The sequence below is a fragment of the Dendrobates tinctorius genome, unplaced genomic scaffold (assembly GCF_039654945.1).
Source record: "Dendrobates tinctorius isolate UK_male_01 unplaced genomic scaffold, ASM3965494v1 ptg000423l, whole genome shotgun sequence".
NCBI lineage: Eukaryota > Metazoa > Chordata > Amphibia > Anura > Dendrobatidae > Dendrobates > Dendrobates tinctorius.
Window position 1 is genome coordinate 1,364,654 of NW_027362087.1, and position 251,310 is coordinate 1,615,963.

Consider the following 251,310-nt stretch of genomic DNA (forward strand, 5'->3'; position numbering starts at 1 on the left):
TCAATGCTCATAACCTCATTATTAGGTGGCATCCTGGTGCTTCTATTTTTTAAGGTAGTAAATGGGCCCAAGCCCCGTGGTTGCTCATTCTCCCTCAGGAGACTAGTCAGAGCTTCCAGGCCCTCCATGTCTTCCTCTGATAAACCCAATCGGAGGCACTGTTCACGGTCATGTTGCTTAAAGAAAAGTTTCCACTTCAGATTGCGGCCAAATAGGTTCAAATCTTTAACCCAATTAAAGCAGTTGAATGTATTAGTTGGCACAAAATTAAGGCCCTTCTGCAATACACAATACTCATCATTAGACAATTCATATGATGACAAATTAATAATTTGCCCCTGGTCAATTACATTCTTCTCCTCAAATCGTATCCCACTGTTGGACCTCTGTCCAAAAAAATTGTGATACAGAGGATGATGATCCTGAGGAGGATTGTTGTACCCCCCTTCCTCCCCCCGTACCCCTTTGCCTGTACTGATTTCTTAGTGGACGCCATCTCGACTTATTCTGTCCACTTCTTCCCCGAAAATTGTTAGAGCTGTCCACTCGTTCGGTATCAGATGTGTCAATATCTGAGGAAGACACCTCAGTCTGATTCGCCACCTGATACCCGTAGGCCCTATTATCTTTGAGCTCAGCCAGATCTCGTGTAAATTGTAAATGCTTACGATCCTTAAGATTAGTCTGAAACTTCTCAACTGATGTCTGGAGAATATCCTCCCTTCGCACAAAATCAGGATCAGTTTTACATTTTTTAACTTTTTCAATTAGATCATTTAGCTTTTTGGTAGATTCCTCAAACAACCTTTTTTCCTCGGTTAGGAGGAGCAGCATCAAACGAATAGAGGACTCAACAGACTCTTTAGTCCAGGCTGCAAGAAACTGAGGATTGGCCGTTCGGGGAGAGGGCTGTATATTAATACGTAAGCCCTTGGGTACAATTTTATTTTTAATGTAACTTTCCAACCCTCTTATCTCCCACCAGGATTTGATATTATCCTTATAGGCATGATAGAGGTCTTTAAATAAGGTTTTAAGAGAGGGATTATCAGAATTCTCAAGTGATGAGTTTGTAGAAAACACCTGGTTGGCATCCTGTGCCCAAAGCTCAGTATTAATTGGGGCTGATAGGAAACTGGCCATATCAGAAAAAACTAAAGCCAGAAAAAGTCACTAATTCATGGAGACTAGAAAAAGACTTTGTGTACATACAAATCCCCTTAAAAAGCAATTTATTAAAGATAATAAAAAACACCTTCCCAGTGAAATTTGAAAAATATCAAAAATGAAGAAAGACCTAGTCTAAGTTGCTGCATAGCCCTACATTAAGGCCTAACTGATAACTTCCTAGCCGTGGAGGTTGGCACCCTAATAGTACGATATTGGCGCCCCCACTCAACGAGGACTATCCCTCGCTTCCCTAGTGATCCCTAATATCACAGAGGGGAAAACAATTTTCAAATAGAACAGTGGTGAAAAAATCAGAATGCCCTAGGACTCATGCAGACCAGACAAATAAATTTAAGGAATACAGCGATAAAAACGTTTCAACCATATCATGATATCATGTGACCTATAAAAATGACCTCAATAAGGCCAAATCAGCAGCTATTCTCACTCGGAGAGATAAACATCCTCAGATACAATCACCAGATAATAAAAGGTCACTTATCATGTCTTATGGGGGAACCCTCAACGCGTTTCCCCGCCGTAGCGGTTCATCAGGAGGAATAATCCTTTCAGAGATATTGTTGCTGCTTCATGCCTGATACCACAATAATGATGGCACCAGGGGTAAAAAAAAAACGGATTTAAATAACCGGCATAATTATATTGCATACCACCCACTATCTGGCGGTCCAATCGGTGTGAAGATGTAAATACCTGAAAGCCAGGTGTGCAACAAAAAGATATACTATGTACCTGAAAGCCCGCCGCTACATTCAATGTTCAGAGCGGAAGGAGGTCATTAGCGTGCGTTCCACGGAGGGGCGTATCAAATATGGCGCCCATACTTCCAGTCGCGCAACCCCCTCATCGGGCTGTAGCTGAACACCCGTTCCTCCGGAACTATCTTGTGTGGGCAAAGCGGAGGGGAATCAAAGATGGCGCCGGGACTTCCGGTCACATGCTTCCCCTTTGCTCCAGAATGCGCCCATGGAAACAACCAAAGGACGCATCGCACGAGGGGCCGGGACTTCTGGTCACATGCTTCCCCTTTGCTCCAGGATATAACCATGGAAACAACCAAAGGACGCATCGCACGAGGGGCCGGGACTTCCGGTCACATGCTTCCCCTTTGCTCCAGGACATAACCATGGAAACAACCAAAGGACGCATCGCATGAGGGGCCGGGACTTCCGGTCACATGCTTCCCCTTTGCTCCAGGATATAACCATGGAAACAACCAAAGGACGCATCGCACGAGGGGCCGGGACTTCCGGTCACATGCTTCCCCTTTGCTCCAGGATATAACCATGGAAACAACCAAAGGACGCATCGCACGAGGGGCCGGGACTTCCGGTCACATGCTTCCCCTTTGCTCCAGGATATAACCATGGAAACAACCAAAGGACGCATCGCACGAGGGGCCGGGACTTCCGGTCACATGCTTCCCCTTTGCTCCAGGACATAACCATGGAAACAACCAAAGGACGCATCGCATGAGGGGCCGGGACTTCCGGTCACATGCTTCCCCTTTGCTCCAGGATATAACCATGGAAACAACCAAAGGACGCATCGCACGAGGGGCCGGGACTTCCGGTCACATGCTTCCCCTTTGCTCCAGGATATAACCATGGAAACAAACCGGAGAGCTCGTCGCATAGGATGGATCAAAAAATAAATAAAAATAACACCCCTGCCCACAATAAGATGTCCCAGAAGTCAATAGCCAAAGGACCTATTAAATTATCAATTAAAGTATTACTGTGACATAAGAAAAATATACCAATATGGTTAATAAAGATTTTGTAAATTTGGCACAGTAAAAATAACCCCACCAGTAATTACAGATAAATAGTAGGTCTAGCAGTTACATTGCCCTAATTTTCCACTCACATTCCCGTCTCAGAATTAGATTGTCTAGATCAGGGGTCCCCAACCGCCGGTCCGCGGCCCAGCACCGGGCCGTTGCAGTGCCCTTGCCGGTCCGCGGACACAAGGGGAGCCAGGGGCGGTGCAGCAGCTGATACTCACCCTGCAACCCGCGGCGGCTTCATCCAGCGCTGAGCGGTCACGTGTACCGCTCATTTAAGGTCATGAATATGGACGCCACTCATCTTCCATAGGCGTGGCGTCCATATTCATAGACCTTAATGAGCGGTAGCACGTGACTGCTCCGCACAGGAAGAAGCTGAAGCGCGCGAGATGCAGGGACGTGCAGCGACAGGAAGGAAGTTCAGCGACGTGAGGGTAAGTATGATGGGGGAGGATGGGGGAGCCAAGCGGAGCCATAAATATAAGGGAGAGAGAGTGGGAGCGGAGCCATATACACAGGGGAGGGAGAGTGGGAGCGGAGCCATATATACTAGGGAGGGAGAGTGGGAGCAGAGCCATGTACACAGGGGAGGGAGAGTGGGAGCCGAGCCATATATACAAGGGAGGGAGAGTGGGAGCAGAGCCATATATACTAGGGAGGGAGAGTGGGAGCAGAGCCATATATACAGGGAGGGAGAGTGGGAGCAGAGCCATATATACAGGGAGGGAGAGTGGGAGCAGAGCCATATATACAAGGGAGGGAGAGTGGGAGCGGAGCCATATATACTAGGGAGGGAGAGTGGGAGCAGAGCCATATATACAAGGGAGGGAGAGTGGGAGCAGAGCCATATATACAGGGAGGGAGAGTGGGAGCAGAGCCATATATACAGGGAGGGAGAGTGGGAGCAGAGCCATATATACAAGGGAGGGAGAGTGGGAGCGGAGCCATATATACAAGGGAGGGAGAGTGGGAGCGGAGCCATATATACAAGGGAGGGAGAGTGGAGCCATATATACAGGGAGGGAGAGTGGGAGCAGAGCCATATATACAAGGGAGGGAGAGTGGGAGCAGAGTCATATATACAGGGAGGGAGAGTGGGAGCAGAGCCATATATACAAGGGAGGGAGAGTGGGAGCGGAGCCATATATACAAGGGAGGGAGAGTGGAGCCATATATACAAGGGAGGGAGAGTGGAGCCATATATACAAGGGAGGGAGAGTGGGAGCAGAGCCATATATACAGGGAGGGAGAGTGGGAGCGGAGCCATATATACAAGGGAGGGAGAGTGGAGCCATATATACAAGGGAGGGAGAGTGGGAGCAGAGCCATATATACAGGGAGGGAGAGTGGGAGCAGAGCCATATATACAAGGGAGGGAGAGTGGAGCCATATATACAAGGGAGGGAGAGTGGAGCCATATATACAAGGGAGGGAGAGTGGGAGCAGAGCCATATATACAGGGAGGGAGAGTGGGAGCGGAGCCATATATACAAGGGAGGGAGAGTGGGAGCGGAGCCATATATACAGGGAGGGAGAGTGGGAGCAGAGCCATATATACAAGGGAGGGAGAGTGGAGCCATATATACAAGGGAGGGAGAGTGGAGCCATATATACAAGGGAGGGAGAGTGGGAGCAGAGCCATATATACAGGGGAGGGAGAGTGGGAGCGGAGCCATATATACAAGGGAGGGAGAATGGGAGCGGAGCCATATATACAAGGGAGGGAGAGTGGAGCCATATATACAAGGGAGGGAGAGTGGGAGCGGAGGCATATATACAGGGGAGGGAGACTGGGAGCAGAGCCATATATACAAGGGAGGGAGAATGGGAGCGGAGCCATATACACAGGAGGGAGAGTGGGAGCGGAGCCATATATACAGGGGAGGGAGAGTGGGAGCAGAGCCATATATACAGGGGAGGGAGAGTGGGAGCGGAGCCATATATACAAGGGAGGGAGAATGGGAGCGGAGCCATATATACAAGGGAGGGAGAATGGGAGCAGAGCCATATATACAAGGGAGGGAGAATGGGAGCGGAGCCATATATACAGGGGAGGGAGAGTGGGAGCGGAGCCATATACACAGGAGGGAGAATGGGAGCGGAGCCATATATACAAGGGAGGGAGAATGGGAGCGGAGCCATATATACAAGGGAGGGAGAGTGGGAGCAGAGCCATATATACAAGGGAGGGAGAGTGGGAGCAGAGCCATATATACAAGGGAGGGAGAATGGGAGCGGAGCCATATACACAGGAGGGAGAGTGGGAGCGGAGCCATATATACAGGGGAGGGAGAGTGGGAGCAGAGCCATATATACAGGGGAGGGAGAGTGGAGCCATATATACAAGGGAGGGAGACTGGGAGCAGAGCCATATATACAAGGGAGGGAGAGTGGGAGCAGAGCCATATATACAAGGGAGGGAGAATGGGAGCGGAGCCATATACACAGGAGGGAGAGTGGGAGCGGAGCCATATATACAGGGGAGGGAGAGTGGGAGCAGAGCCATATATACAGGGGAGGGAGAGTGGGAGCGGAGCCATATATACAAGGGAGGGAGAATGGGAGCGGAGCCATATATACAAGGGAGGGAGAATGGGAGCAGAGCCATATATACAAGGGAGGGAGAATGGGAGCGGAGCCATATATACAGGGGAGGGAGAGTGGGAGCGGAGCCATATACACAGGAGGGAGAATGGGAGCGGAGCCATATATACAAGGGAGGGAGAATGGGAGCGGAGCCATATATATACAAGGGAGGGAGAGTGGGAGCGGAGCCATATATACAAGGGAGGGAGAATGGGAGCGGAGCCATATATACAGGGGAGGGAGAGTGGGAGCGGAGCCATATATACAGGGGAGGGAGAGTGGGAGCGGAGCCATATATACAGGGAGGGAGAGTGGGAGCAGAGTCATATACACAGGAGGGAGAATGGGAGCGGAGCCATATATACAAGGGAGGGAGAATGGGAGCGGAGCCATATATACAGGGGAGGGAGAGTGGGAGCGGAGCCATATATACAGGGGAGGGAGAGTGGGAGCAGAGTCATATACACAGGAGGGAGAATGGGAGCAGAGTCATATACACAGGAGGGAGAATGGGAGCGGAGCCATATATACAAGGGAGGGAGAATGGGAGCGGAGCCATATATACAGGGGAGGGAGAGTGGGAGCGGAGCCATATACACAGGAGGGAGAATGGGAGCGGAGCCATATATACAAGGGAGGGAGAATGGGAGCGGAGCCATATACACAGGAGGGAGAATGGGAGCAGAGTCATATACACAGGAGGGAGAATGGGAGCAGAGTCATATACACAGGAGGGAGAATGGGAGCGGAGCCATATATACAGGGGAGGGAGAGTGGGAACAGAGCTATATATACAGGGGAGGGAGAGTGGGAGCGGAGCCATATATACAAGGGAGGGAGAATGGGAGCGGAGCCATATACACAGGAGGGAGAATGGGAGCGGAGCCATATATACAAGGGAGGGAGAATGGGAGCGGAGCCATATATATACAAGGGAGGGAGAGTGGGAGCGGAGCCATATATACAAGGGAGGGAGAATGGGAGCGGAGCCATATATACAGGGGAGGGAGAGTGGGAGCGGAGCCATATATACAGGGAGGGAGAGTGGGAGCAGAGTCATATACACAGGAGGGAGAATGGGAGCAGAGTCATATACACAGGAGGGAGAATGGGAGCGGAGCCATATATACAAGGGAGGGAGAATGGGAGCGGAGCCATATATACAGGGAGGGAGAATGGGAGCAGAGTCATATACACAGGAGGGAGAATGGGAGCGGAGCCATATATACAAGGGAGGGAGAATGGGAGCGGAGCCATATATACAGGGGAGGGAGAGTGGGAGCGGAGCCATATATACAGGGAGGGAGAATGGGAGCAGAGTCATATACACAGGAGGGAGAATGGGAGCAGAGTCATATACACAGGAGGGAGAATGGGAGCGGAGCCATATATACAAGGGAGGGAGAATGGGAGCGGAGCCATATATACAGGGGAGGGAGAGTGGGAGCGGAGCCATATACACAGGAGGGAGAATGGGAGCAGAGTCATATACACAGGAGGGAGAATGGGAGCGGAGCCATATATACAAGGGAGGGAGAGTGGGAGCGGAGCCATATACACAGGAGGGAGAATGGGAGCAGAGTCATATACACAGGAGGGAGAATGGGAGCGGAGCCATATATACAAGGGAGGGAGAATGGGAGCGGAGCCATATATACAGGGGAGGGAGAATGGGAGCAGAGTCATATACACAGGAGGGAGAATGGGAGCAGAGTCATATACACAGGAGGGAGAATGGGAGCGGAGCCATATATACAAGGGAGGGAGAATGGGAGCGGAGCGATATATACAAGGGAGGGAGAGTGGGAGCAGAGCCATATATACAAGGGAGGGAGAGTGGGAGCAGAGCCATATATACAGGGGAGGGAGACTGGGAGCAGAGCCATATATACAAGGGAGGCCGGGAGAGTGGAAGCAGAGCCATATATACAAGGGAGGGAGAGTGGGAGCGGAGCCATATATACAAGGGAGGGAGAGTGGAAGCGGAGCCATATATACAAGGGAGGGAGAGTGGAAGCAGAGCCATATATACAAGGGAGGGAGAGTGGAAGCAGAGCCATATATACAAGGGAGGGAGAGTGGGAGCGGAGCCATGCATACAGGATGGGACAGGGGAGCCATGTATACAGGATAGAAGAGTGGGAGCAGAGCCATGCATACAGGATGGGAGAGTGGGAGCAGAGCCATGTATACAGGATGGGACAGGGGAGCCATGCATACAACAGGGGGAGCCACACAGAGCTGGACGGGGGGGACCACACATACATTTTCTGATGATTAGAAAATAATCAGCATGTACAGTACTCCAGTACAATTGTTCTTAAGTGCTCAATGCTCCATTTACGTGTAGGTTCCAAAAATCATTAGCAGTGACGGTCATCAGTAGAAGTAGCCCAGTGCTCCCACTGAAACAGAAACAAGCCAGGTGCTCCCACTCATTCAAAACCTATGGTGAGTTGAGTCACATTAAAAATGTTATAATTAAATGATAAATATGCACTGCTAAACTACAACCGCGTCCATAGCCACGCCCCCTTATGACCAAAGCCCCGCCCCTGTCACACCTCCATCCCCGCCCTGCCGGGCCATGGAAGAATGGTCTTGGTTTAAGCCGGTCCCTGGTGCAAAAAAGGTTGGGGACCACTGGTCTAGATTACCTCCCCTTGCCCTTGGTTTAATTAGTTCAATCATATTAAAGGTTATGTCACCCATTCGGCCCTGGTGTATCCCATTAATGTGCCTGGCGACAGGGGTATCACGTTTGTTTCTGATATCCCTCTCTTAAAACCTTATTTAAAGACCTCTATCATGCCTATAAGGATAATATCAAATCCTGGTGGGAGATAAGAGGGTTGGAAAGTTACATTAAAAATAAAATTGTACCCAAGGGCTTACGTATTAATATACAGCCCTCTCCCCGAACGCCCAATCCTCAGTTTCTTGCAGCCTGGACTAAAGAGTCTGTTGAGTCCTCTATTCGTTTGATGCTGCTCCTCCTAACCGAGGAAAAAAGGTTGTTTGAGGAATCTACCAAAAAGCTAAATGATCTAATTGAAAAAGTTAAAAAATGTAAAACTGATCCTGATTTTGTGCGAAGGGAGGATATTCTCCAGACATCAGTTGAGAAGTTTCAGACTAATCTTAAGGATCGTAAGCATTTACAATTTACACGAGATCTGGCTGAGCTCAAAGATAATAGGGCCTACGGGTATCAGGTGGCGAATCAGACTGAGGTGTCTTCCTCAGATATTGACACATCTGATACCGAACGAGTGGACAGCTCTAACAATTTTCGGGGAAGAAGTGGACAGAATAAGTCGAGATGGCGTCCACTAAGAAATCAGTACAGGCAAAGGGGTACGGGGGGAGGAAGGGGGGTACAACAATCCTCCTCGGGATCATCATCCTCTGTATCACAATCTTTTTTGGACAGAGGTCCAACAGTGGGATACGATTTGAGGAGAAGAATGTAATTGACCAGGGGCAAATTATTAATTTGTCATCATATGAATTGTCTAATGATGAGTATTGTGTATTGCAGAAGGGCCTTAATTTTGTGCCAACTAATACATTCAACTGCTTTAATTGGGTTAAAGATTTGAACCTATTTGGCCGCAATCTGAAGTGGAAACTTTTCTTTAAGCAACATGACCGTGAACAGTGCCTCCGATTGGGTTTATCAGAGGAAGACATGGAGGGCCTGGAAGCTCTGACTAGTCTCCTGAGGGAGAATGAGCAACCACGGGGCTTGGGCCCATTTACTACCTTAAAAAATAGAAGCACCAGGATGCCACCTAATAATGAGGTTATGAGCATTGATATTTTTACCAAGATGGTGGAGGAGGATCTCCGTAAAATTTCAAGTATAAATCGGAGCCATCCATCTAATCTCTCCCACTTTGAGGAGTTGGCTCTTGAGGGACTTGAAAAGAATGCTAAAATAATCATTAAAGCCTCAGATAAGGGGGGTGACCTGGTGCTTATGGATCACAATAAGTATAGGGCAATGTGTTATGCGCTCCTGAATCATGAGGACACATATGAGGTCTTACGGGATAACCCAACATCTGGATATAAAGATGAGTTATTATCCATCTTAAGTGAGGCAAAGGAGAACAGGGTGATTTCAGATAATGAATTTCGATTTTTACTCCCGAACTCTCCTATGATAGCAACCTTTTATGCATTACCAAAGGTGCACAAAGGGCTTGAACCACTTAAGGGTCGCCCCATAGTCTCTGGAATAGACTCGCTCACCCAGAACAGTGGTGTCTATCTGGATAAGGTTTTAAGACCGTTTGTGACCACATTACCGTCCTATGTACGCGACACATCACATTTGCTGAATTTGCTGGAGGGTGTTGTTCTGGGGGAAAACACCCTGCTGGCGTCTATTGACGTGGAGGCACTATATAGCTGCATTCCACATGAGTGGGGCTTAAAGGCGGTTACCCATTTTCTACAAATGAGAGCAGTTGAATGTCAGACACATAATTGTTTTGTTAAAAAATTGTTGGGATTTGTCCTCACCAGGAATTATTTCCTCTTCGACTGTAAGTACTTCCACCAGCTCAGGGGGACTGCGATGGGGAGCCCTTGTGCCCCCACGTATGCTAACATCTTCCTGGGCTGGTGGGAGGAAACCCATATTTTCGGGGGGAAGAGGAGTGGTGGATTCCGTTTATTAATCTCTGGGCCAGATGTCTCGATGACATTCTGATATTCTGGTCTGGCCCCGAGTCAGATTTCCTTCGCTTCATTGAATGTATTAATAGGAATGTAGTGGGACTGAGGTTTACCTCAGAGTGTCATACCACAAGTATTAATTTCCTTGATTTGACGATTTCAAAGAATGGTGATGGAAGGATCAGCACATGTACCTATAGGAAGCCTACTGCAACAAACAGTCTGTTGAGATGGACAAGCCATCACCCGGAGCCCCTGAGGAGGGGGATACCTAAGGGGCAGTTCCTTAGGATCCGGAGGAACTGCTCAGAGTTGAATGTCTATAGGAAACAGGCCAATGACCTATATAATAGGTTCAGAAACAGGGGTTATCCCCCACGTTTCCTGGATGGGCCATGGCATGAAGCATTTATAGCGGATAGGCCCTCTCTCCTCCTTTCAAAAAAAGAAGATGCATCTATGGATACTGCTGTCAGACTTATTGGCACTTATGATGGCCAGTCAGACAAGGTATACCATGTTCTTAAAAAACATTGGGGGATACTGTTAGCTGACCCGAATTTGAAGGGGCTGATACCATCTAAACCCTCCATTACATACAGAAAAGGGAGATCTATAGGGGATCGGCTTGTGCACAGCCTCTATCAAAGACCTAAGGGGGCGGGCACATGGTTAGACAGGAAACCTTTGGGCTTTTTTAAGTGTGGAGACTGCACTAGGTGCAAATATATGCTTCAATGCAAAACCTTTACGAGCTCATACAGTGGTAAGACCTTTTATGTGAGGGATTTTGGAAACTGTAGATCAACAGGTCTGGTCTATAAGGCCACGTGTACCTGCCCATTGGATTGTGTGGGTAAAACCACTAGAGAACTAAGGGTGAGGGTGGGTGAACACCTGGGGGATATCAGAAACAAACGTGATACCCCTGTCGCCAGGCACATTAATGGGATACACCAGGGCCGAATGGGTGACATCACCTTTAATATGATTGAACTAATTAAACCAAGGGCAAGGGGAGGTAATCGAGACAATCTAATTCTGAGACGGGAATGTGAGTGGATGTTCAGATTACAATCTGTCTCTCCGAATGGGATGAATGAATACATTTCATATGCCTGTTTTTTATGATTCTCTGGTTGGTTGAATTTGCCCTCGGTTCTTTTTGAGGGGGTGATGAGGGGCTCTATATGTCTGGCATATTGGATGATGCCTGTATGGCATGGACCACATTGTATGGCTGATTTGGTTTATCATACAGCAATATGCATTGCTGTTACTTTATAGTTATTCTTTAATATTTTTTAGCCTGGAATGTGCAACATTATGTGTGTGTAGCTATGCCAAAAATTAGGGCAATGTAACTGCTAGACCTACTATTTATCTGTAATTACTGGTGGGGTTATTTTTACTGTGCCAAATTTACAAAATCTTTATTAACCATATTGGTATATTTTTCTTATGTCACAGTAATACTTTAATTGATAATTTAATAGGTCCTTTGGCTATTGACTTCTGGGACATCTTATTGCGGGCAGGGGTGTTATTTTTATTTATTTTTTGATCCATCCTATGCGACGAGCTCTCCGGTTTGTTTCCATGGTTATATCCTGGAGCAAAGGGGAAGCATGTGACCGGAAGTCCCGGCCCCTCATGCGATGCGTCCTTTGGTTGTTTCCATGGGTGCATTCTGGAGCAAAGGGGAAGCATGTGACCGGAAGTCCCGGCCCCTCGTGCGATGCGTCCTTTGGTTGTTTCCATGGGCGCATTCTGGAGCAAAGGGGAAGCATGTGACCGGAAGTCCCGGCCCCTCGTGCGATGCGTCCTTTGGTTGTTTCCATGGGTGCATTCTGGAGCAAAGGGGAAGCATGTGACCGGAAGTCCCGGCCCCTCGTGCGATGCGTCCTTTGGTTGTTTCCATGGGCGCATTCTGGAGCAAAGGGGAAGCATGTGACCGGAAGTCCCGGCCCCTCGTGCGATGCGTCCTTTGGTTGTTTCCATGGGCGCATTCTGGAGCAAAGGGGAAGCATGTGACCGGAAGTCCCGGCCCCTCGTGCGATGCGTCCTTTGGTTGTTTCCATGGGTGCATTCTGGAGCAAAGGGGAAGCATGTGACCGGAAGTCCCGGCCCCTCGTGCGATGCGTCCTTTGGTTGTTTCCATGGGCGCATTCTGGAGCAAAGGGGAAGCATGTGACCGGAAGTCCCGGCCCCTCGTGCGATGCGTCCTTTGGTTGTTTCCATGGGCGCATTCTGGAGCAAAGGGGAAGCATGTGACCGGAAGTCCCGGCCCCTCATGCGATGCGTCCTTTGGTTGTTTCCATGGGTGCATTCTGGAGCAAAGGGGAAGCATGTGACCGGAAGTCCCGGCCCCTCATGCGATGCGTCCTTTGGTTGTTTCCATGGGTGCATTCTGGAGCAAAGGGGAAGCATGTGACCGGAAGTCCCGGCCCCTCATGCGATGCGTCCTTTGGTTGTTTCCATGGGTGCATTCTGGAGCAAAGGGGAAGCATGTGACCGGAAGTCCCGGCCCCTCATGCGATGCGTCCTTTGGTTGTTTCCATGGGTGCATTCTGGAGCAAAGGGGAAGCATGTGACCGGAAGTCCCGGCCCCTCATGCGATGCGTCCTTTGGTTGTTTCCATGGGTGCATTCTGGAGCAAAGGGGAAGCATGTGACCAGAAGTCCCGGCCCCTCGTGCGATGCGTCCTTTGGTTGTTTCCATGGGCGCATTCTGGAGCAAAGGGGAAGCATGTGACCGGAAGTCCCGGCCCCTCGTGCGATGCGTCCTTTGGTTGTTTCCATGGGTGCATTCTGGAGCAAAGGGGAAGCATGTGACCGGAAGTCCCGGCCCCTCGTGCGATGCGTCCTTTGGTTGTTTCCATGGGCGCATTCTGGAGCAAAGGGGAAGCATGTGACCGGAAGTCCCGGCCCCTCGTGCGATGCGTCCTTTGGTTGTTTCCATGGGCGCATTCTGGAGCAAAGGGGAAGCATGTGACCGGAAGTCCCGGCCCCTCGTGCGATGCGTCCTTTGGTTGTTTCCATGGGTGCATTCTGGAGCAAAGGGGAAGCATGTGACCGGAAGTCCCGGCCCCTCGTGCGATGCGTCCTTTGGTTGTTTCCATGGGCGCATTCTGGAGCAAAGGGGAAGCATGTGACCGGAAGTCCCGGCCCCTCGTGCGATGCGTCCTTTGGTTGTTTCCATGGGCGCATTCTGGAGCAAAGGGGAAGCATGTGACCGGAAGTCCCGGCCCCTCGTGCGATGCGTCCTTTGGTTGTTTCCATGGGCGCATTCTGGAGCAAAGGGGAAGCATGTGACCGGAAGTCCCGGCGCCATCTTTGATTCCCCTCCGCTTTGCCCAGACAAGATAGTTCCGGAGGAACGGGTGTTCAGCTACAGCCCGATGAGGGAGTTGCGCGACCGGAAGTATGGGCGCCATATTTGATACGCCCCTCCGTGGAACGCACGCTAATGACCTCCTTCCGCTCTGAACATTGAATGTAGCGGCGGGCTTTCAGGTACATAGTATATCTTTTTGTTGCACACCTGGCTTTCAGGTATTTACATCTTCACACCGATTGGACCGCCAGATAGTGGGTGGTATGCAATATAATTATGCCGGTTATTTAAATCCGGTTTTTTTTGACCCCTGGTGCCATCATTATTGTGGTATCAGGCATGAAGCAGCAACAATATCTCTGAAAGGATTATTCCTCCTGATGAACCGCTACGGCGGGGAAACGCGTTGAGGGTTCCCCCATAAGACATGATAAGTGACCTTTTATTATCTGGTGATTGTATCTGAGGATGTTTATCTCTCCGAGTGAGAATAGCTGCTGATTTGGCCTTATTGAGGTCATTTTTATAGGTCACATGATATCATGATATGGTTGAAATGTTTTTATCGCTGTATTCCTTAAATTTATTTGTCTGGTCTGCATGAGTCCTAGGGCATTCTGATTTTTTCACCACTGTTCTATTTGAAAATTGTTTTCCCCTCTGTGATATTAGGGATCACTAGGGAAGCGAGGGATAGTCCTCGTTGAGTGGGGGCGCCAATATCGTACTATTAGGGTGCCAACCTCCACGGCTAGGAAGGTATCAGTTAGGCCTTAATGTAGGGCTATGCAGCAACTTAGACTAGGTCTTTCTTCATTTTTGATATTTTTCAAATTTCACTGGGAAGGTGTTTTTTATTATCTTTAATAAATTGCTTTTTAAGGGGATTTGTATGTACACAAAGTCTTTTTCTAGTCTCCATGAATTAGTGACTTTTTCTGGCAAAAAATAGTTTACAATTATTCTTAAAATTCAAAAATTTAGACCAATCACCAGAAAACACATCAGGAATAGAGATTTTTGGTTCAACAGCAGATGATAGAGCGAGATAGGCAGAAATTCCCCGCACTTCAGCAGCGAGCTGCTCAACACGATCAGACAATTGCTTCGTCTCCATTTAGAGAAAAATATCCACCTATGCACCAAGAGAAAAAGAGGAAAAAATATATATATAAAAAAAATTCTGACACTTTTTTTTTTTTACAATTCTCTCCTGCTTTTGAGTATCCTAGAGTCTGCGGTTTAGGCTGGTGATTCTGTTATGATTGGGTCACCGAGGAGGAAAGCAGGCCCAAGCTAAGCCACAGCTAACCCCTGATCCTATCCACACAACTAGCAGTAGCCGTGGAGCGTACCTACGATGATCCTAGACGCCTCGACACAGCCGGAGAACTAAATAAGCCTAAAGCAAGAAAGGGGAAATCTAAACTGCCCCAGAGCAGACCCCAAAGGAATAGATAGCCCCCAAATATATATTGACGGTGAGACAAGATGAAAACACAAATGCAGGTAGGAAAATAGACTGAGCAAACGATGGGGCCCACACTAAATAGACAGGACAGGAAAGGAAAGACTTTGTCTGCAGTCATGCAAAAAAACCCTGCCAAACATGCCGAAAACGTCTGATAGAAAAAATACTGAAGTCACTAGACATTCCCCAAAAGGGGGGCAGTGATTACAAAGATAAAACGATTTTACAAAGTTGAGACATTAGATATGTTCAATGCAAATATAAAATAAAAGGGTTTAACATAGATCAACACTTACAGTTGCTTAGATAGTCTGTAGGCTAACCATGTGGCAGGGGGAGGGGCAGCAGCCACACATCACCCTGCATATGGGGGGTCCTTTTGGCATCAAACCTCCCGCTCGAATAGCATGATTTTTGGAAGGGAATGCCGTAAAGCTTTGGGTTTGTGACATCACGGAAGGGGCAGTCAGTAGAGGGTCAGCCCCCTACTCTTGAAGTTACAATCTAACTATAAAACTTATAACTATATCTTGCAGAGGGCACCTCGTATAAACATGCACATGGTATCATTTTTTTTAGCCTGTGGAGGACAATAATTAAAGACCAAACATGCTGTGGTTGTGTCACACCGTTTAGGAGTAATCCAGTTATCAGTTTCTGGGGGTGCTGGAACCGTGAAAATTATGGGTCAGAACGTCGGTTTCGTGCCCTACATAGAGATGTGATTTTTATATCTCTGTTGCGTATAGTTTTCGCTATCCAGTCTCGTTAATATCACCCATACTTCTATTTAGCCGCATGGTGCTAAAACAAAAGAGATCCTTTCCTGGCTAGGGGGGAAGGGAGAAGATTCCTCAAAGATTTCACAGAGCTTCAAGCAGAGAGACACTGGTGTGTGTGTGTGGAAGGGCTGTGGGGGAAAGAGGAGGGGGTCATCTCTGCAGCGTGTGGCAGTCAGAAATCTAATCTGTAGTGTACCAATGGGAGATTCTGGAATGTTCCAGTGACGTCATATCTTACTTAACATTACAAATTCAACATGAGTTCTTTCGTAAACTCAATCCAGTGGGAACACACGCATCTAGATGGAGATTCCATAGGGCTTCTTTATCCCGGAGTTGTTTTTCTCTATTTCCTCCATGAATGTGTCTCTTTACCTGTTCAATAGCAAAAACATTGAAAAACGTCAAATCTCTATTGTGTGACATAATAAAGTGTTTGGAAGCATTGGATATGCTGCGCACCGTAGGGTTAATAACATCATAGATGGGTTCTCGGACACGTTCCTTTAATTTTGTGATGGTGGAACCTACATATTTTAAATTGCACTGTTTGCATTCTATGTACAATACATGATCTGTTACAATTCAAATAATCATTAATGAAAAAAAACTTTATTGGTTAAACAATTAGAAAAAGAGCATTTTAGTTGAATGTGAACAGGTTTTACATGGAAAAAAACCGCATCTGAAAAAACCCTTGGTTGTCGGCCAATTTGTTTTAGTGCACTTATTAGATCTAAGGAGACTAGGTGACAGAAAATTACCGAGTGTGGGAGCCCTTCTGGGGACAATTTGGATCCCATTTGCTAGAATTTTGTCTATAGTGTCATCTGAGAAAATTTAGATTGCGAGATACTATATCCGAAATGGACTGCTGTAGGTAAGCACAAGAGTGGGGCTATTATTCTTAGACCTAGAGTTAGATCCAGAGTCAGATCTATTTCCTTCATTAGACAAAGATGCATCATGTGAACTTGGTTCAACAATTAGAAGGCAAGCACGCGGTTTATTCCACAATTTTATGCGCTCTTTGGTGAGACCATTTGGGATAATTGCAATTCCTCAATCTGTTCTGAATGCAGACACTTTCCTGTTCATAGAAAAGAGAACAGAAATATGGTCGTCACAACTCACCTAACTACAATCTTTAATCTCTCCTCGGGCATTTTCCCATCCTCCTTCAAACACTCTATCGTTACTCCATTACTAAAGGAACCCGCTCTCGACCCATCCTGCACAAACAACTACAGACCAGTCTCCAATTTCCCCTTCATCTCTAAACTTTTGGAGCGCCTAGTTTACTCCCGCCTTACCCGTTACCTCTCCACTCACTCCCTCCTAGACCCTTCACAGTCTGGCTTCTGCCCCCTACATTCGACAGAAACTGCACTCATCAAAGTAACCAATGACCTTCTGACAGCAAAACGTAACGGTGACCACTCTCTGCTCATTCTTCTCGACCTATCTGCAGCTTTCGACACTGTTGACCATCCTCTCCTACTCTCTAGGCTCCAGTCACTAGGCATTAAGGACACTGCTCTCTCCTGGTTCTCTTCCTATCTCTCTGACCGCTCCTTCAGTGTTTTGTTCTCTGGCTCTACGTCATCTCCTCTTCCTCTCGCTGCCAGGGTACCTCAGGGCTCAGTCCTTGGCCCCCTTCTCTTCTCTATCTACACGGCCCCAATTGGACAGACCATCAGCAGATTTGGCTTTCAGTACCATCTTTATGCTGATGACACACAACTATACACGTCATTCCCCAACCTTACCCCAGCTGTACTACAGAACACCAGTGACTGTCCACAGTCTCCAACATCATGTCCGCTCTCTATCTGAAACCTAACCTCTCAAAAACTGAACTTCTTCTGCTCCCGTTGTCTACTAACTGTGACGAGCGTCAGCTTATGCTGAGTCATTTTTATTCTTCGAGTGGACCCTCTGGGCCATGGTACCCACCCACCTAGGGCGAGCTGACCTAGTGAGAACCCACCCCCTGTACAGGGAATGTCAGGGGCAAGACCAAGGGGGTGAGCCACCACGGCAGCTGGACCAGACGGCCGGCTCAGGGAGACACTATTGAGTGCCTGGCAACAGGACGAACAGGATATGAAACATAAGCGAGGTCACAGGGTTTCTTCAGCAAACGTGGTTACACACTTTAATCAGATACAAGGCATAAACAGAGAATCAGGTGCAGGGCATAAACAGTGAAACACGGCAAGGTGCGTGCAAGGGCACGCCAAATGTTCCAGACATAACACATGCAGAAAACATACCGGAGTCCAGGGCAGGGTACGTGTTAGGGGTCACACCAGAGTTCCTAGGAAGGGGGCATGCTAGGACACGCTAGAGTCCAAGACAAGGTGCGTGCTAGGAAACACGCCAGAGTCCAAGGCAGAGTGCATGCAAGAAGACACGCCAGGGTCCAAGGCAGGTGCGAAGGCATCAGACTCCGGACAACTGGCAAGTACTGACAGGATCCAGGCATCAGGATGTAGTCATCTGGTTCCGGACCTCTGGCAGCGGTCGGCAGGCTTCGGGAATTCGACAGACAAACCAGGATACGAGGCAAGATGCGTGCTAGGAGACACGCCAGGGTCAGATTCAAGGACGGAAGCCTGCGTGTGCTGTGGGCACACCAGGGACAGGTACAAGGACGGAGGCCTGCATGTGTAGAGGGACACGCCAGGGACAGGTACAAGGATGAGGCCTGCGCGTGCAGAGGGACACGCCAGGGACAGGTACAACATACAAACAAGGTGCGTGTATACAGACACGCCAAGGTCAGAGTTCAAGGCAGAACATGTAAATCAACAGCCGCGGAGACACCATCACATGTTTCTCAACGCAAGCAATGACTAGCCAGGTCTTTCACCGGGAAAGAACAACCACGGGAAGGGCAGTCTCCAATGAAGGAAACCACCTATGCCAAAACATGGTATCCATCCACAGACAGCTGTTTTGGGGTATTGCCCCTCATCAGTGTAGAGAAGGAAACTGGCTAGTAGGAGCAATGCCTAGTATAAGACTGTGAAAATGAGGATGAGTGACCTCATGGAGATCAACATCCAACACTGCGGAGACACCATCACATGTTTCTCAACGCAGTGATGCTAGAGCACTGCCCCCATCCCTTATGGGAAATATGCAAAACATGTAAATTAACAGCCGCGGAGACACCATCACATGTTTCTCAACGCAAGCAATGACTAGCCAGGTCTTTCACCAGGAAGGGACAACCACAGGAAGGGCAGTCTCCAATGAAGGAAACCAACTATGCCAAAACATGGTGTCCATCCACAGACAGCTATTTCGGGGATTGCCCCTCATCAGTGAGGAGTAGGAAACTGGCTAGTAGGAGCAATGCCTAGTAAAAGACTGTGAAAATGAGGATGAGTGACCTCATGGAGATCAACATCCAACACTGCGGAGACACCATCACATGTTTCTCAACGCAAGCAATGACTAGCCAGGTCTTTTACTGGGAAGGAACAACCACGGGAAGGGCAGTCTCCAATGAAGGAAACCACCTATGCCAAAACATGGTATCCATCCACAGACAGCTGTTTTGGGGTATTGCCCCTTATCAGTGTGGAGTAGGAAACTGGCTAGTAGGAGCAATGCCTAGTAAAAGACTATGAAAATGAGGATGAGTGACCTCATGGAGATCAACATCCAACACTGCAGAGACACCATCACATGTTTCTCAATGCAGTGATGCTAGAGCAATGCCCCCATCCCTTATGGGAAATATGCAAAACATGTAAATCAACAGCCACGGAGACACCATCACATGTTTCTCAACGCAAGCAATGACTAGCCAGGTCTCTCACCGGGAAAGAACAACCACGGGAAGGGCAGTCTCCAATGAAGGAAACCACCTATGCCAAAACATGGTATCCATCCACAGACAGCTGTTTCGGGGATTGCCCCTCATCAGTGTGGAGTAGGAAACTGGCTAGAAGGAGCAATGCCTAGTAAAAGACTGTGAAAATGAGGATGAGTGACCTCATGGAGATCAACATCCATGCTCTAGCATCACTGCGTTGAGAAACATGTGATGGCGTCTCCGCACTCATCCTCATTTTCAAAGTCTTTTACTAGGCATTGCTCCTACTAGCCAGTTTCCTACTCCACACTGATAAGGGGCAATACCCCGAAACAGCTGTCTGTGGATGGATACCATGTTTTGGCATAGGTGGTTTCCGTCATTGGAGACTGCCCTTCCCGTGGTTGTTCCTTCCCAGTGAAAGACCTGGCTAGTCATTGCTTGCGTTGAGAAACATGTGATGGTGTCTCCGCAGTGTTGGATGTTGATCTCCATGAGGTCACTCATCCTCATTTTCACAGAGTTCAAGGCAGAGTCCTGCGCATGCCGAGGGGCACGCAAGGGTCAAGTTCAAGGCAGAGTCCTGCGCGTGCAGAGGAACACGCCAGGGTCAGGGTTCGAGAACAGGGTTAGGGCCTGTGCGTGCAAGAGGGCACGACAGTTTACATGGCAAAACCTGCGCGTACTTTTACAGAAGCACGGGGAGGTATGCCAAGGAGCAGGCGATGACCTGCTCGTGCTTTAGAGAAGCACGGCGAGCACAGTGCAGAGACAGCGTAGGTGCAAGGAAGGACAGAGAGCACGGCTGGGGCACTGGCTAGCTGGACGGGCTGAAGCACTGACAGACGGGCAAGACTTCAGCGAACCCGGCTGAGGCATAGCAGGCGACACAGCTGTCACTGACCAACGAGCACGGCTGAGGCACAAGCAGGCGGGCACATCTAGAGCGGGCACGGCTGAGGCACCAAAGGGCAGAGTATGGAAAACCAGGCAGAGACAAGAAACATGAGAAGCACTACAAGGCTCAGAATAGCAAAGACCAGACATGGCGAAACAAGCAAAGGCAGAGAACAGCGGAAGTACTACAAGGCAAAGCAAGACAAGGACAAACATGGCACAACAAGCAAGGCAAGGTCAAATGAGTTGCCCTCCCAGGGCTGTGGGGTACTCGGTACTGGACCGGTGTCTCAGAGCGGAATGTCACAGTAGCCATGACCCGGTCCGTGGCCCTGGGCGCCCATTAAAGCAAAGGGGAATAAAGTCTATTGATGATTCGTGACGCCACCTGTGGTGTTCGGCAAGTTAGGTGTTAAGCCAACACTGCATGCAGATCCTCTGGGACTGATGGTGTGGTGCAGCAGTGGTGTTGTAGCCCTCCACAGGCAGGTCTGTAGTCCCAGGGCAGAGTAGATGAACAGATAGGGAAGAGGCGCAGGCTGTGTGGTGCTTGGCACCAAGATTTAGCACTGCTGAGTGTGTTGGCGCGGGAATAAGTGGAGGACACCAGGGCATGTAGTTCCAAAGCTTTACTCACAGTCTGCTGTGCATACAGGTGCCCGCATCTGTCAGGGACTCAGTCAACCTCCAGGCAAGATGAAATCCTCCCTTCCAACACTCCGCCAACATGTGCCTTGTCTGAACGCCTCCTCTTATAGCGCCTTTAAATGAAGTACTCCCACTACTGAGTTACACTGGAATTCCTCCTGATAGATGTTCCTAAGAACTCTACTTGTACAGCAGACAGCTGTAGCCTGCTTCGGGGACTCCTGACTACTAAGTCCCGGCTCACTCTTGATGCTGTTGTGCCCCCAAGTCTTGTGTGGGAATAATGTGGTGACAACTTCTATTCCTCCAGTGTCTGCTGCAAGACCATTAGTATCCATACAACCTAGGGGACCGGGCCCCGGCCTTGCGCCAAGAACTTCTAGGAAGGGCTCCCTTCTGACCCTAGTCCTTAGTTCTCTTTTACTCCTCACGTTCAGTGCTAATCTTTCTTCCTAATGGAGAATAAAGCTTCCTTTCTTTGTCTCTTTCCTGTGCCAGCAGACCCAGGTCACTGTGGCCTGCTGCAGCACTTCCTTCATCCATCCCACTCCTGGGGATCTTCTCTTTCTCACTCTCTGTCCTTCTGCATCCTCAATCACTGACTGACTCCATCACTCCATGACTGACTGAATCACTGAATGACCGAATCCTCAACTCTTCCCGCTCTATTGTGTGAAGTAAGCTCCACCCACCTCCTAGCACGTTTCGTGTTCCAAGCAGGGAGCCACCAATGGGTGCTATGCTATACTCCAAGCAGGGAGCAGCCGAAGGTGCTTTGCTACACTACTTTGTTGTGTGGGGTGCAGGTGTTGGAGTGTGGTTAGGAGCTTCCACCTTACCTGGATGGTGGGGTACCACACCTCAGGAGGAGGTGCAGTACCTCTGTGGCGACTGAAGCCTCAGGGGTGCCACATACCCCTCCGTTAAACACAGCACGTCCGCGGGCTGCAACAAAAACAAAGATGGACAAAATACTGGAACATACAAGTTTTTGTAATGCAAAATAAACAGTTCTTATCTAATCTTCTCAATATGAGAGGCACTCATTCTTGAACGTTACAAACAATTTTAACTATCTATCTTTCTTTAAAGTTATACTACCTAATTTAAAGTGCTATAAAACTCACTACCAATTCAAGTAACATATTTCTTTTCTGTTCACTCTTTCTACTTTCTTCTTCTTGTCCATAGGTGACAACCGCTGATATCTGGTTCGCCACTGGCATTCTCAACTCTTTATTCAAATCTTTACATCTTTATTCAAAACATTAGCATGAGTCTAAACTCTGTAAAAGCTATATTAGTCACTTGCATTATTTACTTTTTCTATCAAAAAAATACTAAGCATTATTAAGTGCAATAACGAGTAGACACTGGTCTGGCCATCATGTCTTGAAATGTCCTTATAATGAGGTAATCCTTAGTCAAGGAAAGTCCTATGTAAAACCAAGAGAAAGCACCTAAAGAGGTGCAAACTATATACATTGCAGTTCTGGATCATTCTGCGTCCAAGATCTCCACAGTTCAAGTAAAAGAAACGCTGCCAATAAAACTGGGCAACAACTGGATCAACAGGGAAAAAACATCACGATAACCAAAAAAAACATAGAAAATTTGAAAAACAGGCACAGTGGTGCAAATACCCTCCTGGGTAACAAAGTTAGTTATTTTGCAGGCATTTCAATGTTGGTCCCCTCCTGGGGTACTGGAAGCGGGTGGCTTTGGTTGCTTCCAGGGGAGATCTCTTGGGCATCCTCTTCCTGCTTGAGGGTTGACAGATGATGAGATGGTGGCAGCTGGTGCAACTGCTGCCTGAGGTGCAGCTGGTGTTGTAACTTCTACCATGCGGTGGTTGACAGATGTTGATGTAGCCTGCCTGGCTTTGGTAGGTGTAATCACAACTGTAGTAGGTATTCCCGCTGGGGGCACACACGCCTTCTTTTTATAGGCTGCGATGAAATCCTCAGGGATTCGGTGGATATTCATGGCGTACCAGCCTCTTAACCCTTCATGCCGGGTAAAGGTTACGTATTCCCCCGGGTGCAGATCTCCAGCAGAGTGTCCCTTCTTTAGGTGTGACTCCACGTCCCTCCGGCTGAAGAACAAGTCGCTGATCCTCTTGGGGTCTGCAATGAACCCAAACCCCTGCTCGTGGTTCATATTGAGGACCTGTCCCCATCCGGCTGAATCCCGGGGACCAAAGTGACCGGCTCGGACCTTCTCTTTCCGGTTCAGATCTGGGCCTAGTATAGCCTGCCTCCTCTGCTCCCTTTCCCGCTGCTCGGCTGCCAGCTGACGGATGGTTTCTTAACACTTGGCCCACGTATCATCCTCTTTCAAGGACCTGCTACTACCCACAGTGGACAGGGGTACCACCGCTAGGGGTTCAGGTGTTTCCCCCCAGGGCTCAGAATCCCAGTCCCAGACCAGGTCCAGCATGACCTGTCCGGATGCAGCAACAGCGGTACACCCCAGGGACTTCCCAGGTGCAGGGGCAGCAGACGTACCTGGAGCCTCCTGGCGGTGTTCCGGCTCCAGTGTGGGTTGGAGACGGCCGGCTGCAGCAGGGATGTCCACCGGAATGGGCTGGTCAGTGGTCAGAGGTGGCGGTGGAGCAGATGGCGGCTCCGGGTCTGCAGGGGTCTCTGGTGGGACCGGCGCGGCCGCGTCTGGTCCAGGCAGGAGCTTATCTTCTTCCTCTTCAGCTCCCAGGGTCTCATACAACTCTTCCGTACAGGCCTCACTCGTCGGTGGTGACAGCGGGGAGGGAGCAATAGCCGTTACCGGTGGTATGGCAGCGGGCGCAGGTTCCACAGGACCTGCCTGGGGGAGCTCAGGTGCAGCAGCGGCGGGTACCGGTGACTGGGGTACCGCTTGTGTAGGCCCCTCCTGGGCGTGCTGCCAGTTCATTTTCCATAACGCCTCTTGCCTCAGCCGCAGATGGTGCGTCAGCCGGGCAATCTCCTCCACCAGCAGCTGGCGGTTCATGTTGAAAGACAGATCAGAGCCTTCAGCCATTGCACCGGGGAGGTTCAGCTCAACCTCCCTTTGCTCTTCAGGCCTCCTCTCTCCTTCCATCATGGCGTTCTCATCTTCTTCTTCCTTCTTTCTGGGCTCTTTTCCCACCACCGGCTCCCACCCCTCCTTCTGAGAGCTGCGGCTTCTTCCTAATCCTCCATACCAGGCCAGTATACTAACCCCTCGGGGGGTGGGCCATGTTGCTGTCGCATAGAAGTTCAGGCAGGGGAGGCCCAGGACAACTCGCGGGCTTTTCTTAGGACCACCCATATTGTCATGCCCTTCTTCATCGCATCGGCGGCCATTTTTAGCGTTCATTTTACAGTCTATCGAATTGGGTCTTTTGCACATTTTCAAAAACTTTGAGTCCAACAAAGCTTAGGCACACAGAACCCGGTGGTGCCGGGCTTCGTCATCCTGTTCGTGACGCCAAGTTGGGTCGCCCTCCCAGGACTGTGAGGTACTCGGTACCGGGCCGGTGTCTCAGAGCGGAATGTCACAGTAGCCATGACCCAGTCCGTGGCCCTGGGCGCCCATTAAAGCAAATGGGAATAAAGTCTATTGATGATTTGTGACGCCACCTGTGGTGTTCGGTAAGTGAGGTGTTAAGCCGACGCTGCAGACAGATCCTTCGGGACAGATGGTGTAGTGCAGCAGTGGTGTTGTAGCCCTCCACAGGCAGGGATGTAGTCCTAGGGCAGAGTAGATGAAGATAGGGAAGAGGCGCAGGCTGTGTGGTGCTTGGCACCAAGATGTAGCAGTGCTGAGTGTGTTGGCGCGGGAATAAGTGGAGGACACCAGGGCATGTAGTTCCAAAGCTTTACTCACAGTCTATTGTGCATACAGGTGCCCGCATCCGTGCCGTGTCCTCCAGGCCAGGGACTCAGTCAACCTCCAGGCAAGATGAAATCCTCCCTTCCAACACTCCGCCAACATGTGCCTTTCTGAACGCCTCCTCTTATAGCACCTTTAAATGAAGTACTCCCACTACTGAGTCACACTGGAGTTCCTCCTGATAGATGTTCCTAAGAACTCTACTTGTACGGCAGACAGCTGTAGCCTGCTTCGGGGACTCCTGACTACTAAGTCCCGGCTCACTCTTGATGCTGTTGTGCCCCCAAGTCTTTTGTGGGAATAAAGTGGTGACAACTTCTATTCCTCCGGTGTCTGCTGCAGGACCATTAGTATCCATACAACCTCGGGGACCGGGCCTCGGCCTTAGAATCATAGAATCATAGAGTTGGAAGGGACTTCCTGGGCCATCTGGTCCAACCCCCTGCTCAAAGCAGGATTCGCTAAATCATCCCAGTCAGATGTCTGTCCAGCCTCTGTTTGAAGACTTCCATTGAATGAGAACTCACCACCTCTCGTGGCAGCTGGTTCGACTCATTGATCACTCTGTCAAAAAGTTTTTTCTAATATGTAATCAGTGTCTCCTCCCATTCAGTTTCATCCCATTGCTTCTAGCCTTTCCTTGTGCAAATGAGAATAAAGTTGATCCTTCCACAATGTGACAGCCCTTTAGATATTTGTAGACAGCTATTAAGTCTCCTCTCAGTCTTCTCTTTTGCAAACTAAACATTCCCAAATCCTGCAACCTTTCCTCATAAGACAGGGTTTGCAGACCGGTCACCATTCTGGTCGCTCTTTTCTGAACTTGCTCCAGTTTGTTGATGTCTTTTTTTAAAATGTGGTGCCCAAAACTGGACACAATTTTCCAGATGAGGTCTGACCAAAGAGGAGTAGAGGGAAATAATGACTTCACGTGATCTAGACTGTATGCTTCTGTTAATACATCCTAGAATTGCATTTGCCTTTTTTGCTGCTGCATCACACTGTTGACTCATATTCAGTCTGTGATCTATTAGTATACCCAAGTCTTTTTCACATGTGCTGTTGCTTAGGCCTATTCCTCCCATTCTGTATATGCTCTTTTCATTTTTATTGCCCAGATGTAGTACTTTGCATTTTTCCCTGTTAAAAACCATTCTGTTAGTTGCTGCCCACTTCTCCAGTTTATTTATATCTTTTTGAATCCTCTCTCTCTCTTCTCTAGTATTAGCTATCCCTCCTAGCTTTGTGTCATCAGCAAATTTAATCAGTTTACCCTCAATTCCTTCATCTAAATCGTTGATAAAGAGGTTGAACAATACAGGGCCCAGGACAGAGCCCTGTGGTACCCCACTTGAGACATTCTTCCAACTGGATGTGCAGCCATTTACGACCACTCTTTGGGTCCGATCACTGAGTGTGTTGGCGCAGTAATAACTGGAGGACACCAGGGCATGTAGTTCCAAAGCTTTACTCACAGTCTGTTGCAGGCACAGGTGCCCGCATCCGTGCCATGTCCTCCGGGTCAGGAGCTCAGCCAACTTCCAGGCAAGATGAAGTATTCCGTTCCAATACTCCGCCATCATGTGCCTTTTCTGAACGTCTCCCTTCTTGCGCCTATGGTGAAGTCCTCACAGTACTGAGTTACACTGGAGTTCCTCCTGTCAGATGTTCCTATGAACTCTACTTGTACGGCAGACAGCTGTAGCCTGCTTCGGGGACTCCTTACTTCCTAGTCCCGGCTCACTCACGTTAAGTGGTGACAACTTCTATTCCTCCGGTGTCTGCTGCAGGACCATTAGTATCCGCGGGGACCGGACCCCGGCCATGTGCTTAGAACTTGAGGAACGGCTCTCCTCTAACACTAGTCTTTAGTTCTCTTCTTCTCCTTACATTCCGTACAAATCCTTCTTTCTTATGAAGAATTAGGCTTTCTGAATCTCTCTTTCCTGTGCCAGCAGACCCAGGTCACTGAGGTCGGCTGCAGCACTTGCTTCATCCACCCATACCACTCAGGGGATCTCCTCTCACAGACTCCTGTGACAGACTGACTAACTCCTAATATCTTCCCACTCTTTTGGTGCAGACTAAGCTCCACCCACCTCCCAGCACTCTTTGTGTTCCAAGCAGGGAGCCACCAAATGTGCTTTACTACATTACTATATTGTGTGGGGTGCAGGTGCTGGAGTGTGGTCAGGTGTCTCCACCTTACCTGGATGGTGGGATACCACACCTCAGGAGGAGGTGCAGTACCTATGGCGACTGAACCCTCAGGGGCACCACATTACCTCTGCCACCTATATGTCATGAACTGGGGGGGTGTGGTTGCCCTTCAGTTGTCAGAGGATTTATGATATCCCACTTTCCAGTTCCGGTTTGGAACTTGGAGCTCTCTGGCGCCCCCTTACCCTCAGGTCAGTCAAGGAACTACACCTAAGAAAAGTAGTTACATGAAGGTCCGCCTTGCTGTGTAATGGCTATTAGGCACCCTGCAGGGAGGGCGGTATGTATATTCCCCAGCCTCGGGGGGGGGTAATACATATAATAACCTCCGTCAGTCACTGCCAGAGTCTCCCACCAGCTCCTAGTTCTATATGAATATTGGGTCAGGAGCCAACCCACTAGGTAGCGTGAATTTTGCACGAATACATGGCAGTAAGTTTATAGAGCAAGGAAAACGGAACTATTCTTTACTGCAAAAAGAATAGGCAGTGTTTGCAAAAGTACAAAATATGTTACAAAGAGACACAGCTGGAGTATATACCGGCAATTACAAAATAAGATGGATTAAAATGAGAACTTACACATTTCAGTCAATCGCATGCCATGTGGAGGTGGGGGAGGGTCGCCTTCCACAAAGAAAAATGGTTCATCAGCACAGCTTCCTAGCTGGCACCCCAGGAATATGCCCCCTCCCCTTCTTCTGTGCCTCTGAGCTTTATACTAGTGATGGGTAGCTCCCGAAGGAGCCGGCTCTTTATAGTGAATCATATGAGCCGGCTCCTGGCAGGGAGCCAATTGAAATTTAAACGGCTCTTTGCCAGTTCACGTTCCACAGTCAGTCCCCTCTTGCCCCGCCCCTCCCGGCGGTAGTCACTCTGATCCTATCCAGGAGACTGAGAAAGAATGCATGCGCCTCCTGCTGCCGCACATAGCACTCACAGCCCCCTCCAATCTGTGACAAGCATTCCTTGCCCTCTTGTGATTGTTTTTAAGTTAACACACACGCTGTGTTCCTGGCAGCCTGCCCTACCCTGGATGGATGTGTCGTGGACGGATGCAGATTGAGGTGCGTGTAATCAAATCCTCCCAATTTTGCAACCATATTGGTGACGGTGAGGAACTTGGGTATTAATTTCCTCACAGACTATTTTTAAAATACCCACAAATAAATAAAGAGGGAGGTTGATCGCCTGCAGAGAGGAGAGGAGTGCACGGACAGTGGATAACAAGGTGAGCGACAGCCGCAAACCAAGTAGGATTTGGTCGCATTTTGATTACATCGACAACACAAAAACAGAATGTAAAATTTGTAAGATAAAATTGTCATACCGAGCAGGGTCTACCACCAACCTTCATATTAGAAATGTCCATCCAACATGAAAGCACCACTGCAACTACTGGAACTGCTGCTGCAGCGTCTGCAACCACCTCCGAGGCATCAGCTAGACCACGACCTGCAACAACCCAGAGATCTACACTCCAATCTATGCCAGATAAAGTCATGACCCCGGCAAGAAAGAGTGCAGTTGGTAGAGAGTTGGCTAAGATGGTTGCAAAAGACTTCCAACCAATGACAATTGTGGAGGACAACGGATTTAAACATTTTGCCCATGCTCTCAATCCGACGTATGTTCTTCCAAGCAGGAAAACACTCAGCCAAACACTTATTCCAAAGCTATACGAAAGTGAACGTGCCTCATTACAAGAAAAGGTTCAAATGGCTGCAGCAGTTTGCCTGACAACTGACTGCTGGACACCCAGAGCCACCACGTCCTTCATGTCAGTAACATGTCATTTCACTGACTATTATAAAATGGTCTTTTGTCTTCTGGACTGTTTTGAGTTTACTGACAAGCACACTTCAGAGAACTTGGCAGATGAACTTCTAAGGGTGGCAAAAGAATGGGGAGTTGAAAGCAAAGTCATTTGCTGTGTTACTGATAATGCAGCTAATATAACCAAAGCCATTAAAAACCTGGAACCATCACCCGTGCCTTGCACACACAATTAACCTAATGGTAAGAGATGCTCTGAAGGAGATAAAACCCACTGTGGACAAAGTAAAATCAATTGTGGAATTTTTCCATAGGACTCGGAGTACAACAGCCACAATGAAGCAAAGAGCCGTTTTCGGAGCCAAAAGAGCCGGCTCACCAAAAAAAATCGCATTTTACCCATCACTACTTTATACCTTTGTCCTAAACCAAGGGTCTCCTCCCTCAATGACGTCATGGGGTGGGCTGGTTATGCCCCCTTTAGAAAGTTACTAAAAAACTTCTATTGGTCATATCTCTAGGTGAAAACCTCGGGCAGAGGCGACAGGGGTATCATAGGTTTCCTTACAAGTTTCCCTTTTATTTAAGACTAAACATGCCGTGGCTGCGAGGCTTGGTTGCGTCAAAATCCGTTTCTCGGCTCGAAGTTTCAAAACCCACCATAGATGCCAGAAATGTAAGTTTCCCACCTCTGTGAATAATCTGTGTTATTATATCTGATCCGCAATGAATAGACAAAGCGCCATGCGCTCCGAACCTTTTACTTTCGGATTCATGTTACACAGCAGAATAGCAGGAGAGGGAGGATGTCTGTGAGCTGTGCCTACATGTCCTTCCCAAACCAAGGAGATGCAGCAGAGCTCTGTATGTGTGGCTACAACAAATGAAAAAAAATTACGTCATATTTCCAGACAGGAGACCTCTCCTATATTACACGGGATGGAGGCCTCTCCTATATTACATGGGATGGAGGCCTCTCCTATATTTCACAGGATGGAGGCCTCTCCTATATTACACGGGATGGAGGTCTCTCCTATATTGCACGGGATGGAGACCTCTCCTATATTACACGGGATGGAGGCCTCTCCTATATTACACAGGATGGAGACCTCACCTATATTACACAGGATGTAGGTCTCTCCTATATTACATGGGATGGAGGCCTCTCCTGTATTTCACAGGATGGAGACCTCTCGTATATTACACAGGATGGAGGCCTCTCCTATATTACACGGGATGGAGGCCTCTCCTATATTACTTGGGATGGAGGCCTCTCCTATATTTCACAGGATGGAGGCCTCTCCTATATTACACGGGATGGAGGTCTCTCCTATATTGCACGGGATGGAGACCTCTCCTATATTACACGGGATGGAGGCCTCTCCTATATTACACAGGATGGAGACCTCTCCTATATTACACAGGATGGAGGTCTCTCCTATATTACATGGGATGGAAGCCTCTCCTATATTTCACAGGATGGAGGCCTCTCCTATATTACACGGGATGGAGGCCTCTCCTATATTACACGGGATGGAGGCCTCTCCTATATTACACGGGATGGAGACCTCTCCTATATTACAAAGGATGGAGGCCTCTCCTATATTACACGGGATGGAGGCCTCTCCTATATTAGACGGGATGGAGGACACTCCTATATTACACGGTGTGACGAACTGCCCACGGCCGTTCGTCCAAATACGGGGGCGACTAACGGGGGTCCCGCTGCCACCAAAACGTGACGGACAGCGGACCCTGTGTCACCATGTCACAGTCCCACCACTGACACCGGTGTATCAGCGGACGGAGGGACGAGACACAATGCCGGCACACGGCTATCACAGGCACAGTGGGGGCTTATCTTAGTTATCCCAACACTGGCACCATGTGACCAAAAATATCCAGCAAGCTAATCTCGCTCTACAATTTGCCGCAGGGGGAGTTTAATTTGGATGCCCCACCACTGCTATCAATCTTCCATGTACTGCGGGGATTTATGTATATCCCACTTTCTCAGTTCCACTTTGGAACTTGCAGCTCTCCGGCGCCCCCCTTACCCTCAGGTCAGTCAGGGAACTGCACCTAGGATAATTGGTCGCCGGACGGGCTGCCTGTTGTGAACCGGCAATTAGGCTTCTGCAGTAAGGGAATTATGAATGCTGTGGCTGCAGCCCCTTATTCAGCAATATAAGACCCTTCTAAACTGCAAGCAAGCCGCAATAGCCGTACACAACGCGCTGCCACCAGTCACGGTTACTTAATTCACAGCGTTAAATTAAGAGGGTCCGTGGCAAACCCCTTGAATTAGTAGCGATTATCTATCAAAGGCGTATAGTTCGATTCTTAGAGCATAGAGACAGATCTAAATAATTATATCATTTATTTTCCGAAAGAGGACAGTGATTACAGATCAAAGTTGCTATAAAATTGAGACATAAAATATGTACAGTACAGATATAAAATAAAAGTGGAGAAAACAAAGAGATTACACTCACAGTTCCATATTGTTCCTTAGGCAGACCATGCGGCTAAGGTGGGTGGAGGCGGAGCTGCACTTCTCCGCTCATCTGGGTCTTTCTAGCACGACGACTTGAGCTGTTCTGCCCTGGTTTTGTCCAGGAAATGCTTTATAGACTTGCTATGTGACATCACGGAGAGATGCATGCTGGGTCAATCCCACCTCTCCCTTTTGGATTTAGAATTACACTAGAAAACTTATACTAATCATAACTCCGTGGGGGCAGCCCGCACAGACACATATAGGGCATCATTGGTTGTGATTTGTTGAGTACAATAATTCAAGACCAAATATGCAGTAGTTCTGATACACCGTTTAGCTGGAACACATATCTCAGGTTCTGAAAGGATTAGGCTTCGCAAGAACCACGGCAGCGACGCTGTGACCGCCCGGATTACAAAAATGTGATTTTCATATCTCTAGGGTATTTGGTTCTTATGGTATAGTCTCTCATAGTTTTATTCGTTTCAAACAAAGAAGTTTTTCTCGCTCTGAAGAGGAGCCAAATGGTGATAGCAGGAAGTATCCTATTGCTAGCTGGAGAGGTGATAAGACTTGGGGGAGGGTAGGCACTGCTATAGCTTCAGTGTGCCATGTAACTCAGAAGGGAAGGGGAGATTTCTACCACATTCCAACAGAAAACATCATATTTTGTGGACAAAACCCCATACCTCACAGACATTGTACATCACACCTCCCCCCTTAAGAGGGCGCTAAGGAGGCATTACCTCTCGGTAATCGGCCATGCGCACCTCAGCGGGTTCGCCCCGGCGGGACAACCCATCGGCATTGCCGTTTTCACTGCCCTTCCTGTGTTTTACAGTGAAGTCGTACTGTTGAAGGGCAAGGCTCCAGCGGAGCAACCTTCCATTGGTTCCGGACACTGTGTGCAACCAGCTCAGAGGGTTGTGGTCAGTTACCACCGTGAAGGCGCGCCCGTACAGGTAGGGCTGCAAACGTTGCAGTGCCCACACCATGGCCAGACACTCCTTCTCGATGGTCGAGTATGCCACTTCCCTCGGCAAAAGTTTCCGGCTCAGGTACAACACGGGGTGTTCTTGGTCCCCCGAGTCGACCTGGCTAAGCACAGCACCGAGGCCGAACTCGCTGGCGTCGGTCTGTACCAGAAACGGGCGACTGCTGTCGACTGCTCTCAACACTGGAGAGTTGCACAGGGCTGCTTTCAAAGCTTGGAAAGCCGCCTCACAGTCATCTGTCCAGTTGACTGTTTGGGGTAGCCTCTGCTTGGTGAGGTCAGTCAAGGGTTTGGCAAGGGCGCTATAGTCCTGTACGAACCGCCTATAGTTCCCTGCAGTGCCCAAGAAGGACTTCACCTGTTTCTTGGTCCTGGGGGTGGGCCAGGACACGATTGCGTCCACTTTTTCTGGCTCCGGACTCATGGAACCCCCACCTATCCGGTGCCCCAGGTAGTGGACCTCGCGCATGCCTATCTGGCACTTCCCCGGCTTGATGGTCAGGCCTGCCTGGTGAAGACGCTTGAGCACCTCCTGGAGGTGCTGAAGGTGTTCCTCCCAGGTGGAACTGAAGACGGCAATATCGTCTAAGTACGCCACCGCGTACTCCTCCAGTCCCCGAAGCAGGTGGTTGACCATCCGCTGGAAATTGGCAGGGGCATTCTTCATGCCGAAGGGCATGACCGTGGACTCGTACAGTCCAAAGGGGGTGATAAAGGCGGATTTCTCCTGCGCCTCAGGGCTCAGGGGAATCTGCCAGTATCCCCGACTCAAATCCATGATGGATATGTAGTTGACGTTTGTCAACCGCTCGAGCAGATCCTCGATGCGCGGTATTGGGTGGGCATCAGAGGTTGTGATGGCGTTGAGCCCCCTGTAGTCCACGCAGAACCGGGTGGTTCTATCCTTTTTAGGCACGAGGACTACAGGTGAAGCCCACGTGCTTTTTGACCGTTGAATCACCCCCAGCCTTAACATCTCATCGATCTCTTGGCGCATGACTTGTTGCACCGTTTCAGAGATCCGATAAGGTGTTCGCCGTAATGGGGCGTGATTCCCGGTGTCCACCTCATGAACCGCTAACTCCGTCCTCCCAGGACGGTTGGTGAACACGGGCCGGAAGAGTTCCAGGGTGGCCATCAACTGCAACCGCTGGGATATGGTTAGCGAACCACTTATCTCTCTGTCCTCAATGGACCCATCGGCCTTGGCCTGGGCCAGCATGTCCAGGAGAGGATCTTCCTCCCCATCCTCTGGCAGATTGCAGACCGGTAGTCGTAGTGCGCCTTCAGCATGTTGACGTGAAAGGCCTTGCGCCTACCCCGAGCATGGTCAAGCGTGACCACGTAGGTGACCGGGTTGAGCTGTTGGTGGACGACGTACGGGCCTTCCCAGGCTGCCTGAAGCTTATCCGTTGGTACAGGGACCAGCGCCCACACCTTTTGACCCACCTGGTAGGTCCGCTCCCGGGCGTTCTGGTCGTACCAGCGCTTCTGGTTAGCCTGAGCCTGCGTCATGTTGTCATGCACCAACTGCGTCAAGGTCTGCATCTTGTCACGGAAACGCATGACATAATCCACGATGGACACTTCTGTGGGGTTTGGTTCATCTTCCCAGGATTCTCTTATCAACCCAAGGGGTCCCCGGACTCGCCTGCCATACAGGAGCTCGAAGGGGGAGAACCCGGTCGAGGCCTGCGGAACTTCTCTGTAAGCGAACAGCAGGTGTGGGAGGTACCGCTCCCAGTCGCGCCCTTGATCGGTAAGCATCTCCCTGGGAAATCCTACCCTTGAAAAGATGGTCACCAGTGCGTCAGCCACCTTATCTGTCCTGGTTGAAGACAGAGCTACTGCCTCTGGGTACCGGGTAGCGTAGTCTACCACGGTGAGAATGTATCGCTTTCCGTAGCTGCTGGGGACGGACAGCGGTCCTACAATGTCCACCGCGATTCTCTGGAAAGGCTCCTCTATCACCGGCAAAGGAATAAGGGGAGCCTTAAGAGCAGGCCCCGCCTTACCCACTTTTTGACAGGTGGCACAGGAGCGGCAGTAGTGTGTTACATCTGTCCCCATCTTGGGCCAATAGAAGTGTTGAGACAGCCGTGCCTTTGTTTTGCTGATCCCCAAGTGTCCAGCGAGTGGAATCTCATGGGCAATCCGCAACAACTCAGTTCTGAACTGATAGGGGACGACCAGCTGTCTTTCCTCAACCACTCCTTTTTAGTATCTCCGGGTACTGTCTCCCGGTACAACCTTCCTCGTTCCCAGAACACCCTCTCCTTATCAGACTTGGAGGTGGGCGTCTCGGCGAGACCTCTCAATTTCTCCAGGCTGGCATCTGAGTGCAGAGCAGCCTGGAACTCCATGCTGGAGGCTGCCAGAAGGGTCAGGGTCCCCTCTTTACTGGGACCCTCTGGAACTGGCTCTGGGTTCACCTCTGGTTCAGTCTCTCCAGTAGCAGCAGAGGGTCCAGAAGACAGTGCGTTACCTGCGATCTGGGCACTCTGACTGCGCGTGACAGCTGCTATGTATGCTGTCTCCCTGGGGATTTCTTCAGACCCACCAGCCGGTGCTGGCTTGGGCTCTACCTCCCCATCCACCCCCAACACTTCAGGAGCAGTGCTACTTATGGGCCAGTTACCTTCCTCGGTGGCACTGGTCACCTGCATGGCATTACCTTCCTCATGGTCCCCATGCACCTCCCCATTTCCTTGAGCACCGTTGCTTACTCCTGCCAGGGGTTCCTCAGCCGTCTCACTCCGCAGAGTGACGGGGCTGAGCACTTCGGTACCTGTGGACACATCTACCGCTTCAAAGAAAGGGTTAACGGGTTCAGTCGGCACAGATACATCAACATCATCATCATCCTTCCTAGGAGAAGAATGGTTATCAGTTTGCTTTGGTACATTCACATCAGCATCAGCATCATACCTGGGGAAGGAATGGTTGTTAGTTGCATCATTACTCATCAAGGCATTAGCAGGTAACACATTCAGTTTCCCATCATCAACATCATCAGGGTTAACGTTACCCTTATTATCAGTTTGGGGAAGGGTGTCAGGGACATAGTATGCAACCATCCTTCCCAAGTCAGTCTCCAATAAAACATCAGTGGGCAAATTTTCAGACACTCCCACCTCCCTCAACCCGCTCCCGGCACCCCAATCGAGATAAACTCGTGCCACTGGCAAGGGACAACGGGTGCCTCCAATCCCGGTGACAGTCAGGGTTTCCCCTCAACAAACTCTTCAGGGGCCGCCAGTCCAGGACGGATGAGGGTTCGTTCAGCCCCGGTGTCCTTGAGGCCTGTAGCAAGACGGGCCCCCACCTGAACAGGTTGAACGTTGTCGTCAGCCCTCCCAACCACACCTCCCACCAAAAGAAGGCGTTGGGCCCGGGGGCCTTGGCTGGGGGGTTCTTCAGCCTATCCGGACAGGTGTAAGAGAAGTGACCAGGCTGCTTGCAGTGGTGACACAGGCGACTGTCAGTAGCCGGCCTGTTGTTGGCAACAGGGACAGGGCCTCCGGAGGGACGGCTAGCTGGGGCATTGGGGTTGGTTGCTGGCTTACCCCCTTTCCAGCTGGTGGCGACTGGCCTCCGTGTCTCGGGCTTCCAGTTTGTCTCGTGGTTGTCGGCGATCTGCGTCGCTTTGTCCGCGTTCGTTGGTTCGCGGTCCAGGATGAACTGTCGGACCTCAGCTGGGCAGAGATGCAGGAACTGGTCTTTGATCATCAGGTCCCGTAGCTGCTCAAAGGTTTCAACGGACAGTCCATGGATCCACTGGTCAAAGTGGGTCCTGAGTCCTTGCACCACATCACTGTAGCTTTCATGTGGGCCACGTTGGAGGTGCCGGAACTTCTTTTGGTATACCTCAGGTGTCAGCCGGTATTTGGCGATCAGCGCCTGCTTTATGGCGACATAGTCGTCATCGGCTACTGGCGGAAGAGAAGCAAATGCCTCCAGGGCTTTGCCTTTTAGCCCTGGGGTCAAGTACCTTGCCCATTGGTCTCTAGGCAGCTGGTACTGTCTGCAGGCTTTCTCAAAGGCTCGCAGGAACGTGTCCAAGTCCCCGTCCTTTTCCATCACGGGAAAATGCTCTGGCCGGGGTTTAGGAGTCTGGATGCTGCTGGGCTCACTGGTTCGGGCTGTGGGGGCATTCCACCCCCGCTGGAGCATCTCCAGCTCATGGGCCCTCTGAGCTTCTGCATGGCGCTCAGCTCTCTCAGCCTGGGCTTGACGCTCGACCCTCTCAGCCTCAGCTTGGCGCTCACGTTCGGCTTGGGCCTCCTGCCGATATTGCTGGATCAGCCTCACCCGCCCATCCCTGTCTTCGGCGGGGAGTTCGTCCAAGGCCATTTGCAGATAGGGGTCCACCCCGTTCTGGTTGAATGTGGGGCCAGCGCTCAGGAGTGGAGCCTCTGCTGCAGCCCCATTGCAACTTGGGCCAACTTCTGCGCTCGCTGGATTCTGGTCGTTGTCCAGCTGCACTAGAGCCGCGATCATTTGAGCTCTGTTTTTGTTCGTGGCGTCAAGGCCTTGGTACGTGCATAACGCAGCAAGAAGTTCCTTTGTCTGCCGGTTGTACCAAGGTTCTCCTTTTGCCGCCATGGTTGCCAAATAGAAGATAGAAAAAGAAAAACGAAGAAACGGGAGGGGGATACTTGCAAGTACACACTAATGTCTCAGGACTAGTAACCACTGAGTCTGTTCTCCAAAACCTATGATGCAGGATTCCCGCAGGAACCGTGCAGGTTTTTAGTGAGAGGAATGATTGCTCAAACCAAATCACTAATGCTCTAGGATTATCCCACCGCTGCCACCAATATGTGACGAACTGCCCACGGCCGTTCGTCCAAATACGGGGGCGACTAACGGGGGTCCCGCTGCCACCAAAACGTGACGGACAGCGGACCCTGTGTCACCACTATGTCACAGTCCCACCACTGACACGGGTGTATCAGCGGACGGAGGGACGAGACACAATGCCGGCACACGGCTATCACAGGCGCAGTGGGGCTTATCTTAGTTATTCCAACACTGGCACCATGTGACCAAAAATATCCAGCAAGCTAATCTCGCTCTACAATTTGCCACAGGGGGAGTTTAATTTGGATGCCCCACCACTGCTATCAATCTTCCAAGTACTGCGGGGATTTATGTATATCCCACTTTCTCAGTTCCACTTTGGAACTTGCAGCTCTCCGGCGCCCCCCTTACCCTCAGGTCAGTCAGGGAACTGCACCTAGGATAATTGGTCGCCGGACGGGCTGCCTGTTGTGAACCGGCAATTAGGCTTCTGCAGTAAGGGAATTATGAATGCTGTGGCTGCAGCCCCTTATTCAGCAATATAAGACCCTTCTAAACTGCCAGCAAGCTGCAATAGCCGTACACAACGCGCTGCCACCAGTCACGGTTACTTAATTCACAGCGTTAAATTAAGAGGGTCCGTGGCAAACCCCTTGAATTAGTAGCAATTATCTATCAAAGGCGTATAGTTCGATTCTTAGAGCATAGAGACAGATCTAAATAATTATATCATTTATTTTCCGAAAGAGGACAGTGCTTACAGATCAAAGTTGCTATAAAATTGAGACATAAAATATGTACAGTACAGGTATAAAATAAAAGTGGAGAAAACAAAGAGATTACACTCACAGTTCCATATTGTTCCTTAGGCAGACCATGCGGCTAAGGTGGGTGGAGGCGGAGCTGCACTTCTCCGCTCATCTGGGTCTTTCTAGCACGACGACTTGAGCTGTTCTGCCCTGGTTTTGTCCAGGAAATGCTTTATAGACTTGCTATGTGACATCACGGAGAGATGCATGCTGGGTTAATCCCACCTCTCCCTTTTGGATTTAGAATTACACTAGAAAACTTATACTAATCATAACTCCGTGGGGGCAGCCCGCACAGACACATATAGGGCATCATTGGTTGTGATTTGTTGAGTACAATAATTCAAGACCAAATATGCAGTAGTTCTGATACACCGTTTAGCTGGAACACATATCTCAGGTTCTGAAAGGATTAGGCTTCGCAAGAACCACGGCAGCGACGCTGTGACCGCCCGGATTACAAAAATGTGATTTTCATATCTCTAGGGTATTTGGTTCTTATGGTATAGTCTCTCATAGTTTTATTCGTTTCAAACAAAGAAGTTTTTCTCGCTCTGAAGAGGAGCCAAATGGTGATAGCAGGAAGTATCCTATTGCTAAGGTGATAAGACTTGGGGGAGGGTAGGCACTGCTATAGCTTCAGTGTGCCATGTAACTCAGAAGGGAAGGGGAGATTTCTACCACATTCCAACAGAAAACATCATATTTTGTGGACAAAACCCCATACCTCACAGACATTGTACATCACACCTCCCCCCTTAAGAGGGCGCTAAGGAGGCATTACCTCTCGGTAATCGGCCATGCGCACCTCAGCGGGTTCGCCCCGGCGGGACAACCCATCGGCATTGCCGTTTTCACTGCCCTTCCTGTGTTTTACAGTGAAGTCGTACTGTTGAAGGGCAAGGCTCCAGCGGAGCAACCTTCCATTGGTTCCGGACACTGTGTGCAACCAGCTCAGAGGGTTGTGGTCAGTTACCACCGTGAAGGCGCGCCCGTACAGGTAGGGCTGCAAACGTTGCAGTGCCCACACCATGGCCAGACACTCCTTCTCGATGGTCGAGTATGCCACTTCCCTCGGCAAAAGTTTCCGGCTCAGGTACAACACGGGGTGTTCTTGGTCCCCCGAGTCGACCTGGCTAAGCACAGCACCGAGGCCGAACTCGCTGGCGTCGGTCTGTACCAGAAACGGGCGACTGCTGTCGACTGCTCTCAACACTGGAGAGTTGCACAGGGCTGCTTTCAAAGCTTGGAAAGCCGCCTCACAGTCATCTGTCCAGTTGACTGTTTGGGGTAGCCTCTGCTTGGTGAGGTCAGTCAAGGGTTTGGCAAGGGCGCTATAGTCCTGTACGAACCGCCTATAGTTCCCTGCAGTGCCCAAGAAGGACTTCACCTGTTTCTTGGTCCTGGGGGTGGGCCAGGACACGATTGCGTCCACTTTTTCTGGCTCCGGACTCATGGAACCCCCACCTATCCGGTGCCCCAGGTAGTGGACCTCGCGCATGCCTATCTGGCACTTCCCCGGCTTGATGGTCAGGCCTGCCTGGTGAAGACGCTTGAGCACCTCCTGGAGGTGCTGAAGGTGTTCCTCCCAGGTGGAACTGAAGACGGCAATATCGTCTAAGTACGCCACCGCGTACTCCTCCAGTCCCCGAAGCAGGTGGTTGACCATCCGCTGGAAATTGGCAGGGGCATTCTTCATGCCGAAGGGCATGACCGTGGACTCGTACAGTCCAAAGGGGGTGATAAAGGCGGATTTCTCCTGCGCCTCAGGGCTCAGGGGAATCTGCCAGTATCCCCGACTCAAATCCATGATGGATATGTAGTTGACGTTTGTCAACCGCTCGAGCAGATCCTCGATGCGCGGCATTGGGTGGGCATCAGAGGTTGTGATGGCGTTGAGCCCCCTGTAGTCCACGCAGAACCGGGTGGTTCTATCCTTTTTAGGCACGAGGACTACAGGTGAAGCCCACGTGCTTTTTGACCGTTGAATCACCCCCAGCCTTAACATCTCATCGATCTCTTGGCGCATGACTTGTTGCACCGTTTCAGAGATCCGATAAGGTGTTCGCCGTAATGGGGCGTGATTCCCGGTGTCCACCTCATGAACCGCTAACTCCGTCCTCCCAGGACGGTTGGTGAACACGGGCCGGAAGAGTTCCAGGGTGGCCATCAACTGCAACCGCTGGGATATGGTTAGCGAACCACTTATCTCTCTGTCCTCAATGGACCCATCGGCCTTGGCCTGGGCCAGCATGTCCAGGAGAGGATCTTCCTCCCCATCCTCTGGCAGATTGCAGACCGGTAGTCGTAGTGCGCCTTCAGCATGTTGACGTGAAAGGCCTTGCGCCTACCCCGAGCATGGTCAAGCGTGACCACGTAGGTGACCGGGTTGAGCTGTTGGTGGACGACGTACGGGCCTTCCCAGGCTGCCTGAAGCTTATCCGTTGGTACAGGGACCAGCGCCCACACCTTTTGACCCACCTGGTAGGTCCGCTCCCGGGCGTTCTGGTCGTACCAGCGCTTCTGGTTAGCCTGAGCCTGCGTCATGTTGTCATGCACCAACTGCGTCAAGGTCTGCATCTTGTCACGGAAACGCATGACATAATCCACGATGGACACTTCTGTGGGGTTTGGTTCATCTTCCCAGGATTCTCTTATCAACCCAAGGGGTCCCCGGACTCGCCTGCCATACAGGAGCTCGAAGGGGGAGAACCCGGTCGAGGCCTGCGGAACTTCTCTGTAAGCGAACAGCAGGTGTGGGAGGTACCGCTCCCAGTCGCGCCCTTGATCGGTAAGCATCTCCCTGGGAAATCCTACCCTTGAAAAGATGGTCACCAGTGCGTCAGCCACCTTATCTGTCCTGGTTGAAGACAGAGCTACTGCCTCTGGGTACCGGGTAGCGTAGTCTACCACGGTGAGAATGTATCGCTTTCCGTAGCTGCTGGGGACGGACAGCGGTCCTACAATGTCCACCGCGATTCTCTGGAAAGGCTCCTCTATCACCGGCAAAGGAATAAGGGGAGCCTTAAGAGCAGGCCCCGCCTTACCCACTTTTTGACAGGTGGCACAGGAGCGGCAGTAGTGTGTTACATCTGTCCCCATCTTGGGCCAATAGAAGTGTTGAGACAGCCGTGCCTTTGTTTTGCTGATCCCCAAGTGTCCAGCGAGTGGAATCTCATGGGCAATCCGCAACAACTCAGTTCTGAACTGATAGGGGACGACCAGCTGTCTTTCCTCAACCACTCCTTTTTAGTATCTCCGGGTACTGTCTCCCGGTACAACCTTCCTCGTTCCCAGAACACCCTCTCCTTATCAGACTTGGAGGTGGGCGTCTCGGCGAGACCTCTCAATTTCTCCAGGCTGGCATCTGAGTGCAGAGCAGCCTGGAACTCCATGCTGGAGGCTGCCAGAAGGGTCAGGGTCCCCTCTTTACTGGGACCCTCTGGAACTGGCTCTGGGTTCACCTCTGGTTCAGTCTCTCCAGTAGCAGCAGAGGGTCCAGAAGACAGTGCGTTACCTGCGATCTGGGCACTCTGACTGCGCGTGACAGCTGCTATGTATGCTGTCTCCCTGGGGATTTCTTCAGACCCACCAGCCGGTGCTGGCTTGGGCTCTACCTCCCCATCCACCCCCAACACTTCAGGAGCAGTGCTACTTATGGGCCAGTTACCTTCCTCGGTGGCACTGGTCACCTGCATGGCATTACCTTCCTCATGGTCCCCATGCACCTCCCCATTTCCTTGAGCACCGTTGCTTACTCCTGCCAGGGGTTCCTCAGCCGTCTCACTCCGCAGAGTGACGGGGCTGAGCACTTCGGTACCTGTGGACACATCTACCGCTTCAAAGAAAGGGTTAACGGGTTCAGTCGGCACAGATACATCAACATCATCATCATCCTTCCTAGGAGAAGAATGGTTATCAGTTTGCTTTGGTACATTCACATCAGCATCAGCATCATACCTGGGGAAGGAATGGTTGTTAGTTGCATCATTACTCATCAAGGCATTAGCAGGTAACACATTCAGTTTCCCATCATCAACATCATCAGGGTTAACGTTACCCTTATTATCAGTTTGGGGAAGGGTGTCAGGGACATAGTATGCAACCATCCTTCCCAAGTCAGTCTCCAATAAAACATCAGTGGGCAAATTTTCAGACACTCCCACCTCCCTCAACCCGCTCCCGGCACCCCAATCGAGATAAACTCGTGCCACTGGCAAGGGACAACGGGTGCCTCCAATCCCGGTGACAGTCAGGGTTTCCCCTCAACAAACTCTTCAGGGGCCGCCAGTCCAGGACGGATGAGGGTTCGTTCAGCCCCGGTGTCCTTGAGGCCTGTAGCAAGACGGGCCCCCACCTGAACAGGTTGAACGTTGTCGTCAGCCCTCCCAACCACACCTCCCACCAAAAGAAGGCGTTGGGCCCGGGGGCCTTGGCTGGGGGGTTCTTCAGCCTATCCGGACAGGTGTAAGAGAAGTGACCAGGCTGCTTGCAGTGGTGACACAGGCGACTGTCAGTAGCCGGCCTGTTGTTGGCAACAGGGACAGGGCCTCCGGAGGGACGGCTAGCTGGGGCATTGGGGTTGGTTGCTGGCTTACCCCCTTTCCAGCTGGTGGCGACTGGCCTCCGTGTCTCGGGCTTCCAGTTTGTCTCGTGGTTGTCGGCGATCTGCGTCGCTTTGTCCGCGTTCGTTGGTTCGCGGTCCAGGATGAACTGTCGGACCTCAGCTGGGCAGAGATGCAGGAACTGGTCTTTGATCATCAGGTCCCGTAGCTGCTCAAAGGTTTCAACGGACAGTCCATGGATCCACTGGTCAAAGTGGGTCCTGAGTCCTTGCACCACATCACTGTAGCTTTCATGTGGGCCACGTTGGAGGTGCCGGAACTTCTTTTGGTATACCTCAGGTGTCAGCCGGTATTTGGCGATCAGCGCCTGCTTTATGGCGACATAGTCGTCATCGGCTACTGGCGGAAGAGAAGCAAATGCCTCCAGGGCTTTGCCTTTTAGCCCTGGGGTCAAGTACCTTGCCCATTGGTCTCTAGGCAGCTAGTACTGTCTGCAGGCTTTCTCAAAGGCTCGCAGGAACGTGTCCAAGTCCCCGTCCTTTTCCATCACGGGAAAATGCTCTGGCCGGGGTTTAGGAGTCTGGATGCTGCTGGGCTCACTGGTTCGGGCTGTGGGGGCATTCCACCCCCGCTGGAGCATCTCCAGCTCATGGGCCCTCTGAGCTTCTGCATGGCGCTCAGCTCTCTCAGCCTGGGCTTGACGCTCGACCCTCTCAGCCTCAGCTTGGCGCTCACGTTCGGCTTGGGCCTCCTGCCGATATTGCTGGATCAGCCTCACCCGCCCATCCCTGTCTTCGGCGGGGAGTTCGTCCAAGGCCATTTGCAGATAGGGGTCCACCCCGTTCTGGTTGAATGTGGGGCCAGCGCTCAGGAGTGGAGCCTCTGCTGCAGCCCCATTGCAACTTGGGCCAACTTCTGCGCTCGCTGGATTCTGGTCGTTGTCCAGCTGCACTAGAGCCGCGATCATTTGAGCTCTGTTTTTGTTCGTGGCGTCAAGGCCTTGGTACGTGCATAACGCAGCAAGAAGTTCCTTTGTCTGCCGGTTGTACCAAGGTTCTCCTTTTGCCGCCATGGTTGCCAAATAGAAGATAGAAAAAGAAAAACGAAGAAACGGGAGGGGGATACTTGCAAGTACACACTAATGTCTCAGGACTAGTAACCACTGAGTCTGTTCTCCAAAACCTATGATGCAGGATTCCCGCAGGAACCGTGCAGGTTTTTAGTGAGAGGAATGATTGCTCAAACCAAATCACTAATGCTCTAGGATTATCCCACCGCTGCCACCAATATGTGACGAACTGCCCACGGCCGTTCGTCCAAATACGGGGGCGACTAACGGGGGTCCCGCTGCCACCAAAACGTGACGGACAGCGGACCCTGTGTCACCACTATGTCACAGTCCCACCACTGACACGGGTGTATCAGCGGACGGAGGGACGAGACACAATGCCGGCACACGGCTATCACAGGCGCAGTGGGGCTTATCTTAGTTATTCCAACACTGGCACCATGTGACCAAAAATATCCAGCAAGCTAATCTCGCTCTACAATTTGCCACAGGGGGAGTTTAATTTGGATGCCCCACCACTGCTATCAATCTTCCAAGTACTGCGGGGATTTATGTATATCCCACTTTCTCAGTTCCACTTTGGAACTTGCAGCTCTCCGGCGCCCCCCTTACCCTCAGGTCAGTCAGGGAACTGCACCTAGGATAATTGGTCGCCGGACGGGCTGCCTGTTGTGAACCGGCAATTAGGCTTCTGCAGTAAGGGAATTATGAATGCTGTGGCTGCAGCCCCTTATTCAGCAATATAAGACCCTTCTAAACTGCCAGCAAGCTGCAATAGCCGTACACAACGCGCTGCCACCAGTCACGGTTACTTAATTCACAGCGTTAAATTAAGAGGGTCCGTGGCAAACCCCTTGAATTAGTAGCAATTATCTATCAAAGGCGTATAGTTCGATTCTTAGAGCATAGAGACAGATCTAAATAATTATATCATTTATTTTCCGAAAGAGGACAGTGCTTACAGATCAAAGTTGCTATAAAATTGAGACATAAAATATGTACAGTACAGGTATAAAATAAAAGTGGAGAAAACAAAGAGATTACACTCACAGTTCCATATTGTTCCTTAGGCAGACCATGCGGCTAAGGTGGGTGGAGGCGGAGCTGCACTTCTCCGCTCATCTGGGTCTTTCTAGCACGACGACTTGAGCTGTTCTGCCCTGGTTTTGTCCAGGAAATGCTTTATAGACTTGCTATGTGACATCACGGAGAGATGCATGCTGGGTTAATCCCACCTCTCCCTTTTGGATTTAGAATTACACTAGAAAACTTATACTAATCATAACTCCGTGGGGGCAGCCCGCACAGACACATATAGGGCATCATTGGTTGTGATTTGTTGAGTACAATAATTCAAGACCAAATATGCAGTAGTTCTGATACACCATTTAGCTGGAACACATATCTCAGGTTCTGAAAGGATTAGGCTTCGCAAGAACCACGGCAGCGACGCTGTGACCGCCCGGATTACAAAAATGTGATTTTCATATCTCTAGGGTATTTGGTTCTTATGGTATAGTCTCTCATAGTTTTATTCGTTTCAAACAAAGAAGTTTTTCCCGCTCTGAAGAGGAGCCAAATGGTGATAGCAGGAAGTATCCTATTGCTAGCTGGAGAGGTGATAAGACTTGGGGGAGGGTAGGCACTGCTATAGCTTCAGTGTGCCATGTAACTCAGAAGGGAAGGGGAGATTTCTACCACATTCCAACAGAAAACATCATATTTTGTGGACAAAACCCCATACCTCACAGACATTGTACTTCACACACGGGATGGAGACCTCTCCTATATTACACGGGATGGAGGCCTCTCCTATATTACACAGGATGGAGGCCTCTCCTATATTACACGGGATGGAGACCTCTCCTATATTACACGGAATGGAGACCTCTCCTATATTACACGAGATGGAGGCCTCTCCTATTTTACACGGGATGGAGGCCTCTCCTATATTACACGGGATGGAGACCTCTCCTATATTACACGGGATGGAGACCTCTCCTATATTACACGAGATGGAGGCCTCTCCTATATTACACGGGATAGAGGCCTCTCCTATATTACACGGGATGGAGGCCTCTCCTATATTACAAAGGATTGAGGCCTCACCTATATTACACGGGATGGAGGCCTCTCCCATATTACACGGGATGGAGGCCTCTCCTATATTACACGGGATGGAGGCCTCGCCTATTTTACACGGGATGGAGGCCTCGCCTATTTTACACGAGATGGAGGCCTCTCCTATATTACACGGGATGGAGGCCTCTCCTATATTACACGGGATGGAGGCCTCTCCTATTTTACACGGGATGGAGACCTCTCCTATATTACACGGGATGGAGGCCTCTCCTATATTACACGGGATGGAGGACTCTCCTATATTGCACAGGCTGGAGGCCTCTCCTATATTACACAGGATGGAGGCCTCCCCTGTATTACACAGGATGGAGACCTCTCCTATATTCCACAGGATGGAGACCTCTCGTATATTACACAGGATGGAGGCCTCTCCTATATTACACGGGATGGAGGCCTCTCCTATATTACACGGGATGGAGATCTCTCCTATATTACAAAGGATGGAGGCCTCTCCTATATTACATGGGATGGAGGCTTCTCCTATATTACACGGGATGGAGGCCTCTCCTATATTACACGGGATGGAGGCCTCTCCTATATTACATGGGATGGAGGCCTCTCCTATATTACATGGGATGGAGATCTCTCCTATATTACAAAGGATGGAGGCCTCTCCTATATTACACGGGATGGAGGCTTCTCCTATATTACACGGGATGGAGGCCTCTCCTATATTACATGGGATGGAGATCTCTCCTATATTACAAAGGATGGAGGCCTCTCCTATATTACATGGGATGGAGGCTTCTCCTATATTACACGGGATGGAGGCCTCTCCTATATTACACGGGATGGAGGCCTGTCCTATATTACAAAGGATGGAGGCCTCTCCTATATTACACGGGATGGAGGCCTCTCCTATATTACACGGGATGGAGACCTCTCCTATATTACAAAGGATGGAGGCCTCTCCTATATTACAGGGGATGGAGGCCTCTCCTATATTACACAGGATGGAGACCTCTCCTATATTACACGGGATGGAGATCTCTCCTATATTACAAAGGATGGAGGCCTCTCCTATATCACATGGGATGGAGGCCTCTCCTATATTACACGGGATGGAGGCCTCTCCTATATTGCATGGGATGGAGGTCTCTCCTTTATTACATGGGATGGAGGCCTCTCCTATATTACACGAGATGGAGGCCTCTCCAATATCACACGGGATGGAGGCCTCTCCTATATTACACGAGATGGAGGCCTCTCCAATATCACACGGGATGGAGGCTTCTCCTATATTACAATGGATGGAGACCTCTCCTATATTACACAGGATGGAGGCCTCTTCTATATTACACTGGATGGAGGGCTCTCCTATATTAAACTGGATGGAGGCCTCTCCTATATTACACGGGATGGAGGCCTCTCCTAAATTACACAGGATGGAGGCCTCTTCTATATAACACGAGATGTAGGCCTCTCCCATATTACGCGGGATGGAGACCTCTCCTATATTACACGGGATGGAGGCCTATCCTATATTACACAGGATGGAGACCTCTCCGATATTACACGGGATGGAGGCCTCTCCTATATTACACGCGATGGAGACCTCTCCTATATTACACGGGATGGAGGCTTCTCCTATTTAACAAGGGATGGAGGCCTCGCCTATTTTACACGGGATGGAGGTCTCTCCTATATTACATGGGATGGAGATCTCTCCTATATTACAAAGGATGGAGGCCTCTCCTATATTACACGGGATGGAGATCTCTCCTATATTACAAAGGATGGAGGCCTCTCCTATATTACACGGGATGGAAGCCTCTCCTATATTACAGGGGATGGAGGCCTCTCCTATATTACACGGGACGGAGGCCTCTCTTATATTACATGGGATGGAGGCCTCGCCTATATTACACGGGATGGAGGCCTCGTCTATTTTACACGGGATGGAGGCCTCTCCTATATTACACGGGATTGAGGCCTCTCCTATATTACAGGGGATGGAGGCCTCTCCTATATTACACGGGATGGAGGCCTCGTCTATTTTACACGGGATGGAGGCCTCTCCTATATTACACGGGATGGAGGCCTCTCCTATTTTACACGGGATAGAGGCCTCTCCCATATTGCACGGGATGGAGGCCTCTCCTATATTACACGGGATGGAGGCCTCTCCTATATTACACGGGATGGAGGCCTCTCCTATATTACACGGGATGGAGGCCTCGCCTATTTTACACGAGATGGAGGCCTCTCCTATATTACATGGGATGGAGGCCTCTCCTATATTACACGGGATGGAGGCCTCTCCTATTTTACACGGGATGGAGACCTCTCCTATATTACACAGGATGGAGGCCTCTCCTATATTACACGGGATGGAGGACTCTCCTATATTGCACAGGCTGGAGGCCTCTCCTATATTACACAGGATGGAGGCCTCCCCTGTATTACACAGGATGGAGACCTCTCCTATATTCCACAGGATGGAGACCTCTCGTATATTACACAGAATGGAGGCCTCTCCTATATTACACGGGATGGAGGCCTCTCCTATATTACACGGGATGGAGGCCTCTCCTATATTACATGGGATGGAGATCTCTCCTATATTACAAAGGATGGAGGCCTCTCCTATATTACACGGGATGGAGGCTTCTCCTATATTACACGGGATGGAGGCCTCTCCTATATTACACGGGATGGAGGCCTCTCCTATATTACACGGGATGGAGGCCTCTCCTATATTACACGGGATGGAGGCCTCTCCTATATTACATGGGATGGAGATCTCTCCTATATTACAAAGGATGGAGGCCTCTCCTATATTACACGGGATGGAGGCTTCTCCTATATTACATGGGATGGAGATCTCTCCTATATTACAAAGGATGGAGGCCTCTCCTATATTACATGGGATGGAGGCTTCTCCTATATTACACGGGATGGAGGCCTCTCCTATATTACACGGGATGGAGGCCTCTCCTATATTACAAAGGATGGAGGCCTCTCCTATATTACACGGGATGGAGGCCTCTCCTATATTACACGGGATGGAGACCTCTCCTATATTACAAAGGATGGATGCCTCTCCTATATTACAGGGGATGGAGGCCTCTCCTATATTACACAGGATGGAGACCTCTCCTATATTACACGGGATGGAGATCTCTCCTATATTACAAAGGATGGAGGCCTCTCCTATATTACACGGGATGGAGGAATCTCCTATATTACATGGGATGGAGATCTCTCCTATATTACAAAGGATGGAGGCCTCTCCTATATTACATGGGATGGAGGCTTCTCCTATATTACACGGGATGGAGGCCTCTCCTATATTACACGGGATGGAGGCCTCTCCTATATTACAAAGGATGGAGGCCTCTCCTATATTACACGGGATGGAGGCCTCTCCTATATTACACGGGATGGAGACCTCTCCTATATTACAAAGGATGGATGCCTCTCCTATATTACAGGGGATGGAGGCCTCTCCTATATTACACAGGATGGAGACCTCTCCTATATTACACGGGATGGAGGCCTCTCCTATATTACATGGGATGGAGGTCTCTCCTATATTACACGGGATGGAGGCCTCTGCTATATTTCACAGGATGGAGGCCTCTCCTATATTACACGGGATGGAGGCCTCTCCTTTATTACATGGGATGGAGGCCTCTCCTATATTACACGGGATGGAGGCCTCTCCTATATTACAAAGGATTGAGGCCTCTCCTATATTACACGGGATGGAGGCCTCTCCTATATTACACGGGATGGAGGCCTCTCCTATATTACACGGAATGGAGGCCTCTCCTATATTACACGGGATGGAGGCCTCGCCTATATTACACGGGATGGAGGCCTCTTCTATATTACACGGGATGGAGGTCTCTTCTATATTACACGGGGTGGAGACCTCTCCTATATTACACGGGATGGAGACCTCTCCTATATTACACGGGATGGAGACCTCTCCTATATTACACGGTGTGGAGGCCTCTCCTATATTACACGGGATGGAGGCCTCTCCTATATTACACGGGATGAGGCCTCTCCTATATTACACGGGATGGAGGCCTCTCTTATATTACACGGGATGGAGGCCTCTCCTATATTACACGGGATGGAGGCCTCTCCCATATTACACGGGATGGAGGCCTCTCCTATATTACACGGGATGGAGGCCTCTCCTTTATTACACGGGATGGAGGCCTCTCCTATATTACACGGGATGGAGGCCTCTCCTATATTGCACAGGATGGAGACCTCTCCTATATTACACGGGATGGAGGCCTCTCCTATATTACACAGGATGGAGGCCTCTTCTATATTACACGGGATGGAGGTCTCTTCTATATTACACGGGGTGGAGACCTCTCCTATATTACACGGGATGGAGACCTCTCCTATATTACACGGGATGGAGACCTCTCCTATATTACACGGTGTGGAGGCCTCTCCTATATTACACGGGATGGAGGTCTCTCCTATATTACACAGGATGGAGACCTCTCCTATATTACACAGGATGGAGACCTCTCCTATATTACACAGGATGGAGGCCTCTTCTATATTACACGGGATGGAGGGCTCTCCTTTTTTTTTTTAGACGGGATGGAGGCTTCTGTAGGATGTAGGGAAGTGAGAGGGGAGCTTGGGCTGATGCACCTTTTAATGCTCCCTGAATGTTAGTCCCAGTCAGTCCTGCTGCCGCTCCCCTTGGTTCTCTGGAGGGAATATGAGCCCCAACCACAATAATGACCACTCGCAGTGTATGCAGAGATCACTTTATTGTGCAAAATCGCCATTCACATGTGATTATTGTTCCGTGATTATTGTTCCGTGATTATTGTTCCGTGATTATTGTTCCGTGATTATTGATCCGTGATTATTGTTCCGTGATTATTGTTCCGTGATTATTGTTCCGTGATTATTGATCCGTGATTATTGTTCCGTGATTATTGTTCCGTGATTATTGTTCCGTGATTATTGATCCGTGATTATTGGTTGCTGTTTTTCCGCCCGTTTACTCGGGTGAGTTCTCATCATCTGTCATTCGCTGGTCCGGCCGCTGATGTCCATTTCTTGATCAGATCATTTTAAAATTCCTTATAAAAGGAATAAGTCACACCGAAGTTGCTGATCGGGACGACCATACGCCGATGCTGCCGACACGGCAGGAATGGCAGGATGCAATCGGTAGGTTGGTGCCCGTAGATCGGGTTGGGGGGATAACTGCTTGGACTCAGGTTCCGACTCACTATGTAAATGTTAAATATCCTGGAAAGATAGAGAAACATGTTAGAATCAGAAGATGGCGAAACAGCACACACGGCGAGCAGAGCGTCCACAGAGACACCGCCACCTTCCTCCAGCTGTATGTGATGCCAACCCGAATATATACCTGTATGGCTGCTGATCCTGCTCACATATACACCTGTATGGCTGCTGGTCCCTCCACATATATACCTGTATGACTGCTAGTCCCCCCACATATATACCTGTATGGCTGCTGGTCCTCCCACATATATACCTGTATGGCTGCTGATCCTGCTCACATATACACCTGTATGGCTGCTGGTCCCTCCACATATATACCTGTATGACTGCTAGTCCCCCCACATATATACCTGTATGGCTGCTGGTCCTCCCACATATATACCTGTATGGCTGCTGATCCTGCTCACATATACACCTGTATGGCTGCTGGTCCCTCCACATATATACCTGTATGACTGCTAGTCCCCCCACATATATACCTGTATGGCTGCTGGTCCTCCCACATATATACCTGTATGGCTGCTGATCCTGCTCACATATACACCTGTATGACTGCTGGTCCTCCCACATATATACCTTTATGGCTGCTGATCCTGCTCACATATACACCTGTATGGCTGCTGGTCCCTCCACATATATACCTGTATGACTGCTAGTCCCCCCACATATATACCTGTATGACTGCTGGTCCCCCCACATATATACCTGTATGGCTGCTGATCCTGCCCACATATATACCTGTATGGCTGCTAGTCCCCCCCCCATATATACCTGTATGACTGCTGGTCCCCCCACATATATACCTGTATGACTGCTGATCCTGCCCACATATATACCTGTATGGCTGCTGGTCCCTCCACATATATACCTGTATGGCTGCTGGTCCTCCCACATATATACCTGTATGACTGCTGATCCTGCCCACATATATACCTGTATGACTGCTGGTCCCTCCCCATATATACCTGTATGGCTGCCAGTCCCCCCACATATATACCTGTATGACTGCTGGTCCCCCCACATATATACCTGTATGACTGCTGATCCTGCCCACATATATACCTGTAAGGCTGCTGATCCTGCCCACATATATACCTGCATGGCTGCTGATCCTGCTCACATATATACCTGTATGACTGCTGGTCCTCCCACATATATACCTGTATGGCTGCTAGTCCCCCCACATATATACCTGTATGACTGCTGGTCCCCCCACATATATACCTGTATGACTGCTGATCCTGCCCACATATATACCTGTATGGCTGCTGGTCCCTCCACATATATACCTATATGGCTGCCAGTCCCTCCATATATACCTGTATGACTGCTGGTCCCCCCACACATATACCTGTATGACTGCTGGTCCCCCCACACATATACCTGTATGGCTGCTGATCCTACCCACATATATACCTGTATGGCTGCTAGTCCTACCCACATATATAACTGTATGACTGCTGATCCTGCCCACATATATACCTGTGTGGCTGCTGATCCTGCCCACATATTAACCTGTATGGCTGCTGATCCTACCCACATATATACCTGTATAGCTGCTAGTCCTACCCACATATATACCTGTATGACAGCTGATCCATTCACATATATACCTGTATGGCTGCTGATCCTGCCCACATATATACCTGTATGGCTGCTGATCCTGCCCACATATATACCTGTATGGCTGCTGATCCTACCCACATATATACCTGTATGGCTGCTAGTCCTACCCACATATATAACTGTATGACTGCTGATCCTGCCCACATATATACCTGTATGACTGCGGATCCTGCCCACATATATACCTGTATGGCTGCTGATCCTGCCCACATATTAACCTGTATGGCTGCTGATCCTACCCTCATATATACCTGTATGGCTGCTAGTCCTACCCATATATATACCTGTATGGCTGCTGATCCTGCACATATATATGCCTGTATGGCTGCTGATCCTGCCCACATATTAACCTGTATGGCTGCTGATCCTACCCACATATATACCTGTATGGCTGCTAGTCCTACCCACATATATACCTGTATGACTGCTGATCCGTCCACATATATACATGTATGGCTGCTGATCCTGCCCACATATATACCTGTATGGTTGCTGATCCTGCCCACATATTAACCTGTATGGCTGCTGATCCTGCCCACATATAAACCTGTATGGCTGCTGGTCCCCGACATATATACCTGTATGAGTGCTGGTCCTGCCCACATATATACCTGTATGGCTGCTGATCCTGCCCACATATATACCTGTATAACTGCTGGTCCCCCCACATATATACCTGTATGACTGCTGGTCCCCCCACATTTATACCTGTATGGCTGCTGGTCCCCCCACATATATACCTATATGGCTGCTAGTCCTACCCACATATATACCTGTATGACAGCTGATACATCCACATATATACCTGTATGGCGGCTGATCTTGCCCACATATAAACCTGTATGGCTGCTGGTCCCCCGACATATATACCTGTATGAGTGCTGGTCCTGCCCACATATATACCTGTATGGCTGCTGATCCTTCCCATATATACCTGTATGACTGCTGGTCCCCCCACATATATACCTGTATGACTGCTGGTCCCTCCACATTTATACCTGTATGGCTGCTGGTCCCCCCACATTTATACCTGTATGGCTGCTGGTCCCCCCACATATATACCTGTATGACTGCTGGTCCTCCCTCATATATACCTGTATGACTGCTGGTCCCCCCACATATATACCTGTATGGCTGCAGGTCCTCCCACATAAATACCTCTATGACTGCTGGTTCTCCCACATATATACCTGTATGGCTGCTGGTCCTACCACATATATACCTGTAAAGCTGCTGGTCCCCCCACATATATACCTGTATGGCTGCTGGTCCCCCCAAATACATACCTGTATGGCTGCTGATCCTGCCCACATATTAACCTGTATGGCTGCAGATCCTACCCACATATATACCTGTATGGCTGCTGGCCCTCGCACATATATACCTGCATGGCTGCTGGTCCTCGCACATATATACCTGTATGGCTGCTGGTCCCCCCACATATATACCTGTATGACTGCTGGTCCCTCCACATATATACCTGTATGACTGCTGATCCTGCCCACATATATACCTGTATGGCTGCTGATCCTGCCCGCATATTAACCTGTATGGCTGCTGATCCTACCCACATATATACCTGTATAGCTGCTAGTCCTACCCACATATATACCTGTATGACTGCTGATCCATTCACATATATACCTGTATGGCTGCTGATCCTGCCCACATATATACCTGTATGGCTGCTGATCCTGCCCACATATATACATGTATGGCTGCTGGTCCCCCGACATATATACCTGTATGGCTGCTGGTCCCCCCACATATATACGTGTATGACTGCTGGTCCCCCCACATATATACCTGTATGGCTGCTGGTCCCCCCATATATATAACTGTATGACTGCTGGTCCTCCCACATATATACCTGTATGGCTGCTGGTCCTCCCACATATATACCTGTATGGCTGCTGATCCTGCCCACATATATACCTGTATGGCTGCTGATCCTGCCCACATATATACCTGTATGACTGCTGATCCTGCCCACATATATACCTGTATGGCTGCTCGTCCTCCCACATATATACCTGTATGGCTGCTGGTCCCCCCACATATATACCTGTATGACTGCTGGTCCTCCCACATATATGCCTGTATGACTGCTGATCCTGCCCACATATATACTTGTATGGCTGCTGGTCCCTCCACATATATACCTGTATGGCTGCTGGTCCTCCCACATATATACCTGTATGGCTGCTGGTCCTCCCACATATATACCTGTATGACTGCTGATCCTGCCCACATATATACTTGTATGGCTGCTGGTCCCTCCACATATATACTTGTATGGCTGCTTGGTCCTCCTACATATATACCTGTATGGCTGCTGATCCTGCCCACATATATAACTTTATGACTGCTGGTCCCTCCACATATATACCTGTATGACTGCTGGTCCCTCCACATATATACTTGTTGGCTGCTGGTCCTCCCACATATATACCTGTATGACTGCTGGTCCCTCCACATATATACCTATATGACTGCTGGTCCCTCCACATATATACTTGTATGGCTGATGGTCCTCCCACATATATACCTGTCTGGCTGCTGGTCCCCTGACATATATAACTGTATGGCTGCTGGTCCCCCCACATATATACCTATCTGGCTGTTGGTCCCCCGACATATATACCTGTATGGCTGCTGGTCCCCCCCACATATATAAGTGTATGACTGCTGGTCCCCCCACATATATACCTGTATGGCTGCTGGTCCCCCACATATATACCTGTATGACTGCTGATCCTGCCCACATATATACCTGTATGGCTGCTGGTCCTTCCACATATATACCTGTATGGCTGCTGGTCATCCCACATACTGTATATACCTGTATGGCTGCTGGTCCTCCCACATATATACCTGTATGGCTGCTGATCCTCCCCACATATATACCTGTATGACTGCTGGTCCCTCCACATATATAACTGTATGACTGCTGGTCCCTCCACATATATACCTGTATGGCTGCTGGTCCTCCCACATATATACCTGTATGACTGCTGGTCCCCCACATATATACCTGTATGACTGCTGATCCTGCCCACATATATACCTGTATGGCTGCTGGTCCCTCAGATATATACCTGTATGACTGCTGATCCCTCACATATATACCTGTATGACTGCTGATCCCTCACATATATACCTGTATGATTGCTGATCCCTCACATATATACGTTTATGGCTGCTGGTCCCTCCTCATATATACCTGTATGACTGCTGGTCCCTCCACATACTGTATATACCTGTATGACTGCTGGTCCCTCCACATATATACCTGTATGGCTGATGGTCCTCCCACATATATACCTGTCTGGCTGCTGGTCCCCTGACATATATAACTGTATGGCTGCTGGTCCCCCCACATATATACCTGTCTGGCTGCTGGTCCCCCGACATATATACCTGTATGACTGCTGGTCCTCCCACATATATACCTGTATGGCTGCTGATCCTGCCCACATATATACATGTATGGCTGCTGGTCCCCCGACATATATACCTGTATGGCTGCTGGTCCCCCCACATATATACGTGTATGACTAATGGTCCCCCCACATATATACCTGTATGGCTGCTGGTTCCCCACATATATACCTGTATGGCTGCTAGTCCTTCCACATATATACCTGTATGACTGCTGGTCCCTCCACATATATAACTGTATGACTGCTGGTCCCTCCACATATATACCTGTATGACTGCTGGTCCTCCCACATATATACCTGTATGACTGCTGGTCCCCCACATATATACCTGTATGACTGCTGATCCTGCCCACATATATACCTGTATGGCTGCTGGTCCCTCACATATATACCTGTATGGCTGCTGGTCCTTCCACATATATACCTGTATGACTGCTGGTCCCCCACATATATACCTGTATGACTGCTGATCCTGCCCACATATATACCTGTATGACTGCTGGTCCCTCCACATATATACCTGTATGGCTGCTGGTCCTCCCACATATATACCTGTATGACTGCTGGTCCCCCACATATATACCTGTATGACTGCTGATCCTGCCCACATATATACCTGTATGGCTGCTGGTCCCTCACATATATACCTGTATGACTGCTGATCCCTCACATATATACCTGTATGGCTGCTGGTCCCTCACATATATACCTCTATGGCTGCTGAGCCCTCACATATATACCTGTATGATTGCTGATCCCTCACATATATACCTGTATGGCTGCTGGTCCTCCCACATATATACCTGTATGACTGCTGGTCCCCCACATATATACCTGTATGACTGCTGATCCTGCCCACATATATACCTGTATGGCTGCTGGTCCCTCACATATATACCTGTATGACTGCTGATCCCTCACATATATACCTGTATGGCTGCTGGTCCCTCACATATATACCTCTATGGCTGCTGAGCCCTCACATATATACCTGTATGACTGCTGATCCCTCACATATATACCTGTATGACTGCTGATCCCTCACATATATACCTGTATGACTGCTGATCCCTCACATATATACCTGTATGATTGCTGATCCCTCACATATATACCTTTATGGCTGCTGGTCCCTCCTCATATATACCTGTATAACTGCTGGTCCCTCACATATATACCTGTATGACTGTTGATCCCTCACTTATATACCTGTATGGCTGCTGGTCCCTCACATATATACCTGTATGGCTGCTGATCCCTCACATATATACCTGTATGGCTGCTGGTCCCTCACATATATACCTGTATGGCTGCTGGTCCCTCCTCATATATACCTGTATGACTGCGGGTCCCCGACATATATACCTGTATGACTGCGGGTCCCCGACATATATACCTGTATGACTGCTGATCCTCCCACATATATGCCTGTATGACTGCTGGTCCCCCACATATATACCTGTATGACTGCTGATCCCTCACATATATACCTGTATGACTACGGAACCTGCCCACATATATACCTTGTGGTGTAATGACCACTGTGTCCACTAGGGGGCGCTGTGCGGATGTCCTAGGAGAAAGGATATATGGCAAAACCATGAAGGACCGTTATGTATCTCAAGGTGGGTGGCCTTGAATGCGTGTATTGACCAGCAGTGATACTGCTGAGCTGTCGTTTCTACGTGTCGGGGAGAAGTCTCCAGGTAACTAGAGAGTTGGGCGGGTCTGGTTACCTACAAACCCACCCAAGGGGTGTGTCTGAAAACGCCTGTAGAAAAGATGTGTGAGTGCTTGAAGGACCTGTGATGAGGTCATAGCCATGTGACCCGGTGGGCGTGGCTACGGACCATATAAGGCAGCCAGGGTAGGTCACATGTAGTGTATGCAGGGACCTGGTTGGTCCAGAGCGGAAGGTCCCGCTAGGAGAGTTGTCTCCTGGCACACAGCAAGAGAAGTGGCTGTGTGGAATGGTTGCCGGCGTCTGGGAGTTCCCAGAGGAAGGCAAGGAACGTCTGCAGTGTGCTGTAACTGCCATGAGGTAAACCCTAAGTGGGGTGAGGAATCTGTGAGGCTGAAGAGCCTGAGTACTGGACATCGAGACCTGGTGTGACCGCAGGCTTAACAGAGGACAGCTCTGTAATGGACGCTATGCTGGTGATATGAGCTGTATGTTATTGGTCACGGTTTATGCTGCATAATAAACCGCAGGGACTGATATAGCTTTATGAAAACCTGTGCTGGATGTGATTATTCGCTGCCAAGCGAGTGTTCCCCAACCCTGAATGACAGCGTTACCTCACAAATCGTGGAGAATTGAAAAGGGCAATATTGTAGCCTTGTTGCTGGGAGCAACAGAAGAGGACTGCAAAGTCGGTTGCTAAGGGCAACGGTTTCCAAAGGCGTATGTTGCAGTGCTGGCAACGCTTAGCCAGGAGGGCTGACGGTTGGGGAAGCCACTGCCCGGCTGTGGTTCTTGAACCGTGGGGCGGCCTAGTGAGTAAGGCAATGTCCGGATCGGTGAGCCCAGTGCGGCTGTTTCCCCAGGAGAAAGAGACTGGTTATTGCTAGGGTGCCTCTGCGGATAGGAGGGACCCGAGGACCTGTGTGGTCGACACAGGTAACGGACAGGTGTTCGTTGTTGTACTGACCTGGGTCAGTGAGCAAGGTCCTGGAGGGTCAGTGTTGGGAGGTTCTGGGAAAAGAATCGGATCCCTGGAACACGTGGTATGACCTTGGACCTGGTGAGGCGTGAGTGTTGGGAAACCCTGGGAGGAGGGTTGGCTCCCTGAATAGCGCCTGGTGCGCCCTGTGTGTTGGACGGTCTCAGGCGGAGACGGTACGTCCTGAATAGCACACAGCCAGGACACGTGAGTTTTTTTTGTGTGGTGTTTTTTTCTTTTTTCTCAAATCAGCCTGCGGTGGCTCAGTGGGAGTCACGAAGGGGACAAGCGGCTTCCGGTAACTCGGCGGGGTTACGAAGGGGGCAAGCAGCTTCCGGTGGATCGGCGGGTCCACGAAGATGGCGCAGCAGGAGCTGCAGTGACACTAGCAGCTGCTTGTGAACGGCAGCTGGAGATGCCGGTGATTTGTGACAGCAGGAGCTGTGGCAGCGCCCAAAGGAACTGGTGTGGTGTTGTGCTTATAGGGCCAGTACCAGCCACAAAAAAAAAAAAAGACATAAACTGTACTGTGTGAACTGTGGCATAAGTAGTTCTGCAGAACAGACATGGGGAAATCCCGAAAGGGGGCGGTGGCCCAAATAGGGGTGGTAGCCCAAAAGGGGGCGGTGACCCAAATTGGGGTGGTAACTCAAAAGGGGTGGCGTCCCAAAAGGGGGCGGTAACCCAAATTGGGGTGGTAACCCAAAAGGGGCTGGAGTCCCAAAAGGGGGCGGTCACCCAAATCGGAGTAGTAACCCAAAAAGGGGTGGAGTCCCAGGATGGGGCGGTGACCCAAATTGGGAAGGTTCAGGAAATAGCAGCACTGGTTGCCTCAATGGGTATGTCTGGGGAACTGCAGTGTGAGTGTATGCCTTGGGAGGAATGCGGTGTGTCTTTTCCTGATGACGACGGGCCCCAGGTGTGTACCGTGATGCTGCATTGGGAAGGAGTCCCTAGTAGGCTGGACTCAAAGAGTCAGGTAACTCTGACAGGAACTCTGCTCATTTTAGCTCTGACCGAGAAAAACGTCAGAGTTCACTGCGTCCACGGGGTCATTGTGAATTATAAGGTGGACAGAGTCCTGATTGAGATGACAAAGGGGGAGTGCCAAGGTGGTAGTATGCCACCAAACCTATTGCATACCTTTGAGAGGCGCCGGGACTTTGTCATGTTTAAAGATGTGGGGCAGGAGGATAGAGACGTTTCTACTTTAGGGCTAGCAGACACTGAGACGCTGATGCTTCCTAACGTGGACAGGCCAGACGTAGGGGTGACCGGAGAAAGAATTGCGTCAGACGAATTTACTGACCTGACGTCACCTGAAGGGTACCACAGTGTGAATGAGAATGGTGTGGTAAACAAAAAGAGCGGAGCTGACACACGGATAGAGGGTGTCTTGGGGGTTCACCGTACGATGTGGTGTGACTGTGACGTGTTGTTGCCAGTAGCCGTCACTAGGACAGAATCTAGTGCTGTGCTGACTGAAACTCGTGACAGGACTGATGGTAACCTAATCGAGAAGATAACGGGAGTAGAAACACGGTCAGAGGGTGACTGGAGGGTTCACTCGACTGACGGGACTAACCCAGTGGTACCCTTTGACGATATAATTAAAGAATTAGTGGTGCGACACGTGCTGGCCAAAAGAGAACAAGATCAGGAGATACAGTTAATAAAAGAGACACTGGAAGAGCATGTCAAACAAGAAGGAATCTTGAGACAATTGGCCGAGCACAAGGTGGAGGGGCTCGAGAAAGAAGTCTTGGAGCTCAGAGGTCACCTGTCCACCTGGCAAAGTGTGAACAAGGGCCTTAAAGAGGAGATGGAAGAACTCAGAGGAGTAGTAAAAGGTCTTCTGCGGGAGAAGAAGTTGGACGAAGACTTACCACGGGTGAGCGCGAGTGATAACAAGACGGAACGGCCAGTATTCATCGTGGCCAAGGGTCATGAAGAGATCAAATTGTGTGAAGTTTGTGAGTTAAGAACTGAAGAAGACAGTCACCCGGTCGGGTCAATTGTGGTGAGGGAAGTGTCTGTGGTCAAGCCAGAGTCTTCTGTCCAGGAAGAGAGCAAGGCCACGACCTTCAAATCTATGATCGAGGTAGCCGAAGACATGCAAGAAGCCTGCGCTCAGGAAGGTGTGCATGAGGCTTTCAAAGAGGTGGTCAAAGCGTGTGAGGTGCACTGGGCACCTGAGACTCAGCAGTTGGTGGTAATATCAGCCAGAGAAGATACATCAAACCGAGTAGCTGTCCTGAAAGAGATGCATTTACAATGTGCCCACGCCAAACAGCTGGTCAGGCGGAGTAATATGAAGGCTGCTCGACGCCTAGAGTTAGTGAAGGAAGCTATGGATCGGCTGGGTTTGCGGAAAGGTGTGGTTCCGGTACCCAAGGCTCAGATTGGAAGAATCATTGGAAGATCCGGGAAGGTAATGCAAGACCTTGTGAATATCTCCGGTGTGGTGAGGGTGAGGATCCCTCCTGATGATGAAGACCAGGTATCCTGTGAAGTGGATAGGATTCCCATCATGGTGGTTGGCTCCGTGGAAAGCCTGAGAGACTTTCGGATGCTACTGGAGTATCGAGTGGAGTACCTGCAAGAAATCAAGCAGTTGAGGCTGGACCGTCGGCGAATTAATAAAGAAATACGGGATACCAGGTGGCGGCCGCCTCCAACTCAAGATGTAAGGACCCGAACGGTTCCTCCAAGAAGTGACATGGCAGATGGCCGAAGAGTGTCAGCAAGGGGTAGTTTGACTGTCAGGATGACGTTGAAAGACCATAGTTCCTGTGAGACGCTGAATGGGTCAGACTTAGGCCAGACAGTAGGCCCGATTAAAACTGATGACCGTACCAACTGGGAGAGCCGGTCAGTGAGAGAAAGGTCAGGTGATGAAGCGTGCTATAAGAGTGTGACGAAACAGTGTCTGATGACGCAGACAAACCGTGACTGGAGGGTCAAAGACAATGACCGGTATTATGATCGCTGGGAGTGGGGGAGGCCTAACGTAGAGATGAGGCCGTATGACAAATGGAGACGGTTCTCTCGACCCAGGGGGCAAGGTGTAGTGAGCGCCTGGTCTCGAGAGTCGGGGGTTATGCTGTGTGTTCAACCCCACAGGTTTGAACATAGGGGGGAGGTATGTGGTGTAATGACCACTGTGTCCACTAGGGGGCGCTGTGCGGATGTCCTAGGAGAAAGGATGAATAGTAAAACCATGAAGGACCGTTATGTATCTTAAGGTGGGTGACCTTGAGATGGAGACTGATGCGTGTATTGACCAGCAGTGATACTGCTGAGGTGTCGTTTCTACGTGTCGGGGAGAAGTCTACAGGTAACTAGAGAGTTGGGCGGGTCTGGTTACCTACAAACCCACCCAAGGGGTGTGTCTGAAAACGCCTGTAGTAAAGATGTGTGAGTGCTTGAAGGACCTGTGATGAGGTCATAGCCATGTGACCCGGTGGGCGTGGCTACGGACCATATAAGGCAGCCAGGGTAGGTCACATGTGGTGTATGCAGGGACCTGGTTGGTCCCGAGCGGAAGGTCCCGCTAGGAGAGTTGTCTCCTGGCACACAGCAAGAGAAGTGGCTGTGTGGAATGGTTGCCGGCGTCTGGGAGTTCCCAGAGGAAGGCAAGGAACGTCTGCAGTGAGCTGTAACTGCCATGAGGTAAATCCTGAGAGGGGTGAGGAATCTGTGAGGCTGAAGAGCCTGAGTACTGGACATTGAGACCCTGTGTGACCACAGGCTTAACAGAGGACAGCTCTGTAATGGACGCTATGCTGGTGATATGAGCTGTATGTTATTGATCACGGTTTATGCTGCATAATAAACCGCAGGGACTGATATAGCTTTATGAAAACCTGTGCCGGATGTGATTATTCGCTGCCAAGCGAGTGTTCCCCAACCCTGAATGACAGCGCTACCTCACAAACTGTATGACTGCTGGTCCCCCGACATATATACCAGTGTGGCTGCTGGTCCGTCCACATATATACCTGTATGACTACTGGTCCCCCGACATATAAACCAGTGTGGCTGCTGATCCTGCCCACATATATACCTGTATGACTGCTGGTCCTGCCCACATATATACCTATATGGGAAGGAGAGAAGTCCGGCTTTCAGGATCGCGCTGTTCCAGTCCAAAGTTCACAAGGAGTTAATCCAAGGACCAAGCAGTGATTATAACTTTCTTTTTATTCCAAAAACTCTACGCGTTTCGTGTACACACTGTACACTTCCTCAGGAAGTAACTTTGCTCCTGAGGAAGTGTACAGTGTGTACACGAAACGCGTAGAGTTTTTGGAATAAAAAGAAAGTTATAATCACTGCTTGGTCCTTGGATTAACTCCTTGTGAACTTTGGACTGGAACAGCGCGATCCTGAAAGCCGGACTTCTCTCCTTCCTATATATGCAATTCTAGTGACCGGCTGATTGCTGCAGTTCATCGGATCCTACCCATTTGTGCTTATGGTTGTTGTGTTCCACACAACTGAACCAGGTGAGTGGATCCATATCTGTTGAAACGTTTATATCATTGGATAAGACCCTATTGTGCGCTTCTGTCTCCCCCTTTTTATAGTTCACATATATACCTGTATGACTGCTGATCCGTCCACATATATACCTGTATGGCTGCTGGTCCTGCCCACATATATACCAGTGTGGCTGCTGATCCGTCCACATATATACCTGTATGGATGCTGGTCCTGCCCACATATATACCTGTATGACTGCTGGTCCTGCCCACATATATACCTGTATGACTGCTGGTCCCCCGACATATATACCTGTGTGGCTGCTGGTCCGTCCACATATATACGTGTATGGCTGCTGGTCCCCCCACATATATGCGTGTATGGCTGCTGGTCCCCCCACATATATGCGTGTATGGCTGCTGGTCCCCCCACATATATACCTGTATGACTGCTAGTCCCCCGACATATATACCAGTGTGGCTGCTGGTCCCCCCCACATATATACGTGTATGGCTGCTGGTCCCCCCACATATATACCTGTATGGCTGCTGGTCCCCCCACATATATACGTGTATGGCTGCTGGTCCTCCCACATATATACGTGTATGGCTGCTGGTCCCCACACATATATACCTGTATGACTGCTAGTCCCCCGACATATATACCTGTGTGGCTGCTGGTCCCCCCACATATATACCTGTGTGGCTGCTGGTCCCCCCACATATATACCTGTATGGCTGCTGGTCCCCACACATATATACCTGTATGGCTGCTGGTCCCCCCACATATATACCTGTATGGCTGCTGGTCCCCCCACATATATACGTGTATGGCTGCTGGTCCGCCCACATATATATGTGTATGGCTGCTGGTCCCCACACATATATACCTGTATGACTGCTAGTCCCCCGACATATATACCTGTGTGGCTGCTGGTCCCCCCACATATATACCTTTATGGCTGCTGGTCCCCCCACATATATACCTGTATGGCTGCTGATCCTGCCCACATATTAACCTGTATGGCTGCTGATCCTACCCACATATATACCTGTATAGCTGCTAGTCCTACCCACATATATACCCGCATGACTGCTGATCCATTCACATATATACCTGTATGGCTGCTGATCCTGCCCACATATATACCTGTATGGCTGCTGATCCTGCCCACATATATACATGTATGGCTGCTGGTCCCCCGACATATATACCTGTATGGCTGCTGGTCCCCCCACATATATACGTGTATGACTGCTGGTCCCCCCACATATATACCTGTATGGCTGCTGGTCCCCCCACATATATAACTGTATGACTGCTGGTCCTCCCACATATATACCTGTATGGCTGCTGGTCCTCCCACATATATACCTGTATGGCTGCTGATCCTGCCCACATATATACCTGTATGACTGCTGATCCTGCCCACATATATACCTGTATGGCTGCTCGTCCTCCCACATCTATACCTGTATGGCTGCTGGTCCCCCCACATATATACCTGTATGACTGCTGGTCCTCCCACATATATGCCTGTATGACTGCTGATCCTGCCCACATATATACTTGTATGGCTGCTGGTCCCTCCACATATATACCTGTATGGCTGCTGGTCCTCCCACATATATACCTGTATGGCTGCTGGTCCTCCCACATATATACCTGTATGACTGCTGATCCTGCCCACATATATACTTGTATGGCTGCTGGTCCCTCCACATATATACCTGTATGGCTGCTTGGTCCTCCTACATATATACCTGTATGGCTGCTGATCCTGCCCACATATATACCTTTATGACTGCTGGTCCCTCCACATATATACCTGTATGACTGCTGGTCCCTCCACATATATACTTGTATGGCTGCTGGTCCTCCCACATATATACCTGTATGACTGCTGGTCCCTCCACATATATACCTGTATGACTGCTGGTCCCTCCACATATATACTTGTATGGCTGATGGTCCTCCCACATATATACCTGTCTGGCTGCTGGTCCCCTGACATATATAACTGTATGGCTGCTGGTCCCCCCACATATATACCTGTCTGGCTGTTGGTCCCCCCGACATATATACCTGTATGACTGCTGGTCCTCCCACATATATACCTGTATGGCTGCTGATCCTGCCCACATATATACATGTATGGCTGCTGGTCCCCCGACATATATACCTGTATGGCTGCTGGTCCCCCCCACATATATACGTGTATGACTGCTGGTCCCCCCACATATATACCTGTATGGCTGCTGGTCCCCCACATATATACCTGTATGACTGCTGATCCTGCCCACATATATACCTGTATGGCTGCTGGTCCTTCCACATATATACCTGTATGGCTGCTGGTCATCCCACATACTGTATATACCTGTATGGCTGCTGGTCCTCCCACATATATACCTGTATGGCTGCTGATCCTGCCCACATATATACCTGTATGACTGCTGGTCTCTCCACATATATAACTGTATGACTGCTGGTCCCTCCACATATATACCTGTATGGCTGCTGGTCCTCCCACATATATACCTGTATGACTGCTGGTCCCCCACATATATACCTGTATGACTGCTGATCCTGCCCACATATATACCTGTATGGCTGCTGGTCCCTCACATATATACCTGTATGGCTGCTGGTCCCTCACATATATACCTCTATGGCTGCTGATCCCTCACATATATACCTGTATGACTGCTGATCCCTCACATATATACCTGTATGATTGCTGATCCCTCACATATATACGTTTATGGCTGCTGGTCCCTCCTCATATATACCTGTATGACTGCTGATCCTCCCACATATATACCTTTATGACTGCTGGTCCCTCCACATATATACCTGTATGGCTGCTGGTCCTCCCACATATATACCTGTATGACTGCTGGTCCCTCCACATATATACCTGTATGGCTGATGGTCCTCCCACATATATACCTGTCTGGCTGCTGGTCCCCTGACATATATAACTGTATGGCTGCTGGTCCCCCCACATATATACCTGTCTGGCTGCTGGTCCCCTGACATATATACCTGTATGGCTGCTGGTCCCCCCACATATATACCTGTATGGCTGCTGGTCCCCCACATATATACCTGTATGGCTGCTAGTCCTTCCACATATATACCTGTATGACTGCTGGTCCCTCCACATATATAACTGTATGACTGCTGGTCCCTCCACATATATACCTGTATGGCTGCTGGTCCTCCCACATATATACCTGTATGACTGCTGGTCCCCCACATATATACCTGTATGACTGCTGATCCTGCCCACATATATACCTGTATGACTGCTGGTCCCTCACATATATACCTGTATGACTGCTGATCCCTCACATATATACCTGTATGGCTGCTGGTCCCTCACATATATACCTCTATGGCTGCTGAGCCCTCACATATATACCTGTATGACTGCTGATCCCTCACATATATACCTGTATGACTGCTGATCCCTCACATATATACCTGTATGACTACGGAACCTGCCCACATATATACCTTGTGGTGTAATGACCACTGTGTCCACTAGGGGGCGCTGTGCGGATGTCCTAGGAGAAAGGATATATGGCAAAACCATGAAGGACCGTTATGTATCTCAAGGTGGGTGGCCTTGAATGCGTGTATTGACCAGCAGTGATACTGCTGAGCTGTCGTTTCTACGTGTCGGGGAGAAGTCTCCAGGTAACTAGAGAGTTGGGCGGGTCTGGTTACCTACAAACCCACCCAAGGGGTGTGTCTGAAAACGCATGTAGTAAAGATGTGTGAGTGCTTGAAGGACCTGTGATGAGGTCATAGCCATGTGACCCGGTGGGCGTGGCTACGGACCATATAAGGCAGCCAGGGTATGTCACATGTAGTGTATGCAGGGACCTGGTTGGTCCAGAGCGGAAGGTCCCGCTAGGAGAGTTGTCTCCTGGCACACAGCAAGAGAAGTGGCTGTGTGGAATGGTTGCCGGCGTCTGGGAGTTCCCAGAGGAAGGCAAGGAACGTCTGCAGTGTGCTGTAACTGCCATGAGGTAAACCCTGAGTGGGGTGAGGAATCTGTGAGGCTGAAGAGCCTGAGTACTGGACATTGAGACCTGGTGTGACCGCAGGCTTAACAGAGGACAGCTCTGTAATGGACGCTATGCTGGTGATATGAGCTGTATGTTATTGGTCACGGTTTATGCTGCATAATAAACCGCAGGGACTGATATAGCTTTATGAAAACCTGTGTCGGATGTGATTATTCGCTGCCAAGCGAGTGTTCCCCAACCCTGAATGACAGCGTTACCTCACAAATCGTGGAGAATTGAAAAGGGCAATATTGTAGCCTTGTTGCTGGGAGCAACAGAAGAGGACTGCAAAGTCGGTTGCTAAGGGCAACGGTTTCCAAAGGCGTATGTTGCAGTGCTGGCAACGCTTAGCCAGGAGGGCTGACGGTTGGGGAAGCCACTGCCCGGCTGTGGTTCTGGAACCGTGGGGCGGCCTAGTGAGTAAGGCAATGTCCGGATCGGTGAGCCCAGTGCGGCTGTTTCCCCAGGAGAAAGAGACTGGTTATTGCTAGGGTGCCTCTGCGGATAAGAGGGACCCGAGGACCTGTGTGGTCGACACAGGTAACGGACAGGTGTTCGTTGTTGTACTGACCTGGGTCAGTGAGCAAGGTCCTGGAGGGTCAGTGTTGGGAGGTTCTGGGAGAAGAATCGGATCCCTGGAACACGTGGTATGACCTTGGACCTGGTGAGGCGTGAGTGTTGGGAAACCCTGGGAGGAGGGTCGGCTCCCTGAATAGCGCCTGGTGCGCCCTGTGTGTTGGACGGTCTCAGGCGGAGACGGTACGTCCTGAATAGCACACAGCCAGGACACGTGAGTTTTTTTTGTGTGGTGTTTTTTTCTTTTTTCTCAAATCAGCCTGCGGTGGCTCAGTGGGAGTCACGAAGGGGACAAGCGGCTTCCGGTAACTCGGCGGGGTTACGAAGGGGGCAAGCAGCTTCCGGTGGATCGGCGGGTCCACGAAGATGGCGCAGCAGGAGCTGCAGTGACACTAGCAGCTGCTTGTGAACGGCAGCTGGAGGTGCCGGTGATTTGTGACAGCAGGAGCTGTGGCAGCGCCCAAAGGAACTGGTGTGGTGTTGTGCTTATAGGGCCAGTACCAGCCACAAAAAAAAAAAGACATAAACTGTACTGTGTGAACTGTGGCATAAGTAGTTCTGCAGAACAGACATGGGGAAATCCCGAAAGGGGGCGGTGGCCCAAATAGGGGTGGTAGCCCAAAAGGGGGCGGTGACCCAAATTGGGGTGGTAAATCAAAAGGGGTGGCGTCCCAAAAGGGGGCGGTAACCCAAATTGGGGTGGTAACCCAAAAGGGGCTGGAGTCCCAAAAGGGGGCGGTCACCCAAATCGGAGTAGTAACCCAAAAAGGGGTGGAGTCCCAGGATGGGGCGGTGACCCAAATTGGGAAGGTTCAGGAAATAGCAGCACTGGTTGCCTCAGTGGGTATGTCTGGGGAACCGCAGTGTGAGTGTATGCCTTGGGAGGAATGCGGTGTGTCTTTTCCTGATGACGACGGGCCCCAGGTGTGTACCGTGATGCTGCACTGGGAAGGAGTCCCTGGTAGGCTGGACTCAAAGAGTCAGGTAACTCTGACAGGAACTCCGCTCATTTTAGCTCTGACCGAGAAAAACGTCAGAGTTCACTGCGTCCACGGGGTCATTGTGAATTATAAGGTGGACAGAGTCCTGATTGAGATGACAAAGGGGGAGTGCCAAGGTGGTAGTATGCCACCAAACCTATTGCATACCTTTGAGAGGCGCCGGGACTTTGTCATGTTTAAAGATGTGGGGCAGGAGGATAGAGACGTTTCTACTTTAGGGCTAGCAGACACTGAGACGCTGATGCCTCCTAACGTGGACAGGCCAGACGTAGGGGTGACCGGAGAAAGAATTGCATCAGACTAATTTACTGACCTGACGTCACCTGAAGGGTACCACAGTGTGAATGAAAATGGTGTGGTAAACAAAAAGAGCGGAGCTGACACACGGATAGAGGGTGTCTTGGGGGTTCACCGTACGATGTGGTGTGACTGTGACGTGTTGTTGCCAGTAGCCATCACTAGGACAGAATCTAGTGCTGTGCTGACTGAAACTCGTGATAGGACTGATGGTAACCTAATCGAGAAGATAACGGGAGTAGAAACACGGTCAGAGGGTGACTGGAGGGTTCACTCGACTGACGTGACTAACCCAGTGGTACCCTTTGACGATATAATTAAAGAATTAGTGGTGCGACACGTGCTGGCCAAAAGAGAACAAGATCAGGAGATACAGTTAATAAAAGAGACACTGGAAGAGCATGTCAAACGAGAAGGAATCTTGAGACAATTGGCCGAGCACAAGGTGGAGGGGCTCGAGAAAGAAGTCTTGGAGCTCAGAGGTCACCTGTCAAAGTGTGAACAAGGGCCTTAAAGAGGAGATGGAAGAACTCAGAGGAGTAGTAAAAGGTCTTCTGCGGGAGAAGTTGGACGAAGACTTACCACGGGTGAGCGCGAGTGATAACAAGACGGAACGGCCAGTATTCATCGTGGCCAAGGGTCATGAAGAGATCAAATTGTGTGAAGTTTGTGAGTTAAGAACTGAAGAAGACAGTCAGCCGGTCGGGTCAATTGTGGTGAGGGAAGTGTCTGTGGTCAAGCCAGAGTCTTCTGTCCAGGAAGAGAGCAAGGCCACGACCTTCAAATCTATGATCGAGGTAGCCGAAGACATGCAAGAAGCCTCCGCTGAGGAAGGTGTGCATGAGGCTTTCAAAGAGGTGGTCAAAGCGTGTGAGGTGCACTGGGCACCTGAGACTCAGCAGTTGGTGGTAATATCAGCCAGAGAAGATACATCAAACCGAGTAGCTGTCCTGAAAGAGATGCATTTACAATGTGCCCACGCCAAACAGCTGGTCAGGCGGAGTAATATGAAGGCTGCTCGACGCCTAGAGTTAGTGAAGGAAGCTATGGATCGGCTGGGTTTGCGGAAAGGTGTGGTTCCGGTACCCAAGGCTCAGATTGGAAGAATCATTGGAAGATCCGGGAAGGTAATGCAAGACCTTGTGAATATCTCCGGTGTGGTGAGGGTGAGGATCCCTCCTGATGATGAAGACCAGGTATCCTGTGAAGTGGATAGGATTCCCATCAAGGTGGTTGGCTCCGTGGAAAGCCTGAGAGACTTTCGGATGCTACTGGAGTATCGAGTGGAGTACCTGCAAGAAATCAAGCAGTTGAGGCTGGACCGTCGGCGAATTAATAAAGAAATACGGGATACCAGGTGGCGGCCGCCTCCAACTCAAGATGTAAGGACCCGAACGGTTCCTCCAAGAAGTGACATGGCAGATGGCCGAAGAGTGTCAGCAAGGGGTAGTTCGACTGGCAGGATGACGTTGAAAGACCATAGTTCCTGTGAGACGCTGAATGGCTCAGACTTAGGCCAGACAGTAGGCCCGATTAAAACTGATGACCGTACCAACTGGGAGAGCCGGTCAGTGAGAGAAAGGTCAGGTGATGAAGCGTGCTATAAGAGTGTGATGACGAAACAGTGTCTGATGACGCAGACAAACCGTGACTGGAGGGTCAAAGACAATGACCGGTATTATGATTGCTGGGAGTGGGGGAGGCCTAACGTAGAGATGAGGCCGTATGACAAATGGAGACGGTTCTCTCGACCCAGGGGGCAAGGTGTAGTGAGCGCCTGGTCTCGAGAGTCGGGGGTTATGCTGTGTGTTCAACCCCACAGGTTTGAACATAGGGGGGAGGTATGTGGTGTAATGACCACTGTGTCCACTAGGGGGCTGTTAAATATTAATAATTCGTTAAATATTTCTTATTACACCCAGTTCTGTAGATTGCTTTAGCTTACATGACATAGGCTATTTTTAAGCTTGGCTCATGGTAGAAATGTCAGTTCACTACATATTTAAGTTTAGCCTTGAGGTAAATGTCAAACTCCATATATACCGAGATCACGTGCTTCAAGAGACGTATATAATTCATGGCTAACTGTAGAGGTCTGTCTTCTTCCCTCACCATCATGAGAGACAGACACGAAGATGTCGCCTGTGTTGGGCCATGACATGACATAACAGCTGGTATATTACTTGACGGCGATGTGAGAAGCCGAACTGAGAGACAGCAGTCATTTTGCCATGTGGGATCTCAGAGAATGAAGATGGAAAGCTTTTGCTATGAACAATGGACAATCTCTCTTTCACTTATTTTTATTCACCTGGTTTTTTTGTAATAACCTTTCTTTGATGGAAGAATCCAAATAAACCACTATATTTTTATCTGGTAACTAGTCCTGAGTATTTTACAGGATAAGCATTATTTTACATTGGAGAGCCAGCCAGATCTGAATTTTTGTATTTTTTTTGCGGATTTCCCTCAACTTGCCCACAAGGGGGATTGGACTTTGCTAACGTCAAATCATATGTGCAAGTTGTCAGGAATTCCACTATTCACAAGAATCAGACGGAACCTAGACGTGAGGACTAAGAAGTGCCAGATAGATTGAGAAGTACTACAAGTGCCAAAGTGCCAGACGTGCTGAAGCCAAGACGTGTGAAGACAGGAGCCCAGCGTTGTCCATCAAAGGAACAAGCTGAGACATTTCAAGGTAAGATAAAATGGATGTCATTAATTGTCTTGCTAAGCAGAGTAAATTGAAATTTAAGTCTGTAGACAATTCTAATTCAGAAGTTTTATGGTTAAGTTTATATGCCGAGTGTGAACTCGAGAATCAAAGGTTAGATTCTAAGTTTTTCAATAGAGAAAGAGAGAGATTAAAAAATATTCTACAGATGGTAGATATATTTCATAGATCTGTATCAGAGAAATCCAAAAATGATTGTTGTGATGTTCTCGAGATTGGCTGTAAAGTTAGGGAGATTGACTGTAATCAAGTGTCTGTAGCAGCCATTGAAGGTGACCTTGCAGACGTGGAACAAAATGGAGAAGTAGGAGGAGACTTCAGAACTAACGTAGAGGACGTACAAGGGAAAGACGTACCACTAAAAATAGACGACTCACAGGCCCAAATCCGAAGGAAAAGTTTGCTAACGATATGCAAAATAATTCCTGCATATGACAACAAAATGCATGTTTGTAGAAACTCTGAGGTTTTTGAAAGTTGTGTTGACAAATTTGATTTATCTAACGAGGAGAAGAATCAGTTGTTCAAAATGTGGATCCCTGTAAATTTTGCTAGGAGATTGTCTTTAAAGTTATCTGGTGAGACACATGAGAATTTAACTGATAAAGACAGATTAAAAATTCTCATTTTTTGTTCATCAAATGAAAATCATCCAGATATTGATATTCTTCAAAAATTAAGGATTGGTCGGAAGGAATGTATTTTTACGTTCATGTCCATATATGAACGTTTGTACAAAATGCTGAGTGAGAATGTCAAAACACCGTCCCTCATAAGGAGTTTTGTAAGCAAATTTTGGTTTCTAAATCCTGCATCTCGTGTTATTGCGTCACAAAAAGATTCTTTGTTTGAATGTGCGCAATCCCTTGATTTTGCCAGAAAACACGAGAATCGTGAAAGGAAAGTAAATTGTGCTAATTTTGTAAAGACAGGCAGAGTAAAATCTTATCAGAAGCCTGTATTAGCAAAGCCTTCTAAAATGAGTTTTCCCCAAAATCAACAAATATATGAAGAACAAAGGAGATCACATGTTTGTTATAAGCCATATGGAATGATGCAAAAGAATCACCGAAAAGACACAAATTGAATTAAGAAAAATGATGAGTTCTGATTTTCTTTCTGTAACCAAGATGGCCGAATTTAACAGACAGAAGCAGGTGGTGAGTGACATCATGGCCTGTAAACTGAATACTCTGCTCCAAGAATCTATCAGCTTTAAAATGGCAAGAACCTTTCAGGATATTTTTTGCAGAGAAATAAGTATGGGTGTAGGAATTGGCTAGAAAAAGTAATTATATATATATATTGTGTAACAGTGTTATACAATTAGTGAGTTATATGTAATTATTTTATAGAGTATAATCCTGTAGTTTTATAGTTTGTGGATATATACATAGTCATAGAGTATATATAGAGTGTTTGTAGAAGTAGAAATAGTAGAACTGTATTTTTTAATGAAAATTAAAATCTACATCAGTAATAATATTTAGAATATGAATATGATATTAACCTTCTCTTTTATGTTTCCTTAGAATTTTCATTTCAAAGCAGGACTTAATCGGGAAAAATTCTCTTCCAAGGATTTATGCCTTTATTTACACAGGAAGTTGCAATAATTGCATGATTTTATATCTAACCCTTAAAAGGAAATAACTAACTGCATTTTAAATATGTTCTGTGTGTGTGCTTTTCTGCTGCATGGCTTGAATGACAACCACAGCAGGTGGAATTTGAACCTTGTTCTAATAATAAGTATACCAGACCAGTATACTATGTCCCTGTTCCTTAGGGAAAGAATTTTTAAAGGGGTCTCAACTTTTGCAAACCAATGGAATTTTTTTTTCCAGGCCTAAATGTCAAGTATAGCTATACATATATTTATGTCATGTGGAGGAATATTCAAAGAAATATTAAGACTAAATTGAAATAGTTTACAATGCATTGATAATTAGGATAATTTGGGTTAAAATACGTGTATTCATCACACCTCTGTATGTGAGGTATTTGGTTTAAACTTAAATATGTGACACAGTCTGAGTGACAGTGACTGAGTGTATGAGCAGCTGCTGAGCGAGTGATGTGATACGTTTGTATGAGGCCTCAGGATTCTGAATGAGAAAAAAAACAAAAAACCCCAAAGCTTTTATCTTTAGGAGAAATATGCAGATCAGATAAATTACTAGAATATTAGGATATATAATGAAATATTATCTATACAACATATATTTCTGTATTTCTATAGTAATTATTTCTTGATTTAGTTAATAGTGGATAAGTGCAAAGTGCAATCGCACATCAAAATGGTTTATGCAAATTAATTTTTCCAAAGGATAATTTTATGATATTCAAATTAATTTTGATGGTTACACATCTTCAGACAAATACATGGTATAAGCAAGTATAAATTCACATAATTTATACATTAATTATTTTTAATTTTGGTTTTGATAAATGAATTATTTCATAGAACAATATTTTTTGGTATTAAGGGGGAAAATATGTTTTTTATCCTGACTACATCATCACATTTGATTAATATCCTCTTCTTCACACATTTTAATAGGAAAAAAATATTAATAAGGTACAATGGTATAAGTATTGGGTATAATAACAAGTATTATAAAGAGTCATTTCTTTACACTAAGAGGAATTACATGCAAAGTTGCATAATTTGAATATTTTGATAACACAAGTTTATGACAATTATGAAATAATCCAGATCATGGAAATATTAAGGGTATATGTTACTGAAGACATAACTACTCTGCATCAACATAAAGGCCTTATTCTTATTTTTATTCTTATTTTTCATTATTTTTAATTCTTTCACCAATATTTAGTGGGGTAATGTCTACTGAGAATATTGCTTCATTAAATATAGCAATGATATGGTTCTATTACTAAGGAAATGTTTCACTTCTGAGTTATATGCAACAATTCTTTTATTCATTCATTCGCTCACTCACATATTCTTATTTTGGTTCATGGCTATACATTCCTACATATTATTAGTATAATAAATATATTCCTTATTAATAAAGATGAAAACACTGGTTACATAAAACACAGTGACACCTATGGGTTGAAAAAGGTAATTACACCTATGACATAAAAATGTTCTATCACATGAAAAAAATGGATAATAATGTATTATCACTTATTATTGGTTTATTATTTCAAATATTGAAATCCATATACAGTACAAATTCTGATAATAATTATATGGATATTACTGATTGCTATGGTACGCTGTGATATTATAGGATAGGAAAATTACCAGATTTGGTATAGAATAGGGAATGAAGACTTCAAGCAAGATACTGATATTATGTTAATAAAGACTTTTCACATTTCTAAACTTCATTGATTCTTATCAGTTGCAAGAAGAAGAATGTGATCCAAAAGTCCCAGAAGGTAACAAAGCTATGATTTCTGAGTAATAGACTGTGCTAATTACAAGTGCAGTATCCACCACTGACAGTCACAAGTGCAGTATCCACCACTGACAGTCACAAGTGCAGTATCCACCACTGACAGTCACAAGTGCAGTATCCACCACTGACAGTCACAAGTGCAGTATCCACCACTGACAGCCACAAGTGCAGTATCCACCACTGACAGTCACAAGTGCAGTATCCACCACTGACAGTCACAAGTGCAGTATCCACCACTGACAGTCACAAGTGCAGTATCCACCACTGACAGTCACAAGTGCAGTATCCACCACTGACAGTCACAAGTGCAGTATCCACCACTGACAGCCACAAGTGCAGTATCCACCACTGACAGCCACAAGTGCAGTATCCACCACTGACAGTCACAGGTGCAGTATCCACCACTGACAGTCACAGGTGCAGTATCCACCACTGACAGTCACAAGTGCAGTATCCACCACTGATAGTCACAAGTGCAGTATCCACCACTGACAGCCACAAGTGCAGTATCCACCACTGACAGCCACAAGTGCAGTATCCACCACTGACAGTCACAGGTGCAGTATCCACCACTGACAGTCACAGGTGCAGTATCCACCACTGACAGTCACAGGTGCAGTATCCACCACTGACAGTCACAGGTGCAGTATCCACCACTGACAGCCACAAGTGCAGTATCCACCACTGACAGTCACAAGTGCAGTATCCACCACTGACAGCCACAAGTGCAGTATCCACCACTGACAGTCACAAGTGCAGTATGCACCACTGACAGCCACAAGTGCAGTATCCACCACTGACAGCCACAAGTGCAGTATCCACCACTGACAGCCACAAGTGCAGTATCCACCACTGACAGCCACAAGTGCAGTATCCACCACTGACAGCCACAAGTGCAGTATCCACCACTGACAGTCACAAGTGCAGTATCCACCACTGACAGTCACGATTAAAGTGTCTAACCTGACAACCAGAGGACGATGCTCCTATGATGCTGATGTGAACTGTGTTATCACGTTCTTATCAAGTTCCAGAGGTTTTCAATCACCTGAAAAGCTTCGATAAAGGCTGGTGAACAATAAGGTAATTATCAGGAAGCTACAACCCTGACATATGTCCTGTGCATTAGGACAAGGACTGGTTATGGTGCTATGTTTAGCAAGGAAGAGTCATTTTAACCCTTGCTTTGCTGACCAAAGACGTCACACCTGTTCAAAGACCAGTACCGATGGAGGATTCCAGAATATCCAAGGCGAGCCAATGTAAGCCCAGGTTTTTAAAGATGACACTGCACAGATATTAAAGCTGCATTTCATCTATAGACTCTGATTTTATATACAACACGATTTCTACAACATCTATATGCTAGAGAAAAACTGTATTTTTAAAAGAACCAAGAAGACAGAAGACATCAAAATGAAGACCAGATGACATCAGATGATGATGACTGGACCTGAGATGCTTCAATTTAGACTTAGGGAAGTATAATTATACATATTTTATATGAATATTGTTCACGGCTTACCATAACATGAATTCACATCAATTATGTCATTGAGTACTTATAACGGTAATCTGATATTATTATTGTTATTGATATTAAATTATTTTGTCAAAGAAGAAGAAAAAAGATCTTGTTATATTTGAGGGTTCCAATTAATGTCTGTCTCCCTCAAAAGGGGGAATTGTTAAATATTAATAATTCGTTAAATATTTCTTATTACACCCAGTTCTGTAGATTGCTTTAGCTTATATGACATAGGCTATTTTTAAGCTTGGCTCATGGTAGAAATGTCAGCTCACTACATATTTAAGTTTAGCCTTGAGGTAAATGTCAAACTCCATATATACCGAGATCACGTGCTTCAAGAGACGTATATAATTCATGGCTAACTGTAGAGGTCGCTGTCTTCTTCCCTCACCATCATGAGAGACAGACACGAAGATGTCGCCTGTGTTGGGCCATGACATGACATAACAGCTGGTATATTACTTGACGGCGATGTGAGAAGCCGAACTGAGAGACAGCAGTCATTTTGCCATGTGGGATCTCAGAGAATGAAGATGGAAAGCTTTTGCTATGAACAATGGACAATCTCTCTTTCACCTATTTTTATTCACCTGTTTTTTTTGTAATAACCTTTCTTTGATGGAAGAATCCAAATAAACCACTATATTTTTATCTGGTAACTAGTCCTGAGTATTTTACAGGATAAGCATTATTTTACAGGGGCGCTGTGCGGATGTCCTAGGAGAAAGGATGAATAGTAAAACCATGAAGGACCGTTATGTATCTTAAGGTGGGTGACCTTGAGATGGAGACTGATGCGTGTATTGACCAGCAGTGATACTGCTGAGGTGTCGTTTCTACGTGTCAGGGAGAAGTCTACAGGTAACTAGAGAGTTGGGCGGACCTGGTTACCTACAAACCCACCCAAGGGGTGTGTCTGAAAACGCCTGTAGTAAAGATGTGTGAGTGCTTGAAGGACCTGTGATGAGGTCATAGCCATGTGACCCGGTGGGCGTGGCTACGGACCATATAAGGCAGCCAGGGTAGGTTGGTCCCGAGCGGAAGGTCCCGCTAGGAGAGTTGTCTCCTGGCACACAGCAAGAGAAGTGGCTGTGTGGAATGGTTGCCGGCGTCTGGGAGTTCCCAGAGGAAGGCAAGGAACGTCTGCAGTGAGCTGTAACTGCCATGAGGTAAACCCTGAGAGGGGTGAGGAATCTGTGAGGTTGAAGAGCCTGAGTACTGGACATTGAGACCCTGTGTGACCACAGGCTTAACAGAGGACAGCTCTGTAATGGACGCTATGCTGGTGATATGAGCTGTATGTTATTGGTCACGGTTTATGCTGCATAATAAACCGCAGGGACTGATATAGCTTTATGAAAACCTGTGCCGGATGTGATTATTCGCTGCCAAGCGAGTGTTCCCCAACCCTGAATGACAGCGCTACCTCACAAACTGTATGACTGCTGGTCCCCCGACATATATACCAGTGTGGCTGCTGGTCCGTCCACATATATACCTGTATGAATGCTTGTCCTGCCCTCATATATACCTGTATGACTACTGGTCCCCCGACATATAAACCAGTGTGGCTGCTGATCCTGCCCACATATATACCAGTGTGGCTGCTGATCCGTCCACATATATACCTGTATGACTGCTGGTCCTGCCCACATATATACCTGTATGACTGCTAGTCCCCCGACATATATACCTGTGTGGCTGCTGGTCCGTCCACATATATACGTGTATGGCTGCTGGTCCCCCCACATATATGCGTGTATGGCTGCTGGTCCCCCCACATATATGCGTGTATGGCTGCTGGTCCCCCCACATATATACCTGTATGACTGCTAGTCCCCCGACATATATACCAGTGTGGCTGCTGGTCCCCCCACATATATACGTGTATGGCTGCTGGTCCCCCCACATATATACCTGTATGGCTGCTGGTCCCCCCACATATATACGTGTATGGCTGCTGGTCCTCCCACATATATACGTGTATGGCTGCTGGTCCCCACACATATATACCTGTATGACTGCTAGTCCCCCGACATATATACCTGTGTGGCTGCTGGTCCCCCCACATATATACCTGTACGGCTGCTGGTCCCCCCACATATATACCTGTATGGCTGCTGGTCCCCCCACATATATACGTGTATGGCTGCTGGTCCGCCCACATATATACGTGTATGGCTGCTGGTCCCCACACATATATACCTGTATGACTGCTAGTCCCCCGACATATATACCTGTGTGGCTGCTGGTTCCCCCACATATATACCTGTATGGCTGCTGGTCCCCCCACATATATACCTGTATGGCTGCTGGTCCCCCCACATATATACGTGTATGGCTGCTGGTCCCCACACATATATACCTGTATGGCTTCTGGTCCCCCCAAATATAATAATAATACATTTTATTTCTATAGCGCCGACATATTCCGCAGCACTTTACATTTCAGAGGGGACTTAGTACAGACATAGTAACATAGTTATTAAGGTTGAAGGTCCATCTAGTTCACCCCATATCCTATCCTAACTTGCCCTAACATGTTGATCCAGAGGAAGGCAAAAAAACCCATTTGGCAAACAGTAAGCTCCACACTGGGGAAAAAAATTCCTTCCCGACTCCACATACGGCAATCAGACTAGCTCCTTGGATCAAACGATAGACATTACAGCATAACAATAATCACACAGATACACATATATACCTGTATGGCTGCTAATGCTGCCCACATATATACCTGTGTGGCTGCTGGTCTCCCCACATATATATCTGTATGACTGCTGGTCCTCCCACATATATACCTGTATGACTGCTGGTCCTCCCACATACCTGTATGACTGCTGATCCGTCCACATATATACCTGTATGGCTGCTGATCCGTCCACATATATACCTGTATGAAAGCTGGTCCTGCCCACATATATACCTGTATGACTGCTAGTCCCCCGACATATATACCTGTATGACTGCTGGTCCTGCCCACATATATACCTGTATGACTGCTGATCCTGCCCACATATATACCAGTGTGGCTGCTGATCCGTCCACATATATACCTGTATGACTGCTGGTCCTGCCTACATATATACCTGTATGAAAGCTGGTCCTGCCCACATATATACCTGTATGACTGCTAGTCCCCCGACATATATGCCTGTATGACTGCTGGTCCTGCCCACATATATACCTGTATGGCTGCTGGTCCTGCCCACATATATACCAGTGTGGCTGCTGATCCGTCCACATATATACCTGTATGACTGCTGGTCCTGCCCACATATATACCTGTATGACTGCTGATCCTGCCCACATATATACCTGTATGACTGCTGGTCCTGCCCACATATATACCTGTATGGCTGCTGGTCCTCCCACATATATACGTGTATGGCTGCTGGTCCTCCCACATATATACGTGTATGGCTGCTGGTCCTCCCACATATATACGTGTATGGCTGCTGGTCCCCACACATATATACCTGTATGACTGCTGATCCTGCCCACATATATACCTGTATGACTGCTGGTCCTCCCACATATATACGTGTATGGCTGCTGGTCCTCCCACATATATACCTGTATGGCTGCTGGTCCTCCCACATATATACCTGTATGGCTGCTGGTCCTCCCACATATATACCTGCATGGCTGCTGGTCCTCCCACATATATACCTGTATGGCTGCTGGTCATCCCACATATATACATGTATGGCTGCTGGTCCTCCCACATATATACGTGTATGGCTGCTGGTCCTCCCACATATATACCTGTATGGCTGCTGGTCCTTCCACATATATAGCTGTATGGCTGCTGGTCCCCCCACATATATACCTGTATGGCTGCTGTTCCTCCCACATATATACCTGTATGACTGCTGGTCCCCCCACATATATACCTGTATGGCTGCTGGTCCTCCCACATATATACCTGTATGGCTGCTGGTCCTCCCACATATAATAATAATAAAATAATAAATTTTATTTCTATAGCGCCGACATATTCCGCAGCACTTTACATTTCAGAGGGGACTTGTACAGACAATAGACATTACAGCATAACAATAATCACACAGATACACATATATACCTGTATGGCTGCTGGTCTTCCCACATATATACCTGTATGACTGCTGCTGGTCCTTCCACATATATACCTGTATGACTGCTGGTCCTTCCACATATACACTCACTGGCCACTTTATTAGGTACACCTGTCCAACTGTGTGTTAAGACTTAATTTCTAATCAGCCAATCACATGGCGGCAACTCAGTGCATTTAGGCATGTAGACATGGTCAAGACAATCTCCTGCAGTTCAAACCGAGCATCAGTATGGGGAAGAAAGGTGATTTGAGTGCCTTTGAACGTGGCATGATTGTTGGTGCCAGAAGGGCTGGTCTGAGAATTTCAGAAACTGCTGATCTACTGGGATTTTCACGCACAACCATCTCTAGGGTTTACAGAGAATGGTCCGAAAAAGAAAAAAAATCCAGTGAGCGGCAGTTCTGTGGCCGGAAATGCCATGTTGATGCCAGAGGTCAGAGGAGAATGGGCAGACTGGTTCGAGCTGATAGAAAGGCAACAGTGACTCAAATTGCCACCCGTTACAACCAAGGTAGGCAGAAGAGCATCTCTGAACGCACAGTGCGTCGAACTTTGAGGCAGATGGGCTACAGCAGCAGAAGACCACACTGGGTACCACTCCTCTCAGCTAAGAACAGGCATCTGATGGCTACTTTCAGCAGGATAATGCGCCATGTCATAAAGCTCGAATCATCTCAGATTGGTTTCTTGAACATGACAATGAGTTCACTGTACTCAAATGGCCTCCTCAGTCACCAGATCTCAATCCAATAGAGCATCTTTGGGATGTGGTGGAACGGGAGATTCGCATCAGGGATGTGCAGCCGACAAATCTGCGCCAACTGTGTGATGCCATCATGTCAATATGGTCCAAAATCTCTGAGGAATGCTTCCAGCACCTTGTTGAATCTCTGCCACGAAGAATTGAGGCAGTTCTGAAGGCAAAAGGGGGTCCAACCCGTTACTAGCATGGTGTACCTAATAAAGTGGCCAGTGAGTGTATACCTGTATGGTTGCTGATACGTCCACATATATACCTGTATGAATGCTGGTCCTGCCCACATATATACCTGTATGACTGCTGGTCCTGCCCACATATATCTGTATGACTGCTGGTCCCCCCGACATATACACCTGTATGACTGATGGTCCTCTCACATATATACCTGTATAACTGCTGGTCCTCCCACATATATACCTGTATGACTGATGGTCCTCTCACATATATACCTGTATAACTGCTGGTCCTCCCACATATATACCTGTATGACTGCTGGTCCTCTCACATATATACCTGTATAACTGCTGGTCCTCCCACATATATACCTGTATGACTGCTGGTCCTCTCACATATATACCTGTATAACTGCTGGTCCTCCCACATATATACCTGTATGACTGATGGTCCTCTCACATATATACCTGTATAACTGCTGGTCCTCCCACATATATACCTGTATGACTGATGGTCCTCTCACATATATACCTGTATAACTGCTGGTCCTCCCACATATATACCTGTATGACTGCTGGTCCTCCCACATATATACCTGTATGACTGCTGGTCCTCCCACATATATACCTGTATGAATGCTGGTCCTGCCCACATATATACCTGTATGACTGCTGGTCCTGCCCACATATATCTGTATGACTGCTGGTCCCCCCGACATATATACCTGTATGACTGCTGGTCCTCCCACATATATATCTGTATGACTGCTGGTCCTCCTACATATATACCTGTATGACTGCTGGTCCTCCCACATATATATCTGTATGACTGCTGGTCCTCCTACATATATACCTGTATGACTGCTGGTCCTGCCCACATATATACCTGTATGACTGCTGGTCCTCCCACATATATACCTGTATGAATGCTGGTCCTGCCCACATATATACCTGTATGACTGCTGGTCCTCCTACATATATACCTGTATGACTGCTGGTCCTGCCCACATATATACCTGTATGACTGCTGGTCCTGCCCACATATATACCTGTATGACTGCTGGTCCTCCCACATATATACCTGTATGAATGCTGGTCCTGCCCACATATATACCTGTATGACTGCTGGTCCTGCCCACATATATCTGTATGACTGCTGGTCCCCCGACATATATACCTGTATGACTGCTGGTCCCCCCGACATATATACCTGTATGACTGCTGATCCATCCACATATATACCTGTATGACTGCTGGTCCTCCCACATATATACCTGTATGACTGCTGATCCCCCGACATATACCTGTATGACTGCTGATCCCCCGACATATACCTGTATGACTGCTGATCCCCCGACATATATCTGTATGACTGCTGGTCCTCCCACATATATACCTGTATGGCTGCAGGTTCTGCCCTCATAAATACATGTAAGGCTGCTAGTCCTACCCACATATATACCTGTATGACTACTGGTCCCCCCCACATATATACCTTTACGACTGCTGGTCCTGCCCACATAAATACCTGTATGACTGCTGGTCCCCCCACATTCAGTGCCTTGCGAAAGTATTCGGCCCCCTGGAACTTTTCAACCTTTTCCCACATATCATGCTTCAAACATAAAGATACCAAATGTAAATTTTTGGTGAAGAATCTACAACAAGTGGGACACAATTGTGAAGTTGAACTAAATTTATTGGTTATTTTAAATTTTTGTGGAAAGTCAAAAACTGAAATGTGGGGCGTGCAATATTATTCAGCCCTTTGAACTTAATACTTTGTTGCGCCACCTTTTGCTGCGATTACAGCTGCAGTCTCTTGGGGTTTGTCTCTATCAGTTTTGTACATCGAGAGACTGAAATTCTCGCCCATTCTTCCTTGGCAAACAGCTCGAGCTCAGTGAGGATGGATGGAGATCGTTTGTGAACAGCAGTTTTCAGCTCTTTCCACAGATTCTCGATTGGATTCAGGTCTGGACTGTGACTTGGCCATTCTAACACCTGGATACGTTTATTTGTGAACCATTCCATTGTAGATTTTGCTTTATGTTTGGGATCATTGTCTTGTTGGAAGACAAATCTCCGTCCCAGTCTCAGGTCTTTTGCAGACTCCAACAGGTTTTCTTCAAGAATGGTTCTGTATTTGGCTCCATCCATATTCCCATCAATTTTAACCATCTTCCCTGTCCCTGCTGAAGAAAAGCAGGCCCAAACCATGATGCTGCCACCACCATGTTTGACAGTGGGGATGGTGGGTTCAGGGTGATGAGCTGTGTTGCCTTTACGCCAAACATATCGTTTGGCATTGTTGCCAAAAAGTTCGATTTTGGTTCCATCTGACCAGAGCACCTTCTTCCACATGTTTGGTGTCTCCCAGGTGGCTTGTTGCAAACTTCAAACAACACTTTTTATGGATATCTTTGAGAAATGGCATTCTTCTTGCCACGCTTCCATAAAGGCCAGATTTGTGCAGTGTACGACTGATTGTTGTCCTATGGACATTCTGTCCCACCTCAGCTGTAGATCTCTGCAGTTCATCCAGAGTGATCATGGGCCTCTTGGCTGCATCTCTGATCAGTCTTCTCCATGTTTGAGATGAAAGTTTAGAGGGACAGCCGGGTCTTGGTAGATTTGCAGTGGTATGATACTCCTTCCATTTCAATATGATCGCTTGCACAGTGCTCCTTGACATGTTTAAAGTTTTGGAAAACATTTTGTATCCAAATCCGGCTTTAAACTTCTCCACAACAGTATCACGGACCTGCCTGTTGTGTTCCTTGGTCTTCATGATGCTCTCTGTGCATCAAACAGAACCCTGAGACTATCACAGAGCAGGTGCATTTATACGGAGACTTGATTACACACCGGTGGATTATATTTATCATCATTAGTCACTTAAGACGACATTGGATCATTCAGAGATCCACAATGAACTTCTGGAGTGAGTTTGCTGCACTGAAAGTAAAGGGGACTAATGATATTGCACGACCCACTTTTCAGTTTTTGACTTTCCACAAAAATTTAAAATAACCAATAAATTTCGTTCAACTTCACAATTGTGTTCCACGTGTTGATTCTTCACCAAAAATTTACATTTAGTATCTTTATGTTTGAAGCATGATATGTGGGAAAAGGTTGAAAAGTTCCAGGGGGCTGAATACTTTCGCAAGGCACTGTATATACCTGTTTGGCTGCTGGTCTTACCCACATACAGCTCTGGAAATAATTAAGAGCCCACTGTGGTGTTGTATAAAAATCCGCTTCTCTCCATGTCTGACCGCCATTCCATTCCAGTATCAGCTGAATTCCAACCAGAGTCCACCTCATTCTACTTAATGTGCTTCTGATTAGGTGATCACCTGAACCAAATCTTATTTAACAAAGGAAAGTATAAAAACCCTGCTGTGGTGTTCACAATCCTCCTGCAATAGGACAAGCTGGATGGCAAAACAAGTGCTAGTAATATCCCAAAAGTGATAGGAATGAAAAAATAACTTTTAACCATGCCAAAGGAGATGAAAAGAAAAGTCTTGAGTGAGGAAAAGAAGGGCTCAATTCCTGCTTTACTAGCAGAGGGATACAGTGAGCGTCATGTTGCCTTCATCCTTAAAATTTCTAAGACGGCAGTCTATTACAACAAGGTCAAGTAGCAGACATTGGGGACAACAAAGCTACAGACCGGCAGAGGGCGAAAAGAACTCTCCACTGACCGGGATGACCATCATCTTATTCGAATGTTTCTCAGAAACCGCAGGATGACATCAACTGACCTACAGAAGGAATGGCAAATGGCAGCTGGGGTGAAGTGCACAGCAAGAACAGTTCGTAAAAGGCTCCTAGAGGCCGGGCTCAAGTCATGTAAAGGTAGAAAAATGCCTTTCATCAATGAGAAGCAAAGGAGAGCCAGGATGAAGTTTGCGAAACACCATAAGGATTGGACCATAGAGGACTGGAGTAAGGTAATCTTCTCTGATGAGTCTAATTTTCATCTTTGCCCAACACCTAGTCGTATAATGGTTAGACGGAGACCTGGAGAGGCATACAAGCCACAGTGTCTTGCACCCACTGTGAAATTTGGTGGGGGATCGGTGATGATCTGGGGATGCTTCAGCAAGGCTGGAATTGGGCAGGTTAATCATTGCGAAGGACGTATGAATCAAGCCACATGCAAGGTTATCCTGGAAGAACAGTTGATTCCTTCTGCTCAGGCAATGTTCCCCAACTCTGAGGACAATGCGCCGTGCCACACAGCTAGGTCAATCAATGTGTGGATGAAGGACCACCAAATCAAACCCCTGTCATGGCCAGCCCAATCTCCAGACCTGAACCCCACTGAAAACCTCTGGAATTAAATCAAGAGGAAGATGGAGAGTCACAAGCCATCAAACAAAGAAGAACTGCTTACATATGTGTACCAGGAGTGGCATAAGGTCACCCAAAAGCCTGTGACAGACTGGTGGAAAGCAGCCAAGACGCATGAAACATGGATTTTTGTGAGTACTCACCGTAAAATCCTTTTCTCCGAGACACTCATTGGGGGACACAGATACTGTGGGTGTATGCTACCGCCATCTGGAGGCTGGCACTAGGCAAACAACACAAGGTTAGCTCCTCCCCCGCCGCATACACCCTCGCCCTGATTGCGGGCAGAAACTAGTTTAGTGTAAAAGCAGTAGGAGAACAATAACAATGAGCCTTAATGCAGAAAACAATATGTCTGGCAAAGAAAACCACCCTGACATTCACAAAAGAAATACATATTAATTAAATAAACAAGAGCCAACTTGGCTAACAGGGTGGGTGCTATGTCCCCCAATGAGCGTCTCGGAGAAAAGGATTTTACGGTGAGTACTTACAAAAATCCATGTTTCTCCTTCGTCTCATTGGGGGACACAGATACTGTGGGACGTCCTAAAGCAGTCCCTGGGTGGGAGATTGACTCACCGATCCAAGCTACATGCACCTATTGTTTAAAGGTGCGCTACCGCTGCTTGGAGAATCCTTCTACCCAGGCTCGCATCCACCGAGGCCTGAGTATGGATATTGTAATGTTTGGCAAATGTGTGCAGGCTGGACCAGGTCGCTGCTTTGCATACCTGTTCCCCCGATGCCTGATGCCGAAGCGCCCAAGAGGCGCCCATTGCCCGAGTAGAGTGCGCCCTGATCTCTAATGGAACCGGCACCCCTCTGATGCGATAGGCCTCCTGAATAGTTAAACGGATCCATCTGGCTATGGTCGCTTTGGAGGCCGCGAGTCCCTTCCTGCGCCCCTCGGGGAGCACGAACAGCGTATCCATCTGTCGGAAGGGTGCCGTCCGCGACACGTACCTCCTGAGTGCTCTCACCAGGTCTAATGTGTGAAGAGCTTTTTCTATGCGATGCACCGGTGCCGGACAGAACAAGGACAAGACAATATCCTCATTGATGTGGAAGGAGGACACCACCTTCGGAAGAAAGAGGGGAGCTGGTCTAAGGGAAAATGGGGACATGTAGGTAGGCATCCTGGATGTCGACCGAGGCTAAGTACTCTCCCTGCACCATGGTCTAGATAACTGAATGGAGAGACTCCATCCTGAAATGTTTGACCCTGATGAATCTGTTCAGGAGCTTCAGGTGCAAAACTGTCCTGACCGTCCTGTCCTTTTTGGGGACTGCGGACAGGTTGGAATAAAAACCCTGAGCCCTCTCGTGCTCTGGTACGGGAACTATAACCCCGCTGTACAGGAGTGAATCGATGGCCCCCAGCAACGCCTTTGCCCGGGACTTCACCTTGGGAAGTCGGGACAGAAAAAACCGTCTTGGGGGTACCTGATAAACTCTATCTTGTACCCCGAAGACACCACTTCCGCCACCCTACGTTGACTCAGACATGGCGAAAGAAAAGCAGGCGGCCGCCTACCCTGCTGATGTCGCCTACAACGTGCTCCAAGTCATTTGGCTGAGGATTTCTGAGGCCTGGTTCCTCTCAACCTGGGCTGGCGCGTTCGCATCCTCCCCAATGGATTGGGTCTATATGGGACCTTTCGCTCCCTATCTTGGTTGGAGCGACTTGGACCGGCCGAACTGGCGGCCGTCGACCATCCAGTGTTGCGAAAGGCCCGAAACCGTGCCGGGGCCTGGCAAAAAGGATGTTTAACCTTCTGCTGTGGGAGGAAGCTGCTTTTTCACCTTGTTGCGTCGGAGATGAGCTGATCCAACTTCTCCCCAACAGGCGGCCTCCCAGATAGGGCAAGGAAGTCAAAGACTTCTTAGAGATAGAGTTGGCTCGCCAAGATCTTAACCAAAGGGCTCTCCTAATGGTTACCGCGTTAGCGGCTGCAGATGCCGCACAATTGGCCGCATCTATGAAAGCATTGATCAAGTAGTCTCCAGCCATAGCAATCTGAGTTGCTAACCTCTGACACCTCTGCCGGCAGGTCTCTATCCTGCAAGGCCCTATTCAATGATTCTGACCATGACATCATGGCCTTGGCTACCCACGTCGCCGCAAATGAGGGGGCGAGCGCTGACCCTGATGCCTCAAAAACTGATCGAGCCAAGCTCTCTATGAGCCTATCAGTGGGGTCCTTAATGGACGAGCCACTCGGTACTGACAATAGAGACTTCGAGGCCAGGCGCGACACTGGTGGATCCACCACTGGTGATTCCGTCCATTTTTTAGGGAGATCCGGGGCAAATGGATATCTTGCCTCTATAGTCTTTTGGCCCGAAAAGCGCCTATCTGGGTGTTCTCTGTGACGCTGCACTATGTCCTCAAATTCTGGGTGAGTACCAAACACTCTGTGAGGTCGCCTGGCCTGCTTAAAGGCCACTTTATGACTCGACGCCAAAGCAACCTCATCCTCCACCCCCAGGGTTTGATTGACAGCTTCAATGAGGCTGTCCACTGTCTCTCGACACCCCGGGGTATCTAGGCCCAGCAGTCCCTCTGAGTCACAATCCGAACTGTGCCCGCTCCCGACCATTGGAGAGGGAGAGCGAGATGCTGAACTCCCGGATGCCGAGGCACCGGATAGACAGGGAGACCTCGTGTGGGCCCGTTTCCTTCGCACTTGCCTGGCATGAGAGCGGCCCCTGCAGGCCGAAGGTTCTTGTGAGGTGGAGGACCCCTCCCTAATAAGCGAGCCACTATCCTTGCCTCCATTAGGGGCATGAAGCAACTCGATCACCCTTGTAAGCGATGCAATAGATTGGGATAATGATAGAGCCCATTCCGGGGGATTTTGCTCCCTGGACTGCGCTGCCGGGGGGGCTCCTGGGCACGTTCGGAGTCGCAGGCCTCGCACAACTTGTTGCTCTGCGCTCGCGGGAACGCAGCCCTACAGAAGATGCTCCTTCCCCTTCCCGGCCATAATGCATCTGCCAGGCGTTTGGTCTCACTACTGTTTTTCTCTTTTTTTTTATATATAGAGAGGGGGGGGCACCCCTTGAGTCTCTAGTGTGCTCCCGCAGACGTGGCTGCACTTATCTACTCCTGCGTCCCCCTCACATTCCACCGCTCCTGCGCTCTTGCGCTCCTCTGTGGGGCAAGCCGACCACTTTACCGGTCGCGGCCTACCCTGATTTGAAGCCGGGGCCTTAATTTATTCGGCGCCCGCCCAGGCTCCCGGGGGCGGGACGCCGGAAGTGACGCTGCGTGGATGGGGGCGGGATTTCCGCTCCGGCCGAAGCCGCGGGCTAAATTTTTAGCGCCGCCCACTGCACCTCCGCCTGTCTGTAAGCCACACTAGTGTCACCTACAGGAGGAACGGGACGGGGGGAGGGATTTGCCAGTCCTGCAATTCTAGGCCTGCCAGCACACCGCTGCTCCATTCGCATCTCCCTGCTGCCCAGGAGCCCTCACGCACGGCCTAGCAGTAATGAGCTGCGCAGTGCGCAGAGCCCACCCACGCCCTGTACCTTCATCCGGGACGCCAACAGGTATGAAAAACCACCGGGGAGGTGGGGGTGGTGGGGGGGATCCAGGACGGTGCAGGTACCCTGACTCCATCCAGCTTCCAGGGCCGAGGAGAGGGACCGTCCACCGCCTTGCAGCACCTCCGTCTAGCGTTGGTGGAGAAGTGGGGGCCACTCGTACCGTCTTTTGCCGCTGTACAGCCCATGGTTTCCATACCTAGGCGTGGTCAGGGCTAGGTCCGGCATCATGTCTCACATCGCGGAAGAGGATGCGTGGAGGGCCACTCGCACGTGCTCGCCCGTTGATGGATTGGGGAAATCGGACCCTTTCAATAGGATCCGTTGCCCCTGTCTCATCTTCATATAAAAAATAAAGGAAAGAGAAAAAACCAAACTAAAATAAAAAATTCTGGGGAAACTGCCCAGATTTGTCCCACGTCGCGGGAAAGGATACGTGGAGACGATACTCGACACGTGCTCGCCCGTTGATGATTTGGGAAAATCGGACCCTTTCAATAGGATCCGTTGCCCCTGTCTAATCTTCATGGGGAAAAAAAGTCTGGAGAAAAAAGACCAGACATGTGCCTCCATAGACACTAAGCAAAAAACTGGTTTCCACCCACAATCAGGGTGAGGGTGTATGCGGCGGGGGAGGAGCTAACCTTGTGTTGTTTGCCTAGTGTCAGCCTCCAGATGGTGGTAGCATACACCCACAGTATCTGTGTCCCCCAATGAGACGAAGGAGAAAGCTGGGATTAACAATCATGGGGATTCCACACAATATTGATTTCTGAACTCTTCCTGAGGTAAAACATTAGTATTGTTGTTTCTAAATGATTATAAACTTGTTTTCTTAGCATTATTTGAGGTTTACAAGCACTCTATTTTTTTGTTATTTTGACCATGTTACGTCTTACAGAACCACTCAGCACCCAGAATATGTTGTGCAGTTATATGTATGTATAATAGGTTCCATGTGAGATTCATGTCCCTAATGCGTCAGCCCACAGGCTGTGCCCCTGGGCAGAGGGGTGTTACGGATTGTGCTAAGATGGCAGATAATGTGATAATAACCCGGAGTGGACCCTCTGGGTCACGGCTCCAGAGCCCCTGCAGGCGAGCTGACCAGGTGGAGCCATCCCCTATACAGGGAGTGTTAGGGGCAGGCCCACAAGGGATGGAACCGTGACAGCCGGAGCCAAAGGGGAGACTGGGTGAGCACCAGGGAGACTGGGGTGGAGGGTCAGCGGAGCAGCGGCACGGAATAACAGTGAATACGGAGCCGGAGGGAGACACAGACGTGGAGGGTTCAGGACTGGCGAAAGCTGGAAGCTGCAAGAGAGAGGGAGAGGTAAGAACCTAAACGGACAAGGAGACCAAGGACAGCAGGCACACGGGAAGGATAGCAGAGACAAAGGCTAGGGGAAGGCGCCAGAGGCGAGACAGAGACAGGGACGCAGAGGTAGTGAGCAAAGGAGCAATTAGCAAAAGCACAAGCAGGGCAAACGAGGAGAGGGTACAAGGCCTGGGAGCGTAATGAGCGCTGGCCAAACGGGCAGCGACACGAGAACGATACACAGGCGTCTTACCTGGGAAGACGCTGGGAAGAAATAGGCGGTGGGCGCCGCCATGTTGGGGGCGGGGCCACCGCGTCACATGATGCAGTCAGAGCGCCGGCCATAGGCGTGTAGGACCGACGTCGCCGAGGCCGGATGTCAGGAGCGGGGACTCGCCATGGAGCGGGTGCGCGCCGTGAGGTGCGCTCGGAATCACGCAGGTGAGTATTGGCACCGGTGGCGGGCGTGACAGTACCCCCCCTCTACTCCCTCCCCTCCTAAGGCTGTCGAAAAATCGTCTCATGATCAGAGGTGCATCAATGTTCTCTCGAGGTTCCCAGGACCTCTCCTCAGGACCGAAACCTTTCCAATCGACCAAAAACAAGGTTCGACCCTAACAGTTTTCATGGCCAGTATATCTTTAACTTCAAAGGTATTATCAGAACTGCTGGGTTGGAAATTTTGAGAAGCAATTGGGTGGAAGTGATTAAATACCGCAGGTTTGAGGAGGGAAACATGAAAAACATTAGGAATTCTTAGCGAGGCGGGCAATTTTAATTTGTAGGCCACGTCATTTACCCACTACAGGATTTCAAAAGGACCGATGAAACGCGGGCCCAATTTATAGGAAGGGATCTTTAGCCTGATTTACCGTGAGGATAGCCAGACCTTCTCCCCGGGGGCGTACGGGGGAGCGTCTAAACGTTTTTTGTCGGCATAACACTTCATCCTGTGACTGGCTCTCTCTAGGGCCTCCCTGGTGTCCCTCCAAATCTGGGAGAAGTCCACAGACAAGCAGTCCGCCGCCGGTACACTCGAGGTGGGGGAAACGGGAAGGGGGATGCCGGGATGTTGTCCAAAAACCACAAAAAAGGGGGACTTGGAAGAAGCTTCACTGGGATGATTATTGTACGTGAATTCAGCCCACAGAAGAAGAGAAACCCAGTCATCCTGGTGAGCGTTGGAAAAATGCCGGAGGTATGATGTTAGGACTTGATTGACCCGTTCCACTTGTCCGTTTGACTGGGGGTGATAGGCTGAGGAGAAATCCAGAGTTATCTTCATCAATCCGCAGAGAGCTCGCCAAAATCGGGAGGTAAATTGGACTCCTCTGTCTGAGACGATATGCTGAGGAAAGCCATGGAGTCGGAAAAGGTGGAGCAAGAAAATGTTCGCCAACTCAGGGGCGGAAGGCAGACCAGACAATGGGACAAAGTGGGCCATCTTAGAAAACCGATCAACGACCACCAAGATAACCGTACATCTCGAGGACAGTGGCAGATCGGTAATGAAGTCCATAGAAATGTGGGTCCACGGAGTCATAGGTATGGGTAACGGATGCAGGAGCCCAGGAGGGCGGTGTCGAGGGACCTTGTTCCTGGCACACGAAGGACAGGAAGCGATGAAGTCCAAGATGTCCTGGCGAAGCGATGACCACCAATAGTGACGGGAGACGAGATTGAGAGTCTTCCTCACTCCTGCATGTCCAGACAATTTAGATGAGTGCCCCCAACGTAAGACCTTAGGCCTGTCTCCGCTTTGAACAAAGGTCTTACCTGGTGGTCGAGAAAGCACGTTTAGGGGAGCCACAGTAAGAATTTTGGCCGGATTGATAATATGCGCTGGACCATCCTCATTGTCCACCGGCGAAAATGAACGAGACAGGGCGTCAGCCTTGACGTTCTTACCCCTGGCCGGAAGTGAAGTTCAAAATCAAAGCGCCCGAAGAACAAAGACCATCTAGCTTGACGTGGGTTGAGTCTTTGGGCGGACTGAACATAAGCCAAATTCTTATGATCCGTGAATATGATGAACAGATGGACGGCTCCTTCAAGAAGATGGCGCCACTCCTCGAGAGCGAGTTTAATGGCCAGTATTTCTCTGTCCCCGATGGAGTAATTTCGTTCTGGGGCGGAGAAAGCCTTGGAGAAGAACCCACATGTGACCACGCGTCCAGAGGAGGATTTTTGCAGGAGGACGGCTCCTGCTCCCACGGATGATGCATCAACCTCCAGGAGGAATTGCCTATTGGCATCTGGACGGTGGAGTACCGGAGACTTAGCGAATTCTTGCTTTGAACCCTTAAAAGCGACCTCAGCGTCCAACGGCCAGGTGTTGGGACTGGCCCCTTTGCGAATGAGAGCCGAGATAGGCTTGGTCAGCGAAGAAAAATGAGGGATAAATTGCCTGTAATAATTGGCGAAGCCTAGAAAATGCTGGATTGCCTTCACACCTTGGGGACGCGGCCACTTGAGGACGGCAGCAACTTTTTCAGGATCCATCTCCAAGCCGGAACTCGAAACGATGTAGCCAAGGAACGGCAGTGAGGCTTGCTCAAAGAGTCATTTCTCCAGTTTGGCAAATAGGTAATTCTCCCTGAGACGATGGAGAACTTGATGGACGTCTCGACGGTGGGTAGACAAGTCGGGGGAGAAGATCAAGATGTCGTCTAAATAGACCATTACACAGACATAGAGGAGATCTCGAAAGATGTCATTGACGAGTTCCTGGAATACTGCAGGAGCGTTGCAGAGTCCGAATAGCATGACTAAGTATTCGTAATGCCCGTCCCGTGTATTGAACGCGGTCTTCCATTCATCCCCGGACCGTATGCGAACAAGGTTATAGGCTCCTCGCAGGTCTAGCTTGGTGAAGACCCGTGCTCATCTCAAGCGGTCGAAGAGTTCAGGAATTAGTGGAAGCGAGTATTTATTCTTCACCGTGATGCGGTTGAGACCCCGATAATCAATACACGGACGGAGAGACTCGTCCTTCTTCTTCACAAAAAAGAAACCTCCCGCAGGCGAGGATGATTTCCGAATGAAGCCTTTGGCTAAGTTCTCTTGAATGTACTCAGACATAGCCTGCGTCTCAGCTAAAGAGAGAGTATAAATTCTCCCGCGGGGAGGAGTAGTACCAGGAATGAGCTCGATAGGGCAGTCATAGGGTCGGTGTGGCGGAAGAACCTCAGCTTCTCTCTTGTCGAAGACATCCGAGTAGGCCCTATATGCGGGCGGCAAACTAGAGGGACCAGGGAGAGGACGGGGGACACCTACGGGACGCACTGGCTGCAGACACCGAGACTGACAAGACTCCCCCCAGCACAGGACATTGCCGTTACGCCAATCCAGGGTGGGCTCATGAAGTCGCAACCAGGGAAGACCAAGGAGAACAGGATGAGAGATACCAGCTAAAACATAAAACGTAATTCTCTCCTTGTGCAAGGCCCCAATCTGGAGCACGATCTCATGCGTAACTAGCTTAACAGTCTCTTGCAGAGGATTACCGTCTACAGATGCAAGGACCTGTGGGTTCTCAAGGGTCTTCACAGGGACAGAAAATTTGGAGACTACATCGAGCCTAATGAAATTCCCAGCGGCGCCCGAATCCACGTAGGCTGCTAAAGAAACCCGCTTGTCACCCACATGCAATAGGACAGACAGAGAAAGGGGTTGAGAGGAGTCATGCACACCTAGGGAGGCCTCTCTTACCTGACCTAGGCGGAGTAGTTTTCCGGACATGTTCGGAGCAAATGGGACCCACTGCCGCAATAAAAACATAGACCGTGGAACTTCTCTCCTTGCGACGCTGTTCGGAGAGAGCTTTAGGCGATCCACCTGCATTGGCTCAGGTGCAGGCGCAGAGGGAAGAGCCCTAGAACGAGGGCTGGGTGGTCTGCGAGGAGATGGCAGCGGGCGCGCGAGTCTTCTCTCACGAGCCTGTTCCTGGAACCGAAGATCGATTCGGGTCGCCAGAGAAATTAGATCCTCAAGCGCCGTGGGAGTGTCGCGACCCGCCAGCTTGTCCTTTATACGACCCGAAAGCCCCCTCCAAAAAGCTCCCACCAATGCCTCATTGTTCCAACCCAAATCGGACGACAGAGTCCGAAATTGAATGGCATATTGGCCCACAGTTAGAGAACCCTGGCATAGACTGAACAGGGACTCAGTAGTGGAGGCGAGGCGGCCTGGCTCGTCGAATACGCGACGAAACGTGTCCAAAAAGTCTGTCAAATGGGCAACCAGGGGATCATCACAGGGGAAACTCCCTCGACTTGGTCTTCTCTCGGCTTTGTGCAGTGGATGATTTTGCAAACTCCCCTCTCCCGCTCTCTGACCACAATCTTCTTTCATTCTCTATCAAGAACTGCCATGCTGCTCAGGTCACCCCCACTGTCCATACTTATAGAAACATACAGGCCATTAACACCCAGAAACTTATGAAGAACTTGCAGTCTTCATTGGCCCCTATCTCCTCCCTCTCCTGTCCTGATTCTGCATTGAAGCATTACAATGAAACACTTCAAAGTGCCCTGGATGAATTTGCACCCCCTATAAATAGAACACCACAACGCAGACGGCGACAACCCTGGCACACGGTGCAAACACGTTTCCTGCAGCGGTGCTCCAGGTGCGCCGAACGTCTGTGGAGAAAATCCAATCTACCCGAAGATTTCATCCATTTTAAGTTTATGCTTAGAACATACAACACTGCCCTTCACCTCTCCAAACAAACCTATTTCAACACCCTCATTACCTCACTGTCCAATAACCCGAAACGTCTCTTTGACACTTTTCATTCTCTACTCAATCCAAGAGTACAGGCCCCAACCACAGAGCTCTGAGCTGACGATCTGGCCAATTACTTCAAAGAAAAAATTGACCAGATCCGACAGGAAATTATCTCCCAATCACCTCATACCATGCACTGTCCTCCCTCCCCCACTGCATCGAACTCACTCTCTGATTTTGAACCAGTCACAGAAGAAGAAGTAAGCAGGCTCCTTGCATCTTCTCGCCCAACTACTTGCACCAGTGACCCATTTCCGTCACAGCTCCTTCAGTCCCTTTCCCCTGCTGTCACCCCTCACCTAACTAAAATATTTAACCTCTCTCTCTCTTCTGGTATTTTTCCCTTCTCATTTAAGCATGCCATCATACATCCACTACTTAAAAAACCATCCCTCGACCAAAACTGTGCCGCTAACTATAGACCTGTCTCTAATCTTCCCTTCATCTCTAAACTCCTGGAACGCCTGGTCCACTCCCGTCTTATCCGCTATCTCTCAGAAAACTCTCTTCTCGACCCTCTCCAATCCGGTTTCCGCTCTTTACACTCCACTGAAACTGCCCTCACTAAAGTCTCTAATGATCTGCTAACAGCTAAATCAAATGGTCACTACTCCATGCTAATTCTCTTGGATCTCTCTGCAGCATTCGACACTGTGGATCATCAGCTCCTCCTCACTATGCTCCGTTCCATTGGCCTCAAGGACACCGTTCTCTCCTGGTTCTCCTCCTATCTCTCCGACCGCTCCTTTACTGTATCTTTTGCCAGTTCCTCCTCCTCTCATCTTCCCCTTACTGTTGGGGTCCCCCAAGGATCGGTTCTAGGTCCCCTCCTCTTCTCCTTGTACACTGCCCCTATTGGTCAAACAATCAGTAGATTTGATTTCCAGTACCATCTCTATGCTGATGACACCCAATTATACGCTTCTTCTCCTGACATCACGCCAGCCTTTCTAGAAAACACCGGCGATTGTCTAAACGCTGTGTCTAATATCATGTCCTCACTATATCTGAAACTGAACCTGTCAAAGACTGAACTCCTGGTGTTTCCTCCCTCTACTAATGTACCTATACCCGACATTGCCATTTCTGTGTGTGGTTCCACTATTACTCCCCAGCAACAGGCCCGCTGTCTTGGGGTCATACTTGATTCCGAGCTTTCCTTTGCCCCCCACATTCGATCACTGGCTCGCTCTTGTCATCTGCACCTCAAAAACATTTCTAGAATTCGACCTTTTCTTACCTTTGACTCTGCAAAAACTCTTACTGTTTCTCTTATTCATTCTCGTCTCGACTATTGTAACTCTCTTCTAATCGGTCTCCCTCTTTCCAAACTCTCCCCCCTCCAATCTGTCTTGAATGCTGCAGCCAGGATCATATTCCTCACCAATCGTTACACCGATGCCTCTACCTTGTGCCAGTCATTACACTGGCTACCCATCCACTCCAGAATTTAGTATAAACTTATTACCCTCACTCACAAAGCCCTCCATGGCTCAGCACCACCCTACATCTCCTCCCTTGTTTCAGTATACCACCCTACCCGCGCCCTCCGTTCTGCTGATGACCTGAGATTAGCATCCTCAATAGTCAGAACCTCCCACTCCCGTCTCCAAGACTTTACACGTGCCGCGCCAATTCTTTGGAATGCACTTCCCAGGTCAATACGATTAGTCCCCAATCCCCACAATTTTAAGCGTGTCCTGAAAACGCATTTATTCAGACTGGCCTACCACCCCAACACATTAACCTAATCTATCCCTGTGTGGCACAGCCAAAAGTTTTACCATAACCAGGTTCCCCGCATCATGTTCCCACATGCTTTATGCCTCCATTAGCCCTCTGTGTCTGTACTGTTACACACTTAACATTATGACTGGTCCATACAATCAGGGTAACTGTTACCACCCACCTTTCGTGTCTCCCTCTTTCCTCATAGACTGTAAGCTTGCGAGCAGGGCCCTCTTTCCTCTTGGTATTTGTTATAATCTACTGTATGTGATTATTGTTATGCTGTAATGTCTATTGTCTGTACAAATCCCCTCTGAAATGTAAAGTGCTGCGGAATATGTCGGCGCTATAAAAATAAAATTTATTATTATTATTATCATCACGTTCCCAAAGGGGTTCACCCATGCCAAAGCGTCCCCCTCAAGATGGGAGATTATGAAGGCCACCTTAGACCGGTCCGTGGGGTATTGCTGAGGCAATAATTCGAAATGGAGGCGACATTGATTCAAGAAACCTCGGCATAATTTGGCGTCACCGTTATAGCGGGGTGGTTTGGCCAACCGCGGTAGAGGGTGAGGGCTAGCGACTGGAGGAGCAGCCGCGGCTGCCTGGAGCGAGAGTAAGCGGCCGTCAACCGAGGCCATGTAGCTGAGAATATGGGTCTGTGCGTCACGCTGCTGCGCTAGCTCTTGCTGTAAGCCGGCCAGCTGAGCCGCATTACTAGGATCAGAGGTTTGGAGGGCGGAGAGGCGCGCGTCCATGGATTTCATAAAGGACATTATGCGCGTTTGGTTCTCTCGTAAAAAAATTAACTCCTTCTGAGTAGCCGTGACTCCAGCGGGGTCCATGGCCTGTGTATCTGTTACGGATTGTGCTAAGATGGCAGATAATGTGATAATAACCCGGAGTGGACCCTCTGGGTCATGGCTCCAGAGCCCCTGCAGGCAAGCTGACCAGGTGGAGCCACCCCCTATACAGGGAGTGTTAGGGGCAGGCCCACAAGGGATGGAACCGTGACAGCCGGAGACTGGGTGAGCACCAGGGAGACTAGGGTGGAGAGTCAGCGGAGCAGCGGCACGGAATAACAGTGAATACGGAGCCGGATGGAGACACAGACGTGGAGGGTTCAGGACTGGCGGAAGCTGGAAGCTGCAAGAGAGAGGGAGAGGTAAGAACCTAAACGGACAAGGAGACCAAGGACAGCAGGCACACGGGAAGGATAGCAGAGACAAAGACTAGGGGAAGGCGCCAGAGGCGAGACAGAGACAGGGACGCAGAGGTAGTGAGCAAAGGAGCAATTAGCAAAAGCACAAGCAGGGCAAACGAGGAGAGGGTACAAGGCCTGGGAGCATAATGAGCGCTGGCCAAACGGGCAGCGACACGAGAACAATACACAGGCGTCTTACCTGGGAAGACACCGGGAAGAAATAGGCGGTGGGCGCCGCCATATTGGGGGCGGGGCCGCCGCGTCACATGATGCAGTCAGAGCGTCGGCCATAGGAGTGTAGGACCGACGTCGCCGAGGCCGGATGTCGAGCGGGGACGCGCCGTGAAGCGGGTGCGCTCCGGGAGGTGCGCTCGGAATCACGCAGGTGAGTATTGGCCCCGGCGGCGGGCTTGACAAGGGGACACGATATTTTCCTTTTATCCGCCCTCCCCCCACCTTTGTAAACCTCGGCAGGCTCCGGCCACCTGCGGCTTTTGTAATGCATGTCTGGCCTGCCGCTTTTCTATTGGCCTGCCCTCTGTATCTGTGTGATATATTCTGTGTCCTGTGAGTAAAGTGTTGTCAGACTGGAAATACGTGGAGAAGCAGTGATCTGTTATATGCGCCCATGTAATCAAGGAATTCCAGCCAGCGTCATTCATTCAGACTCCAGCCAACGCAGAGCGGACCTCCGAAAGCACGGGGTGGTACTAGAAGAGGTACCCCAGCTTGGTAGACCCCGGTACACTGGTGGCAGACAGCGGGATTTGATACCCCTTCTACAGGAGGAAAGGAATGAATGGAAAACAACTACCAGAAGTTAAAGAGGACTACATTAAAAGATCTGGTGGAAGCCCGAGGATTGATCGCCAGCAACAAAACAAAAGTGGATTTGATAGCAGCCATCATGGAACACGACAGTGCAGTGCCCCCCAATGTGAATGTGGAGGAGACCGAATTCCAGAGGGAGGTAAAGAACAGACTGGCGTTTTATGGCCTAAACCCTGCAGTAGAGATCATACGAGAGGTGATGGCTGATGTGCGTACTGATCTGAAGGAAAAGATGGCCGAGCGGACCAGGATAGAGCTAGCCAAGATGGAGATGGCAAAGCGGACCAAAGTGGAGCTGGTCAAGATGGAGATGGCAGAGCGGAGAGAGTAGAGTCAGCGAGCAGGGGGAGCTCTGGCCTTCGACCAGGTACCTTCAACAGTAAGCCACAAAAAGATCCAGTATAATGCCTTCCGACAGTTGGGGGAGGAAGAAGAAGACATTGATGGCTTTCTGCAGGACTTTGAGTGGCAGTGTGCCCTTCATCAAGTGAAGCCGGAGGAACGGGTTCAGATTCTGGCCAGCAAGCTGACAGGCCGGGCAGCAGACGCCTATCGCACTGTATGGACTATGAGCGGATCAAAGAAGTGATCTTGGCCCGATATGCGCTGACACCAGAGGCATACCGCCAAAAGTTCAGCGGACTTAAAAAAAACGTAACCGATACCCACGCTGAATGAGCCTGTAAATTACGGCGGTCACTGCTACAGTAGGTACAAGGGAGCCAAGCAACCACTAAGGAGGACGTCCTCCAGCTCTTCCTGTTAGAACGATTCTTTAATGGACTAAACCCCGAGACACAGGAATGGCTTCGGGACAGGCGGCCAACGACTCTTGAGGAAGTCGCTCATCTGGCCGATGAACATCATGATGCCAGGAGGCCGCAGTTGTCCGGATCAAAGGTGGTCACTAGGGGCTCGCCCATGGAGGGCCCCAAACCACCAAAGATTTTAGGGGACCAGCTAGAAACCCGGCCTACCACAGTCTCCCTGGGGAGCGATGCCACACCTGTCGTCAGCTGGGCGACCTGCAAAGACAGTGCCCCAACCGGACTCAGCATACCCAGTGGCCAAAGGCGGGAACAGCTACCTTCAGCCGGGCTGCTGTACACTGCTACCAAGGCGAAGCTGACCCGGCATTGGGGGCTACGACTAACCAAGGGGTGGAAGAGATGGAGGAAGTGCTGCATGAAGTAGACCCCGTGCAGGCAGCCCGGGCAGATAATCGACAACAGCATCGACAGGTCGTGTGGGTTAATGGGAAACGTATGCAGGGACTAAGAGATTCCGGGGCAACTTTGACCCTTGTGAAGCCTCATCTCGTCCGGGACCAAGAGAAGACGGACCGGACAGTGGCAGTCCGTGTAGCAGGGGGAGCTATACATCGACTACCCACTGCCAGGATTCACCTGAACTGGGGAGTCCGGGATGGCCTTGTTGAGGTCGGCTTGATGGAGGATTTGCCTGCAGATGTGTAACAACCCTGCTGGCATCACGGCATGGCCTCCCATCCCCAGCGCACCAACTTACTTTCTCCTTCAAACCATGCTGTGAAATCTGTCTGTTGCCAGCCCTGAGCTCCATGTGCTATGCCTCTTGTTTTCCTGCTTGCTCTCCATGTTTCCTGACTGTGTGTATAGGGGGGCGGCGCCTGAACTCTCTGGTTCTTATGCGGTCTGGGTGCACCTGTGTAATCTGTCCCTGACCAACCACCTGGAGCCCTTGACTATTTAGTTTCGCCACTCCCACTGAAACATTGCCTGAGCAATGTCTATACTCAGTTAGTATTCCGCTGCTGAGCTAGCCAGGCCCTGTTCTGTTTGTCTCCTTCTCTGGAGGATTCTCTAGTCTTGCTTTGTACCCTGTCTGCCTGCCGGGAGGCTGAATATCCTGGTCCCTGAGTCTTTGTCCCTGTGCCTCTGTCTGAACTCAGTCTTACCTCTGTCTGTCAGTCTCCTTGTTTGTGGTTCCTTCCCTGCCGTGTCTTTCCTTGTGTCCTCTTTATCTGTGCATCTGCACGGCTCCCTAGCCGCTCTGTCTGCACGGCTCCCTAGCCGCTCTGTCTGCACGGCTCCCTAGCCGCTCTGTCTGCACGGCTCCCTAGCCGCTCTGTCTGCACGGCTCCCTAGCCGCTCTGTCTGCACGGCTCCCTAGCCGCTCTGTCTGCACGGCTCCCTAGCCGCTCTGTCTGCACGGCTCCCTAGCCGCTCTGTCTGCCCCGCACTCCTGCGGCGCTGCCTGCTCCGCACTCCTGCGGCTCTGCCTGCTCCGCACTCCTGCGGCTCTGCCTGCTCCGCACTCCTGCGGCTCTGCCTGCTCCGCACTCCTGCGGCTCTGCCTGCTCCGCACTCCTGCGGCTCTGCCTGCTCCGCACTCCTGCGGCTCTGCCTGTTCCGCACTCCTGCGGCTCTGCCTGCTCCGCACTTCTGCGGCTCTGCCTGCTCCGCACTCCTGCGGCTCTGCCTACCTACATCTCCTGTGTGAACAGGTCCAAACCTGTTCTCTCATATACCACACCTTCCTGCTTATATCCATACCTGCATCTCCTGTGTGAACAGGTCCAAACCTGTTCTCTCATATACCACACCTTCCTGCCTAGATCCATACCTGCATCTCCTGTGTGAACAGGTCCAAACCGGTTCTCTCATATACCACTCCTGCTTGCCCTGTGTCTCCAAGCCGTGTCCGCTTGCCCAGTGTCTCCAAGCCGTGTCCAGTGTCTCCAAGCCGTGCCCGCTTGCCCAGTGTGTCCAAGCCGTGCCCGTTTGCCCAGTGTCTCCAAGCCGTGTCTCCAAGCTGTGCCTGCCTGCCAGTGTACCAAGCCGTGCCTGCTTGCCCAGTGTCTCAGCCTGCTTGTCACTCGCACCTGTCCAGGTGTCCTGTTCCCGAGTGGGATCAGCAGCCACAGCCAGACACCACCCTGGAGTGGCACCCGGCAGCTACCTGCCGCACAAGCCTGACCTCACCATCAGAGGCTCCAGTGAAGACCAAGGTAGCTGTCGCAGTCACGCCCCTTCCAGGGTAGTCTGGTCTGTGGCACAGTGGGGCCACAACCCCCGGCTCGCGCCATTCAGCCAAGGCGCGAGCGTGACAGTATGTCTTGCTGGGAAATGACTTGGGGCCCATGTTGTCTGCATTCTCGGTGGCCCCTCTGGCTGAGACATATCCAGTGACCACCCGGAGACAAGCTCGAGCTGCGGAGTCGGAATCACACTCAGAGGAGGCCCAGGTAAGACATCCCAGCCCTGCACGTATTCCCATAGCCAGACACATTTCTTGGACCACCCCAGATGAATTTAATAGGGAGTTACGTGAGGATCCTTCATTAGAGGGATATCGTGGGAAGGCACAGGAGGGGAGAGGAGTACTGGAAGGGGAACAGTTTGTATGGAAGCAGGGACTCCTCTACCGGATCACAGAGCAGCACCACACAGGGACGAGCCCCACTATAAAACAACAGCTGGTAGTTCCCAAGAAGTATAGGCAGGAGTTACTGCGAATCTCTCATGATATACCCTTGGCCGGGCACTTTGGCGTCAGTCGCACCAGGCATCGTCTGACACAAAACTTCTTTTGGCCGGGGGTAACCTATGATGTTCGTCAGTACTGCCAGACCTGTGACAGTTGTCAGGGCATTGGCAAGAGGGGGGATCGATGCAAGGCCAATTTATGCCCCCTCCCCATTTTGGAGGAACCATTTAGCCGAGTAGCGGTCGATCCGATAGGGCCATTAGCCAAACCCAGTCCGTCCGGGAAAAAGTATATATTGACAGTGGTAGATTATGCCACACGGTATCCAGAGGCGGTTGCGTTACCTAACATACTGGCAGAGATGGTGGCGGCCGCCCTGCTCCAGGTTTTCCCACGGGTTGGATTTCCCCGGGAGATTATCTCGGACCAGGGTACCCAGTTTACAGCAGAGGTGACCAACCAACTGTGGAAGCTGTGCGGCGTAAAGTCCATTAGAAGCGCCCCATACCACCCGCAAACCAAAGGGTTGTGTGAACGCTTTAACGGGACATTAAAACAGCTCATTGGGACTTTTACCAGGACCTACAGGGACTGGGAAAAATTCTTGCCACTCCTCCTGTTTGCCTATCGGGAGATGCCCCAAGAATCCACGGGTTTCTCCCCGTTCGAGCTGGTATACGGGAGATGGGTAAGGGGACCCCTAGACTTAGTGCTGGAACACTGGGAAGGGGAGGGCCTCATAGAAGGGGTACCTATTGTACCCTATGTGCTGGAATTCCAGGACCTCCTACAGGAGCTGACCCAGGCTGTACGTCAGAACATGCAGGCGACCCAGCGGTGCCAGCGCACATGGTACGATCGGAGGGCCAGAGAGCGCACTTTGGAAATAGGACAGAAGGTCCTGGTGTTAGAGCCCACTAAGCAGAATAAGTTTCAAGCTGCATGGCAGGGGCCCTACCAGGTAGTGGGGAAAATAGCCGACACAACCTATAATGTCGCCAATTGTGACGACCTGAGGGTTATCCGCATGTTCCACGTGAATATGCTGAAGCCCTACCGGGAGCGCCCTGAAGAGGTAGTGGCCATCTGTGCACCTGAAGCAGAGGATTTAGCCGGACTTCCCTTGCCGGATGTCTTAGGGGAAAGGACTCAGTCTAAAACATGGGACCAGGTACACTTGGGGGAAGACCTAGGCCCCCGGGAGAGACAGCAGGCGGAGGCGTTGTTGAGGCTGCGACAGAGGATGTTTTCGGAGAGACCGGGGTACACTTGCCTGGCACAACACAAGGTTGAGACCCAGGATCAGAACCCCCTGCGACAAAACCCCTTCCGCGTCCCTGAGTCTGTACGAGAGGGGATGCGACAAGAGATACAAGAGATGTTGCGTTTAGAGGTCATTGAAGAGTCAGATAGTCCCTGGGCATCCCCCGTAGTGTTAGTGCCCAAGAAGGATGGGACTACACGGTTTTGTGTAGACAATCGTAAGCTCAATGAGAAAACAGTGACGGATGCATACCCCATGCCGCGTGTGGATGAGTTGTTAGACTGGCTGGCGGGGGCAAAGTATTTGACCACCATCGATCTATGCAAAGGCTACTGGCAGATTCCCCTTAGTCCTGATGCTATTCCCAAGTCGGCATTTGTCACCCCGTTCGGCTTATTCCAGTTTCGAGTTATGCCATTCGGGATGAAGAATGCCCCGGCGACCTTCCAAAGGCTGGCTGACCGGCTTCTGGATGGTCTCCAGGACTATGCTTGTGAATACCTGGACGACATCACCATCTACAGTGCGACATGGGAAGAGCATCTAAATCACCTAGAGACAGTATTGGACAGGATCCACCAGGCCGGAATCACCCTGAACCCAAACAAGTGTCACGTGGGCAAAGCAGAGGTTCAGTATTTAGGGCATTGGGTGGGAAGTGGGAAACAGCGACCAGAACCAGCCAAGATTGAGGCCATAGCCAAATGGCCCATCCCACGCACTGAAACCCAGGTGATGGCGTTTCGAGGGACAGCTGGGTATTACAGGAAATTCGTTCCCAATTACAGCACCGTAGCCAAGCCCCTCACTGATTTGACCCGTAAGAACCAACCCCGCCAGGTAACCTGGACCTCAGAGTGTGAGGAAGCCTTCTGCCAACTAAAGGACGCCCTCACCAATACCCCTGTATTGGCCGCACCCGATCCAACTAAACGTTTCCTGGTTCACACAGACGCTTCTATGTTTGGAATGGGGGCAGTACTGAGCCAAGTCGGGCCGGATGGCCAAGAACACCCGGTAGCTTACCTGAGTCGGAAACTACTGCCCCGTGAAGTAAGCTATGCGGCCATCGAGAAGGAGTGCCTGGCGGTAGTATGGGCACTCAAGAAGTTGCAACCATATTTGTATGGACGACAGTCTCCGGAGACAACGCCAGATTGCTGCGGTGGAGTTTCGACCTACAACCTCTGGACTTCACCATCCACCACAGACCCGGCAAACAAAACGGTAACGCCGATGGACTAAGTCGACAAACGGAACTTGCACCAACCCCATAAACTTCGGTCATCCCCAAACCGATACGTTGAGGATCAGACTGTGTATGCCGCCGATCGCGTCGCTGAAAAGGGGAGCCGTGTTACGTGTTACAGAACCACTCAGCACCCAGAATATGTTGTGCAGTTATATGTATGTATAATAGGTTCCATGTGAGATGCATGTCCCTAATGCGTCAGCCCACAGGCTGCGCCCCTGGGCAGAGGGGACACGATATTTTCCTTTTGTCCACCCTCCCCCCACCTTTGTAATTCCCACAGTAAACCTCGGCAGGCTCCGGCCACCTGCGTCTTTTGTAATGCATGTCTGGCCTGCCGCTTTTCTATTGGCCGGCCTTTGTATCTGTGTGATATATATTCTGTGTCCTGTGAGTAAAGTGTTGTCAGACTGGAAATACGTGGAGAAGCAGTGATCTGTTATGTGCGCCCATGTAATCAAGGAATTTCAGCCAGTGTCATTCATTCAGACTCCAGCCAACACAGAGCGGACCTCCGAAAACACGGGGTGGTACTAGAAGAGGTACCCCAGCTTGGTAGACCCCGTTACAGACCATTTCTCATTTTCAGAAAATAAATACAAAATTTATTGCTTGGAAACTCGGAGACATGTTGTCAGTAGTTTATAGAATAAAAGAGCAATTTACATTTTACTCCAAAAATATAAAGAGAAAAATCAGACAAACTGAACATTGTGCAGTGGGCTCTTAATTTTTGCCGGAGCTGTATATACCTGCATGACTACTGGTCCCCCCCACATATATACCTGTATGACTGCTGGTCCTGCCCTCATATATACCTGTATGACTACTGATCCATCCACATATATAACTGTATGACTACTGATCCGTCCACATATATAACTGTATGACTACTGATCCGTCCACATATATAACTGTATGACTACTGATCCGTCCACATATATACCTGTATGACTACTGATCCGTCCACATATATAACTGTATGACTGCTGCTCCTGCCCTCATATATACCTGTATGACTACTGATCCGTCCACATATATAACAGTATGACTACTGATCCGTCCACATATACAACTGTATGACTACTGATCCGTCCACATATATAACTGTATGACTGCTGATCCGTCCACATATATACCTGTATGACTGCTGCTCCTGCCCTCATATATACCTGTATGACTGCTGGTTCCCCACATATACCAGAATGACTGCTGGTTCCCCACATATACCAGAATGACTGCTTGTCCCTCCACATATACCAGAATGACTGCTGGTTCCCCACATATACCAGAATGACTGCTGTTTCCCCACGTATACCAGAATGACTGCTGGTTCCCTCACATATACCAGAATGACTGCTTGTCCCTCCACATATATCAAACTGACTGCTGGTTCCCCACATATACCAGAATGACTGCTGTTTCCCCACATATACCAGAATGACTTCTGGTTCCCTCACATATACCAGAATGACTGCTTGTCCCTCCACATATACCAGAATGACTGCTGGTTCCCTCACATATACCAGAATGACTGCTTGTCCCTCCACATATACCAAAATGACTGCTGGTTCCCCACATATACCAGAATGACTGCTGTTTCCCCACATATACCAGAATGACTGCTGGTTCCCTCACATATACCAGAATGACTGCTGGTTCCCCACATATAACAGAATGACTGTTGGTTCCCCACATATACCAGAATGACTGCTTGTCCTGCAACATATACCAGAATGACTGCTGGTTCCCAACATATACCAGAATGACTGCTGGTTCCCCACATATACCAGAATGGCTGCTAGTCCCCCCACATATACCAGAATGACTGCTGGTTCCCCACATATACCAGAAAGACTGCTGGTTCCCCCACATATACCAGAATGGCTGCTAGTCCCCCCACATATACCAGAATGACTGCTGGTTCCCCACATATACCAGAAAGACTGCTGGTTCCCCCACATATACCAGAATGACTGCTAGTCCCTCCACATATACCAGAATGACTGCTGGTTCCTCACATATACCAGAATGACTGCTGGTTCACCACATATACCAGAATGACTGCTGGTTACCCCACATATACCAGAATGACTGCTTTTCCCCCACATATACCAGAATGACTGCTGGTTCCCCACATATACCAGAATGACTGTTTGTCCCCCCACATACACCAGAATGACTGCTGTTTCCCCACATATACCAGAATGACTGCTAGTCCCTCCACATATACTTGACATACTGCTGGTTCCCCACATATACCAGAATGACTGCTGGTTCCCCACATATAGCAGAATGACTGCTTGTACCTCCACATATACCAGAATGACTGCTGGTTCCCCACATATACCAGAATGACTGCTGGTTTCCCCACATATACCAGAATGGGTGCTTGTCCCTCCACATATACCAGAATGACTGCTTGTCCCCCCACATATACCAGAATGACTGCTGGTTCCCCACATATACCAGAATGACTGCTGGTTCCCCATATACCAGAATGACTGCTGGTTCCCCACATATACCAGAATGGCTGCTTGTCCCTCCACATATACCAGAATGTCTGCTGGTTCCCCACATATACCAGAAAGACTGTTGGTTCCCCACGTATACCAGAATGGCTGCTTGTCCCTCCACATATACCAGAATGTCTGCTGGCTCCCCACATATACCAGAATTACTGCTGGTTCCCCACATATACCAGAATGACTGTTGGTTCCCCACATATACCAGAATGACTGCTTGTCCCTCCACATATACCAGAATGACTGCTTGTCCCTCCACATATACCAGAATGACTGCTTGTCCCTCCACATATACCAGAATGACTGCTAGTCCCCCCACATATACCAGAATGACTGCTTGTCCCTCCACATATACCAGAATGACTGCTGGTTCCCCACATACACCAGAATGACTGCTGGTTCCCCACATAAACTAGAATGACTGCTTGTCCCTCCACATATACCAGAATGACTGCTTGTCCCTCCACATATACCAGAATGACTGCTTGTCCCTCCACATATACCAGAATGACTGCTAGTCCCCCCACATATACCAGAATGACTGCTTGTCCCTCCACATATACCAGAATGACTGCTAGTCCCCCCACATATACCAGAATGACTGCTTGTCCCTCCACATATACCAGAATGACTGTTGGTTCCCCACATATACCAGAATGACTGCTGGTTCCCCACATATACCAGAATGACTGTTGGTTCCCCACATATACCAGAATGACTGCTGGTTCCCCACATATACCAGAATGACTGCTGGTTCCCCACATATACCAGAATGACTGCTAGTCACTCCACATATACCAGAATGACTGCTAGTCCCTCCACATATACCAGAATGACTGCTAGTCCCTCCACATATGCCAGAATGACTGCTGGTTCCCCACATAAACTAGAATGACTGCTTGTCCCTCCACATATACCAGAATGACTGCTTGTCCCTCCACATATACCAGAATGACTGCTGGCTCCCCACATAAACCAGAATGACTGCTAGTCCCTCCACATATACCAGAATGACTGCTGGCTCCCCACATATACCAGAATGACTGCTGGCTCCCCACATATACCAGAATGACTGCTTGTCACTCCACATATACCAGAATGACTGCTGGTTCCCCACATATACCAGAATGACTGCTGGCTCCCCACATATACCAGAATGACTGCTGGTTCACCACATATACCAGAATGACTGCTGGTTCCCCACATATACCAGAATGACTGCTGGTTCCCCACATATACCAGAATGACTGCTGGTTCCCCACATATACCAGAATGACTGCTGGTTCCCCACATATACCAGAATGTCTGCTGGCTCCCCACATATACCAGAATGACTGCTGGTTCCCCACATATACCAGAATGACTGTTGGTTCCCCACATATACCAGAATGACTGCTTGTCCCTCCACATACACCAGAATGACTGCTAGTCCCCCCACATATACCAGAATGACTGCTTGTCCCTCCACATATACCAGAATGACTGCTGGTTCCCCACATACACCAGAATGACTGCTGGTTCCCCACATAAACTAGAATGACTGCTTGTCCCTCCACATATACCAGAATGACTGCTGGTTCCCCACATATACCAGAATGACTGCTGGTTCCCCACATATACCAGAATGACTGCTGGTTCCCCACATATACCAGAATGACTGCTTGTCCCTCCACATATACCAGAATGACTGCTAGTCCCTCCACATATACCAGAATGACTGCTAGTCCCTCCACATATACCAGAATGATTGCTGGTTCCCCACATATACCAGAATGACTGCTTGTCCCTCCACATATACCAGAATGACTGCTGGTTCCCCACATATACCAGAATGACTGCTGGCTCCCCACATATACCAGAATGACTGCTGGTTCACCACATATACCACAATGACTGCTGGTTCCCCACATATACCAGAATGACTGCTGGTTCCCCACATATACCAGAATGACTGCTGGTTCCCCACATATACCAGAATGTCTGCTGGCTCCCCACATATACCAGAATTACTGCTGGTTCCCCACATATACCAGAATGACTGTTGGTTCCCCACATATACCAGAATGACTGCTTGTCCCTCCACATACACCAGAATGACTGCTTGTCCCTCCACATATACCAGAATGACTGCTGGTTCCCCACATACACCAGAATGACTGCTGGTTCCCCACATAAACTAGAATGGCTGCTTGTCCCTCCACATATACCAGAATGACTGCTTGTCCCTCCACATATACCAGAATGACTGCTAGTCCCCCCACATATACCAGAATGACTGCTTGTCCCTCCACATATACCAGAATGACTGCTGGTTCCCCACATACACCAGAATGACTGCTGGTTCCCCACATAAACTAGAATGACTGCTTGTCCCTCCACATATACCAGAATGACTGCTTGTCCCTCCACATATACCAGAATGACTGCTGGTTCCCCACATATACCAGAATGACTGCTGGTTCCCCACATATACCAGAATGACTGCTGGTTCCCCACATATACTAGAATGACTGCTTGTCCCTCCACATATACCAGAATGACTGCTAGTCCCTCCACATATACCAGAATGACTGCTGGTTCCCCACATATACTAGAATGACTGCTTGTCCCTCCACATATACCAGAATGACTACTAGTCCCTCCACATATACCAGAATGACTGCTGGTTCCCCACATATACCAGAATGACTGCTGGTTCCCCACATATACCAGAATGGCTGCTGGTTCCCCACATATACCAGAATGACTGCTGGTTCCCCCAAATATACCAGAATGACTGCTGGTTCCCCCAAATATACCAGAATGACTGCTGGTTCCCCACATGTACCAGAATGACTGCTGGTTCCCCACATATACCAGAATGACTGCTAGTCCCCCCACATATATCAGAATGACTGCTTGTCCCTCCACATATACCAGAATGACTGCTTGTCCCTCCACATATAACAGAATGACTGCTGGTTCCCCACATATACCAGAATGACTGCTGGTCCCTCCACATATAGCAGAATGACTGCTGGTTCCCCACATATACCAGAATGACTGCTGGTTCCCCACATATACCAGAATGACTGCTGGTTCCCAACATATACCAGAATGACTGCTGGTTCCCCCAAATATACCAGAATGACTGCTGGTTCCCCACATGTACCAGAATGACTGCTGGTTCCCCACATATACCAGAATGACTGCTAGTCCCCCCACATATATCAGAATGACTGCTGGTTCCCCACATATACCAGAATGACTGCTGGTCCCTCCACATATAACAGAATGACTGCTGGTTCCCCACATATACCAGAATGACTGCTGGTTCCCCACATATACCAGAATGACTGCTTGTCACTCCACATACAACAGAATGACTGCTGGTTCCCCACATATATCAGAATGACTGCTTGTCCCTCCACATATAACAGAATGACTGCTGGTTCCCCACATAGACCAGAATGACTGCTGGTCCCTCCACATATACCAGAATGACTGCTGGTTCCCCACATATGCCAGAATGACTGCTGGTTCCCCACATATACCAGAATGACTGCTGGTTCCCAACATATACCAGAATGACTGCTGGTCCCTCCACATATACCAGAATGACTGCTGGTTCCCCACATATACCAGAATGACGGCTGGCTCCCCACATATACCAGAATGACTGCTGGTTCCCAACATATACCAGAATGACTGCTGGTTCCCCACATATACCAGAATGACTACTGGTTCCCCACATATACCAGAATGACTGCTGGTTCCCCACATATACCAGAATGACTGTTGGTTCCCCACATATACCAGAATGACTGCTTGTCCCTCCACATATACCAGAATGACTGCTAGTCCCCCCACATATACCAGAATGACTGCTTGTCCCTCCACATATACCAGAATGACTGCTGGTTCCCCACATATACCAGAATGACTGCTGGTTCCCCACATATACCAGAATGACTGCTTGTCCCTCCACATATACCAGAATGACTGCTTGTCCCTCCACATATACCAGAATGACTGCTGGTTCCCCACATATACCAGAATGACTGCTGGTTCCCCACATATACCAGAATGACTGCTTGTCCCTCCACATATACCAGAATGACTGCTGGTTCCCCACATATACCAGAATGACTGCTGGTTCCCCACATATACCAGAATGACTGCTGGTTCCCCACATATACCAGAATGACTGCTGGCTCCCCACATATATCAGAATGACTGCTGGTTCCCCACATATACCAGAATGACTGCTGGTTCCCCACATATACCAGAATGTCTGCTGGCTCCCCACATATACCAGAATGTCTGCTGGCTCCCCACATATACCAGAATGACTGCTGGTTCCCCACATATACCAGAATGACTGTTGGTTCCCCACATATACCAGAATGATTGCTGGTTCCCCACATATACCAGAATGACTGCTGGTTCCCCACATATACCAGAATGACTGCTAATCCCTCCACATATACCAGAATGACTGCTAGTCCCTCCACATATACCAGAATGACTGCTAGTCCCTCCACATATACCAGAATGACTGCTAGTCCCTCCACATATACCAGAATGACTGCTTGTCCCTCCACATATACCAGAATGACGGCTGGTTCCCCACATATACCAGAATGACTGCTGGTTCCCCCAAATATACCAGAATGACTGCTGGTTCCCCACATATACCAGAATGACTGCTGGTTCCCCACATATACCAGAATGACTGCTTGTCCCTCCACATATACCAGAATGACTGCTGGTTCCCCACATATACCAGAATGACTGCTGGTTCCCCACATATACCAGAATGACTGCTGGTTCCCCACATATACCAGAATGACTACTAGTCCCCCCACATATACCAGAATGACTGCTGGTTCCCCACATATACCAGAATGACTGCTGGTTCCCCACATATACTAGAATGACTGCTTGTCCCTCCACATATACCAGAATGACTGCTGGTTCCCCACATATACCAGAATGACTACTAGTCCCCCCACATATACCAGAATGACTGCTGGTTCCCCACATATACCAGAATGACTGCTGGTTCCCCACATATACTAGAATGACTGCTTGTCCCTCCACATATACCAGAATGACTGTTGGTTCCCCACATTTACCAGAATGACTGCTTGTCCCTCCACATATACCAGAATGACTGCTAGTCCCCCCACATATACCAGAATGACTGCTTGTCCCTCCACATATACCAGAATGACTGCTGGTTCCCCACATATACCAGAATGACTGCTGGTTCCCCACATATACCAGAATGACTGCTTGTCCCTCCACATATACCAGAATGACTGCTGGTTCCCCACATATACCAGAATGACTGCTGGTTCCCCACATATACCAGAATGACTGCTTGTCCCTCCACATATACCAGAATGACTGCTGGTTCCCCACATATACCAGAATGACTGCTGGTTCCCCACATATACCAGAATGACTGCTGGTTCCCCACATATACCAGAATGACTGCTGGCTCCCCACATATATCAGAATGACTGCTGGTTCCCCACATATACCAGAATGACTGCTGGTTCCCCACATATACCAGAATGTCTGCTGGCTCCCCACATATACCAGAATGTCTGCTGGCTCCCCACATATACCAGAATGACTGCTGGTTCCCCACATATACCAGAATGACTGTTGGTTCCCCACATATACCAGAATGATTGCTGGTTCCCCACATATACCAGAATGACTGCTGGTTCCCCACATATACCAGAATGACTGCTAATCCCTCCACATATACCAGAATGACTGCTAGTCCCTCCACATATACCAGAATGACTGCTAGTCCCTCCACATATACCAGAATGACTGCTAGTCCCTCCACATATACCAGAATGACTGCTTGTCCCTCCACATATACCAGAATGACGGCTGGTTCCCCACATATACCAGAATGACTGCTGGTTCCCCCAAATATACCAGAATGACTGCTGGTTCCCCACATATACCAGAATGACTGCTGGTTCCCCACATATACCAGAATGACTGCTTGTCCCTCCACATATACCAGAATGACTGCTGGTTCCCCACATATACCAGAATGACTGCTGGTTCCCCACATATACCAGAATGACTGCTGGTTCCCCACATATACCAGAATGACTACTAGTCCCCCCACATATACCAGAATGACTGCTGGTTCCCCACATATACCAGAATGACTGCTGGTTCCCCACATATACTAGAATGACTGCTTGTCCCTCCACATATACCAGAATGACTGCTGGTTCCCCACATATACCAGAATGACTGCTTGTCCCTCCACATATACCAGAATGACTGCTGGCTGCCCACATATACCAGAATGACTGCTGGCTGCCCACATATACCAGAATGATGTCTCACCACCCTGCTGAATTTGAGGACCGAATCTAAAGACTGTTGCATATTTCTTGGCTTCAGATTACTGGGTGGCGCCACGGAGTTGTCCCATTTTGTGTGGCCACCCTGTAGACTCCAAGGAACCATATCTATGCTTGATGGTATATTGTAATAGACTCAATAAAAGTTGTTGAATTCTTCATCGGCCTGCTGTCCCTGCCTGCTCTGTAGCAAACCCCATCACAGAATGCATACCAGAAGTACAATCAGTGCAAGAAAACAGAAGCACAATGAGTACAGAAATAAAGCACACAAAGCAATACAGGAATACAGCACCAGAATGACCAAAAGTACAAAAGTACATCACCAGAACTATCATCGCTACAGGAATCCATCACCAGAGCCACCATCAGTACTTGAATATGTAAAAGAAGGAGAGGTCCAGATTCACAAACATGCAAACATTTAATCGTGGATGAGTTTAAAGAAAGTGCAAAAAAGATTAAGATATCATGATAGACACACCCTTAAAACATCAATGCGTTTCTGGTGCGTAACACCTTTAATCCTAGATTTGGCTCCAGAACCACCCTCAGTATATGAATACTACACAAGAACAACCATCAGTTTGGGTTAAAGCTGTATTTGATGCGTCCCTTTAATTATAATGTAGTCCATTTGGTTTCCATGAAATGCTGAACACCTTAATTGAAACCAAGGTCCCATTATAGTTAAGCTATCCTAGTTTCCATAGCTATTCTTGGGTTTGACATTTAAAAAATAGGATGTCAGGGATGAATAACTGCAATTTTACCTGATCTTGTGTAATGAGTAACTCCTATACCTACATTTAAAATATCACCCTTGTTAAACCAGATTACAGCCCTAGGAGACCCTAGAATGTTACACACAGAATTTCTAGGCAATTAAAGACTTTGCGGTATTTACAATATATGACAAATTCATTTGCTAAAAATGACTTTTTGGGAAAAATTCAACAATTGGCAAATTAGAATTTCTAAATATTCCCTCATCTGTAATTTTACTCTATACCAACATGTAATATATATGTTTCACACCTACATGTAATATTGACATCATACGTCTAGATGTGAAATATTCCCTGCACACGTATTTCAGATTTCCTGATAGTTATGTGTAATTCAGGTCATTTGTTGTTACTTACTTGTCGATGAATGTGTGGTGAAAGATAAACATGGGGTCATTACAGGAGATGGCGACAATAGTCATGCTTCCTCCACAGTACAAGTGAAACCGATTGTGCATAGACGTGTCCGGATTCTCAAATCTGTTCCTAAACCCTACAGGAGAAAATGAGAAAATTACAGAAAAACCGAGTATGCGCTGAAAACAGATGAGATGTGTAATGTATGTGACGGAGTACCATAATGGACATTCTCTCGATATCACATGATATCCTGTCACTCTCGCATATTCTGGCCAGCGACCGGCCCTGGATATGATGGGTATGTGTTGACTTTTCGTGTGGGCATTGTGCAATATACCTCTTATGTGACTCTGTTGTTACCGTGACCCGCAGGTCTGCAGCACATTGCAGTCCCCTCTTGTGTTCTACCCTTTGACTGCGACTCTAACAGCCAGCTGTTTTTACTTTGGGCAGCTTTGGCTCATTTAGCCATTGCAGGCACCTCATCGCTATGCTGATGCTTACCTTTGCAGTGCTATATGCGTTGCAACACGTCAGTAGTTACATGAAACTATTTACTTTACTTTAGGGGCCGATTGCGGTGGTCTGCAGGCTGTTTTATGATTTTTATGTAACAATACATGATAAATTGCCATTTCACATGTGATATATATCTATTTACCCTATTATTTTTGCTATATTTGGCCATTTACATTGTGCCTGTCACAGTTCTATTCCATTGTTCCAGGCTAATTCACCTTTGACCATTCTACTTAATATTACATGTCCTGTATCTCACAAATGCGTCTTTTATGGACTAATAAAATATTCATTATATAATTTGTTTGACTCTTTTTCTCAATTTTTTCACATAGAGTACATACATGTAGCTGAGCCCGTGTAATGCTCAGTGTGTAGTTGTAGCCATGTAGTACTCCCAATGTAGTTGATTCCCATGTAGTTGTCTTGGTATACCCATTATCTGCGTAGTTGTTCCCCGTATACTCATTCCCTGTGTATTTGTCCTCATGTAGTTGTTCCCTTGTAATTGTCCCTGTGTAGAGGTTTCTTGTCTAGTTCTCTCGGTGTAGATGTTCCTTCTGTAGCCGTTCCCCTATAGTTGTCTCTGTGTAGTTCTACCACTGTAGCTGTTCCTCTGTAGTTGTTCCCTGTGTGGTTGATCCCTTGTAGTTGTCTTTGTTTAGTGGTTCCCATGTAGATGTCTTGGTGTAGTTTCCGCATGCAGTTGCCTCGGTGTAGATGTTCCCCTTTAGTTGTCTCAGTATAGTTCTCCCCATGTAGTTGATCCCCTTTAGTTGTCTCAGTATAGTTCTCCCCATGTAGTTGTTCCCCTTTAGTTGTCTCATTATAGTTCTCCCCATGTAGTTGTCTCAGTATAGTTGTCCCCATGTAGTTGTCTCAGTATAGTTCTCCCCATGTAGTTGTTCCCCTTTAGTTGTCTCAGTATAGTTCTCCCCATGTCGTTGTTCCCCTTTAGTTGTCTCAGTATAGTTCTCCCCATGTAGTTGTTCCCCTTTAGTTGTCTGAGTATAGTTCTCCCCATGTAGTTTTTCCCCTTTCGTTGTCTCAGTATAGTTCATAGAATCATAGAATCGTAGAGTTGGAAGGGACCTCCTGGGCCATCTGGTCCAACCCCCTGCTCAAAGCAGGATTCGCTAAATCATCCCAGTCAGATGTCTGTCCAGCCTCTGTTTGAAGACTTCCATTGAAGGAGAACTCACCACTTCTCGTGGCAGCCTGTTCCACTCATTGATCACTCTAACTGTCAAAAAGTTTTTTCTAATATCTAATCTGTGTCTCCTCCCATTCAGTTTCATCCCATTGCTTCTAGTCTTTCCTTGTGCAAATGAGAATAAAGTTGATCCTTCTACAATGTGACAGCCCTTTAGATATTTGTAGACAGCAATTAAGTCTCCTCTCAGTCTTCTCTTTTGCAAACTAAACATTCCCAAATCCTGCAACCTTTCCTCATAAGACAGGGTTTGCAGACCGGTCACCATTCTGGTCGCTCTTTTCTGAACTTGCTCCAGTTTGTTGATGTCTTTTTTAAAATGTGGTGCCCAAAACTGGACACAATATTCCAGATGAGGTCTGACCAAAGAGGAGTAGAGGGAAATAATGACTTCACGTGATCTAGACTGTATGCTTCTGTTAATACATCCTAGAACTGCATTTGCCTTTTTTGCTGCTGCATCACACTGTTGACTCATATTCAGTCTGTGATCTATTAGTATACCCAAGTCTTTTTCACATGTGCTGTCACTTAGCCCTATTCCTCCCATTCTATATATGCTTTTTTCATTTTTATTGCCCAGATGTAGTACTTTGCATTTCTCCCTGTTAAAAACCATTCTGTTAGTTACTGCCCACTTCTCCAGTTTATTTAAATCTTTTTGAATCCTCTCTCTCTCTTCTCTAGTATTAGCTATCCCTCCTAGCTTTGTGTCATCAGCAAATTTAATCAGTTTACCCTCAATTCCTTCATCTAAATCGTTGATAAAGATGTTGAACAATACAGGGCCCAGGACAGAGCCCTGTGGTACCCCACTTGAGACATTCTTCCAACTGGATGTGCAGCCATTTACGACCACTCTTTGGGTCCGATCACTAAGCCAGCTATGAATCCACCTAACAGTTGCCTTGTCCATTCCATACTTAGTCATTTTTTCAATAAGGATTGTATGAGAGACTTTGTCAAATGCTTTGCTGAAGTCAAGATATACTATATCTACAGCATTTCCTTGATCCACCCAATCAGTGATACCGTCATAGAAGGAAATTAAGTTAGTCTGACATGACTTATTAGTTACAAACCCATGCTGACTCTGTTTGATCACTTCATTCTTATCCAGGTATTGACTTAAATGTTGTTTAATAATTTGTTCAAAGATCTTTCCTGGTATAGAAGTCAGACTCACCGGCCTATAGTTGCCTGGGTCCACCTTCTTCCCCTTTTTGAAGATAGGAACAACATTTGCTCTTCTCCAGTCTTCTGGCACTTCTCCTGTTCTCCAAGAATTTTCAAAGATTATGGAGAGTGGTTCAGAAATTTCTTCTGCTATCTCCTTCAGTACTCTGGGGTGTAATTCATCTGGACCTGGAGACTTGAATTCATTTAGGTTAGCTAAGTGTTTCCTCACTATCTTTCTGTTTATAGATATCCTGGATTCTTCTAGTTCTCCCCATGTAGTTGTTCCCCTTTCATTGTCTCATTATAGTTCTCCCCATGTAGTTGTTTCTCTTTCGTCGTCTCAGTATAGTTCTCCCCATGTAGTTGATCCCCTTTAGTTGTCTCAGTATAGTTCTCGCCATGTAGTTGTTTCCCTTTAGTTGTCTCAGTATAGTTCTCCCCATGTAGTTGTTCCCCTTTAGTTCTCAGTATAGTTCTCCCCATGTAATTGTCTCAGTATAGTTCTCCCCATGTAGTTGTTCCCCTTTAGTTGTCTCAGTATAGTTCTCCCCATGTAGTTGTTCCCCTTTAGTTGTCTCAGTATAGTTCTCCCCATGTAGTTGTTCCCCTTTAGTTGTCTCAGTATAGCTCCCCATGTAGTTGTTCCCCTTTAGTTGTCTCAGTATAGCTCCCCATGTAGTTGTTCCCCTTTAGTTGTCTCAGTATAGTTCTCCCCATGTAATTGTCTCAGTATAGTTCTCCCCATGTAGTTGTTCCCCTTTAGTTGTCTCAGTATAGTTCTCCCCATGTAGTTGTTCCCCTTTAGTTGTCTCAGTATAGTTCTCCCCATGTAGTTGTTCCCCTTTAGTTGTCTCAGTATAGCTCCCCATGTAGTTGTTCCCCTTTAGTTGTCTCAGTATAGTTCTCCCCATGTAATTGTCTCAGTATAGTTCTCCCCATGTAGTTGTTCCCCTTTAGTTGTCTCAGTATAGTTCTCCCCATGTAGTTGTTCCCCTTTAGTTGTCTCAGTGTAGTTCTCCCCATGTAGTTGTTCCCCTTTAGTTGTCTCAGTATAGTTCTCCCCATGTAGTTGTTCCCCTTTAGTTGTCTCAGTAGAGTTCTCCCCTTGTAGTTGTTTCCCTTTAGTTGTCTCAGTATAGTTTTCTCCATGTAGTTGTTTCCCTTTAGTTGTCTCAGTGTAGTTCTCCCCATGTAGTTGTTCCCCTTTAGTTGACTCATTATAGTTCTCCCCATGTAGTTGTTTCCCTTTAGTTGTCTCACTATAGTTCTCCCCATGTAGTTGTTCCCCTTTAATTGTCTCAGTATAGTTCTCCCCATGTAGTTGTTACCCTTTAGTTGTCTCAGTATAGTTCTCCCCATGTAGTTGTTCCCCTTTAGTTGACTCATTATAGTTCTCCCCATGTAGTTGTTTCCCTTTAGTTGTCTCAGTATAGTTCTCCCCATCTAGTTGTCTCAGTATAGTTCTCCCCATGTAGTTGTTCCCCATGTAGTTGTCTCATTATAGTTCTCCCCATGTAGTTGTTCCCCTTTCATTGTCTCAGTATAGTTCTCCCCATGTAGTTGTTCCCCTTTAGCTCTCATTATAGTTCTCCCCATGTAGTTGTCTCAGTATAGTTCTCCCCATGTAGTTGTTCCCCTTTAGTTGTCTCAGTATAGTTCTCCCCATGTAGTTGTTCCCCTTTAGCTCTCATTATAGTTCTCCCCATGTAGTTGACTCAGTATAGTTCTCCCCATGTAGTTGTTCCCCTTTAGTTGTCTCAGTATAGTTCTCCCCATGTAGTTGTTCCCCTTTAGTTGTCTCAGTATAGTTCTCCCCATGTAGTTGTTCCCCTTTCATTGTCTCATAGAATCATAGAATCATAGAATCATAGAATCGTAGAGTTGGAAGGGACCTCCTGGGCCATCTGGTCCAACCCCCTGCTCAAAGCAGGATTCGCTAAATCATCCCAGTCAGATGTCTGTCCAGCCTCTGTTTGAAGACTTCCATTGAAGGAGAACTCACCACTTCTCGTGGCAGCCTGTTCCACTCATTGATCACTCTAACTGTCAAAAAGTTTTTTCTAATATCTAATCTGTGTCTCTTCCCATTCAGTTTCATCCCATTGCTTCTAGTCTTTCCTTGTGCAAATGAGAATAAAGTTGATCCTTCTACAATGTGACAGCCCTTTAGATATTTGTAGACAGCTATTAAGTCTCCTCTCAGTCTTCTCTTTTGCAAACTAAACATTCCCAAATCCTGCAACCTTTCCTCATAAGACAGGGTTTGCAGACCGGTCACCATTCTGGTCGCTCTTTTCTGAACTTGCTCCAGTTTGTTGATGTCTTTTTTAAAATGTGGTGCCCAAAACTGGACACAATATTCCAGATGAGGTCTGACCAAAGAGGAGTAGAGGGAAATAATGACTTCACGTGATCTAGACTGTATGCTTCTGTTAATACATCCTAGAATTGCATTTGCCTTTTTTGCTGCTGCATCACACTGTTGACTCATATTCAGTCTGTGATCTATTAGTATACCCAAGTCTTTTTCACATGTGCTGTCACTTAGCCCTATTCCTCCCATTCTATATATGCTTTTTTCATTTTTATTGCCCAGATGTAGTACTTTGCATTTCTCCCTGTTAAAAACCATTCTGTTAGTTGCTGCCCACTTCTCCAGTTTATTTAAATCTTTTTGAATCCTCTCTCTCTCTTCTCTAGTATTAGCTATCCCTCCTAGCTTTGTGTCATCAGCAAATTTAATCAGTTTACCCTCAATTCCTTCATCTAAATCGTTGATAAAGATGTTGAACAATACAGGGCCCAGGACAGAGCCCTGTGGTACCCCACTTGAGACATTCTTCCAACTGGATGTGCAGCCATTTACGACCACTCTTTGGGTCCGATCACTAAGCCAGTTATGAATCCACCTAACAGTTGCCTTGTCCATTCCATACTTAGTCATTTTTTCAATAAGGATTGTATGAGAGACTTTGTCAAATGCTTTGCTGAAGTCAAGATATACTATATCTACAGCATTTCCTTGATCCACCCAATCAGTGATACCATCATAGAAGGAAATTAAGTTAGTCTGACATGACTTATTAGTTAGAAACCCATGCTGACTCTGTTTAATCACTTCATTCTTATCCAGGTATTGACATACATGTTGTTTAATAATTTGTTCAAAGATCTTTCCTGGTATAGAAGTCAGACTCACCGGCCTATAGTTGCCTGGGTCCACCTTCTTCCCCTTTTTGAAGATAGGAACAACATTTGCTCTTCTCCAGTCTTCTGGCACTTCTCCTGTTCTCCAAGAATTTTCAAAGATTATGGAGAGGGGTTCAAAAATTTCTTCTGCTATCTCCTTCAGTACTCTGGGGTGTAATTCATCTGGACCTGGAGACTTGAATTCATTTAGGTTAGCTAAGTGTTTCCTCACTATCTTTCTGTTTATAGATATCCTGGATTCTTCTATTCCCTTAATAGGACAGTGAATAACAGTTGATGTTGCATTTCCTTTCTGAGAGAAAACAGATGCAAAATAGGAATTTAAAAGTTCAGCCTTCTCAACATCCTGTCTTACCATTTCATCATTTTCATCCTGTAAAAATCCTATAGCATCTTTGACTTTTCTTTTACTTTTGACATATCCCCAAAATCCTTTATTATTGCTTTTGACATCTCTTGCAAGCCTCAGTTCATTTTCAGCTTTAGCTAATCTGATTTGTGCCCTGCAGGTTCTGCAGACAGCATTATATTCTTCTTTAGATATGCCTCCCTCTTTCCATTTTATAAACATTTTTTTCTTCCTTTTTAGCATGTGCTTAAGTTCTGTGTTCATCCATCCTGGTTTCCTTAAATGCTTCCTATTCTTCCCTCTTTTCGGAATTGTTAACAACTGTGCTTTGAGAATTTCATTTTTCAAGATTTCCCATCTTGAAATCTTGAAATCAGTATAGTTCTCCCCATGTAGTTGTTCCCCTTTAGTTGTCTCAGTAGAGTTCTCCCCTTGTAGTTGTTTCTCTTTAGTTGTCTCAGTATAGTTTTCTCCATGTAGTTGTTTCCCTTTAGTTGTCTCAGTATAGTTCTCCCCATATAGTTGTTTCCCTTTAGTTGTCTCAGTATAGTTCTCCCCATGTAGTTGTTCCCCTTTAGTTGTCTCAGTATAGTTCTCCCCATGTAGTTGTTCCCCTTTCATTGTCTCAGTATAGTTCTCCCCATGTAGTTGTTCCCCTTTAGTTTTCTCAGTATAGTTCTCCCCTTGCAGTTGTTTCCCTTTAGTTGTCTCAGTATAGTTTTCTCCATGTAGTTGTTTCCCTTTAGTTGTCTCAGTATAGTTCTCCCCATATAGTTGTTTCCCTTTAGTTGTCTCAGTATAGTTCTCCCCATGTAGTTGTTCCCCTTTAGTTGTCTCATTATAGTTCTCCCCATGTAGCTGCCTCAGTATAGTTCTCCCCATGTAGTTGTCTCAGTATAGTTCTCCCCATGTAGTTGTCTCATTATAGTTCTCCCCATGTGGTTGTTCCCCTTTAGTTGTCTCAGTATAGTTCTCCCCATGTAGTTGTTCCCCTTTAGTTGTCTCAGTATAGTTTTCTCCATGTAGTTGTTTCCCTTTAGTTGTCTCAGTATAGTTCTCCCCATATAGTTGTTTCCCTTTAGTTGTCTCAGTATAGTTCTCCCCATGTAGTTGTTCCCCTTTAGTTGTCTCATTATAGTTCTCCCCAAGTAGTTGCCTCAGTATAGTTCTCCCCGTGTAGTTGTTCCCCTTTAGTTGACTCATTATAGTTCTCCCCATGTAGTTGTTTCCCTTTAGTTGTCTCACTATAGTTCTCCCCATGTAGTTGTTCCCCTTTAATTGTCTCAGTATAGTTCTCCCCATGTAGTTGTTACCCTTTAGTTGTCTCAGTATAGTTCTCCCCATGTAGTTGTTCCCCTTTAGTTGACTCATTATAGTTCTCCCCATGTAGTTGTTTCCCTTTAGTTGTCTCAGTATAGTTCTCCCCATGTAGTTGTTCCCCTTTAATTGTCTCAGTATAGTTCTCCCCATGTAGTTGTTCCCCTTTAATTGTCTCAGTATAGTTCTCCCCATGTAGTTGTTCCCCTTTAGTTGTTTCAGTATAGTTCTCCCCATGTAGTTGTTCCCCTTTAGTTGTCTCAGTATAGTTCTCCCCATGCAGTTGTTCCCCTTTAGTTGTCTCATTATAGTTCTCCCCATGTAGTTGTTCCCCTTGTAGTTGTCTCAGTATAGTTCCCCCATGTAGTTGTTCTCCTTGTAGATGTCTCAGTATAGTTCTCCCCATGTAGTTGTTCCCCTTGTAGTTGTCTCAGTATAGCTCTCCCCATGTAGTTGTTCCCCTTTAGTTGTCTCAGTATAGTTCTCCCAATGTAGCTGTTCCCCTTTATTTGTCTCAGTATAATTCCCCCCATGTAGTTGTTCCCCTTTAGTTGCTTCTTTATAGTTCTCCCCATGTAGTTGTTTCCCTTTAATTGTCTCAGTATAGTTTTCCCCATGTAGTTGTTCCCCTTTGTCTCAGTATAGTTCTCCCCATGTAGTTGTTCCCCTTTAGTTGTCTCAGTATAGTTGTCCCCATGTAGTTGTTCCCCTTTAGTTGTCTCAGTATAGTTCTCCCCATGTAGTTGTTCCCCTTTAATTGTTTCAGTATAGTTCTCCCCATGTAGTTGTTTCCCTTTAGTTGTCTCAGTATAGTTCTCCCCATGTAGTTGTTTCCCTTTAGTTGTCTCAGTATAGTTCTCCCCATGTAGTTGTTCCCCTTTAATTGTCTCAGTATAGTTCTCCCCATGTAGTTGTTCCCCTTTAATTGTCTCAGTATAGTTCTCCCCATTTAGTTTTTCCCCTTTAGTTGTTTCAGTATAGTTCTCCCCATGTAGTTGTTACCCTTTAGTTGTCTCAGTATAGTTCTCCCCATTTAGTTGTTCCCCTTTAGTTGTTTCAGTATAGTTCTCCCCATGTAGTTGTTACCCTTTAGTTGTCTCAGTATACTTCTCCCCATTTAGTTGTTCCCCTTTAGTTGTCTCAGTATAGTTCTCCCCATTTAGTTGTTCCCCTTTAGTTGTTTCAGTATAGTTCTCCCCATGTAGTTGTTCCCCTTTAGTTGTCTCAGTATAGTTCTCCCCATTTAGTTGTTCCCCTTTAGTTGTCTCAGTATAGTTCTCGCCATGTAGTTGTCTCAGTATAGTTCTCCACATGTAGTTGTCTCAGTATAGTTCTCCCCATTTAGTTGTTCCCCTTTAGTTGTCTCAGTATAGTTCTCCCCTTTTAGTTGTTCCCCTTTAGTTGTCTCAGTATAGTTCTCCCCATGTAGTTGTTCCCCTTTAGTTGTCTCAGTATAGTTCTCCCCATGTAGTTGTTTCCCTTTAGTTGCCTCAGTATAGTTCTCCCCATTTAGTTGTTCCCCTTTAGTTGTCTCAGTATAGTTCTCCCCATGTAGTTGTTACCCTTTAGTTGTCTCAGTATAGTTCTCCCCATTTAGTTGTTCCCCTTTAGTTGTTTCAGTATAGTTCTCCCCATGTAGTTGTTACCCTTTAGTTGTCTCAGTATAGTTCTCCCCATTTAGTTGTTCCCCTTTAGTTGTTTCAGTATAGTTCTCCCCATGTAGTTGTTACCCTTTAGTTGTCTCAGTATAGTTCTCCCCATTTAGTTGTTCACCTTTAGTTGTTTCAGTATAGTTCTCCCCATGTAGTTGTTACCCTTTAGTTCTCTCAGTATAGTTCTCCCCATTTAGTTGTTCCCCTTTAGTTGTCTCAGTATAGTTCTCCCCATTTAATTGTTCCCCTTTAGTTGTTTCAGTATAGTTCTCCCCATGTAGTTGTTCCCCTTTAGTTGTCTCAGTATAGTTCTCCCCATGTAGTTGTTTCCCTTTAGTTGTCTCAGTATAGTTCTCCCCATTTAGTTGTTCTCCTTTAGTTGTCTCAGTATAGTTCTCCCCACGTAGTTGTTACCCTTTAGTTGTCTCAGTATAGTTCTCCCCATGTAGTTGTTTCCCTTTAGTTGTCTCAGTATAGTTCTCCCCATTTAGTTGTTCCCCTTTAATTGCCTCAGTATAGTTCTCCCCATGTAGTTGTTCCCCTTTAATTGTCTCAGTATAGTTCTCCCCATTTAGTTGTTCCCCTTTAGTTGTTTCAGTATAGTTCTCCCCATGTAGTTGTTACCCTTTAGTTGTCTCAGTATAGTTCTCCCCATTTAGTTGTTCCCCTTTAGTTGTTTCAGTATAGTTCTCCCCATGTAGTTGTTACCCTTTAGTTGTCTCAGTATAGTTCTACCCATTTAGTTGTTCCCCTTTAGTTGTCTCAGTATAGTTCTCCCCATTTAGTTGTTCCCCTTTAGTTGTTTCAGTATAGTTCTCCCCATGTAGTTGTTCCCCTTTAGTTGTCTCAGTATAGTTCTCCCCATGTAGTTGTTCCCCTTTAGTTGTTTCAGTATAGTTCTCCCCATGTAGTTGTTCCCCTTTAGTTGTCTCAGTATAGTTCTTCCCATGTAGTTGTTCCCCTTTAGTTGTCGCAGTATAGTTCTCCCCATGTAGTTGTTCCCTTTTAATTGTCTCAGTATAGTTCTCCCCATTTAGTTGTTCCCCTTTAGTTGTCTCAGTATAGTTCTCCCCATGTAGTTGTTCCCCTTTAGTTGTCTCAGTATAGTTCTCCCCATGTAGTTGTTCCCCTTTAGTTGTCTCAGTATAGTTCTCCCCATGTAGTTGTTCCCCTTTAATTGTCTCAGTATAGTTCCCCCCATGTAGTTGTTCCCCTTTAGTTGTCTCAGTATAGTTCTCCCCATGTAGTTGTTCCCCTTTAGTTGTCGCAGTATAGTTCTCCCCATGTAGTTGTTCCCTTTAATTGTCTCAGTATAGTTCTCCCCATTTAGTTGTTCCCCTTTAGTTGTCTCAGTATAGTTCTCCCCATGTAGTTGTTTCCCTTTAGTTGTCTCAGTATAGTTCTCCCCATTTAGTTGTTGCCCTTTCATTGTCTCAGTATAGTTCTCCCCATGTAGTTGTTCCCCTTTAGTTGTCTCAGTATAGTTCTCCCTATGTAGTTGTCTCAGTATAATTCTCCCCATGTAGTTGTTCCCCTTTAGTTGTCTCAGTATAGTTCTCCCCATGTAGTTGTTTCCCTTTAGTTGTCTCAGTATAGTTCTCCCCATTTAGTTGTTCTCCTTTAGTTGTCTCAGTATAGTTCTCCCCACGTAGTTGTTACCCTTTAGTTGTCTCAGTATAGTTCTCCCCATGTAGTTGTTTCCCTTTAGTTGTCTCAGTATAGTTCTCCCCATTTAGTTGTTCCCCTTTAATTGCCTCAGTATAGTTCTCCCCATGTAGTTGTTCCCCTTTAATTGTCTCAGTATAGTTCTCCCCATTTAGTTGTTCCCCTTTAGTTGTTTCAGTATAGTTCTCCCCATGTAGTTGTTACCCTTTAGTTGTCTCAGTATAGTTCTCCCCATTTAGTTGTTCCCCTTTAGTTGTTTCAGTATAGTTCTCCCCATGTAGTTGTTCCCCTTTAGTTGTCTCAGTATAGTTCTCCCCATGTAGTTGTTCCCCTTTAGTTGTTTCAGTATAGTTCTCCCCATGTAGTTGTTCCCCTTTAGTTGTCTCAGTATAGTTCTTCCCATGTAGTTGTTCCCCTTTAGTTGTCGCAGTATAGTTCTCCCCATGTAGTTGTTCCCTTTTAATTGTCTCAGTATAGTTCTCCCCATTTAGTTGTTCCCCTTTAGTTGTCTCAGTATAGTTCTCCCCATGTAGTTGTTCCCCTTTAGTTGTCTCAGTATAGTTCTCCCCATGTAGTTGTTCCCCTTTAGTTGTCTCAGTATAGTTCTCCCCATGTAGTTGTTCCCCTTTAATTGTCTCAGTATAGTTCCCCCCATGTAGTTGTTCCCCTTTAGTTGTCTCAGTATAGTTCTCCCCATGTAGTTGTTCCCCTTTAGTTGTCGCAGTATAGTTCTCCCCATGTAGTTGTTCCCCTTTAATTGTCTCAGTATAGTTCTCCCCATTTAGTTGTTCCCCTTTAGTTGTCTCAGTATAGTTCTCCCCATGTAGTTGTTTCCCTTTAGTTGTCTCAGTATAGTTCTCCCCATTTAGTTGTTGCCCTTTCATTGTCTCAGTATAGTTCTCCCCATGTAGTTGTTCCCCTTTAGTTGTTTCAGTATAGTTCTCCCTATGTAGTTGTCTCAGTATAATTCTCCCCATGTAGTTGTTCCCCTTTAGTTGTCTCAGTATAGTTCTCCCCATGTAGTTGTTTCCCTTTAGTTGTCTCGGTATAGTTCTCCCCATTTAGTTGTTCTCCTTTAGTTGTCTCAGTATAGTTCTCCCCACGTAGTTGTTACCCTTTAGTTGTCTCAGTATAGTTCTCCCCATGTAGTTGTTTCCCTTTAGTTGTCTCAGTATAGTTCTCCCCATTTAGTTGTTCCCCTTTAATTGCCTCAGTATAGTTCTCCCCATGTAGTTGTTCCCCTTTAATTGTCTCAGTATAGTTCTCCCCATTTAGTTGTTCCCCTTTAGTTGTTTCAGTATAGTTCTCCCCATGTAGTTGTTACCCTTTAGTTGTCTCAGTATAGTTCTACCCATTTAGTTGTTCCCCTTTAGTTGTCTCAGTATAGTTCTCCCCATTTAGTTGTTCCCCTTTAGTTGTTTCAGTATAGTTCTCCCCATGTAGTTGTTCCCCTTTAGTTGTCTCAGTATAGTTCTCCCCATGTAGTTGTTCCCCTTTAGTTGTTTCAGTATAGTTCTCCCCATGTAGTTGTTCCCCTTTAGTTGTCTCAGTATAATTCTCCCCATGTAGTTGTTCCCCTTTAGTTGTCGCAGTATAGTTCTCCCCATGTAGTTGTTCCCTTTTAATTGTCTCAGTATAGTTCTCCACATGTAGTTGTCTCAGTATAGTTCTCCCCATGTAGTTGTTCCCCTTTAGTTGTCTCAGTATAGTTCTCCCCATGTAGTTGTTCCCCTTTAGTTGTTTCAGTATAGTTCTCCCCATGTAGTTGTTCCCCTTTAGTTGTCTCAGTATAGTTCTCCCCATGTAGTTGTTCCCCTTTAGTTGTCTCAGTATAGTTCTCCCCATGTAGTTGTTCCCCTTTAGTTGTTTCAGTATAGTTCTCCCCATGTAGTTGTTCCCCTTTAGTTGTTTCAGTATAGTTCTCCCCATGTAGTTGTTCCCCTTTAGTTGTCGCAGTATATTTCTCCCCATGTAGTTGTTCCCCTTTAGTTGTCTCAGTATAGTTCTCCACATGTAGTTGTCTCAGTATAGTTCCCCCCATGTAGTTGTTCCCCTTTCGTTGTCTCAGTATAGTTCTCCCCATGTAGTTGTTCCCCTTTCGTTGTCTCATTATAGTTCTCCCCATGTAGTTGTTCCCCTTTCGTTGTCTCAGTATAGTTCCCCCCATGTAGTTGTTCCCCTTTCGTTGTCTCAGTATAGTTCTCCCCATGTAGTTGTTCCCCTTTCGTTGTCTCAGTATAGTTCTCCCCATGTAGTTATCTCAGTGTAGTTGTTCCAGTCTAATTGTATTTGTTCTCTGTGTATTTTTTTCATTGTGCAGTTGTACCTGTGTAGTGCTCCTAGGTTATCACATTTGTTATATGTATGGTGGCTTTTCTTATGCACGTGCATTCTTTTTACTCACTGTTAGTGATAAGCGAGAGTACTCGTCACTGCTCGGTACCGATGCTCAAGACACTCGGTTCTCGATTGAATATCCCTGGTGCTCATGACCATGCTTTAGTCCCCTGGGCTTTTTTTTCAGCCACTAAACATGCAGGGATTTCCTGCCAATCATTTTAATGCCATAGCCATGTTGGCTACTCGCATTACAGTGGTTGGCTGACAGCATCACGTCATTGGGTGGTAAGACCCGGTGGCACGAAGCTTTCCACACTGTACCCCAGAAAAAGAGTAGGTAGAGTTGCAGGAGAAGGGAAAGTGAGCGTTATAGGCCTTGCTGAAGAAACCTAAATCCAACAGTCCTTATCAGGGCTCCATCTATTGCATTGAACAGAGCTGTGAGCTGTACTATTTAGTCTAGGGATAGCTGGTGGAGAAGGGATAGTGCATTACAGGCCTTGGTGCAGAAACCAACACCAAGAGTCCATATTAGTGACGAGCGAACCTTTGAAGGTTCGATTTGGGTTGGCGAACGTCCCAATATTTGCCGAATGATTCGGTGAATATACCCGAACCCCATTGACTTCAATGGGAGGCAAAACCAAATGCATAGAAAATACAGGTGCATCTCCCAAAATTAGAATATCGTCAAAAAGTTAATTTATTTCAGTTCTTCAATACAAAAAGTCAAACTCATATATTCTATAGAGTCATTACACACAGAGTGATCTATGTCACGGGTTTATTTCTGGTAATGATGATGATTGTGGCTTACAGCCAATGAAAACCCAGAAGTCATTATCTCAGGAAATTACAATACTTTATAACAGCAGCTTGAAAAATGATTTTAAAATCTGAAATGTTGGCCTACTGAAATGTATGTTCAGTAGTGTTGAGCATTCCGATACTGCAAATATCGGGTATTGGCCGATATTCGCTGTATCGGAATTCCGATACCGAGTACCGATATTTTTTCAATATCGGATACCGGAATCGGAAGTCCCCATAATGCAATGAGCCACTGTTGTGGCTGTGATTGGCTGCTGAAATGATGTCATCATGATGTGCGGTCTCGGTCTGTGCGCATCATGATGCGCGGTCTGTGCCGACTGCGGGGGGTCTGTACAGGTCTCTCGGGGGCCTGTGCCGGCTGCCGGTGGTCTGTACGGGCCTCTCGGGGGCCTGTGCCGGCTGTCGGTGGTCTGTGCCAGCTGCTGGGGGCCTGTGCCAGCTGCCGGTGGTCTGTACGGGCCTCTCCGGGGCCTGTGCCGGCTGTCAGTGGTCTGTGCCGGCTGCCGGGGGCCTGTGCCGGCTGCCGGGGGTCTTGTGTGTGTGCAGGCATCGTCCGAAGGGACTATAAGTCCCATCGGGCGATGCCTGCTACAATGACAGTGATTGACACATTAGCCAATGATGGGGCAGTAGTAGTCCCATCATCCGGCTAATGTGTTGAATGTAAAAAAAAACAAAAAAAAACATACTACATACATACTACATTCATACAACACATATATACTACATACAGGCTACATATATACTACATTCATACAACATACATACATACTACATATATACTACATTCATACAACATACATACAGGCTACATATATACTACATTCATACAACATACATACATGCTACATGTATACTACATTCATACAACATACATACTACATACATACTACATATATACTACATTCATACAACATACATACAGACTACATACTACATACATGCAACATATATGCTACATTCATACAACATACATATATACTACATACATACTGCATACAATACATTCATACAACATATATATACTACATACATGCTACATACATACTGCATACATACTGCATACATACATGCTACATATATACTACATACATACTACATATATACTACATACATACTACATTCATACAACATACATACATGCTACATATATACTACATTCATACAACATACATACATACTACATACATGCTACATGTATACTACATTCATACAACATACATACATACTACATATATACTACATTCATACAACATACATACAGACTACATACTACATACATGCAACATATATGCTACATTCATACAACATACATATATACTACATACATACTGCATACAATACATTCATACAACATATATATACTACATACATGCTACATACATACTGCATACATACTGCATACATACATGCTACATATATACTACATACATACTACATATATACTACATACATACTACATTCATACAACATACATACATACTACATACATGCTACATGTATACTACATTCATACAACATACATACATACTACATACATGCTACATGTATACTACATTCATACAACATACATACATACTACATATATACTACATTCATACAACATACATACAGACTACATACTACATACATGCAACATATATGCTACATTCATACAACATACATATATACTACATACATACTGCATACTATACATTCATACAACATATATATACTACATACATGCTACATACATACTGCATACATACTGCATACAATACATACATATAGACATACAGTACATATAACATAGAGTACATACTCACCATAACTTGTCACTTTGATCCCGGAAGCCAGTGTCATCTGTGGAAAAATATGAAAATAACAAACAAGCGATATACTCCCTGATCCGCAGAAATCCACGAGTGTCCCACGCCGATTTCCCGTGGAGAACAGCAGCATCAGCTGATGCGACCGCTCTCTAGGGGGCTCCAGGAATCCAATGACGGAAGGTAGGTATCCTTCCTCAATGTATTCCTCCGCCACTGTAAAAAAATAGTCCCTAGTCTCACTTTATGGCAAAAGCTGCCTGGGAACTTTCTCACACAGCCTTTGCCATAAAGTAAGACTAGGGACTATTTTTTTTACAGTGGCGGAGGAATACAGTGCTGAAGGATACCTACATTCCGTCATTGTATTCCTGGAGCCCCCTAGAGAGCGGTCGCATCAGCTGATGCTACTGTTCTCCACGGGAAATCGGCGTGGGACACTCGTGGATTTCTGCGGATCAGGGAGTATATCGCTTGTTTGTTATTTTCTAATTTCTTTCATAGATGACACTGGCTTCGGGGATCAAAGTGACAAGTAATGGTGAGTATGTACTCTATGTTATGTGTACTGTATGTCTATATGAATGAATTGTATGCAGTATGTATGTAGTATGTATGTAGTATGTAGTATATATGTATGTTGTATGAATGTAGTATATATGTATGTATGTAGTATGTAGTATATATGTATGTTGTATGAATGTAGTATATATGTAGCATGTATGTAGTATGTATGTAGTATGAATGTAGTATATATGTAGCATGTTTGTAGTATATATGTATGTTGTATGAATGTAGTAAATATGTAGCATGTATGTAGTATGTAGCATGTATGTTGTATGAATGTAGTATATATGTAGTATGTATGTATGTAGTATGTATGTATGTATGTTGTATATATGTAGTATGTATGTAGTATGTATATATATATTTTTTTACATTCAACACATTAGCCGGATGATGGGACTGCTACTGTCCCATCATTGGCAAATGTGTCAATCACTGTCAGTGTAGCAGGCATCGCCCGATGGGACTTGTAGTCGGAATGGAGACGTAAAGAGAGAGACACAGGAGGCTTGTCTTTCAAGTTAATCTCTTCCCTTTATTAAGATGGGTACTTCTTTTATAGGATCACAAAAGAGGAAATAGACAAATATAGACAATTTCCGTAATATTATGTAACAATTGCGAAATGGTGGATGGTAGGCAAAAACAATAGTTATATAACAGATATGACAAAATGATATATTATGTGTCTAATTGGGGATGACGGGAATATGGCACTTCTTCGATATCAATTTAACAATTCATGGAACTGCATCCAGTAATACTAACAGGCCAAAATACTTGGCCTTGACATTTTAGACATTATTCTAAGAAAAGAGAGAATTTTGGAACTGACCACTTGGCAGAATTTTCTAACCACGTAGACAGATGATAACAATTAAAATAGTGTCATGGGTTACAAGTTGTTTTTCAGTTATTTTTCTGGTCTATAGAAACTAAGCTTAACCATTTCTTTGACAACTCCCCTCTTTTTATCATTCTGTCTACCTACCTCTAACGGAACGGGGAAGTGGAGACCTCCTGCACTCCCCTGAGCCAGAGTCCCTGCACTCCTAACGTTCCCTATGCCGGTTCCGCACCGGGCGACGCACGCATACCTTAAAACCCTGACTTGCCCTGCACCTAAATCCTCACTAGGGAACTGGTCGGTGCGGAAACTAATCCCACCACTGAACTAATCACACATAAGGGAAAATGACAATACAGAAGGAACACCACTTAGCTTTGCTCTGTTGCTTACACTCCCAGCAACAGAGCCCACTACCAGTGTCAATCTTCTCCTCCAACAGGATCCATCACCATAACCGGATCCATCACCATAGTGCAGCCTTGGAGCAGAGTCCACCTCCAGTTGCAGCTGCCCAGTAAACAGAGTCCCAAAGATGAGTCCAGCTTCTGCCAAAAAGTCCAGCATGCTTGAGTCCAACTTTTCTGCCAAAAAGTCCAGCATGCTTGAGTCCAGCTTTCAGCAACCAAGTCCAGCATGCTGAGTGCAACTCTCACCATAGTCGCCACTCCACCAAGCCATGCAAGCACTTCCTGCTGACACCATAAACTGCGACTCCACCACGCCATGCCAGCCCTTCTTGCAGACATCATAGTTGAACTCCACCAATCCATGCCAGCACTTCTTGCAGACTCCATAGCTGCTACTGGAACCCTCTGACTGGGCTGCCCAGGACTCTTGTTCAGCTCCATCTTTCACCCAGGCTTACTTGTGAATGACTGACTATCACCAACAGTGATTGATACACCTGACACTCTTTTATAGAGCATTCACACCTGTTACTTAATAAACATGTGCACTTAACTAAAGACTAAAGTGCAATGCTGCTCACCACCACCGGGGCAACTTAGAACAAACGAAACCACAGTGCAATAATTCTAATGGCCACCAGGGGCAATCACACCACTTTGGCACACAGCCAAAGGAAAAGAAGTTCAATTTGTCCATTTAACTTGTCAGATACAGCCTGGATCATGACAGAATCTTCCACCAAGTCTCCGTTCTACATCATTTTTGGTCAACACCCCAACATGCCACTTCCGGTTTCCCTTGTCTTGGGCGTGCCAGCAGCTGACTTCATGTTGAAGGAGTTTTCTCTGATCTGGGGGTAGACTAAAGATGCGCTTGAGAGGGCTTCCGGCAAGATGAAGAGATACGTAGATAAGAGACGCTTGGACTCCCCTACATATCTTCCAGGTGAGAGGGCTTGCCTTGCATCCAAGTATATCAGGCTCAAGATTCCGCCCTACAAATTGGGTCCTCGCTACATCGGCCCATTTGAAGTCAATGATGTCACCTACAAACTGAGGTTGCTTGCCTCGCTTCGTATTCCCAACACCTTCCATGTATCGCTAGTTAAACCAGTGGTTCTCATTCGCTTCCATGCCACATCTAGTCACTCTCCTCCATCCATTAACACCGGGGATATCTTTGAGATAAAAGATATACCGGCCTCAAAAAAGGTTAGAAGGAGAACCTTCTTTTTGATTGACTGGAGGGGTTTCGGTCCTGAGGAGAGATCTTGGGAGCCCCAAGAGAACATTCATGCCCCCGTATTCTCGAGAGGTTCCTCTCCAGACATAAGAAGGAGGGGCAAAAGGGAGAGGGTACTATTACCGCCATGTCCATGTCTGCCCTCACAGCGCTCCGGTCTCCTGACGGGCTGCTGGGATCGGGGCGCGCCATGTTGTCACTGTGCTCCCGGCCTTGCAGCTTCCCCAGGTCCCTTGTTGTCCATGCCAGCGCATTCTTAGGCCTCGGTCGTGCGCTTGCCAAGTGTACTAGGCTTCTGCCAGAATTCTGACCCGGAAGTGATCTTGCTGGGCGCCCAGTGTCAGTGTCACGGGGTCCTTCTCCGATACCACACAATTAACAGGGTGAGGGAAGTGTGAACAATCCCTAGACCTTTACTATAAACCGAAAGTTCCATAAACAATCCACCACACTGAGGAAACAATAGTCCAGAACATGAATGCAGTTCAGTAACAGGAGGCATGTCCAAGGAGATGAGAGTTCAATAATCTAGCAGACAGAGGATAAAATGGGTCCATATGCTTCCCCTTCTCTCTCTGACGTGCCGTCTTCACAGGATCATCACCATACACGATCTGACTTGTCCAGCCCCTGTCCTCCCCAGCACCCTCCTTATGTCCAGGGGTAGTCAGACAGGTTGGGGTGGTTTTCCGGCCTCCCAGACGTGACAAAGAAGCCTTGGGGACTAAGGAACTACAGGGGTTCATCAAGAGACATAGATACAATCAGGCTGTAGACATACAAGGCAACAAGAAAAACATTATGAAAATCAGTGAAACAGAAATACACACAAAATGATATCCACATAGCATATCACACCATCACAGTCAGGTATATCAGATGGCTTCGGCCGTTCATTGGCACCTGATTATTATTTCCTGCACTTGCTTGTGTAGGTGCTCTCCCAGGTCCCTGTACGCTTCCAGTACGTGCTCTGCTCTGTCCCTGTACACTTCCAGGGAGAGCTCTGCTCTGTCCCTGTACGCTTTCAGGGTGTACCCTGCTCTGCTTTGACCCTGTACGCTTCTAGTGTGTGGTAGTGCTTAGTAGTGTATATAGTTTACATAGGAGGAGCCAACTGTGGGTAAGAGAGAGGGTTTTCCTGTTTCTAGTCAGAAGAGTCAGGGAGCCGGTGCAGGGTGGTGGTCTCCGTAACATTAGCAAGTGAGAAGCCCAGTCGTCCAGGGCCAGTAGCAGTGATAGCAGCCACAATAGTAGTAGTGGGAACAGAAGCTACAGCAGGAGTCACAGCAGAACAGGAATGCAGGTCGCTCCAATATGTGGCAGCTTACTGCATGGGCAGATGTCCTCATGTCTGGGGCGAAAGCGGACAAGGAAACTCCTGAACGTTGTGAAGCTGAACAGGGAGGATACAGCGGTACAGTACGAGATGGTACGAGCCGGGAACATACTGAAAAACATAGGGAAGAGTACATGGAAAGTGAAGGATGTGAACTGTGTGGAACTCTATGTCGATGCTGTAATGGATATGGACATGCTGCGAATGAAAACAAGTAAAGTTCTTTGTTTAAAGTTGGAATTGGACTCTGTCTCTTATTGTGCTACAACTAAGGGAGAGGTTTCTCTGTGACTCAGGGAGGATCCTGAGCATCAGGCAAGTGTGTCAATGGGACTTTGTGTATGTGGTGCTGGTGGCCAGGGTGCACTAAAGCAGACACCTTTGCGGGTCATAACTATGTCCCTGGCTGCCGCTCACACCATCATGACAGCTTGCTATCTTCAAAACAGACTGCCAGGTAAAGCCACAAATAAAACTCCATATGTGCTATGAAACTGTGAAAAGCCTAACCTGAAGCACCTCAGGATATTTGGAAGCCAAAAGTTTGTGTATGTTTCCAAAGAAAAGCATTCCAAGTGGGAATCACATGCAAAGCAAGTAGTTCTGGTGGGCTATAGTGAAACTCAAAAGGGATACAGAATCCTGCACCCAGAGACCAACACAGCAACAATCAGCAGAGATGTAGTGATTGATGAAAACTCTGTATTGCTCAGATTCCTTGAAGTTACACCAAGAATCTCAATCACCAAACCCAGATGCCGAAAAGGAAAACACTGAAGAGTGGATAAGCTCTGAAGCCACTAGGGAAGACAGAAGAACGAAGCCAAACTCCAATCAGGAGATCAGAGAGGCCAAACTGTAACAATTATGTGGGTACTATGGAATTTGATTGCGTGGGATAAAATGAATCTTAGACCAAAGTTGAGGCAAACAAGTGTATTTAGCAAAATAAGAAGTGTAACAACATTAACAGAGATCTTTCTGCAATTGTAACAAAGTGCACTGCATAATATAGAAATGTTCAGCAAACTGAATAGCGAGGAGCGACCACTAATACAAACCAGTCCAACAGTAATATAATGCAGGAGTGCACAAGGCACTTAAATGTGGAAGTCCAGCAGTAATATGAATGAGAATGCACACAGCACTTAAACGTGGAAGTCCAGCAATAATATGATCTCAAGTGCACATGGCACTTATATGTGGAAGTCCAGAAATACACAGGTGGAGCATTAACAGGAGAAGGTCTCTTAATGTATCTCTTTGGATGAAAAGTCCTGCTCATGTCCAGCAACGCAGCCCAACAGACACAATACAAGGAGAGATAATGATGTCAGGATTTCTTACTGACAACAGCAGTTCCAGAGGTGAGTAGCTCCTCACTAGAAGTTCGGACAATAGGTAACCCTGGTCAGGATCAGGAGCTGCACAGAGGACTGAAGGTAGCTGAACGTGGGGAGGTAGAGCACAAAGTAATGAGCAGCAGCAGGAAGTCCAGTAGCAAACAGGCAGAAGCTAAGGAGCCAACAGCAACAAAATACTCAAGCAAGGAGGATCTCCTGACCCAGACTTAAGTAGCAGAATAAATAGGAAGTTCAATGGCAGGGCAAAGTACCAGACTCCATCTTGGACAAGGGCAAAACAGGATCCAAGGAACATCTGGAACCCTTACACACACAAAGGTATCCCAGTTAGACGCCTTTCTTATATGGTCAGAACACTTCCTGAACCAGAGCCACAGTCATGGCAAGAGATGCAAAAACTGCCTGTCCACAAGAAGCAGAAGTGGATAAATGCTGCTAATGAAGAGGAGTCCCTTCACCACCCCCAGACATGGGAGCTTACTGAGCTACCACAAGGAAAAAGAGCTGTCGGATGTAAGTGGGTCTTCAAAAACAAATATGACTCAGAAGGTAAAGTTCACCGGTTTAAGGCAAGATTGATCGCAAAAGGATGCTCACCAAAGTATGGTGAAGATTATGATGCTGTATAGTTTAGAACTTGCGCTATGAATGTACCCTAAAATAAAATAATAAATAGATAAATACTATCAGCTATATAATATTAAAAGGCTTGGTAATAAAAATAAGTGCCAATAAAGAGTTACCTTGGTATGAGTTCTGAAACTGAATAGATGAGTAGTAGCCTTTAAAGGAAAGTCCTGTGGGGAAAGCTGGATGATCCTCTTTTCAGAGCTAAAAAGAAAGGTGGTTACCTTTTAAGGAAGGTCCTGTGAGAAAAGCTGGGTGATCCTGCCAATAAAGTGTCACCTTAATGTGAGTTCTGAGACTGAATAGATGAGTGGTAGCCTTTAAAGGGAGGTCCTCTAGGGAAAGCTGGATAGTCCTCTTTTCAGAACTAAAAGGAAAAGGGGTTGCTTTTTAAGGAAGGTCCTGTGAGAAAAGCTGGGTGATCCTGCTTCATAAGGAGAGAAGCTCAATACCTCCGTTCACAGTTGAAACTCTCCGGATGGTGAAGTGCTGCAGGAGATACAAATAGGATGCTGTCCCGGCCAGTGACAGATGCCCGTGATATAAGATACCAGCGCCCGCTTGTGTTCAGTCCAAGCGCCGCGTTCAATATCAAGCCGGCAAGGTGCAGAGATGCTGCAGGACCTTGCGTGATGTCACAGTCACCTGATACAATCACGTGAGTGGCTAGGGAAGGCACAGGGGGCCAAAAAAGTGATCCTACGTGTTACGGAATGCACTGATTCCTTCGTCCAGCGTCCTACTTGTATCTCCTGCAGCACTTCACCATCCGGAGAGTTTCAACTGTGAACGGAGGTACTGAGCTTCTCTCCTTATGAAGCAGGAGCACCCAGCTTTTCTCACAGGACCTTCCTTAAAAAGCAACCCCTTTTCCTTTTAGTTCTCAAAAGAGGACTATCCAGCTTTCCCAATAGGACCTCCCTTTAAAGGCTACCACTCATCTATTCAGTCTCAGAACTCACATTAAGGTGACCCTTTATTGGCACTTATTTCTATTACTAAGCCTTTTATTACTATATAGCTGATAGTATTTATCTATTATTTTAGGGTACATTCATAGCGCAAATTGTAAACTATACATTTTTTAATTGTTTTTATTGGACAAACTAGGTGGTTTTGTCTTGTAACCTGCAGCTTTGTACCTTTAATTGTGCTTCGCGCCCTTGACTATTTTACTTTAGGATCATGATGCTACATTTTCTCCAGTTGCACAGTATAACACATTCAAAACGTTAATGTCCGTAGCTACAGTTCAACAGATGACAGTGAGACATTTTGACATCAACACAGCCTTCCTACATGGTGACATTGAAGAAGAGTTGTACATGAGCCAACCCGAGGGATATCGTAAAAAGGGTGAAGAGCTCCTTCTTTGTAAAATGCAAAAATCTCTCTATGGACTTAACCAGTCGGCCAGAGCATGGAACTCGGAAATGAACAAAGTTATGATGGATGAAGCATTTTAGAGATCTCAAGCTGATCCGTGTTTGTGTACGAAAAATGTAGCGAAGGAGTGGATGTATGTTCTCCCATATGTAGACTATGTAATCATGTCTCATCAAGATGGAAAGGAAATTACAAAGCTAGGTGAAATTCTCAACCAGCACTTTGAGATTAAGGACCTTGGAAATGTGACTTATTACTTGGGAATCCAAATCCAGAGAGAGGAAGATGGGAGTTTTCTTCTCAAAAAAAAGTTCTAAAATTTCCGCAAACCAGTTTGAAATGTCAAAAGCCAAAGGTGCGTCAACATCTTCTCTTTCCAACACTTAAAGTTGGAAGGAGAAGACGATCTGCTACCCAGCAATGAGAGTTACAGACAAGCCGTGGGGGTGCTTCTGTACATAGCAGCCACAACTCGTCCGGATATCACAGCCACAGTCGGAATTCTCTGCCAACGTGTAAGCGAGCCACGCCAAAGAGACTGGATGGCAATCAAGAGAATTCTTCAATATCTTAAAGAAACTCAAAGGCTAAATCTTAAGATATCTGCATCAGGAGATCTCCCTCTCAGAGGTTATGTGGATGCAGATTGAACTGGAGTTTCAAGTGATCGGAAATCAACAAGTGGTTACTTGTTCAAGTTAGGAGAAAATTCAATTCCTTGCTCCAGTAGAAAACAAGTGTCAGTCGCATAATCTTCTACAGAAGCAGAATAGATGTCTGCTGCTTATGCAAGTCACAAAGTAATTTGGTTGAAACAACTTTTGGAAGATTTTGGCAAGCCACTAACTCAACCAACAGTTATCAAGGATGCATTAAACTTGTCAGCAGTGAGAAGGTTAGTGCAGGGACTAGGCACACTGATGTAAAACATCACCACTTACGTGACTTTTTGGAACATGGTGTACTCGAGTTTGTTTATTGCGAGTCTGACAAAATGATAGCTGACGGTATGACAAAGCCATTATCAAGAGCCAAGATTGTGGACTTCAGAACCACAATGGGACTAACAGGATAAGTAGTTGTTAAGTGGGGGTGTTGGAATATGGTGCAACAACTCCATTCCTGTCTATGAGCGTTTAGTTGCTAGATTTGTATGCTGTTTATAAAGTTAGACCAAAAAAAAACTCCCTGAGGCTCACACAGGGATAGCATGTGACTGTATTTCCTGTTTTCCTGTGTCTGTATATGAGAGAAGCAACCTGCTGTAGATGCTGCACAGATAGAGACACACGAATAATGTATTCCTGATCTATTAACCCCTTTACCCCCAAGGGTGGTTTGCATGTGAATGATCAGGCCAATTTTTACAATTCTGACCACTGTCCATTTATGGGGTAATAACTCTGGAACTTCCATGGATCCTGGTGATTCTGACATTGTTTTCTCGTGACATATTGTCCTTCATGTTAGTGGTAAATTTTCATTCATATAACTTGCATTTATTTGTGAAAAAGCAATGGAAATTTGGTAAAAATTTTGAAAATTTCGCAATTTGCATCTTTGAATTTTTATGCCTTTAAATCACAGAGATACGGCACACAAAAAACTTAATAAGTAACATTTCCCACATGTTTACTTTACATCAGCACAATTTGGGAACCAACATTTTTTTTGTTAGGAAGTTATAAGGGTTAAAAGTTGACCAGCGATTTCTCATTTTTACACCATTTTATTTTTACGAACCACATCACATTTAAAGTCACTTTGAGGGGTCTATATGATAGAAAATACCCAAAAGTGACACCATTCTAAAAACTGCACCCCTTAAGGTGCTCAAAACCACATTCAAGAAGTTTATTAATCCTTCAGGTGCTTCACAGGAATTTTTTGAATGTTTAAAAAAATGAACATTACCTTTTTTTCACAAAAAAAAATACTTCAGGTCCAATTTTTTTATTTTACCAAGGGTAACAGGAGAAATTGGACTGCAAAAATTATTGTGCAGTTTGTCCTGAGTACGCTGATACCTGATATGTGGGGGGGAACCACTGTTTCAGCGCATGGCAGAGCTCAGAATGGAAGGAGCGCAATTTGACTTTTTCAACGCAGAATTGGCTGGAATTGAGATCTGACACCATGTCGCGTTTGAAGAGCCCCTGATGTGCCTAAACAGTGGAAACCCCGCACAAGTGACCCCATTTTGGAAACTAGACCCCCCAAGGAACTTATCTAGATGTGTGGTGAGAACTTTGAACCTCCGAGGGCTTCACAAAATTTTATAACATGCAGCCGTAAAATTAAAAAATCATATTTTTTTCCATAAAAATGATCTTTTCACCCCAAATTTTTATTTTCCCAAGGGTAACAGGACCCCAAAAGTTATGGTGCAATTTGTCCAGAGTACGCTCATACTCCATATGTGGGGGTAAACCACTGTTTGGGCGCATGGCAGAACTTGGAAGGGAAGGAGTGACGTTTGACTTTTCAATGCAAAATTGGCTGGAATTGAGATCGGACGCCATGTCACGTTTGGAGAGCCCCTGATGTACCAAAACAGTGGAAACCCCCCACAAGTGACACCATTTTGGAAACTAGACACTCAAGAACTTATCTAGATGTGTGGTGAGCACTTTGAACCCCCAAGGGCTTTACTAAAATTTATAACGCCTGGGCGTGAAAATAAAAAAATCTTATTTTTTCCACAAACATGACCTTTTAGTCCCCAATTTTTTTCCCAAGGGTAACAGGAGAAATTGGACACCAAAAGTTATTGTGCAATTTGTCCAGAGTATGCTGATATGTGGGGGTAAACCACTGTTTGGGCGCATGGCACAGCTCAGAAGGGAAGGAGCGCCAGATTTTACTGTTATGGTTTACAGGTGCCATAACCCAGTGGGAGAGCCCCTGAGGGGCCAGAACAGCAGAACCCCCCATAAGTGACCCCATTTTACAACCTACACCTCTCAAAGAATTCATCTAGGGGTGCAGTGATCATATTGACACCACAGGTATGTCACAGGATTTTATACCATTGGGCAGTGAAGACAAAATAACTACACTTTTACCACCAAAATGTTGTTTTAGTCAAAGATTTTACATTTTCACACAAGAAGTGCATAAAAATGGCAATAAAATTTGTCCCACAATTTCTACTGAAAGTGGCAGCACCCCATATGTGTCTGTACAGTGCTACTTAGCCATGCCGAGAGACTCGGGAGGACGGAGCGCTATTTGCCTATTCAAGTGAAGGGGTCTGTGCACATGTCAGTGTGTTTCCACGGTCCGGGTGTCTGTGAGCAAAACACGCTGACATGTCCATTTTTTAATGTCAGCACGGACCACAAAACATCCAGCACACGTGTATACACATAACACACATGGATGTCATCCATCGGCGCCGGGGAAGAAGCATTACAGTAAGCGCTGTTCCCTGGTGCCGGGTGCTGAACACGGCTGTCATCATTCTCCCCTGCTTGTGCCGATCACCAGAAGAGCAGGTGAGAATGATGAGCGCTGTGTTCAGCACCCGCCACCGGGGAACAGCGCTTACTGTAATGCTTCTTCACTGGCGTCCGTCCATGTGGTACTGATGTGGCAAACGCATGCCACACATGTGCTGCAAGTATTACACACACGGACACTGACATCTCCGGTACCGAAAATATCAGGACGTGTGAAGGAGGCGTTATAGCGGGTTTTTATGGCGGGTTTTTATGTTTGGCGGCTGTCATACACTAAAAGAAGCTTTTTATTGTAAAAATAGTTTTTGCATCACCACATATTGTGAGCTATAATTTTTCTATATTTTGACCCACCGAGTCATGTGAGGTCTTATTTTTTGCGGGACGAGTTGATGTTTTTATTGGTACCATTTTCGGGCAGGTGACATTTTTTGATCGCTTTTTATTCCGATTTTTGGGACGCAGCATGATCAAAAACCAGCGTTTCATGAATTTCTTTCGGGGGAGTGCGTTTACACCGTTCCGCGTGCGGTAAAATTGATAAAGCGGTTTTATTCTTCTGGTCAGTACGGTTACAGCGATACCTCATTTAGGTCGTTTTGTTATGTTTTGGCGCTTTTATACAGTAAAAACTATTTTATAGAAAAAATAATTATTTTTGCATCACTTTATTCTGCGAGCTATAACTTTTTTATTTTTTCTCTGATGACGCTGTGTGGCAGCTCGTTTTTTGTGGGACAAGATGACGTTTTCAGTGGGACCATGATTATTTACATCCGTCTTTTTGATCACGCGTTATTGCACTTTTTGTTTGGCGGTATGATGATATGATAGAGCATTGTTTTTTGCCTTCGGTTTTTTCTAATGTTGTTCACTAAAGGGGTTAACTAGTGGGACAGTTCTATAGGGCGGGTCGTTATGGACGTGGTAATACTAAATATGTGTACTTTTATTGTTTAGATTTTTTTTCCATTCAAATATTTATTTAGTGAGAGAATAAATATAGATTTGTTAAATATTATTATTATTATATTATTATTTATTTTTTATATTTTTACAATTATTTAAAACATTTTTTTTACTTCATTCTATGTTTGACACTGTGTCCCACTATGGGACAATCATTTTTTGCAGGCTGATCGCTTCTATAGCATGCAGAGTTGCTGTCAGCGCTGCACTTTCTGCACACCGACCTGAGAGACTTCCTGCTCATCACTGCGCATGGCAGGAAGTCTCTCAGCTCTGGAGACACGGATGTCATCATGACGACATCGGGTCTCCATGGCAGCGATCGGGACCCTGCGTCACTCTGCGGGGTTTACGATCCAAAGGCAGAGGGGCTGTCAGCCCTCTGCGAGTGTTGGAATGCTGCGATCATGTTTAATCGCAGCATTTTGGGGGTTAAAATGCCAGAAGTGGTCCGTGACTGCTCCTGGCATATAGTGCCGCTTGTCAGCTGTGAGAATCATCTGACACCCGGCCGCGATTGGCTGCACACCACCCGTGTGCGCACCCAATTGCGATGACGTACTATTCCGTCCATGGGCAGTAAGGCCCAGGGCCCATGGACGGGATAGTACGTCTGATGTCAGAGAGGGGTTAAGCTTATCATATACTGTTCCTAAATAAATGAATACACAAGTTCTACTATCAGGTGCTTGGAGAGTATTCGGAATAATCCGCTGCCAACAAGAAACCGGAGACAGGTGCAGAGTAAAGAGCAGAAACAGCAATGAGATTAACCCTCGCTGGACTTTCACTGACTAGCTGCAGCAGAATGATGGCGCTTCTGCTTACCTTCTACACAGTTTCGAAAACTTCTGGTTGCGGTCGACGTGTAGGTGTTCCCGTCCAATACCGGTAAGCTCAGGCAGTAGTCTACATCCTGCTTGGTTGGAATGGTTAATCCTGGTGTGGCGCCGGGATTCCGTATGATCTTTGGACGTTCACATTCGCAAGTGGACATTAAGCAATTAGTCCCAGTGAGATAATATTCTACACAGATGGACTGAAAAAGAGAAAATGTGTCATAAATGTGAAGGTAAAAATGGACCATATCTAAGCTCTAACACTGCGGATCGAAGCATGAAGGAAAAAGAGCTGACACTCTAAGACACTCCACATGATCTCCGTGGAGTTGGGACCCCCTGCTGTTAACAGATCATTGAAGTGGGTTATCTTGGAAACATCCTACATGCCATGGTTCTGTGGCGCCCCCAGGAGTACGGTCGCCACACTGGCTTTGCCTTCCTCCAGGGGAGGGTAGTGCCAGGCTTGGAGGCAATGATGGGTCTCTCTCACAGTCAATCTATGCATACAACACAGTTTCACTCCTGACCAGCAGGGGGAGCTCTGACCCAGGTTTGAGGGGAGGAGTGATCCCTGAGGGCCAGGAGGAAGTAGGGGTAGTTAGTCTGTGGAGGGTGAAGTGTGCAGATGTGGAATGAGAAGCTGGAGGTTGAGCTGCACCAGGCGAGCTCCCGCAGCTTGAGAGCGCACAGAACTGGAGCCTGGTCTCCATGGTGGTACGGATACTGACGGTCCTGCCACAGATACCCGAGGAGTAGGAGGCTGTAGATGCCCTGCTCCCACCAAAGACTTGAGGCACAACAGCGAAACGGATAGAGAGCCGGGGATTCAGAGAGTGAGAGGAGTCCCAGAGAGAGAGGCTACAGCTGTCTGCCGTGCAAGGAGAGTTCTAGGAACATTTGACAGGAGGAACTTCAGAGTAACTAAGTATTGGAGTGTTTCACACCACACAGGCGCTAGGAAGGAGACTGCACAGCCTGTCTGTGAGAGAGAAACCCTGAGTTGCTTCCAGGCTAGCCTGCTCCAGCACCATCTGTAATCAGGACCCTGGACTGCAGTTATCAAGTAAAGGTACAGAAATTGCACCCCGCTGTGTCTTGTCTGCTTCCTAACCTCTCGGCACTGCTACATCACCGGGCCCATCACCTATACACTGCCCTGGGACTTCAGCTTCACCTGTGGGGAGCTGCACCATCTAAGCTGCACCACACCATCAGCCCCAGAGGATCTGCACGCAGCGTCAGCTTAACACCTCACTTGCCGAACACCACAGGTGGCGTCACGAACTATACCAACCTTTAACATCACCGCCATTGATATTGGGCGCCCAGGGCCACGGACCGGGTCACCGCTGCTGTGACACACCATCCCCCTGACACCGGCCCGGTACCGAGTACCCCACAGCCCTGGGAGGGCGACCCAGTTCCTCTCTTTAGAAAGCTAAAATCATGATCTGAAATCTGGCCCATGTGTTGAATATGGAGGTGTATATAGCGTACGTTGAGCGTGAGAGCGCTCAGTCCCCTGCAGCTCTCCGGGGACCACAGACCGCAGGGTCCCAATACTAGCCGAGCGGCCACCAACCGCCGTGATCACACAATCTCCAGCACCGGGAACATCGCTCGCTGTGTCCTCATTCACAACATGAAGAGAAGCGGAGAGAAGGTTTAATGACTGAAAATAACAGAAAATGAAACTTGCGCTGCTCTAAAAGCGCCCTGTCCGCCTTTGTCGCTACAAGCTCACTCGATGGACGTTTTGTGGATTTATCTTTCCTGCGAATCACTGACCTAATATCGAGTTGTTCCCCTCGGTTTTCTAGAACGGCTTCACATCTGTTTTACTGTCATCAGTTCGCCGAGTGTTTCTCCGTTTCTCTTTCGGCCGGGTGACGTGCTCTTAGGCACATTGTACCCGCTGCCGAACATGTCTTTATTAACAGTGGGACTTCGTGGTAAGAGATTAGCGTCACACAGGCGTCTTCTCACTGTCACAGTGCTCCCAGGTCACGGGACACTGTTATCAACCAGAAACCACGGGAGCCATAGGCGGAGGAGGACATGACTTGGGGATGGGTGGACCTTCACTCCGGCAGCTTTTTGGTATAGTGGTGTAGATGTTAGGCACCAGTGATGTAGGAAGCCCAGTATGTCTGTGCCTGGGGGGTCACTGTGAGGAGGGGGGGGCTTATATAGAACAGGATGAACAGGAGGAAGCATGTCTGCAGTGTCAGGGAGTGTAATACTAGGGTCATTGTAATATACACACGTTATGAAGAATTCAAGGTATTAAACTTTAGATGTTTTATTCTTCGTCCTCCAGCACACAGCATAACAGTTACATCCCCATGCTGCACAGAAGTGAAACTGAAACTTCCCTTCTCATCCCTCTTGTCTCCACCCCCTAAGTCCCATAAGTCTGGCTTGCTTAAAGAGACAGATCTAATTATTATACATTACATCATCCCCTTTTTTTTTTTTTTTTTTTTTTTTATTTTATAAATAACCTATATTACTGATAAATGCAACAACATGAAAACGTCCAAAAAAATCATATGTCCGTTTTGTCTCATTTGTTCAATTCCAAAACCAGAGAAACAACAACAAAAAAAAAAAACAAACAAAACTGTAGTTACACTTCTTCAATAAGCCTCGATGGATCTCTTCTCTCTCGTGTAGGGTAACGTCTGGGCTCATTGAGAGGGTTCATTGTTGATGGACCAGCTACCTCTTGTTGGTCCTCTCTACCATCAGATACCAAATCTTCCACCAAAGAGAGTTCATTGTCATCATTCTGCGGTATGACTTTAAAATATGAAGAATTTCGCGTTATGGAGTGTCCATCTCGTTCAGCTGTGATCATGCTGCCTTTCCTTTTAGTAACATAATATTTTGTAGGACCATATACAGGTGAGGTCTTGTTGGTTGGTCTTTGACGTACCACCACGACAACCCCTCTTTCGATGGGACTTGACTGTGTCCGTCGCCTTCTGTCTGCATAACGTTTCATGGCTTGTTTGTTGGAGAAATCTGTGGATCTCACTGAGGAGTCACTCGGTCGGGGATGGCTGGTCACATCAGGGAGACGTATACGCAGGGTTCTGCTGAACATTAAATGAGCTGGAGCAGCATTAGTAGTGGAGTGTGGCGTATTGCGGTAATTACGCATGAATTTGAATAATGACTGTTTCAGTGGGATGTGCTCCAAACTCGCTGCCTTGATACGTCTCCCCAGAGTCCGCATAAAACGTTCCACAATTCCATTGGCTTGCGGCCAGCAAGGTGTGATTTTCCTGTGATTGAATCCCAAATATTCAGAAAATTGTGTAAACACATGTCCATTGAATGGAGGTCCATTGTCTGTTTTGACCACTCTTGGAATACCATATGCCGAGAAAATGTCGTCCAGCTCTGGTATGACATTATTAGCAGACGTTGAAGAGATGAATGAAATGACAGGGTATCGAGAATATTCATCAATTGTTACGAGAATGTATTGGCCATTTGGCAATGGTCCATATATATCGACTGCCACTTCCTCCCAGACAGCAGTGGGTAACGGAGACATTTGTAATGGCTCTAAGGTTGATGATGGAGTGATTAATTGACAAGTAGAACAGCGTCTAATCTTTTCTTCCACCAAGTGATCCATATTTGGGAACCACACTTTTTCTCTGAGTAACTTCTTTGTGCCAACAATTCCTAAATGACCTTCATGTGCTATCTGTATAACTAAGTTACGCAAAGTCTTAGGTACAACTAGTTTGGTACCTCGAAGAATGAGGTGTTCTTCAGTGACTGATAATTCCTCACGTACGTTTGAGAATAGTTTTAACTCTTTCAGATCAATCTCAGAATCAGGAAATTTTTCCTTTTGAATTTCATGCCACCTTCGATTTTGGATGATTTGTATTAGGGCACAGAGTGTCTTGTCTTTTGTTGTTTCATTTACAAATTGATCAAGAGAAAGTGCTTTTGGCACGGCATGATCTGTAACAAAACGTAGGTATTCTTCAATGGAGGAATGCACAGGTATATCATCATTAGTAGGATGTCTTGAAAGATAATCAGCCGGATTGCTGTATTTTCCAGGTTTGTGAACAATTTTATAATTGTAGTCCTGTAGACGTAGGCCCCAACGTTCAATTCGTGCAGGCATTTTAGCTCTGGGATTTCCAAAAATTGTAAGAAGCGCTTGATGATCTGTGACAATGGTGAAGGGAGCTCCATAGAGAAATAAGTGAAAGTGTTCACATCCCCAGACAACTGCCAAGCTTTCTTTTTCAGGTTGAGAATATTTTCTTTCAGTGTTTATTAAGCTCTTACTTGCATAAGAAATGATGTGAGGTTTTTGATTGTTGTCCTTGTATTGCATTAGAATAGCACCCAGTCCCACGGGACTGGCATCCACAATCAGTTCAGTTCGAAGAGCCGGATCAAAATAAGCCATAGTGGTTGTCGAGCAGAGTTCATTTTTAATTGTTTCAAAAGAGGCCTGACAGTCTTGAGACCATTGAAAAATACAACTTTGTTTTGTAAGTTCCCGTAGTGGATTGCTGATTGTTGAAAAATTTGGAATATATCTAGCACAGTAACTTGCTATTCCAAGAAAAGAACGCACTTCACTGGCATCCTGTGGAATTGAGGCTGTTCTGATAGCTTCCACTTTCTTGGGGTCTGGTTGTACTCCTTTTGCCGAGAAGATGTGACCATAGAATTCTAATGAACTTTTGTCAAACTCGCACTTCTCTTTGTTTAAAGTGAGTCCAGCAGAAAGCAGACATTCGAAGATAGCATATAGAGCACGATTATGCTCAGCTTGAGTTTTACCAAAAACCAATATGTCATCACTGTAATTAAAGGCATTTGGGATGTGTTGAATGACACTCCTTATTGCATCCTGAAAAATTTCTGCTGCTGAGCAGACTCCAAAAGTCAATCTTTTGTATCTTCTGAGGCCCACATGGGTGGAAAATGTGGTCAAGTATCGGGACTCTGGACTCAGTTCTAATGGATGATATCCCTTATTGAGGTCGAGTTTTGAAAAGACGGTGGCTCCATTTAATAAATGAATGATGTCATCAATCGTAGGTGAGATATGTCTTTCCCTCTGGATAGCGGTGTTGGGCAGGCGCATGTCAACACACAGTCTCACTTGATCAGGAGTTTTTGGTTTTGGAACTACCACAAGTGGAGAGACCCACGGAGTGGAACCAGTAACAGTTTCAATAACGTCCTCATCCATGAGCAATTGGAGTTCCTTTTCTACCTTCTGTCTCAGGTGAAATGGAATACGCCTGTGAGGCTGGGCTACTGGACGAACATTGTCATCCACATGAAGGTGTACTTGAGAGTCCTTTAGTTTTCCCAAACCACTAAATAGGGAGGGAAAGCTGTTCACCATAGTTTGTACATCCATATCCGCAGGGTCAGTTATGGTATGAATAACCTGGATGAGCCCTAGCTCCAAGGCAGTGTGATAGCTGAGAAGACATCGTCCCGATCCTTGTAATGTGTGGAAAGTGGTTTTCTGCCTGTTTTCTTTATATCTAATTTCAGCATCAAATTGTCCCATTATAGCTCGAGGTGTTTTAGATCCATAAGGAAAGATTTTAGTCTGCACTTGTTGTAAGACTGGCCTTGTTTTCAATTGTTCATATGTAGTGCCATCTATGATATCCACTGAAGCTCCTGTATCTATTGTAAAGGTAATGTCAGTGTTGCAGATTGAGAGTGTAACACAGGGAGACTGTACTGAACCAGTGACAGAGGTAGTGAACACATAGTTTTCAGTCGCAGACATTTCTTCTGTGTCCTGATTTATCACTTTTACATCTGCAGATTTTGTAATAGGCAGCGGAGGCTTGTAGTGCGCTGATTTGCAAACAGCTGCAAAATGATTCCCTTTTCCACATTTACTGCAGGTTTGTCCCATAGCTGGACATTTGTTCTGGTGGTGAGGGAAATCCTGTCCACATCTATAACATTTCTTCTGTTTCTGGGCTTGTTTGTCTGGTAAGTTTTTCTGTTTGAGATTATGCACATGTAATTTATCCCCATTCTCCATTACGGTAGCCTGATGATCTGCTATTTCTATAGCACGGGCCATTTTGAGTAAATCATGTAGAGAGATATCCTGCTGCAGAGCCTTACGCCTTAGGTTATTAGACGAGCAGGTGACAATTATTTGAGTTAGGATTTCATCATCTACATCTGTAAAGGCACATCCATGTGCTAACTCTTTCACCCGTGTGACATAAGTGTCTATGGACTCTTCTGGAAGCTGCTTGGCAATCCTGAATTTATATCTTTCATATCTGATGTTCTGTTTGGGGTTGAAGTAGCCAGTGAGAGCTTTAGTGCAGTTGTTGTATGTGTCTGTTTCTGCTGCAGGTAACGTACTGTATATGTCATAGACTCCTGTGCCTGCACAATGCAGGAGCAAAGCTCTCTTTCTTTTCTCCTCCTTTATGTCCATGGCTTCTAGGAAATTCTCAAATCTGTTTAGCCATTTTCTCCAGTTATGGGAGAGATTAATGACATCAGTCATATCAAATTGTGGGAATGTGTGCAAGTAGTCAGCCATGATAGAGTCTCTCAGTGGTGCTGGCGTGTGAAGCGGTAAAATAGAGTCCGTACTCACAGCAGTAGGTGATTATATCCCATCCTCGTCGCCAGTAGTAATATCCACACGTTATGAAGAATTCAAGGTATTAAACTTTAGATATGTTTTATTCTTCGTCCTCCAGCACACAGCATAACAGTTACATTCCCATGCTACACAGAAGTGAAACTGAAACTTCCCTTCTCATCCCTCTTGTCTCCACCCCCCAAGTCCCATAAGTCTGGCTTGCTTAAAGAGACAGATCTAATTATTATACATTTCAGTCATCACCTCACATGACAGATGATCGGAGCACATTCACCTCAGACATCGTGTACTAGTGTAGTATCAGCTCCTACAACATGTATGGGATCAATATTACCTCATGTATCCGCCATGTTCCCTCATGTGTCTGCAGTGTCAGGGAGTGTAATACTGGGGTCATCACCTCACATTACAGATTATCGGAGCACATTCACCTCAGACATCGTGTACTAGTGTAGTATCAGCTCCTACATTATGTATGGGATCAATATTACCTCATGTATCCGCCATGTTCCCTCATGTGTCTGCAGTGTCGGGGAGTGTAATACTGGGGTCATCACCTCACATTACAGATGATAGGAGCACATTCACCTCAGACATCGTGTACTAGTGTAGTATCAGCTCCTACATTATGTATGGGATCAATATTACCTCATGTATCCGCAATGTTCCCTCATGTGTCTGCAGTGTCAGGGAGTGTAATACTGGGGTCATCACCTCACATTACAGATGATCGGAGCACATTCACCTCAGACATCGTGTACTAGTGTAGTATCAGCTCCTACCTCATGTATGGGATCAATATTACCTCACGTATCCGCCATGTTCCCTCATGTGTCTGCAGTGTCAGGGAGTGTAATACTGGGGTCATCACCTCACATTACAGATGATCGGAGCACATTCACCTCAGACATCATGTACTAGTGTAGTATCAGCTCCTACATCATATATGGGATCAATATTACCTCATGTATCCGCCATGTTCCCTCATGTGTCTGCAGTGTCAGGGAGTGTAATACTGGGGTCATCACCTCACATTACAGATGATCGGAGCACATTCACCTCAGACATCGTGTACTAGTGTAGTATCAGCTCCTACATCATGTATGGGATCAATATTACCTCATGTATCCGCCATGTTCCCTCATGTGTCTGCAGTGTCAGGGAGTGTAATACTGGGGTCATCACCTCACATGACAGATGATAGGAGCACATTCACCTCAGACATCATGTACCAGTGTAGTATCAGCTCCTACATCATGTATGGGATCAATATTACCTCATGTATCCGCCATGTTCCCTCATGTGTCTGCAGTGTCAGGGAGTGTAATACTGGGGTCATCACCTCACATGACAGATGATAGGAGCACATTCACCTCAGACATCATGTACCAGTGTAGTATCAGCTCCTACATCATATATGGGATCAATATTACCTCATGTATCCGCCATGTTCCCTCATGTGTCTACAGTGTCAGGGAGTGTAATACTGGGGTCATCACCTCACATTACAGATGATCGGAGCACATTCACCTCAGACATCGTGTACTAGTGTAGTATCAGCTCCTACCTCATGTATGGGATCAATATTACCTCACGTATCCGCCATGTTCCCTCATGTGTCTGCAGTGTCAGGGAGTGTAATACTGGGGTCATCACCTCACATGACAGATGATAGGAGCACATTCACCTCAGACATCGTGTACTAGTGTAGTATCAGCTCCTACATCATATATAGGATCAATATTACCTCATGTATCCGCCATGTTCCCTCATGTGTCTACAGTGTCAGGGAGTGTAATACTGGGGTCATCACCTCACATGACAGATGATAGGAGCACATTCACCTCAGACATCATGTACTAGTGTAGTATCAGCTCCTACATCATATATGTGATAGGAACTGAAGGAGTTAAATTGAGTTCTGTCTATGTTGCATTCTCTTGTTTAAAACCTTATCGGTTCTTCGAGGAGATGTCTCAGACATCTCCCTTGTGAACCAAGGTCAAATACCTCTGCTTTTTCGCCTAAATGACTTTCTTTGTCTAAAACAAGTTGTAAAATCATTTGTACTGCGCATGTCTGTAAAATGTTTAAATTCTTTACTATAAAAGACGGAAGCCTAACTGATAAGCCAGAGGCGTCTTGGAGGCATCCTGAGTGGTATTATACTGCTGGTGTCTGTGTAGTTCTTCTCGATGGAGCTGATTTAATTAGAGACATATGATGCTTCACACCTAAGAACATCGGTCCTTCAGATGAAAGAGTAATCTGAGGGATCCCGACAGTTTCCTGGCGCCCGAAACAGGGACCTGATATAGGCACCTCTCCAAGACTACCCGATCTACAGACCACTCCAGTTACTGATGAAATTGTGAACAGCAGACCTAAACACCTGGCCAGGTAAGAGATCAATTTTTCTCTTCTCTGCTCTTCATAATCTATCATTATAACTAAGGTCCGTATAAAGGGGAATCTAGTAGAGGAGGGGGCCGTAAAATCAGGTCCATATAAGAACTCTGAGGAAATCGGGTGTGACACGCATATGTAATTTCTGCTCGAATGAGAGGTTACTGTAGGTTCTGTGTGTGCACAGCTATTTTTAGAAAAAGAGCTGATGCAAATCAAAATGGGAGAGGTCTGACATTACGGAATATAAGGCTGGGTGAACAGTTCATACTGCGCAACCCGGACGGACAAGTTTTTCACAATAGACGATTCCGCACTAGGAATAGAGGAGGTTGTTGAATGGCTACCTTGATTTGAAAGGTTGTGGAAAGTAGACAAATAAGCTGCACAGTAGGTATTCGTTCAAAGAGTGGTGATATTGCCTAACTGGGTCATGTGACAGCGTCCTTTCGGGGAGGTCACCGCCTAAGCTTAAATCAACACCCTTTACGAATAAACCTTGTGACAGATAAGAGTGTGACCGAATGAGCACAGGACCGTGAAATGAGCCTGTGACAGGATATGACTGAAGAACCCCAGTAGATGGACACTTTATTTACAATACTGTGTGTTGTGGGAGTATTTCTGTTCGGATGCTACATAGCATATAAGTACACGAAACACGTAGTACACTGAGGAACAGACACTCCATTTAGCCTGTTAGCACCTTAGGAAGAAGGTAACGAGGTATAGTAGAGCCTAGTCTTGAGCTTACCCAATACACCACCTAAGGCAGGGGACTAACAGGAAGACAACAAGAGAGACAGGATAAGAATAAAAGATAAGATGGGGAACAGTCAGGGAAAGACACCTGAAGAAGGAAATCGGTTATGTGATATAATTGAGGATAGATATGGAAGTAGTGCAGCAAAGAACCTGGAAAAAGTATTAATCAAATCCAAAGTGCAAGATAGGCAGGCTGTGTGAATCCTTGTATATATGTCTATGAGAACCTCTGAATAAGATGAGAGATGAGTAATTGAGTAAAAAAAAAAAAAAAAAATCAGTGAATGAGCACGTATGAATGAATCATCACACATCATTTTTGTGTCAAGAGATTTGTGACCTTTCTAGTTGTGGTGGAATCCCGGACAGATACGTTATAGATATTTCAAATCTACATCTGAGACTGAATGAATTGAGTAATGATATAGTTCGTGTTATATGTGGCATTACATTGTAAAGTTTCCTGAATGCATTTGGCCAGAAAAAGGGCAAGACATGGTTAATCTCATTATACAGTTATCTGCCCTTACAGTGAAATCCCGTGATTTTGAGTTTCTTTGTAGAAATTGATTTTGATAAGTCTAAAGAACTACAGAATTCTGTGAAGGACGACGCTGCATTCTGATGGGAGGGGGGAATGATACCGCTGCGTAGTTTTTCTTCTCCCTTCGCTCTTATCTCTGCTGAGTGTGAGCTGTGCTCAAAATTCTCTGTAATTCTATCCGTAAGGTACACGCTGAAAGATTTGTGCATTTTAAAGCAACAGTACTTAATTGAAGATTGGAAGTTAAAAGTAAGTTATGGTGCCTAATTTAGAAGGGAATTGTAAGTGATTGCTTGGTCATTAATGTGTTTGAACCTGCTTCTAGTTGTGTGATTGATTTGTATAGCAAATTGTGTCAAATTACAAGAGACAGAGAAGGAAGGAAGCAGTAAAACAAGTGGGACAAATATTGAAAAAGGCAAAAATACCAGAGTGTGAATGTTTGGATGTACAAAAAGGCACAGACAAGGGAAGAAAATAGCAAGTGAATAAATGATGCTTGAGAATGTGCAGCAGTGTGGAAGGTGTATTATGAATGTTTGATTGACAAAGTGTAACCAGAGACCCAGACAAAACAGATGGACTTGTAAACACTGTGGTCAGACTCAGACAAACCCAGACTGAATAGCTACTTGTGTGACCTGTGCTACTGACCTAAGAGAATTGCACTAAATCCTATCCAGACAAGATCATAAGAAGCTGACATAATAGTGTGGATAGTGGGTAGTGGGGACATTGGCCCTTGAGGAGTAAGCTGACAGTAGACATCAGACGGCCAACCCCATCAGGACCTAGAAGTGTGACTAGAATAAGAAAGATACAGGTGTATTATCCCTGGAGCCCCTCTGACCAGCTAGCTTTGCTGAAGCAGCTGCCTGCCCCTGAAGACCAACCATTCCCGTTTTACAGACACATAAAGGAAGTACAGCAAACATATAAGTGTACCTGGGCAGACTTAGAGAGGTTGGTGAGTTTAAAGGCAGGTGACGCACTAGATCATATAATTAAGACACACAGATGTGACAAAGAATCAGGCTTGGGGCATGGATGATAAATCTGCACGATCTGGGGAGACGTACTGTGAGTCACTAAGACAATGGGCTGCAGTGGAACAATCAGAGCAGTCTGTACTCCTGACTAATGTGACACAGCAAAGAGGAGAGAGAGTAGAGATATACCTTGGACGGTTACAGCTGAAATGGGCAGACATGGGGTACATTTGCATAAACCCACTTGATGTTAGAATACTGGTGGATGCATTCATTGACGGTATGAACAAAGACTTACGAGACGCAGTACAGACAGCCAGACCTGAATGGAGACATGTAGATCCGAAAGACCTCCTTAAGGTAGCTAAAGAAATTGAGCAAACAAGGACAATAAAACGACCTGTCATGTATGCTGGAGCACAAGGAAAAAAGTGGAGACGTAATAGGGAAGGCATGTGAGATGACACTGACGATCCATGCCATACTCCTACAAGTTCAACCAAAACATCTGTCTATGGCCAGACAGCTCCGACTTGAGTGTGCTCTACTAATTCCTGAGTATGTCACTCCTCAAAAGATGTAACGTTCTGAATCCAGCCACCCTCCTGCCTATGGATTCAGAAAAGGGGGAATTGGTGACCGTATTGGCAAGTGAGGAAGGATACTTTGACATGACGCATGAACATGTCTGCATAGAACTGATGAGTCAGGAGACAGTTGGGTTTGCACACATTCATGAAAAACCTGTTCCTAATGCAGACTTTGAGTTTCTTTTTTGTAGATGGCCCCAGATACCACCAGGATGGACGATTCTACACTGGATATGCAGTAGTATCCTCACATGAGGTAATCCGAGCGGAACCACTCTCTCCTCACATGTCGGCGCAGGAGGCAGAGTTGAAGGCACTCACTGAGGCGTGTAGAGCCGCTGCAGGTAAAGTCGCTAATATTTTCACAGATTCGAAGCCCATTAAAAATGCAGAGCTGGTGAAACAATTGATGGAGGCATTGATGTTACCAGTCCAGGTTGGCATTGTCAAGGTAAAAGCACACACAAAGGTGACTCCGTGGAGGTAGAGGGCAATAGAAGGGCGAACGAGGCTGCTAAAATAGCACAAGGCGGCCTAGAGAGAGCAGTGGACGGTGGCGGGGAGTCAGCGTATTCCAGCCACATTGGGTCTAGATGTCCTGAAATCCCTCCAGCAAAAGGCTGCCCAAACAGAGAAGGTACACCGAGGGAGACTGGGAGCTGAGCTGAACTCAAATGGAGTATGGGAGAATAAGGATAAAATGTGCCCACCAAAGTCCCTGTTCCCAATCATGGCGCAAGCAGCACATGGCCCCAATCACACCTCAAAAAGTCACATGTGTGCCATGGTAGATGCCTTCTGGATCGCTCCTGGTTTCAGTTGCGCAGCCGCGAAACTTGTACAATCATGCCTCATCTGTGCACAGCACAACCCAGGTAAAACAGTAAAAGTCCCTAAGAAAGCGACACCTAGGCCTCTCTACCCGTTTCAGAGACGGCAGATTGACGACATACAGCTACCAAGGTAGGAGTGTATGCAAATATCCTAGTATGTGTAGATCTCTTCTCTGGATGGCCAGAGGCCTACCCGGTGAAAACGGCTACAGCTCGAGCCACTGCAAAGACACTGGTGATGGAACTAGTACCACGATTCGGTGTCCCTGAAACAATTGAATCAGACAGAGGTACACACTTTACTGCTGAGGTAATGCAAAATGTCATGCAAATGATAGGTGTAGAACAGGCATTTCATACACCCTACCACCCACAGAGTTCAGGGAAGGTAGAAAGAATGAACGGGACACTGAAATTGAAAATACAGAAAACCATGGAGCAGACCCATAGACCATGGCCAGAGTGTCTCCCATTAGCATTATTCTCAGTAAGGTACACACCCACGGGGAAAACTAAACTGTCACCCTTCGAGATACTGTTTGGAAGACCACCGAACACAGGGTTGTACTACCCACAGGTCTTAACACTCAATGTGGATAATTTGACAAGTTATGTAATCCAGTTGCAAAAGCATTTAACTCAAATGCATTCTCTAGTTTTCTCTTCCATTCCAGATCCAGATAGTGTGGAAGGAACTCACTGTCTACAACCTGGTGATTACGTATATGTCAAGAAACACTCCAGAAAGACCCTTGAACCCCGATATCAAGGACCTTACCAAGTACTCCTAACAACGCCTACTTCTGTTAAGTTGGAAGGACAACCAACCTGGATCCACGCATCGCATTGCAAACTAGCCACAGAAATTAACAAAGCATAAGAGTGCATAATGTTTTGGTTTGGTTTTGTTGCATTATCTGTAATAATGGTAGCTGCGTGGGACAATCTAAATTCTCCAATGTCCTTGAATAATAAGTTTATACAACATCATGAAAAATTACTGAATGATTGGTCAAATCATTTGCTGGATCTGCACACATTCAGCAGTATCAGCCACTAGTATTCCGTTCCTTGTTATTCCTATGCCACCCGAGGAATTATTTGCCTGGACCAGTTGTTCTGATACACTTGCTAATAATGCCACAAATAATGTGAAGTTATGGAACACAACTGTTGGTATACCTATTGTGGGATGGGTAGGATACCCTTGGTGGCAGGGTAATCTTTCAGGAAGTAATACACACCTTCAATATCTGGCATATAAAGGGGGGCTTGGGTACCCAGGAATAGAACTCGATTAACCTACCTGGGGCAAATTCCAATGTATGGCCTACAAGTTAGTTTTAATGTAACTTCCCACTCTACTGATGCCTTCAAACCAATACTGCTAGAAAGAAGGTTGCATAACACGTCCTGGGAGTATTCCAATTTATTTCCCCAGGGCAATAATGAAACTTGTTTTAATATTTCAGGTAATATACCTTGCAACGAGTCATCTGGATATGAGAAAGGAACTCCCACCTGTGGAAATCCCGATGTAGGGTATTGTAGCCCTTTACAATGCATATAAATGGTTGCCAGTAGGGGTAAAAGGTGCTTGTACTCTGGGTCGTTTGACTCCAGCTACCTTTGTTATTCCGAATGACCAGTTGAATACTCAGAGCATACCTAAACACACGTTGTACAAAAGAGCTGCTGACAATACACCTCGCCTCTCTGGGAGACCACATATAGTGCAGATGAGTGTGGCTAATAAAATTGTCAGCTCTATTTTTATTTATCCTATGATTACTCAAATGTGGGATAAATTAGTCAGGGCTACAGATTACTTAGATGACCAAATATGGGATATATTGGATATATTGAACACCACCGTTGCTGTCCAAAATCATTGTTGTTTGTATCTTCGTAATATATGTGCTATTGAAACTTGTTTTTTGGTGTATCTCTGTATGCAAGAAAAGATGTAGAAATAGATAAGGAAGTTTGACTGTAAACAACAAGAATTTAACTATTATTCCTTTGAGTCCTAGATTGACATCTCATTTCTGGCATGAAGGAGCGTACTCTTGCAATGATGGACGTGGCTTCAGTATCTGGGGGATGGAGAAGGTAGAAGACCTGTCTCCCTTGGGCAACCCGTCGGCCTGGGATAGTACCTGGTGAACGAGCCACTATCCGCTGTTGTTGCAGGATCCAGTGTTCCAGATTGTGGAAAATGAAGATGTCAAAGGGGGGAATGATAGGAACTGAAGGAGTTAAATTGAGTTCTGTCTATGTTGCATTCTCTTGTTTAAAACCTTATCGGTTCTTCGAGGAGATGTCTCAGACATCTCCCTTGTGAACCAAGGTCAAATACCTCTGCTTTTTCGCCTAAATGACTTTCTTTGTCTAAAACAAGTTGTAAAATCATTTGTACTGCGCATGTCTGTAAAATGTTTAAATTCTTTACTATAAAAGACGGAAGCCTAACTGATAAGCCAGAGGCGTCTTGGAGGCATCCTGAGTGGTATTATACAGCTGGTGTCTGTGTAGTTCTTCTCGATGGAGCTGATTTAATTAGAGACATATGATGCTTCACACCTAAGAACATCGGTCCTTCAGATGAAAGAGTAATCTGAGGGATCCCGACATATGGGATCAATATTACCTCATGTATCCGCCATGTTCCCTCATGTGTCTACAGTGTCAGGGAGTGTAATACTGGGGTCATCACCTCACATGACAGATGATAGGAGCACATTCACCTCAGACATCATGTACTAGTGTAGTATCAGCTCCTACATCATATATGGGATCAATGTTACCTCATGTATCCGCCATGTTCCCTCATGTGTCTGCAGTGTCAGGGAGTGTAATGCTGGGGTCATCACCTCACATGACAGATGATAGGAGCACATTCACCTCAGACATCATGTACTAGTGTAGTATCAGCTCCTACATCATATATGGGATCAGTATTACCTCATGTATCCGCCATGTTCCCTCATGTGTCTGCAGTGTCAGGGAGTGTAATGCTGGGGTCATCACCTCACATGACAGATGATAGGAGCACATTCACCTCAGACATCGTGTACCAGTGTAGTATCAGCTCCTACATCATATATGGGATCAATATTACCTCATGTATCCGCCATGTTCCCTCATGTGTCTGCAGTGTCAGGGAGTGTAATACTGGGGTCATCACCTCACATTACAGATGATCGGAGCACATTCACCTCAGACATCATGTACTAGTGTAGTATCAGCTCCTACATCATGTATGGGATCAATATTACCTCATGTATCCGCCATGTTCCCTCATGTGTCTACAGTGTCAGGGAGTGTAATACTGTGGTCATCACCTCACATTACAGATGATCGGAGCACATTCACCTCAGACATCGTGTACCAGTGTAGTATCAGCTCCTACATATATGGGATCAATATTACCTCATGTATCCGCCATGTTCCCTCATGTGTCTGCAGTGTCAGGGAGTGTAATACTGGGGTGATCACCTCACATTACAGATGATAGGAGCACATTCACCTCAGACATCGTGTACTAGTGTAGTATCAGCTCCTACATCATATATGGGATCAATATTACCTCATGTATCCGCCATGTTCCCTCATGTGTCTGCAGTGTCAGGGAGTGTAATACTGGGGTCATCACCTCACATGACAGATGATAGGAGCACATTCACCTCAGACATCGTGTACTAGTGTAGTATCAGCTCCTACATCATATATGGGACCAATATTACCTCATGTATCCGCCATGTTCCCTCATGTGTCTGCAGTGTCAGGGAGTGTAATACTGGGGTCATCACCTCACATGACAGATGATAGGAGCACATTCACCTCAGACATCGTGTACTAGTGTAGTATCAGCTCCTACATCATATATGGGACCAATATTACCTCATGTATCCGCCATGTTCCCTCATGTGTCTGCAGTGTCAGGGAGTGTAATACTGGGGTCATCACCTCACATGACAGATGATAGGAGCACATTCACCTCAGACATCATGTACCAGTGTAGTATCAGCTCCTACATCATATATGGGACCAATATTACCTCATGTATCCGCCATGTTCCCTCATGTGTCTGCAGTGTCAGGGAGTGTAATACTGGGGTCATCACCTCACATGACAGATGATAGGAGCACATTCACCTCAGACATCGTGTACTAGTGTAGTATCAGCTCCTACATCATATATGGGACCAATATTACCTCATGTATCCGCCATGTTCCCTCATGTGTCTGCAGTGTCAGGGAGTATAATACTGGGGTCATCACCTCACATGACAGATGATAGGAGCACATTCACCTCAGACATCGTGTACTAGTGTAGTATCAGCTCCTACATCATATATGGGACCAATATTACCTCATGTATCCGCCATGTTCCCTCATGTGTCTACAGTGTCAGGGAGTATAATACTGGGGTCATCACCTCACATGACAGATGATAGGAGCACATTCACCTCAGACATCGTGTACTAGTGTAGTATCAGCTCCTACATCATATATGGGACCAATATTACCTCATGTATCCGCCATGTTCCCTCATGTGTCTGCAGTGTCAGGGAGTGTAATACTGGGGTCATCACCTCACATGACAGATGATAGGAGCACATTCACCTCAGACATCATGTACCAGTGTAGTATCAGCTCCTACATCATATATGGGACCAATATTACCTCATGTATCCGCCATGTTCCCTCATGTGTCTGCAGTGTCAGGGAGTGTAATACTGGGGTCATCACCTCACATGACAGATGATAGGAGCACATTCACCTCAGACATCGTGTACTAGTGTAGTATCAGCTCCTACATCATATATGGGACCAATATTACCTCATGTATCCGCCATGTTCCCTCATGTGTCTGCAGTGTCAGGGAGTATAATACTGGGGTCATCACCTCACATGACAGATGATAGGAGCACATTCACCTCAGACATCGTGTACTAGTGTAGTATCAGCTCCTACATCATATATGGGACCAATATTACCTCATGTATCCGCCATGTTCCCTCATGTGTCTGCAGTGTCAGGGAGTGTAATACTGGGGTCATCACCTCACATGACAGATGATAGGAGCACATTCACCTCAGACATCATGTACCAGTGTAGTATCAGCTCCTACATCATATATGGGACCAATATTACCTCATGTATCCGCCATGTTCCCTCATGTGTCTGCAGTGTCAGGGAGTGTAATACTGGGGTCATCACCTCACATGACAGATGATAGGAGCACATTCACCTCAGACATCATGTACTAGTGTAGTATCAGCTCCTACATCATGTATGGGATCAATATTACCTCATGTATCCGCCATGTTCCCTCATGTGTCTGCAGTGTCAGGGAGTGTAATACTGGGGTCATCACCTCACATGACAGATGATCGGAGCACATTCACCTCAGACATCATGTACCAGTGTAGTATCAGCTCCTACATCATATATGGGATCAATATTACCTCATGTATCCGCCATGTTCCCTCATGTGTCTGCAGTGTCAGGGAGTGTAATACTGGGGTCATCACCTCACATTACAGATGATAGGAGCACATTCACCTCAGACATCATGTACTAGTGTAGTATCAGCTCCTACATCATGTATGGGATCAATATTACCTCATGTATCCGCTATGTTCCCTCATGTGTCTGCAGTGTCAGGGAGTGTAATACTGGGGTCATCACCTCACATGACAGATGATCGGAGCACATTCACCTCAGACATCATGTACTAGTGTAGTATCAGCTCCTACATCATGTATGGGATCAATATTACCTCATGTATCCGCCATGTTCCCTCATGTGTCTGCAGTGTCAGGGAGTGTAATACTGGGGTCATCACCTCACATGACAGATGATAGGAGCACATTCACCTCAGACATCATGTACTAGTGTAGTATCAGCTCCTACATCATGTATGGGATCAATATTACCTCATGTATCCGCCATGTTCCCTCATGTGTCTGCAGTGTCAGGGAGTGTAATACTGGGGTCATCACCTCACATGACAGATGATCGGAGCACATTCACCTCAGACATCATGTACCAGTGTAGTATCAGCTCCTACATCATGTATGGGATCAATATTACCTCATGTATCCGCCATGTTCCCTCATGTGTCTGCAGTGTCAGGGAGTATAATACTGGGGTCATCACCTCACATTACAGATGATCGGAGCACATTCACCTCAGACATCGTGTACCAGTGTAGTATCAGCTCCTACATCATATATGGGATCAATATTACCTCATGTATCCGCCATGTTCCCTCATGTGTCTGCAGTGTCGGGGAGTGTAATACTGGGGTCATCACCTCACATTACAGATGATCGGAGCACATTCACCTCAGACATCATGTACCAGTGTAGTATCAGCTCCTACATCATGTATGGGATCAATATTACCTCATGTATCCGCCATGTTCCCTCATGTGTCTGCAGTGTCAGGGAGTGTAATACTGGGGTGATCACCTCACATTACAGATGATAGGAGCACATTCACCTCAGACATCGTGTACTAGTGTAGTATCAGCTCCTACATCATATATGGGATCAATATTACCTCATGTATCCGCCATGTTCCCTCATGTGTCTGCAGTGTCAGGGAGTGTAATACTGGGGTGATCACCTCACATGACAGATGATAGGAGCACATTCACCTCAGACATCGTGTACCAGTGTAGTATCAGCTCCTACATCATATATGGGATCAATATTACCTCATGTATCCGCCATGTTCCCTCATGTGTCTGCAGTGTCAGGGAGTGTAATACTGGGGTGATCACCTCACATTACAGATGATCGGAGCACATTCACCTCAGACATCATGCACTAGTGTAGTATCAGCTCCTACATTATGTATGGGATCAATATTACCTCATGTATCCGCCATGTTCCCTCATGTGTCTGCAGTGTCAGGGAGTGCAATACTGGGGTGATCACCTCACATTACAGATGATCGGAGCACATTGTCGGGATCCCTCAGATTACTCTTTCATCTGAAGGACCGATGTTCTTAGGTGTGAAGCACCATATGTCTCTAATCAATTGCTCCGTCGAGAAGGCAGATTTTAAGGGATTCAGAAAGATAATTGGAGGGATCCAATGGCTGGGTATCCTTAAAGACAAAAATGTCCAGGAAGGATGGGAAATCTTGAAAAATGAAATTCTCAAAGCACAGTTGTTAACAATTCCGAAAAGAGGGAAGAATAGGAAGCATTTAAGGAAACCAGGATGGGTGAACACAGAACTTAAGCACATGCTAAAAAGGAAGAAAAAAATGTTTATAAAATGGAAAGAGGGAGGCATATCTAAAGAAGAATATAATGCTGTCTGCAGAATCTGCAGGGCACAAATCAGATTATCTAAAGCTGAAAATGAATTGAGGCTTGCAAGAGATGTCAAAAGCAATAATAAAGGATTTTGGGGATATGTCAAAAGTAAAAGAAAAGTCAAAGATGCTATAGGATTTTTACAGGATGAAAATGATGAAATGGTAAGACAGGATGTTGAGAAGGCTGAACTTTTAAATTCCTATTTCGCATCTGTTTTCTCTCAGAAAGGAAATGTAACACCAACTGTTATTCACTGTCCTATTAAGGGAATAGAAGAATCCAGGATATCTATAAACAGAAAGATAGTGAGGAAACACTTAGCTAACCTAAATGAATTCAAGTCTCCAGGTCCAGATGAATTACACCCCAGAGTACTGAAGGAGATAGCAGAAGAAATTTCTGAACCACTCTCCATAATCTTTGAAAATTCTTGGAGAACAGGAGAAGTGCCAGAAGACTGGAGAAGAGCAAATGTTGTTCCTATCTTCAAAAAGGGGAAGAAGGTGGACCCAGGCAACTATAGGCCGGTGAGTCTGACTTCTATACCAGGAAAGATCTTTGAACAAATTATTAAACAACATGTAAGTCAATACCTGGATAAGAATGAAGTGATCAAACAGAGTCAGCATGGGTTTGTAACTAATAAGTCATGTCAGACTAACTTAATTTCCTTCTATGACGGTATCACTGATTGGGTGGATCAAGGAAATGCTGTAGATATAGTATATCTTGACTTCAGCAAAGCATTTGACAAAGTCTCTCATAAAATCCTTATTGAAAAAATGACTAAGTATGGAATGGACAAGGCAACTGTTAGGTGGATTCATAGCTGGCTTAGTGATCGGACCCAAAGAGTGGTCGTAAATGGCTGCACATCCAGTTGGAAGAATGTCTCAAGTGGGGTACCACAGGGCTCTGTCCTGGGCCCTGTATTGTTCAACATCTTTATCAATGATTTAGATGAAGGAATTGAGGGTAAACTGATTAAATTTGCTGATGACACAAAGCTAGGAGGGATAGCTAATACTAAAGAAGAGAGAGAGAGGATTCAAAAAGATTTAAATAAACTGGAGAAGTGGGCAGTAACTAACAGAATGGTTTTTAACAGGGAGAAATGCAAAGTACTACATCTGGGCAATAAAAATGAAAAAAGCATATATAGAATGGGAGGAATAGGGCTAAGTGACAGCACATGTGAAAAAGACTTGGGTATACTAATAGATCACAGACTGAATATGAGTCAACAGTGTGATGCAGCAGCAAAAAAGGCAAATGCAGTTCTAGGATGTATTAACAGAAGCATACAGTCTAGATCACGTGAAGTCATTATTTCCCTCTACTCCTCTTTGGTCAGACCTCATCTGGAATATTGTGTCCAGTTTTGGGCACCACATTTTAAAAAAGACATCAACAAACTGGAGCAAGTTCAGAAAAGAGCGACCAGAATGGTGACCGGTCTGCAAACCCTGTCTTATGAGGAAAGGTTGCAGGATTTGGGAATGTTTAGTTTGCAAAAGAGAAGACTGAGAGGAGACTTAATTGCTGTCTACAAATATCTAAAGGGCTGTCACATTGTAGAAGGATCAACTTTATTCTCATTTGCACAAGGAAAGACTAGAAGCAATGGGATGAAACTGAATGGGAGGAGACACAGATTAGATATTAGAAAAAACTTTTTGACAGTTAGAGTGATCAATGAGTGGAACAGGCTGCCACGAGAAGTGGTGAGTTCTCCTTCAATGGAAGTCTTCAAACAGAGGCTGGACAGACATCTGACTGGGATGATTTAGCGAATCCTGCTTTGAGCAGGGGGTTGGACCAGATGGCCCAGGAGGTCCCTTCCAACTCTACGATTCTATGATTCTATGATAAGGATAACACAGACACGGCTGTATAATACCACTCGGGATGCCTCTCAAGACGCCTCTGGCTTATCAGTTAGGCTTCCGTCTTTTATAGTAAAGAATGTAAACATTTTACAGACATGCGCAGTACAAATGATTTTACAACTTGTTTTCGACAAAGAAAGTCATTTAGGCGAAAAAGCAGAGGTATTTGACCTTGGTTCACAAGGGAGATGTCTGAGACATCTCCTCGAAGAACAGATAAGGTTTTAAACAAGAGAATGCAACATAGACAGAACTCAATTTAACTCCTTCAGTTCCTATCATTCCCCCCTTTGACATCTTCATTTTCCACAATCTGGAACACTGGATCCTGCAACAACAGCGGATAGTGGCTCGTTCACCAGGTACTATCCCAGGCCGACGGGTTGCCCAAGGGAGACAGGTCTTCTACCTTCTCCATCCCCCAGATACTGAAGCCACGTCCATCATTGCAAGAGTATGCTCCTTCATGCCAGAAATGAGATGTCAATCTAGGACTCAAAGGAATAATAGTTAAATTCTTGTTGTTTACAGTCAAACTTCCTTATCTATTTCTACATCTTTTCTTGCATACAGAGATACACCAAAAAACAAGTTTCAATAGCGCATATATTACGAAGATACAAACAACAATACGTAATAGACTTAGTATAATCCCAGCTATCCAGCCTCCAATACCCTTAAACCAATTAGCTGGATTAAGAAAGGAGAATGTATCTGACCACCAACTATCCTTAGTACGATCATTGTCTTTATTGTACTGATCTCTAAGTTTTTGAACATCCTCTATTTTTGATCTTAACTTTAAACTACTGTTGGGATCTATATAATGACAGCAAGCTGGTCCGATGACTTGACACATACCTCCTTGCGCTGCAGTTAAATAATCTAATACTATGGTATGCTGATTAGTGACTATAATAAGCTGATTTTGGACAGCAACGGTGGTGTTCAATATATCCAATATATCCCATATTTGGTCATCTAAGTAATGTGTAGCCCTGACTAATTTATCCCACATTTGAGTAATCATAGGATAAATAAAAATAGAGCTGACAATTTTATTGGCCACACTCATCTGCACTATATGTGGTCTCCCAGAGAGGCGAGGTGTATTGTCAGCAGCTCTTTTGTACAACGTGTGTTTAGGTATGCTCTGAGTATTCAACTGGTCATTCGGAATAACAAAGGTAGCTGGAGTCAAACGACCCAGAGTACAAGCACCTTTTACCCCTACTGGCAACCATTTATATGCATTGTCTCCACATATCCAGTACATGTCACTAGGTAGGTCCCATAGGGCTGAATGTTGTAATACCAGTCTATGAACTAAATCTATGAACGCAGATACATTCTGAAGCATACACCAATTTGGAAGTTGTCCTAAAGGGCTACAATACCCTACATCGGGATTTCCACAGGTGGGAGTTCCTTTCTCATATCCAGATGACTCGTTGCAAGGTATATTACCTGAAATATTAAAACAAGTTTCATTATTGCCCTGGGGAAATAAATTGGAATACTCCCAGGACGTGTTATGCAACCTTCTTTCTAGCAGTATTGGTTTGAAGGCATCAGTAGAGTGGGAAGTTACATTAAAACTGACTTGTAGACCATACATTGGAATTTGCCCCAGGTAGGTTAATCGAGTTCTATTCCTGGGTACCCAAGCCCCCCCTTTATATGCCAGATATTGAAGGTATGTATTACTTCCTGAAAGATTACCCTGCCACCAAGGGTATCCTACCCATCCCACAATAGGTATTCCAACAGTTGTGTTCCATAACTTCACATTATTTGTGGCATTATTAGCAAGTGTATCAGAACAACTGGTCCAGGCAAATAATTCCTCGGGTGGCATAGGAATAACAAGGAACGGAATACTAGTGGCTGATACTGGTGAATGTGTGCAGATCCAGCAAATGATTTGACCAATCATTCAGTAATTTTTCATGATGTTGTATAAACTTATTATTCAAGGACATTGGAGAATTTAGATTGTCCCACGCAGCTACCATTATTACAGATAATGCAACAAAACCAAACCAAAACATTATGCACTCTTATGCTTTGTTAATTCCTGTGGCTAGTTTGCAATGTGATGCGTGGATCCAGGTTGGTCGTCCTTCCAACTTAACAGAAGTAGGCGTTGTTAGGAGTACTTGGTAAGGTCCTTGATATCGGGATTCAAGGGTCTTTCTGGAGTGTTTCTTGACATATACGTAATCACCAGGTTGTAGACAGTGAGTTCCTTCCACACTATCTGGATCTGGAATGGAAGAGAAAACTAGAGAATGCATTTGAGGTAAATGCTTTTGCAACTGGATTACATAACTTGTCAAATTATCCACATTGAGTGTTAAGACCTGTGGGTAGTACAACCCTGTGTTCGGTGGTCTTCCAAACAGTATCTCGAAGGGTGACAGTTTAGTTTTCCCCGTGGGTGTGTACCTTACTGAGAATAATGTTAATGGGAGACACTCTGGCCATGGTCTATGGGTCTGCTCCATGGTTTTCTGTATTTTCAATTTTAGTGTCCCGTTCATTCTCTCTACCTTCCCTGAACTCTGTGGGTGGTAGGGTGTATGAAATGCTTGTTCTACACCTATCATTTGCATTACATTTTGCATTACCTCAGCAGTAAAGTGTGTACCTCTGTCTGATTCAATTGTTTCAGGGACACCGAATCGTGGTATTAGTTCCATCATCAGTTTCTTTGCAGTAGCTCGAGCTGTAGCCGTTTTCACCGGGTAGGCCTCTGGCCATCCAGAGAAGAGATCTACACATACTAGGATATTTGCATACACTCCTACCTTGGTAGCTGTATGTCGTCAATCTGCCGTCTCTGAAACGGGTAGAGAGGCCTAGGTGTCGCTTTCTTAGGGACTTTTACTGTTTTACCTGGGTTGTGCTGTGCACAGATGAGGCATGATTGTACAAGTTTCGCGGCTGCGCAACTGAAGCCAGGAGCGATCCAGAAGGCATCTACCATGGCACACATGTGACTTTTTGAGGTGTGATTGGGGCCATGTGCTGCTTGCGCCATGATTGGGAACAGGGACTTTGGTGGGCACATTTTATCCTTATTCTCCCATACTCCATTTGAGTTCAGCTCAGCTCCCAGTCTCCCTCGGTGTACCTTCTCTGTTTGGGCAGCCTTTTGCTGGAGGGATTTCAGGACATCTAGACCCAATGTGGTTGGAATACGCTGACTCCCCGCCACCGTCCACTGCTCTCTCTAGGCCGCCTTGTGCTATTTTAGCAGCCTCGTTCGCCCTTCTATTGCCCTCTACCTCCACGGAGCCACCTTTGTGTGTGCTTTTACCTTGACAATGCCAACCTGGACTGGTAACATCAATGCCTCCATCAATTGTTTCACCAGCTCTGCATTTTTAATGGGCTTCGAATCTGTGAAAATATTAGCGACTTTACCTGCAGCGGCTCTACACGCCTCAGTGAGTGCCTTCAACTCTGCCTCCTGCGCCGACATGTGAGGAGAGAGTGGTTCCGCTCGGATTACCTCATGTGAGGATACTACTGCATATCCACTGTAGAATCATCCATCCTGGTGGTATCTGGGGCCATCTACAAAAAAGAAACTCAAAGTATGCATTAGGAACAGGTTTTTCATGAATGTGTGCAAACCCAACTGTCTCCTGACTCATCAGTTCTATGCAGACATGTTCATGCGTCATGTCAAAGTACCAATATGTGACGAACAGCCCACCGCCGTTCGTCCACTTACGGGCGACACTAACGGGAGTCCCGCTGCCACCAAAACGCGACGGACAGCGGACCCTGTGTCACCACTATGTCACAGTCCCACCACTGACACGGGTGTATCAGCGGACGGAGGGGCGTGACACAATGCCGGCACACGGCTATCACAGGCGCAGTGGGGCTTATCTTAGTTATCCCAACACTGGCACCATGTGACCAAAAATATCCAGCAAGCTAATCTCGCTCTACAATTTGCCGCAGGGGGAGTTTAATTTGGATGCCCCACCACTGCTATCAATCTTCCAAGTACTGCGGGGATTTATGTATATCCCACTTTCTCAGTTCCACTTTGGAACTCGCAGCTCTCCGGCGCCCCCCTTACCCTCAGGTCAGTCAGGGAACTGCACCTAGGATAATTAGTCGCCGGACGGGCTGCCTGTTGTGAACCGGCAATTAGGCTTCTGCAGTAAGGGAATTATCAATGCTGTGGCTGAAGCCCCTTACTCAGCAATATAAGACCCTTCTAGACTGCCAGCAAGCCGTAATAGCCGTACACAACGCGCTGCCACCAGTCACGGTTACTTAATTCACAGTGTTAAATTAAGAGGGTCCGTGGCAAACCCCTTGAATTAGTAGCGATTATCTATCAAAGGCGTATAGTTCGATTCTTAGAGCATGGAGACAGATCTAAATAATTTCATTTATTTTCCGAAAGAGGACAGTGATTACAGATAAAAGTTGCTATAAAATTGAGACATAAAATATGTACAGTACAGGTATAAAATAAAAGTGGAGAAAACAAAGAGATTACACTCACAGTTCCATATTGTTCCTTAGGCAGACCATGCGGCTAAGGTGGGTGGAGGCGGAGCTGCACTTCTCCGCTCATTGGGGTCCTTCTAGCACGACGGCTTGAGCTGTCTGCATTGTGATTGCTATAAGTGTGTGCTAGAAGTGTGAAGATTAATTTAAGAATTAAAACCAGAAGGATGTATACAGACTGCGCCCTGCTACCTGCCACCATCGCACTCTAACAAGCATCTCTATTCTTCCGACAGGTATGTCCATCCACCCAGCTCTCCTGCTCTCCTGCTGTCTGTCTATGAAGGACACACAGTGCGTCACCCAGCTTTGCACATAGACTTGCCTCTGCACCTAGCATTCACATGGTATGTCCATCCACCCAGCTCTCCTGCTCTCCTGCTGTCTGTCTATGAAGGACACACAGTGCGTCACCCAGCTTTGCACATAGACTTGCCTCTACACCTAGCATTCACATGGTATGTCCATCCACCCAGCTCTCCTGCTCTCCTGCTGTCTGTCTATGAAGGACACACAGTGCGTCACCCAGCTTTGCACATAGACTTGCCTCTGCACCTAGCATTCACATGGTATGTCCATCCACCCAGCTCTCCTGCTCTCCTGCTGTCTGTCTATGAAGGACACACAGTGCGTCACCCAGCTTTGCACATAGACTTGCCTCTGCACCTAGCATTCACATGGTATGTCCATCCACCCAGCTCTCCTGCTCTCCTGCTGTCTGTCTATGAAGGACACACAGTGCGTCACCCAGCTTTGCACATAGACTTGCCTCTGCACCTAGCATTCACATGGTATGCCTTTCAGCTAACCCCAGCTTACCCCAGTGTTATTTATGACCTTGTTTACTCTGGCTTGATCATATACATCTGGTCCACTCTTAATTGTCTGGCCAAGATGAGCAGGGACCACTCCTCTCTGCTTCACACCTGACTGCACTTAGTTGTACATATATTGCAGAGTACAAGTCTGCATAGACTTCAGTCTGCATTGTGATTGCTATAAGTGTGTGCTAGAAGTGTGAAGATTAATTTAAGAATTAAAACCAGAAGGATGTATACAGACTGTGCCCTGCTACCTGCCACCATCGCACTCTAACAAGCATCTCTATTCTTCCGACAGGTATGTCCATCCACCCAGCTCTCCTGCTCTCCTGCTGTCTGTCTATGAAGGACACACAGTGCGTCACCCAGCTTTGCACATAGACTTGCCTCTGCACCTAGCATTCACATGGTATGTCCATCCACCCAGCTCTCCTGCTCTCCTGCTGTCTGTCTATGAAGGACACACAGTGCGTCACCCAGCTTTGCACATAGACTTGCCTCTGCACCTAGCATTCACATGGTATGTCCATCCACCCAGCTCTCCTGCTCTCCTGCTGTCTGTCTATGAAGGACACACAGTGCGTCACCCAGCTTTGCACATAGACTTGCCTCTGCACCTAGCATTCACATGGTATGCCTTTCAGCTAACCCCAGCTTACCCCAGTGTTATTTATGACCTTGTTTACTCTGGCTTGATCATATACATCTGGTCCACTCTTAATTGTCTGGCCAAGATGAGCAGGGACCACTCCTCTCTGCTTCACACCTGACTGCACTTAGTTGTACATATATTGCAGAGTACAAGTCTGCATAGACTTCAGTCTGCATTGTGATTGCTATAAGTGTGTGCTAGAAGTGTGAAGATTAATTTAAGAATTAAAACCAGAAGGATGTATACAGACTGTGCCCTGCTACCTGCCACCATCGCACTCTAACAAGCATCTCTATTCTTCCGACAGGTATGTCCATCCACCCAGCTCTCCTGCTCTCCTGCTGTCTGTCTATGAAGGACACACAGTGCGTCACCCAGCTTTGCACATAGACTTGCCTCTGCACCTAGCATTCACATGGTATGTCCATCCACCCAGCTCTCCTGCTCTCCTGCTGTCTGTCTATGAAGGACACACAGTGCGTCACCCAGCTTTGCACATAGACTTGCCTCTGCACCTAGCATTCACATGGTATGCCTTTCAGCTAACCCCAGCTTACCCCAGTGTTATTTATGACCTTGTTTACTCTGGCTTGATCATATACATCTGGTCCACTCTTAATTGTCTGGCCAAGATGAGCAGGGACCACTCCTCTCTGCTTCACACCTGACTGCACTTAGTTGTACATATATTGCAGAGTACAAGTCTGCATAGACTTCAGTCTGCATTGTGATTGCTATAAGTGTGTGCTAGAAGTGTGAAGATTAATTTAAGAATTAAAACCAGAAGGATGTATACAGACTGTGCCCTGCTACCTGCCACCATCGCACTCTAACAAGCATCTCTATTCTTCCGACAGGTATGTCCATCCACCCAGCTCTCCTGCTCTCCTGCTGTCTGTCTATGAAGGACACACAGTGCGTCACCCAGCTTTGCACATAGACTTGCCTCTACACCTAGCATTCACATGGTATGTCCATCCACCCAGCTCTCCTGCTCTCCTGCTGTCTGTCTATGAAGGACACACAGTGCGTCACCCAGCTTTGCACATAGACTTGCCTCTGCACCTAGCATTCACATGGTATGCCTTTCAGCTAACCCCAGCTTACCCCAGTGTTATTTATGACCTTGTTTACTCTGGCTTGATCATATACATCTGGTCCACTCTTAATTGTCTGGCCAAGATGAGCAGGGACCACTCCTCTCTGCTTCACACCTGACTGCACTTAGTTGTACATATATTGCAGAGTACAAGTCTGCATAGACTTCAGTCTGCATTGTGATTGCTATAAGTGTGTGCTAGAAGTGTGAAGATTAATTTAAGAATTAAAACCAGAATTGAACCAGAAGGGAACTGAAGGTAACTGGACACAGTCACTGTAAACAATGTCTCTGTTTGTTTTCACTTTCACCCCAATAATCCTTCACTTTCTGCTAATTCCCCTAATCCCTACTCCTAGTAAGGAACTGTTCATCTCTTCTTCAATCCTCCCCATCCACCTCACCTCCGCCTCAAAACTGTTCCTTAACATACAATCCTCTGTCTCCAAACACAGACAGCCCCCTCATGCCCTCTCCTGCCCCCACCTGGTAACACTTTCTCTGCTCCTTCTCACTGCTGGTGATATCTCTCCAAATCCTGGTCCTCCTCACCACATTCCCACAGTCATTTCTACCTCCCATCCACGCTCTATCACAACCTTCCGTAACCTCTCCAACCTTATACCCATTCACCCAGCCCCCGCTTCCCCAGTCCCACTAACAGGAGCTCTGTGGAACGCTCGCTCTGTCTGCAACAAGCTTTCCTACATCCATGATCTTTTTGTTACTACCAAACTCTCCTTCCTCGCCATCACCGAAACCTGGCTCACCCCTTCTGACACAGCCTCTCCTGCTGCACTTTCGTATGGCAGCTTCCACCTTTCTCACACCCCCCGCCCCAGCAGCAAACATGGTGGAGGAGTTGGTTTTCTCCTGTCAGATACCTGCTCCTTCACCCCAATCCCACTGCCACCCTCTGTTACCCTCCCTTCCTTTGAGGTGCACTCTGTGCGCATCTACTCCCCCTCCAACCTCCAACTGGCTGTCATCTACCGCCCCCCAGGTCCAGCCACCACCTTCTTTGACCACTTCACCACCTGGTTACTTCATTTCCTTTCCGCGGACATCCCTACTATCATCATGGGCGACTTCAACATCCCCATTGACACTTCCCTCTCAGCTGCCACTAAACTTCTATCTCTCACTTCCTCCTTCGGCCTCACTCAATGGTCTTCTACAGCCACCCACAAAGATGGCCACACACTGGACCTCATCTTCACCCGCCTCTGCTCCCTATCTAACCTCTCTAACTCACCTCTTCCTCTCTCTGACCACAACCTGCTCACATTCTCTTCCCTCTTCACTCCATGTCTACAATCCCCACCCCACAAACTTTCACACCCTCGCAGGAATCTTAAACACCTTGACCTACACTCATTCTCCGAATCCCTCCTCCCTCTTACAGATATAAGTTCCTTACACAATGCGGATGACGCTGCCGCTCTATATAACACCACAATAGCTGTAGCTTTGGAATCCGCTGCCCCACTTACACATACCAAAACTCGCAAAATCAACAGACAGCCCTGGCACACCAGCCTGACCAAAGAGCTGAGGCGAGCTTCCAGGGCTGCTGAGCGCAGATGGAAAAGATCCCACTCCAACGAGCATTTCATCGCATTCAAACAGTCCCTCACTACTTTCAAGACCACACTCGCCACAGCTAAACAAACCTACTTCTCATCTCTCATATCCTCCCTGTCTCACAACCCTAAACAGTTATTCAACACCTTCAATTCTCTCCTCCGCCCCCCAGCACCTCCTCCCTCCCCACTCATCTCAGCTGAAGACTTTGCCTCATTTTTCAAGCAGAAAATTGATAACATCAGGGACAGTTTTGGTCAACAACCCCCAGAGCCCTTCCTCCCGACTTCCCAGCCCTCCACCTTCAAAACCAACTTCTCCACCATTACAGAAGATCGACTCTCCACTCTACTCTCAAGATCACATCTCACCACCTGTGCACTCGACCCGATCCCATCCCACTTCATCCCAAACCTCACCACAGTCTTCATCCCAACCCTAACCCATCTCTTCAACCTATCACTAACAACTGGTGTTTTCCCCTCAAGCTTTAAACATGCCTCCATCACACCTATCCTCAAAAAGCCCTCTCTTGACCCATCCTCTGTATCTAGCTATCGCCCTATATCACTTCTCCCATACGCCTCCAAGCTACTGGAACAACACGTCTACCTTGAACTGTCCTCCCATCTCTCTTCTTGCTCCCTCTTCGACCGCTTACAATCTGGCTTCCGGTCACACCACTCCACTGAAACTGCCCTTACTAAGGTCACCAATGACCTCTTAACTGCCAAGAGCAAGCGACACTACTCTGTCCTCCTCCTCCTGGACCTGTCGGCTGCCTTTGACACAGTGGACCATTCCCTATTATTACAGACCCTCTCATCCCTCGGCATCACAGACTTGGCCCTCTCCTGGATCTCATCATACCTAACAGACCGGACATTCAGCGTCTCCCACTCACACACCACCTCCTCACCTCGCCCCCTATCTGTCGGAGTCCCACAAGGTTCAGTCCTAGGGCCCCTGCTGTTCTCTATTTACACCTTTGGCCTGGGACAGCTCATAGAATCTCATGGCTTTCAGTATCATCTTTATGCTGATGACACACAGATCTACATCTCTGGACCAGATATCACCTCCCTACTAACCAGAATCCCTCAATGTCTGTCCACTATTTCATCCTTCTTCTCCACTAGATATCTGAAACTCAACATGGACAAAACAGAATTCATCATCTTTCCCCCATCTCACGTGACCCCCCCTACGAACCTATCAATTACAGTAAATGACTGCCCACTCTCCCCAGTCCCACAAGCTCGCTGCCTCGGAGTAATCCTTGATGCTGATCTCTCCTTCAAACCACATATCCAAACCCTTTCCACTTCCTGCCGACTTCAACTCAAAAATATTTCACGCATCCGTTCATTCCTCACCCAAGAATCTGCAAAAACCCTAGTCCATGCCCTCATCATCTCTCGCCTTGACTACTGCAACCTCATGCTCTGCGGCCTCCCCTCAAACACTCTCGCACCCCTCCAATCTATTCTAAACTCTGCTGCCCGACTAATCCACCTGTCCCCCCGCTATTCCCCAGCTTCTCCCCTCTGTCAATCCCTTCACTGGCTCCCAATTGCCCAGAGACTCCATTACAAAACCCTAACCATGACATACAAAGCCATCCACAACTTGTCTCCTCCATACATCTGTGACCTCGTCTCCCGGTACTTTCCTGCACGCAACCTCCGATCCTCACAAGATCTCCTTCTCTACTCCCCTCTTATCTCCTCTTCCCACAATCGCATACAAGATTTCTCTCGCGCATCACCTACTCTTGAACTCTCTACCACAACATATCAGACTCTCACCTACCATCGAAACCTTCAAAAAGAGCCTGAAGACCCACCTCTTCCGACAAGCCTATAACCTGCAGTAACCACCGATCGACCAAACCGCTGCACGACCAGCTCTACCCTCGCCTACTGTATTATCACCCATCCCTTGAAGATTGTGAGCCCTCGCGGGCAGGGTCCTCTCTCCTCCTGTACCAGTTATGACTTGTATTGTTTAAGATTATTGTACTTGTTTTTATGTATACCCCCCTCACATGTAAAGCGCCATGGAATAAATGGCGCTATAACAATAAATAATAATAATAATAATAATAATAATAATCCTTCCTCACTTGCCAATACGGTCACCAATTCCCCCTTTTCTGAATCCACAGGCAGGAGGGTGGCTGGATTCAGAACGTTACATCTTTTGAGGAGTGACATACTCAGGAATTAGTAGAGCACACTCAAGTCGGAGCTGTCTGGCCATAGACAGATGTTTTGGTTGAACTTGTAGGAGTATGGCATGGATCGTCAGTGTCATCTCACATGCCTTTCCTATTACGTCTCCACTTTGTTCCTTGTGCTCCAGCATACATGACAGGTCGTTTTATTGTCCTTGTTTGCTCAATTTCTTTAGCTACCTTAAGGAGGTCTTTCGGATCTACATGTCTCCATTCAGGTCTGGCTGTCTGTACTGCGTCTCGTAAGTCTTTGTTCATACCGTCAATGAATGCATTCACCAGTATTCTAACATCAAGTGGGTTTATGCAAATGTACCCCATGTCTGCCCATTTCAGCTGTAACCGTCCAAGGTATATCTCTACTCTCTCTCCTCTTTGCTGTGTCACATTAGTCAGGAGTACAGACTGCTCTGATTGTTCCACTGCAGCCCATTGTCTTAGTGACTAACAGTACGTCTCCACAGATCGTGCAGATTTATCATCCATGCCCCAAGCCTGATTCTTTGTCACATCTGTGTGTCTTAATTATATGATCTAGTGCGTCACCTGCCTTTAAACTCATCAACCTCTCTAGGTCTGCCCAGGTACACTTATATGTCTGCTGTACTTCCTTTATGTGTCTGTAAAACGGGAATGGTTGGTCTTCAGGGGCAGGCAGCTGCTTCAGCAAAGCTAGCTGGTCAGAGGGGCTCCAGGGATAATGCACCTGTATCTTTCTTATTCTAGTCACACTTCTAGGTCCTGATGGGGTTGGCCGTCTGATGTCTACTGTCAGCTTACTCCTCAAGGGCCAATGTCCCCACTACCCACTATCCACACTATTATGTCAGCTTCTTATGATCTTGTCTGGATAAGATTTAGTGCAATTCTCTTAGGTCAGTAGCACAGGTCACACAAGTAGCTATTCAGTCTGGGTTTGTCTGAGTCTGACCACAGTGTTTACAAGTCCATCTGTTTTGTCTGGGTCTCTGGTTACACTTTGTCAATCAAACATTCATAATACACCTTCCACACTGCTGCACATTCTCAAGCATCATTTATTCACTTGCTCTTTTCTTCCCTTGTCTGTGCCTTTTTGTACATCCAAACATTCACACTCTGGTATTTTTGCCTTTTTCAATATTTGTCCCACTTGTTTTACTGCTTCCTTCCTTCTCTGTCTCTTGTAATTTGACACAATTTGCTATACAAATCAATCACACAACTAGAAGCAGGTTCAAACACATTAATGACCAAGCAATCACTTACAATTCCCTTCTAAATTAGGCACCAAATCTTACTTTTAACTTCCAATCTTCAATTAAGTACTGTTGCTTTAAAATGCACAAATCTTTCAGCGTGTACCTTACGGATAGAATTACAGAGAATTTTGAGCACAGCTCACACTCAGCAGAGATAAGAGCGAAGGGAGAAGAAAAACTACGCAGCGCCATCCTTCACCCCTCCCGTCAGAATGCAGCGTCGTCCTTCACAGAATTCTGTAGTTCTTTAGACTTATCAAAATCAATTTCTACAAAGAAACTCAAAATCACGGGATTTCACTGTAAGGGCAGATAACTGTATAATGAGATTAACCATGTCTTGCCCTTTTTCTGGCCAAATGCATTCAGGAAACTTTACAATGTAATGCCACATATAACACGAACTATATCATTACTCAATTCATTCAGTCTCAGATGTAGATTTGAAATATCTATAACGTATCTGTCCGGGATTCCACCACAACTAGAAAGGTCACAAATCTCTTGACACAAAAATGATGTGTGATGATTCATTCATACGTGCTCATTCACTGATTTTTTTTTTTTTTTTTTTTTTACTCAATTACTCATCTCTCATCTTATTCAGAGGTTCTCATAGACATATATACAAGGATTCACACAGCCTGCCTATCTTGCACTTTGGATTTGATTAATACTTTTTCCAGGTTCTTTGCTGCACTACTTCCATATCTATCCTCAATTATATCACATAACCGATTTCCTTCTTCAGGTGTCTTTCCCTGACTGTTCCCCATCTTATCTTTTATTCTTATCCTGTCTCTCTTGTTGTCTTCCTGTTAGTCCCCTGCCTTAGGTGGTGTATTGGGTAAGCTCAAGACTAGGCTCTACTATACCTCGTTACCTTCTTCCTAAGGTGCTAACAGGCTAAATGAAGTGTCTGTTCCTCGGTGTACTACGTGTTTCGTGTACTTATATGCTATGTAGCATCCGAACAGAAATACTCCCACAACACACAGGATTGTAAATAAAGTGTCCATCTACTGGGGTTCTTCAGTCATATCCTGTCACAGGCTCATTTCACGGTCCTGTGCTCATTCGGTCACACTCTTATCTGTCACAAGGTTTATTCGTAAAGGGTGTTGATTTAAGCTTAGGCGGTGACCTCCCCGAAAGGACGCAGTCACATGGCCCAGTTAGGCAATATCACCACTCTTTGAACGAATACCTACTGTGCAGCTTATTTTTCTACTTTCCACAACCTTTCAAATCAAAGTAGCCATTCAACAACCTCCTCTATTTCTAGTGCGGAATCGTCTATTGTGAAAAACTTGTCCGTCCGGGCTGCGCAGTATGAACTGTTCACCCAGCCTTATGTTCCATAATGTCAGACCTCTCCCATTTTGATTTGCATCAGCTCTTTTTCTAAAAATAGCTGTGCACACACAGAACCTACAGTAACCTCTCATTCGAGCAGAAATTACATATGCGTGTCACACCCGATTTCCTCAGAGTTCTTATATGGACCTGATTTTACGGCCCCCTCCTCTACTAGATTCCCCTTTATACGGACCTTAGTTATAATGATAGATTATGAAGAGCAGAGAAGAGAAAAATTGATCTCTTACCTGGCCAGGTGTTTAGGTCTGCTGTTCACAATTTCATCAGTAACTGGAGTGGTCTGTAGATCGGGTAGTCTTGGAGAGGTGCCTATATCAGGTCCCTGTTTGGGCGCCAGGAAACTGTCGGGATCCCTCAGATTACTCTTTCATCTGAAGGACCGATGTTCTTGGGTGTGAAGCATCATATGTCTCTAATTAAATCAGCTCCGTCGAGAAGAACTACACAGACACCAGCTGTATAATACCACTCAGGATGCCTCCAAGACGCCTCTGGCTTATCAGTTAGGCTTCCGTCTTTTATAGTAAAGAATTTAAACATTTTACAGACATGCGCAGTACAAATGATTTTACAACTTGTTTTCAACAAAGAAAGTCATTTAGGCGAAAAAGCAGAGGTATTTGACCTTGGTTCACAAGGGAGATGTCTGAGACATCTCCTCGAAGAACAGATAAGGTTTTAAACAAGAGAATGCAACATAGACAGAACTCAATTTAACTCCTTCAGTTCCTATCAAGTGTCAGGGAGTATAATACTGGGGTCATCACCTCACATGACAGATGATCGGAGCACATTCACCTCAGATATCATGTACTAGTGTAGTATCAGCTCCTACATCATATATGGGATCAATATTACCTCATGTATCCGCCATGTTCCCTCATGTGTCTGCAGTGTCAGGGAGTGTAATACTGGGGTGATCACCTCACATTACAGATGATCGGAGCACATTCACCTCAGACATCATGCACTAGTGTAGTATCAGCTCCTACATTATGTATGGGATCAATATTACCTCATGTATCCGCCATGTTCCCTCATGTGTCTGCAGTGTCAGGGAGTGTAATACTGGGGTGATCACCTCACATTACAGATGATCGGAGCACATTCACCTCAGACATCATGCACTAGTGTAGTATCAGCTCCTACATTATGTATGGGATCAATATTACCTCATGTATCCGCCATGTTCCCTCATGTGTCTGCAGTGTCAGGGAGTGTAATACTGGGGTGATCACCTCACATTACAGATGATCGGAGCACATTCACCTCAGACATCATGTACCAGTGTAGTATCAGCTCCTACATCATATCTGGGATCAAGATTACCTCATGTATCCGCCATGTTCCCTCATGTGTCTGCAGTGTCAGGGAGTGTAATACTGGGGTCATCACCTCACATGACAGATGATAGGAGCACATTCACCTCAGACATCATGTACTAGTGTAGTATCAGCTCCTACATCATGTATGGGATCAATATTACCTCATGTATCCGCCATGTTCCCTCATGTGTCTGCAGTGTCAGGGAGTGTAATACTGGGGTCATCACCTCACATGACAGATGATCGGAGCACATTCACCTCAGACATCGTGTACTAGTGTAGTATCAGCTCCTACATCATGTATGGGACCAATATTACCTCATGTATCCGCCATGTTCCCTCATGTGTCTGCAGTGTCAGGGAGTGTAATACTGGGGTCATCACCTCACATGACAGATGATAGGAGCACATTCACCTCAGACATCGTGTACTAGTGTAGTATCAGCTCCTACATCATATATGGGATCAATATTACCTCATGTATCCGCCATGTTCCCTCATGTGTCTGCAGTGTCAGGGAGTGTAATACTGGGGTCATCACCTCACATGACAGATGATAGGAGCACATTCACCTCAGACATCGTGTACTAGTGTAGTATCAGCTCCTACATCATGTATGGGATCAATATTACCTCATGTATCCGCCATGTTCTCTCATGTGTCTACAGTGTCAGGGAGTGTAATACTGGGGTCATCACCTCACATGACAGATGATAGGAGCACATTCACCTCAGACATCGTGTACTAGTGTAGTATCAGCTCCTACATTATGTATGGGACCAATATTACCTCATGTATCCGCCATGTTCCCTCATGTGTCTGCAGTGTCAGGGAGTGTAATACTGGGGTCATCACCTCACATGACAGATGATAGGAGCACATTCACCTCAGACATCGTGTACTAGTGTAGTATCAGCTCCTACATTATGTATGGGACCAATATTACCTCATGTATCCGCCATGTTCCCTCATGTGTCTGCAGTGTCAGGGAGTATAATACTGGGGTCATCACCTCACATGACAGATGATAAGAGCACATTCACCTCAGACATCGTGTACTAGTGTAGTATCAGCTCCTACATCATGTATGGGACCAATATTACCTCATGTATCCGCCATGTTCCCTCATGTGTCTGCAGTGTCAGGGAGTGTAATACTGGGGTCATCACCTCACATGACAGATGATAGGAGCACATTCACCTCAGACATCGTGTACTAGTGTAGTATCAGCTCCTACATCATATATGGGATCAATATTACCTCATGTATCCGCCATGTTCCCTCATGTGTCTGCAGTGTCAGGGAGTGTAATACTGGGGTCATCACCTCACATGACAGATGATAGGAGCACATTCACCTCAGACATCGTGTACTAGTGTAGTATCAGCTCCTACATTATGTATGGGACCAATATTACCTCATGTATCCGCCATGTTCCCTCATGTGTCTGCAGTGTCAGGGAGTATAATACTGGGGTCATCACCTCACATGACAGATGATCGGAGCACATTCACCTCAGACATCGTGTACTAGTGTAGTATCAGCTCCTACATCATATATGGGATCAATATTACCTCATGTATCCGCCATGTTCCCTCATGTGTCTGCAGTGTCAGGGAGTGTAATACTGTGGTCATCACCTCACATTACAGATGATCGGAGCACATTCACCTCAGACATCGTGTACTAGTGTAGTATCAGCTCCTACATCATGTATGGGACCAATATTACCTCATGTATCCGCCATGTTCCCTCATGTGTCTGCAGTGTCAGGGAGTATAATACTGGGGTCATCACCTCACATGACAGATGATCGGAGCACATTCACCTCAGACATCATGTACCAGTGTAGTATCAGCTCCTACATCATGTATGGGATCAATATTACCTCATGTATCCGCCATGTTCCCTCATGTGTCTGCAGTGTCAGGGAGTGTAATACTGGGGTCATCACCTCACATGACAGATGATAGGAGCACATTCACCTCAGACATCGTGTACCAGTGTAGTATCAGCTCCTACATCATGTATGGGATCAATATTACCTCATGTATCCGCCATGTTCCCTCATGTGTCTGCAGTGTCAGGGAGTGTAATACTGGGGTCATCACCTCACATGACAGATGATAGGAGCACATTCACCTCAGACATCGTGTACCAGTGTAGTATCAGCTCCTACATCATGTATGGGATCAATATTACCTCATGTATCCGCCATGTTCCCTCATGTGTCTGCAGTGTCAGGGAGTATAATACTGGGGTCATCACCTCACATGACAGATGATCGGAGCACATTCACCTCAGACATCATGTACCAGTGTAGTATCAGCTCCTACATCATGTATGGGTTCAATATTACCTCATGTATCCGCCATGTTCCCTCATGTGTCTGCAGTGTCAGGGAGTGTAATACTGGGGTCATCACCTCACATGACAGATGATAGGAGCACATTCACCTCAGACATCGTGTACTAGTGTAGTATCAGCTCCTACATCATGTATGGGATCAATATTACCTCATGTATCCGCCATGTTCCCTCATGTGTCTGCAGTGTCAGGGAGTATAATACTGGGGTCATCACCTCACATGACAGATGATCGGAGCACATTCACCTCAGACATCATGTACCAGTGTAGTATCAGCTCCTACATCATGTATGGGATCAATATTACCTCATGTATCCGCCATGTTCCCTCATGTGTCTGCAGTGTCAGGGAGTGTAATACTGGGGTCATCACCTCACATGACAGATGATAGGAGCACATTCACCTCAGACATCGTGTACTAGTGTAGTATCAGCTCCTACATCATGTATGGGATCAATATTACCTCATGTATCCGCCATGTTCCCTCATGTGTCTGCAGTGTCAGGGAGTATAATACTGGGGTCATCACCTCACATGACAGATGATCGGAGCACATTCACCTCAGACATCATGTACCAGTGTAGTATCAGCTCCTACATCATGTATGGGATCAATATTACCTCATGTATCCGCCATGTTCCCTCATGTGTCTGCAGTGTCAGGGAGTGTAATACTGGGGTCATCACCTCACATGACAGATGATAGGAGCACATTCACCTCAGACATCGTGTACTAGTGTAGTATCAGCTCCTACATCATGTATGGGATCAATATTACCTCATGTATCCGCCATGTTCCCTCATGTGTCTGCAGTGTCAGGGAGTATAATACTGGGGTCATCACCTCACATGACAGATGATCGGAGCACATTCACCTCAGACATCATGTACCAGTGTAGTATCAGCTCCTACATCATGTATGGGATCAATATTACCTCATGTATCCGCCATGTTCCCTCATGTGTCTGCAGTGTCAGGGAGTGTAATACTGGGGTCATCACCTCACATTACAGATGATAGGAGCACATTCACCTCAGACATCATGTACCAGTGTAGTATCAGCTCCTACATTATGTATGGGGTCAATATTACCTCATGTATCCGCCATGTTCCCTCATGTGTCTGCAGTGTCAGGGAGTGTAATACTGGGGTCATCACCTCACATGACAGATGATAGGAGCACATTCACCTCAGACATCATGTACCAGTGTAGTATCAGCTCCTACATTATGTATGGGATCAATATTACCTCATGTATCCGCCATGTTCCCTCATGTGTCTGCAGTGTCAGGGAGTGTAATACTGGGGTCATCACCTCACATTACAGATGCAGAGTGCGCTGTATTGTTGACCGATGCACAGTGACACCATCTGCAGCAAGATGAGGCTGCCGGTCTTTGGAGGTGGTCTGTGGATTGTCCTTGACTGTTCTCACCATTCTTCTTCTCTGCCTTTCTGATAGTTTTCTTTGCCTGCCACTTCTGGGCTTAACAAGAACTGTACCTGTGTTCTTCCATTTCCTTACTATGTTCCTCACAGTGGAAACTGACAGGTTAAATCTCTGAGACAACTTTTTGTATCCTTCCCCTGAAAAGCTATGTTGAATAATCTTTGTTTTCAGATCATTTGAGAGTTGTTTTGAGGAGCCCATGATGCCACTCTTCATAAGAGAATCAAACAGGAGAACTACTTGCAAGTGGCCACCTTAAATACCTTTTCTCATGATTTGATACACCTGGCTATGAAGTTCAAAGCTCAGTGAGGTTACAAAACCAATTTAGTGCTTCAGGAAGTCAGTAAAAAGTAGGAGTGTTCAAATCAAGAAAATGATAAGGGTGCCCATACTTTTGCACCGGTCAAATTTTGTTTAAATGCAGATTGCACATTTTCTGTTAGTACAATAAACCTCATTTGAATCCAGAAATATAACTAAGTCCATCAGTTATTAGATATATGAAACTGAAATAGCTGTTGTAAAAGCCAAAATTGTTATAAAGAAAAAAGGTTAACATTAATAGGGGTGCCCAAACTTTTACATATGACTGTAACTCAGCACATGGCGGGCAGTGAGTGGGCACTAATAACTCAGCACATGGCGGGCAGTGAGTGGGCACTAATAACTCAGCACATGGCGGGCAGTGAGTGGGCACTAATAACTCAGCACATGGCGGGCAGTGAGTGGGCACTGATAACTCAACACATGGCGGGCAGTGAGTGGGCACTAATAACCCAGCACATGGCGGGCAGTGAGGGGGCACTAATAACTCAGCACAGGGCGTGCAGTGAATAGGCACTAATAACCCAGCACATGGCGGGCAGTGAGTGGGCACTAATAACTCAGCACAGGGCGTGCAGTGAATAGGCACTAGTAACCCAGCACATGGCGGGCAGTGAGTATGCACTAATAACTCAGCACATGGCGGGTAGTGAGTGGGCACTAATAACTCAGCACATGGCGGGCAGTGAGTGGGCACTAATAACTCAGCACATGGCGGGCAGTGAGTGGGCACTGATAACTCAGCACATGGCAGTGAGGGGGCACTAATAACTCAGCACATGGCGGGCAGTGAGGGGGCACTAATAACTCAGCACATGGCGGGCAGTGAGTAGGCACTAAAACTCAGCACATGGCGGGCAGTGAGGGGGCGCTAATAACTCAGCACATGGCGGGCAGTGAGGGGGCACTAATAACTCAGCACATGGCTTGCAGTGAATAGGCACTAATAACTCCACACATGGCGGGCAGTGAGTGGGCATTAAGAACTCAGCACATGGCGGGCAGTAAGGGGGCACTAATAACTCAGCACATGGCGGGCAGTGAGTGGGCACTAATAACTCCGCACATAATGGGCAGTGAGTTGGCACTAATAACTCAGCACATGGCGGGCAGTGAGGGGGCACTAATATCTCAGCACATGGCTTACAGTGAGTGAGCACTAATATTTCAGCACATGGCGGGCAGTGAGTGGGCACTAATAACTCAGCACATGGCGGGTAGTGAGTGGGCACTAATAACTCAGCACATAGCGTGAAGTGAGTGGGCACTAATAACTCAGCACATGGTGGGCAGTAAGGGGGCACTAATAACTCAGCACATGGCGGACAGTGAGTGGGCACCAATAACTCAGCACATGGCGGGCAGTGAGGGGGCACTAATAACTCAGCACATGGCGTGCATTGAGGGGGCACTAATAACTGAGCACATGGCGGACAGTGAGTGAGCACTAATATCTCAGCACATGGCGGGCAGTGACTGGGCACTAATAACTCAGCACATGGCGGGCAGTGAGGGGGCTCTAATAACCCAACACATGGCGGGCAGTGAGGGGGCACTAATAACTCAGCACATGGTGGGCAGTGAGTGGGCACTAATAACTCAGCACAGGGCGTGCAGTGAATAGGCACTAGTAACCCAGCACATGGCGGGCAGTGAGTGGGCACTAATAACTCAGCACATGGCGGGCAGTGAGTGAGAACTAATAACTCAGCACATGGCGGGCAGTGAGTGGGCACTAATAACTCAGCACATGGCGGGCAGTGAGTGGGCACTAATAACTCCGCACATGGCGGGCAGTGAGTGGGCACTAATAACTCAGCACATGGCGGGCAGTGAGTGGGCACTAATAACTCAGCACAGGGCGTGCAGTGAATGGGCACTAATAACCCAGCACATGGCGGGCAGTGAGTGGGCAATAATAACTCAGCACATGGGCAGTGAGTGGGCACTAATAACTTAGCACATGGCGGGCAGTGAGGGGTACTAATAACCCAGCACATAGCGGGCAGTGAGTGGGCACTAATAACTCAGCACATGGCGGACAGTGAGGGGGCACTATTAACTCAGCACATGGCGGGCAGTGAGAGGGCACTAATAACTCAGCACAAGGCGGGCAGTGAGTGGGCACTAATAACTCAGCACATGGCGGGCAGAGAGTAGGCACTAATAACTCAGCACAAGGCGGGCACTGAGTGGGCACTAATAACTCAGCACATGGCGGGCAGTGAGAGGGCACTAATAACTCAGCACAAGGCGGGCAGTGAGTGGGCACTAATAACTCAGCACATGGCGTGAAGTGAGTGGGCACTAATAACTCCACACTTGGTGGGCAGTAAGAGGGCACTAATAACTCAGCACATGGTGGAGAGTGAGTGGGCACTAATAACTCAGCACATGGCGGGCAGTGAGGGGCCACTAATAACTCAGCACATGGCGGGTAGTGAGTGGGCACTAATAACTCAGCACATGGCGGGCAGTGAGTGAGCACTAATAACTCAGCACATGGCGGGCAGTGAGTGGGCACTGATAACTCAGCACAGGGCGTGCAGTGAATAGGCAATAGTAACCCAGCACATGGCGGGCAGTGAGGGGGCACTAAGAACTCAGCACATGGCGGGCAGTGAGTGGGCAATAATAACTCAGCACATGGCGGGTAGTGAGTGGGCACTAATAACTCAGCACATGGCGGGCAGTGAGTGAGCACTAATAACTCATCACATGGCGGGCAGTGAGTGGGCACTGATAACTCAGCACATGGTGGGCAGTGAGTGAGCACTAATAACTCAGCACATGGCAGTGAGTGGGCACTAATAACTCAGCACATGGCGGGCAGTGAGGGGGCACTAAAACTCCGCACATGGCGGGCAGTAAAGGGGCACTAATAACTCAGCACATGGCTTGCAGTGAATAGGCACTAATAACTCCACACATGGCGGGCAGTGAGTGGGCATTAATAACTCAGCACATGGCGGGCAGTGAGGGGGCACTAATAACTCAGCACATGGCTTGCAGTGAATAGGCACTAATAACTCAGCACATGGCGGGCAGTGAGGGGGCACTAATAACTCAGCACATGGCTTGCAGTGAATAGGCACTAATAACTCAGCACATGGCGGGCAGTGAGGGGGCACTAATAACTCAGCACATGGCTTGCAGTGAATAGGCACTAATAACTCAGCACATGGCGGGCAGTGAGGGGGCACTAATAACTCAGCACATGGCTTGCAGTGAATAGGCACTAATAACTCCACACATGGCGGGCAGTGAGTGGGCATTAATAACTCAGCACATGGCGGGCAGTAAGGGGGCACTAATAACTCAGCACATGGCGGGCAGTGAGTGGGCACTAATAACTCAGCACATGGCGGGTAGTGAGTGGGCACTAATAACTCAGCACATGGCGTGAAGTAAGTGGGCACTAATAACTCAGCACATGGTGGGCAGTAAGGGGGCACTAATAACTCAGCATATGGCGGACAGTGAGTGGGCACTAATAACTCAGCACATGGCGGGCAGTGAGGGGGCTCTAATAACTCAGCACATGGCGGGCAGTGAGGGGGCACTAATAACTCAGCACATGGCGGGCAGTGAGTGAGCACTAATATCTCAGCACATGGCGGGCAGTGACTGGGCACTAATAACTCAGCACATGGCGGGCAGTGAGGGGGCTCTAATAACCCAACACATGGCGGGCAGTGAGGGGGCTCTAATAACTCAGCACATGGCGGGCATTGAGGGGGCACTAATAACTCAGCACATGGCGGGCAGTGAGTGAGCACTAATATCTCAGCACATGGCGGGCAGTGAGTGGGCACTAATAACTCAACGCATGGCGGGCAGTGAGTGGGCACTAATAACTCAGCACATGGCGGGCAGTGAGTGGGCACTAATGACTCCGCACATGGCGGGCAGTGAGTGGGCACTAATAACTCAGCACATGGCGGGCAGTGAGTGATCACTAATAACTCAGCACAGGGCGTGCAGTGAATAGGCACTAAGAACCCAGCACATGGCGGGCAGTGAGTGAGCACTAATAACTCAGCACATGGCGGGTAGTGAGTGGGCACTGATAACTCCACACGTGGCGGGCAGAGAGTGGGCACTAATAACTCAGCACATGGCGGGCAGTGAGTGAGCACTAATAACTCAGCACATGGCGGGCAGTAAGTGGGCACTGATAACTCAGCACATGGCGGGCAGTGAGTGGGCACTAATAACTCAGCACATGGCGGGCAGTGAGGGGGCACTAATAACTCCGCACATGGCGGGCAGTGAGTGGGCACTAATAACTCAGCACATGGCGGGCAGTGAGTGGGCACTAATAACTCAGCACATGGCGTGCAGTGAGTGGGCACTGATAACTCAGCACATGGCGGGCAGTAAGGGGGCACTAATAACACAGCACATGGCGGGCAGTGAGTGGGCAATAATAACTCCGCACATGGCGGGCAGTGAGTGGGCACTGATAACTCAGCACATGGCGGGCAGTGAGTGGGCACTAATAACTCAGCACATGGCGGGCAGTGAGTGGGCACTAATAACTCAGCACATGGCGGGCAGTGAGTGGGCACTAATAACTCAGCACATGACGGGGAGTGAGTGGGCACTAATAACTCAGCACATGGCGTGCAGTGAGTGGGCACTGATAACTCAGCACATGGCGGGCAGTAAGGGGGCACTAATAACACAGCACATGGCGGGCAGTGAGTGGGCAATAATAACTCCGCACATGGCGGGCAGTGAGTGGGCACTGATAACTCAGCACATGGCGGGCAGTGAGTGGGCACTGATAACTCAGCACATGGCGGGCAGTGATTGGGCACTAATAACTCAACACATGGCGGGCAGTGAGTGGGCACTAATAACTCAGCACATGACGGGCAGTGAGTGGGCACTAATAACTCAGCACATGGCGTGCAGTGAGTGGGCACTGATAACTCAGCACATGGCGGGCAGTAAGGGGGCACTAATAACACAACACATGGCGGGCAGTGAGTGGGCAATAATAACTCCGCACATGGCGGGCAGTGAGTGGGCACTGATAACTCAGCACATGGCGGGCAGTGAGTGGGCACTAATAACTCAGCACATGGTGGGTAGTGAGTGGGCACTAATAACTCAGCACATGGCGGGCAGTGAAAGGTAACTAATAACTCAGCACATGGCGGGCAGTGAGTGGGCACTAATAACTCAGCACATGGCGGGTAGTGAGTGAGCACTAATAACTCATCACATGGCGGGCAGTGAGTGGGCACTGATAACTCAGCACATGGCGGGCAGTGAGTGGGCACTAATAACTCAGCACATGGCAGTGAGGGGGCACTAATAACTCAGCACATGGCGGGCAGTGAGGGGGCACTAATAACTCAGCACATGGCGGGCAGTGAGTAGGCACTAAAACTCCGCACATGGCGGGCAGTGAGGGGGCACTAATAACTCAGCACATGGCTTGCAGTGAATAGGCACTAATAACTCCACACATAGCGGGCAGTGAGTGGGCATTAATAACTCAGCACATGGCGGGCAGTGAGGGGGCACTACTAACTCAGCACATGGCTTGCAGTGAACAGGCACTAATAACTCCACACATGGCGGGCAGTGAGTGGGCATTAAGAACTCAGCACATGGCGGGCAGTAAGGGGGCACTAATAACTCAGCACATGGCGGGCAGTGAGTGGGCACTAATAACTCCGCACATGATGGGCAGTGAGTTGGCACTAATAACTCAGCACATGGCGGGCAGTGAGGGAGCACTAATATCTCAGCACATGGCTTACAGTGAGTGAGCACTAATGTCTCAGCACATGGCGGGCAGTGAGAGGGCACTATTAACTCAGCACATGGCGGGTAGTGAGTGGGCACTAATAACTCAGCACATGGCGTGAAGTGAGTGGGCACTAATAACTCAGCACATGGTGGGCAGTAAGGGGGCACTAATAACTCAGCACATGGCGGACAGTGAGTGGGCACTAATAACTCAGCACATGGCGGGCAGTGAGAGGGCACTAATAACTCAGCACATGGTGGGCAGTGAGTGAGCACTAATATCTCAGCACATGGCGGGCAGTGACTGGGCACTAATAACTCAGCACATGGCAGGCAGTGAGGGGGCACTAATAACTCAGGAAATGGCGGGTAGTGAGGGGGCACTAATAACTCAGCACATGGCGGGCAGTGAGTGAGCACTAATATCTCAGCACATGGCGGGCAGTGACTGGGCACTAATAACTCAGCACATGGCGAGCAGTGAGGGGGCTCTAATAACCCAACACATGGCTGGGAGTGAGTAGGCACTAATAACTCAGCACATGGCTGGAAGTGAGTGGGCACTAATAACTCAGTAATTGGCAGGCAGTGAGAGGGCACTAATAACTCAGCACATGGCGGGCAGTGAGTGGGCACTAATAACTCAGCACATGGCGGGCAGTCAGTGGGCACTAATAACCCAGCACATGGCGGGCAGTGAGTAGGCACTAATAAATCAGCACATGGCGGGCAGTGAGTAGGCACTAATAACTCAGCACATGGCGGGCAGTGAGTAGGCACTAATAACCCAGCACATGGCGGGCAGAGAGTAGGCACTAATAACTCAGCACGTGGCAGGCAGTGAGGGGGAACTAATAACCCAGCACATGGCGGGCAGTGAGGGGGCACTAATAACTCCGCATATGGCGGTCAGTGAGTGGGCACTATTAACTCAGCACATGGCGGGCAGTGAGTGGGCACTAATAACTCAGCACATGGCGGGCAGTGAGGGGGCACTAGTAACTCCGCACAAGACAGGCAGTGAGTGGGTACTAATAACTCAGCACATGGCGGGCAGTGAGTGGGCACTAATAACCCAGCACATGGCGGGCAGTGAGTTGGCACTAATAACTCAGCACGTGGCAGGCAGTGAGGGGGCACTAATAACTCAGCACATGGCGGGCAGTGAGGGGGCACTAATAACTCCGCACATGGCGGGCAGTGAGGGGGCACTAATAACTCAGCACATGGCGGGCAGTGAGTGGGCACTAATAACTCAGCACATGGCGGGCAGTGAGTGGGCACTAATATCTCAGCACATGGCGGGCAGTGAGGGGGCACTAATAACTACGCACAAGGCGGGCAGTGAGTGGGTACTAATAACTCAGCACATGGCGGGCAGTGAGTGGGCACTAATAACTCAGCTCATGGCGGGCAGTGAGTGGGCACTAATAACCCAGCACATGGCGGGCAGTGAGAGGGCACTAATAACTCAGCACATGGCGGGCAGTGAGTGGGCACTAATAACTCAGCACATGGCGGGCAGTGAGAGGGCACTAATAACTCAGCACATGGCGGGCAGTGAGTGGGCACTAACAACTCAGCACATGGCGGGCAGTGAGTGGGCACTAATAACCCAGCACATGGCGGGCAAGTGAGTAGGCGCTAATAACTCAGCACGTGGCAGGCAGTGAGGGGGCACTAATAACTCCGCACAAGGCGGGCAGTGAGTGGGTACTAATAACTCTGCACATGGCGGGCAGTGAGTGGGCACAAATAACTCAGCATATGGCGGGCAGTGAGGGGGCACTAATAACTCAGCACATGGCGGGCAGTGATTAGGCACTAATAAGTCAGCACATGGCGGGCAGTGAGTAGGCACTAATAACTCAGCACGTGGCAGGCAGTGAGGGGGCACTAATAACGCCGCACAAGGCGGGCAGTGAGTGGGTACTAATAACTCTGCACATGGCGGGCAGTGAGTGGGCACTAATAACTCAGCACATGGCGGGCAGTGAGTAGGCACTAATAACTCAGCACGTGGCAGGCAGTGAGGGGGCACTAATAACTCCGCACAAGGCGGGCAGTGATTGGGTACTAATAACTCAGCACATGGCAGGCAGTAAGGGGGCACTAATAACTCCGCACAAGGCGGGCAGTGAGTGAGTACTAATAACTCAGCACATGGCGGGCAGTGAGTGGGCACTAATAACTCAGCACATTGCGGGCAGTGAGGGGGCACTAATAACTCAGCACATGGCGGGCAGTGAGGGGGCGCTAATAACTCAGCACATGACGGGCAGTGAGTGGGCACTAATAACTCAGCACATGGAGGGCAGTGAGTGGGCAATAATAACTCAGCACATGGCGGGCAGTGGGTGGGCACTAATAACTCAGCACATGGCAATGAGGGGGCATTAATAACCCAGCACATGGCGGGCAGTGAGGGGGCACTAATAACCCAACACATGGCGGGCAGTGACAGGCACTAATAACTCAGCACATGGCGGGTAGTGAGTGTGCACTAATAACTCAGCACATGGCGGGCAGTGAGATGGCACTAATAACTCAGCACATGGCGGGCAGTGAGTAGGCACTAATAACTCAGCACATGGCGGACAGTGAGATGGCACTAATAACTCCGCACAAGGCGGGCAGTGATTGGGTACTAATAACTCAGCACATGGCAGGCAGTAAGGGGGAACTAATATCTCAGCACAAGACGAGCAGTGAGTGGGCACTAATAACTCAGCGCATGGCGGGCAGTGAGGGGGCACTAATAACTCAGCACATGGCGGGCAGTGAGTGAGCACTAATTTCTCAGCACATGGCGGGCAGTGACTGGGCACTAATAACTCAGCACATGGCGGGCAGTGAGTGGGCACTAATAAATCAGCACAGGGCATGCAGTGAATTGGTACTAGTAACCCAGCACATGGCGGGCAGTGAGTGGGCACTAATAACTCAGCACATGGCGGGTAGTGAGTGGGCACTAATAACTCAGCACATGGCGGGCAGTGAGGGGGCACTAATAACTCAGCACATGACGGGCAGTGAGTGGGCACTAATAACTCAGCACATGGCGGGTAGTGAGTGAGCACTAATAACTCATCACATGGCGGGCAGTGAGTGGGCACTGATAACTCAGCACATGGCGGGCAGTGAGTGGGCACTAATAACTCAGCACATGCCAGTGAGGGGGCACTAATAACTCAGCACATGGCGGGCAGTGAGGGGGCACTAATAACTCAGCACATGGCGGGAAGTGAGTAGGCACTAAAACTCCGCACATGGCGGGCAGTGAGGGGGCACTAATAACTCAGCACATGGCTTGCAGTGAATAGGCACTAATAACTCCACACATAGCGGGCAGTGAGTGGGCATTAATAACTCAGCACATGGCGGGCAGTGAGGGGGCACTAATAACTCAGCACATGGCTTGCAGTGAATAGGCACTAATAACTCCACACATGGCGGGCAGTGAGTGGGCATTAAGAACTCAGCACATGGCGGGCAGTAAGGGGGCACTAATAACTCAGCACATGGCGGGCAGTGAGTGGGCACTAATAACTCCGCACATGATGGGCAGTGAGTTGGCACTAATAACTCAGCACATGGCGGGCCGTGAGGGAGCACTAATATCTCAGCACATGGCTTACAGTGAGTGAGCACTAATATCTCAGCACATGGCGGGCAGTGAGTGGGCACTAATAACTCAGCACATGGCGGGTAGTGAGTGGGCACTAATAACTCAGCACATGGAGTGAAGTGAGTGGGCACTAATAACTCAGCACATGGTGGGCAGTAAGGGGGCACTAATAAATCAGCACATGGCGGACAGTGAGTGGGCACTAATAACTCAGCACATGGCGGGCAGTGAGAGGGCACTAATAACTCAGCACATGTCGGGCAGTGAGTGAGCACTAATATCTCATCACATGGCGGGCAGTGACTGGGCACTAATAACTCAGCACATGGCGGGCAGTGAGGGGGCACAAATAACTCAGGAAATGGCGGGCAGTGAGGGGGCACTAATAACTCAGCACATGGCGGGCAGTGACTGGGCACTAATAACTCCGCACATGGCGGGCAGTGAGGGGGCACTAATAACTCAGGAAATGGCGGGCAGTGAGGGGGCACTAATAACTCAGCACATGGCGGGCAGTGAGTGAGCACTAATATCTCAGCACATGGCGGGCAGTGACTGGGCACTAATAACTCAGCACATGGCGGGCAGTGAGGGGGCTCTAATAACCCAACACATGGCTGGGAGTGAGTAGGCACTAATAACTCAGTACATGGCAGGCAGTGAGAGGGCACTAATAACTCAGCACATGGCGGGCAGTGAGTGGGCACTAATAACTCAGCACATGGCGGGCAGTCAGTGGGCACTAATAACCCAGCACATGGCGGGCAGTGAGTAGGCACTAATAACTCAGCACATGGCGGGCATTGAGTAGGCACTAATAACTCAGCACATGGCGGGCAGTGAGTAGGCACTAATAACCCAGCACATGGCGGGCAGAGAGTAGGCACTAATAACTCAGCACGTGGCAGGCAGTGAGGGGGAACTAATAACTCAGCACATGGCGGGCAGTGAGGGGGCACTAATAACTCCGCATATGGCGGGCAGTGAGTGGGCACTATTAACTCAGCACATGGCGGGCAGTGAGTGGGCACTAATAACTCAGCACATGGCGGGCAGTGAGGGGGCACTAATAACTCCGCACAAGACAGGCAGTGAGTGGGTACTAATAACTCAGCACATGGCGGGCAGTGAGTGGGCACTAATAACCCAGCACATGGCGGGCAGTGAGAAGGCACTAATAACTCAGCACGTGGCAGGCAGTGAGGGGGCACTAATAACTCAGCACATGGCGGGCAGTGAGGGGGCACTAATAACTCCGCACATGGCGGGCAGTGAGGGGGCACTATTAACTCAGCACATGGCGGGCAGTGAGTGGGCACTAATAACTCAGCACATGGCGGGCAGTGAGTGGGCACTAATATATCAGCACATGGCGGGCAGTGAGGGGGCACTAACAACTCCGCACAAGGCGGGCAGTGAGTGGGTACTAATAACTCAGCACATGGCGGGCAGTGAGTGGGCACTAATAACTCAGCACATGCCAGTGAGGGGGCACTAATAACTCAGCACATGGCGGGCAGTGAGGGGGCACTAATAACTCAGCACATGGCGGGAAGTGAGTAGGCACTAAAACTCCGCACATGGCGGGCAGTGAGGGGGCACTAATAACTCAGCACATGGCTTGCAGTGAATAGGCACTAATAACTCCACACATAGCGGGCAGTGAGTGGGCATTAATAACTCAGCACATGGCGGGCAGTGAGGGGGCACTAATAACTCAGCACATGGCTTGCAGTGAATAGGCACTAATAACTCCACACATGGCGGGCAGTGAGTGGGCATTAAGAACTCAGCACATGGCGGGCAGTAAGGGGGCACTAATAACTCAGCACATGGCGGGCAGTGAGTGGGCACTAATAACTCCGCACATGATGGGCAGTGAGTTGGCACTAATAACTCAGCACATGGCGGGCCGTGAGGGAGCACTAATATCTCAGCACATGGCTTACAGTGAGTGAGCACTAATATCTCAGCACATGGCGGGCAGTGAGTGGGCACTAATAACTCAGCACATGGCGGGTAGTGAGTGGGCACTAATAACTCAGCACATGGAGTGAAGTGAGTGGGCACTAATAACTCAGCACATGGTGGGCAGTAAGGGGGCACTAATAAATCAGCACATGGCGGACAGTGAGTGGGCACTAATAACTCAGCACATGGCGGGCAGTGAGAGGGCACTAATAACTCAGCACATGTCGGGCAGTGAGTGAGCACTAATATCTCATCACATGGCGGGCAGTGACTGGGCACTAATAACTCAGCACATGGCGGGCAGTGAGGGGGCACAAATAACTCAGGAAATGGCGGGCAGTGAGGGGGCACTAATAACTCAGCACATGGCGGGCAGTGACTGGGCACTAATAACTCCGCACATGGCGGGCAGTGAGGGGGCACTAATAACTCAGGAAATGGCGGGCAGTGAGGGGGCACTAATAACTCAGCACATGGCGGGCAGTGAGTGAGCACTAATATCTCAGCACATGGCGGGCAGTGACTGGGCACTAATAACTCAGCACATGGCGGGCAGTGAGGGGGCTCTAATAACCCAACACATGGCTGGGAGTGAGTAGGCACTAATAACTCAGCACATGGCGGGAAGTGAGTGGGCACTAATAACTCAGTACATGGCAGGCAGTGAGAGGGCACTAATAACTCAGCACATGGCGGGCAGTGAGTGGGCACTAATAACTCAGCACATGGCGGGCAGTCAGTGGGCACTAATAACCCAGCACATGGCGGGCAGTGAGTAGGCACTAATAACTCAGCACATGGCGGGCAGTGAGTAGGCACTAATAACTCAGCACATGGCGGGCAGTGAGTAGGCACTAATAACCCAGCACATGGCGGGCAGAGAGTAGGCACTAATAACTCAGCACGTGGCAGGCAGTGAGGGGGAACTAATAACTCAGCACATGGCGGGCAGTGAGGGGGCACTAATAACTCCGCATATGGCGGGCAGTGAGTGGGCACTATTAACTCAGCACATGGCGGGCAGTGAGTGGGCACTAATAACTCAGCACATGGCGGGCAGTGAGGGGGCACTAATAACTCCGCACAAGACAGGCAGTGAGTGGGTACTAATAACTCAGCACATGGCGGGCAGTGAGTGGGCACTAATAACCCAGCACATGGCGGGCAGTGAGAAGGCACTAATAACTCAGCACGTGGCAGGCAGTGAGGGGGCACTAATAACTCAGCACATGGCGGGCAGTGAGGGGGCACTAATAACTCCGCACATGGCGGGCAGTGAGGGGGCACTATTAACTCAGCACATGGCGGGCAGTGAGTGGGCACTAATAACTCAGCACATGGCGGGCAGTGAGTGGGCACTAATATATCAGCACATGGCGGGCAGTGAGGGGGCACTAACAACTCCGCACAAGGCGGGCAGTGAGTGGGTACTAATAACTCAGCACATGGCGGGCAGTGAGTGGGCACTAATAACTCAGCACATGGCGGGCAGTGAGTGGGAACTAATAACCCAGCACATGGCGGGCAGTGAGTGGGCACTAATAACTCAGCACATGGCGGGCAGTGAGAGGGCACTAATAACTCAGCACATGGCGGGCAGTGAGTGGGAACTAACAACTCAGCACATGGCGGGCAGTGAGTGGGCACTAATAACCCAGCACATGGCGGGCAAGTGAGTAGGCGCTAATAACTCAGCACGTGGCAGGCAGTGAGGGGGCACTAATAACTCCGCACAAGGCGGGCAGTGAGTGGGTACTAATTACTCTGCACATGGCGGGCAGTGAGTGGGCACTAATAACTCAGCACATGGCGGGCAGTGAGTAGGCACTAATAACTCAGCACGTGGCAGGCAGTGAGGGGGCACTAATAACTCCGCACAAGGCGGGCAGTGATTGGGTACTAATAACTCAGTACATGGCAGGCAGTAAGGGGGCACTAATAACTCCGCACAAGGCGGGCAGTGAGTGAGTACTAATAACTCAGCACATGGCGGGCAGTGAGTGGGCACTAATAACTCAGCACATTGCGGGCAGTGAGGGGGCACTAATAACTCAGCACATGGCGGGCAGTGATTAGGCACTAATAACTCAGCACATGGCGGGCAGTGAGTAGGCACTAATAACTCAGCACGTGGCAGGCAGTGAGGGGGCACTAATAACTCCGCACAAGGCGGGCAGTGAGTGGGTACTAATAACTCTGCACATGGCGGGCAGTGAGTGGGCACTAATAACTCAGCACATGGTGGGCAGCGAGTAGGCACTAATAACTCAGCACGTGGCAGGCAGTGAGGGGGCACTAATAACTCCGCACAAGGCGGGCAGTGATTGGGTACTAAAAACTCAGCACATGGCAGGCAGTAAGGGGGCACTAATAACTCCGCACAAGGCGGGCAGTGAGTGAGTACTAATAACTCAGCACATGGCGGGCAGTGAGTGGGCACTAATAACTCAGCACATTGCGGGCAGTGAGGGGGCACTAATAACTCAGCACATGGCGGGCAGTGAGGGGGCGCTAATAACTCAGCACATGACGGGCAGTGAGTGGGCACTAATAACTCAGCACATGGAGGGCAGTGAGTGGGCACTAATAACTCAGCACATGGCGGGCAGTGGGTGGGCACTAATAACTCAGCACATGGCAATGAGGGGACACTAATAACCCAGCACATGGCGGGCAGTGAGGGGGCACTAATAACCCAACACATGGCGGGCAGTGACAGGCACTAATAACTCAGCACATGGCGGGTAGTGAGTGGGCACAAATAACTCAGCACATGGCGGGCAGTGAGGTGGCACTAATAACTCAGCACATGGCGGGCAGTGAGTAGGCACTAATAACTCCGCACATGGCGGGCAGTGAGTGGGCACTAATAACTCAGCACATGGCGGGCAGTGAGGGGGCACTAATAACCCAACACATGGCGGGCAGTGAGGGGGCACTAATAACTCCGCACATGGCGGGCAGTGAGGGGGCACTAATAACCCAGCTCATGGCAAGCAGTGAATGGGCACTAATAACTCCGCACATGGCGGGCAGTGAGTGGCACTAATAACTCAGCACATGGCGGGCAGTGAGTGGGCACTAATAACTCAGCACATGGCAGTGAGGGGGCACTAATAACTCAGCACATGGCGGGCAGTGAGGGGGCACTAATAACTCAGCACATGGCGGGCAGTGAGGGGGCACTAATAACTCAGCACATGGCGGGCAGAGAGTAGGCACTAAAACTCCGCACATGGCGGGCAGTGAGTGGGCACTAATAACTCAGCAGATGGCGGGCAGTGAGTGGGCATTAATAACTCAGCACATGGCGGGCAGTGAGGGAGCACTAATAACTCAGCAGATGGCGGGCAGTGAGAGGGCACTAATAACTCAGCACATGGCTTGCAGTGAATAGGCACTAATAACTCCACACATGGCGGGCAGTGAGTTGGCACTAATAACTCAGCACATGGCGGGCCGTGAGGGAGCACTAATATCTCAGCACATGGCTTACAGTGAGTGAGCACTAATATCTCAGCACATGGCGGGCAGTGAGTGGGCACTAATAACTCAGCACATGGCGGGTAGTGAGTGGGCACTAATAACTCAGCACATGGAGTGAAGTGAGTGGGCACTAATAACTCAGCACATGGTGGGCAGTAAGGGGGCACTAATAAATCAGCACATGGCGGACAGTGAGTGGGCACTAATAACTCAGCACATGGCGGGCAGTGAGAGGGCACTAATAACTCAGCACATGTCGGGCAGTGAGTGAGCACTAATATCTCATCACATGGCGGGCAGTGACTGGGCACTAATAACTCAGCACATGGCGGGCAGTGAGGGGGCACAAATAACTCAGGAAATGGCGGGCAGTGAGGGGGCACTAATAACTCAGCACATGGCGGGCAGTGACTGGGCACTAATAACTCCGCACATGGCGGGCAGTGAGGGGGCACTAATAACTCAGGAAATGGCGGGCAGTGAGGGGGCACTAATAACTCAGCACATGGCGGGCAGTGAGTGAGCACTAATATCTCAGCACATGGCGGGCAGTGACTGGGCACTAATAACTCAGCACATGGCGGGCAGTGAGGGGGCTCTAATAACCCAACACATGGCTGGGAGTGAGTAGGCACTAATAACTCAGCACATGGCGGGAAGTGAGTGGGCACTAATAACTCAGTACATGGCAGGCAGTGAGAGGGCACTAATAACTCAGCACATGGCGGGCAGTGAGTGGGCACTAATAACTCAGCACATGGCGGGCAGTCAGTGGGCACTAATAACCCAGCACATGGCGGGCAGTGAGTAGGCACTAATAACTCAGCACATGGCGGGCAGTGAGTAGGCACTAATAACTCAGCACATGGCGGGCAGTGAGTAGGCACTAATAACCCAGCAAATGGCGGGCAGAGAGTAGGCACTAATAACTCAGCACGTGGCAGGCAGTGAGGGGGAACTAATAACTCAGCACATGGCGGGCAGTGAGGGGGCACTAATAACTCCGCATATGGCGGGCAGTGAGTGGGCACTATTAACTCAGCACATGGCGGGCAGTGAGTGGGCACTAATAACTCAGCACATGGCGGGCAGTGAGGGGGCACTAATAACTCCGCACAAGACAGGCAGTGAGTGGGTACTAATAACTCAGCACATGGCGGGCAGTGAGTGGGCACTAATAACCCAGCACATGGCGGGCAGTGAGAAGGCACTAATAACTCAGCACGTGGCAGGCAGTGAGGGGGCACTAATAACTCAGCACATGGCGGGCAGTGAGGGGGCACTAATAACTCCGCACATGGCGGGCAGTGAGGGGGCACTATTAACTCAGCACATGGCGGGCAGTGAGTGGGCACTAATAACTCAGCACATGGCGGGCAGTGAGTGGGCACTAATATATCAGCACATGGCGGGCAGTGAGGGGGCACTAACAACTCCGCACAAGGCGGGCAGTGAGTGGGTACTAATAACTCAGCACATGGCGGGCAGTGAGTGGGCACTAATAACTCAGCACATGGCGGGCAGTGAGTGGGAACTAATAACCCAGCACATGGCGGGCAGTGAGAGGGCACTAATAACTCAGCACATGGCGGGCAGTGAGTGGGCACTAATAACTCAGCACATGGCGGGCAGTGAGAGGGCACTAATAACTCAGCACATGGCGGGCAGTGAGTGGGAACTAACAACTCAGCACATGGCGGGCAGTGAGTGGGCACTAATAACCCAGCACATGGCGGGCAAGTGAGTAGGCGCTAATAACTCAGCACGTGGCAGGCAGTGAGGGGGCACTAATAACTCCGCACAAGGCGGGCAGTGAGTGGGTACTAATTACTCTGCACATGGCGGGCAGTGAGTGGGCACTAATAACTCAGCACATGGCGGGCAGTGAGTAGGCACTAATAACTCAGCACGTGGCAGGCAGTGAGGGGGCACTAATAACTCCGCACAAGGCGGGCAGTGATTGGGTACTTATAACTCAGCACATGGCAGGCAGTAAAGGGGCACTAATAACTCCGCACAAGGCGGGCAGTGAGTGAGTACTAATAACTCAGCACATGGCGGGCAGTGAGTGGGCACTAATAACTCAGCACATTGCGGGCAGTGAGGGGGCACTAATAACTCAGCACATGGCGGGCAGTGATTAGGCACTAATAACTCAGCACATGGCGGGCAGTGAGTAGGCACTAATAACTCAGCACGTGGCAGGCAGTGAGGGGGCACTAATAACTCCGCACAAGGCGGGCAGTGAGTGGGTACTAATAACTCTGCACATGGCGGGCAGTGAGTGGGCACTAATAACTCAGCACATGGTGGGCAGTGAGTAGGCACTAATAACTCAGCACGTGGCAGGCAGTGAGGGGGCACTAATAACTCCGCACAAGGCGGGCAGTGATTGGGTACTAATAACTCAGCACATGGCAGGCAGTAAGGGGGCACTAATAACTCCGCACAAGGCAGGCAGTGAGTGAGTACTAATAACTCAGCACATGGCGGGCAGTGAGTGGGCACTAATAACTCAGCACATTGCGGGCAGTGAGGGGGCACTAATAACTCAGCACATGGCGGGCAGTGAGGGGGCGCTAATAACTCAGCACATGACGGGCAGTGAGTGGGCACTAATAACTCAGCACATGGAGGGCAGTGAGTGGGCACTAATAACTCAGCACATGGCGGGCAGTGGGTGGGCACTAATAACTCAGCACATGGCAATGAGGGGACACTAATAACCCAGCACATGGCGGGCAGTGAGGGGGCACTAATAACCCAACACATGGCGGGCAGTGACAGGCACTAATAACTCAGCACATGGCGGGTAGTGAGTGGGCACAAATAACTCAGCACATGGCGGGCAGTGAGGTGGCACTAATAACTCAGCACATGGCGGGCAGTGAGTAGGCACTAATAACTCCGCACATGGCGGGCAGTGAGTGGGCACTAATAACTCAGCACATGGCGGGCAGTGAGGGGGCACTAATAACCCAACACATGGCGGGCAGTGAGGGGGCACTAATAACTCCGCACATGGCGGGCAGTGAGGGGGCACTAATAACCCAGCTCATGGCAGGCAGTGAATGGGCACTAATAACTACGCACATGGCGGGCAGTGAGTGGCACTAATAACTCAGCACATGGCGGGCAGTGAGTGGGCACTAATAACTCAGCACATGGCAGTGAGGGGGCACTAATAACTCAGCACATGGCGGGCAGTGAGGGGGCACTAATAACTCAGCACATGGCGGGCAGTGAGGGGGCACTAATAACTCAGCACATGGCGGGCAGAGAGTAGGCACTAAAACTCCGCACATGGCGGGCAGTGAGTGGGCACTAATAACTCAGCAGATGGCGGGCAGTGAGTGGGCATTAATAACTCAGCACATGGCGGGCAGTGAGGGAGCACTAATAACTCAGCAGATGGCGGGCAGTGAGAGGGCACTAATAACTCAGCACATGGCTTGCAGTGAATAGGCACTAATAACTCCACACATGGCGGGCAGTGAGTGGGCATTAATAACTCAGCACATGGCGAGCAGTGAGGGGGCACTAATAACTCAGCACATGGCGGGCAGTGAGTGGGCACTAATAACTCAGCACATGGCGGGTAGTGAGTGGGCACAAAGAACTCAGCACATGGCGGGCAGTGAGGTGGCACTAATAACTCAGCACATGGCGGGCAGTGAGTAGGCACTAATAACTCCGCACATGGCGGGCAGTGAGTGGGCACTAATAACTCAGCACATGGCGGGCAGTGAGGGGGCACTAATAACCTAACACATGGCGGGCAGTGAGGGGGCACTAATAACTCCGCACATGGCGGGCAGTGAGGGGGCACTAATAACCCAGCACATGGCAGGCAGTGAATGGGCACTAATAACTCCGCACATGGCGGGCAGTGAGTGGCACTAATAACTCAGCACATGGCGGGCAGTGAGTGGGCACTAATAACTCAGCACATGGCAGTGAGGGGGCACTAATAACTCAGCACATGGCGGGCAGTGAGGGGGCACTAATAACTCAGTACATGGCGGGCAGTGAGGGGGCACTAATAACTCAGCACATGGCGGGCAGAGAGTAGGCACTAAAACTCCGCACATGGCGGGCAGTGAGTGGGCACTAATAAATCAGCAGATGGCGGGCAGTGAGTGGGCATTAATAACTCAGCACATGGCGGGCAGTGAGGGAGCACTAATAACTCAGCAGATGGCGGGCAGTGAGAGGGCACTAATAACTCAGCACATGGCTTGCAGTGAATAGGCACTAATAACTCCACACATGGCGGGCAGTGAGTGTGCATTAATAACTCAGCACATGGCGAGCAGTGAGGGGGCACTAATAACTCAGGACATGGCGGGCAGTGAGTGGGCACTAATAACTCCGCACATGATGGGCAGTGAGTTGGAACTAATAACTCAGCACTTGGCGGGCAGTGAGGGGGCACTAATATCTCAGCACATGGCTTACAGTGAGTGAGCACTAATATCTCAGCACATGGCGGGCAGTGAGTGGGCACTAATAACTCAGCACATGGCGGGTAGTGAGTGGGCACTAATAACTCAGCACATGGTGGGCAGTAAGGTGGCACTAGTAACTCAGCACATGGCGGGCAGTGAGTAGGCACTAATAACTCCGCACATGGCGGGCAGTGAGTGGGCACTAATAACTAAGCACATGGCGGGCAGTGAGGGGGCGCTAATAACTCAGCACATGACGGGCAGTGAGTGGGCACTAATAACTCAGCACATGGAGGGCAGTGAGTGGGCACTAATAACTCAGCACATGACGGGCAGTGGGTGGGCACTAATAACTCAGCACATGGCAATGAGGGGGCACTAATAACCCAGCACATGGCGGGCAGTGAGGGGGCACTAATAACCCAACACATGGCGGGCAGTGATTAGGCACTAATAACTCAGCACATGGCGGGCAGTGAGTAGGCACTAATAACTCAGCACGTGGCAGGCAGTGAGGGGGCACTAATAACTCCGCACAAGGCGGGCAGTGAGTGGGTACTAATAACTCTGCACATTGCGGGCAGTGAGTGGGCACTAATAACTCAGCACATGGCGGGCAGTGAGTAGGCACTAATAACTCAGCACGTGGCAGGCAGTGAGGGGGCACTAATAACTCCGCACAAGGCGGGCAGTGAGTGGGTACTAATAACTCAGCACATGGCAGGCAGTAAGGGGGCACTAATAACTCCGCACAAGGCGGGCAGTGAGTGAGTACTAATAACTCAGCACATGGCGGGCAGTGAGTGGGCACTAATAACTCAGCACATTGCGGGCAGTGAGGGGGCACTAATAACTCAGCACATGGCGGGCAGTGAGGGGGCGCTAATAACTCAGCACATGACGGGCAGTGAGTGGGCACTAATAACTCAGCACATGGAGGGCAGTGAGTGGGCACTAATAACTCAGCACATGGCGGGCAGTGGGTTGGCACTAATAACTCAGCACATGGCAATGAGGGGGCACTAATAACCCAGCACATGGCGGGCAGTGAGGGGGCACTAATAACCCAACACATGGCGGGCAGTGACAGGCACTAATAACTCAGCACATGGCGGGTAGTGAGTGGGCACTACTAACCCAGCACATGGTGGGCAGTGAGGTGGCACTAATAACTCAGCACATGGCGGGCAGTGAGTAGGCACTAATAACTCCGCACATGGCGGGCAGTGAGTGGGCACTAATAACTCAGCACATGGCGGACAGTGAGGGGGCACTAATAACCCAACACATGGCGGGCAGTGAGGGGGCACTAATAACTCCGCACATGGCGGGCAGTGAGGGGGCACTAATAACCCAGCACATGGCAGGCAGTGAATGGGCACTAATAACTCCGCACATGGTGGGCAGTGAGTGGCACTAATAACTCAGCACATGGCGGGCAGTGAGTGGGCACTAAAAACTCAGCACATGGCAGTGAGGGGGCACTAATAACTCAGCACATGGCGGGCAGTGAGGGGGCACTAATAAATCAGCACATGGCGGGCAGTGAGTGGGCACTAATAACTCAGCAGATGGCGGGCAGTGAGTGGGCACTAATAACTCAGCAGATGGCGGGCAGTGAGTGGGCATTAATAACTCAGCACATGGCGGGCAGTGAGGGAGTACTAATAACTCAGCAGATGGCGGGCAGTGAGTGGGCACTAATAACTCAGCACATGGCGTGCAGTGAGTGGGCACTGATAACTCAGCACATGGCGGGCAGTAAGGGGGCACTAATAACACAGCACATGGCGGGCAGTGAGTGGGCAATAATAACTCCGCACATGGCGGGCAGTGAGTGGGCACTAATAACTCAGCACATGGCGGGCAGTGAGTGGGCACTGATAACTCAGCACATGGCGGGCAGTGAGTGGGCACTAATAACTCAGCACATGGCGGGCAGTGAGTGGGCACTAATAACTCAGCACATGGCGGGCAGTGAGTGGGCACTAATAACTCAGCACATGACGGGCAGTGAGTGGGCACTAATAACTCAGCACATGGCGTGCAGTGAGTGGGCACTGATAACTCAGCACATGGCGGGCAGTAATGGGGCACTAATAACACAGCACATGGCGGGCAGTGAGTGGGCAATAATAACTCCACACATGGCGGGCAGTGAGTGGGCACTGATAACTCAGCACATGGCGGGCAGTGAGTGGGCACTAATAACTCAGCACATGGCGGGCAGTGAGTGGGCACTAATAACTCAGCACATGACGGGCAGTGAGTGGGCACTAATAACTCAGCACATGGCGGGCAGTGAGTGGGCACTAATAACTCAGCACATGGCGGGCAGTGAGTGGGCACTAATAACTCAGCACATGACGGGCAGTGAGTGGGCACTAATAACTCAGCACATGGCGGGCAGTGAGTGGGCACTAATAACTCAGCACATGGCGGGCAGTGAGTGGGCGCTAATAACTCAGCACATGGCGGGCAGTGAGGGGGCACTAATAACTCCGCACATGGCGGGCAGTGAGTGGGCACTTATAACTCAGCACATGGCGGGCAGTGAGTGGGCACTAATAACTCAGCACATGACAGGCAGTGAGTGGGCACTAATAACTCAGCACATGGCGGGCAGTGAGTGGGCACTAATAACTCCGCACATGGCGGGCAGTGAGTGGGCACTTATAACTCAGCACATGGCGGGCAGTGAGTGGGCACTAATAACTCAGCACATGGCGTGCAGTGAGTGGGCACTGATAACTCAGCACATGGCGGGCAGTGAGTGGGCACTAATAACTCAGCACATGGCGGGCAGTGAGTGGGCACTAATAACTCAGCACATGGCGGGCAGTGAGTGGGCACTAATAACTCAGCACATGACGGGCAGTGAGTGGGCACTAATAACTCAGCACATGGCGGGCAGTGAGTTGGCACTAATAACTCAGCACATGGCGGGCAGTGAGTGGGCACTACTAACTTAGCAGATGGCGGGCAGTGAGGGGGCACTAATAACTCAGCACATGGCAGGCAGTGAGGGTGCCCTAATAACTCAGCACATGGCGGGCAGTGAGGGTTCACTAATAACTTAGCAGATGGCGGGCAGTGAAAGGCACTAATAACTCCGCACATGGCGGGCAGTGAGTGGGCACTAATATCTCCGCGCATGGCGGGCAGTGGGTGGGCACTAATAACTCAGCACATGGCGGGCAGTGAGTGGGCACTAATAACTCAGCACATGGCGGGCAGTGAGGGGTCACTAATAACTTAGCAGATGGCGGGCAGTGAGTGGGCACTAATAACTCAGCACATGGCGGGCAGTGAGGGGGCACTAATAACTCAGCACATGGCGGGCAGAGAGTAGGCACTAAAACTCCGCACATGGCGGGCAGTGAGTGGGCACTAATAACTCAGCAGATGGCGGGCAGTGAGTGGGCATTAATAACTCAGCACATGGCGGGCAGTGAGGGAGCACTAATAACTCAGCAGATGGCGGGCAGTGAGTGGGCACTAATAACTCAGCACATGGCGTGCAGTGAGTGGGCACTGATAACTCAGCACATGGCGGGCAGTAAGGGGGCACTAATAACACAGCACATGGCGGGCAGTGAGTGGGCAATAATAACTCCGCACATGGCGGGCAGTGAGTGGGCACTGATAACTCAGCACATGGCGGGCAGTGAGTGGGCACTAATAACTCAGCACATGGCGGGCAGTGAGTGGGCACTAATAACTCAGCACATGGCGGGCAGTGAGTGGGCACTAATAACTCAGCACATGACGGGCAGTGAGTGGGCACTAATAACTCAGCACATGGCGTGCAGTGAGTGGGCACTGATAACTCAGCACATGGCGGGCAGTAATGGGGCACTAATAACACAGCACATGGCGGGCAGTGAGTGGGCAATAATAACTCCGCACATGGCGGGCAGTGAGTGGGCACTGATAACTCAGCACATGGCGGGCAGTGAGTGGGCACTAATAACTCAGCACATGGCGGGCAGTGAATGGGCACTAATAACTCAGCACATGACGGGCAGTGAGTGGGCACTAATAACTCAGCACATGGCGGGCAGTGAGTAGGCACTAATAACTCAGCACATGGCGGGCAGTGAGTGGGCACTAATAACTCAGCACATGGCGGGCAGTGAGGGGTCACTAATAACTTAGCAGATGGCGGGCAGTGAGTGGGCACTAATAACTCAGCACATGGCGGGCAGTGAGAGGGCACTAATAACTCAGCACATGGCGGGCAGAGAGTAGGCACTAAAACTCCGCACATGGGCAGAGAGTGGGCACTAATAACTCAGCAGATGGCGGGCAGTGAGTGGGCATTAATAACTCAGCACATGGCGGGCAGTGAGGGAGCACTAATAACTCAGCAGATGGCGGGCAGTGAGTGGGCACTAATAACTCAGCACATGGCGTGCAGTGAGTGGGCACTGATAACTCAGCACATGGCGGGCAGTAAGGGGGCACTAATAACACAGCACATGGCGGGCAGTGAGTGGGCAATAATAACTCCGCACATGGCGGGCAGTGAGTGGGCACTGATAACTCAGCACATGGCGGGCAGTGAGTGGGCACTAATAACTCAGCACATGGCGGGCAGTGAGTGGGCACTAATAACTCAGCACATGGCGGGCAGTGAGTGGGCACTAATAACTCAGCACATGACGGGCAGTGAGTGGGCACTAATAACTCAGCACATGGCGTGCAGTGAGTGGGCACTGATAACTCAGCACATGGCGGGCAGTAATGGGGCACTAATAACACAGCACATGGCGGGCAGTGAGTGGGCACTAATAACTCAGCACATGGCGGGCAGTGAGTGGACACTAATAACTCAGCACATGACGGGCAGTGAGTGGGCACTAATAACTCAGCACATGTCGGGCAGTGAGTGGGCACTAATAACTCAGCACATGGCGGGCAGTGAGTGGGCGCTAATAACTCAGCACATGGCGGGCAGTGAGGGGGCACTAATAACTCCGCACATGGCGGGCAGTGAGTGGGCACTTATAACTCAGCACATGGCGGGCAGTGAGTGGGCACTAATAACTCAGCACATGACGGGCAGTGAGTGGGCACTAATAACTCAGCACATGGCGGGCAGTGAGTGGGCACTAATAACTCAGCACATGGCGGGCAGTGAGTGGGCACTAATAACTCAGCACATGGCAGGCAGTGAGTGGGCGCTAATAACTCAGCACATGGTGGGCAGTGAGGGGGCACTAATAACTCCGCACATGGCGGGCAGTGAGTGGGCACTTATAACTCAGCACATGGCGGGCAGTGAGTGGGCACTAATAACTCAGCACATGGCGTGCAATGAGTGGGCACTGATAACTCAGCACATGGCGGGTAGTAAGGGGGCACTAATAACTCAGCACATGGCGGGCAGTGAGTGGGCAATAATAACTCCACACATGGCGGGCAGTGAGTGGGCACTGATAACTCAGCACATGGCGGGCAGTGAGTGGGCACTAATAACTCAGCACATGGCGGGCAGTGAGTGGGCACTAATAACTCAGCACATGGCGGGCAGTGAGTGGGCACTAATAACTCAGCACATGACGGGCAGTGAGTGGGCACTAATAACTCAGCACATGGCGGGCAGTGAGTGGGCACTAATAACTCAGCACATGGCGGGCAGTGAGTGGGCACTACTAACTTAGCAGATGGCGGGCAGTGAGGGGGCACTAATAACTCAGCACATGGCAGGCAGTGAGGGTGCCCTAATAACTCAGCACATGGCGGGCAGTGAGGGTTCACTAATAACTTAGCAGATGGCGGGCAGTGAAAGGCACTAATAACTCCGCACATGGCGGGCAGTGAGTGGGCACTAATATCTCCGCGCATGGCGGGCAGTGGGTGGGCACTAATAACTCAGCACATGGCGGGCAGTGAGTGGGCACTAATAACTCAGCACATGGCGGGCAGTGAGGGGTCACTAATAACTTAGCAGATGGCGGGCAGTGAGTGGGCACTAATAACTCAGCACATGGCGGGCAGTGAGGGGGCACTAATAACTCAGCACATGGCGGGCAGAGAGTAGGCACTAAAACTCCGCACATGGCGGGCAGTGAGTGGGCACTAATAACTCAGCAGATGGCGGGCAGTGAGTGGGCATTAATAACTCAGCACATGGCGGGCAGTGAGGGAGCACTAATAACTCAGCAGATGGCGGGCAGTGAGTGGGCACTAATAACTCAGCACATGGCATGCAGTGAGTGGGCACTGATAACTCAGCACATGGCGGGCAGTAAGGGGGCACTAATAACACAGCACATGGCGGGCAGTGAGTGGGCAATAATAACTCCGCACATGGCGGGCAGTGAGTGGGCACTGATAACTCAGCACATGGCGGGCAGTGAGTGGGCACTAATAACTCAGCACATGGCGGGCAGTGAGTGGGCACTAATAACTCAGCACATGGCGGGCAGTGAGTGGGCACTAATAACTCAGCACATGACGGGCAGTGAGTGGGCACTAATAACTCAGCACATGGCGTGCAGTGAGTGGGCACTGATAACTCAGCACATGGCGGGCAGTAATGGGGCACTAATAACACAGCACATGGTGGGCAGTGAGTGGGCAATAATAACTCCGCACATGGCGGGCAGTGAGTGGGCACTGATAACTCAGCACATGGCGGGCAGTGAGTGGGCACTAATAACTCAGCACATGGCGGGCAGTGAATGGGCACTAATAACTCAGCACATGACGGGCAGTGAGTGGGCACTAATAACTCAGCACATGGCGGGCAGTGAGTGGGCACTAATAACTCAGCACATGGCGGGCAGTGAGTGGGCACTAATAACTCAGCACATGACGGGCAGTGAGTGGGCACTAATAACTCAGCACATGGCGGGCAGTGAGTGGGCACTAATAACTCAGCACATGGCGGGCAGTGAGTGGGCACTAATAACTCAGCACATGGCGGGCAGTGAGTGGGCGCTAATAACTCAGCACATGGCGGGCAGTGAGGGGGCACTAATAACTCCGCACATGGCGGGCAGTGAGTGGGCACTTATAACTCAGCACATGGCGGGCAGTGAGTGGGCACTAATAACTCAGCACATGACGGGCAGTGAGTGGGCACTAATAACTCAGCACATGGCGGGCAGTGAGTGGGCACTAATAACTCAGCACATGGCGGCCAGTGAGTGGGCACTAATAACTCAGCACATGGCGGGCAGTGAGTGGGCGCTAATAACTCAGCACATGGTGGGCAGTGAGGGGGCACTAATAACTCCGCACATGGCGGGCAGTGAGTGGGCACTTATAACTCAGCACATGGCGGGCAGTGAGTGGGCACTAATAACTCAGCACATGGCGTGCAGTGAGTGGGCACTGATAACTCAGCACATGGCGGGCAGTAAGGGGGCACTAATAACTCAGCACATGGCGGGCAGTGAGTGGGCAATAATAACTCCGCACATGGCGGGCAGTGAGTGGGCACTGATAACTCAGCACATGGCGGGCAGTGAGTGGGCACTAATAACTCAGCACATGGCGGGCAGTGAGTGGGCACTAATAACTCAGCACATGGCGGGCAGTGAGTGGGCACTAATAACTCAGCACATGACGGGCAGTGAGTGGGCACTAATAACTCAGCACATGGCGGGCAGTGAGTGGGCACTAATAACTCAGCACATGGCGGGCAGTGAGTGGGCACTACTAACTTAGCAGATGGCGGGCAGTGAGGGGGCACTAATAACTCAGCACATGGCAGGCAGTGAGGGTGCCCTAATAACTCAGCACATGGCGGGCAGTGAGGGTTCACTAATAACTTAGCAGATGGCGGGCAGTGAAAGGCACTAATAACTCCGCACATGGCGGGCAGTGAGTGGGCAGTAATATCTCCGCGCATGGCGGGCAGTGGGTGGGCACTAATAACTCAGCACATGGCGGGCAGTGAGTGGGCACTAATAACTCAGCACATGGCGGGCAGTGAGGGGTCACTAATAACTTAGCAGATGGCGGGCAGTGAGTGGGCATTAATAACTCAGCACATGGTGGGCAGTGAGGGGTCACTAATAACTTAGCAGATGGCGGGCAGTGAGGGGGCACTAATAACTCAGCACATGGCGGGCAGTGAGTGGGCACTACTAACTTAGCAGATGGCGGGCAGTGAGGGGGCACTAATAACTCAGCACATGGTAGGCAGTGAGGGTGCCCTAATAACTCAGCACATGGCTGGCAGTGAGGGTTCACTAATAACTTAGCAGATGGCGGGCAGTGAAAGGCACTAATAACTCCGCACATGGCGGGAAGTGAGTGGGCACTAATATCTCCGCGCATGGCGGGCAGTGAGTGGGCACTACTAACTTAGCAGATGGCGGGCAGTGAGGGGGCACTAATAACTCAGCACATGGCAGGCAGTGAGTGGGCACTAATAACTCAGCACATGGCGGGCAGTGAGGGGTCACTAATAACTTAGCAGATGGCGGGCAGTGAGTGGGCACTAATAACTCAGCACATGGCGGGCAGTGAGGGGTCACTAATAACTTAGCAGATGGCGGGCAGTGAGGGGGCACTAATAACTCCGCACATGGCGGGCAGTGAGAGGCACTAATAACTCAGCACATGGCGGGCAGTGAGTGGGCACTAATAACTCAGCACATGGCGGGCAGTGAGTGGGAACTAATAACTCAGCACATGGCGGGCAGTGAGTGGGCACTACTAACTTAGCAGATGGCGGGCAGTGAGTGGGCACTAATAACTCAGCACATGGCGGGCAGTGAGGGGTCACTAATAACTTTGCAGATGGCGGGCAGTGAGGGGGCACTAATAACTCCGCACATGGCGGGCAGTGAGAGGCACTAATAACTCAGCACATGGCGGGCAGTGAGTGGGCACTAATAACTCAGCACATGGCGGGCAGTGAGTGGGCACTAATAACTCAGCACATGGCGGGCAGTGAGTGGGGACTACTAACTTAGCAGATGGCGGGCAGTGAGGGGGCACTAATAACTCAGCACATGGCAGGCAGTGAGTGGGCACTAATAACTCAGCACATGGCGGGCAGTGAGGGGTCACTAATAACTTAGCAGATGGCGGGCAGTGAGAGGGCACTAATAACTCCGCACATGGCGGGCAGTGAGAGGCACTAATAACTCAGCACATGGCGGGCAGTGAGTGGGCACTAATAACTCAGCACATGGCGGGCAGTGAGTGGGCACTAATAACTCAGCACATGGCGGGCAGTGAGTGGGCACTAATAACTCAGCACATGGCGGGCAGTGAGGGGTCACTAATAACTCAGCACATGGCGGGCAGTGAGTGGGCACTAATAACTCAGCACATGGTGGGCAGAGTGGGCACTAATAACTCAGCACATGACGGGCAGTGAGTGGGCACTAATAACTCAGCACATGGCGGGTAGTGAGTGGGCAGTAATAACTCAGCACATGGCGGGCAGTGAGGGGTCACTAATAACTCAGCACATGGCGGGCAGTGAGTGGGCCCTAATAACTCAGCACATGGCGGGCAGAGAGTGGGCACTAATAACTCAGCACATGGCGGGCAGTGAGTGGGCACTAATAACTCAGCACATGGCGGGCAGTGAGGGGTCACTAATAACTTAGCAGATGGCGGGCAGTGAGGGGGCACTAATAACTCAGCACATGGCGGACAGTGAGAGGCACTAATAACTCAGCACATGGCGGGCAGTGAGGGGGCACTAATATCTCAGCACATGGCGGGCAGTGAGGGGTCACTAATAACTTAGGAGATGGCGGGCAGATTCATACTGTGTGTATACTGTATTTGTAGTAACAGAGGAGGTGAGGAGGGAGATCCAATGATATCTGTGATCTACTGTAAGTAGAGCTGGGGTGTATGTGTGTACTGTCGGGGAGGTGAGTGTAAAATATCAGTATTTCTATAATAAAAAAATATATGGATTAATTCTCTCATACAGAATCTAGCTAACAGGCTTTGCTTACTTTAGAGAAGTGACTGACTTATTCTGAGTGCCTTGGCTCACACAGCTGTCTCTCTTGTCAAATGTATAGGTCAAAATAGTCAAAGCTGTCAAAATGTGACTATTTAGAGATAATGAATGGTTCTAAAGATCTCAGACTTTAGGCTTAAATATCTCAGACTAAGGTAATGCATAAATAACTGTATGCATATTGTTAAAATAACTAGGGTTCACTTAATATGGAAGAACTTATGAACATAGTGGCAAGCCACCATATGTGGTTGTAGTTTATAGGTCAGAATAGTATATAAAGCCGGTCTAACTCTTGTTCAAGAGATCTCATATCCCTTGAGACTCTCGAACACTCGGACAGCTGCTCAAGACTATATGTAAGAACAATGCTCGTTTTCTCTTCAAATAATTACTGCATGTCATGAACTTACTTTTCTTCATTTTTGTAATCACTTTTTGAAATGAACAATTAAAAACAAGATTTATTTTATCCTCAATTCAACATTGCCTTTACTTTTGATTCTCAACCGTGCAAGAAAATATATATATTTTTCTACATTTTGGCGAGCCTGAGCCAGACTGATCTTTTGTGCTAATTTTGGCTGGCATTCCTTCCTCGATTGTGCAAGGGGGGAGCACGAACTCTGCTAAAAACCACCTGTTGTACAAGCTTCCTCAGGAATTCCATTATTTCACGGCACAAGGATCACACTGAACCTGAAGACGACGGGTGAGGATCGTAAGGAGCTGCATGCGTCTCATCCAGACGGAGATCTGAGGATTGCATAAGGACACAGAGGACCATCCATTGACGGGAAAGACTCTCAATAGGTGAGAAAAAAAATATAATGGATTTTATACATGATTATGCTAAGAAAAGTAACATAGATTTCAAGTTTGTTCATAATCATACGGATGCCCAATTATGGTCTAGTTTGTATAATCAATGTGAGGCAGAAAATGTTAAAATTGACAAAAGGTTTTTCTCAGTAAGAAAATTACAAAGGAAACTTCAGAATGTTATGCAGCTAGTTCATGTGTATAATAGCCTAGTCTTTGAGAAAACTGAACCTAACACCTATAAAACATGCATTGTCACACAAGACATTAATCACACTGACACACCAGGTGACACACAAGAGCCTGACGGGGATTACTTTGATTGTCCAAATTGTTTGATTTTGTCAGAGCATATAGAACAATTGGAAGATCAAATAGATACCAGGACAGAGTTATTGTCTAAATTACGACAAGATATAAAAAGGGTTTCTGCTAACACAAGATCAACAGGTAAACAGGAGGACGGTGCTGCTGCGTCATCATTTGTACCAAATATGCAAAATCCAGATGCTTCAGTAGAGGAATTAGAGGCAGTAGAATTACAACGGAAAAAATTACATGACAGAGCAGCACGCATTAATCTGAAAATACACGATCAGCTAATGAAAATTGTAAAAGACATTCCAAATTACAATGATAAGATGGATGCCTTTTATAATGCGGACACTTTTGAATCAAACACAGACAAATACAATCTGAATGATGAGCAAAAGAATAAAATATTCAAAGTTTGGTTACCTTCACATATGGGAAAAAGATTACAGACCACACCCAGATTAAATGATGAGAATGAAATGGCACATAGTACAAAAGAAGACAGACTTAGACAATTGGTATTGTTTACAACAGGAGAAGACATGCCTACAGTTGATATTTTAGGGAGTTTACAAACAAATATTTCTGAAGACCCATTCTCTTTTTTGGTAAAGTTTGAACAGGCCTATAGGATGGTAATGGATCTCGGGCCTCACGAAGAGCCGGCATCCATGATCAAATTTTTTGTAAAGAAGTTCAAGTACTTAGATCCTGCCTCAGTGCAATTGGCTAACACTCAGCCATCATTGCAAGAAGCAACAGTTTTTATTGACAGAATAAGGAGATCCATGAAACAAAATCAGGTCAAGGCTAAAATAGCGGTAGTTCATGAGAAGGAAGACAGTCAACTGAAACCTAGAGCCACAGTATTCTCCAAGAGCAGGGATTACATTGAGCATAGAGGTAAAAATACTACACAAAGGAACAATATCCATTGTTATTTTTGTGGTATACCTGGACACTTGAAGTGGCAGTGCAGGAAATTTTTGAGAGCAGAATCAGAGATGGGTACACAAGGAACAGGTAAGCTTGGAAGGGAAAACGGACTCATGCCAAAATCATACACCACACCTTCCGCACCTGCATTACAATTATCTGCACCTGCTCATACTGCCAACAGACAAACACAGTCACCATATGCACCATTAATCAGACAGATCAGAGAGATGACAGTGAAGGAAACAGAGTCAAGGGATAGAATTCCAAGGTCTTTTAAAAAGGACACTGGTCTTCTCCCATCTCCTTCATCTTTCTGACAATCACAGACTATTCCTGTACCACATCCATTGGAATTTGTGACTCGAGTTACATTGGATGACTGTGGAAGACCATTTATCAAAGTAAGTTTAGCAGGACAGAATGCTGTATTCCTCATTGACACAGGAGCTCAGTTAAGTGTTACAAACCTTGATTTGAAGCTAAACCCAGATTCACCAGTTTGTACAATTGTCGGTTTCAGTGGAAAAGGTGGAACTAAAGCAACCTTAGTTCCCAATGTGATTTTGGAAATACCTAGTTCTTTCAAAACAGAAATTGACATCTGGTATTGTCGTGATTCTGAAAATATACTTGGCACAGATTTTATGCAGAAATTCGGATGGGTAGTTGACCTAGGAAATCAAGTGATCTGGAAAGATTCCAATGGTTGTAAACCGGTAGTCATTGATTGTTAAATATTAATAATCCGTTAATTTCTTATAAGAACCAGTTCTGTACATTGCTTTAGCTTACACGACATAGGCTATTTTTAAGCTTGGCTCATGGTAGAAAGACAGCTCCATATATGTAGAGACCACGTGCTTTAGGAGACGTATATAATTCATGGCTAACTGTAGAGGTCGCTCTTCTTCCCTCACCATCATGAGAGACAGACGCAAGATGACATGACATAACAGCTGGCGATGTGAGAAGCCGAACTGAGACACAGCAGCCATTTGCTATTCAGGATCTCGGAGAGAAGAAGAATACATGTTGCTTTTGCCATGTGGGATCTCAGAACATGATCTAATGGACAATTTCTCTTTCACCTATTTTTATTCACCTGTTTTTCTGTAATAACCTTTCTTTGATGGAAGAAACCAAATAAACCACTATATTTTTATCTGGTAACTAGTCCTGAGTATTTTACAGGATTTGCATTATTTTACATTGGAGAGCCAGCCAGATCTGAATTTTTGTACTTTTTTGCGGATTTCCCTCAACTTGCACACACGGGGGATTGGACTTTGCTAACGTCAAATCATATGTGCAAGTTATCGCGAATTCCACTACTTACAAGAATCACATAGAACCTAGAAGTAAGAAGTACCAGATAGATTGAGAAGTACTACAAGTGCCAAAAGTACCAGACCTAAGCCAGACGTGTGAAGACAGGAACCCAGCGTTGTCCATCAAAGGAGCTGAGACATTTCAAGGTAAGATAAAATGGATGTCATTAATTGTCTTGCTAAGCAGAGTAAATTGAAATTTAAGTCTGTAGACAATTCTAATTCAGAAGTTTTATGGTTAAGTTTATATGCCGAGTGTGAACTCGAGAATCAGAGGTTAGATTCTAAGTTTTTCAATAGAGAAAGAGAGAGATTAAAAAATATTCTACAGATGGTAGATATATTTCATAGATCTGTGTCAGAGAAATCTAAAAATGATTGTGTAGAGGATAGTGATATTCCCGAGATTCACTGTAATGTGGAGAAACAGTTACAAGTAGCAGTCATTGAAGGTGACCTTGCAGACGTGGAACAAGATGGAGACGTAGGAGGAGACTTCAGAACTGACGTAGAGGACGTACAAGGGAAAGACGTACCACTAAAAATAGAAGACTCACAGGCCCAAATCCGAAGAAGCGTGAGGAAGAATTTGATAAAAATATGCCAAATAATTCCTACTTATGACAACAAAATAGATGTTTATAGAAACTCTGAGATCTTTGAAAGTTGTACTGATAACTTTGATTTATCTAACGAGGAGAAGAATCAGTTGTTCAAAATGTGGATCCCTGTAAATTTTGCAAGGAGATTGTCTTTAAAGTTATCTGGTGAAACACATGAGAATTTAACTGATAAGGACAGATTAAAAATTCTCATTTTTTGTTCATCAAATGAAAATCATCCAGATATTGATATTCTTCAAAAATTAAGGATTGGTCGGAAGGAATGTATTTTTACGTTCATGTCCATATATGAACGTTTGTACAAAATGCTGAGTGAGAATGTCAAAACACCGTCCCTCATAAGGAGTTTTGTAAGCAAATTTTGGTTTCTAAATCCTGCATCTCGTGTTATTGCGTCACAAAAAGATTCTTTGTTTGAATGTGCGCAATTTCTTGATTTTGCCAGGAAACACGAGAATCGTGAAAGGAAAATAAATTGTGCTAATTTTGGAAAGACAGGCAGAGTAAAATCTTATCAGAAGCCTGTATTAGCAAAACCTTCTAAAATGAGTTTTCCCCAAAATCAAATCTACGAAGAAAGAAAAAGAAAATCACATGTTTGTTATAAACCATATGGAATGATGCAAAAGAACACTGAAAAGACACAAATTGAATTAAGAAAAATGATGAGTTCTGATTTTCTTTCTGTAACAAAGATGGCCGAATTTAACAGACAGAAGCAGGTGGTGAGTGACATCATGGCCTGTAAACTGAATACTCTGCTCCAAGAATCTATCAGCTTTAAAATGGCAAGAACCTTTCAGGATATTTTTTGCAGAGAAATAAGTATGGGTGTAGGAATTGGCTAGAAAAAGTAATTATATATATATATTGTGTAACAGTGTTATACAATTAGTGAGTTATATGTAATTATTTTATAGAGTATAATCCTGTAGTTTTATGGTTTGTGGATATATACATAGTCATACAGTATATATAGAGTGTTTGTAGAAGTAGAAATAGTAGAACTGTATTTTTTAATGAAAATTAAAATCTACATCAGTAATAATATTTAGAATATGAATATGATATTAATCTTATTTTTTATGTTTCCTTAGAATTTTCATTTCAAAGCAGGACTTAATCGAGAAAAATTCTCTTCCAAGGATTTATGCCTTTATTTACACAGGATGTTGCAATAATTGCATGATTTTATATATCTAACCCTTAAAAGGAAATAACTAATTGCTTTTTAAAATGTTCTGGGTGTGTGTTTTTTACTGCATGGTTTGAATGACAACCTCAACAGGTGAAAATTTCAACCTTGTTCTAATAATAAGTATACCATACCAGTATACTATGTCCCTGTTCCTTAGGAAAAGAATTTTAAAGCTTTTCTTAACTTTTGCAAAGCAATGGAATTTTTTTTCCAGGCCTAAATGTCAAGTATAGCTATACATATATATTTATGTCATGTGTATTTGGGGAATATTCAAAGAAATATTAAGAGACTAAATTGAAATAGTTTACAATGCATTGATAATTAGGATAATTTGGGTTAAAATACGTGTATTAAACTTAATATGTGACACAGTCTGAGTGACAGTGACTGAGTGTATGAGCAGCTGCTGAGCGAGTAATGTGATACGTTTGTGAGACCTCAGGATCCTGAATGCATGAGAGAAAGGAAAAAAAAAAAAAACCCCAAAAGCTTTTATCTTTAGAAGAAATATGCAGATCAGTTAAATTATTAGAATATTAAGATACATAATGAAATATTATCTATACAAACATATATTTCTATATTTCTATAGTAATTATTATTTCTTGATTTAGTTAATTGTGGATAAGTGCAATCGCACAACAAAATAGAAAATAGTTTAGGAAGAAAATCTATTCTTTCCTTATCAGCTTTAGCTCTTTTAAACAGGCACCAGCACAGAGCCTGGTATTCACCAGCTGCATCTGGGAATAGTGGACCTTCCTTCTCTGTCCAAGTGTGTTACATTTAAATTAATTTTTCCAAAGGATAATTTTATGATATTCAAATTAATTTTGATGGTTACACATCTTCAGACAAATAATGGTATAAGCAGGTATAAATTCACATAATTTATACATTAATTATTTTTAATTTTGGTTTTGATAAATGAATTATTTCATGAAACAATATTTTTTGGTATTAAGGGAGAAATATGTTTTTTATCCTGACTACATAATCACATTTGATTAATACTTCTTCTTCACACATTTTAATAGGAAAAAATATTAATAAGGTACAATGGTATAAGTATTGGGTATAATAACAAGTATTATAAAGAGTCATTTCTTTACACTGAGAGGAATTACATGCAAAGTTGCATAATTTGAAGACATAACTACTCTGCATCAACATAAAGGCCTTATTCTTATTTTTATTTTTATTCTTATTTTTCATTATTTTTAATTCTTTCACCAATATTTAGTAAAGTAATATCTACTGAGAATATTGCTTCATTAAATATAGCAATTATATGGTTCTATTACTAAGGAAAATGTTTCACTTCTGAGTTATATGCAACAATTCTTTTATTCATTCATTCGCTCACTCATATATTCTTATTTTGGTTCATGGCTATACATTCCTACATATTATTAGTATAATAAATATATTCCTTATTAATAAAGATGAAAACACTGGTTACATAAAACACAGTGACACCTATGGGTTGAAAAAGGTAATTACACCTATGACATAAAAATGTTCTATCACATGAAAAAAATGGATAATAATGTATTATCACTTATTATTGGTTTATTATTTCAAATATTGAAATCCATATACAGTACAAATTCTGATAATAATTATATGGATATTACTGATTGCTATGGTACGCTGTGATATTATGGGATAGGGAAATTACCAGATTTGGTATAGAATAGGGAATGAAGACTTCAAGCAAGATACTGAAATTATGTTAATAAAGACTTTTCACATTTCTAAACTTCATTGATTTTTATCAGTTGCAAGAAGAAGAATGCCGCGATCCAGAAATCCCAGAAGGTAACAAAGCTATGATTACTGAGTAATAGACTGTTAATTACAAATGCAGTATCCACCACTGACAGTCACAAGTGCAGTATCCACCACTGACAGTCACAAGTGCAGTATCCACCACCGACAGTCACAAGTGCAGTATCCACCACTGACAGTCACAAGTGCAGTATCCACCACCGACAGTCACAATTAAAGTGTCTAACCTGACAACCAGAGGACGATGATCCTATGATGCTGAGATGAACGGTGTTATCACGTTCTTATCAAGTTCCAGAGGTTTTCAATCACCTGAAAAGCTTCGATGAAAGCTGGTGAACAATGAAGGTAATTATCAGGAAGCTACAACCCTGACATATGTCCTGTGCATTAGGACAAGGACTGGTTATGGTGCTATGTTTAGCAAGGAAGAGTCATTTTAACCCTTGCTTTGCTGACCAAAGACGTCACACCTGTTCAAAGACCAGTACCGATGGAGGATTCCAGAATATCCAAGGCGAGCCAATGTAAGCCCAGGTTTTTAAAGATAACACTGCACAGATATTAAAGCTGCATAGACTTTGTTTTCGTATTAACATTTGAAATTATGGACTTTGATTTGATTCCTACAACATCTATATGCTATAAGAAAACTGTATTTTTAAAAGAACCAAGAAGAAGACAGAAGACATCAAAATGAAGACCAGATGACATCAGATGATGATGACTGGACCTGAGATGCTTCAATTTAGACTTAGGGAAGTATAATTATACATATTTTATATGAATATTGTTCACGGCTTACCATAACATGAATTCACATCAATTATGTCATTGAGTACTTATAACGGTAATCTAATATTATTATTATTATTATTATTATTGATATTAAATTATTTTGTCAAAGAAGAAGAAAAGAAGAAAGAAGATCTTGTTATATTTGAGGGTTCCAATTAATGTCTGTCTCCCTCAAAAGGGGGAATTGTTAAATATTAATAATCCGTTAATTTCTTATAAGACCCAGTTCTGTACATTGCTTTAGCTTACACGACATAGGCTATTTTTAAGCTTGGCTCATGGTAGAAAGACAGCTCCATATATGTAGAGACCACGTGCTTTAGGAGACGTATATAATTCATGGCTAACTGTAGAGGTCGCTCTTCTTCCCTCACCATCATGAGAGACAGACGCAAGATGACATGACATAACAGCTGGCGATGTGAGAAGCCGAACTGAGACACAGCAGCCATTTGCTATTCAGGATCTCGGAGAGAAGAAGAATACATGTTGCTTTTGCCATGTGGGATCTCAGAACATGATCTAATGGACAATTTCTCTTTCACCTATTTTTATTCACCTGTTTTTCTGTAATAACCTTTCTTTGATGGAAGAAACCAAATAAACCACTATATTTTTATCTGGTAACTAGTCCTGAGTATTTTACAGGATTTGCATTATTTTACATTGATCCTAATGATTATAGCCATGTTGGAAGTATTTGCTTGAATGATGTGGTGTCATCTGACCATTTGTGGCCTGACACTAATGATGACGAGGTATTGACAGAAATTGTACAGCTTTTTCCTTCTCTTTGGGCTCAGTTCAGGAATCAGGTTGGAACAATGAAGGACGTTATCGTGAATGTGGAGGGGCGTGATCCCCCGCCACAGCGTCAGTATAAATTGCCTCCAGAATCAATTGACTCTATGTCAAAGATCATACAGGAATTGTTAGATCAAGGTGTTATCCGAAAGGCTAATTCTGTAAGTAACAATCCTTTGTGGTGTGTTTTGAAATCTGATGGTTCTTATCGAATGATATTGGATTTACGGATGTTCAATAAGCATACACCCAATGTCGCGCCAATTGTGGCAGATACTCATGACATGATGGCAAGGTTAAATGCAAAGGCCAAATACTTCTCTGTACTGGACATCAGTAATGGTTTTTTCAGTATACCTCTTGAAAAGAGTTGTCAGTATAAGTTTGCATTTACTTTCTTGGACGAGCAATATCTGTTTTGCAGGTTACCTCAAGGAGCACATTTGTCACCTAGTGTTTTTCATCAGGCATTGGCAAAGGTATTATCCAGATTTTCGAGGCCTGATTGCATTCTGCAATATGTGGATGATATTTTATTGTCTACAGAGGATAAAGAGACACATGTTTCTCTTCTGACAGAATTGTTTGAGTTGCTGCATGATGCAGGGTTGAAATTGAACACCAAAAAGGTCAAATTGATGCAGACTGAGGTCAGATTTTTAGGGGTGCTGTTGAGTCCAGGAAAAAGGCAGCCACTGCAGGAAAGAATTGAGGCAATTGCTTCCCTACCAATTCCGACATCACACAAGGCATTGAGACATTTTTTAGGTCTTATGAATTATTCAAGGGATTTCATTGAGAATTTTGCAGATAAGGCCAGATCTTTATATGATCTTTTGAAAGGTGAAAACAGTGATTACTTTGGTCCTTGGGGTGATGAACAGCAAACCTCATTTGAACAATTGAAAATGAATTTACAAAATGCACCTGCTTTGTCCACAGTAGATCCTTCGGCTCCATTTGCTTTGCAAGTGCATACATCAGGAACATCTGTTTCTGCTGTATTGCTGCAATTACAGGGAGAAGAGTGGAGAATTTTGGGCTATTTTTCAAAACTTCTCTCACCTGTTGAAAAAGGTTTTGAGACCTGTGCAAGACACTTGGTAGGTGTGTACTTTGCAGTCAAAGCAACCGAACATATTGTCGGGTTCAACAAAATCATTTTGCAAACTCCTCACTCTACACTAAAACTTCTCTTTGAGAATAATATCCCAGGTGTGTCACATCAGAGATTTGCTCATTGGTTATTGTCATTGTCTCCCAAACAAATTGAGGTAGATTACAAGGCCAAATATGTTCTTCCTCAGCTGATGCAATATGAAGGACAAACTCATGATTGTCTACAGTCTTTTCAGGATCCAAGTCCATCACTTTTCAGACGGAAAGCAGAGGTAACAGACGAACCAATTTTTGTAGATGGTTCCAGATTCTATTCAGATGGGCACTATTATTCAGGATATGCCATTTTTTATCCCAAAAGAGGACAGGTTGTGAAGCACAAATTACCGAGTCATTTTTCAGCTCAAAGAGCAGAGCTAGAAGCAGTAAAAATGGTACTACAGCTGAATGAAGCAGATGATCAGTGTCCCATTACAATCTACAGTGATAGCTCTTATGTTGTAAGATCACTGACAGATTACTTGTCAGTTTGGGAAAAAAGAGGCTATGTAGATTCATCTAATAAGACTCTTGTTCACAGTGACACACTGAAGACAATTTTCAGGATAGCATCAAAAAACCCTAATGGTTTTGCTATTGTCAAGGTTCCGGCCCATAAAAAATCTGATGATGAATTATCTGTTGGAAATGCAACCGCAGATATGCTAGCCAAAGAGGCAGCCCTGACAGGAGAAGAGGTGTTTGAACCTGAACCTCTCGAGGTTTCAGCAGTTCAAAGAACAGACACGCATATCCCTTCTTTTGCGGAAGAACAAGGAAAAGACTCATCTCTTGTTGCTTCCCGGGTTGATCCAAAACCTCCCTTTGTTTGTGAAAACGGGGTTTTGTGTCATGACTTAAATGGGGAGTTGCGTCCTGTTGTCCCAAGACATCTACAGGTTGAGTTCACAAAATACAATCATGAAAGTTTGGGTCATTTGGGCCAACAAAAATTGTTAGGCATTCTCAGAGAGAAATTTTACTGGGAAAAGATGGAAGAGACAGTGCAAAGTGTTGTTCAATCATGTCTCATTTGTGCCCAAATTAATCCAAGACCAAAAGGACAGAAACCGCCACTACTCCGAATCGCACCTGCAGATGGTCCATGGTCTACGTTACAAATCGACTACATTGGACCGTTACCATCAGGTAAAAATGGTCTCAGGTATGCATTGGTTGTGGTAGATGTTTTTTCTAAGTGGGTTGAAATTTTACCTGTCAGGAAAGATGATGCTTTGTCTACAGCTAGAGCATTAGTTAATCATGTCTTTTGTACTTGGGGGATCCCAAGAATGATCACCTCTGATCGAGGAAGTCACTTTACAGGAAAAATCATGCAAGCCGTTTGTGCTATTCTAGGGGTACGACAGCAGTTTCATGTACCCTACCATCCACAGTCTGCTGGTATTGTGGAAAGGATGAATAGAACAATAAAATCCAGAATTGCCAAGATGTTATTGGACAAAGGCAATACTTGGGTTGATGCAGTACCTTTTGTACTGTTGAGTGTAAGAGGAACAACCTCTGCCACAACTCAGTTTACTCCTTTTGAACTGATGACAGGAAGAAAAATGCCATTGATTTTTCCTCATGAACCATTTTTGTCTACACCACAAAAAGATGCTGTTGCAAGGTCCAAATGGTTGCAATTGTTGCAGGAAAATTTGAAAACAATTCTTCCACATGCTGCATCAAGAATGCAGAGAATGGAGCCACCATATGTATCCAAATTCAAGAAAGGGGCTCTAGTGATGATTAAAACTTTCAGGAAGAATGGACCTTGGGAAAGTAATTGGGAAGGTCCCTTTGAAATTATCGAAACCATGGGACAAGTGATGATTCTTGTGCAACGAGCATCTAAGGTGGTTAAAAATACCCGCAGACAACAAAAATTGTGGGTACATGTTGATCAATGCAAACTGTATATTGCAAAATAATGATACTGCATTTCTTTTAGGAAGAAATGGATTCCAATAAGAACTGGAATACGAAACTCCACGTCCTTGATGGAAGGGATTCAACACCAATCCTTCAGGAGGAAAAGACATTTCCCAGGAAAAGCTACTATCTGATGGGAATCACATTTCTGCTGTTTTGTACTGTTTCAACTGTGATCTACGCTGAAGATATTTCACACCATGGAACAAATACTAGTGAAGTGAAGGAACTTTTCAAAGGAACTTTACATCCAAGGAAACCAAGAGGAACGAATCTACAAAGCTTAATAGATGAGGACATACCGGACGATTCAGTAGATATTACTGGAAACATTTGCATGGGTTTTGGTGCAAAATGCTGTATTGAGCTACACTTCATACATGACACTGACATAATATTACATGCAGCCACAGGACCTAAGACGAAGTTCACACAGTTACAAGGAGATTATATCCACAATAATAAGACAGGCACATGGGAATGTAGTCCTACAGATGTGTTATTCTGGAATATAGAGATAAGAGGTGAAGAGAAAGCTGAGTGGTCAGGCGACATTACAAATGAGATGATCGCAAAAGGGAAAGTTGAAACATCCAAAACAGATGCTTGGTTAAGGACACAACTATTTGGGAAAGTTTTAGATCCTGCATTTCTTTCTATTACAGAAGGAGACGAGGATTGGGTAAAAACATGGAATTTTCAGATAACCAGAGAAGCAGTACAAGTACAGGTATCTGTAGTTTTTACAGTTTCAAATACTATAGCTCCAGAAGTAAGGGTTACACCACAAGCAGTATATAGTCAAGAAAATATGTCTCCTTTATTACTAAAATGCAGCACGAGGTTAGAGCTACCTTCAGAATCTTTGTTAATATGGACCAAAGATAAATCATTTTTGGGAAGTTTTTCAAATGGTCCAACAAATGTTATACACAGAGGTCAATCCGGTAACGTGAGATGGTTAAATAAGGATTTTATTTTTTCTGTAGATAATCCATCTCCTAAGGATTCTGGACCTTACCAATGTTGCATTTTAACGAAGTATAACTACAAACAATGTAGAGATGTAAAGGTAAATATATGGTCAGCAGTAGATAATGTATGCACACAGACAAGATTTCAACCATCTACTCCTTTTCAGATCAATCAGTTCCAAACTAAACCTCTGTTACGAGATGGAGTGTTTCTGACCATGGTATGGACTTTTAACATGTCTAACTGGAAAATCTCTTCAAGATATCCCCAGTGTCAACCACATCTCACTAACATGGAGATGGGAATAGAACAATGGTTTGGGAAAAGAACTTCAACACAGGTTAGAAGTAAGAGGGGAGTGTTTGAAGGTATTTTGGGGGGATTAGGAACAGTAGGAAGTTTAATTAACACTATGGACATTCATACACTTAAATCAGGTCTGGAAAATATTGGGTATATTGGAGGAAAAGGGGTAAAGATTCAGAAAAGCTTGAATCAAGTCCTTGAAAAGATGGTTTTGAACACTGCTGCTGTATTGGGATCTTCTGTATCACAGCTACAAGATGCTACTTTAGCTTTAATGGAAAGTGAACAGGAATCTCAAGTGGCCAAAACATGTCTAGAAATTCAGATTGAATATTCCACCAATCTGAAAATGATTGCACAAGCCTTACAAAGTGGAATTAACCCTTTAGGGCTAATGAGAAATTTGCCTATAGAATATAACTTTGCGTTAAACCATACAGATTTGTGGGTAAATAAGTGGATAGGATGCAAACAGAACATTTGTGTAGGAACATCACTGATTCCAGTGTCAGGAAGAGAAGAAACCCTGGTTCCTATAGGTGTTCTGGGAATTCCTGTCAGCCCTACACAATTGCTATATTATCAATTACAGTACACAGATTTTGCATTTGAGGGTACAAACATTGAACAATTAGACATTTCGTCATGCTTAAATTTTGTTTCCAAGGTAATGTGTCTACCTGGACAGGATAAAGTCATTTATCATTCATGTTTCCATAATCATACTTCTTGTCATGCCAGAGTTGAGAATGTCCACACGATACATGACTTGGTGACACCAGTAAGCGCTAACAAAACTTGTTTCCAAGTCATGTCAGGAAAAGAAGCAGTTTCTGCATTCTTCTCATCTTGTGTACATGTCGAAAATCTGACAATGGGTTTATATTGTATTGAGGGAAATGTTAAAACTCTCACAAAGAAGGAAGGAAGTATTAATATTACGTCAATTGGCTCAAGACGTCTGAAAATCCTTCCGATCCAGTTCAATTTGTCACAAGTCAATAAATTTCCTTGGGATTTGTGGACAAATGAAATAAAGAAAGACAAGGGTTTATTAAATCTGCTGACAAAACAATTAAAAGAAGCTGAAATTGTATTTAGACATGAACAAGGTAATCTAAATGATATTGACCATGAATGGACGAGTATGTCAGGCTCATCTTGGTGGAGAAATTTAGGAAAATCTGTAACTAGTTGGTCACAGTCTTCAGCGAAAATGGCAGCAGGGAATGTATTGTCTAATCCGATTGTTATTTTATTTATCATAGTTTTGCTGTGTATAATATATCAAATAATTATTATGTGTAAAATTAGGAGTATTTATAAGAATATAAAGATAGAAATGAAAAAGGAAGATGATATTTTAAGAGAGATGTTAAAACGGAAAAAATATAACTCTCTGATCTAATTTTTGTTTTTACAATAGGTTTGAAAATTCAGATGACATTCAGGGCAGATGTGATACAAGGTTTTCAGAATAAAGAATGAATGTGATACGAATGGTGAGAGAATGAGTTAGGATTGATTATGATATGTCTCAAATCATAATCAGGGGGGACTGTAAAATATCAGTATTTCTATAATAAAAAAATATATGGATTAGAATCATAGAATCATAGAATCGTAGAGTTGGAAGGGACCTCCTGGGCCATCTGGTCCAACCCCCTGCTCAAAGCAGGATTCGCTAAATCATCCCAGTCAGATGTCTGTCCAGCCTCTGTTTGAAGACTTCCATTGAAGGAGAACTCACCACTTCTCGTGGCAGCCTGTTCCACTCATTGATCACTCTAACTGTCAAAAAGTTTTTTCTAATATCTAATCTGTGTCTCCTCCCATTCAGTTTCATCCCATTGCTTCTAGTCTTTCCTTGTGCAAATGAGAATAAAGTTGATCCTTCTACAATGTGACAGCCCTTTAGATATTTGTAGACAGCTATTAAGTCTCCTCTCAGTCTTCTCTTTTGCAAACTAAACATTCCCAAATCCTGCAACCTTTCCTCATAAGACAGGGTTTGCAGACCGGTCACCATTCTGGTCGCTCTTTTCTGAACTTGCTCCAGTTTGTTGATGTCTTTTTTAAAATGTGGTGCCCAAAACTGGACACAATATTCCAGATGAGGTCTGACCAAAGAGGAGTAGAGGGAAATAATGACTTCACGTGATCTAGACTGTATGCTTCTGTTAATACATCCTAGAATTGCATTTGCCTTTTTTGCTGCTGCATCACACTGTTGACTCATATTCAGTCTGTGATCTATTAGTATACCCAAGTCTTTTTCACATGTGCTGTCACTTAGCCCTATTCCTCCCATTCTATATATGCTTTTTCCATTTTTATTGCCCAGATGTAGTACTTTGCATTTCTCCCTGTTAAAAACCATTCTGTTAGTTGCTGCCCACTTCTCCAGTTTATTTAAATCTTTTTGAATCCTCTCTCTCTCTTCTCTAGTATTAGCTATCCCTCCTAGCTTTGTGTCATCAGCAAATTTAATCAGTTTACCCTCAATTCCTTCATCTAAATCGTTGATAAAGATGTTGAACAATACAGGGCCCAGGACAGAGCCCTGTGGTACCCCACTTGAGACATTCTTCCAACTGGATGTGCAGCCATTTACGACCACTCTTTGGGTCCGATCACTAAGCCAGTTATGAATCCACCTAACAGTTGCCTTGTCCATTCCATACTTAATCATTTTTTCAATAAGGATTGTATGAGAGACTTTGTCAAATGCTTTGCTGAAGTCAAGATATACTATATCTACAGCATTTCCTTGATCCAACCAATCAGTGATACCGTCATAGAAGGAAATTAAGTTAGTCTGACATGACTTATTAGTTAGAAACCCATGCTGACTCTGTTTAATCACTTCATTCTTATCCAGGTATTGACATACATGTTGTTTAATAATTTGTTCAAAGATCTTTCCTGGTATAGAAGTCAGACTCACCGGCCTATAGTTACCTGGGTCCACCTTCTTCCCCTTTTTGAAGATAGGAACAACATTTGCTCTTCTCCAGTCTTCTGGCACTTCTCCTGTTCTCCAAGAATTTTCAAAGATTATAGAGAGGGGTTCAAAAATTTCTTCTGCTATCTCCTTCAGTACTCTGGGGTGTAATTCATCTGGACCTGGAGACTTGAATTCATTTAGGCTAGCTAAGTGTTTCCTCACTATCTTTCTGTTTATAGATATCCTGGATTCTTCTATTCCCTTAATAGGACAGTGAATAACAGTTGATGTTACATTTCCTTTCTGAGAGAAAACAGATGCAAAATAGGAATTTAAAAGTTTAGCCTTCTCAACATCCTGTCTTACCATTTCATCATTTTCATCCTCTAAAAATCCTATAGCATCTTTGACTTTTCTTTTACTTTTGACATATCCCCAAAATCCTTTATTATTGCTTTTGACATCTCTTGCAAGCCTCAATTCATTTTCAGCTTTAGATAATCTGATTTGTGCCCTGCAGGTTCTGCAGACAGCATTATATTCTTCTTTAGATATGCCTCCCTCTTTCCATTTTATAAACATTTTTTTCTTCCTTTTTAGCATGTGCTTAAGTTCTGTGTTCATCCATCCTGGTTTCCTTAACTGCTTCCTATTCTTCCCTCTTTTCGGAATTGTTAACAACTGTGCTTTGAGAATTTCATTTTTCAAGATTTCCCATCCTTCCTGGACATTTTTGTCTTTAAGGATATCCAGCCATTGGATCCCTCCAATTCTCTTTCTGAATCCCTTAAAATCTGCCTTTCTGAAATCTAACCTTGACGTCTGAGTCTTCACAGGTCTTCCGCCTCTAGTTATCCAAAATTCTAAAATAGCATGGTCGCTACCTCCTAGGGTCCCAGCCACTTTTACCTCCTCAACCATTTCCTCCCTGTTTATAAGGATTAGATCCAAGGTAGCAGTTCCCCTTGTTTTCTCCCTTACCTTTTGGAAGATAAAGTTGTCAGCAAGAGAGGATAAGAATTTCCTTGATTAATTCTCTCATACAGAATCTAGCTAACAGGCTTTGCTTACTTTAGAGAAGTGACTGACTTATTCTGAGTGCCTTGGCTCACACAGCTGTCTCTCTTGTCAAATGTATAGGTCAAAATAGTCAAAGCTGTCAAAATGTGACTATTTAGAGATAATGAATGGTTCTAAAGATCTCAGACTTTAGGCTTAAATATCTCAGACTAAGGTAATGCATAAATAACTGTATGCATATTGTTAAAATAACTAGGGTTCACTTAATATGGAAGAACTTATGAACATAGTGGCAAGCCACCATATGTGGTTGTAGTTTATAGGTCAGAATAGTATATAAAGCCGGTCTAACTCTTGTTCAAGAGATCTCATATCCCTTGAGACTCTCGAACACTCGGACAGCTGCTCAAGACTATATGTAAGAACAATGCTCGTTTTCTCTTCAAATAATTACTGCATGTCATGAACTTACTTTTCTTCATTTTTGTAATCACTTTTTGAAATGAACAATTAAAAACAAGATTTATTTTATCCTCAATTCAACATTGCCTTTACTTTTGATTCTCAACCGTGCAAGAAAATATATATATATATATATATTTTTCTACAGTGAGAAGGTCCTGTGATCACAGCAGCCTCTGCACTGATTCATACTGTGTGTATACTGTATTTGTAGTAACAGAGGAGGTGGGGAGGGAGATCCAATGATATCTATGATCTACTGTATTAGAGCTGGGGTGTATGTGTGTACTATCGGGGAGGTGAGGAGGTCCTGTGATCACAGCAGCCTCTGCACTGATTCATACTGTGTGTATACTGTATTTGTAGTAACAGAGGAGGTGGGGAGGGAGATCCAATGATATCTATGATCTACTGTAAGTAGAGCTGGGGTGTATGTGTGTACTGTCGGGGAGGTGAGGAGGTCCTGTGATCACAGCAGCCTCTGTGTGGATCTGCTCCTGTAGTGTATGTGTTAAATATTAATAATCCGTTAATTTCTTATAAGACCCAGTTCTGTAGAATGCTTTAGCTTACACGACATAGGCTATTTTTAAGCTTGGCTCATGGTAGAAAGACAGCTCCATATATGTAGAGATCACGTGTTTCAAGAGACGTATATAATTCATGGCTAACTGTAGAGGGTGCTGTCTTCTTCCCTCACCATCATGAGAGACAGACGCAAGATGACATGACACAACAGCTGGTATATTACTTGACGGCGATGTGACAAGCCGAACTGAGACACAGCAGCCATTTGCTATTCAGGATCTCGGAGAGAAGAAGAATACATGTTGCTTTTGCCATGTGGGATCTCAGAGCATGATCTAATGGACAATATCTCTTTCACTTATTTTTATTCACCTGTTTTTCTGTAATAACCTTTCTTTGATGGAAGTAAGCAAATAAACCACTATATTTTTATCTGGTAACTAGTCCTGAGTATTTTACAGGATATGCATTATTTTACATTGGAGAGCCAGCCAGATCTGAATTTTTGTACTTTTTTTGCGGATTTCCCTCAACTTGCACACGGGGGATTGGACTTTGCTAACGTCAAATCATATGTGTAAGTTATCGGGAATTCCACTACTTACAAGAATCACATGGAACCTAGAAGTAAGAAGTACCAGATAGATTGAGAAGTACTACAAGTGCCAAAAGTACCAGACCTAAGCCAGACGTGTGAAGACAGGAACCCAGCGTTGTCCATCAAAGGAGCTGAGACATTTCAAGGTAAGATAAAATGGATGTCATTAATTGTCTTGCTAAGCAGAGTAAATTGAAATTTAAGTCTGTAGACAATTCTAATTCAGAAGTTTTATGGTTAAGTTTATATGCCGAGTGTGAACTCGAGAATCAGAGGTTAGATTCTAAGTTTTTCAATAGAGAAAGAGAGAGATTAAAAAATATTCTACAGATGGTAGATATATTTCATAGATCTGTGTCAGAGAAATCTAAAAATGATTGTGTAGAGGATAGTGATATTCCCGAGATTCACTGTAATGTGGAGAAACAGTTACAAGTAGCAGTCATTGAAGGTGACCTTGCAGACGTGGAACAAGATGGAGACGTAGGAGGAGACTTCAGAACTGACGTAGAGGACGTACAAGGGAAAGACGTACCACTAAAAATAGAAGACTCACAGGCCCAAATCCGAAATAGCGTGAGGAAGAATTTGATAAAAATATGCCAAATAATTCCTGCTTATGACAACAAAATAGATGTTTATAGAAACTCTGAGATCTTTGAAAGTTGTACTGATAACTTTGATTTATCTAACGAGGAGAAGAATCAGTTGTTCAAAATGTGGATCCCTGTAAATTTTGCTAGGAGATTGTCTTTAAAGTTATCTGGTGAAACACACGAGAATTTAACTGATAAGGACAGATTAAAAATTCTCATTTTTTGTTCATCAAATGAAAATCATCCAGATATTGATATTCTTCAAAAATTAAGGATTGGTCGGAAGGAATGTATTTTTACGTTCATGTCCATATATGAACGTTTGTACAAAATGCTGAGTGAGAATGTCAAAACACCGTCCCTCATAAGGAGTTTTGTAAGCAAATTTTGGTTTCTAAATCCTGCATCTCGTGTTATTGCGTCACAAAAAGATTCTTTGTTTGAATGTGCGCAATTTCTTGATTTTGCCAGGAAACACGAGAATCGTGAAAGGAAAATAAATTGTGCTAATTTTGGAAAGACAGGCAGAGTAAAATCTTATCAGAAGCCTGTATTAGCAAAACCTTTTAAAATGAGTTTTCCCCAAAATCAAATCTACGAAGAAAGAAAAAGAAAATCACATGTTTGTTATAAACCATATGGAATGATGCAAAAGAACACTGAAAAGACACAAATTGAATTAAGAAAAATGATGAGTTCTGATTTTCTTTCTGTAACAAAGATGGCCGAATTTAACAGACAGAAACAGGTGGTGAGTGACATCATGGCCTGTAAACTGAATACTCTGCTCCAAGAATCTATCAGCTTTAAAATGGCAAGAACCTTTCAGGATATTTTTTGCAGAGAAATAAGTATGGGTGTAGGAATTGGCTAGAAAAAGTAATTATATATATATATTGTGTAACAGTGTTATACAATTAGTGAGTTATATGTAATTATTTTATAGAGTATAATCCTGTAGTTTTATGGTTTGTGGATATATACATAGTCATACAGTATATATAGAGTGTTTGTAGAAGTAGAAATAGTAGAACTGTATTTTTTAATGAAAATTAAAATCTACATCAGTAATAATATTTAGAATATGAATATGATATTAATCTTATTTTTTATGTTTCCTTAGAATTTTCATTTCAAAGCAGGACTTAATCGAGAAAAATTCTCTTCCAAGGATTTATGCCTTTATTTACACAGGATGTTGCAATAATTGCATGATTTCATATATCTAACCCTTAAAAGGAAATAACTAATTGCTTTTTAAAATGTTCTGGGTGTGTGTTTTTTACTGCATGGTTTGAATGACAACCTCAACAGGTGAAAATTTCAACCTTGTTCTAATAATAAGTATACCATACCAGTATACTATGTCCCTGTTCCTTAGGAAAAGAATTTTAAAGCTTTTCTCAACTTTTGCAAAGCAATGGAATTTTTTTTCCAGGCCTAAATGTCAAGTATAGCTATACATATATTTATGTCATGTGTATTTGGGGAATATTCAAAGAAATATTAAGAGACTAAATTGAAATAGTTTACAATGCATTGATAATTAGGATAATTTGGGTTAAAATACGTGTATTAAACTTAATATGTGACACAGTCTGAGTGACAGTGACTGAGTGTATGAGCAGCTGCTGAGCGAGTAATGTGATACGTTTGTGAGACCTCAGGATCCTGAATGCATGAGAGAAAGAAAAAAAAAAAAAACCCCAAAAGCTTTTATCTTTAGAAGAAATATGCAGATCAGTTAAATTATTAGAATATTAAGATACATAATGAAATATTATCTATACAAACATATATTTCTATATTTCTATAGTAATTATTATTTCTTGATTTAGTTAATTGTGGATAAGTGCAATCGCACAACAAAATAGAAAATAGTTTAGGAAGAAAATCTATTCTTTCCTTATCAGCTTTAGCTCTTTTAAACAGGCACCAGCACAGAGCCTGGTATTCACCAGCTGCATCTGGGAATAGTGGACCTTCCTTCTCTGTCCAAGTGTGTTAATCTTAAACTACATTTAAATTAATTTTTTCCAAAGGATAATTTTATGATATTCAAATTAATTTTGATGGTTACACATCTTCAGACAAATAATGGTATAAGCAGGTATAAATTCACATAATTTATACATTAATTATTTTTAATTTTGGTTTTGATAAATGAATTATTTCATGAAACAATATTTTTTGGTATTAAGGGGGAAATATGTTTTTTATCCTGACTACATCATCACATTTGATTAATACCTCTTCTTCACACATTTTAATAGGAAAAAATATTAATAAGGTACAATGGTATAAGTATTGGGTATAATAACAAGTATTATAAAGAGTCATTTCTTTACACTAAGAGGAATTACATGCAAAGTTGCATGATTTGAATATTTTGATAACACAAGTTTATGACAATTATGAAATAATCCAGATCATGGAAATATTAAGGGTGTATGTTACTGAAGACATAACTACTCTGCATCAACATAAAGGCCTTATTCTTATTCTTATTTTTCATTCTTATTTTTCATTATTTTTAATTCTTTCACCAATATTTAGTAAAGTAATATCTACTGAGAATATTGCTTCATTAAATATAGCAATTATATGGTTCTATTACTAAGGAAAATGTTTCACTTCTGAGTTATATGCAACAATTCTTTTATTCATTCATTCGCTCACTCATATATTCTTATTTTGGTTCATGGCTATACATTCCTACATATTATTAGTATAATAAATATATTCCTTATTAATAAAGATGAAAACACTGGTTACATAAAACACAGTGACACCTATGGGTTGAAAAAGGTAATTACACCTATGACATAAAAATGTTCTATCACATGAAAAAAATGGATAATAATGTATTATCACTTATTATTGGTTTATTATTTCAAATATTGAAATCCATATACAGTACAAATTCTGATAATAATTATATGGATATTACTGATTGCTATGGTACGCTGTGATATTATGGGATAGGGAAATTACCAGATTTGGTATAGAATAGGGAATGAAGACTTCAAGCAAGATACTGAAATTATGTTAATAAAGACTTTTCACATTTCTAAACTTCATTGATTTTTATCAGTTGCAAGAAGAAGAATGCCGCGATCCAGAAATCCCAGAAGGTAACAAAGCTATGATTACTGAGTAATAGACTGTTAATTACAAATGCAGTATCCACCACTGACAGTCACAAGTGCAGTATCCACCACTGACAGTCACAAGTGCAGTATCCACCACCGACAGTCACGATTAAAGTGTCTAACCTGACAACCAGAGGACGATGATCCTATGATGCTGAGATGAACGGTGTTATCACGTTCTTATCAAGTTCCAGAGGTTTTCAATCACCTGAAAAGCTTCGATGAAAGCTGGTGAACAATAAGGTAATTGTCAGGAAGCTACAACCCTGACATATGTCCTGTGCATTAGGACAAGGACTGGTTATGGTGCTATGTTTAGCAAGGAAGAGTCATTTTAACCCTTGCTTTGCTGACCAAAGACGTCACACCTGTTCAAAGACCAGTACCGATGGAGGATTCCAGAATATCCAAGGCGAGCCAATGTAAGCCCAGGTTTTTAAAGATAACACTGCACAGATATTAAAGCTGCATAGACTTTGTTTTCGTATTAACATTTGAAATTATGGACTTTGATTTGATACACAACACATCTATATGCTATAAGAAAACTGTATTTTTAAAAGAACCAAGAAGAAGACAGAAGACATCAAAATGAAGACCAGATGACATCAGATGATGATGACTGGACCTGAGATGCTTCAATTTAGACTTAGGGAAGTATAATTATACATATTTTATATGAATATTGTTCACGACTTACCATAACATGAATTCACATCAATTATGTCATTGAGTACTTATAACGGTAATCTAATATTATTATTATTATTATTATTATTATTATTATTGATATTAAATTATTTTGTCAAAGAAGAAGAAAAGAAGAAAGAAGATCTTGTTATATTTGAGGGTTCCAATTAATGTCTGTCTCCCTCAAAAGGGGGAATTGTTAAATATTAATAATCCGTTAATTTCTTATAAGACCCAGTTCTGTAGAATGCTTTAGCTTACACGACATAGGCTATTTTTAAGCTTGGCTCATGGTAGAAAGACAGCTCCATATATGTAGAGATCACGTGTTTCAAGAGACGTATATAATTCATGGCTAACTGTAGAGGGTGCTGTCTTCTTCCCTCACCATCATGAGAGACAGACGCAAGATGACATGACACAACAGCTGGTATATTACTTGACGGCGATGTGACAAGCCGAACTGAGACACAGCAGCCATTTGCTATTCAGGATCTCGGAGAGAAGAAGAATACATGTTGCTTTTGCCATGTGGGATCTCAGAGCATGATCTAATGGACAATATCTCTTTCACTTATTTTTATTCACCTGTTTTTCTGTAATAACCTTTCTTTGATGGAAGTAAGCAAATAAACCACTATATTTTTATCTGGTAACTAGTCCTGAGTATTTTACAGGATATGCATTATTTTACAGTATGACAGCTCTATGATGCCTCTGTTCTAGTGATAGTTCTTCTGTAGAGATATTTATCCTGCCGTCTTTTTAAAGTTCATTCTTGCCTTTTTTTTCTGTCCTCCTAATTGTGTCCATGTGATTGCATATGCAAATTGCCTCTTCAGAGAGAAAGAGGACTTGAAGTCTATAGCGCCACCTTTTGGTAGCAGTGATCCTACTAGTCATAATCAACCGTTTGATGAGTCTTGTAATATGACTTAGGATAAAAAACAAATCAGAATCTCAATTTGCAGACACGGTGTTTCGAGCTATTGGCCTTCATCAGTGCAAAGTATGAGCACAGATTTGGCTAGGTGATAGGCTCTGGACTGAGGTCTACGGGGTAAGGTTTCTCCTTGTGGAGAGTGACAAGCCAGCTCTGGCTTGTCAAGGTAAGGAGGCTTATTCGCTGTGCAATGCTCCTATGGGAAATTTAATATGCAAATTGCCTCTTTGCGATGGCAAACACTGACACCACGTCCTGCAGAGCAGCAGAGGATTTGTCCCAGTCAGCCCACACTAAGCACTAAGTACTGGGACAACAGATGGAGAAATGTTGTGTGCTCGGGATCCTGAACAGGATTGGTCCACATCTAGCTGGACCTTTCAACTTGTCTACAATGGTACTCACCCTCCAGCTGGAGAAGACATTGACGCCATTGAGACGCCCATGCGCATCATTCCCTCCGAGGAAGTCATCTTGGCAGATGGTGCATTCGGGTTCGGATCGCCAGTCATAATACATGAGAGCGAAGTTGGGATCCTTGGTGCATCTCTGCATCGATCTCTCCAAGCCTAGCATGTACATCCGATGGAAGGTGAGGAATCCGGTGCTGCCGTGGCCGAAGTTTAGGAGGTTGTTCTCTCTGGTGTTGTTAATGAACTGTCTGGTGACGTAGTTATGGATGTAACACCAGACGTCATAGTAGGAGGCATTTTGGAATATGTAAGCTATTCTGCGAAATCGATCCCCCGACACCAAGATCACGTAGTCAGGATCGATCTTGTATTTGCATTGGTGGAGCTGGGCGAAGTACTGGTGTCGTGCCGTCTCCGACAACTCCCGGATATCTTTTCTAGTGACGTTGTTCAGTTTTTCGCAGTTGTCACCATAGCGGTTATAGTCGCATTGGCCGCAGTTATCACCAAAAAAGTTGTCTTTGCATTGACATGTATAGGAGTAATAATGAATGGGAAATAAATGTCTGTCATCAATATGAACATCGGGAGGGGATATGGTTCTGCTGTTCACCACCGGCATACAGCTGCCCCTGTTCAGAGCAGATCCACATACTGATCCGTTATACATAGGACAGCACACCACGGGAAAGCTGGCAACATTTTCAACACACTCTCTGTAGAACATGGCGGAAGTAGATGTGATGCCCAGAAGGACCACAACGAGAAGCAACATCTCTTGATCTTCAAAGTCTGGAGAAAGAGACCAAAACATGAGACGAGTGAGAGAAGCTATATGTGTATGGATGGAGGGATGGTACATACAGTACGTGCATGTGTGGTGGGACGGTACATACAGTATGTGTATGGGTGGTGGGACGGTACGTACAGTATGTGCATGTGTGGTGGGACGGTACGTACAGTATGTGTATGGGTGGTGGGACGGTACATACAGTTTTTGTAAGGGTGGCTGCGACATGCAACCTCTGCACTGCCACCATCTCTACAATACCACAGTGACATCAGGGGGGATTATACCCTGTCTCCTGCCCAGTATAACCTGTGACATGTCTCCTTTACACTGCCACCATCTCTACACTACCACAGTGACATCAGGGAGGATTATACCCTGTCTCCTGCCCAGTATAACCTGTGACATGTCTCCTCTACACTGCCCCCATCTCTACACTACCACAGTGACATCAGGGAGGATTATATCCTGTCTCCTGCCCAGTATAACCTGTGACATGTCTCCTCTACACTGCCTCCATCTCTACACTACCACAGTGACATCAGGGAGGATTATACCCTGTCTCCTGCCCAGTATAACCTGTGACATGTCTCCTCCACACTGCCCCCATCTCTACACTACCACAGTGACATCAGGGAGGATTATACCCTGTCACCTGCCCAGTATAACCTGTGACATGTCTCCTCTACACTGCCCCCATCTCTACACTACCACAGTGACATCAGGGAGGATTATATCCTGTCTCCTGCCCAGTATAACCTGTGACATGTCTCCTCTACACTGCCTCCATCTCTACACTACCACAGTGACATCAGGGAGGATTATACCCTGTCTCCTGCCCAGTATAACCTGTGACATGTCTCCTCCACACTGCCCCCATCTCTACACTACCACAGTGACATCAGGGAGGATTATACCCTGTCTCCTGCCCAGTATAACCTGTGACATGTCTCCTCTACACTGCCTCCATCTCTACACTACCACAGTGACATCAGGGAGGATTATACCCTGTCTCCTGCCCAGTATAACCTGTGACATGTCTCCTCTACACTGCCCCCATCTCTACACTACCACAGTGACATCAGGGAGGATTATACCCTGTCTCCTGCCCAGTATAACCTGTGACATGTCTCCTCTACACTGCCCCCATCTCTACACTACCACAGTGACATCAGGGGGGATTATATCCTGTCACCTGCCCAGTATAACCTGTGACATGTCTCCTCTACACTGCCTCCATCTCTACACTACCACAGTGACATCAGGGAGGATTATACCCTGTCTCCTGCCCAGTATAACCTGTGACATGTCTCCTCCACACTGCCCCCATCTCTACACTACCACAGTGACATCAGGGAGGATTATACCCTGTCTCCTGCCCAGTATAACCTGTGACATGTCTCCTCCACACTGCCTCCATCTCTACACTACCACAGTGACATCAGGGAGGATTATACCCTGTCTCCTGCCCAGTATAACCTGTGACATGTCTCCTCTACACTGCCTCCATCTCTACACTACCACAGTGACATCAGGGAGGATTATACCCTGTCTCCTGCCCAGTATAACCTGTGACATGTCTCCTCTACACTGCCCCCATCTCTACACTACCACAGTGACATCAGGGAGGATTATATCCTGTCTCCTGCCCAGTATAACCTGTGACATGTCTCCTCTACACTGCCCCCATCTCTACACTACCACAGTGACATCAGGGAGGATTATACCCTGTCTCCTGCCCAGTATAACCTGTGACATGTCTCCTCTACACTGCCTCCATCTCTACACTACCACAGTGACATCAGGGAGGATTATATCCTGTCTCCTGCCCAGTATAACCTGTGACATGTCTCCTCTACACTGCCTCCATCTCTACACTACCACAGTGACATCAGGGAGGATTATATCCTGTCTCCTGCCCAGTATAACCTGTGACATGTCTCCTCTACACTGCCACCATCTCTACACTACCACAGTGACATCAGGGAGGATTATACCCTGTCTCCTGCCCAGTATAACCTGTGACATGTCTCCTCTACACTGCCTCCATCTCTACACTACCACAGTGACATCAGGGAGGATTATATCCTGTCTCCTGCCCAGTATAACCTGTGACATGTCTCCTCTACACTGCCTCCATCTCTACACTACCACAGTGACATCAGGGAGGATTATACCCTGTCTCCTGCCCAGTATAACCTGTGACATGTCTCCTCTACACTGCCACCATCTCTACACTACCACAGTGACATCAGGGAGGATTATATCCTGTCTCCTGCCCAGTATAACCTGTGACATGTCTCCTCTACACTGCCTCCATCTCTACACTACCACAGTGACATCAGGGAGGATTATACCCTGTCTCCTGCCCAGTATAACCTGTGACATGTCTCCTCTACACTGCCTCCATCTCTACACTACCACAGTGACATCAGGGAGGATTATATCCTGTCTCCTGCCCAGTATAACCTGTGACATGTCTCCTCTACACTGCCTCCATCTCTACACTACCACAGTGACATCAGGGAGGATTATACCCTGTCTCCTGCCCAGTATAACCTGTGACATGTCTCCTCTACACTGCCACCATCTCTACACTACCACAGTGACATCAGGGAGGATTATATCCTGTCTCCTGCCCAGTATAACCTGTGACATGTCTCCTCTACACTGCCACCATCTCTACACTACCACAGTGACATCAGGGAGGATTATACCCTGTCTCCTGCCCAGTATAACCTGTGACATGTCTCCTCTACACTGCCCCCATCTCTACACTACCACAGTGACATCAGGGAGGATTATACCCTGTCTCCTGCCCAGTATAACCTGTGACATGTCTCCTCTACACTGCCTCCATCTCTACACTACCACAGTGACATCAGGGAGGATTATACCCTGTCTCCTGCCCAGTATAACCTGTGACATGTCTCCTCTACACTGCCCCCATCTCTACACTACCACAGTGACATCAGGGAGGATTATACCCTGTCTCCTGCCCAGTATAACCTGTGACATGTCTCCTCTACACTGCCTCCATCTCTACACTACCACAGTGACATCAGGGAGGATTATACCCTGTCTCCTGCCCAGTATAACCTGTGACATGTCTCCTCTACACTGCCTCCATCTCTACACTACCACAGTGACATCAGGGAGGATTATACCCTGTCTCCTGCCCAGTATAACCTGTGACATGTCTCCTCTACACTGCCCCCATCTCTACACTACCACAGTGACATCAGGGGGGATTATATCCTGTCACCTGCCCAGTATAACCTGTGACATGTCTCCTCTACACTGCCTCCATCTCTACACTACCACAGTGACATCAGGGAGGATTATACCCTGTCTCCTGCCCAGTATAACCTGTGACATGTCTCCTCTACACTGCCCCCATCTCTACACTACCACAGTGATATCAGGGGGGATTATATCCTGTCTCCTGCCCAGTATAACCTGTGACATGTCTCCTCTACACTGCCCCCATCTCTACACTACCACAGTGACATCAGGGAGGATTATATCCTGTCACCTGCCCAGTATAACCTGTGACATGTCTCCTCTACACTGCCTCCATCTCTACACTACCACAGTGACATCAGGGAGGATTATACCCTGTCTCCTGCCCAGTATAACCTGTGACATGTCTCCTCTACACTGCCCCCATCTCTACACTACCACAGTGACATCAGGGAGGATTATACCCTGTCTCCTGCCCAGTATAACCTGTGACATGTCTCCTCTACACTGCCCCCATCTCTACACTACCACAGTGACATCAGGGAGGATTATACCCTGTCTCCTGCCCAGTATAACCTGTGACATGTCTCCTCTACACTGCCCCCATCTCTACACTACCACAGTGACATCAGGGAGGATTATATCCTGTCTCCTGCCCAGTATAACCTGTGACATGTCTCCTCTACACTGCCTCCATCTCTACACTACCACAGTGACATCAGGGAGGATTATACCCTGTCACCTGCCCAGTATAACCTGTGACATGTCTCCTCTACACTGCCTCCATCTCTACACTACCACAGTGACATCAGGGAGGATTATACCCTGTCTCCTGCCCAGTATAACCTGTGACATGTCTCCTCTACACTGCCCCCATCTCTACACTACCACAGTGACATCAGGGAGGATTATACCCTGTCTCCTGCCCAGTATAACCTGTGACATGTCTCCTCTACACTGCCTCCATCTCTACACTACCACAGTGACATCAGGGAGGATTATACCCTGTCTCCTGCCCAGTATAACCTGTGACATGTCTCCTCTACACTGCCCCCATCTCTACACTACCACAGTGACATCAGGGAGGATTATATCCTGTCTCCTGCCCAGTATAACCTGTGACATGTCTCCTCTACACTGCCCCCATCTCTACACTACCACAGTGACATCAGGGAGGATTATACCCTGTCACCTGCCCAGTATAACCTGTGACATGTCTCCTCTACACTGCCTCCATCTCTACACTACCACAGTGACATCAGGGAGGATTATACCCTGTCTCCTGCCCAGTATAACCTGTGACATGTCTCCTCTACACTGCCTCCATCTCTACACTACCACAGTGACATCAGGGAGGATTATACCCTGTCTCCTGCCCAGTATAACCTGTGACATGTCTCCTCTACACTGCCCCCATCTCTACACTACCACAGTGACATCAGGGAGGATTATACCCTGTCTCCTGCCCAGTATAACCTGTGACATGTCTCCTCTACACTGCCTCCATCTCTACACTACCACAGTGACATCAGGGAGGATTATATCCTGTCACCTGCCCAGTATAACCTGTGACATGTCTCCTCTACACTGCCCCCATCTCTACACTACCACAGTGACATCAGGGAGGATTATATCCTGTCTCCTGCCCAGTATAACCTGTGACATGTCTCCTCTACACTGCCTCCATCTCTACACTACCACAGTGACATCAGGGAGGATTATATCCTGTCTCCTGCCCAGTATAACCTGTGACATGTCTCCTCTACACTGCCCCCATCTCTACACTACCACAGTGACATCAGGGAGGATTATATCCTGTCTCCTGCCCAGTATAACCTGTGACATGTCTCCTCTACACTGCCTCCATCTCTACACTACCACAGTGACATCAGGGAGGATTATATCCTGTCTCCTGCCCAGTATAACCTGTGACATGTCTCCTCTACACTGCCCCCATCTCTACACTACCACAGTGACATCAGGGAGGATTATACCCTGTCTCCTGCCCAGTATAACCTGTGACATGTCTCCTCTACACTGCCTCCATCTCTACACTAACACAGTGACATCAGGGAGGATTATATCCTGTCTCCTGCCCAGTATAACCTGTGACATGTCTCCTCTACACTGCCTCCATCTCTACACTACCACAGTGACATCAGGGAGGATTATACCCTGTCTCCTGCCCAGTATAACCTGTGACATGTCTCCTCTACACTGCCTCCATCTCTACACTACCACAGTGACATCAGGGAGGATTATACCCTGTCACCTGCCCAGTATAACCTGTGACATGTCTCCTCCACACTGCCCCCATCTCTACACTACCACAGTGACATCAGGGAGGATTATATCCTGTCTCCTGCCCAGTATAACCTGTGACATGTCTCCTCTACACTGCCTCCATCTCTACACTACCACAGTGACATCAGGGAGGATTATACCCTGTCTCCTGCCCAGTATAACCTGTGACATGTCTCCTCTACACTGCCCCCATCTCTACACTACCACAGTGACATCAGGGAGGATTATACCCTGTCACCTGCCCAGTATAACCTGTGACATGTCTCCTCCACACTGCCCCCATCTCTACACTACCACAGTGACATCAGGGAGGATTATACCCTGTCTCCTGCCCAGTATAACCTGTGACATGTCTCCTCCACACTGCCCCCATCTCTACACTACCACAGTGACATCAGGGAGGATTATACCCTGTCTCCTGCCCAGTATAACCTGTGACATGTCTCCTCTACACTGCCCCCATCTCTACACTACCACAGTGACATCAGGGAGGATTATATCCTGTCTCCTGCCCAGTATAACCTGTGACATGTCTCCTCTACACTGCCCCCATCTCTACACTACCACAGTGACATCAGGGAGGATTATACCCTGTCTCCTGCCCAGTATAACCTGTGACATGTCTCCTCCACACTGCCCCCATCTCTACACTACCACAGTGACATCAGGGAGGATTATATCCTGTCTCCTGCCCAGTATAACCTGTGACATGTCTCCTCTACACTGCCTCCATCTCTACACTACCACAGTGACATCAGGGAGGATTATACCCTGTCTCCTGCCCAGTATAACCTGTGACATGTCTCCTCTACACTGCCCCCATCTCTACACTACCACAGTGACATCAGGGAGGATTATATCCTGTCTCCTGCCCAGTATAACCTGTGACATGTCTCCTCTACACTGCCTCCATCTCTACACTACCACAGTGACATCAGGGAGGATTATACCCTGTCTCCTGCCCAGTATAACCTGTGACATGTCTCCTCTACACTGCCCCCATCTCTACACTAACACAGTGACATCAGGGAGGATTATATCCTGTCTCCTGCCCAGTATAACCTGTGACATGTCTCCTCTACACTGCCATCATCTCTACACTACCACAGTGACATCAGGGGGGATTATACCCTGTCTCCTGCCCAGTATAACCTGTGACATGTCTCCTCTACACTGCCACCATCTCTACACTACCACAGTGACATCAGGGAGGATTATATCCTGTCTCCTGCCCAGTATAACCTGTGACATGTCTCCTCTACACTGCCACCATCTCTACACTACCACAGTGACATCAGGGAGGATTATATCCTGTCTCCTGCCCAGTATAACCTGTGACATGTCTCCTCTACACTGCCCCCATCTCTACACTACCACAGTGACATCAGGGAGGATTATACCCTGTCACCTGCCCAGTATAACCTGTGACATGTCTCCTCTACACTGCCTCCATCTCTACACTACCACAGTGACATCAGGGAGGATTATACCCTGTCTCCTGCCCAGTATAACCTGTGACATGTCTCCTCTACACTGCCACCATCTCTACACTACCACAGTGACATCAGGGAGGATTATATCCTGTCTCCTGCCCAGTATAACCTGTGACATGTCTCCTCTACACTGCCACCATCTCTACACTACCACAGTGACATCAGGGAGGATTATATCCTGTCTCCTGCCCAGTATAACCTGTGACATGTCTCCTCTACACTGCCATCATCTCTACACTACCACAGTGACATCAGGGAGGATTATATCCTGTCTCCTGCCCAGTATAACCTGTGACATGTCTCCTCTACACTGCCCCCATCTCTACACTACCACAGTGACATCAGGGAGGATTATACCCTGTCACCTGCCCAGTATAACCTGTGACATGTCTCCTCCACACTGCCCCCATCTCTACACTACCACAGTGACATCAGGGAGGATTATACCCTGTCTCCTGCCCAGTATAACCTGTGACATGTCTCCTCTACACTGCCCCCATCTCTACACTACCACAGTGACATCAGGGAGGATTATACACTGTCTCCTGCCCAGTATAACCTGTGACATGTCTCCTCTACACTGCCCCCATCTCTACACTACCACAGTGACATCAGGGGGGATTATATCCTGTCACCTGCCCAGTATAACCTGTGACATGTCTCCTCCACACTGCCCCCATCTCTACACTACCACAGTGACATCAGGGAGGATTATACACTGTCTCCTGCCCAGTATAACCTGTGACATGTCTCCTCTACACTGCCCCCATCTCTACACTACCACAGTGACATCAGGGAGGATTATACCCTGTCTCCTGCCCAGTATAACCTGTGACATGTCTCCTCCACACTGCCCCCATCTCTACACTACCACAGTGACATCAGGGAGGATTATACCCTGTCTCCTGCCCAGTATAACCTGTGACATGTCTCCTCTACACTGCCCCCATCTCTACACTACCACAGTGACATCAGGGAGGATTATATCCTGTCTCCTGCCCAGTATAACCTGTGACATGTCTCCTCTACACTGCCTCCATCTCTACACTACCACAGTGACATCAGGGAGGATTATACCCTGTCTCCTGCCCAGTATAACCTGTGACATGTCTCCTCTACACTGCCCCCATCTCTACACTACCACAGTGACATCAGGGAGGATTATATCCTGTCTCCTGCCCAGTATAACCTGTGACATGTCTCCTCCACACTGCCCCCATCTCTACACTACCACAGTGACATCAGGGAGGATTATACCCTGTCTCCTGCCCAGTATAACCTGTGACATGTCTCCTCTACACTGCCCCCATCTCTACACTACCACAGTGACATCAGGGAGGATTATATCCTGTCTCCTGCCCAGTATAACCTGTGACATGTCTCCTCTACACTGCCACCATCTCTACACTACCACAGTGACATCAGGGGGGATTATACCCTGTCTCCTGCCCAGTATAACCTGTGACATGTCTCCTCTACACTGCCACCATCTCTACACTACCACAGTGACATCAGGGAGGATTATACCCTGTCTCCTGCCCAGTATAACCTGTGACATGTCTCCTCCACACTGCCCCCATCTCTACACTACCACAGTGACATCAGGGAGGATTATACCCTGTCTCCTGCCCAGTATAACCTGTGACATGTCTCCTCCACACTGCCCCCATCTCTACACTACCACAGTGACATCAGGGGGGATTATATCCTGTCTCCTGCCCAGTATAACCTGTGACATGTCTCCTCTACACTGCCTCCATCTCTACACTACCACAGTGACATCAGGGAGGATTATACCCTGTCTCCTGCCCAGTATAACCTGTGACATGTCTCCTCTACACTGCCCCCATCTCTACACTACCACAGTGACATCAGGGAGGATTATATCCTGTCTCCTGCCCAGTATAACCTGTGACATGTCTCCTCTACACTGCCCCCATCTCTACACTACCACAGTGACATCAGGGAGGATTATATCCTGTCTCCTGCCCAGTATAACCTGTGACATGTCTCCTCTACACTGCCCCCATCTCTACACTACCACAGTGACATCAGGGGGGATTATACCCTGTCTCCTGCCCAGTATAACCTGTGACATGTCTCCTCTACACTGCCTCCATCTCTACACTACCACAGTGACATCAGGGAGGATTATATCCTGTCTCCTGCCCAGTATAACCTGTGACATGTCTCCTCTACACTGCCACCATCTCTACACTACCACAGTGACATCAGGGAGGATTATACCCTGTCACCTGCCCAGTATAACCTGTGACATGTCTCCTCTACACTGCCTCCATTTCTACACTACCACAGTGACATCAGGGAGGATTATACCCTGTCTCCTGCCCAGTATAACCTGTGACATGTCTCCTCTACACTGCCACCATCTCTACACTACCACAGTGACATCAGGGAGGATTATATCCTGTCTCCTGCCCAGTATAACCTGTGACATGTCTCCTCTACACTGCCACCATCTCTACACTACCACAGTGACATCAGGGAGGATTATACCCTGTCACCTGCCCAGTATAACCTGTGACATGTCTCCTCTACACTGCCTCCATTTCTACACTACCACAGTGACATCAGGGAGGATTATACCCTGTCTCCTGCCCAGTATAACCTGTGACATGTCTCCTCTACACTGCCCCCATCTCTACACTACCACAGTGACATCAGGGAGGATTATACCCTGTCTCCTGCCCAGTATAACCTGTGACATGTCTCCTCTACACTGCCTCCATCTCTACACTACCACAGTGACATCAGGGAGGATTATACCCTGTCTCCTGCCCAGTATAACCTGTGACATGTCTCCTCTACACTGCCCCCATCTCTACACTACCACAGTGACATCAGGGAGGATTATACCCTGTCACCTGCCCAGTATAACCTGTGACATGTCTCCTCCACACTGCCCCCATCTCTACACTACCACAGTGACATCAGGGAGGATTATACCCTGTCTCCTGCCCAGTATAACCTGTGACATGTCTCCTCTACACTGCCTCCATCTCTACACTACCACAGTGACATCAGGGAGGATTATACCCTGTCTCCTGCCCAGTATAACCTGTGACATGTCTCCTCCACACTGCCCCCATCTCTACACTACCACAGTGACATCAGGGAGGATTATACCCTGTCTCCTGCCCAGTATAACCTGTGACATGTCTCCTCTACACTGCCCCCATCTCTACACTACCACAGTGACATCAGGGAGGATTATACCCTGTCTCCTGCCCAGTATAACCTGTGACATGTCTCCTCTACACTGCCACCATCTCTACACTACCACAGTGACATCAGGGAGGATTATATCCTGTCTCCTGCCCAGTATAACCTGTGACATGTCTCCTCTACACTGCCCCCATCTCTACACTACCACAGTGACATCAGGGAGGATTATACCCTGTCTCCTGCCCAGTATAACCTGTGACATGTCTCCTCTACACTGCCATCATCTCTACACTACCACAGTGACATCAGGGAGGATTATATCCTGTCTCCTGCCCAGTATAACCTGTGACATGTCTCCTCTACACTGCCTCCATCTCTACACTACCACAGTGACATCAGGGAGGATTATATCCTGTCTCCTGCCCAGTATAACCTGTGACATGTCTCCTCTACACTGCCCCCATCTCTACACTACCACAGTGACATCAGGGAGGATTATACCCTGTCTCCTGCCCAGTATAACCTGTGACATGTCTCCTCTACACTGCCCCCATCTCTACACTACCACAGTGACATCAGGGAGGATTATACCCTGTCTCCTGCC

At 47.0% G+C, this 251,310-nt stretch overlaps 1 protein-coding gene and 2 long non-coding RNA genes across 3 annotated transcripts; 1 reads left to right on the top strand and 2 right to left on the bottom strand.

The window, feature by feature from the left end:
- Positions 1 to 50,676: 50,676 nt before the first annotated feature.
- On the bottom strand, positions 50,677 to 240,501 carry LOC141076753 (tyrosinase-like). Its single transcript, XM_073564043.1, has 4 exons — positions 239,683 to 240,501; positions 145,053 to 145,263; positions 115,923 to 116,058; positions 50,677 to 51,185 (listed from the first exon to the last, which is right to left on the bottom strand). Exons 1-4 carry the CDS (start codon positions 240,463 to 240,465, stop codon positions 51,005 to 51,007), a joined length of 1,311 nt encoding a protein of 436 aa, XP_073420144.1. The 5' UTR covers positions 240,466 to 240,501; the 3' UTR covers positions 50,677 to 51,004.
- LOC141076754 (uncharacterized) lies at positions 155,403 to 160,359 on the top strand. Its single transcript, XR_012227517.1, has 2 exons — positions 155,403 to 158,132; positions 158,517 to 160,359. It is a non-coding gene; the product is annotated as an uncharacterized lncRNA (long non-coding RNA).
- On the bottom strand, positions 167,081 to 169,767 carry LOC141076755 (uncharacterized). Its single transcript, XR_012227518.1, has 2 exons — positions 169,726 to 169,767; positions 167,081 to 169,341 (listed from the first exon to the last, which is right to left on the bottom strand). It is a non-coding gene; the product is annotated as an uncharacterized lncRNA (long non-coding RNA).
- Positions 240,502 to 251,310: the final 10,809 nt, after the last annotated feature.

What these genes read in the sequence shown, in the direction of transcription:
- LOC141076753 (XM_073564043.1), bottom strand. Translation starts at nt 240,465, where the DNA reads ATGTTGCTTCTCGTTGTGGTCCTTCTGGGCATCACATCTACTTCCGCC. An exon ending in ATGTCTTCTCCAGCTGGAGG is followed by an intron (nt 145,264 to 239,682) that starts GTGAGTACCATT and finishes TCTCTTTTTCAG; the next exon opens with TCCATCTGTGTAGAATATTA. An exon ending in CACCACACATTCATCGACAA is followed by an intron (nt 51,186 to 115,922) that starts GTAAGTAACAAC and finishes CTATCTTTCCAG; the next exon opens with GATATTTAACATTTACATAG.